This window comes from Ptychodera flava, chromosome 8, assembly GCF_041260155.1.
Source record: "Ptychodera flava strain L36383 chromosome 8, AS_Pfla_20210202, whole genome shotgun sequence".
NCBI lineage: Eukaryota > Metazoa > Hemichordata > Enteropneusta > Ptychoderidae > Ptychodera > Ptychodera flava.
In genome coordinates, this window is record NC_091935.1 from 2,395,526 (window position 1) to 2,654,571 (window position 259,046).

The 259,046-nt window shown below is 39.2% G+C and overlaps 5 protein-coding genes and 1 long non-coding RNA gene across 9 annotated transcripts; all 6 read left to right on the forward strand.

Moving 5' to 3' along the window:
- Window positions 1-3,225: 3,225 nt before the first annotated feature.
- On the forward strand, window positions 3,226-5,999 carry LOC139138181 (forkhead box protein E4-like). The gene has a single exon (XM_070706437.1). The coding sequence runs from the start codon at window positions 3,472-3,474 to the stop codon at window positions 4,750-4,752; it is 1,281 nt and encodes a 426-aa protein (XP_070562538.1). The 5' UTR covers window positions 3,226-3,471; the 3' UTR covers window positions 4,753-5,999.
- A 41,121-nt stretch (window positions 6,000-47,120) lies between these two features.
- Window positions 47,121-138,110, forward strand: LOC139138182 (zinc-regulated GTPase metalloprotein activator 1-like). 3 transcript variants are annotated; one of them, XM_070706438.1, is made up of 15 exons: window positions 47,121-47,418; window positions 48,708-48,875; window positions 49,343-49,429; window positions 50,215-50,311; window positions 51,615-51,706; window positions 52,767-52,826; window positions 53,432-53,516; window positions 54,614-54,700; window positions 56,937-56,981; window positions 59,304-59,360; window positions 59,988-60,045; window positions 60,747-60,815; window positions 62,803-62,868; window positions 133,020-133,146; window positions 137,249-138,110. In XM_070706438.1, exons 2-15 carry the CDS (start codon window positions 48,758-48,760, stop codon window positions 137,305-137,307), a joined length of 1,107 nt encoding a protein of 368 aa, XP_070562539.1. In that variant the 5' UTR covers window positions 47,121-47,418; window positions 48,708-48,757; the 3' UTR covers window positions 137,308-138,110. The 3 variants fall into 3 exon arrangements, with proteins under 3 accessions (XP_070562539.1, XP_070562541.1, XP_070562540.1); XM_070706439.1 differs by lacking the exon at window positions 47,121-47,418 and adding an exon at window positions 47,483-47,606 and having other exon boundaries at window positions 137,249-138,003; XM_070706440.1 differs by lacking the exons at window positions 133,020-133,146; window positions 137,249-138,110 and adding an exon at window positions 107,942-108,600.
- Window positions 138,111-138,576: 466 nt separating this feature from the next.
- On the forward strand, window positions 138,577-141,605 carry LOC139138184 (forkhead box protein D3-like). The gene has a single exon (XM_070706441.1). The coding sequence runs from the start codon at window positions 139,327-139,329 to the stop codon at window positions 140,416-140,418; it is 1,092 nt and encodes a 363-aa protein (XP_070562542.1). The 5' UTR covers window positions 138,577-139,326; the 3' UTR covers window positions 140,419-141,605.
- Window positions 141,606-147,066: 5,461 nt separating this feature from the next.
- On the forward strand, window positions 147,067-177,639 carry LOC139138185 (uncharacterized). The gene is made up of 2 exons (XR_011553549.1): window positions 147,067-147,658; window positions 177,044-177,639. It is a non-coding gene; the product is annotated as an uncharacterized lncRNA (long non-coding RNA).
- A 40,789-nt stretch (window positions 177,640-218,428) lies between these two features.
- Window positions 218,429-224,769, forward strand: LOC139138186 (serine/threonine-protein phosphatase 6 regulatory ankyrin repeat subunit C-like). Of its 2 annotated transcripts, none has more exons than XM_070706443.1 (2): window positions 218,429-218,714; window positions 222,674-224,769. In XM_070706443.1, exon 2 carries the CDS (start codon window positions 222,688-222,690, stop codon window positions 223,816-223,818), a length of 1,131 nt encoding a protein of 376 aa, XP_070562544.1. In that variant the 5' UTR covers window positions 218,429-218,714; window positions 222,674-222,687; the 3' UTR covers window positions 223,819-224,769. The 2 variants fall into 2 exon arrangements, with proteins under 2 accessions (XP_070562544.1, XP_070562545.1); XM_070706444.1 differs by lacking the exon at window positions 218,429-218,714 and adding an exon at window positions 222,065-222,376.
- A 21,882-nt stretch (window positions 224,770-246,651) lies between these two features.
- LOC139138187 (protein phosphatase 1 regulatory subunit 12A-like) lies at window positions 246,652-252,559 on the forward strand. The gene has a single exon (XM_070706445.1). The coding sequence runs from the start codon at window positions 247,471-247,473 to the stop codon at window positions 250,399-250,401; it is 2,931 nt and encodes a 976-aa protein (XP_070562546.1). The 5' UTR covers window positions 246,652-247,470; the 3' UTR covers window positions 250,402-252,559.
- Window positions 252,560-259,046: the final 6,487 nt, after the last annotated feature.

A 259,046-nucleotide genomic window follows, 5' to 3' on the forward strand; every position in this document is an offset into this window, starting at 1 on the left:
AGCAGTTAAACGCCGTGATGTGAGAAACATTACACTTATTAAAGAAAACTTGTCAAAAGGGTCATCCTTATGGTGGCCACTAATTATACGCTTTTGTGTCAGTTTGACTGAAACAACAGCTAAGACAGCCTTTGGGACACTTACGGCTGTTGTGCGAGTCACGCCACTTCAACAGGTGTTATAACATGACTCGTTTCATCGAGAACACCGTCCGTCGATTATCGGACGAAATTACTGTTTGCCTGACTTGCATTTGTCAGTTAAAAAGTCACCCAAGAAACTATCTAGTCAAATTCTGCTCGTTTTTGTGCGCAGTTTAAAAAGCAAAACAAATCAAGATCATTATTACATGGAGTTTTGAAGAGATTATTCTCATATCCTTGTGAGACAATGTCTAGCAAAGGTTCCAACAATCCACATGATAATAGTCACCGATATTGATGTCAGTATTACTTACGCACCATACAGTCACTGATATCACTTTACCCATCGTATCTGTTTTGATGTACACACTTCTCCTCAATGGAAATCACTTGGCATTAATGGCGCCCTACATAAAGCAGTGGAGCGATATAAGTGACGTTCAACTCGACAACGATATCGTGTCCCTTTTCTACTTTTTGGACTCTAAGAGTTTCCAATCGGCCATTATTGGACAGAAGGACCAATGGAGAATTTGAAATGCACACCACCTGGCCGGCTCTCCGCTGACAAACTGTCAAAAGAATGCCTCAACATCGGGTCAAGTAACAATTGAACTTACATAGCTGACAAATAACTCTGTTTTTAACATCTCGATGCTCATTTTAATGAGTACAGATAATGGACCAACCACGTACCTCTCAACAGGGCAGTGCAAGATATGGCAGTATCAGGCCCCGATCAGCCCGTCATACTTTCTTTAAATTCTGTAAAATTTCAAACTAGGACGTGAATGTATGTAGTCACGGAGTTATTCCTGGTAGAGTATCCACTGCTCTTCAACTGGCCTCAGTCCTGAATATCAGTGTACAGACCAAGGGTTTGTTACAGCGTCTGCACAGTCGCGAGGTTTTAGAAATGTATAAAATCTCAGAAAAGATCGAACTGTCGTCTGATCTGTGCGCAAATGTATTAATACGCTTATCAAAAAGACTTCAGAGTTGTGAACATTATCGGGAGAAATAAATCTGTTGTTTAACATCGTAAAAGGCATGCAAAAATATCAGATCCCTGTCCATATTTGCCGCATTGTATTCTTGCATGGAGACAGAGCTACAGTACGCATTTGTGTTAACATATGTACTGACAATACCGTCATGGAATACACGCCCTGTCACACACAGACATCTGTTCACAACATCACACACTTCCATTTCCGCAGCATTGCCGCAACACCGAGCTCAGACCTGGTCCGTGACACGGTGACAACACTGTCTATGCCGTCTTTGCTGACACAGATCTTTCCAACGGTTTGTATAGAACGGGCTGAATAGACCCATTTGAAGGAATGGTGTCTTTTCCTTTGTATACTTACTGATGTAGTCTTTCTGTCCCAAAAAAGTTACCGGTCACTTTCTGAATTGATGTACCGGAACAAGTCAACAAGTCAAGTCTAGATGTACTAGAAACAGTTGGAAATTGTCTGATTTTAACGTGGCGTGACTGAAGAGAGTCTGCGAGTAGGGCCTCAAAGTTTTACAACGTGTGTGTGCGTGTGTGTGTTTGTGAGAGAGAGAGAGAGAGAGAGAGAGAGAGAGAGAGAGAGAGAGAGAGAGAGAGAGAGAGAGAGAGAGAGGGCGCGCACAGGGAGCTAGGGAGGGTACATATGAAGGATGCAGTAAAAACATGTTTACCTTGTTTCTCTACTGTCTACGATTTCACACAGATTCGAAAGTTGAATTAAGCCAGCCAAGAAAACGTAACAAGATAATACCCAAAGACGGTAAAGACAGTAAATTGTGTTATTTGTACTGTACACAAACACTTCGTCTTGTTTTCTTTGCGTTGTTTTCCGCGTCGACCTATCATCATCAACAACCAAACACAAAAAAGGGTCCGCGTTGTTTCTAGTGCAGTCTGTGTGGTGTAAAATATTTGTAAAGTAGTTGTGTGGCAGTTCGTGCACAGGATCGATTATCCATCGTCAAACATTCAGCCATGTAAGCTTATAACATCATCGACAACAGAAGCCAGAGCTTCTACTGTCTATGATAACATACACAAAGCATTGTTTCTATCGTTTTTACTGTCACGTGGGGCTTTTCTTCCCGCGGATTATCTCCGCTTCCCCGATGACACCCCCCCCCATTTTCTTGCGTTGGCTCCTTGATACATGGAAATCGACGTATTATTGCATGTTTGAAGACGCCATACACTAAAGATGTAAGATACACAATCATACTGCAGATCCATATGTACAAATCACAGTCGGAAATAGAGAAATATTTCTTCGATAATTCGAGTCTTGTACGTCTTGCAAAGCCCGGCCTTCTCGAAACGAAAATAAATGTTTGAATTTAGTGGATTGCGAGACAAGTCTCTTCCAAACAGGATCAATCATCAATTAACAAGTTGAGAAATGAACGAGTTTGTCCGTACTTTCCAGTTAAATCAACGTCCATCCCACAGAAAACAAATGATTGGCGAGGTGTGTGTCGAGGGCAATTCTTCTCGGGGGGAATAGGCAAACATAATACAATAATTACTGCGTTGACCAATATCAACACGATACACTCACAGAAAAAACAAGTAAAGAAAACAAACCAAAGGAATATGACAACAAACGATTTGCAAGCACAACAAGGAAACACAACGAGTACGTTAAAAACGAACAGTGAAGCCAGAAACAAGGAGGTGTGCCCTATTTTTCACTTGGAAGACAGACGATAATTAAAATCACGGACCAGCCACAGGTGAATGGGTCACAAGTATGCGCGAAGCAACAGATAATGATTTCTTCCAAATAGGATAATGGAAAGTGTTGGAAAGTTTGACTGTTAAAGCGATGGCATATACTCAGACAACGGAATGGACATTTGCAGATGATTATGAAAACAATGGGGGACATTAGCAGAAGTGAAGTTTGAAGAGAGCGCGTGTCTGGCAGAGGTAAAAATTCACCCAGTTGGGCGGTGTTTGTGCGTCTATGAAATGGACACCTTTAATCACAATACTTAACACTTTGCCAGGCATTATGCTTGCACTCCTTCAATTAGCATACTGGACAAAATGCTTCTTTTGTGCGCTACCTTTCTTTAAGGATGAACTCACCATTCCTTCGATTTCAGTTGGTGTGTCGACTCATTGCTGCAAAGAACTGAGCCCATGCTACCTTACTATCAACACCTTCCATATTGGTATCGACTTTGCAGTATTACCACAGCAGTATAGATTCTTTTTTTCAACAACTTCTGTTGACGTCAGCAATCGCTGAGACCTCACTTTCTACGCCTAGAGGAACTTTTCAACGGGTACAAAAAGGTGCGTCAAATGGTCGCAAAGTGTTTGGTCGACATGCCAGCAAATTTATCAACCGGCGTTTTATCAGAATCCGGGGATACGATGGATACATCGATGCCAAAAGTCGTCGAAACGGGCGATGCCATCGGCCGTGCTAATAGACAAGACGGCGCAGTGGCAAGCGACGACAACGTTGACGGGACCGTCCATGGTTTACCCACCAACAACGGTGATGATAGCTCACCCCCGGGGAACAACGGCAGACGGCGGAAAAGAACTCCCCAACGAGGTAAACCCCCTTACAGTTACATCGCTCTCATTGCTATGTCAATTGCGAACTCCGCAGAACGGAAATTGACACTTGGAGGTATTTATAAATTCATCATGGAGCGATTTCCATTCTACAGAGATAATTCCAAGAAATGGCAGAACTCGATTCGACACAACTTGACTCTAAATGACTGTTTTATAAAGTTACCACGGGAGCCGGGACGTCCAGGTAAAGGCCACTATTGGACCCTGGACCCAGCAGCCGAAGACATGTTCGATAATGGCAGTTTTCTCCGTCGACGAAAGAGATTTAAAAGATCAGATCCAAGTCACCCATCTTTCTTGGGCCGCTATGCACAGGACAGTGCTTTCACTCCAACGGGTGGACCCGGACAATACCAGAGCGTGTACGACCAGTCAATCTACGGTCAGCCACCGTACAGCCCGTCGACAAGTATGCTACCGCACTATGCCTCTGCCGCACCCCAAACAAGTGTCAACTCTACGCCTCGTATTTTCACCATCGACAACATCATCAATCCAGGTGCTGACAGACAACCACACGCTGCCCTGACGTCGCACTCCTTCGGACCCAACGGCCTCAGTTCTTGCTTGGGCGGGTACGCACCGACCGGGGCAGACCTCGGACCGAGGATCGCCACGGACCAACGAACAGCATCGAATGGAAGTCCACAGTCTGCGGTTTCGCTGCATTCATCGCCGTTAATCGCCACATCCACCATGGGACAGAGCCGAACCAACGTCGCATTCACAACAAACATGACATACCCATACACGGCTATATCGTCATCCCTGTCGGACAATAACAACAGCATCTTTAATAACTCTAACCAGAGCGCCAGTTGTTTACAGATAGCGTCATCGTCTTCCACGACTAGATACCCAGCCTCCTCTCCTGATGTACCGGATTTCGCCTTCTCATTCACAACGAACACTTCAACTCCTAGACTCGGCTCCAGCCATTTCATGAGACAGGCAAACTTTGGCCATGAAAGGCTCATCTCACAATCTTCTATGTAATGCTGTGCAGACATTTAACCATTTATACCGAAATGTATGTACTTACAAATCCATGATAAGATCATGTGTTCTGTATACTGTACCCCTTTTAAAAAACAAAACAAAACAAAACAAAACAAAGAAATTGACTTCACAGTAATTGTGATTGTAGACATGAGCTTACTATTTAAATGCCAAAGTTTTTCGTAGAAAGTGAAGACAATTTTGAACCAATATCTGCAGGATCCTAACGTAGTGGATAGTTGACTCAAAAAGAGTTAATATAATGACTGAAACGGCAGATATATCAGAAATTCTACCAAAAGACACCCCTACCTACAAAATCAATATTTAGTCAACCAGTCCGAGACACGGCCCGAGTGCCTCTACACTACTTCACTTGAAGGTTTCATGTACGTGTACGCATCTTAATGATGTGGATTTTAGAAAGCGATTAAGAAATCTAGAGTTTCTCAAGAAATTACACGGCAAAGTTAATCCACAAACGTTTTGAGGTTAGCGAGTCAGTCTGGGAGATTTTCGGCGTTTTTCAAGTCAAAGACGAGAGGCGACATTTTGATTGCTGGCTGCAATACGATACAGCGAGCTCGGTTTTCACCGCAGCGAACGGCTTTTCCATGCTCTGATACATTTTAGGCACTAAAGGAGAGATTTAAAGTTCTTATGTCTTAAGCAATTCAAGGTTGACCAGGTTACTTATTTTTCAGAGAATACCAGAATTGTTCTCACCGGCAAAGATCCAAAAATCCAAGGCTACAATCCATTTAGATGTAAGAAGCTTTTCAAGAGAGTCGAAAACTCAAGTTGCCATAAGAATGAAACAGTCTGTGGCCGACATTGCATTCTTGTGTTCTCCAAATCCTTGCCCAAAAGCTTGCTGTAAGTTATAAGTTTAATGTTTTTTTCTTTCAAAACACAAACCCATAAAATTGATTTGTTCGTTCAATAAATATCATTATTTCTGCTTTATACTGGATTGGACATCGGTAAATCGAACAAACTCTTCATAACGTACAATAATTATAATAGGGTTACAAAACGAGAAGATGCATTTGGTGGTAATTTGAATTAGCTGTGTGCCTTTTTTTAATCAATAGATGAATCTTTCTACCATACTTTCAAAGTCACTTTGTGTCTACCTGTGATAAAGATACCTGATTTTTTTAACAAGCAGACGTCATTGGTTTGTACGCCAATAACTATTTTGATGGATCAATAAAGTTATTGAAATATTTCTTTAAAATAAATCAATTCTCTTGAACTCGTTTTTGTCAGAAACTGTCATTAACAATCGTTTCAATGACAAAAGAGATGTCACCCATGTCCATGTATATTTTGTGGGGGACCATGATGAGATCGAACCAAAATGGTTTCATTGTAAATTTAAGTGTGCTGTAATCAGTCCACAGTACGTGTGAACTCCACAGGAAGATATAGAATTCCCTGGCAATTTGTGATGCTACTACTATGGATGAGAGTCCCAGTCGAATTTTAATGGATCGGTTTTGCTGGATATGGTTGGGTTCAAAACCAGTGGTGTATCAAAGGCACCTGTAATACACTGCGCCCAATCTTTGGTATAAAAATATGTGGGTTACCAGGTAGCCTCAACAGCTGTGAACACGATTTGCACTAATCTTGTAGTAATTTTGGTTTAATTAGCAAATTTGAGATCTTCTACTTTTCTTTTCTTTTTTGCAATTCACTTGTTTTTATAGGCAATTTGCAATAATACAAATTTCAACTCTAAGGCACCTAGTGACACTTTAAATAACATTGAACAATGAAAAGATCCTATTCTCCCAAATTAGTTCCAATCGTGTCTGTAGAAAAAACTGTACGCCCTAAGAATATGACGACTTCTATACTTGTTCAGTGTGGGCTCGTTCTCACTCACTCTTGCCTCTCCGTGCTCGACAAAGATGTTTTCCTTGTGTGTGCTGGCGGTCTTTTGGACATTAATCCAAGTATTGATTTTCTGTCGTTGAAATATATAATATTTGAATGTTACTTCTTCATGTGTAAAACCCTTCCCGAAGAATATGTTTTAATGTCAGTTTATAAACTAGTGACTGACCGACACATTTAATGTGTTCCGTGTAGATCTTAGTTTGCTCGGAATTAGTGAGACAAAAAGAAAAAAATCACTCTCCGCACGGTATAAAGTGAGAATCTCACATGCAACTAGGCCACAGTTATTACATTTAAGTGTCAATATTAGAATATTAAACTATGCGACAAATTTAAAAGAATACGTTACAACATAGTAAACCCGAACTTGAAGAATTCTACGTAATATTACTACCTCATCGCATGGCAACCACTGTGCTTAAAAATGTAAGCCAAGTCTGGCACTGAACATCTCTCGGATTGAAATTGCCTTCATAACTTTTCAAGATCAAACATCCTTTACCTTTTTGCGTGTTGGGGTAAAAACAACAGCATCAGACATTTACGATTAACCAAATTTAGAAATATTCATTCTGATTTTAAGCAACGTAGTTGCTGTTATTTATTGAAGTCATTTTGTAAATTTTATATTCTGAATCATTTGATCGAATTTGTCGAGAGAAACGTCGACAAAATACTTTCAATCCACCTTACAGACACAGTACTGAAAGAAAAGATGGTGTAACTCCGATATCTACCTGAAATACGTGCTAACTTGCCCATGCAACGTATTTTCTAGGAAACTACCGACCTAAAAGCCTGGCGTACGGTGCAGCATATACCAGAGAGCTCGGTTTGGTGTTTGTCTCATCCCAGAATCGAATATATCGTCGTTACTCAGCGTCTGATTTATCTTGAGAAGTATTTCATCATCTCTTGATATAAACATAGTTTTGTTAAGCTGCTCTTTTCAAAAGTTTGCTACTTATTATTTTCGAAATGTTGAAATCTTAATCTGGTTTAAATTTGTATCCTCAAAAGCGAACAGAACAGTAACTTATTGTTGGATATATTTATAACTTTTATGTGTCTGTGGTAGTATGTAGGATCAGACAGCAGTGTGCAATGGACAGTAAATTGAGGAAAATTGTACTCATTTTGCTAAGAACACGATTTGCTGTTCGTCTCCTGTTAAAATTATTTCAAGTGTCTGCCCATCGCTACGATCCTCTTATGCCCTCGTCCTATCAAGATTCCTTACGTCATCAATACAGGTACTTTGCCGTCCAGCATGATGGTTTGCCAACTAACATATGATTAACATGTAATTGTTGGCCGCGTCTGGCGTAGTCTTACGGATACCACAGAATATATGGTCCTGCGGGTACAAGAGTATACTGTACAGCTTTGCCCGACTGCTTCGAAGATTTGTCTGTCCTGCACAGACACCCTGCATTGGGAATAATACCACAGTAACAGACTAATCCCAACCTGTAAAAGGAATTACCTGTCCAAGGTTGTCGCGAATTTTAAATTGGTTTCATTCCTTGTAAACATCTTTCATTTGTCTTCCCATGATGCTTCCAAAGAAAACTGATAAAATGCAGGCTATTTTCTTGTAACGAGATTTTTGACAAGAATATCGGCGGAATAGCGGGCGAGATGAGCGCCCACCGACAATAGCTCTAAGTGTGCTTTAGTATGTGCGGACTTTAACGTGTGTGGCTGATAGACTCTTAATGTGATCGCTGTAGCACGAATAACGCTAAGCCTCGGCAAACAAGACTTACCAAGTTTAGGCGTTTGGCCCAATTCCTATTGAAAGCCAGCGGAGCGATGCCAGTGCCTGAAACGACCATCCAGTTGTCTGAGTCCACTCTATAAACAGGCGGACAACAAAAATGTAAATGTCATTAAACGAAGCCGTTTCACGGTAGTTTTTCTCGTTTACCCTAAATTAGCTTTCTGTCTCTGAAACAAAACAGGCGACTACTGGCTCTCTAACTGTGGTGGCCATGTAACTAGTAAGAAAACAAAGCTGCCGAGCTATGTAATCATATAGTTACTTGTTCCTGCAATACTCGAGATAATTCTTGAATTTAATTTTCTGTCTTTAGTTGATTTTCCGGCATTTGCCTCGAAGCGGTGGGCTTGTTTTTTTATCAGATTTGAACCTGGCGCGATTGTTAGCATTGCCCCTTAACGAATAAGACAGGACAAAAACGGTCGCCTTCGTTGTTTGAACCCGAAACTGTTACTATGGTTAGCATTTCGCGATAAACAACAAGGATAAGACAAATGCCTCGTAAGTGATTGAACGAATTCCAAAAATACTCTTGTTTTTACAAAATGACACCACCTGGGGTTCTCTCCAGCTTAAGCACGTTCTGTAAGGATGTTGGAGAGTCAGTATTCATCTTTTTCTAGAAATAATCGTGTTTGACAATTTTGAAACACACCGACGGGGACTTTTGGCAGACATACGGGTCTTACAGGCTAGGAGATCATCATCAGATCTTGTTTGCTGATTCAAATTTGCCCCTTTTCGTAAATTTCTTCAACTCGTATCGCGAGATGTTACGAACAAAGTCCCATATTTACCAACTTAAAATCTTTGCCGTTTGTACAACACGTACAAACACTGGATGCCATAGTTATAAAAGGAAAGAAAAACTAACAAAAGGAATTCGAAAGATATATGTAAGCAATTTGTCCATATGTTAAGTTTTTAAAGAATCTCCTCTGTAGATAGAAAACAACATTTTGAAATAGTTTTCTTATTGCTTTGGTTTTGATGACTCGAATAAAATAAAATACTCACGTGATACAAAGAATTACCGTATGGATAGGTTCAAATTATGTGAGCAAGAATAGATTTGATGAACTTGATTTCTGTCGAAGCTTGCACAAAGAGGAAATTGCAAAACAAGGCTAAGTTATATCCTGCTAATTGATCGGACCAAACACTCTGCGAACAGCTCAGACCAATTAGATCTGTCCAAAGAACACCGTGACAAGCCCAGGTAGAGACACCAGACACATGGTGCATTTCTGTTCTTGCCATTTACATGGTATTTAAAGTTTTGAAGAAATATTGGTTGATGTGGTCTAGTAGGAGATGCCTGACTTTAAGGAACGCGTCGAGTCATGTCGTCCGTCTGCCGTTGAAAGCAGCGAGCAGACTTGGTGAAGATATGCCAAGCGTTGCATGGGTGAGCCAGACTGGGCTGAGAGAGACAGGATATACAAGCAGACAAATTCAAAGAGGGTGCCCACCCGTCAGAGACACCGACTGAAACATTATGAGACGGTTGACGGTAAAGAGTAAATAGTAAATGTTATATCGTCAGGGTCTAAGAGGAAATGTTTCATTTGAAAAAAAATATACTGAGCTAAATCTTTAGATTTCTTATGGACGATTTAAACTTGTAGACATCAAGAGATGATTTTTTCTTACTCTTCACCCCCTCTTTCCCTCCCCTCTCTCTGATTTGTTTATCTGTGATGCCAATATGCATCTGTATGTGTCTGTGTGTGTGTACATTGAAAATAATCGCAGTTGTTTCTGAAGATCATTCGACTTGTCCTGCATGTTTTTATTTTACGAATATAAAACTGAAACAGAAAGAGAAAACATTTGCGAATAAACGCACAGACATACATGAGAAAGTTACACAAATGACTTAAAACACATATTTTGACATGCTGTCGTAAATTCTCACCGATTAAACGTCGACTGAAATTTGGTGAAACCAAAAGTAGCTTGCAAGACGCCCTCTTCGCGCGCGCAAAAAAACCCAAAAAAAAAAACAAAAGAAAACGAGAGAAATACTGGTGGCGCTCTGCTTTCCACAGTGACGCCAAGTCAAGAACAGAGTAAGAAACTGCGAAGTAAACATATCTTTACTGTGTCGTCCAAAACGGTACGACAAACCAAAATGCCAAACTGTGTTTAACTGTTTCATAGAAAACCTTATGTGCTTATTATGTGTTTCCTTGATGGCAACACATAATGACCAAGCAAGAACGAGTTTGAAATACAAAGTCTGGCTCTTGTCAAGTTTAGGCCAAAAAAGAACCGTCAAGTTCAAGTTGTATGTAGAATGGTTACACAGTGATGAAATGGTGAAAGGGGAATCGTAGAAGAATCATCGATGGTCTGTATCCGAGGAGTAAATGACGGATTCAGAATATTTCTTTTGTTTTAAAAACATGGATACGAAGGAGAGGTTGAGGGAAAATGAGTGCTTGAGGATGTCACAGGAGGTGACAAATTTCACCAAGATGATGTCAATTCTTACATCGAAAGATAAGTAAAACCAGCAAATAGACGAAAACGCCGATTTCTGAACGTCTTTGGTGAGGTGGGTGAAGAAACAATCGACAAAGCTAAAAACTGGCAAGATATATTAGAATGGGACAGTTTCCCAACTACATTGAATTCAGACAGCTTGCAGAATCGGGACCATCCATCAGGCACATAACATACATACAGGGTCTGTCTCAATGTTTATTCATCCTTATCATGGTGGTCGTTGTCATCGTAAGAGTCGAATAGGTTAGATACCTGTGCTTTATGGTTAGATATCTGTGCTTTATAGTTCTCTGTTACATGATGCTGCCTGGTTTGTGATACGTATCACTGATTTCCCTGGTTCATATTCTTCCTGGATGATTTTTTTTTCTTTTTGTCACCACATCCGCACCGCCTCTCATTATGAGAGCAAGCATGGCTGTTTCCTTCTCGTAGTTTAGGGTTTAACACTACTGCAACCTGACGCCTATCAACCTTGCATGTACCCTCCGCTGGATTCACTGTGTTCTTGCCAGCACAACTTAGTCTGGTTCGATCTTTCTGATCAGGTGGTATTATTTGTCAACAATTACTCTTCCTTTCGCTGCTATTATCGACCTTTGTTGAACTTTTCCCCCGACATCAAAGTTTATCAGTCTATCGTCGCTGTTTTGGTATATCTTTTTTCCAAATGGCCGAGGTTCTTTGACGATATTATTCGGTGCCGTAGTTCACTGCTCTGTCACCTTCTTCTATAGACGACAACTGATGCACTGTTACCCTGTCCCGCCCGACCGCAGGCTGAACATCATCCTTGTAGAACAGTTTCGTCCATTTTGACCGAATACATAATTATATATATATATATATATATATATATATATATATATATATATATATATATATATATGTGTGTGTGTGTGTGTATGTATGTATGTATATATAAGATGGCACTTTTGCATTTCAAGTTGGCAGTTGGTCCTGGTATTACTGATGTGTATGTTTGATTCTCCCAGGTGTTCAATTTCACATTCCTAGAAACATGTCTGTTCGTCTACATCTTACAACTACACTGTAAATGAACGCGTTTGTCTGTTCTGAGCTTTGTCTGTTGTTTTTATTTCCATGTCACAAAAGAGAAAAATCCATGATAGACGTTTTCTTCCTTTTCTAACACTATCTCTTCGATGTCAAAACTGAGATCACCTGGAAAGGATCTCCGACCACATTCAACATCTTCAATCATACCCTGTTCCATGAATACCTCCTTAACATTCATCGATTTCCAAGTGACAACTCATAATCGTATCCTAATCTCACAAATCACTAACCATGATTTTAAACATCTCCCTGTCATCTGTTGTTTTTCCATCTCATTTTAAAACAGTCAACGTCATCCCATTTTTATAAGAAAGGTGATTGTCATAATGTTATTTACGTACTATTGTCCGATATCGCTTCTCTCACTAATTAGCAAGACATATTGTAAATCTGTATATAACAAACTCTTCGAGCACTTCAAGAGTTCTCTTATTTCTGAGCAACACGGTTTCATCAAGGACAGAGACACCGTTTCTAACCTCATTTCATACGTTGACCATCTGTCAAAGGATTTTGACTCCAAGCAACAGGAGGACTGAATTTATTTAGATCTCAGCAAGGCTTTTGACTCTGTGTCTCAAGAACTTTTAATTCACAAAATGAAACACTACGGATTTTCAGGCCCACTGCAAATTTGGTTGAAATCGTATCTCTTAGGTAGATCCTAAAGAGTAATTCTGAATGGTAAAAAGTCTTCCTGGAAGCCAGTTCTCTCTGGTGTTCCCCAGGGCTCATTGATTGGCCCTCTTCTTCTTTTTATCCTGTACGTGAACGATGTGTTTAAATGCCTGGACTCAGTTGATGACTGTAATTTCTTAAGCAAGATTTAAACAATATTTCAAATTGGTGTATCTGATGGAAACTGAATCTTAATGTTTCTAAATGCTGTATCATATCTTTCACAAACAAAAGAAACAAAATAGTCTCTGCTTATTCACTTAACGGCTCTGTGCTGCAACGGATGTCCTCAGTCAAAGACCTAGGTATAACCCTGACATCTGATTTAAATTTCAAAAACCACATCAATTCCATTGTCAGCAAATCCTACCAAAGCGCAACAATCTTTCACCAATACACAGGCTCTGCGGACTCTGTACATGTCCTTAGTTCGTTCAAATCTTGAATACGTCTCTCCTGTCTGATCTTCGAACCAAAATTATCTCGTTGAAAAACTAGAAGATGTTTAGATGAAGTTTATCAAATGTCTCTGTTTCAAACAAAATATTCCCTATTCATCAGAACAATATGAATAGACACGTAAATATTTCCACCTTACCCAGCTTTACTCTCGTCGCAAGGCCGTTGATCTTAACTTTTTACACAAGTGTGTCCATTCCGAGGTTGATTCACCTTATCTTGTTGACCAGATTAATTACAACTTTCCAATAAGGACACTTTGTCACTCTGAGACTTGTAAACCAGCGAAATCTCGCCTCAATGTTAGGAAGTTTTCCTTTCTACCAAGATCAATGCCTTTTTATAATGATCTAGTGTGTAAATACAATTTTGTTAACATCTTCACCAATAGGTCTGTCTTCCGTCAGACCGTCAATGATATTTTGTACAGATGATTTGTGTGTGAATGTTATATGTTTGTTCAGACTTTTATCTTTGCTTTTATTGTCAGACCTGTAAGTGGGCTTTTGGCCTGTTGGTTCTGAATAAATAATTAAAAAAATAAAATAATTTGTTCATACAAACCAACTATGTTTTCTACTGCGATTTCCCTGCTCATCATTTCGATTACGTCATCACTTTGTAAACACGTTGTATCAAACTTTCACCTCACAGTTCTACTGGATCGAAACCTGTCAATAGCAGGGTCTGCTTTTACAGAACTGGCCCGCCCTGCTCCGTCTGTGTTCAGTGGTGTTTCAACATGGCAGAACGACGTACTTTAGCGCCCTCAAGATCACATACACCTACTCTTTTGTCTTTTAGCGAAAGCGCAGTTTTACCCCGCAATATTTCTGGAAATCTCATATGTGTTGCTGGATAACCATCTTGAGCGTTAATTTTCGTAACAATGTATTTTTCTTGTATAAATTTTCACAGATATTTAATTTATTCTCGCTTTCACTTTATATGAAATCCCAAGGTGACGAATTAATTTTGCAAATTTTTACTCAAGTTATTTTGGAAATATCACTTTGAAAATTACAGTAATTGTGCTTTGCATAGTGTTTTTTATAAAGTAGTGTTAGTAGCTTTGGTAATAGATACAAAAGGGTCAAATAATCGTATTTCATAAGAGTTGTTTTCACTGTATAGTAGTCATCGCTGTAGAGAATTGACTTCCTGCATGTAGTACCCTTTGATGAAGCTAGTTTTACATCAGCTTTATGGTCATCGGTGTAGCTGTATCTCCGAGATATTTATTTGTACAGTATATTTTACTCATACGTATTAATGTCTTTGTACAACAGTAATATCAAAATAGCTTACAATTATTTCTTTACGGCCAAATTGACGCTTACTATGATGATATTTTGCCTGGAACTCATATTATGAAAATATTGTGAAAAAATACAGCTACAAGGCATTAATTCATAATTGTTTTGCTTTCACATTTACATTGCCCGTTGTCGCATAAGACAGGAGAAATTGTTACAAATGAAGTCTTGAATGAAGATCTATATGCTTGCAATATTACATTAATAGCTAACCCTTTATTTTGTGAATAAACATACGAATGTGTATGTTTTATCTAAAAACACAAACAATGTAGATACATTTGTATTTACTTATAGTAATGACACTGAACACTCTCCAAATATTGACATCCGCCGACAGCATTTCTATTTGATTAGGTTTGAATTGAGTTTGTGATCTCGTTCAAAGCACAGGAAACTGGCGAGTAACCAGATGCACAGAATGCATATTGACTCTGCAGTGGACAATGGTTTCAAAGTAAACGCTTACGTATAGCCGTGTCAAGTCATACTTAAACTTCATTCATTGAAATTACGTGTTTTATGGATGGTGTCTGAAATCAGAAGGGGTCAATATTGACTTATCTGTGTGATTCACATTTTTGATTGTAACATAGCTCAGAGATACACATTTCCTAGGAGCCTTTGGTCCATCTACGGGAACCCCAAGGCATCAGACCGGCTTTGTTTATCACGGGTGTTCCCTTCATTTCGCGAAAATGTTTTCCTTGAACGAAACCCATCGTAATCTCATTCAAAATTGAAACACACATCTTTACGGTGCTTTACAATTTCTTTTCAACCATAAAACATCTATGAATTCCTCCAGGGTTTGCTCTTCTTCGTACAATCAAAACAATACAATAATTGTTTAATTGAGAAGTTCCATAATGCATTTGTATTTGGCGCTTCTTTCCGTGAATGCATCAAAAACTGCAACCGTTCTAACTAGCTCTTACTGTTAACAATCTCACACAAAACAGTGTACTACATGCTGACATGCTTCAAGAATTGTTTCACATGTGCTTTGTATAATGCATGAAGTAGTAATTATAAATCAGCATATATGTAAATGATTATGTGACATTTACTTCACTAATTGGCGTTCGGCCCTTTCTACACCTCTAACGTATAATTAGTTGAAGTTCAAAGGCGCTGGATAATTTTGAAATCACCAGGGCTTTAACTATATTTAGATTGGCGGGTTGTAGGCGTTTTGTATCGAATGCACTCGTGTCAAAGATCAATTGTTAGCCAGCAAAGACGACGGGTAGAGTCAGTTACCTTCATTTGACGAAGTAAATGTGACACAAGTTTCGGGCAAACTACATTGCCTCGACAACTCCAACCTCATTGGCTGTAACAATTATGCACCCGCTGTTCGCCTACTGGTTGGCTGGTATCACAAAGAACTGAGTAGCAGGGACAACCTCGAAATTCAAGAGAGCTGTACAAAAACACCACTCCTTCCATTACAGCTGTTTTTGTGATTTATTTGCCTGGCAAAACGGTTGAAGTCGTATCGTCCTTGATCATTTACATGCAGAAAGCACGGCATCAGCGGTCGGATATTGTCAGGGCCAATCAGCGACATTACACCAAGAGAATAACATAATCTTGTGGAACTTCTTCATCTGCTGCCGACAAAGGTATGCACGCATCAATGCAAATAGATTTTCGGACAGACAGGGCGCCCTCTCAGTATCAAAGCAAATACCAGCTACTGGCATTCATATCTTGCAGACATAGAGCCGTTCATTGTCACTATTCCAGTCTCCATAGGGTCCATTTACTTTCGAAAGTGTACACACTGCATTGTCAGTACATCCGGCGTGCCATCTATTCAGTCAATATTTTCAAAATGCTTTAGTTAGTACTTTACGAAGTTCCAATCAAATCAAAATGGTAAAGACTGACACATTGAGAGATGTTTACCATGGATGGAGACTGTTTAGAATTTGCTCAACCTTGGACGGCTGATTCTTTCCACAGTCTGGTATTGACTCTGTCTGCATTAAATTGCTTCCATCATGTTTGTGTAAGGAACAAGTGCGCCTTGTGAAAGTGTACATTTTTCTTTCAAATCTGTAACAGTACAACATGCAGCAGTGAACTGTAAACAATAAAATCATAACTCTATCCTACCGGAGTCTTTGCCGTCTATGAGACGTGGTTCAAGCAGTTTACTTTATGGAGCTAGACTCCGATTATATCAGGAAAAGCAACTTTTAAGACGAGTGCGACAATTTAAAGTAGACATGTGATCGAAGGTTGTCCTCGTGTTGAAAAACTATCTGTGAATTACTGACTATTTTTACAAATCTTGTATCGCTGTAACCTTGACTATTTTATCTCCGTGTTTTTTTTTCACAACTGTGATTAGCATCAGTGTTTACTTTCCATACAACTTATTGCTTCACACGATCATTCGCTGTCATCATTCATCAAAATTTAAAGGACATTTGATAAAACGATGTTTTGATCATGCAATGTAGGAAGCACTTGAACTTCTATGATCAAAATCTAACTATGAATACATTTACCAATGTCCAGAATGTCAGAGGTTTCAATACTTTATCGTGCTTGATCACGTGCTAAACACGGCCTGCAGAACGATTCTACCATATTACGTTATTTATTCTATTACTGATTGGCTAATCAACGACCATAGTATCGTTCTGCAGGCCGTGTTTAGCTGCGCTTGGCCTCAAAACACGGCCTATTTCTTCAAGACGATGCAAGTAACACGTTCATCGGCGTGATGTTTGAGGAGATGGTTAAATTTGTGACCCAACTAGGTATATGGGAGTGTAGTTCTGAATGTTTTGTGCGAGCGCACGGCCAGTTGACAAATCGGGTGGTGTGTTTTTTGAGTGATTCTGTTGCACACCTTGTGAGTATTTAGGTTGCAGTGGCGGGCATATCGACTACGGGATCGATGGATTGAGCCGAAAATCGATCTATTTAGCAGACTGCCCAACTAAGGAGCGCCTGTGGTTACACCGTCGGAGATGCGAACTGACCGGTGACTTTAGGAAGTCGAAAGGAGATATATATTACACTTGGGTACTTGTGACTCAAAATAATGTTTCACGAGATGTTCCGACTACCAGGTACAGCAGGTAGAATGCGACACATCGTTACTGAACATGATTTATTCTAGTCTCGATTACCCAGACTGCTCTGCGGGGCTCGCATCCTTGGTAACCGAGACTAGATTTATTCAGGAATTACCGCTTTTCCAGTCCAGTAATCTCGTTGTACTGCATGGGTGCACAGATTTTGTTACTCGCTTGACAACAAACGACAGCAATATAAAGTATCAACGTTTTCGTTTAGCTTAGATATTAATCACGGTCCAGCTTCATCTCCACGCACTGATGTCGATGATTGTGTTTTCAACTTATATAGTATGTAGTGGATATCTCTGCCTGCCGCACAGTCCTTAAGAAGTGACGTGGAAAACTTGTGGGAAACCAGTATTAACCCCAGAAAAGTAAATAAACGTGACAAATAGACACTCCATTTCATCTCGTGAACTCATAACACACTGCGAAAATCTCATCGCCACAGAAGATCCGAGACAGTCTCGGTACAAAAGTCGGTTTTATTTTTACTGTACTTTACAATTCAGGGTGGTATATTTTGGTAACTTTCCTTTTCCCCGGGGTGACAAACAAACCCTGAAGTCAGCGACGAAGATTTTTGCTTGGGCGCACCCTGACAGCTAGGTCACCAGAGACGCTCAACAAACAAGTGGCTAACTGCATGGTTTCAAATGAATTACTGTGTTTGGAAATCGATCGAATTCGAGTGAAATGAGGAAAAGTGACTTGGTCTGTCTGTTTCCCTTAAGCTAAAACGCTTTCATTGTGTTTGCGGTCTGTTGTTTGAGCTCGCCAATCAAGCGATCCCTCGCTCCAGGTGATTTTGGACCTGGAGGCCTGCTCTGCACTAACAATCCCTTACTTTGTTGGACCTGTAGAGGGCTCTGTAGGCAAACTTTTTGAATTTTGATAGTAAAATTACATGATTGTTGTCTTTTATTTCACATTGTCTGTTTTCCTAGCACTTCTTTGTTCATTTTTTGTCGTTTTTCCTTTATTTATGTACAATTATGTAGACATTACGCTTCATGTTGATGCTGAACAAATGTTATCTGTTTTTAATTTCGTGAATAAATTTTAACCTTTCAAAAATATAATGTCGTTACGCTTGAACACGTGATTTCGACAAACTAATCAATAATATTAATATGATCAACCATTGTAGAATTTTTTTGTTGGATTGTTTGTAATAAATTTATGCTTTTACATAAAACTGGAAGAAACCGCTTTCAGCTTTTCTTAAATCATTCTCTTAAACAAAATCGATTTAACTACAAGTTTCCACCTTTGCGACAAAAAGTACTTTTCTTTCCACTTTCGGCTTTTCATTTGCTATGTCCAGTTTTGTGAAAATTTCCTACCTTTTCGACCATAACTCCCAGGTGAAAATTGTTCTAGTCCGCGCATGCTCAGAGGCCCCCTCCCTGAATTATCGCAGTTACTATTGAGGATCAGGTTTTGCCACTCTTCGGGCTTTTTTAAATTGGTGTTACCATACTTTAAAGATCTTGCCTCTTTGAATGGGAGATCAAATCCCATGAAATCGCTTAATTTTGACTCATCGCGTTTTAATTACAAGTGTAGGTGAATTTTGAAACCCTGCCAATTTTCTCTACGAATGAAAGGCCCCGGGGTGACGAATAGTTTCATGCTACGGTGAATCGCTCAATCCAGTTATGCTTGCCAAAGCAAAACAAGAAAATCGATTTCCAAGCAGAATCAAACGTGAAAATCATTCTGCCGACAAACACCACTCGCACTGATTTTTGAGGCAACGAAACACCCCCCCCCCCCGATTTTGTTGTGCGAATTCGAAGGACTGCGAGGTAAAACGACGCATTATTGTAAATTTGGTGTACAAGCGACTAGAGCAGTTGAAGACTTAGCGTGAGAAAAGAATTTGGTGATTGAAGGTCTTATTGTAGTGTTCACGATTCTGTCGTAGCCTAAATTTATTACTCTGGATACTCGCAGGCTGTCTTTTAAAACGATCACAATCTTCGGTTCTTTGATATTCATTTTAACTGACGTATCAACAAAGTTAGGAGTCAGTGTACGCACTTTTAAGTTTTTTTCGCTCAAAGATTACTTCAACGATATTTCAACTTTGTAGCTTTAAAATCAAATACTTTTGACACAGCAATCACATGTTGTCGATTATTTACTATATGAGTGTGGCACTTTCTCCTACAATACACAATTTTGGAAGAACACTTTGCAGCACTTTTTGCTTGGATACGATGTCAATACGAACACAAAAGTTGGTTATATTTACACAAGACATTATTCCCATTCAATAAACTCGTCAGCGCACCGGTCCACCGTTAACATAATATTTGAACGTAACATTGCCCGAGGCGCAGCGTGAAGTTTTTGCCGACTGGTTTTGCAATCGCATGTATTCTTTTCCCCCTGCAGCAAATTGCATAAGTTTAAAAGACAGCAAAAGAGAAGAGTGTACTGTGTCAATGGGTGTTTGCAAAGCCCCCGCTTTGTGGGCGAAAAGGACCGTGAGAAGTTCCTCTGAGGGGGCTGCACTTGTGACGCCCGTATAGGGAGTATGACCCTGTACAGGCATAGACCGTCCATATTATTTTATGACGGTGCAGTTCAAATTCAACATTTTGTACCACAGCTTTCCTGCACAAAGGTGGATCCATACTACGGCAGACGATAGGTTTGTGATTAAATGATGCCAGTGATTATTAACTGCGGTGTGAACTTTATAATATTTATCAATGCATGTCATGGTAAACAACTCGGCTCCTTTAAGGTCTTACGGTTTTTCTTCGCCATAAACGTGAACGGTGATGCGTCCCCAGTGACATATAAACATGTACACTACTTTACAATACAGGTAAACAATCGAATACTCCTAGTCTATTTATTGCCATTTCTACGTTGCCGGGATGCGCCGACTTTTTAGGGGTCAACACAAAGTCAAAGCTTTTGAAACATCACAATCAATCAATCAATCAATAAACTAATCAATCATCGATCAGATGATAACGCTCAACAACGATTGAATAATACTTTATCGACGCAACACGCCTTGTTGAATTGTTAAACGATCCGTTCATCACGAAGTATCGCCCCTTGTACCTTACAAGTCGACGGCCATAAATTTTTCCTGACGTGGATGAAGTCATCAAACTAATTTGTAGTGATATTTTTTCAAGTCACTGATGAGTTGGTGCCAATCAAGGCGACAAAAGGACTCTTTCAAATTTCCATTGACGGTATCCATGTTTATTCATTGTTATGTTCTGACATAGCTGTTCTGTGATTTCCTGTTGATTATGTACAAAGTTTGTTGATTCTAGCAAAACAACACTACAGTGTCCTCCAGCCCTTCCTGCCGTACAAACCTCCAATGATACATAAAAATTAACGGCTGTTTTACAGATATTTTTTCGGTTTTACGGTAAGGCACAGCCGCTTTAATCATGGCACGTAAAATTAGCGTTGAATACTCACCATGGCAACAGTTGCTAGGGTAAATAATACAAAACCCCTGTTACTTTTCGAATGTTTCCATAAATGTCACCTCCTTTATGTGGATGATTGAAACTTCACTGATTATAAAGAATGTCTAATTTATAATGTAAAGCATGTCACTGTTGAGCGGTAAAGATTGGATGCAATTGGTCATGCCAATAATGGGATTTCCCTTGGTTTTCAGCGAAGTACTTGACAAGGAGGGCAGTTATAGAGCATTTGAAGACTCTCATTATCGCCTCAAGCACAAGTACTCATTCTGACTGGAGTGAACAAACGCCAGGTTCTTCAACGCCACAAGGGCTAACAGCAGTCATCGTGTAACTGTTATTCATTAACTTTCTTTTCCGCTGAAACAAAAAAGTGCCAAGGAGCGCTGACAAATATGTAACCCTCATGGCTGTCTACAAAAAGTCCTTTTTTCGCAATGGAACCTCTGTCTTTACAAGTTCAGACTTGGCCGACTGTTAGAAAATATTCAATCCAGGTCAAGTCGTGGGCTTTAGAAACAACAATTGGCCAGGAAAATCCTGCCTTCAGTTTGCTAATCTGCCATTTAGAGCGGGGATAGCTCGGGGGTCGAAAACTTGACAAACACGAATTGTATTGCTCTTGATAAGCATACCAGTGTTGAAATGTAACACAGCTGCAATTCTAGCGTAATCCGTTTAAAGTATAACATAGCTACTCAATGAGACCCATCAATGTATAAAAATAGATCACAATTACTTTTTAATCTCACAAATTGACTTTACTGTGTGCCTTGCCTCTCTGCTGCGTTGCGATGCAACATTTAAAAGTCGTAATCGTAAATTAAATCTGTTTACTCTAGGAGGGAAAGTCCTTTCACCGTCTTCCGTCTTCAAGGTAAAAGAGTGTGCTTCCGTTCAGGGTATTGTCAGATTATCTTTACTGTTATAGTAGGAGATAAACTGTAAACCTTGGCACAATTAAGTCCCTTTCCTTCCACTGAACTCTGTACTGTATTTCAACGATGCAGCAATGCCAAGTAATCGAACGTCTCACTACGGAAAAAGTTCAAAGTTACGCAATTTCAAGTGTCGCTACCCTCAATAATTTTGTTGGTCAGCGTCATTTTAAGAGGCTTTTGTGTTCACGTTATTCAAATTCTTTGTGTGAATAACTGAACGGGCTTTCTTTTCCGCCAACTGGAATTGTTTTTACAGGTGACGGCTTAGAAATCCTGTTTTCGGGAAATGAAGCAAGAAAGATTAATTCTTCCTGCCGAGTGGTTCGGTTTGTCAACACTTACAGACACGAGAGAGAGAGAGAGAGAGAGAGAGAGAGAGAGAGAGAGAGAGAGAGAGAGAGAGAGAGAGAGAGAGAGAGAGAGAGAGAGAGAGAGAGAGACTTATTAATAACAATATGAGATTCATTCCATTTTAATGTTGCAGTAATATAACTGACACTTTAATCACTTTCATGATAAGACGGACTACACATTAACTTCTGATCGAGCACAGTGGATGGTAATTTTTGCATATTAACTTTGAAAACATCGGGCAACGAGACGTTGAAAATGTTGAATGCGCCTGTCAAGAATGACATGAGATTGTAATCATTAATGTGGTCCAGAACTTGTGATGAAGACCTCAAGGCGTCCGAAACATTATTAGTTACTGTAAGGTGTTTTCTTTAAAAGTATTGCAGTCGAGTACTGGCAGTTTGGAAGAATTGCGTTACTTGAATGCTTCCAATACTCACCTAGTTCACCCGAGAAGCAGCAACTTCATTGCTATGGAAAAACGCCATAGCCGAGCATTCCGAAACAAAAACTGTCAAATCGTATCTATTATTTCAAATCCCTTTGACCTGTGTCGCAGAATTCTAATACTTTTGTGTTACAAACTGAGATCTCCCGGTTTGCCACGCCATGTAAAAGCTCGACCGCTTGCCTGATCGTTAATATTACCAAACCATGAAATGGTCTTTTGGTAGTCACTTGGTCAAACTCTTTCTTTTTGTCTTTGTTCGTTACAAATGTAGTTCAATTGTATTGCCCACTTTGCCGAACTCAATATTAAGACTTTCTCGCTGGTCCTGAACCCATGACAAAAGCTGCCTACTTTATAATTAACTACAGGACTTCTGCCTTTCTGATCTACAATACTCAGTTGATCCATGGATGCAGAAAAGAGACAGGACCAAACTGAAAATTTTACCTGTGATTAAGTAAGCAGTAAGGAAGTATTAACTCGTTAATTGCAATCAGCGATTAGTTCTGTATTCTGTCAAAATCACGTGAATGACGCGATATCGCCTTGAGACTAGCCCTCCGTAAAATAAATCACAAACACAGATTAAGAATACAAAGCAAAGGACAGACGGTATAGTAGTGACGTCAATATCGTCAGAAAATTTGTTTCATCAGTTGACATTGTCTTTTATACTGTCCAGTATTTGGAATTTCTTTTGAATGACAAATTGATGTTGGAGATCGTCTACTGTTGAAACAAACGTTTCGTCATCATCACTAGAAAAGCGGAATTAGAATACAAAAGTTACGCAACTGCATTGTGTCACTTAGAGTCACCACGACCACTACTCTACGTGGGCTGCTTGAAACCCACACATGAGTGGGGTCTGGGATTTGAGAAAACTATTATCGAGTAACGATCTCATTAGCTGATGTGTGATTGGGTAATTAATGAATTATGAGATTACACGCGCCAACCAGACCGGTATGGAAACAAAGCAGTGCATTTATTTAAGGTACACCAATTAAAAGCAACATCAAAAACGTGAATGATGCATTCATATGAATGAAAGGTTAAACTAAGTATTTGGTCCGCCTAACTGATCCCTGTCAAATCTTAAAGAAGAAATTGGCGATTTTAGAAATGATTTGTGTTGCTGAGGACAAAATATCTCTGGCAATCCTACATAAAGGAAAAATAGAGTCGACAGTTCACTCTACAAATATCAAAATTACTGAATATTGCGATCGACATTTCGTGTCCCTGGAACTTGTTCACTTTCACACGACTTAAAAAGAAAACTCGGCCAAGTTTTAGTGTGGGTTGAAAAAATAAGCTAACAAAAAGAGGGGAAAGCATTTTCTCAGACAAAGAAACAAACCAGGGGTGAGTTTTAGCCAAAAAAATAGATGGCCGATAATCCAATATATTCCAGGGTACATTCAACTCGCATATGAATCGTGGTAGAACATTGCCATATCGTACAAAAGAATAAACCAATTCACTGCGTAACCTTGCATTTTTGTGTTATGCCAAGAAAACGAATCAATATCATTAAATTTAATTTAATTTAATTTAATTTAATTAATTCAATTCAATTCAATTCAATGATCTGGTTGATGAAACAATCATCGCTCTTGATAACCGATAATGACGATTAGCAAACGTGATAACCTTCTGTACTCAGTACCATGGCAACGATGATAAACAAACGATGCTGTTGAACCGTGCACGGACATGCCATAGTCAACGTGCTTGCTCGTAATAGGTCTAACACAGTACAGATGTTTACTGTCCAGATGGCCCTAATTACCGCATACCGTCCAATTTCTGAACCATTTCAATCCCGAAAGGACATTATTGGCTTAATTTCTCCTCAAGAACGACAATGTAATTGCTAATCATTATCATTTTGTAGGACATGTTCAAAAACGTCTCTTCGCTCCTAAACCCAAATCCCATGGCGCTTGCACTATTTATGGAGACAGTCACTACGAATTAAGATACTTGGTAATTTGCTCATTATTTGGGGGAGGTCCTAAAATCCCACCGGGACTAATCAAACACAAATACTATGTGCAGAAGCAATGAACCAGAAATTAGTTGAAAACCCTGAGCTAAATTGAACGACCTTCTAATTTTAACCTAAAACAATAGAGGGTGTTTCAGCCTACATACTTGAGCTTGTAAACCTACGCTGCATGCTATGTATATAACTGTCCGCAGGAGCGTATGGGAAGACATGTGCTAGTAACGTTTTTGGAGAAAAACTTTCAGCTAGTTTACACAAGCACAGCCTTGGAGCGTTTTTATTCAGCTTCCAAAGTTCCCACGTGTACAGGCTTGTGACCGATTCAAAACTTTGGACTGAAAGGAAAATCCTAGCCACGGTCCACTCGAGTGGAACAAATCTTCCGATCACAATAAAAGTTTCTAAAATCACCTCATCGGTTTTGTTTGCCTCGGTTGCATAACTCGACTCATCGATTTCGAAGACGTTTGTTGGTGTTCGTTCTAGATTCCTACCGAGGGATTGGACGTGAAATCTTCGGAATATTGAGCATAGTTCCTTCGAGTCTGGGTAAACAGGTGTTTTGATCCGCAACGTACCAACTATGCACCACCAAATTATGTTGATTCGTCATTTCTATACAGTGACTGTTTGACCATTCATGCCAGACATATCACAAAAAGAGGCAGTTTACAAATGTCACGGGGCAAGTGGATTCTTCTCTGTCAACGAATTCCAAAACCAAATCAAAGCAAACTCATTCCCAAAGCGATGACAGTGTCACCAATTGTGTTTTTAAAACTTGCAGCAATATTTTTTGAGGGTATTGTAACATTGAAAATGCCAAAGTCTAAGTACAGATTTTTGAAAAGTTTTCAAACCAGGAGAAGACAACTATTCCTTTGGGACCAACTCAACGAAGATTATCTCTTTTGTGTTCCTAATGGGACAGGTTGAAATTAAATCGGGTACACTCATTACAAGGTCGTCGCTGTCAGATCCTGACATCGGCAGTAGAGATACTTAGATCACTTCTTGCGTAGAGTCAGTAAAATCGAATAATTAAAATGAACAAGAACTCACAGACTGAAGTGGGCGAAAGATGTCAGCTTTCTTACTTCACTGCCCAAAATGTATTTGTTACATTTATGGTAAAAGACACGATTGGAACTAATTTGGGATAATTGGATCTTCATATTTTTCAAATTTCTCAAAAGTGTTAGATGCCATATAGCTGAATGTTGCAATATTTCAAATTACTCATAAAAACAAGTGTGTAACTTAAAAAAAAAGTAGATGAGGTCAAATTTTGCAGATTAAATAGACGTTACTTGACCATCCAATTATCCCAAATTAGTTCCAATCGTGTTAAAAGTTATATCCAATATCTGAAAAGTTGCAGGAAATGTCTGTAAAACAGGGCAAAAACAACAAAAATCATCCAATTAGCTGATTTTGATGTAAATATGTTATTCTAAGACATTCTACAGAATCAAAATCTAGACAGAAAGCAGCAGCTGTCCATTTCTCTCGTCGCCCACCTTACACCCAGAACCCCCTACTCCCCCCGCTGCCCTCCCCACTCCCTGCCCTCCCCACACAATGAAAACTCCCCATTGCCATCTTTTTGCAATATGCCTTTAACTTACCTGACGAAAAGACTGAGTCATTCGCCCGATATCCACCTGATGTCCACTCAATGGGCGTTTTTTTAAGTCATCAATAGAGTTAAAGAATTCCCCAACTCGCCATTGAGTGAAAATGCCCAACAACCTGTTCCCCTTCTGCTCAGTGAACGAAAAAAAATTCTTCGCCAGCCCGTCAAATCGCGGGAGTAAACACCGTTTTCCACGAACAGCTTTGTCGGCTTCAATGTAAGGTGAACCTTTACTCGGTCAAGTAAGCTTTCAGTCGTGGACTGACCTAGCTATCACTGCATCCGGCTTGGCATCTTACCGATAACACGATAAGTTTCCAGGTATTCAATGGTTGTTAAATCCGGCTAAATAAGTCTTTCCACGTTATCGCTTATCAATATTAAAAAAAACCCTCTAAAACCGTGTCTAAGTGCTTACATGTAATTTACTCGTCTTGTGCAGAACAAATCCTAACCGGTATACATTTTTGTTGAAGTTTACGGTCTTGCTGCTTGACAAAAAATGATGATAAAAGCGGGACTGTGACCAAATCTGAAGTGATAGGTCGGTCTTTACACTTTTTTCTGCCTTCCTCACCTAGAGAGGGGAGGACCGCAAAAAAGTATTACAATTGCAAAAGAGACCAACTCATCTCTACATCGGATTTAAATTAGATTGGACCGTGACCATGTCTCTTCTATTAAATACTATGCAAAAAGAAATGCGTTTTCCGTCACTTCTGAGGAGTCCTTCCAACGATTTAATTTAAATTTAAGACTTCGTCACAGGTCAGCGAATGATGACTCGTCTCTATTTAACTCGTTGAAGCACGCTCACACCAATTTTGCGCAGTGTGCATTTCAGAGTTACAGAACACACGTAGATCAGTTAAGAGAGAGAGAGAGAGAGAGAGAGAGAGAGAGAGAGAGAGAGAGAGAGAGGAGAGAGAGAGAGAGAGAGAGAGAGAGAGAGAGAGAGAGAGAATATCGACGCTCTCTGAACGGGTTTGTGTAATAAAGTCAGCATTTTAAGCCGCTGACAAGCCCTAGCAGTCAATTGGATACACTTTTATTTATGACTCAACTCTCTCAATAGTACGATTACATATCATAACAACACAAACGTTTCAACTAATAAGTTTTGTCGTCCAATCCTAGATATTAAATTTACATTTGTCGAGAATGATTGTACTTCTCGACAAATGTTTGAAGTTTGAACATGTCAATATTGAAAGACAAACTGTACTTAAAGTACTCGAGGGTATGATTTTTATAAGGTAAATTCAAAACATATTTTATGAAGTAGATCCGAGAAAGAACCATTGTTTCTGGAGAGCCGTTGTTCTATTCTACCTGAGTCAAAACTGGAAATTCCTTTTTGTTGTGTCAAGTTCAGTCGACTGTTTATTTATTTACGCTTCGTATATCACCTAACACTGACATCGCAGCAAAGAGCTCGGAGATCACGACTTTAGTAATCAAGTTCCTTAGATCGCTTCTCACAAGGACCAAATCCCAAAAAGAATGCCTGTCATGGGTCGGCGTCGACGTGATCGTCAAGGGTCATTTGCAGCGATGTATCAGATAAAAAATCTGATCAAGCGATAAACCTTGGTGAAGTTAAAACGCTAATGAGTTGCCCAACATCTAATAATTGACTGCTAAGTCAAAGGTGTAATCTCTTAAACCGCTACACATACTTCACCTAGCAAAGAAAAATTCTCTTAAGCAAGTCGTGTGTTTTATTAAAGTATCTTTAATCGGTACCTTTGGCATTCGAAAATGACAAGAGAAATTTGAAAACCTTTAAGGATATACGACCAAGGTTTGGACGATTTACACAAGAGCACTTAGTGTCTACGCCTATTGACACTGGTCAACGAGATAAAATTCATAAAATGACATTCTTTGTGTGAAACCCAGTGAAACAGGCCCAGCCATCCTGACGTGCACAGCTGAAGCAAACGATAATCTCACACAAATAAAAAACATAGACTAAAAAAACAACCCAACGAAAAACAACAAAATGACAGTAGAGCCCTAACTCATCGTTTGTCTGCCGCCGGTGAACTTTGAACTTTCATCCCGCAAAGTGGTCACGTGGATACACTATCTTGTTCCGTATCCGCAATCCGTTTATCTTTATCCAAGTAATCTAAAAGTACAATCGCAAATAATCTGTAATCACCGGACTACAAACTAGTTCAGAGAAATTGGAGCGATCATAGGAGTAGTTGGAATAAATCAACAGGTGGTTTGCAGACAGTGGTCATGAGCCCGGACTAGACTCATCTGAGTTAGAGGAACACAGTCATCGGAACTGTGCTCAAAGGTCGTATGGGAGCCATGCAACCAATGTAAACACTGTATCCAAGGTGCGATGGTGATTGATGAAAGTTAAAATATGTATATTACAATCTACATCGTATAAGTTAAATATTGCAGCTATGATGATGAGGTGCATCTAGATATCTTGTACGAAATATATTGTTCGTAAACAAGAAACTTGCACAGGCGCAGTTTTGACGACTGTTGCCCTTTAAGTTTAACGACTCACATACATGAAACGCGGGTTTGAAAGAAAGCCTATGTACGATACTGAATGGCCACACAGTTGCGATACTAGCCATAGACAGAATCACTGAAATATGAAAGCTGCACGCTAGAGTGGTGAAATCTATTGCAGAGTTTAGCTGTGTTTTGCACTTGCTCGGCCAAATGCATGGGCGATTTCAACAAAATCAACGTCAAACCGTAATCGTCATTCCGGCTAATCTTTTTGTGTGAGCTCATTTGGTATCAACAGCCATATCAATATCGGGGATATATTTATAGTGCATGGAAATGCCTCAAGGCTTGGCAATCTAAATGAAGTTGCAATATCTAAATATAACTATACCATAAAAACAACATGTTATGAAAGCGTTATCTATCAGTGGTGTGAGGAAAGGAACCCGTCTCACACCTATTACACTTTATTTCAAACAGTAAACTCTCGGTCAGGTTGTTCTAAAATTCACGCAAGACTGTTTCTTTGAATTACCTACATTATTTCTTTGTTCCGCTGGTCCACATGGAATTGTTATTGTCAGTTACATATTAGATTGAGAACAGGTGAAACGAAATTTGACAAGTCAGTTTGATTCACATCTATAATTTAATTAGTGGCTATGTTGAGCCTAGACCCGATATCGCAACTGATAGCATCCATTCCATATCAAGGTGACATGTTTATCAAATTGAAATTGTACACTGGCGTTGTAGAGCGTCGCCGGCTTCTTACTTGCCCGGTCACTTCATATCCATCTGTTGAAATTTAACCCAGAGGAAAAACAATCCCCAATTTGACCCGGAGGAAAAACAAACCCCACAAAACCCGACATTCATTTGTTGGTATTTCCCATCTGTCCCATAGAGTCCAATAGTCAATATCACGTCTAGCTTTTCTCTCGAAACATTAAAGGCCAACTATTGTACATGAAATACTGACCATGCCAGTATGTATTGGCCCCGGTAGCTACTCATAGTCCAACAAGTCCAAGTCATTGTTACTGCGAACTGCCACTCCAACGAGATCACAAGTGTGTGTGTCATGTACAAAGTCGGTCATTTTACTAGTGTGCATTTATTTGTCTAAGACAACGGTACATTTCAATCGAGAATACCAGGTAACACACACAAAAAATCACTGATGTTTTAACTGAGCGCCGTTGGACAAACATCCAATCTGACAGTTGGAGTAACAACATTGACAGTTGAGCTGTGTGTACTGTAACTGCAGAACATACACATCGCACCTGCCCAGTGAAAACATCTCCGTTATACAGTCATTTCAGAGAGCACCGACTTCATGATTGTTCATTCATTGTTTGAGTATGACCAATCACTCCGTCTTTGTCTCGGACAACACCTGTTGTCGCGCGTCGTGCAGCGTCTGTAAATGTTTATATCGCAAGACAAGGCGGATGGTATGGGTTCAAACCGTGCGCGTTTTCACGTAAAAGACCATGCCGTGTCAACATTTGCCAATAATATTCGATCTGATCTGAATCGCAAGATTTCTGTTTCCGACCGATTCACGGAGGTACTGTGGTCATACTTCCATGGTCCAACAGGGACTTTGCCGTTGTTGTCAGTCTCCATGAGAACTCAGTGAGTAGACGACGGTCTTTTGTGACATGGATGGATTTTTCGGTGAAGTGTAAAAGCACTTTTGTCCCAACAACTCTATTAAAAGTTGATGGCCGCACTGATCTCTACCAGAAATAGCATCTTGGTCGGTTCCCATCTTTAAGACGTTTACCAAAGACAGCAGAGACGCGTTCTCTACTGTCTTGATTAAACCGTCCAATGGCTGCACTCACCAAACTCCCTCCACATTTCTTGACAGTTTTGTGGAGGGTTCGTGATTCACCCGATGGTTACGACTCTGTATTGCCCTGTTAGTGATCTACAGGTTTTGTCTCTTGGCATTGACTGACACGAAGACGACACATGGCAAGGTTGTCAACAATTCAAACGTCCAGGCAGTAATTGTTGGACGTTTCATCTCAGAAAGCCAGTATAAGCTATACGGTTCATGCATCGTCGCTCAAAGCAGACTCTTTAAAATGTATGGCACTTTTCGAAGACTTTGGTGTCAACAGGTTGGTTGAACTGACCGCTTGACGGGATTATCGTGTCTGGATTTAAAGTGCTGCCCGACAGCTCAGAGAACGACGTAATCATCCTGATTTGTGAGTCGAGAGAAAAATAAATATAAGCGAAGTGCCCGGGAACAGCCCGTTGTCCGAGACTTCGTGTTAAACAAGATTATGTATTACAATATCGTTAAAAATTGATGTTGAGGTATATATTTAGAAAGTACACACTAAATCCCCACGGTTTTGAAGATTTTGTGTTTTTGGCCTGTGGATGGCGGAAGAATTTTCTGCTTGGCACAATGTCATTTAGCATTTATAAAGGGGTGTAGTTGATAGTTGCCACTCCCATTTGTTGTAATGCGCACACTCAAAAGACGCTTACAACTGCGTGCTTTGGCTTTGTATCATGTTTAAAAGCTGTTGGCGGACAGTGTTGAACAATACTAGCAACGGCGTTGTTGGTCCCGACTGTTGGCGGCTGCCTGCGAACAACGTTAAAACAATAACAATCGCTGATTCGTTTTGTCGAGGTGATTCATCCGTTGGTTTTGACAAGGAGGTGCCGAGTACACCTACACACGCACCATATAGTTTTCGTCAGATTGGTAGGGCGAAGAGGATGCTACCGACTGAGTTTTAATAACGCCTGATATTGGTCCAGAGGAGTTTGTTGTTGGAGAATGTCGGTGAGCATGAGGGACCTGCCGGATCTACATGCTTACATTCGTAAGGGATATTTTCATGAGCTACGTGTCCTGGTCGATAAGAGAAGTGACGTGAACGTTCAGGACCGAGAAGGTAGAACGCCGTTGATTGTGTGTACGTTCTTGGAAGATGAATCGTGGGCAGTGGGGATCGCTCGGATGCTGCTTGAGAAGGGAGCAATGGTTGGCCACGCAGATAGGCAAGGTCTCAACGCATTGAGTTACGCGTGTCTATACGAGCGTGAGGAGCTCGTGGATGTGTACTTGAACGCGATCGATTATGACCTGAACCAAGTCGATAAAGCCGGTAATACAGCTCTCATGCACGCGGTTTCTACGGGGAACTTCAACAACGTTAGAATGTTGGTGAAAATTTTAAAACGTTACAAATTGACCGTGGACAGGCCGAACCGACGCGGGATGACGCCACTGCTTGAAGCGTGTCGCATGGGGCATTTCGAGTGTGCTAAAGTCTTAATCAACGACGGTGGAGCCAATGAGGAGCATCGCGACAAAGTTGAAAAGAGAAACGCCAAAGAATGGGAAGAGTATTACCTAGTCGTGACACACCAGTGTAGAGAGGCTTGGGCAGAGCCCGATAAAAACGGCACCACGACGCGACCACCAGGTTTACCGCCTCTGGATTTGAGCGGCCTGAAGGCGGTGAGATCGCCGGGCACGGTATCTCACGGCAGCAACTCCAGTTCGTGCGACAGTTCGGTGTCGGTGAACTTTGAAATCAATGATGCGAAGCAACGCCGACCAAGGACCGTTCCAGACACGCTTCAACAACCACTACGCAACGAGCTGACCATACGGCCTTACTCGGCTTGTCAGCGGGAAAGGATTACTGTCAAATTTAACCCCAGCATGATTTTGTACGGACAAAATGTCGAGAACAGCAAGGACGTCAAAAATAGTCACGGAACGCGGAATCGTCAAAACCGCCAACGTCGCCGTAAAAAAACCAAAGATCAGAATGCATGGAAACGAGAATTAGGGACTATATACAAAAACTACGAAATCCAAGTTTCAAGATCGTATCGACATCGGGCGCTTCCGAAAGCTCCGGAAGTAATCGTTCAAGTTCCCAAGATTGGCAGGGGTCACAAAGGTCTGGCAACAGTTTCGGAAGAGCGAGAATGCCAAAGTTCGTCGAGATCGGGAAGACGATCATCGATGGTGGTACGAGGTTCTTCTAAGGAAGACGTGAGAAAGAACGACGGTAATCTTAATAGTCCAAGAAGTGTGAAAAGTGGCAGTGATCCGAACGAGCGAGGAATTAAGATCTTACTCGGAGCTTTGAGGCGAAATTCGCTGGCAAGGAGCAACGAAACCACAGTGACGACAGAAGGCGCGGCGAAGCTGATGGTGAACGCGTTTCGCAGACGACGGTCTCGGGCCGCCTCGGCGTCGACGCCGCTCCAGGAAAGCTCTAATGACGGTGCAAAAGCGCGAACGAAAAGTGAATCTGACGCTCATGAGAAGTCTGGACTTTTGACCAGTGTACTGAACAAGAACCAAACGCGCCCACGAAACCCATCTATAAGTAGTAGTTTGACGAATGCAACAATACCGGAAGAAACGGAAAATGCCAGTAGCACAGGCAATGTACAGATTGGACTAGGCATGAACAAAGATGACGTTATGAGACTTCGAAAACTAGCAAAAACAGGTAGAAATGCAAGTGTGGGATCAGATTCTGAATATTAAGTCATTTTTGTTCAGGTAACTTTGTCTGAAATATTAGGGAAAAAGCAAATTCTAAACTTCGTGATGATACGTCTACAGATGTACATATTGTAGTAATGAATGTATTTCGACGATATCCCTTTCCATGCACACACGTGCTCTTTCCGGAAATTCAAACGTCCAAAATCATATATGTATAAGTTGCGAGAAGTTAGTAAAGTGTGTTGTTGGTTAAACGAAAGGGCGATGATGCACGCGAACAATATTTAGCAACATATCAATTTTGACATTAATACCCACCACACCTTTATCGATTACTGTGCATTATCAGCTGAAGTATCCCACGTTGCATCAGATGTGTTTGTTTGTTTGTTGGTGGATTGTCGTGGCCAGTAAGGATCTCTAGTCACAATCTCAATTACCACCGCAACGCGTAAGGGGTCCAGTTTTTAAATGCGAATTTATAAAGATAAACGTTAAAAAAGAAAGATTTGGTAACTATTAAATTATTGTTCCGTAAATTGATGGATAATAGACTGTCTATGATTGTATACACATTGCTAGTAGCCTGGGAAACCTGATTCCGACTTCACAGCAAGGCAGTACAATGTATTTGAAAAGATGTGCCTTTCGACAATGATGTAGTCCATCTCTTACTTTTCTATTAGTCGTTTTGAAAGACGGGTATTGTGTAACCATTCTATGGAATCCTAACACTCGCCAACCGTTTTGACCCTCTTTGCCACCCGACATTGTTGTTAAAGGACCCCGAAAATAAGCAACCTAAACGTAGCGGATAACTCCCCGTGGAATCGATGTCGCCACGACCTTTCCCCACACACCGTTAACGGATATTAGGGCGACTGATACATAACCCTGCAACGCTTAGTCGCTTAATGAATTTACATCGTGTTAGTACATGTTACCGAAATTTACATTCTTAACGAAGACGCGAAATTTACATTTGGCGTGCCAGCCTTAATGAGCCGGCGGATTTGTACATCCATTGTCAACGCAAACACAATACTTGTTTCTTTAACTAGCTTCAATGAGCAATTATATCGTGAACCCTTAACGTTACTTCTGTCGAAGAAAGTGTTTTGTTATCAACTGTAAATACACTTTTTTGTCTTAAGTAATTATTGTTGTCTCTTTGTTTTCTATTAACCCTCTGACGTTAACTAGTAGGTCTTGTTGTGCTCGTCGGACAAAATTCCCAAAGTCTGACGTTATCGCCCGGGAAAGAGCGAACCTGCCAACAATTTGTGTGAAAGGAAGGGGGTGGGGGTACTTGTGCATGTGTAGATGTCAACGACATCGCTGAATAGGCTTCGTCGGGTTGGTGACTATTCTCACAGAGAAAGCAAATTCTAATTTGGTTTTTAAGCTGAATGCAACAGCTGTCTTGCCCGATTCATCGCATTCACCACTGGCATCAAAGGGAATACACAGGGAAGTTGACGGAGCGAATGCCAATAGGGTGAAAGTTAACAACCGACCAATGAAGACGCCTCAAGCTGGCGGCTTATATCTCAACTCATCCATGTTGCCATAGCAACTAGTCTTACATACCACGGGCCCTGTTTTACGTTCCTAGCGACGCTCTGTTTGCATAATTCAAGAATACATTTACACAGTTAGAATCACATTTATTTAAAAAGACCGGTCCGATGCCAAATTGAATGGGCGCATGCATGTGTTGTTTGTATATTAGCGACAGGTAATTTGGATGCAAAACACGGCGAATTAATACTGTATTCTGCCCTAAGATCTGCCTGTGACACATCAAATTACATCAATATTAAGTATCCCTTCTCTGTTTGCAAAATATGATGTAATGGTTGACATCGCATCTCACAGCACAGCGTCATATTTTAAAGGTGCCTCCTACTAAAAGAGAGATTGCTCACCACTTTATGGCAAACATTTACACTTGCGCTCTTCTTAATTCAGGGTCAGCACAATAGTCGTCTGTTTTATGAATTTATAGACTTATGGAAATATCGGAAAGGTGGCCTTATTGAATGCTTGTATTTTTTTAATTTTAAATTAGCCTACTGTTCTCTGACTCTTGTAGGCTTGGTGAAAAAAAAAAACAGGTGTGTTTGTCATCCTTGGTCTCTTGAATGTGGCGACGCGATTTTTAAAATTTTTGTTTCTTTTTTTTGAATCATAAAATGCAGCCACCGAAATGAAAACAACATTATAAATGTTTTACATGCGACGGTTATTCCGACATAATACCAGTGTAATAACTTAGTTGTACATTTAAGCACGTGATCCCAAAGATAATAAATAAATATTACATTTTCTGCCGTGCGTAACAAACAGTCATTTCAAATGTAATGTTTTCCGATTAAACATAGAGAAGGAGCTCATCTAGATCGGCGCGAGCGAGGATTGAAAAAAAAACTTTTCTTTTTTGCCTCATCTGATCTCGTCAGCCGTCATGTACCATGACTACAACATTTCACAATGAAGATGGTTTTACATTTTTATAAGGTAAAAATGTATTTTCTTTCGTTGTCTGCGCGTCGATTGAATCCCTGTGAATAATTGAATTGAAATTATAGGAAACGTGAAACAGAGACCTGATGAAATTACGCACCTATGGATTCGCTGTTTTGAATATCAGAGCTTTATGAAGTAATTTATCTATTTGTCTTTTGGATAATCTGCAGAAATATGGCTGTTAACACGGGTCGTGACCTCTGTACGTTCTTAAAGCTTGATGGATTTTCAAAAAGGTTCGACTTGTTGGTTTCTGTAAATGGCCAACACATTCCTTTGTGACGTCATACGGTACACAACAACGCTGAAACATTTTTCTAATCGTGGCCATGAACGACAATGACATCGAAATCGCGTAACAAGATGCCTGGTTTCCCAGGCAACACCAGACAGAATTCTGCTGGCTCTCTGAATTACGGATACCAAATGACGTCACCGAGCATTTCGATATAGGAGATTGCAAATCAACGCTCGAAGCTGAGAAAAATGTGGCGTACAGAGTGATAAACGTTCAAGTTTCAAAACTTTGTTTCTTCAATGTCGCACTTACACTAAAATATTGGACCTTATTTGGGAGAAATTGCTGAAAAAGATTCACAAAGAAATAACTATCGGATTATACCATCGTCCGCTCTCGCATGTTTGCTACCAATCAAAATGACAATCGCGGGAAACAGATTTTCAGTAGGGCAATCCGACAAGTTAAACCTGCGATTGAATTAACTCAAGTAAGAAATAATTTGACCTTGTCCTTGAGGTATACGTCCTGGGTTCTGTGTTGATTGACTTTGAATCGTCATCGTCGGTTGCTCACGGACCATAAATTCTTATTATCCATGTCTTCACGCAGTGAATGCCAGTTGGTGTCCCTGTTAATTGCTTAAAGAGATTTCTTTTATAGGAGACATCGCGGGGAAGTGGTGAGGGTACCGGTCTCACTTGCAGAGGATGGTGAGTTCGAGACCCGATACGTCCAGAGTAACGAACTCACTATTGGAGGATGGTGAGTTCAAGACTCCAGCACTGTGCTGTGCCCTTGAGCAAGGCACTTTACTCCTCAGTGCTCCATTGGGTAGTGGGTTATAGGTAACCCCTATTGTAATTGGGAAATGCCTGTTGGATGATGGATGATAAAAAATGTTGACTTTTACCGTTGCCTTTGATAGTCTTATAGAGTGAAATAAGGACGAATTGACAGGAAATTGATTCAGAATAAGGCGTTTACAGATAAAAGAACTAGAGTGACTTTATCTCATCCGACAAGGCGATAATTTATCTATATTTGGACAGCATTGGCTTTATGTCACATCAGACCACATTTATTGTCGGGGAAGAAGTGAATTTTATAAAAATACATTTAAGAACGGTTATGGGTGACATTTAACTGGTTTGAGGCTGTAAATGGGATAACGCTGTCAGTCACGCTAAAACCCAAGGTTCAAATTGTCGTCAGATTTTAAACGCTCAACAACTGTGACAGTGTTTGAAACTCATGCAAAATCGCTACTGGCCAAGCGGGCCAGTAACTTATAAAATTCACTGGCCCGAAAGGAAATCAACTGGTCCTGGGCGTAATACGGAATTTTTACTTGAAGGGAAATACAGGGGCCCTGCAAATACCTGTACATCTTTCTCGCTACTGATATTCACCCGCGAGGCGAGGTTCATCAAAACAATGCTGCCATTTTGACTAAACGAAATCTCGAACCTACCCCAACGTGACCCCAACGCGTAACAAATGGCAGATGTTGAGTAGCGCCATCAATCTCGCAAGTCGCGAGAAATGCGTAGCTGTAAAGGCTTTCGCTAAGTAATTTCACCGTTCGATCTTTTGAGATTTTACCTGCCAATTTTTTCCTAAATTTTGCGGTTTGATTACTTGAGAATTTAACAGAATAGGGTAAGAGTATTAAAAATTGCTGACCCCTTCTTTATTTAGAGCAGGACACTCGGGTCTGCTTCTTTCACAACTTACTGGCCCGGCATGAAAACAGCTGGTCTGGGGCTAGCGCCAAACCCGGGGTTAGCGTGAATTTCGAACGCTGAACTGTGATGACAAACAGACTTGTTTTAATGTGTGGACTGGTCTGAGAAACGTAATGTTAGCAAATTATCAAATGTGTAGCTCTGTCCACCGTCAACGATGTTTCACCAATATCCTGTTCCCATCAGATGGCTATTAGTCTGAGATCGAACGAAATATCATCGATGAATTTGATGAATCATTAAGTAATTTAGATTCGAACTCCTTTAACCACACGAAATAATCAGTTTTGTGATGCAGAAACATGTAAAATGCGAACGCTGAAATTGCACAGCAGTGGAGAGGGTCAGGCAAAGCATAGATCCTTCAGGGTCTATGGGCAAAGCGTTTCAAAACAGAATTTGAATCCCAAATCCAGTCCTTTGCTTGTTTACAGTTTGTGTGGATTCATTTTGAAATCTGAATCTCATTTTGCTATTCATCTTTTTCTTTGTAGAAACCGAGGATTCATTTCCCAATATATTGAACACATCGAAGATTACGGCCGCATTGGATTTCTGTTATGGTCGTTAAACTTGCGCTTTTTTTCTTCTCTAACCCATCATTTGTACGGGATGTCATATGATCCATATCTTGATTGCGAAAGAGAAAGTGTCCCTGGGTGAAGGTAAAAGTATTAAATATTTCTGAGTTGCCAGGTGACAAAAAACCACTGAAATGGACAACTTGTTTGGAGGCCAATAACCTTTGACCCTAAGTCAATATCACTGTTACAGATTCCCACTCAACGTACAATTGGCACTCATTGCAAAATATTGACATGTGGTGACCCTGTCTGATCCTAAAACTTAGATCAGCTTCACGTCAATCGACATCTCATTGTCACGGAAGACTGCATTCATTTTAACAATGAACAATATAAACAAAGCTTCTTTGCGCAGTGTTCAGCATTCGTGTTTGACGCCCCGTAGGTCAGGTGGTGAAATAAAGAATCTCTTCACCTTTGAGTAGAAGTACCCATCAATGGATCTTTTTATTATTCAGATATTGTTGCCAAGAGGTTAAACTCTTGGGTGTATGTTATGTTGGCACAGGGCGACCCGTATATGCTGCTGATATATGGACAGGCACGACTTTGAACGGCGTTTCCAACAGTGGGTAGTTGTGAATGCAGTCCCTTTCACATATTTCAGATATACAAATCATTCGACGAGAAAAAATACGTATTATGGAGCCCCTCAGAATTTCTGCAATTTTCTACATGTTGAAGCAGTGGTAAGACATATTAATATCAACAGAAAATAAATTGCACAGATGATGTACTCGAATTTGTGTCCCTCCTCACTTTACAAACTTACAACGTTTTTGAATACAGAACGCTTTGACCAGATATCGACTTTATATATAAAAATTCTTTCACAATTCTTCCAAACGGTAACTTTTACGGCAGCTGAAGACAGTCCAGGTGTCCGTGTAGGCATGAATTATAAATACTATTTGAGTCACAACATCAGGTCATATATTTCAAGGTTTTTGTCATCGGCGACCACGTTCTCAGAAGTGTGCACGATAATGATTTAATTTGCAGCAGATATTTCGATTCAGAAAGTGAATCTACGTTCCTTTTAGGGTCATCGCACACGTCGGTCATCACCGAGACTACTAGTCATGTCTCCCCTCTCAAACTTTGCGGAGGGGAAATAGTTGGAAAGACACCCGCTACAGACTTTTTTGTACGAGAAATACCAGTATAATTTATCCCGTGATGTAATTGATGTAACAAACTATTAAAGTTTTGAGTGAATAGAGTAAAGCTAGCTATTGTCGTTATGGCATTCATTTTAAATAAACGAATTCGTCGGATACATCCGAAAACTTTGAGTGTAAATCCGGACTGTGAGCAGAAACTCTACACATTTTCAAAGGACATGTTTCTGTATTTTAATTTCAAAACGTTGAGGGCGTAAGACGTTTGTAGATATGTATGTATGTATGTATGTATGTATGTATGTATGTATGTTGTATGTATGTATGTATGTATGTATGTATGTATGTATGTATGTATGTATGTATGTATGTATGTATGTATGTATGTATGTATGTATGTATGTATGTATGTATGTATGTATGTATGTAAGATGTATGTATGTATGTATGTATGTATGTATGTATGTATGTATGTATGTATGTATGTATGTATGTATGTATGTATGTATGTATGTATGTAAACATGTATGTAAACATGTATGTAAGTATATATGTATGTATGTATGTATGTATGTATGTATGTATGTATGTATGTATGTATGTATGTATGTATGTATGTATGTATGTATGTATGTATGTATGTATACATATGCATGCACACATATGTGCTCCGCTGGTTAAATATTTTGTGATTGTAGTAATTTGCTGAGTTCATCGTGTTTTGCTGTTACATCACGCCTGTATGGTGTGTACTTACACGTCACACACATTGCAAGACATTTTCTCATATGTACAGTGATGGTGGAAAACATAGTTCATCAGTCAACAAATGCACACAGTTAAACTCACAAAAGCTGACTGACAGACAAGGCAGTGCGATGATTTCAAATGCTGTCTTTGTCTTGTTACTTCTTCAGCGTCAAAACTGTCCCCAGGGATTCGCCGATCAACAATCATACCGACGGAGATGAAGTATAGCTCAAACGGTCCAAATCAGAAGATGTCAACCAAATGTAACGCCTTTGCAAACCGTGGTCCAGTTCTATGAAACATGAAAACGTCGGAAAATTACTAACTCATAATTGATTACGGTTCACTTCACACTCTTCCATCTTTGAATAATTGATGTAACGCCATGACACTTGACACTGTCTCTGAACATTTCTGATATTGTGAATGAGGGCCACGGGGAAGATAAACATCTTTACTGAAGCTTCCCAAGCCACCCTCCTTAAATAAGGTTTAATAAAATAAAATAAAATAAAATAAGGTAGGTAAAATAAAATAAATGTTTATCGTGCTGTAGTAACCATCTCGCGCTCATACTCTCTCTTTCGTAACGTTTGAGTTTATTTGTCTATGTAAAGGGCCACTGCCCGTCATACAACACAAGTTACTACAAATAAATCTTGAACAAAGTATGGTCACGTGAGGCAAAGTCTAACAAGTATACAGGCAAATGTGGAAAAGGGAAATTTACAGAGTCTTCAAATACTCACTTCTCATCAGTAAAGCTTTGTAAATGTATACAGACAATTTCAAAAGAGTATCAGAATTTCTTGTTGAAAATAAAGATGTGATTTTATCTCTAGTGGGGTTTTCGTTAATATTAACGGGAAGTAAATCCCTACGAAGTAATACATAGAGTGGACAATAGGCAATAGAGTGAATTTCATCCTCTCGGATGAATACATTTCGTTTTTCGCAAAAAGGACAGATTCTATTTTGTACATCTAGGTGGGTATGTCTTCCAGTTTCTATTATTAAACTATGATTTGAACAACGACATTTTGACAGTGCTATTTTAAACTTAAGTGGAAAAGTACATTTAAGATACATCTCTGGTTCAAATTGGAATTTGAACATGGAGTAAAATTTCATGCGGGGTGAATCATTAATTGCCGCATTCCATTCTTGTTTATAGCAATCTTTCAATCTTTGACAGAATAAGGATAAAAATAACTCAGAGTTACCAACTTGTTGCTCAAACCAGACGTAGGCAAAGCCATATCTCATAAGCAAATGCTTAATCTTTGTCACCCAATTTGTTTTTCCCGCTTCATCTAGCTTTCGTAGCATCTCATAACAAGCTTTAGGGTAACGAGAATTATCCATTTCTATGAGCTTCAACCAGTAAGATACACAACGTTTCATGTAAAGACAGGTAAGCGGGAATCTCCCACATTCACCTAGAACAGCTTCATTATTTACATTGCTGCCAAGGCCAAGTAAAAATCGACAAAATCTCAAGTGTACCAACAAGTGTATCTACTCTCTCTTTCCCTTCCCTACAACTTGAAGATTTGTCAAGTTTGGTCTTTGCCGAGTAGCAACTCCATGGACGTTATGCTCGAAACAACTGTGAACATTTGCATATGTTATCTTCTCAAGCCTGTAGATGGCGCTAACCGTGCATGTTTCGAAAGGAGGGATACTTCTCAGTTTTAACAGGTGCAGCCATAGACCCTCGAGAAAAACTCTCGAGGGTCTATGGTGCAGCCAACGGAGCTATTCTTCGAAAAAGCTATTCCGGGAGCAATTTTTGAGGGCAGGGGAAATTTTAATTTTGCTTGGGCAGGGGACATATTTTTAGGTGGCAGGGGAGCAAATTTTAGTTTTTTTTGTCGGGCAGGGCAAATATCGGTTGATTGTCCTGGGGACAGGGCTTGGGGAAAAAAGGTGACGAGGAGAGGGGAAGCTACTTTTAAAAGGGGTATAGGGGAAGTTGAGCCATGGTGTTACTGGGGAAGGGGACACAGGGTAAGTACTTATACCTTTCAACGGTTACCCAGATTACCAAGCCTTGTAATAAAGGACAAGTGGCTTCACACATCACCAAACTCGTCTTTTATGTGCTTTAGTGTGTTTTGTTCTAAATTGTGTTTTGGCTGTCAGTGTGAAAATTAACAAACGGGTCGTTAATTTTAGAATAAGCCATGGCGAAAAAATCGACAAAATCAACAGTTTTTTTCATCACAGGGTAGTGTAGCTTCATGTCTACAGGGAAAATGGAATGAAAACATTTTTTCCAGGGCAGGGGAAATCTGCAGGGTTTTTTCTCCACAGGGCAGGGGAGCTTCAAAAATCACCATGGGAGGGAAACAGGCAAAAATAAGTGGAGAGTGGGTAAAAATGAAGTTTGAGTGCGCGAGGGTAAGTCGAAAAATTTTCAGTGGGAGGGCAAATTATGAACAGGTAATTAATTACCCTCTTGGCTTAAAATTAGTCAGTTTACATTACTAGGAAAAACTAACCGGCTGGCAAGGTGAGCCTCGCTTGCTAGAAAGGCCGTTGAGGGCGCATCACCATATGGTTGAGGATAGGGTTTCTTTAGCGGACGAGAGTTTATGGTCGGCCGGCTAGCGGCTCTGCTATGCTTATCTTCTCTCTTTTCAAGGCAGCTGGATGCTCTCCGAAGCGATAGTTAGTGGGAGACTGTCGTCGAAGTAACGGACCCATGCGAGCGGACGATTGTAGTACGCGTGGTGAAGGTTTCGCGTCGTCCGTGCACACCGTTCCGTACACGTTGTAATTATTTCTTTTAGCGTTATAATTTAATTTTTCGCGAGAATTTCGTCTCATCACAGGTGTTTGAGTCCACAGACTGTATCATTACGTTGAAAGAGATACTTTCACAGTGGGACATGTCAGATGAAGAAGGCTGTTTTCACGAGGTTATCGGTTTTTCAACCATGTCACCGATTTGATAAGCCTAGGAGCTGTTTTACGGGCTGGTTTTGACTTTCACGTCTTTAACCTAAAACATGAAAGTCAAAACCAGCCCGTAAAAGGCAGAAATCCCGTCCGAAAACACCACAGCTATGGATCCACAGCTAAGGAAGTGTGTGGTCGGCGCAACACGGTCTCTCTTCAGAGGGACCGTGGCTTATACGACACTGACAAACATAGTGCTCTGACCACGCATAGCAGAGCTAGACTTGCCTAAAGTCAGGGGGCTTGATGATGGCGTAATAAAATAAATACATTTCAGCAAACTTTGTCTTGATTTAATTTTACGTAAGAAGTTCCATCGCGTAAAGCTACGTTCATAAATAATGGGGGGCCGGGGGGGAGGGAGTGGGGAAATCGCGATTGAAACCCTTTCTTTTTCATCCCTCCTCAATACCCTCAGAAAATTTTCAAGTCCCCTCATCTATATGGTCAAATTTTTTCAAGTCACCCTCAAATTATCATCTATTCGCATATTTATTAGGGATGTACGCGCAGAAAAAATAAACATGATGATTTTGAGCAGTTCCGTTCGCAGATGTTCGACACTACCTGTTGTCAGTAGTTTGTAGAGTCATATGAATGCATTAGAGGACTTTTGGATTTATCAATCTAGGCTGACTTGACTTAATCTAACTCAGGCCAGGTCAATGGCACCTTCTGAAGTACACACAAGAGAGAGTAGGCAAATTGTGAATTGCTGGCTAGCTACATTATGCCAAATTGTGAAAAAACTGCAGAGTGACCGTACCCAATGACAGAGTTTTTTCCCCAACAGTACCAGACATGTTGTATGATTTAGATGCACTTAAAAGAGTTTATGAAATTGACAATACTGGAAGGTTAAAATAGTACATCAAATTAACTTTTCATCACTAATATTTTGGAATGGATGTAATTTTGGCAAATTTGGTAAAAATAAATAATTCCATTTAGTCAAACATCTTTTTATTTAAATTAGAGTCTTCACTATTCAAAGTTTTACTTTTGTGTTATTGTATGATGAGAATGTGAAACTTTCACTCACAGCATGAACTTGCAATAAATGGTTTTAGGCCTAAGCTTATATATTGCTTTTACATGATTTTCGTGAAATTCAGTGACTTTTCATCATACATTCGTAAAACGTCAAGCATGGTAACCCATCTTTTTTCTTAAGTATTTGATTATTCTTGTATGCCAGAATTCAAAAATCCGTGATAACTTTGAAGTCTCCTGGTCTTCCATGTCTTGCTCTCTGGCCTGATCTTGTGCACAGCTAATATGTTTCACTTTCAGTGTCATGAGCGTTATCGAATATTTTTGAGGTGTGACGACAGGCATACACGGTCAGAACCTAGACGATGTCGTCATAAAATATCGTCTAGTTGGAAGCTTTCGACGATACTATCAATTGTCTCCAATACTATCGAATATTTTTGAGGTGTGACATCCTCAGGACCCAGTCAAAGTCGTCATAAGGGAGCCGTCATTATATACGGTCTGAGGGTCGGAGGAATTTCATCGGAAACTCCGAAATTTCGAGTACCCCCAGCCAAACATGATGAATTTGAGTAACTTCTCCTCTCTAACTCAGAAATTTTGACTGAACCCCCCCCCCCAACCTGGAAAAGTTAAATACAAATGCATGTATTTGCAAAAATACAAAAATACAGCAATAGTAAAGACCTTTCCAATCCTGATGTACCATGCTAGATTATCATCAGTTATCTCATGACGGTTGGAAAAGGTGAAACAAACAAAATGAAATTCAAAGTGACAACAAAATACAAATATAAAAGCTCACGCTATAACCAGTTTCCAACTATATAGTATTGTTTAATTTGGATAGGTATCATGGCAGGGTTTTTCACTAGGATACCTGACTTGGCAGAATTTGAAAGTGAATGGTGGAGATCTCGCGAGAGGCTGAAGGGGAAAGTGTCAAACGGGGTGTCCCATATTTTGCGTGGAAAATTTTGAGAAATTGATGTGTGCAGTCTGTGCAAACTGAAAGGTGTTTTCAGTTTGTTTTTTACTAGTAAAACTGTTAAAATACACCAAGGGGAGAGCCTGTCGCATCGATAATTTTGAGAAATTGATTTGTGCAATGGTGCAGTCTGAGAGATGTTTCAATTTATTTCGCACCACAAATTGAGTAACCCCCCTTCTTTCTCTCCACATTTTGAGTAATCCCCCTTGAAGTTTTCAAATTTTTGAGTGACCCCTGTAATATATGCTAATGTATTCATTTAATGACGTACTATTGTAGTACGCATGTGCAGAATAAAGTATTACTCTCCTCATGCTTGAGACTAGTGAACAACGGCCTCCGTGTCTCTCTATACAATACGTAGTACATATACTACAACCCCCTCACATTCCCTCGAACCCCGGCCGTAAATAATGAGCGCTCCCTAAATTATTGTCTAGTTTAAATACTAAGACGATGCTAGATGATCGGATAGTATCAATATTGATTATGTGTCATATTATGTAAGCGATCATATTAAACTGTACTAAACTTCTAAGATCGATATTTTAGCATTGATACTAGACGATACATATCCGATACCGTACAAATGTGAAATGTCGCGCTTTCCTCTCGCTAGGTGATAGGCTGGCGCTTCGATGGTGGGGTGAAGCCAGTCTTTGTAGCTGGGAGTGACCGTAAAACCGAAGTCCCTCGATCATGTGACCTGACCAAACCATATCCTCTACGTAGATAAAAACAGATAATGACTCAATAAGTTGAAAATCTTTATTGAAAAGTCAAAAACAAAAATTCTAAGCGACTGGTGGACTATCCTACTCGTGGCGTTTTACAAAGTTTTACAAAAACAAAACTTGTTTATGCTATTTTATTAATATAAAAGAAGATATTTCGAATAAAAATTACACATTTTTAAAGAGCAACGTGAGTTGGATAAGCACAAACAGTTGTAACACGTGAACAATACGAATAGCCGCTTTTGAATACAAACATAGGTTTTGCAACATGAATGAAGGTTTTGCAACAAGAAAATAGGTTTGTACAGAAAGAAAATAGGCTCGTACAAAAAGAAAATGTTTTGTACAAGAAGAAAATAAGTTTTACAACAAAATCATTTTTTGTACAAAAAGAAATTGTTGTTACAGAATTGAATGTTTTTTACAAAAAGAAATTATTTTTACTCAAAGAAAATATTTTTTTTTTAAAAAGAAACTATTTTACTAAAAGAAAATAGGTTTTCACACAAAGTATATAGGTTTTAACACAAAAATGTTTTTTTACACAAACTTTACACAAAGAAAATGGATTTTTACAAAACGAAAATAGGATTTTACACAAAGAAGATGGATTGTTATAAAAGGAAAATAGGTTTTTGCAAAAAGAAATTTCTTTTATAGAAAGAAAATAGTTTTATCTAGAATATTGCAACGTTTGGCTTGCAATACTCGGGCTTCGTACTTCCTTACCAACTGCACACGCATGTGCGCATAGCATGGGCTTCCCCAATCACGTGACCACCGCGAAGCCTCACTATCGCCGCCTACCAACTTGGCAAGATTTGCGATTCGAAGAGAAAATGTTGCACACACCGCTACGCGTTATAAAACAGAATGACCAATAAATGCAATAGTTTAAATCTTAATCTAGATCACTCAAATTTTATCCTGAAAATTCCGACATTCCACCACATGGCCACATTCTTATCTCTTACCTTAGCTGCGGTGAGTCAAAGGTCATACGGGACTTCCTTTCAAAGATGGCGGCCTTCTGGTGGGAGATTTAAAGAGTTTAACGCTTTGCGTAACTGTTCACTTTTGTTGAGAGTGTAGTGGCTTTGTTGTGGTGCAGTCTTTTTCTTAAAGACTCTGTCTTAAGACTGTGAGCCGGTATTAATCAATCACGCTCAATCTTCTCCTGTGAAAGCAGCAGATACAAGCCTCGGCCCTGACAACAACTGCATGCAGCGCCCGGCTCTGCATCGAGCAACGCCGGCCACAGGATAGTCAACCTAAATTTGCTATATCCGATGTTCATCGAGTAAGTCCATAACGTTTCAGTTTGATTTTAGAGTGCAATCGCTCACTCACATACCTGTGATGTTTGCCTTGGACAGACTTTTGCATCACAGTCCCATCTGTGCTGGAATCATGAATGCACAACGATGGGCTTGTGATGTGAACGCCGCTAATCCCAACGCCGGTAACACACAGCCCTGCCATTCAGAGGTACACTAATCCCCTATTTACCAGTTTACTCTTATCAGGGTTACTGGAAATAAGTAACCGTACTGTTAACCATTATACACGCTCCAGACTACGACTGCTTATTCCCTGGGACATCACCACCATTGAGAAAAATTATCTTTTTCACATTCCTGTAACATTATTTTGGCCTTGGGCTACCCCATAGCTCAATGGACATACACCGATGTCTTGCAAATTACATCACACCTGACGTAAGTTGATTGCGTCACCATTTGCTGCTTGTCTGTATGTTTTCTAAAGGCCAGACTTCCCCAGCCTACGGTGCTGTGATAGAGGGACCGTGCCCAGCCATGCTACCAGAGTTCATGTATCATATTTTAATTATTTTATCTCATCTCTCCATGATTTCCCATATCCCCCTCTCTTGTTTTGAATGTATAAAATTATAATGTTATATAATGAAATTGTGATATGTCGGAGTGACTATTCCTGCTTTGTAATACAGTTGTTCATTAACGGATTTTAAATGTATATTGACGCAGTTATTCTGTTCCATTCATGGAGCCCAGAACAACACTGCTGGTTTGCAGTCTTTTTCAATATCTCAGTTCAAGTTGACTCATCAAAAATTCATAACAGTATAGTGACATTTTGATGAATCAGTGGCGGCCATTAATTATGTTATTGCAAAAATGTGCAAACATGATTTTGTCAATTTAACCAACGCCAATAGTTTTGCATGTATTTTGCAGTAATAATTTAGTTTATTTTATTTTGAAAATAAGCAGAAAAACACCAAATCAGTGTTTTTGCTGAGGTTTGGGTACATAGATAAAAAGTTTTGGAATCCCGGTAACATTTCTGTTGTCCCCTAATAGTGATTGCATTGATAATACTTTGGGGAACCCTGGTAGCATGACTGGGGAACCGTGCTAAAATTTACAAGGTTACTGGCCATAACAAAACAATGCCAAATGTTTATATTTCAAGTGTTTCAATGGCATGCTGTACAATTTTAAATTCACTTCAACAAAATGATAGTAAGCAGAGAAAGTCCTTAGAAACCATTTCAAGCAATATTTCTGGTGTGCTTGAAAACTTTTGTCTTCTTATCATTTCCAGGTCCTCCGATAACATTGATGTGCCAATTACTTATGCTGATCTATTGAACGATGTCTGACTCAAACTCTTCTGATGATGAATGCCCACAGCTGATACCAGCACAGGTTGAAACAGTGCCCTCAGAGCCCGGCAAGAAAATTCCTGTCACTATCATAACTGGATACTTAGGTACACAAATATATACCAGAGCCAAAGAGCTCTTTGTGTCATTTAATCCTTTTCAAGGCATTTGAAAAACTGTATGTGTCATTACCTTCATTTCATTGAAACAGAGATGTCAGAAAGAGAATAGGGGAGGGTGTATAACTGAAAGAAGAGCCTGACACCACACATGAGAATGCCCTTTATTTGGAATTGTTAACCAAGATGCATTATGCCAGGGCCAAAAGTAGCACTCTTATTTTTGTGATATTGATTTGAAATCTGAAATATAAGGACAACAGGAGCACCCTCTTCATACAGGGTTATGTAGATTGCAAAGGCAACTGTCAATTTGTACTAATGCTTTCAATCTCTAGAACACTGAACAGAAGTTTTTCCTAAGATTTGAAGTTTTGAAAAAATGATGATGATTTGTGCAATTCTTACAAATCAGTGTACTCAAGGGTGTTAAAATTGTGTACTTGATGTTATAGGAGCTGGCAAGACCACTTTATTGAATTATATCCTCAATGAACAGCATAACAAGAAGATAGCTGTGATCTTGAATGAATTTGGTGAAGGTAGGAAACTGTATATGCTCTCATCTTGATCTTCTCCAAAAGTGGAAAAAACAGGAAAAACAAATTTACATGATAATACATATCAGCATATCCTGTAGTTCTGAAAATATATCCTTTTGTGTGGTTATTAACATATGAATAGATTGCTTCAAACACAGACGGGTGACCAACCCCTAAAAATCCCCTTGTGGATAAGCCTTCATCTTGTAAAAAGGATTTTTGGTTTCCTTGTGGTAAAAATTTATAGGTAACCATGTGTGTGTAAAATTTATACTGCTTTTACATAGTTTAGACACAAACAAAGTTTTTTTTTGAATTTTGTATTTTCATAATACATATGGACTCATCCTCCACTGTGTCATTTGATACAGAAGTCTGAGTAGTGATGTCCTGTTCTTCATTTCTTCAAATGTGTCATCACAAAAATTATCTGGTGATTCATCAATTTGAAAATTAGGGGAATAAAAGTTTTGATTGGCCCACATCATGTCACATGACAATTGGTGACAGAGTACTTATAGGGTGTGATAATATAGCATGTAACATGAGGTAATTTTTTCATATCTTTTAAATCATATGTGAACATTTGTGTTCTGATGGACAGCTTATCCATTTGCTTCTGTCTTTTCTCTGATTTTCATGCTTATAAATAACCCTTTCACTCCCAGTTTTATTGACACTGGTCCAACATTGCCACAGTGAACGTAGTAGTTTTTTAATGTGTTTTGGTAAAGGAAGGTTTTAGAAAGTGTTGAGAGTAATTAGATAACTTTTATTTTTTGTAGGAAGTGCAGTTGAGAAATCAATGTCTGTGGGACAGTCTGGTGAACTCTTTGAAGAATGGTTGGAATTGCGCAATGGATGCCTATGCTGCTCTGTCAAGTAAGACTACACATCCATTTCTTCATATCTGACTTCAAAAGCCTAGTTTGGGTGAATTTCTGGTTGACGTGATAATTACATAAATTTATCATTCTACCTGGCTGCTGGATGGTTGTGGAGGATTTTTTACATCCCATATGTCAATGTTTCTCCCCCCAGCAAAACAGCACTATAGACTTGCCCGCAGTCTGTGAATGTATAAATCTCAAAATGGAGTAAACCTTAGGCAATTGAAGCGCTATATTCTGACAGGCTGTTGCTTAGATCATTGGGTGAACACCAGTAACTGCTGCTAAGAAAATCTAAGCAACTAGGGTCAGTCTAGAACAAAATGTGAAACGCTCATATCAGACAACAATAATCTGAGTGACAGCAAAAGATGGTGTATCTATAGCTGTCTCTCGGAGAATATGTATCCTATTCCAATGCTAGTATTGCGGTTTGTGAATTGAGGTCAAGGTCATGGAAATAATTACAATAGATATGTCACTGTTGCATATAGCTGGATTTCTGAAGAGTGCCTCAAGCAGTATCATGTTCAGATGTTTTCTCATCATGTGGGTTTTTTGAAGTTATCAAGATATTCCAATTTTCTGCTGTTATCATCAGTGATCAGGTTTTCAATGTTAATGCTGCTCTATGTCACTGCCTGATATATAGATATCCCCTTTCTCATACTTTTGTGACAATATGCCAAAATACCAGCTGTTGAACATAATCTACGACTGTGGCTAAGCTAACTTCAAAGTTCTATCAGTGAACCCATCACTTTTGGACTGTTTTGGTCTGTAAAGCTTGCTGTCACTATCAATGGTTCATTGTCAACTCAACTTTGACCCTGTAAACTATTGCCCTCTTTATTCAACTTTGACCCTGTAAAGCATTGCCCTCTTTATTCAACTTTGACCTGTGAACCATTGCCCTCTGTATTCATCTTTGATCCTGTAAACCATTGCCTTCGGTATTCAACTTTGACCCTGTAAATTATTGCCCTCTGTATTCAACTTTCACCCAGTAACCATTGCCCCCTTTATTCAACTTTGACCCTGTAAACTATTGCCCTCTGTATTCAACTTTGACCCTGTAAACTATTGCCCTCTGTATTCAACTTTGACCCTGTAAACTATTGCCCTCTGTATTCAACTTTGACCCTGTAAACTATCGCCCTCTCTATTCAACTTTGACCGTGTAAACTATTGCCCTCTGTTTGCACACATCTCTGCATACGATGGCGAGTCTACAGTCTGTAAAGATAAGAATGTGTAAGCTAATTTTGACTTTGACTGTAAAATTGGTATTACAGAGATAATGGTGTCAAAGCCATTGAAAATCTGATGGAAAAGAAAGGACGATTTGATTACATTCTTCTAGAAACGACCGGTTTAGCAGATCCAGGTATAGTCTGACATAATTCTTGATTTAATCCTCGAAAGGAAGTAAAATAATATGTTTTCAAAAACATCCACTCAATCTTATCCTGCAGCTAACAGTTCTTGTATCGTTAATCTTACCATGATACCTAATGGATCCAACTACTTTGATGACGAAATCCTTGGCTATCAATCTTAGTTGTGAAATTACTGTAATATAAAACATTACGGCGATACTGAAGGATTCAAATTGCTAAGCAAGGGTTGCTAAGGATAATTTCCAAAATCAATCAAAATGCAAAGTTTTCATGGTTTTGTTTGCATAATAAAGATTTATAGAACCATACAATTCCAAAAGACGCAGGTTTGTCTCGCGATGGATCAGTGACGTCACTCATATACAAATTTTCACAGCTCTATTTTAAAACGTTTCAGCTCCTACAAATTTGCACCAAATTTTCCAAAATTTCAGCATGTAACGCATGAGATACCTGTTTAGAGCCCCTAGCATGGATTAGGTTATCTGTTCAGGTACAAACCATTTTTGAACAGGAAAATATCTACTGTGTCATTTTGTGAAATTTTGAAGGGTTTTACAGTGCTATCTCATAAACTGTCCGGAAATTTTAGAAACACATGGTTATCTATATTCCCACCTATGACTTTAATAATCCTACAAAAAATCAGCTAAATTGGTTTACAATTGAGAGAGTTGAAAGATTTTGAGCATTTTCAAAATACCAGGAGTCGAATATCCATAGAAAACAACGGAACGGTAAGATTTTGCACGTGCAAAAGTGCGTGTTTGGAACACTGCCAGCGATAGCAACCAACGCGCGCTTTGAATCCTTTGGTATCGCCTTAAGACACTCAATTTTATCACAGTTTTCAAAATTTATGCAAATACTGTTTGTTTCTAGCATTGATAATTGTTGTCATTAGTATTATGAAAACAATTTCAGACTAAATCCTATCTCAAAAAGTAGCGGGATGGCAATATACATACATGTACTGATGATATATTTACTTAGTTTGGCAGAATTGAAACTAATGAGAGTAATTTTTCTCTTCCACATTTTGTGCAGGTCCGATTGCCTCAATATTTTGGCTTGATGATGAACTAGGAAGTGAAATATACCTAGATGGTAAGAGAAATAGCTTGTGAAAGCTTGCTGCATCTTTTGCTGGGACAATAGCATGGTTTAAAAGACAGTTCACATGTATTTATTATGCTAGATATAGTGATTTGCTTTGATTTGGTAGCATCTACTGATAAAGAAAGGTTTTATATACTGCAAACAAGTCTCACTGGATACTGACAATTAATGGCCATAACCAGGCATTTGCTGTATGCATCAGAGATCGAATGTCATCAGTCCCTCATCAACATCCCTTACAAATTTTACCCACATATCCCTGTATACAGGTTCAGCAATTCTATCAAAAACAATGGGAACATACTCTAGTATTGAATTGGGTGAACATCACATTTCAAGGGCTAGTTTTTTCACAAGTTATTGTTTGATTTTCCACCTGTTTTTATCAATTGCAGTCCAGATACCAACAAGACAGCTGTGCATAAGTCATTAATTTCTTCTTCAAACAACTTGTATATATTCTTCTTAAGGTAGTAATAATTTTTTCAAAACATCATACGAAATATTCTATATTTCATAATTTTCATGTTAAAATTGGATATCCAGCCAATATAATCACTCTTTTCACTTATTTGATATCTAAATTCATCCAGGTATTGTCACTGTGGTCGATGCAAAGTACTGCTTGCAACATTTACATGAAGAGAAACCAGAAGGCGTGGTCAATGAAGCTGTCAGGTGATCTGATAAATTTCATTGTGCATGTATCTCTGTCAGCTGTCTCCTGCTTTTTGCCATAGGCTGTTTGCAAGTGCTGTCACTTTTCTCTCATTAAAGCTCCACTGGCTGTAACTCTTGAAATTTGTTGACTTCAAAATATCTTCCTATTTTCTTTGTGGTTTTCTCTGAATTCTACCCACTTAAGGGATATGGGCTTTTACAGCATTAGGGAACCATTCCTATGTGAAACGTTTGATGAGTAAATTCAAATTTTAATGGTCATTTTGATTTCCCGCCATTATCAAAAATTGGTAATATTACAGAGGAAACAGAACATACAGTGTCACAGTTGAAACCATTCACCCCTCTGCATTTAAAAGATACAGCTAGTAGGGCTTTAATAAGTAAATCAATATTTGTCTGCAAAACTTAGATTGCTTTTACGAAAATTACTCATGCAAGAATGGCAAAACTGCAAATAAACAGACAACTGCCAATGTTACGATGAACACTAGAAAAAACACAGCTCAGATTACAAGGTACCAAAAGAGCCATCTGCAGCACTTACAAAATTTGTTTGCATTTCATTCAGCAGTGTCCAATATTGCACACTGGCAGATAATTTTAGTAGCAAACCAGCAACTGTAAACAGCCTTATCGGTCCAAGTTGAAGAGATGACCAGTTTTTGTGTGTGTTCGGATCCTTGTAATCTTCATTTTGTTGCTTGATTGAAGTTGTTTTGAGTTTTAAGATGGATTGTAGAGATAACAATGTTTTGATGACAGTTGTATTTTCACTGCAAAATGTGTACACCACCACAATTAATCTATCAAATGTCAGTTTACAGGAGGACATTATGTTTATATGATAAAAGATTTTGAGATCTTTTAAAGTATATCTATTCATAGTAATAGTGTCTACCTGATAAAAACAATAACAATCATTACTTTATCCTTTTTGATAGCTTATCAGTTTATGCTTCTCACTGTTTGTTCAAAGTTTTCCCATAATTATGTTGTGCCAATCCACCATGCTTAATGTTTGACAGATTTTAAAAGATTTTCACTTTCATCCATTGATAACTCATTTTACTATTTTTTTTTCTTTTGTTCAGACAAATAGCCCTGGCAGATTTGATAATTGTGAATAAGATTGATTTGGTAGACAAAGAAGAACTTGAAAACTTGAGACATCACATCAGGTATGATTAGCAAGACTAAACCACGGAGTGTGTTGAGGGCTGTTTGCTATTGGCGGCATTCTTCTCTCATGAAACATGACAGAAATACAAATTTTTCCGTACTTTTAGATTATACTTTTGAAACAATGCATGCAAGAATGATTGAAATACAACTTACCAGGCAACTCCTAATGTAACAACGAACACTAAGAGACATATTAATGGCTCAGACTACAAGCTGCAAAAATCGCCATGCGTTCAAAACTGACAAAGTTTGTTAGTTCAAGGAGCAGTGTTGGATGGTGTGCACCTGCATCTACATTTAGTAGCAAACCTGAAACATGTGATAATAACTGATCAACAACATGCTTTAAAGAGAATTGTAGAGTCATGGATAGGTTAAGAAATACTTTTTGAATGGTTAAGGCTTTCAGTAATGTTCATACCCTATTCCCTGTAAATGGGTCCATGCTCACCAGTTATAACACTGGGTTTGGACCAAACCATTGTGGTGAAGGGTCAAAGGAACAATAGCTCTAACTTTGGTAATTTTTATATTTGTTTGGGTTCCAAAAAGAGTAATTTTTAGCTACTATAGACTATAGTCTATAGAAGCTATTGGGATGGGTATCCGTCCGGCGTCAGTTTGTATGTATGTATGTATGTATGTATGTATGTATGTATGTCCGTATGTGAGGCGTCCGTCCGCTCAAATATCTTGAGAACCGCAGCACTTACTGATTTGATGTGTAGATTAAAAATATGATTTTGAGAAACTGTTTTTTTTAATTTTTTGATATTGTTGAAAATATGCAAATTAGTGCCAAAAAAGGCGTTTTTGGTAAAAAATCTTCTTCTTCATAACCACTGGTCAGACAGCTTTGTTATTTGGTATACAGGTCCCTAGGGATAACTCAACTTAGATTTGTTCAAATTGTGATGAAATATGCAAATCTGTATTTTGAAGGAATTTTTTTGTCATTTCTGGTCAAAACTTTATTTCATCAAAACCGCTCGTCTGACAGCTTTGATATTTGGTATATAGATTCCTACAGATGAACTAAATATGATATATTGAATATATGACAAAATCTGCAATTTTGTATTTTTGGTGCAATTTTTGCCACTTTTGGTCAAAAAATGTATTTCTCAAAAACTACTTGTCTGATACCTTTGATATTTGGTATACAGGTTGCTAGGGGTTGCCTTAGTGTGATATATTGAAATTTGATGAAATCTTCAATTTTTGTATTTTTGGGTCAATTTTTGCCATTTTTGATCAAAATATTTGTTTCTCAAAAGTTACTCATCTGATAGCTGTGATATTTGGTATACAGGTTCCTAGGCTTTATCTTAATGTAATATATTAATATTATGGTGAAATCAATTTTGTATTTTTGCAGCTAATTTTGCCATTTTTGGTCAGGCCATCCTGAAATGAGCTATCAAAGATATCCACCTTCATCAATACATGTGTCACAAAAAGTTATTCTCTACATAACACAGCAGAGCTCTGTCAACTGTTGGGTCGCTTGTTTTTTCAAAACCGCTGGTCAGACAGCTTTAATATTTGGTTTACAGGTCCCTAGGATGACCTTAGTGAGATAATTTCATACAGTCAGGAAATACTTAATTTTGTATCCATGTCTATAGTAGCTTCAGGGACTTTGGCCCTATGTTTATATTTGTTTTGGTTCTTATAAGACAAATACGTTTCCATCTTATTCTCCTCGCTAAAGTATGTTGAAATCCAACATTAGCCTTGCCCTTGCCACGGTCACTTTGTGGAAGCATGGTCAGGGCACTGTGGTGGAGGGAATGTGGTCTTTGTGGTGGCACGGTCAGGGCACTGTGGTGGAGGGAATGTGGTCTGGCCAGTACACTGCATTGTGTATCATATGTAGTGTTATTATTGACATATGAATTCTAGACCAGACTGGAATTCACTAATCAACAATGAGTGTTGACATTAGTAACACATGTACAGACTATATTTAAATGTTAAACAGTTTGTATATGAAGTAGAATGGGGCAGGACAAGAAAATTAATTTTATAGATAGAAAAAAAACCCATGAAGTGTTAATTACAGCGGTTGAATAAGAAAATGTATTAATACAACAGAAGAAAGAACTAAAAAATTCATGTGTTACAGGTAATGAGGTTTTAATTCATATGAATTCACTAGGCTGCTGTGTTAGTGCTATGGTAGTCTTACTTGCTTCCTGAAGATCAAATTCAATGTCTTTTGTTTAACAGGGCAATAAACAGAATGGCAAAGCTTATAGAAACCTGTCATGCAAAGTAAGTATATATTAGGAAATTTCAGAAATTGGATTACTTTTTAGGGAAAAGAAAAAAATGTGCACGTTTTTTGTAAAATAGCCCAAAAGAAAATTGAGGAGGTTGGTCAAGAAGTTTTTGTAGCATTTATTTTTTTTTTAAAGTACATTCACATGTAATTTTTTAAATATGAAAAAAAATTAGGATTTTGGGCATGAAATAGGATCAACTGGGTTATCTGATTATTATCATTGTTCCTTGCCATACCATCATTATTCATGATTATTTACCGTCTTGTAACCATTCAGAGTATCACATATATTTATGACAATAGCTTTTTTAATTGCAATTTATTTATGAAAGGAAACTCTACCCTTCATTCTTGTATGATGGTTGCAGCAGATATCAAATGTCCTTTCCCGGAAAATGTTTGGCTGGCATCATTAACCGAACCTTTGCTGCACTGATAATGTCAATTGGTCATTGCATCATGACGATGTGAAATCTTTGTTTTGATAATTCCATTGTGAAATGTGCACATTTTTTCTTACCCAACAAATTCAAATCTCTTGCTCACCTTCCAATTCACTTAAATCCTACTTTTCACTTGTCATATTTTCAAAGCAGCTCTCAGATAAGAAATAATGTAGCCAAGTTCCAAACAACTTTACTTCTTGTGATGTTGAATCTTTTGCACATCTTGTATGGATAAATATTTAAAATCCAGTTGATAATCTGAAATATGTAAATGATACATACAAAGCCCAGGGCTTCATCAAGTTTTAATACAGTTGCGCTGCCATGGTGGAAGGTGCATTCCCCCAAGGCTAGTGTTATAGATATATAATCTGCCTTATTCAGATTATAAAAAAAAATCAACTTTGTTTCTCACTTTGTCTTACATTAATCCTGCTAAAATATTCATTATTTTGTTTCAGGGTTCATAAATGTTTGACATTACATCCTGAATTCAGTGTTTTTGCTTTGGCATCAGCGGTCACAACTGTTATTTTTTTTTCAAATTGAGTACTGAGCAATGACCAACGTAAGATCTCATGATGTGAAGAGTGTGTAGCAATTTGCTGTATCGAGGCATTGATGTTCTTGTACCCTATAGATATATCAAGCTGAAAGCTGTAACTGTTGTATCAAGTTTGTAGCATCCACCAAACCACAATTTCTTTAGATACGTGCCATAATCAAACTTATTAATTTTTATAGAAATTTCACAAATTTAGCTGCAATGTTATATTTGTCTCTTACATCTGTTCCTGTCAGTTGATAAAGTCAGTCTATGTACATGCTCTATTGATAGAGATATCCCATAATTCATTCTGATTTCTACCATCTTGGATCCTGAATGGAAATCAGCCTTGTTGCCATTGTGTTGAGAAACTCCTAAATTTGTTGGAGTAATTATGAAAAAGACACTTTTTTCACTGTTTTCATCTTTTCTCATTTTTGAATTATTGGTGTTTGGAATATCATCATTCTCTGTGGAGTGTTGAGATATAGTAAAACCTTTAAGAATATCAGCAAGTGTATCCAGCCATACAGAGTAGTGTATAGGAGAACAGTGCTACTAGTAACATCTTTGTTTGCCTGATGAACATCAAATTGCAGTTTTCTTCTCTCAGTGTCATGTGCCAATGTTGATCCATGTATTGACAATGATGTTTATGCATAGTGCTTTTCCATCAGTGCAGCTTTAAGGGGTGTACATGCCAAGATCATTCCTACTTGCTTTTAATGAATGCACAGACTGATACATCCATCATGAATCATATCTTGTCATCTCTTGAGATGTCATGCCTGACTGAAGCATTCATCCTTGTGGTCGATTCTTTTGTACAGAATATTGCTTCTTCTGGGTTGTAAAAAAACATTAACTCCAACCTCCGTTCTCAAATGAGTGTGATAATACCAGTTTTAATCTTTCAGTTTTACTCTTTCTGCCCTGACCGTGTTGTGTCTTTTATATGAACTTCTTTGCAAAGAAGTTTTCACCAGCAAGTGTTCAACTGTGTGTATCAAATACTCCAAGGCATCCCAAGATCAATACGTTTACTTTCCAGATGCCTTACAGCATATTGACATCTTTTCGTTGTGTGAATTACTTGACTCAACACATTAGTCCTGTGACAATACCTGGTAGATATTATTCCAGTCTGAATTTTGTATTCCGGTACTGGGAATCAAAGAGGCCGTAACTTCAGGGCATCCGTTCTGTGAAAAGCTTTACAAAGGAATTGTTTTCTAAGATGCAAGTGTTTGCAACAAGTCTCATGTATCATTTAAGCAGGTTGCTCTGAATGTCTTGCAACGTGATATATTTGATTTCAGGCTAGACTTAGATCTAATCTTGGATTTGCATGCGTATGACACACAAGGCAAATCAAGGTAGGTGACATTGCCAAGATATTTTCTCTTTTAAACGTTCATGGCATGTTCAAAATTCACTGATGACGAGTGTAATTGCATTCATGGCAATCACCACAATCTCTGTAATTCCTAAATCCATGTTTACGTGCTGACTGGAACATAGAAAACCATGTGCAGACAGAACAAGTATTTACTGTAATATGTTGTAGTTTTTCCCAACGCAGGTTTAAAACTCAATGACTTCATGTAGATATTTTGTTTGTGCTCGTAGTTCAAATGTACTTATACACAGATATTAAGAAGTGCCCAAGTTTATCACATTTTGGCAAATGTTTAATGTGTGTTTCTTATTTGTTCTTTGATCACCATACCTTGACAGAAGTATTGATACGTTTTTATCATTCGCAATGTTTGTTCTCTCAGGAAATAAACCTCATGAAGTGATGTGGTCCGGTAATGTTTGAACTCATGAATACAGTGTAGTCATAGTTGACCAGCAAATTGAAGGGCAGACTTCAATAAATGCCAACTGGGATAATTGTATACGACATTGTTCATGAACACGTCAGCTGTTAGCTTTTATAACTCGGACTGTAAGATTCAACATTCAATTTCTCACTCAGTGTATTCCGATTTTTGTTTCAGTGTCATGGATGAAATCGTCAAGAGTGGAAGTGGCAGTCATGGACACCATATTGATCAGGTAACATTTAGATTTTGATAAAGGTAGAATGCGCCTCGGGGACAGATATTCGGACTCTCAAACTTTTACAATTCTTTTCTGATATACCACTTGTGGGGGTTCATTTTAAAGCTCCTGGTGTAAGAAAACTTTTCAGCAGCTTAGCTTTTCAAAATTTGAAAATTTTATTTTTCTCCCTAGAGTTTACATGGTGATGGTGGCCATTTTTAATTTCAATTATTGGTAAATCTTGAGTTATTTGTTTCTCTAGTACCAAAATTTGCACGGTGACCACTGATTTTTTTATTCTTGATTTTGAAAGGGAATAGTTGAAAGATTCCTTGAGGAAAGTTTGAGCAAAAGTTCAAGTCTTTTACTTACGAGGCGCATACTACCTTAATGCTGTTGTTTCCATAGCTTTATACACTTTGGCCTCTGTTGCATGTGGATGTATTAAAAGTGAAACTGTCAAACATAAAACGACTTATGAACTATTTTTATGAACATTCCCTTTGTGGCATTTTCAGATAGTATGGTGGTTAGAATTTTCACCTAAACACTGTTTGGCTTCATAATCCCATTGCCTTGGGTAAGGCACTTTTCACTTTGATCAGGTCATAAGGCAGTGGATAGCCCATAAGACTGGCTTTATCGATGAATTTTAAACACCCAATCTTTAACAGTTTTATAGAGGAAGTGATGATATCAATAATTTTTTTCAGAGTGTTACTACTGTCACGTATGAGATGAAGGGAGACATTGATGTTAAAAAACTTGATGAGTTTTTGCAGGTGAGAATTTCACATTAATTTTGCTTTAATAGAGCTTTTGTTCCAAACCTTTACTCCACATACTAGGTTTTTGTAAAAATGTCTTAAGGAAGGCAACAAAGTGTATCACAGTGCTATTCTTACCTTCAATGCTGTTGGTTGGAGAGTCCCCTCGTGATGTCATGATAACCAGGGGTCAAGGTTCCAAGGTTAGATCTTGGAATTGAAATACAGTGATAAGCATTGAAGACAGGAAACTCCACCATTGAGGGCACCGTCTATGGTTTCATGGAGCATAGACGGTGCCCTTGAGTGATGGACCTTCCAGTCTATGACCAAATTAAAAATGAAAGTTTTTAGATTTGGTTCATACTTTGCTCAGAGAAACTTTGAGACATGGTACTCTTCATAATCAAGAATAAAACTCAGGGATAACTATTCAAAGTGTGGGATAACAGAAATGTATCACCTGCAATTTACTGATATATGAAGTTCAAAATGGCTGCTATATCCCGTCTTTATCATATGCCCATGCCTCCTCATCCTAGTGACATTTACTGTAAAATATAAGCGGCGATATTTCACGGTTAATGTCAAGTATGCACGATAAATGTCATCGGTTTTGGAGTATTCCCGAACTACATTTGCATTTTAATGGTAAACAACGTAAACAAACAAAATGGCTGCCACTCTCCACCTGCAAAGGGATGTCGCAGACGTAAAAATTTGAAGGGCTTTGAGGAACATGGATATTTCAGGTTGCTAAATACGGAAATAATATGTTGAGTCTTGTTATGTTTTCCCATGGTTTTTCTGTTAAAGTTCTTGCATTTTTTTAGACAAGCTCTAGCAAACATTCTGCCGTTTGCATGGTAGCGAGCGCGTGGCATAACAGCAATGTCACACGTGCGACACCTGTTGACATGGCAACTCTCAGTGTAAACAAACAGAATGGCGGCCCATCTCTGTACTGTACGACGATTGAGCGTGATCGAAATCAGGAGAGATTTAAAGCAAAGGACAGTTTTTGATCGGTTACGATTGTAACAGCACATTACACCTTAAAAAGTTCCCCCTTGTATGACAATATTCGAATCCCGGTGTCTTTCTTTTTGGGGTTCATTGAGATATGGAGGACTCGCAGCGATATCACAGGTGATGTTGACTTGGTATAGTCTATGAATGAAACCTGTTCACACAAATATTTCGGCACAATAAAGTAATGCCTCTAAATTTAAGATTTTTCGTTCTATTAGTGAAATTCTGGGCTTGGGTATATGATAAATCGGTTATTACCCAACATAGCCTGTTCCTTGCGTTGTATCAGCATGAGTGTCATTTGTGCTGCATCAGACACTAGACGAATTTGAGTGTCTGACGCAGCACAAATGACACTCATGCTGATACGACACAGGAACAGGTGATATTGGGTAATAACCTCTAATAACAACTGGGAAAAAGCTATTTTTGATATCTGCAGAAACTAAAATGAATGTACATAAGCAGTAGGCTAAAAAGTATTGTAAAAATTTGAGTGTTTGATAAAAATATAACCATGGTGCATCCTACCTTAAATCAGTACCCAGTTCAAAAGTTAAAATTTGCATATTCTTTGCGCAAGGAAATTTCATATGATTCTGTTTCGAAATCAATGTTGTCAGAGGGGATCAACCGTGATTCTCAATAGAGTAGCAATATGACATCAAATCAATTCCAGCAAATATTATCATTCAAGGCAAGTAAATCACCAGGTCCAAGAAACAAACAAAAAAAAACACAAGAACAAAAAACACACTGACAAAATCAATAGTCCAGTCTCGAACCAATCTTGTAAATTACTTCAAATTTACTGACATCTGAAACTCAAAATGGCTGCTCTCCTCATCTGTAGATGACTTCTAATTCTATTTATAACTTTTTCAAGGATATTTTCATCTAGTTCAAATAGAATCATGAAATAGTCCTTGTTGTTTGATGTCAATTTCTATGATGAAACATTTCTCTACAGAACTTGCTGTGGGAAAAAAGTGTCCTGAACTCTGAAGGAAAACCAATGGAAGTGTACAGATTAAAGGTAAGCGTGTTTATCAGCTTCTGGTTCAGATTTGGACTTCGATTTGAGTAAGCATATCGTCCAGAAATATGGCCAAATGCCAAATTCTGGAGGGCAATTTGCCCTCTTGCCTTTTTTTGGACTCACACAGTGTGTTAGCCCCATGTAATGCCTTCCTGACCAACCTGACCATGACATGACTGAAGTGACATGTGACTATTCACCAGTAATTTTCACAGCCTGCCAAGCAATCATAGGGATTTGTTCCTCCAACATGGTCACAGTCCAGTTACAACACAATGGTTGCTTTTATCAGTAGAGAAAGACACACCGCAACTGGCTACAAAAGTGATTTGTCTACTTTCAACTTGTACCATGAGACCGTACACAAGTTAGTATACATGTATATGTAATTCATACTCTGATGTATGTAAGTAAACAGCTTGAGCCATGCAGGTTATGCGTTAATTCAGTGATGTCCTCTACAGTAATTTTCAGCAGTATGTAACTCATTGTTTTACAATACAAATTTAGGGACAAAATGTGATTTAACCACTGACCATAAGTGTTTAGCTAGCCCAATGGTCTGGGGTTCCAGACCAGTGAGACCACCAATTTTCTTTTGCTTGGACCGGTGAGTTTTGCTATTCCACTGATCCAGCAGCCCAGTGTTACCGATAGATTTGTATGATAAAGAGTGTACATGTATGTAGGACTAGCAAACTGGACTGTAGGGTTGCTGGATTTATGTCGACGCTGGTCTAAGGACAATCAAACACTGGATGGATTTGCTCACCTCTGGTCGTGTATACGATAGTTGTAGGTCCTGTTGAGGTTTTATGGGCCACCTCAGCACAACTTTTCAAACCAAGGGCACATTGCTTGTAATCAAGATCTGTCTTAAAGGCATGGGTCAGGCGTCAGATTGTCTTTCCAGGAAATTTACTTACTAGATTACAATTTCAATGGAAAACAAAAGGCTATGACACCTTCATAAACCTCTTACAGACGAGAACAAACTCGATCTCTGGGATCAAGTCCCCTACCTCTAAGGTAGAATTGGCCTTTGGGATAGATATTTGGATCTTCAAAATTTTACAAAATTTTCCTGGTCAGCTGCTCGTGTGGCTTTATTTCAAATCTTGATGAGCAGGTGAAGTTTCCATGAGCTTGTTATCGTGAAAATCAAAAGTTTAAATTTTTCTTCTGAGATAACATATGGATAGCAAGCAGGGGTTTGAATGTCAAATATTTGTAAATCTTAGGATATTTGTTTCTCCAGTACCGCAGTGACCCCTAAGTGTTATTCTTTGTTATGACCAAGAATGGTTAAACATTCATGGTTTAACTTTCAATTTCAAGGTACATAGTTACTTGACTAAACTTGGGGGAACAATACTGTAGATCACATGACTAATGAATATCATCACCAGTAGGTAGTAGTTTGAGCCAATCAATTCGGTAGTAGATTGTCCTAAGACCAGTACATGTATCAAGATGAGTCAAGCAGTCCTGCTGTCTAGTTTGCAAGTCCTGCACATGTATTATCACATGCCTCGTGTATCAAACGTCGTGCACTCCATAGGATTCGATGGTAACTCGACGATAATGTTGCTGGCCACATAGTCATCATTGGACTGAAAGTGAACTGGAACTAGTTTAAACTTAACAACTTTCTGATGTAAAAATGTTGAAATTTCATGTTTTGCATAGGAAATCCGGTTTTTGGAAAATTTTGCGGAAAAAAATTGATAAACCACATAACAGTAGTTTAAATATATCATTGATGAAAATCGCGCCATTTTTAACGGATTTTCATCTAAGATGGAAACAAAGCATTTGATTATCATTTGCCAATAAACTAAATATTTTGAGTGAAAACTGTGTAAGAGAGCCATGTAATAAAAACATTACAGCCCAAACAAGGGACTGTATTGTAGGAGCAGGAGACAATTTGCCCTCCTTACATCGGCAAATGGTCACCTACTCTCGGGCACACAGTCCCATGTTTGGGTTTATATAATCTCTTTATCACACAAGTCCATTGGTATTCACTGGCTGCTGGGACAGTTGAACGGCAGATTCACTTGTCTAGGCAAGAAAGTCAGTGGTCCAGAACCTCAGGCCACTGGATCTACTCATCCTGAAAGGTGGCCAATTGTGTAAACTCTCTCTTGAATAGAAAACATATCTCTATGATAATGTCAGTGATGTCGAAGCAATTGCTTTTAAGAATGGTTGCTTTGATAGGTCAGAAAACATTTCAAGGAGTGGGTAAATGCATTCTATTGCAGTCATATCATGTGTTTGTTATTTTGAAAAAACTTCAGCTTGAAGTGATGGGTATGTTGTCAACTTGACAATGGCATCGTTATATTTCCATTTAAGATAGTACGTCTCTTGAAACTAAAAGTTAAACTTTTGCTCAAACTTTCCTCAATGAGATTCCAACCACTCTCTTAATAAATTAAGGATAAAATTCAGAGGTCACTGTGCAAAGTTTGGTACTAGAGAAACAAATAACTTAACATTTACCAATATTTGACATTTAAATTGCTACTATCCCTGTGTTAATTCTATGAGAAAAATAAAAGTTTTGATTTTCATAAAACAAAGATGGTGGAAGCTTTACCTCCTCTCAGAGCCTCAAAGTGAGCCCCATGAGTGTTAGACCAGAAAAGCATTGTAAAAAATTTAGAGTCTGAATATCTGTCCCCGAGGCACAGTCTACCTTAAATCAAGGAAGCACACATGTTTGATATATTTTCTCACATTGCATGAGTGATTTTGCTCGGGTCAATACGCTAGATATCACGTAAATTTCAGCTTTATATGTCAATCTGTCACAGGGAAATTTATCATTCATGTCAAGTTCACATTCTGTTGAAAATATTTTCTGAATTATCAGTAATGCAAGTGTGACGTACACCTGAAAATTTGTCAATAAAACTGATATTGAAATGCAACATCGTGAGAGTGCCATCCATGACACTCACAGAACTGTACAGTCTTTGACAAAACAGCGACAGTTTCAACTTTGTTAACAATATGGCTGAAAGATAGTCTGATCTTCTTAAAAAGTCAGACTTTCTATTAGACTTGCATTAATGCTTCTTTGAAACTATCGCAATGATGGCAAATGGTGAAAGAAATCCCAGAAAATGCAATATCAACAGTTGCTCATTTTAGTGCAGTGGCTGTATGCTGCCCTCTTGAGTTGTACTTTGGAAGATGTCAAATTAGCGCCCTCAGGCGACAGTGTTTGAAACATCAAAGCAGTGTTGAGTCATACATGTCTATATCTGACCAAAGAAGTGCTTTGTTATATATTCAAGTAGTTTTCATTTTGTATTTCAGAAGACTTAAGATCATTATTTGACACTCAACAAATTTTTAAAACCATATCATTTAGTCTAGCATACCATTACAGAGTTGATGTAATGACAAAGGGAGGAGGCAATTAAAAAATTGTGGCATTGTGGAACTATCAACAACAGCTGGTAAACACTCTTCAACTTTGATTTTGAAAAACTAAGAAGCAGATTAAGAATTTCCAAGAGTTCAAAATCTCCTGTTAAAATTCTGTTGATAAAAAAATACATCTTTACAATTCAACTGTGACAGAGGTTTTACTGTGATTAAAAATATCCAGTAGTGACATTTTATGTCTTACACTGTTCATCAAGTGGCATTGCTGAACCCACCTAGTGAAAAAAAAGACCCTCAACTCTTGTATCCATAAATAAAATTCAGACTATGCAACAAAACTATTCACCTTTCAGGGTAAATATTAGGGCACAGATGGAACGATGCAGTAGAGTGGTAATTTGATTATACCATCATATCTGTAGTGTATCCAGAATAGCGTCATTACATATAAGTTAAACATGAAAAATCAACTGTTGCAAAGAGTATTGATGGTTTAAAGAGATCTGCAATTGTCAATTCAGCTTTCAGTTTTCACTTCAGAATGCTATAAAGCACACTTTTGTAGGCCTAATTGTTGTAAAACAGTCTCTAAGCCACACGACATGCATTTTTGTCATTGAAAGGCTGGCAGTATTGGTTTAGTCAAATAGTCAAAGATGGCTGTTCAGTAGTGATCACATTCCTGTTATATTATAAAGATTCATAGGTTCACAAACTTTGATGGCTGATTTGATGACACTGACTGACAGATTCCAGTATGAATTACATAACTGTTATTCTGTCAAATAGCCAGCAACAAAATAAGGGATTAGCTATACATTGATAAACATCGGCATGTTGGAATATGCACTTTTTGAAGTGCCAGTATTACTGTTGCCTTTGAAGTTTTTCAGTGGTTTTGTTCCCTGTATCAACTATGGTCATTTGGTCCAGTCACCGAAGCGTGTTTGAATACGTAATATTCAGTTTGTCACACGTCCTTTTGTTGTGATCTACAATTGAATTTTTTTTGGGAACAAAATTCAATTGTCAACAGTAAACAATGCCTGTTACACATTTACAGGGTGATTTGACAAACTGAAAACAGGATGATTCAACATGCTTTGGGGAGAAAAGACTGAGAAACTACAGTCAATACAGGAAAGAACACTGCAGATAAAAAATGACAATGTTACAGTGACTGGCCTTTAATAAGCCTCTGACAATATTTGCCATTGCAAGAACACGATATTGGTCTGGTATGACATACATGCTTTAGTTCCTAAAACCCTTTGTTGCATTCGCGAAATGCATCTGTTTTGCCAACAAACTTCAAGTTCAATTACAGTTAGTATCGCTGACAAGATGATTTCAACAGATGCCACCACTCTCCAATCACTGTATTGGTTGGGTGCTTCCCAACGACATCTATAGACAATATGTCTGACCAGGCGCTGCTACTGCCTCAGGGATGCTATCATGGTGTAGTACAAGTATATCTTTGTCACCCACCAATCAATGTGGTTGCAGAGTTCCCTCCCAGATGACAACATTGTAAACTTTAAACAAAGCCTTGCTAATAGCTGGAAGACGTGATAGAAAATAACTCAACAATTAATAAGGTTGTAGCAGACTTGTATCCAATGAATGTCTTTTAGTTTTGTTTTGTTTTGTTTTGTTTTGGCCAAATTGACAATGAATAAAAATATGTGGCTGAATTTCCTGTGAAATGTTTTGCTAAATCTAAGGATAATCACTTTTTAATCAAGTATGCTGTAAAGAAATACACCTATAAAATTTTAAGCTGGCGTCTCCACCAGATGTGAAATACTGTGAAAAATGTGTTCGATGAAACAGATAAGGACCAATCAACGATGTTTGCAATAATTAACAACCCTGCACCGGCTATGACCAGTGTGAACAAAACACATGGGTATAGAGTATATTCCCATGAGTGAGGTGTGCTCTAGCTGTTGACAGTTGCATGCTGGGACCACTTGTGAGTCAGTGTTGATAAGCTCGCACCAACGCTTAAAAGTTGTGAGGTGAAACGTTCAGATTGAGACAAAACACCACAGATACGCTGCCCTGTACCTGCTGGCCGTATCCATGGAGACCTTCAACTTCCCTGTGATTTGTTCAAATCAAATTCAAGAATCATGTGTCACATGACTGGTACGTTTAGCTGGAAGTTAAGATCAGTTTGTTACAGTGTGAACTTGTACTCAAGAGAAAAACCCTGTAAAATCAGAGTTTGTCTCCTGGCAAGCAAACACTAAACATTTGAATACTATGAGTCCAGAAACTACAGGTTGTAGTTTTATGTACATTCGCAGATTTCTTAAAATTTAAATGAAAAAATGTTCCCCAGAATAGATTTTCTCTCTGTCAGTCAAAGGCCATGGTCAGTTGGTGTTTAATCCCTGAAACAATATTGCTTTATAAACTATGCCTTCAAAGGACTGCAGCAAACCAATGGTTTTGGCCAATGGGAATAGGCACAATAGTCTTTTATTGGTCAACATTTTTAGGGGAAAAAAGGTTCAATGTTGTGAATTGTAGTCAGTCTTTTTGTCTTAAGGTAACAGTGATTACAAATCCATCAATTGAAAGTGTATATTCAAACCTGTAGAAGTATACAACTCACATCTGTCAATCTTGTCTTTGCAGATGTGTAAATGCAAATAAACAATGGAGATGAGTTTTTCAACCTCTCAAGGACTCTAGAAACAGTGTTTTCTTTTTCTCTGTCTGTGTTTCACATCATTTAGGCAAGTTTACAAAACAGAGTAACTCTATCCCCGGCCATTAAATCTGACTTAATAGCCAGAAGCAGTGGCTGTGTCACAGTGCAATTAGCCATGTGATCTGTCTAGCTCATAGCATTGTCCAATGACAAGAGATTATGCAAGGGTCATGACCCTGGGCGTATGCACCAATGCAAGCAACCAATGCTTGTCATCTTTGCATCAGATTGAAAGACAATTGTGGAAAGATGTTTGTTTGACCCAGCTGTGGTCAAATTATTTTGTGAATGTGATTTTCACCATTAAGTTTCTGGATTTCTGGTCTCCTGTTTATTTTTAGTACCTCTCTGATGGAATGTCCTCAAAATGTTGAGCCAATATTAAAGAGATCTATTTCAAACTGAAAACCTACTTAAAGCCGTTATAAAGTAAATATTAAATTTTTCTAGCTTGGTTGTTATGGTGTTTTCACGTTGCTGTTGTTGCCCTTTTAACATTAATATATGTTGAATCGCTTAAGATTTAAATATTTGTCCCAAAGAGGTGATGAGCTTTTATAATCAGCTTTCCATGACATTGACAGATAAAAGTATTAAAGACAGTAAATTAAAATGAAATGATGAAGTAGAAAATAAGTTTTCTGAAATGAATAATTAAGAGCTTTGAATGCAAAAGATATTTTAAAGAATACCTACCTTACATGAATGAATGAAAGAATGAATGAATGAAAGAATGAATTGACAAAATGTGATGGTATGTGTAAATAAATTAACAAATAAATAAGGATCACTTTAACCAATTTTTTCATATATATATATATATATATATATATATATATATATATATATATATATATATCTCGAAGTATACAGATGTCCTCATAAGCACTCTCTCTCTCTCTCTCTCTCTCTCTCTCTCTCTCTCTCTCTCTCTCTATATATATATATATATATATATATATATATATGTATATATATACACACACACACATATACATACATATACATATATACTAGTATATATATATGTCTGTCTGTCTGTCTGTCTGTCTGTCTGTCTGGTGTGCAGTCTCCAATTTTTTGACTTATATTTGTGGTATTTATGAAAACAGCCTCGGTGCATTCAAAGTACAGAGCTGAACTCAAACTGTCTTATCCTGAGTACGGTGCAGTCCATGTTTAATACTCTTATCACATCAATACAGACATACAGAAGATGGATTCTATTGTACTCCTGAAATCCTTAGGATTCGCTGCCTTTTTTGTAAAACCATCATTAAACGATTAGCGATTCTTGAAAGTGACTCCAAACTTTTGTAAGTTATGTTCATTACGTAAGACTTCTTTCTTTTTGTTCAAAAGAATCAACATTGTCTGCATTGACAATCATCTGGCCTTTTCACAATCTCAGTGTAGCATAGACGTGTTTCTTTCTCAGAATTAAACTTTTAATTGATTTGATTCGTGAGTTGGCTGTCTCCAAACAAAGGCTGCTGTCAATACAGATTAACGTCTTAGCCAAACACTTCCAAATGGTCACTTTGCACAGAGAAATCTTTAACGTCTGTTTCTGATGTCACAAGACACTAACAACACAAAAATAAGGAGCAGTTTATCAACTTTGTTAATAGATTCAGTGACTACTAACATTTTAGTACTTAAAAGCAATTATTAAAAAAACTATTTCAAGATGAAATGGCATTTACCTAATCTGATGAAACACGTTAAATTGTCTTTAAGCTTCAGAACGTAATAAAAGTCATGCAACATAAATACAATCAAATGAATAGAGATTTTGTTTAAATGTTTCTTGTTACATGCAAAACAGTCTTCCATAATACAATGGCATTTTTATTTCATGAGTCATAAGTATTAAGGGTTATACTGAGTTAAACATATTAGGTGTACAAGAAAAATAAGTGGCCTATTCATTCTTGATAACAGTAGCAGTCTTTTTGTCTCAGAGTGTCTTTTAGGGATAAACCATTAGACATTAAGATCTTGGGAGGGGTGGTCAGGAGAGTGATAAGCAAATCCTTTTTTAAGGTAGTATGTGCTTAGAAAGTAAAAGACTTAAACTTCTGCTCAAACTTTCCTCAAGGAATATTTCAATCACTCTCTTTCAAAATCAAGAATAAATATTGGGAGTCACTGTGCAAATTTTGGTTCTTGAGAAACAAGCCAAGATTTACCGATATTTAAAATTCAAAATGGCCGCCATCCATGTGTCAGCTCTATGGGAAAAAAATCAAATTTTCGATTTTCGAAAAACTAAGCCAGTGAGTTTTCGTACACCAAGATCTTTAAATGAAACCCCACAAGTTGTAGATCAGCAAAGATTTGAAAAAGTTTGAGTCTGAATGTCTCAGAGGCGCATTCTACCTTAAATAAAAAAATCTGATGATTTACTCATGATTTCACATGGCATGCATACCTGACCTACCTATCCCAAGGTGTAATGTTTGAGCCCTGCAATCAAATAAAAAAATTAAATTTGATAATGTTGAATTTCAATCCGTATGAACACAATGTTTTAAAATATGGCCAAAAATCATTCTCTTTAATAACAAAACAAATGTAACGTAGGTCAGCATATATGGTTGAATTATAAAAAAAGTAAAAACTAAACATGCACTGTTTTGCAAACTCCAAATCTTATTTTAGCATGGAATTTCTATGCACTGGTTTAGGTTACAGATAGAAACTGATCATTGTTGTGGTTTTATTTCAAAATCACATTGTTTTAATTTAATTTATTTTTCATTACAATCATATGACACTGGGGTCCTAAAAGTCTTTTTACTTTGAGTATACCAACTTCTCCTCCATTCAGTTGGTCTTTTGTCTAATATGACACTTCAAATGTTTACACATGCTACGAGTCAGTTTTTGAAGCATAGAACATAAATATTGCTTTATTGAGTTTGACAAGTGAATCAGGATATCATTGAAAAGATGCATCAATTGGCATAGTGTATGTGAACGTCTATGAATCATTTTATTTGAATTCATCAGTTCTAACTGCCAGCATTCATGTCTGATGAACACACTAGCTCCAGAAATAAATGAAAGCAGTGTTTGACATTTCATCTTCCACTGATGGCTTCATTGAAGCCTCATCTCTGCATTTTTCATGACTTTTATACTGTTTCGTACAGCCTTTGAAATAATCTCACACGTCATCTTCTTGGCAACGATAAAAACTCTCTGAAATACCAACAAAGCCATATTACTGCACATTGAATAGGTAATGGCGTTATTCCACCAAAAGTATGTACATGTATACTTGTGTAACATCAAGAGAAGAAATGAACAAAATGTTCAAATGTTTGAAGGAATAACAATATGAACAAAGTCATATGTACAGATAGGATATCATATATCATGTTCTGTAGATCTCAACACACCGTGTCTTTTTTGACAAAGTTTCTGTACAGACTTCTTCAGAGTTTCTGAGGCTTTCTAGTGATTGTCCGTAAATAATGCTGATAACTTTCCAGTAAGTGCCCTTGTGAATACATAATACTGCCACAGTTGTTTCTACTGAGTTGATATTTTGATTCATAAAAAATATGTTGTCTGTTGTCTTTCACCAGATAACATGTCTGGCTAGGTCGATATCTCTCTTTGGTCCCTTCGATGAAAAAAATCCACTTGTTCCATGACTTTGATCATTAGAGGTTTTGGCTTTACGCAATGAGGCAAATTGTATCACATACTTTATTAACCATACTTGGCTCTCCCCAGTCATCTGTCCCCTCTTTCCTGTTCCTTCCAAAATTGCACCAGTCAAATTTCCATGATAGTTTGTTTGTAGATCCCTAGGCGTAATGTTATGCAGATTTGTTCAGGTTAATATGATCAATGTTACTGCATTTTAAAAAAAACTTAAAAAATTATATTTAGAAGCCACTGATCTGCTTTAACATTGATTTGTGCTCGCCAGGGAATTTAGTAAATTCTCAATCGCATTTGAACTCACAACATACAGCACCCAGACACTTCGCCAAGACATTACGGTCAAAACAGTTACATTTAGATATTGAAATAGTAACAGTATCAGCATTTTTGTTTTGGACATTATTTCTGTCAATATTCAGCTGTTTCCGAGAACTTCAACATTTGATTGTAAGGTAAAGATTGACCTAACTCATAGGAATCAAATTGTTATGGATTTAATAAATTCTGATGACTTCAATTTGTATTAGTTTTTTCTATTCATGCAATATTTTCTTTGCGTAATTCAATACCACAGTTAATCAGTCAGAGATATTGTCTTTTTTGTAACACGTTTTGAACATGATATGTTAATATAACTGTTGATATTTGACCATACAATTATCTACAGATTTCAGTAAATTGATAAAACGTTCGGCTTTTTCAAATAAGTCTACATTTTAATGGCCTAGCCAATAGCAAGTTCAGAAGGTAAAATGTTCGTCACTGAAACTCTTGTAATCTGAACTAGGGAGTACAGATACATTCATAAGCCAGTGAGCATGAGTGTACAGTATGCCATACTGTGTGCCAATATGTTGCTGTACTTTTAGGACTCCCTAGAACATGATTAATTAACACTATAACACAGATCCACTCCACTCAAAGTCAGATATGGTCATAAAATGTTGGATTCTTATTGTCACAATCTGAAACCGATTTTTTCCTTCATTTCCCACAATCCACCCATAATCACAGGGTCAAATGTTGAAGATTGATGTCCAAATAAGTAGAACTGTCTGTCAGTCACTAAGCTACTTTCCTTTGTCTTGACCAGACGGAACAGAATGGCCAAATGATTTCAGTGTATTGTAAATTTATCAATGACAATGGATTCACCAGACTTTTTAGCAGAACCTGTTACACTGTTTGCTGTAATTCCAAATCATAACAAGCAAATTTTACTTTTACTCAAATCACCTACATCAATACCTTCAAATTTCATGATGTTACTCTCAAAAATATTCCTTTTTTTTTGGTTTTGTGTTATTTTTTGGCAAAAGTAAAGATTGATTTGCCACTTTTCCTATATTTCTTCTCTCTTACATCGTTGAAAACAAAATTATTAATCACCATTCCATTTACTTTTGGACTGAAATTTTCTGAAGCCTACCCGCTATTAGGAAAACCCAATATTTGATTGAAACAGAAATACGAACAAATGTTTACCAGTTTCCTTTCCTCTGTTCATGCAGCCATTCATGATCTGTATACCTGCACATTTTGGTCTGGATAAATTTGATTTGCCCGTACAGGGCCATTCAATGAATCAGTTGAAAAAATATGAAAAGGAATTTTTTAAAAAACTAAAATCCCCAAAGAGCACGAAAGGCTGATTAAATGTCTGATCTCATCCTGACAACAATACAACTTTCTATAGGACCTGATATTTTACAACTGTTTTTATGATTTTTATCAAAAAAGCATCGCATTAAGATAGAAGGATGTTCAAAATATTTTTTGGCTTAGCTTTTGTGTTGCTTTTTCGCTATTCACATTAATCTAATTGTCCGCCACAAATGACTGCTTGCAGATAAAAATAACTCCAGTTTAGCCATCCAGATTTAGACAATTGCTTTTATATCCTCACTGCACAGATGTAGAAACTGTATAGCACACTATAGATTGATTTGTAAATAATTTTTTAGACACCTGCCACTTACAAATCCTGAGGAACATGTCCTGATATTGTAAATGCTGTGTTCCTATATATACTTTATTTTAATATCAAATGTGAAACTGCCATCGAAATGGATGTACAGTTGCAGAGTTCAACAAATTGATAAGAGTATTCTCATGTTGCGTTGTCAGTGCTATTTCTCAATTCTCAATTTTTCTGCAGTGCTTATTCCGATCACTCATCTAACATGGGCAAACACTGGAACTTTTGGTAATATTTTCATATTTGCACTAGAAGAGAAATGTGTTTTCTTTTACTCATCACTAGAAAAATTATTTTAAAATGCATGCAAAGTATTAACTCTGCCGACACAGTACTGTGTACGATGTGTAGTGTTTACTGTTGGTAAATGAATTCTAGTATGGACCAGCATTTAGTTGTCAACATTCATGTCTGACATTACACATCTATATTCTTTCGTCACAATTTGAACATGAACATTTGACATGGATTTTAGACTAGGGTGAGAAAACCAGTTTCACAAATAGAGCAAAAAAATTGAAACCATTTTATAATAAAAAAATGTGCTACTGGAGCTTTACCCTTAAGGAAGAAAATAAAAAATGAGAGAGACTTGCATAAAATGAGCATTATGAATAAATATTATATTATGGGGTAAAATTGGATCGTTTGAACAAGTTTTGGATATTAAATATGAGCATTATCTTTTACTAAAGGATGAGCAAATATTTGACAGTTGTCCATTTATTGTGATAATTGTGACAGTTGTATCATTATTGTTTGCGGAGCAAATCGGCAAAATACAAAGTGAAATGGTGGTAGATCACAGCTGTTGCATTGGTGAAAACTAGCCGTACAGTCACTCAAATTTTGCCCAACTGAAATAACAATATTTCCCCCTGTGTCAAATTTAGAAACTTTAAAAGTAAATAGCATACAGTGTTCAATTTTTTATTTTTGAAATCATGGTTTTGAACAATTTATCTTGTTGACTGTGGTGCATTTAAACACCATCTATTTGAATTTACTGATAAACCAGTTTTATGCCTAACCTTTTGTAGAAAGGTAAAGACACAGAAACATTATTATGACGTGGTATTTTAGATCATATGTATTCAATAATTTTGAAGTGACTGTTTCTGAAATGCCAAGGATCAATAATAACCATTCCTTGATCTTTCTACATCCATCTGAAGAGAGTGAGCGCATGAAACATGAGTGATGCCCATTCTATGTATCTGATGTGTTTTTATTTCAATTCATATATAAATTATATTTAATCAAAATTGGAAAAGGCTGACCCGTTAAATGGTTTGTACATATGTGATGCTTTTGAAACTGTTTAGTGATGAACACAGATCTCTTTTGGCAGTGATCTGCTATAATTTTGTTATAACATGACAATTAAGTAGTGTGAATTATAATTTAATTTCTGTATTTACAGTGTACCGATGCATTTGTTTCATGGGAAAATGAGAAGACTGCTATTTCACGAATTTTTTTCCATGCCACATTGGTATATTAGCTGTCATAATTAGCATCTGTATTTGTGTTTTTTTGTATTTTTGTCAGTAATTTATCAGTTATAGTATTAATATCTGTTGTTTACCAGTAAACAGAGACTATATTTTCATCAAAATGAGTTGCAGAAAGTTGCAAAAGACACTGTATGAACCAATGCAAATGACAAAAAAAATCAAATAATGATATGGCTCAGTACTCTACTATACAATTAATATGAAATTACAAACTTTACTGCCCAGAATTTAAACTTTCTCCAAATTCATTGTTTGAACAACACCAGGCAATAAAATATGGTGGCATTATCCCTACCAACATTTTGGTGTAATTTTATATTTTATGTACCCTGTTATTTACATATATTTGTTCTTATGAACAGATGGAAATTCTCTTCTCTGAATGCGTTGAGGCCCCCACAAAAACTGTAGAGTCCATAGAATTAGGAGTATTTTTAACTGTACAAATGTGTATGCTGGCAAAAACGCAGGTGATTTAATACACTTTCATTGATGGTTATGAAGCCAGAAATAGGTTTATATCATTTTTATTGAAAAACAGCGGAGTGTTTTTGTTCCAGCAATACGCTGTGAGCAATCGTCAACTATTGTAATCAGTACCATGCTTACTAAACTTATAAATAATTATTAAAAAATACTGGTACTATAGAGCTGTAATTTATGTAGCAGCAGTGTTTCTACCAATAGATGTCCATTGTAGTGGAGGGTGAATCCGTTGGACCGATTGATAAAATGTTCATTGATTTTGCTAAAACTGGTCCCCTTGGTAAATTTTAAGTAGTGTCTCTGTGTACTGTTTAATATACATTTTTAATTTGTCAATATTTTGCTTGGTGCGATTAAGTTTAAATTTTTTCACTTTGTCAATTTGCCACAAATGTGCCATGGAGATATATCAGAGCGACCATCTAAGTACAACATTCAGCAGTTCATTACAAAAATCAAAGAAGTGTTCTGCTGTTTACTGTTTGGGAGAATGTGCTTTATTTTCATAGAGGGCATCAACCCCAAGGCAAAATATGGATGGAAAGCTAAAAGAAGTCACAGGATTATAGTCAGGGAGAAAAATCAGATGCAGATTTAGCATAAAACACAGAAGACGCATTTACTTTTGCCACTTTTCTTGAGAGCAGCCTGGTTGTTAGAATTTTGATAAATTGATTCATTATAATCACCACCAACGTAGGCATTTAAAGATGTCCAGTTTCATCCCCACTACCATCTGTGATGGTTCACTCATTATCCGCTGATACCCACCAATGGAAAGCGTTTCCACAGCTTTCAGGTTACTAATTTAATGCAGTTCATCTTTTGATCTATCAAAGGTCTGGTAGCGGTAACATTTTGCCAAATTTGCCAGTATTTATATTGTGTTTTTGAAATGACAGTCACTTGTAAAATCATTTCAAAAGACGCAGTGTTCAACTTCAAAAGAAAATGCCTCTTCTGTGTTTAATACTAAATCTGCATCTGATATTTCTCCCTTATATTTGAAATTGAAAATGGCTGCCATTCCTGTGATATCACAAATCTAAGCCAGTGAAAATTTTATTTACCTCATAAGCTTCAAACTGAGCCTCCCCACAAGTGGCAGGCCACAAGAATATTGTATATGTTTTAAATTCTGACTGGACTATCATCAAGGCAATTGCTACCTTAAGGCAAATAAATGTTCCTATTCTTTTCGTTAAGGTATCACGGAATACAAAATATGGGCCTTGTTAATACATTGTATTGTTGTATGATAAGCAACATTGTTGTTGATAAATATGCTCCAGTCATGACTTAAATTCAGTTGTACATCATACCCATATAAGTTGAACACTGGGCCTTTTGAAATGAATAGGCCATTTTCAATTTCAAATATCATTGAACATTGGGTAATGTGTTTCTTTAGTACCAAAATTTTCATGATAACCCCAGATTTTTACTCTTGCTTTTGAAAGAGAATGTTTGAAAGTTTACTCAAGGAAAATTTGAGCAAAAATTTAAATCTTTTAATTATAAGGCGCAAACTACTTTCAAGTAGAAACATGGAAATATCATGAAAAAGTTAGAGCTATTGTCTGTGAAATGAGTTCTCATTTACAGCTCAGCTGAAAGTTATCTAACTTTGCCAATTAGCCAATAGAGGTTTCCATTCTCGTCAATCATTATTGAAGAATTTGAACATCTTGATAGCTTCCTCTTGGCTGAAATACAAATTGATCTGAAATGGTACTTTGAACTTTATCATGGAAGCCATTGGTCAGGAAACTTTTACAGTCAGGGATTCAGCACACTGTCTTGTTTCAATAATTGGGAAGCATTTTATGTGATGGTCTGACCTTTCTTCTCTGAGACTTCCCTTGAAAGGCTAAATAAGTCCCAAGACCTATCATGCAAACTGTTTCCACTTAAAGGATGAGTGTGCCTTACAAATTTCCTCATCAACAAAAACACTTCACAGCTGTATAGAGATCCCTGCAGATAAACGAAGAGGGGTTGTTACCGTGTGCCAATATTTTCACTTTAATTTTATAATCAAAACTACTCTTGTAAATCTCTGATCAGCCTGCTTCTCATACCCTTTTATGTGTCATTGATAAACTAATTCAGACACATTACAGGAAATCTCTACATTTTACACCATTATTCAAATCGCCTGATATTCGTTTTCTGTATAAATGTACCAAAAATACTCCACATTCTATCACTTTCATTGTTTCAATATTGCACCGGTAAGTGAAAATTCAGATTTCAGAAGAAGGACTTCTCATATTGGTTCTGAAATGACATCAAAATGAACATACAGTTTCTCATATCATTTTTCACTGTTATTTCAAATTTCAGCGATAACTGTAGTAAACTTTTCAAGGCCAATATAGTTTTTGACATGACCTGTGTGTGATGTAATATTCATCCAAAAGATAATAAACTGATCGTATATGATTGTATATCACTTTCTAAGTGATGGTTTCTGATTTCACTACAAAGTTGCCTTGTTTTCAACAACAAGGAGAGCTGAGCTTGAGATTCTGGTGTGAAAAACGAATGAGACGATTCTGAAAATGACCTCACAGATTGGACAAAATGGTTTGAAATAACATGGCATAGCATAAATGTGGTTATTTTATTCTGTTGAATTATTGCCGCAGGATTTTAAAGTAACAGAGGTAGAATTAATTGAATGGAAAATATTGTTATATTTGGAAACATTAATGAAAACATGAATCCAGTAGGCAGTAATAATTGCAATGTTACAGACAATAAATGCAATTTATTTTTCATTATTGCACACCTCAGGCCTTCTTGTCTCTAAATTATGAGATCCTTAAAGTTGTAGGTGGATGAAAATTGTCCTCGCTGTTTTTGCAGCCAATTTACTATAAAAATATGTAAAAACACTTCCTTACTTAAATTGTGCCAAGTAAATTGACTTGTACTGTGCTAAATCTAAATGCTTTTATTTAAAGTTTGGTTTATTTAAGTACTTTATCCAGAATGGCTGCCACTTATTGTACATTCCAACATGCACTTGTACACAAAATGACAAAAAGCAACACTAAAAAAAAGCGAGTCTTCTAACATACAGATCAGCATGTGTAATTCAACAAAAACAATAAATGTGGATATTTACAACACACTGACCTTGAAAATCTATGATAGTTGCAATGTTAGCAGACATACTGGTCGTGTAATTTACTTTAAAGTAAATTTGTGAGAAATATTGATGCATATGTTGGACATTGTCATCACTTATATCTAAAGAGTAAGAATCTGTTTTATTTGATGCCAAGCTTTTCAAAACTAAAACTGATAGAAGTGTTTTGTGGTATCTTGAACAAATTTTCAACATTCTTTCATGAAAGAATATAGTGAATTTTATTAATACAGATTGGTCAGTCTGTTCTGTGTTCCATTGCTTTTATATCTACTTTGCCCCAGACAAAGATTTGTATTATTGAGACTAGTGATATAATAACGTATGCAAATGACTACCTGTCAATCAATAGTTCTACTCTGAAATGTAAAGGATGTGTGATGTTCTACAGACTTGGTAAGACCTAGAGATCACATGATGGTGGCATAAGCAAATCTACTTGTATAAACACACATATATGGAATTACACATATTTCTATGTGCGTTTATGAATGTAGTTTTGTTTGTACCGTGGTCCATTTGAGCCCCTGGTCTCACCCATTGAGTCTTTTTGCCCAATGACCACATCATTCACATATTCAGAAGAACATTCAAAAACTATTCCAATCAGCAAATGTTGATGTTACATGGGTTTGGGTTGACCCTTGACCTTTTGTCAAATCCTGAGTAAGATTCAGCATTTCTCTGCAATTGTTTTCTCAACATAATTATGAAGTTACACTCTATGTCACCATTATGCAGATTGCTTACCCATGATTCCTTGCCACCTTTCACCACCATTGACTCGGATATTTTTTATAACAGTCTGTTTCTCCTAATCACAAAAAATGATCCATAATATCCATAGGGAATGAGTGATTTGAAAATAAAAATACGTGTGGCTACACGAATTAACGTTTAAGGAGCAGTAGCATTTCACAGATGCCCACAAGGCAACTTTGCGATAATTTTATCCCAAACTTTTGCAGTATTTGTGATAAAATGGAATATATTCTGGAGCAAAAGTGTTAACTGATTTTATCTGCACCTTGAGTAGCAGAGATACATAATGTATGCAGTGTACAGCCATTGTAAATTGTTTGTAATAAGCACATGGAAGGCAGCCCACATGTGGTCAGAATTTTCTCACCAAGTTTTGGTAACATAGACCAGTGATTTTGAAACCAAGGTGCAGCATTGCCGCGCCACCTCCACCTCCAAAAATATCATTCCACCAACGCACTAAGGCAAACACCAGGTAGACAAACAGGGAAGCGTGCGTCACTTATACCGGCTCACTTTCCTAAACAAAAACCCTGTCACATGTCCCCAGAATATGTCGTAAATCCTGCTGTATTTGTTGGCTGTACACAATAGTTGACAAAGGTGGACAATAGTTGTCAGAGCACATGGTACCAGCATGTGAGGGACAGTCTTTAGAAATCAGACCGGTAGGAGTATCATCCCTCACAAATGAACTCATTTCTAATAATATTGAAAGCTAAAGTGAGAAGTTTTCATATGTTGTTTTCACTGTTGTTTTATTTATCTACTTGGTGAGAAAGCTGAAGTTCTTGCGAGATGTGACAACACAGTGTGAAACCTGAATTCTCTTTCAGTATTTGTGAAATTAGACACACAATTGGAATGATATGTCCATGGTAAAGCATATGAAGCTTATGTTGACAAAAACATTCACCGTGTTTGGTGAGCATTGCATAATAAAATTTCACTTTATTTATCCAAATCAATTCGGCACTGCTGTTTGTCCAGCACCGCTTGTCAGTGTAAATGCACACTCGTTATCGCCAGGATTTGAAAGAAAAGACTCTTTTACAACGTTTTACATGAAAGTGATTACAAAAGAGAAATCGGCAGCCCCTCGAGTGTGTCAGTTTGAAGTTTCAAACTTTTATATATCTCTCAGTTCATGGCCATGAGATTACTAAATATGAATGTTTTATTTCATTAAGTTTAATTATGAAATATGCTATTGGTATTATGAAATACCTGTCATTCCATATTCCCCTTATTTACAAGCTGTATTCATTACTAGTAAGGTAAGATCAGTGTTTTAGCCAATAACAAAACTTATCTGATCTAGCATATTCTGATTTTAGCCAAACTATTCAATTGCAATGTCTCTACTTTTCACATCTTTTCAACTGTGTTTTATTGCAAATTACCCCATGTTGTTTGTTTTTGTGAGTCGTGCAGTTACAATGTTGAAATTTGTTTTCAGTTTGCGAATGATTACCACACTGTTCTGTTTGAAAAATGGATTTCACATTTCTGATCAACATGACTTATTCTGTGATGTTTACTTCATTATCAGCTGATTTATCCAGTGAAATGAATCAAATAATGAACTGTTAAGGAAATAGTATTATTCTTCACATTCCTCATGCTGACATGACACTACTTAGCTCTGGCATAACAGTACCACACTCTGACATAACAGTACCCCACTGCCAAGGACCCCGCTCTGAAAAACCCACAGTATCCTCTCTAGCATAGCAGTATACCTTGTGTGACATAGAAACACGGTACTCTGATAAAGCAGTATCCCATATTGACATAACAGTATCCCATAGTGGCATAACAGTATCCCATAGTGGCATAACAGTATCCCATAGTGACATAACAGTATCCCATAGTGGCATAACAGTATCCCATAGTGGTATAACAGTATCCCATAGTGGCATAACAGTATCCCATATTGACATAACAGTATCCCATAGTGGTATAACAGTATCCCATAGTGGCATAACAGTATCCCATAGTGACATAACAGTATCCCATAGTGGTATAACAGTATCCCATAGTGGCATAACAGTATCCCATATTGACATAACAGTATCCCATAGTGGTATAACAGTATCCCATAGTGGCATAACAGTATCCTATAGTGACATAACAGTATCCCATAGTGGCATAACAGTATCCCATAGTGACATAACAGTATCCCATAGTGACATAACAGTATCCCACTCTGATGGAGCAGTAGACGTCAGTACCCACTCTGACCTAGCAGTACCCACTCTGACCTACCAGTACCCACTCTGACCAAGCAGTACCCACTCTGACCTAGCAGTACCCACTCTGACCTAGCAGTACCCACTCTGACCTACCAGTACCCACTCTGACCTAGCAGTACCCACTCTGACCTAGCAGTACCCACTCTGACCTAGCAGTACCCACTCTGACCCACTCTGACATAGCAGTCCACCAGGTCAGAATCTCTTTCCCTCATCACTGCCTCACAACCAGCAGACAGTAACTCTTCCCCGACACACACACACACACACACACACACACACACACACACACACACACACACACATCGGAACAAACACAAACTCCCTGCTTATTATAACAGCAATAACCAGCAAAAGTAAATCTTGGCATTTATATCAGGGAAAAATGGAAATTTTTACATAAAAATTGCGAATCATATCATAGATGTTTTTTGATATATTTTTGATGTTGTAGATATATTTTGATATAGCAACTTAAAAAGTATGGTGATATATGATCTCAGCATTAGGCAATGAAACTTGATATTTACTAATTTTACATGCATACCAATCAAACATACAGGTACAAATTTTGTTTGATAATTAATATTCACATTTTTCTAAGCAAGAATGCCACATCAATGTCACAGCATCTCTTCCATAGAATACGACAGAACACAGTAGAACACAACTGTTGTGATAGTACAATACTCTATCCTGGGTGCACAAGCTCCAGGAAAGTCCTAGAATTTTAGGGAAGTTCCGGAATTGGAAATATTAAATTGACTCCTGGAAAACCAATGAGTCACCTGTAAATTTGCTCATGCTGTTGTGAAATGTCCATTGTTGTGACAATGTTTCTTGTGACAGTGGGAGCCCTGTACAACATGCTGATCGTGGAGTCGCTCACAAAGAATATGATACGGGAAGCTAAGTATTTGCAGAAAATTAGGTGAAATGTCTCTGAGAGTTCTGGAAGTTTCACTGACTTTGATGTTGCAAGCCTGGGTATCTTTATTGTACAACTACACTATCAAATCATCTTTGATAATTCTATTCTCCCAGTTGCCCAGTGTACCACTCACAAACTTCGAACAGTAATGCACTTTTTTAAAGGAGTATTTTGTCCCCAAGAAAGTTTATAGAACAGGGGATTCTTTGTGAAACTTAAATAGAACTCCATCCTAATTCTAGTTCCAGGTAGAATGCTGTAATTGTACCCCACATCATACCCATCTTCTGCTGTCCACGGTTTCTTTGTATTCAGTGTTTTGCACCCCAGGGTCAGTTTTTTTTCTTTCAAATCGCACAAATCTAAAGCTTTTGCTTTTACTTGTTTTGAAACTGCACAAAAATTGATTGTTCCACCTTTTGTTGCAAATACAATATCATGGTGATGACACTTTGATCCATTTTGGACTTAAAGATATCAGTAAAATTGAAATAAACTACGTAATCCGAATTTCGCTGGTTGCAAACGCTGTCCTTCACTCAATTATGCACTGAAATTACTGTTCTTTCTATATTTCAAAATACTGTCCTTCGCCGTCCTTCAATGTCCTTCATTTTAGTCTGACGCTGGCATTAAGTCTTGCTGACATCAACTGCAGGGGTGTTTGCGTGGTGCCAGTCCTTAGCCTATATATAACCCGCGCCTCTGAAGAGCCATTGACTCTCATTTTTAACAAACTGTTGATTGTTTTTCGTTCGGGATTTCAACCAAGGAACTCTCTTCGTTTCACCAACAAAATATACTGAAAACAGATTGCTTCCCAAAGCACCTTGATAGAGCCGGCATTTTGATTGTCAACACGGCCAGTGTGTGTGCCCATTGTATTGTTCATGTTGACAGATGCATCCACGTCGGGGCTGAAATTCAATCGCCAACAACGACCATGCACGTCAGAAATATGAGCGCTAGCTTTTTAATGAGCCAAATTCTTTGTATTACCACATGGTTTCGGCTGCGGACGGAGAGTGTCTTCCTGATACAGGAAATAAAAATATTATTGTTCGACCTTACTTTGGCCTTAAGAAGATTATATGTGAAATCCCTTATTTATTACATGAAATACATATCAAGAAAATTCTGTAAACTGCCAGTATAATATTCTGCTTTTTTTTCTTACATGTATATGAAAAAGATGGAAAGTTGTTCACATCAGTGTTCTCAGGATTTGTTCCTATGCTGAGCCCTAGTTCCGTTTTTTTTTTTGCGTCTTGGCTCTACTGAACGTTATTGGCAATGAAAGCGCCTACTTTGGATGGAATTATATGATAATCTTATACTGACTGTATGGTGTAGTGAGAGGTAGCAAATATTGTTGTTGTCTGGGTGGTTTGTGCCTCTTAAGAATTTAATACACGGAGACTGTTTATATTTTGGTATGTCGGTGAAACATCTACCCCGAATTCCTCATTCTTTGCAAGCTTTTGTGTTTTGTTTTCAACTTTATACCGTACTTCGGTGTTTAGTTTTACACCTTTGCATATCCTTAGCTTTCCTTCAGCAAAACAAATGGAGAAAAAACAAAGAAAAAAACAACAACATAAAATCGCGTTCTCTTTTGCAACAGCTGACCATCCGTGAAACGTAAAACGCCATAATTTCTCAATTTTGAGGGAAAAAATGAGTAGTTAGTTTTCTTTTGTTTTTTTTATTTTCAAGTACAGCCGTCAGTTGTTTTCACCTTGAAGACCAACATTGTGGTACTGGCTTTTGTTATGGCAGGGGTGTACAAAGTGGTTTTAGTTTATAGTTTATTTTTCAACGCCGATTGGATTTCTGGCAGGGAGACCGTGGAATTCCATTGACAAGGGCCACCACTTTGTACACTTAGCCTCTGTGTTGACAACCTGTGCGCTCAACCGATGCACAAAGAAAACACCAGCGCACAAAAGTTGTTTTCCATCTTTTCATTGGGTTTCGAAAATTGCACAAACTTACACCACAGCCACTTTGTCATGTAAGTGGAAAGCGCCAATAGGCTGGAAATCAAGCATCGAGTGTAAAAATGATACCTTTTAAACGCGACAAAGGAAGCGTTCTCTGATTTCTGTAATTGTACAAACTTACAGCTCTGCGGATTGTGAGCACCGAGAAAGCGTAACACCCTCTCCTATACAGGTCTTGGATTCAGGAATTTTAAGGTTTGTTTTTAACTTCAAAGCCGCAAATATCTCCAGTTACACAAACTAACACCCACCTAAAGTGAGTAATTTCCTACCACCCAGAGAAGTGTCAATGGGGCGTAGAGAGAATGCCATTTCCCGCTCTTGGTTTTCATGCCATGATGAATGCACGGCAGTTTTGGTGTGTAGCCACTGACACCACGTCTTCATTTGGATGTCGCACACCATAGTGCCCGACTCTTTCACCACAAGACCGAGGTCGCACCGATGTCGGCATCGTTTTCAGAACTGGAAGATAATAAAAAGAGGACGGCTCAAATTAAAAAATACGTATGGATTTTATTGGGTCACCAAGAATCTTCTAAGATTTTTTTTTAAATTAGCATTATTTTAATAGAAGGCTATATAAGTGTCATTCACCAACATAGATGCCATCGCAAAAAATAACAGTAAAAACGTACACAAAACAAATTATACACAGCGGCCGTTGAGTTAACCATGATGCAGGCACTAACAATAACGTCCATTCATAGCACATTCAATTGTAGCGCTAGTTGTATCAACCCGACTTAACTGACTTCATATATATTACCCATATACTGGGCAGAAAATAATGCTCCACAGAATTTTGGCATTACCGCCCCCCCTCTCTCTCTCCTCCTCTGTCTGTCTGTCTGTCTGTCTGTCTGTCTGTCTCTCTCTGTCTCTCTCTCTCTGTCTCTCTCTCTCTCTCTCTCTCTCTCTCTCTCTCATGAGATGTATGCTGTCACAAAGGTCTGTGAAAATCGTCGTCTTGGTTCAGGAGAAATAGTTGGTAATATTTGTCGTTTGATGGTGCCCTAAACGTTACCATCTTATCTCCTTTTAATATCTCCTGTAAAGTACGAATTAAATCGTGTTGGTGCCCCCGTATTAATTTTGTAATTGTGTTGTATTTTTTTAATATCGGGGTATTACCTCTTACACAAATGCAAGTCAAGTCGGCTTTTTGTCAGTAGCGATTCAATCAATTCTCGTCTTTTGCCGTAATCGGCTTTGAGAAGTGACATGTTGCTAGCTGCAGTTTTTTTGCGATTTAAAGCTTCATTCCTGGTTTCATTCATTTCTTCCTAAAAGACCATTGTATTGTTGCAGTATTTTTTTCAGCGTTTCTATCATAGCTTCTTTTAGTATTTTATTTTGTGTGTGAAATAAGTTATATAGCTAGAGTAGCTTAGCGAGTTCTCCTTAGGTGCCCACTTTTTTGGCCCGGTAACTGTGTACTTGAGTAACTAGGAGCAGTTTCTCAGCGAAAAAAAAAACGGCTTTCAAAAATGTTATTAAAATGTCAGAGTTCTGAGGGAGTTTACTGCAGAATACATCCGTTAAGCAGAGGAAGGGATTTGGGAATCTATAGACTACCATGCAAACACAGTTTAATAACTTGGAAAACACTCTCATTTGCAAAGCAAATGTACTGATCCCGATTTACGAGCTAACAGTTAATACGTATTTGACGAATAAACGATAATGCATCTTCATGTACGCTCAGGTGTACGCCAAATAGCCTAACGGCTTTCATTTTGAAAGATGGAGAGGTTAATGCCTTTAAATGTTTTCTTGTGTGCTGAAGATACAACGTTTTATGATAAGCAATTTTCTATGCACATCGTTTATTTTCCCCGTCATCCGGTTTTTCCAGAGCAAAGCCCGGCACCAAAAGGCAGATTTTCCAGAGGTATCTTTAATCTTTTAAAGCGATTTGCCCGCTAATATCCATGTTTACGTTCGTTCAGATTCGGCCGGTTTCATTAAAACGTATTGGAACAAGGCTGTACGTTCAATAAATTGGACCGGCTTGTATCACAGCCGAAGACGTACCGTCAATAATCGACGGGCGTCCGCTGTCAGTGCTATTTTCATCGCCAGTCTGCGGAAAATATACCCAACTTACCCTGCACTATTTTAATCAAAGAATGAATATATTTTTTTGTTCATATTTCTCGAAAAGGAGCATTTTCGTGTCCTTGTAAAAAGTTTGGATTATCTCTTGTCTATTAACAGAACTAAGTCTTGCAGAAATTCGGGCCAGATTGAGCTCGTGATTAGCTGTGAAACAACAAACGTGCGAAAGTGAAAAAGTGCCCACTTGCTGTTACTATTTTTGAAAAAAAAAAATGAAATGGAGGATTTGTATATCGAAGCTGTTGCAGTCTAAAACACCTTGCCCCAAATAGTCACATTATCATCGTAATTTCGTCATTGAAATGCCGATATCATAATTCAGAGATGCTAACTACTATGTTGACAAAGCATAGCTTTTCCTGTAACGTGGTCCTAGAAAGTACTAAACAATGCCAGGGGAGGGGAGGGAGACAATGCCAGGGGAGGGGAGGGAGACAATGGCAGGGGAGGGAAGGGAGTGCTAGAAATGTAAAAGAACGACTAATCGATAAAATAGGTTCAACTCATTGGACTTCGTAGACTTCTTTTATTTGTTGCTTCGAACTTGGGTCGTCCATCTCCAATTATTTTACTTTGTGTAGAAGGACAGTTCTATGATACAACATTTGTGAAAGTCAGTTTCCAGACAGGAAGAACGCGGATTTCTAGAAGAGGAAAACTGTGGAAAAAAATGAAATCAAACTTTCTATAGGTTTACGCCGTTATTATATATTTTGCTTGTTCATTTGATGCTTCCAATAAAAAGTACAGAACAAAAATATAACGGTGCAAAAATCTACCTGACTTCAACTGTAACTTTACTGGCTCGCTTTTGTTGAGTTGGGTAAAGTTTTTCAATTCATATTCCTCTCACATTATGTGGAATGATGCCCACTTCTGTCGTCTGCGCTGGCCATAGGAACAGGGATCCGGTATTCCGCATTTCGGAAGTATTGTCGGGCTAAAAGTGTTGCTTTAGCTGCAGGACTCCGAAGCGAACAAAGCTCACGAGATCTTCCCGAAATCATCTCAGCTGAGCTAAATGGGGAACCCTCCTGGTTGAGTGTGGTTCCAAAGTCGACCTGTGCTTCGAAAAATTGAAGGCGGCTACAGTAAATCACGGCCCCCTTAGTTTTATCATTTTTTGGATCAGAAGTTGAATGTTACTAACGATCGTAGACAGAATTTCTGTTTTGATGGCCACCTAAAATAAGGCCGAAGTAATTTGATCATTTGTTTCGCGTTCCTTCACGCGTAGATTTGGAAGTTTTCGCGAAAAGAAAACCGGTGTATTTAAATAGGGCTGTACCGCTTAGCTTTTCTACCAACAAATTTTCATTTAATTACATATTTTGTAAATTATACTTCAAACTTCTGCATGTTTGCAGAATGCCACACTGCGTGAAGTGTAAATTATGGACGTTGAAAACGCAGTTTCTGCTTTTAATGGGCATTCATATTACATGGAAACAACCAAGTAACTATAAAACCTGTGCGTGTAAAATTTTTCTGTGTGGGTTTTTTGGAGCGCTTATGACGCCTTACTTTTAAACATTTGGAATTGACGCAAAACGAAGAATTTAATTACTCTGGCCACAGCGCAGCCTAACTCAAAACATTTAGAAAAGAAATGACATCCGGAAAGGCGCAGTTGACTGGTCGAGGCCAACGACTAATTGTTACAACGCGTTTACATTAGCGGTGTAACCAATAATGACTTATTCCTGTCACACATGTTTGATGGAAGGGTTTGTTGTAACCACTTCTATTAGATTGATTGTATGTTATTCACCATAGGGGCTACCGACAATTTCCCTCCGTGTTTGTTGTTCTGCCTCCCGCAATTATAGCCTCCAAGACATTTGTTATTGAAAGAAAATGGTTTCAAAAGTAATTTGAAAATAATGAAATGTCTGCAGCTGATTGATTGGACGGGCTCTAACCTTTCCCGCTTAGGTTGTGGGCAGTTTGTGGGTTTCATAGAGTAGAATGTTGAATTATGGGAAGTGTTGAAAGATTTCGCTTTTGGTCAGAAGCGATACAAACTGTCGCAAAAGCAAGCGAATGTACCTTCAATTTTCTAGAAGAGACGAAGTCGAGACCGCTCATTCCTTTGCTCTTTTGGACCATCACTTTAGTGTGGTTTTACGCTCTGACATTGTAACATGACCTTGGTGAAAGGGAGAATTCACAATAAAAATGAATAAAGTCACCGCCATCTAAAGGGGGTCATTTGGAAATGGTGTAATTCCATAGTCAAGAAATATTCAATGTTGTCACGATTTTTAAAATGGCGTAATCTTAATAAGGCGTTTTGTCTCGCGACATCTCTGTCGCTCCAAATCTATCGAGTCGTCGCGCTGTAGTTGCCATGGTGACTCGATTCGATCCCTTCATCTCCGAGTGATGATGTGATGGCGCAAGATCGCGTAAAAGCAGGGCACAGCGGATTGTTCAAACCACTCAGTAGGTCAGAGACGCCACCGTAGATCCTCTGCACCATCGATGCTCTCCCCGGGCGAAAGAATTTCCAGCTCTCGCGAGAGAGATACCACCGATATAAAAATGCTAGTATAATTGAATATCAAAAACGGAACAAGACACTGCAAACAATAAAACAAGATTGATTCCGCTAAAGTTGAGAGAGTATATCATAGCTTGATCACATTAGTGCATTTTCTACTAATTATGTGCGCTACTACGATGAAGCTAATCGCAATGTAAAGGTAATACCACGCATGATTTCACGTGACGCTGAGCACACCTTCTCCAGGGAGACACAAAGTGTTGACTTAATTGGGTTTTTGTAACTTATTCCGGGAATGATCTTCTGAAGAACGCTCTTGGGATGTCTGGGAATAGCCTGTAAACTGTCCAACCGTTAACGCTAAAAAACGGAGAATTCCTGCCTTAAATCAATTAGAAGAGCAGACCGCCGGAGCTTTGTAAATTGCTTCAAAATTGCCCCTGTTTATTGATTTTTTTAATTTGACAACAAAGTGCAAACCCAAATATTTAGATAGAATCGACAGATCTCATTTACTTAATTACTATTGCCTTTTAGTACCACACCCACTCAATCAATGCAAACGGCGTTTACCTAAGATAACACTTTCATACCACAGCGGCAAAGAGTGAAATGTGGCGTTGGATTTTGTTCGGATGCTCGCTGGATTCTCATATTCACAAGGCTAGGCATCCATGCCACATCGTCAAAATTGTGGGGCACTATAGTTCTGGCTATAGTGGTTGTAAGCCATTCAATCTTATGCTGTCCCGATGGACGGTTAGTTTTGCGACAAGAAAAATCAGACCTCACCGTTTCACAGGTTTGCAACTACTGGACTTTCTAAAAAGACGGAACGTCTTTGAAAGGTCAAAGGTCATTTTTGCAAGGTCGCGAGACTTGATTTACTAAAGCACTCTCTAACCTTTGAATCGGTCTAGACCAACCGTTGGCTTACTTGTGAATGTCTTCGTGTGAAATACCGTCTGTTCACAATTATTCTCCCTTCCTCGATACTTCTTACAAGAACAGTGTAGCATCGCTACACTTACAACTTATCACCATTCTAGGAAGGAATAGAACCATTGTTTCACTGGATATCAAAACTCACCTCACAGCGACTTGCAAGTTTGTCTATTTTACAGAACCTTAGTTGACCTATGGTATCTGGCTTAATACAAGGCGTTCTTTGTTTGTGTAGATTCCTCTCTCCCCTATGCACGTCAAAATCAACCGCCGCCCGATACGGTGCTGCTATTTTTGTTCGTCAACTGATTCTTAATCCTCGATTATAAATTGCAGGACCAAATCGTCAAAATAGAAAAAAATCCGGCGTATTGTCTCGGCACCGTGAGCCAACAAACCCCCTTCGGCACAAATCTAAATTTTTGTTGTGCTGAATTCGTTAAAATAGTCAAATTAAACAAAAATATTCACGAAACTGTTAGAAGTGTGAGTAAATTTAAGATGTCGAGCTGCCGATCGATCATTTTCGCGCCAACATTTAGTGAAGCACCCAGTGCTGAGTGCACTCGACGTAGGTGAATGTTGATTTATTGATATTCGACGCGCGCTGGACCGTTGTGAAGACTATGGACACATTGGGAGTGCATTGCTCCAAACTGAGTGTTGGAAGATGTCACAAACTCAGACGTTTTGTGCCTCAGAATACGTCACCGCAGTGTTGATTGAAAAGATTGCACGCAGTCGTTTACTTCTACGGTAGATTAATTGCCGATGCTATGCATTATTAAGTGGGTAGGGTTATAACGGGAGCTGTAAAAGTAATTGAGTCATAATAGATCTAATGTTATCAGTCACTTTTGTATTCAAGTAGTGAGAATTAATGGCGTCGCTTTCCGCGATGTGTTCGTCGCCGTTATTTATGACCCTTCAATTTGGCTAGCATCTTTACTGCAATTTATTTTCAATGAAAAACAGTCACACAAATTAATAGGGGTTCCTGTATGTCATTTCCGGCCGCGCCGTCATGGTTTTTTCGGTGGATACCCCCGCAAAGCATTGTGGTACTGATGTGTCTCCTCTATGGTTCACCGACTCGGACGCCAGACTCGGCACCTGTGGTGTCTCGACTTTGTGATCGCAGGTGTAATATGCAGAGCCGTGTCAACGGGATTTTTAGGTCAATAAAAGTTGGGTATTGTAATTCTACTCGAGATCTTTTACCAATATTCGTCTGTGTATTTGCCATCAACTTCCTTAAAGATCGCATCTTTTCTTCTTCAAGTTCATGTCTAGAGTAGGAAATAGTTATACACCGTAAGTTTCATCAAGGATTTGGCCTGCAATAAACTTACTCTCAAACAGTTCAGAACGCTGTACGTGGAACTATTTGAGAAGAAAGTGAGTTTCTGTACGACTTTGGTCAACAAATAAGCATGAAAATCTATGTCAACGCATTTTCTTGTGCCTCCGGTATCTGTGAACATGATTAGCGATCAAGCATAGAGACGGTAACGAACGCAGCGATTTCAAACTTTACAGGTGAAAGAAACCACAGTGCACACCGCAACATTCGTCATAATTTAGCGTACCATGAACCGTACAAAGCCATCCGCCATAACGTATACCGCGAGAGTATCTCTATTACAGCACATAGTGAGATACATGCCACAACACACAACAGCACACACCCTATACCATTGCATGCACTGGACGTGTGACGTCCTATCCGTAACGGGTGCTACTGAATTCGCAAGGTTGAACTCTACTGTGCCACAAGCGTCATACAGTCACATGCGTATCATACAGAAACACAGTCCGCAGCGCGCGCTGTGGAACTAGTGATTGTCCTTAGTACACTGCACGACATCCACGCGGCTAAAACGCTCTGTAAACGAAGGTACATCTCTGACCATACCGTCAGAAATTCTGCTCGAACACAGACCAAGCCAAACTGTACCAAGAGTTGTAAATGACAGTTTACGATACCACGAATTTACACCCGTGTTATAACAGCGTAACGAACAAATACAGCACTTTCTCTCAATGACAGCAGCAAAGGTCAAACGGAGAGCATATGATCTGGAGAATGCACTGCACCTTACCGAATGCACAAATCAAACTTACATACCATCTTCTTTGCGATTTACACGATACCCCGATACCGTAGAAATGTCTCTTTATGCCTCGTTGTCGTGTAATGTCAACCGATATCAACATTAATGCTTGCTGTGTACCCGTGCCAGCTCTATGAGAGCACGTGCTCAGTGGCTGCTTTGCTGGACTACACATATCTTTACAACACCGCGCACAGAGAGTTTACGCTAAAGCCGAACACATTATTGTCGGTCTCGCTTTAATCACGCTATCGCCTTTAGTGAACAAGCAAACAAACAAAAAAAAGAAACAAAAAAGATAACGAAAACAGTAATCACACAGTATTGTTTATTACGACATCTGCGCAAATAATGTATGGAAGAAATAAATTCGCCGCATGCGATTTATATGTCTAACTTAATTTTGTTGACCATTTGATGACAACCACAGAGGGAATATTCTCCCCCATACCCGAAAATATTGTGGAAAACCAATCATATTCATTCTTGCCCGATTCTGAAGATGAACATTATGGATTTCCGTCTTCTATTGTGATAGCCTTCCAGAAGGACGACAAGCGGGCGTCGTTCCAACAAACAAACAAACAGCGAATCTGCCACGAAGAAAGACTTTTCTCTGATCTCATTTATACTAAATTCTTTATATTGTAGATCTTAGTGGCCGTAGGCACTGGTAACTCAATACAGCTGCCCAAGTAATGAGTATTCAAACCAAACCCAAAACAACGTTACCCGCGTGAACCTATGGCGGCGTGTGCGCGCTATATTCAAAGAACCTAACTTTCCTCATGATGTGTTTTATGTGGTGTGCTTCCTATCATAGCCTCCTCAGAATTTCGAACTTTTCTTTTTTACTTGATTTTATACTTTCCTTGAAAATTCATCGTTCAATTGTTTTCTTTCACCAACTTTTTCTTCTTAGAGCTAAATCCAATTGCAAATAAGAGCTTTTTTACTCGTGTTATGGAAGCCCTCTCGAGGCCTGCGAGTCTTGCTAGATTTGTGTAAATCAAATACAGTCTTCACCCCTCGGTGTCTGCAGAGAGTTCAAGTTCCCATACCTGGTACTTAGAATCACACTTTTTCAGCCCGACACTTTCGATATTTCATTGCAATATTTAGCAGTGAAGTACCCACAATGCCAACCTTTACGGGCCGTCATACGTCTGTCAAATACACGTAAAAAACATACACGATAAGACCACGTGTTCATATTACAGAGTATGATATCTTCTGTACGCTACTGTCATGTGATTTCTCCAAATCACAGGTCGCTAGGATACCAGAGCCGTCATCAGTGTGAGTTGTTCAATTTCACAGCAGGCGTACAAAGATTGCATATTCTTAAGTTCATTGCTCACCTATTACGCATACGATGCGCATTCGAGCGCATGACAAAACGACTATCTTCTAAAAACGCTTAATTCCCTCATAAATGCTGTTGATCGTTCGAAACAGTACACCGTACAGTCAAATAGAAACGAGCAGCAATAGCAACTCGATACCACTATATTTCTATACCCAAACGTCTTATAAATCCCTTAATATTTGAAAGAAATAGGATTCCACTTGTTTTTGCATGGGAAACCCTCCGTACAGACGTTTTTAAGCGACTGTATTGTTCACTGTGTGTTCAGCTCTGTCTCTCCCTGGGCTAGGATTACAGATACAAGAAATACGAAACTCCAGTCTAATCCTCCGTGTTTAAAACTTGCAAACAAACTAGTCAATATTTCATTGGAATAACCGGGTCTTTCAATTTTCCATCACGGCAAAACCTCGCTTTTCTTCTCGAGACCGAGGCTGGATCTGTATCATCTTTCTTATCATTTCTGATCCGGTGTTCTACCATGCTGCGAAAATTGTGTCACCGATAACTGCGGCCATGAAAACACGTTGGCAGATTTGTGAAGTTTTAGCCTTCGATGTGTTCGCAATTCGCAGCTTTGTGCCGTCTAACCCCACTAGGTTGTAATACTCGGTCGAAGAAGGCGTCACGGCGAACATCTCAAGTAACAACAGTTTGTACACCGAGTACAACTCTACACAATCTATACTCTATTTACACGGGTGGTTGCAGGGAAAATATTAATCTATCCCGAGTTGGCGATGATTCGTCATATTTTTTTCAAAAGCTGTCATCTTCAAACGATAATAGCCAGCCATTGCACGAGAGAAGTAATCTTTCCCTGTTAATAGCCACAGCAAACCCTAGTCGCCTGCATTCGCTTCATGTAGTAAAAATTCAAAACTCATTGCTCTGCAGTGGTTTGAGTAGGAGCGTTAACGAGCAATATTTCTCTAGGTTTACTTGTTAAAGATTGTGAAATATGGAGTGATTTATCCTCGGTGGCAGATGTTTTCCGAGGATGAGAAAACAAGCGTATTTCATGAGAAAATTGTTAATTTAGAGGAATTGTCGGCTACTGTGTCGCGACAGGAAAATAGCGTGTTTATTGCCACAACTGGGATGGTTTGACGAATCCTACCAAAGACATAATCGTAAAATTATTTTAAATAGCCACAATTTTTATTTTGATATTTTCATATTCTCGTTTATTGAATAATTCAGGGCGCACGGATGCTTCATTGCAAATACTCTCTAAAGTCTCTTGAATATAAATATTTCTTGCTCTGCTATCCTCTGATGTCACCTTCCCAGAGTATTATTTTTTCGTCAAGTACTGTATCTTTAATATTATGTTGTCTATGTATGTGCCTTAGAATCCCAGCTTTCAATTTTGTGATCGTCAAACAATTCTTAGAGGCGCTGTTTCTTGAAAGGGGCTGAAAAATACGCCATTCGCTGTGTGACTTTTAATAATTTATCACGTTTAGCTTTGTAGTACCATGGACTTGAAATGCTGCGAGTCCCATGGAGAGTTTGCCGAGAAGTAACATGCTGCAGGTGACGGTTGGTACACTGACTGCCTCAACCACTGATAACGCGTTTGTTTCCACGTACATTGTGCTACCTTCTACGGTTCCCCCAGTGCCGTATTAATAAAATATGGCATTTCCTGAAGTTAAATCTGTTCGATGTTCCGTTCACTTCAGAATCGAAGGGGAACAAAAAAAACTGACGAACGGAGATAGATTTCCGAAGATTTGTCATATCGGTAAAACGCTGGAAAGCGAAAAGACAGTGGGCTTGGTCTTGCTGTTTGCTAATGGCGCGCTGTGCACCTGTCCGAGCTCATCTCCGAAAAATAAGCGATGTAATCAACGTTTCCTCTACCTTGTCAATTCTGAATAAACCCGTCCTCGTGCCAGAATGCCTTCTTAGAAAATCTAATTTAGTCAATTTACCGATTGTGTCTCCTTGTTCCACATCAACACCTGCAGAAGTTCCTGTACCTTTATACACTGTAATGAATAGACCAACTTCCGAACACGTCGAAGTTTGAAAAATATTGTTTCGTCGCTGAAAGTCATATTCTTTTAAGTGTACAAACACCTGCATGTTCTGCATCCTCTATGCCCGCTTCTGTCTCCCTCCCTCCCGACCGCATTATTCCACCAGTGATAAAAATGATGAACCTCCTTTCAAAGCATAACATGTTGAGGGGTACCTGTTCTTGTCTAAAATTGGAACGTTGAATTCATTGACATATTTTTATGCAGTATTTTAATCTAGAAGAGCTCGATTTTAGTTATGGTTAGAATGGGGCGCGTGAAGCCTCTAGCAGCCTGCATGACGCGTCCGTCGCATTGATGCCCTGGGAGTACGGACGGGCGCGCGCACACACAAACACAATACTTGCTTGTCGTGCGGGCGAATGTATATTTACCTTACTTGTTTCCGCTGTGGCTTTTTGAGGAGTTACCTGATCGAAATGACTGATTCGAGTTACAATCACGTTTAACCTCTGCCTGCCTGAAATGTGCCCCCGTCTTAGGATGCATTGAACTATAATCGTTACAGCGAGTCAATTCGCTCCACGGGCTATTTTGAAACGGAGGATTAGGCCCCTACTCATGCTGACTTACTGTTTCCTATATTTTAATCCCCTAATATTGTTCATCTTAGGCTACCCTATTATCATCCCTAATAAATTGTACAGTGGATGAACTACCCTAATACATGAACAGTCAAACATGACATCATCAACCAAACATAAAATCATAACAAAAATGTGCCCTCTCTCTCTCAACCCACAAAATATTTATTATATCTCCAATTGATAATCTTTAGATTTTTCTGTTCATTTGAAACAACGACAGTGAGTATATCCATCATCTGAAAAGCCGTATTTGATCTCAACAAGCAGCGGCATGTATGAATATATGTTGATTACCTATTCAAATATTTACAAAAGAAAAATTGTAATGAAAGCCACACTAATTGCTCTCTCTATTAACGTCCATAAGAGGTTTGCTTACAGCCCGGCCTTAATTTTCTCTAAAGTGTACTCTCGTTAAATCTAACAAAATAGAAACGAAAATTGATTAATTATCTAAACATATCAGAACGCCGACTTGTCATCCAAATCACAGTAATCTTAATTACTATTCATTGTCAGTTCATAGGTGATCGTGTGAATCGTAGATGAGGTAAGTTGCCATCGCTGACTTTCAAGTCTACACTGTTTCCCTGTGGCTACAGGCCACGCTAGCTTGCAGCCCACTTCAAATCTAATGTTGTAATTGATTAAGTGAGCACCGCTACTTCTGTGAGACAATGAGAAAACGATACATCAAATGACACTCCTCTCCTTCGAAAAAACAAACTAAACAAAACAAAGAACAATAAGGGAGGGGGAATACTTGATCGTGATCTTCATATCTCGCCGTCACTCATTTCAGCCAGCTTGGTCTCAGGTCAAAGGTCTGTTGGGACGCACCGCATTAACGGGAGATGCGCCATATCAATGCAGCATCCATTGTCTATGTTATCAGTGTCATGTTCTTTTTCAAATACTACTAAATCTGCCTGTCTTTCTTTCTTTCCGTCCATTCGTACTTTGCAGTTCTATTCATCCTGATATCCCCAGTTTGCTATTTTTTTCCTCGAGCATTGCTTTGTACTCGCACCAGACTTCTTTTCAAGCCGAGTTATTATTGTTCAATTTCACAAAACCATTGTAAGCTGGCATTTATTTTGTGTGTCTGTGGGTACCCCTCTTTGTCGCTTTCTCCTCAAGCGTTTTGTTGATGTTTATTTTTGGCCAAAACACGCCCGGGTGCATTGTTATAATTGTTAAAAACGAATCTAGTAAAAGAAAGCCGTGTTTCGCTGGCATATCAACTTTTAAAAACACTCGATTCTCATAATCAACCTTGAATACCAATATTTTAATGATAATTTACATTGAAGAGATTGGCGGTCTTTCCGGTTTGTGAATAATACATGGACGATATAGACGAGGAAATGTCCAAGGTTTAAGCAAGCATGCAAAAATAATTAATTGGGACATTGTTAATGTTGTTAATTGTTTCTCTCAATGAGTATTCTCCATACCATACTGGGTACGTTGCAGACAGGCAGTACTGAACAAAAGAAAACAACAAGGGCAATTACCTATATCTCGCAATACAGATAGTTGCGTGGCAAACTTAAGTTGCAGTTTTAGAAAGCGATTCCTTGCAGCGAAAGAGTTGTCCTGTTTTTTCTTCATAAATTGAGCAGTATTTTATTTCTATACATTGTCAGTTACAGACTGGTAACGGTGTACTAAAGTGTACAGTTCGCGGATATTTTACGTTGAACGAAAGTTACTTTAAAAAGTCCAACCTTTCTCAACTTTAATTGGTACATATCAAAAAGGAACTACATTATCCCAGTGTTACACAACGATTGTTAAAAAATGCTCTTTACAAAAAATGTCGTAAGCCATCGAAATAGCTTCATCAATAAAACAGGTTCTAGTCACCCTTTATTGCAAAAGCAGTTATCCACTTATTAAACATGCAAATTAATTTGAATATTAAATCAGCAATAGGTTGAAGTTGACGTTCAAATAAGACCATAAATCCTCTCTGAGCGTGCGCAAGGAGCGAAATTCAAAACGCGCTTCCTGATTCCGTCTTGTCTTTTGAATAAGATGCTAACGAAGTTTACGGATGAAGAAAGATACGAAGATCAGTTCAGCGAAGAAGATCCCTAGAATATGAAACAATGTACCGTTATCGAGACCCATATCCAAGACATTGACCGGGCATGATAATTTGTGGAAAGATTATTTAAACAGAGAGAGAGAGAGAAAAAAAAACTTTTCAGCGACATTGTCAAAATAGGCACACGGCGAATCATGATCCTTAGCGGAACTCTGTCAAATGAATCATAATGGAACCTGACTTATTTCGTGACAAAAACATTAAAAGGGGGACTTGGAAAACGATTTTGTTATCACGTGTCATCACAAAATGAGGCACACAAGTGTCTCATTGCTGAAGCTTATTAATGATACTGTTGGTTTTTATGCATTTATGGGCGCACTTTTTATTATTTATATGAAGTTAACCACGTGATTTGATCTTAATAATGATAATCTTGAATGTACTTGAGTGAACGAAGAAATAAATATATCAGTGATGGTATCGGTGTTTCCGGTTAACGTGGTTTTACCGACAAAGGGCTTCACTGATCACGAGAGAGAGAGAGAAACCAATTTTGTCAGGTTCTGTTACTAAATTTGCTTTTCTTTGCCGTCGCGTGTTCCTCGAGCCATTTAGATGTAAGATGCCATGGGTCCTTTGTGGAGAATGATAGCTTTATGCCAGAATGTAACCTTGAAGAGTTGAAGCAGCATTGTCATACGCATGCGCGTCATGTCGTCATGGCAAGGCCATCGTGACGGCGGCAGGACTAACGAACCGATGATGATATTTTTGGTTCGAATTTATGAAATCGAGTCGAGTTTCGTCCTTGACTAGACTACCAGAAAACTTGCAGACTGTCAGCGATGCCGTTCAGTACTTCGGGAATGTTGTCAAAGTCGATCGATAACCCTATATTAATTTGTAATGTGTTTTAATTTCTAATTTGTTCGCCCCTGGCAGGTGTATATTCCACACAGCCTGATTAACTCAAGCCATATAGCCGGTCAGAACATTAAACTCCCAGCAAAGAGCACACAAGCCGTCACTAACAACCAAAATTTCCGCACTTTGGAATTAATTATTTTGAGCTTTTAAGGAAACGTTTTACCCGTTTCCGATACCGGTGCACAGTGACTGAGCAATAGGTACAGATCATCAACTGTACAACAGAACCCCCACCAGAAGTTTATAAATAGAATAAATGAGACTGAAATTCGCCTCCCGGCATTCTTATCCCATAATATCGTTATTCCATCAGTCTTTGGTTGACGGCTGATTGTTCGTCACGGCAAATGCGTGGTCAGAAGCACTGGAGTCGCCGACACCTGTGTCATTGTTACACCGAAGAGAAGTCTCCCATTTCTCGTTAAAGTTAATTTCCAAATATGGGGGAAAGCAGCACCGGTGGTGAATGTAATTTCCTGGCTTGACATTAAGGGGGAAGGAAACAAGCGGGTCATTTTTGGCGATTGATTACAATAGTTGAGTTAGAAGGAGAGAAACATATCTACTACTTGTTTTTCACTTTGCGGCTGTCGTAATCCCAGGGTTTCTAATATTACAAAAGGGGAAAAAAACTTTCACGTTTATATTTCTTTCACAGTTGGTCTGTCAAGCCCAGCGCATTTTAAAGTAGGAGCAGCACTGTTCAAAATACGACGAGGGCAGATCCAGTTTCACGAATGAAATGCCCGCAGGTCAGAGACTCAATTTAATGAATTAGAAAATAAATTAATTGAAATATAGAGTGGGCTTTACAATAAACCATATCCAAATTGTTGTTTTGAAAATGCTGTATCTAGACGCTAATAATACATGAGTGAGATTCGGGAAATTCTAGAAGCAGTTCACCGTATTTTTTTAGATCGTCATTTCTTTCATAGCTGATCTCATGTATTATTAATGGCCGCGATGTTAATTATATCAATATTGCAATGTAGCCTCGTCCCCGGGGGCGATTCTTTGATTCCATTGTGAAACGCGGCCTCGTACACAAGGGATACGCGAGAAGCAGTCGTCGGCAATGCTGCCTGTCGTTATTTTTTCCTCAAATTGCTTCAATATTCTGAATGCGTGGTTACCAGTAGTGATATGAAAACATTTGAAAATAGCGTAGATAAATACGCCGCGGGCCGGTTTTTGTTATCTCGCGTTACCGAAGCATGTTTAGCTGCACTTTGCGTTATCAAGTATTAAAATGGAAGGGTTTCCAAAAAAATACGATACAAACGCCAGTCCAATCCCACGTGATGTAATCTTCGTACAATCGAATGACCTGTGACCCAGGTAGAATGATTTCATCTCGAAAATGAAGACCGATGATAATAATGTTGTACCTAGTATGTTTGAAAGCATTTCCGAGATGTTGTCATTGAGCGTAAGTGCCCCGGATGTTGCGATGATCTTGCCCCAACATTCTTAACCATTTGAAGTCGCACTCTTCATGTGTTTGTCGGTCTCAACGATGAAATCTTCTGTAAGATGCCACGGTGTGTCCTTCAAAATGAAAATCAAATATGTTCTTGACAATGTTTCAGTCTGTAAAAATAAAAATTAATATGCATATGGGAGAGACGAAACAAATCATTATATGAGTCACTTTCCTATCATCATTTTTTTACTTATTTTCCATGATAATTTTTCTATACTTATTTTTCACATTCTTGAAGATGTGTGCACCACACTTGGCGATTCTAACACCAGCAGTATTGACCTTTTCAACAGCTACGTCACACTCACCAACAAGACCCTGACACGGTTACCGTCTGCGATACAGGTGAAAGGCAATGTTCTTGACACCTGATACGCCAGACAGATAGCATTTTGGCGGGACCACTGAATAAACTAAATCCAACACGGTTCCAAAATTCCCATCACATTGCCTGTTTGCCAAGTTTGTTATTTACTCGCCATGACTGCCGAAGTAACGTGGTTGCTCCAGTCGTTTCGGGATGGAATACGGTTCACTTAATACGTTCAGTTATACCCCCAATACGAGAAACCTGGCACAAAGTCCTTTTTGGTACAAGGTTGTCTCAGTTCAAAGACGAGAACACAGTTGGAGTAGCTTTACAGCTCAGGTCTGCGCACTGCGCTGTAAGAATATTACTGTTTGCGCTGTTCTGAAGACATCTACGCGATCGGACTTGATATGCCGACAATATGATATTAATGCATGTACTCGACTGAGCAGCGGCGAAAAACTTATGCATTGCCAAGTTTCGAAATTTCTGTCGTTGATATATCCGTGCCTGTTTGCGTATTCAACGACACTCTGTTACCTACACATGCATGACATGTGTCATACACCAAGCCTCTGGTTTCTGACTTGAGCGTCTGCGAAAGTGAAGAGGAGGAGAGCGTGTCACGTGACCTATGCAATTATCACATGGAAGACCCCTCAAGGGCTATAATGGATCGTGTGCCCGGCCCTATGCAAGTTTGTCTCGCATTCGACTCGAAGCTCTCTTGTTGTGATATCGGTATATTTCAAACACTGCACTGATTTCCACAAATCTGGCTGCCACAGCTTGGCGGAAACCGGTCACACCATACGTTCCAGCGTCAGCAATATGTCTGCATAATATTTTCATCTATGGCATGCAAATTTGACGTCTCAATCAGGACTTCATCCCAGCACGAGGTGCGGCGTGCTATCATACAAATTTTACACGTATCGGTTTGTTCTTTTCTCGCCAGAGGAATACAAAACGCGATACACTAATAGCACAAATCGATAAACACTCGTTCTCCGTTTTTTCTCTCTCAAGAAAACACATCGCAGAAATGAAGAAAGGATCCCGCGAAACCTGTATTCACGAACACATATCAGCGAATAAATGCTATCTATGTTTAATTCAATATGATCGTATAGGGAACTGGAGAAAATTGAAGGGTAGACCGTTCGTATTGAATGACATCGAATATAGAATAATATTCCATGTATAGTTGGAGTTCGATTACATTTGCCCTTAGGGGCGTACACAGAGAGGTTTTAGGCTAGACTTGCCAAATTAAAAACCGGTTCAAAGAACTTGCTTAGTCACGCGCATATTCTGCTCTGAATAATGTAACGTTTGCCATGCTAAGTAATACCTTTCCAAAGGGTTTATCTTACTAAAGATATACATTTCAGGATTAACAGTCTTTCCCCAACAAAATTGTTTCTTTGAAAGTATAGTGCTTCTGTCCGGAAGAAAATCAAGCTAGATTCATTTTTCCAACTTCAAGACTTCGAATAGAGATACAGGACGCCCTTTGGTCATTTACGAGTATCTATCGTGGATGGCGAACACAGAGCTCCCGTGTTCGGCAGGATTACTTATGTTATACCGTCCACAGCTATTTGTAACACTTGCAAATTTCGACCCGCATGTGTACAGAAGTGGATGGGAAATGAATCATAAAAATCTTGCTCTAAAGTTCCTCTTAATTTTTTTAGTAAAGTTCTGCGACTCCAGGATAATAGGATAACTTTCATCGTTGTTTACAATGAATGGAAACCATTTATATCGTGGTAGTTCGCGATGCTACGGTCTAATTTTGTCAACCTTTTCCCCAAAGTTATTGGCCTCCTGTTATCAGGTCCAATAAAAACGCAGCTCACTAGCCACTGAACATGGGAAAAGCTCGACGATCGGTCTTCAAACTGCCGCCATTCACTTTAGGGATCGTTCGACCTTTTGTAGCTTTGTACCAGTTGTAAATTTTGAATTCAAGAGATATTCCTGCGTTCCTTTGGTAACATAGAACGGAGATGACTCGCTGATGAGAAAATATCACATGGGGGATATCACATTACAAGTTAATATTAGAGGATAAAAAAATCAACTAGGGGCATTGTCACATTGTTGGTAATTATACTGTTCTGAAAAATATTAAATAGAAGGTAAATATGAACTGTCACCATGAAGACCAATGTCACAGGGGAAATACATTCTTGCGGAATGATCACAAAATGAGGAAATGTCAGGTGGTTAGGCGACAATCGCATAAATGATGAAACACTACACCTGTCCACTGCAATATCACCCATGGCGGGAAAATATCGCATTCGTTGCGTATCCCCGTGTCTGGGAGTTTGGTTCACACGGGAGCCCTGGAAATGCCGTGATCCAATGGCAGTATTTTTCCAAACGTTCCTTGCAACAGTATACCAACAGCATATTGTACATTGAGTTTGAAGCTTGTTGATTTATTTCCGGTGTACGTCACTTATGTATGTATGTATGTATGTATGTATGTATGTATGTATGTATGTATGTATGTATGTATGTATGTATGTATGTATGTATGTATGTATGTATGTATGTATGTATGTAAAACGTGTGTGTGTTTGGGGTGTTCGTGTGCGCATGTGTCGTTTTCCAATTCCATCTTGAATATAGTTGAGACCGCTTTGTGTTATATTTATCGATTTCTACAGACATATTGTTTGCAAATCACTCGGTTCCTAATCGGCAAGGTCATTTGATGGTTACAAAATCATACGTCAGTCAGCTGAATGAATTCAGGGGATCAACAATTGTGTGACGTCATTCGGATTTTCCAACAATGCCATATAATGTTCAATTTTTCGTTGGACTGGAATTGGTCCCATGCAGTCGTTCGCTAAGCTAGTTGACAAATATGTCAGAGTTTACGTTGATGTCATTCAAATACTGTTATAACGCTGACCTCGTAATCATAGAGCGATTCGAGTTTCTTTTCCAAGTCGCTCCCTTTACTTCAATATCCCGAGAGAGAGAGAGAGAGAGAGAGAGAGAGAGAGAGAGAGAGAGAGACAGAGAAAAATTAGCGGAAAGATGCACACTACGCCTGAAAGATGTTTGCTGAAGACCTCTATACCTATGAATTGACCCTCACTGATTTAAATTGAAATGGCAAGAGATGCTTATGTGAAATTTAAGCCTAGACACTAACCGTGGAATGTACAAAACCCTGCCATCTATAAGCTGCACTAGTAAGGCCGTATTAGTAGTTCCATTAAACCCTGCAATATAACTGTGAATCTCAAATGTTTGTGGCGATAATGAAATCTTTTTCAATTACCACTTATTGAAGATAAAACACGGTAATTTGAAGAGACCAAGGTACAGACAGAAACCCGTCATATTGTGATGCTTTAATATTTGGTCCTTGAATGACGGGGGGACAATACCCGGTGTTACAAAGGGATCGGTTGAAAACTTTGCTGTATTAGATTACATAATTTAGATTACATTTGGATGAATTCTCTTCGATGGTTTCTGCAACAACTATAGAGTGTAACAATGTTTGTATCTGTACTAACTCATTGGAAGTAGGCTATACTAAATCAGTTACATCCCACAGTGAAAGTCTTTAAACTTTTCTGAAGGATTAATCACTGAGATATACGTTTGATCAGTTGAATCCAAAATATTGATCATTAACATCTCCAGCGTGTCAGTCGCTGTCATTCGGCTCGCCGACAAAGCCCCTGGCGACCCTAACTCAAAATACGGGTCACTCACTCGCGCAATGCTGTACCTGTCGCTATATTCATTCATTATAGATTTTAGGTACGCATTTCGCGTGACCCTTACTGTAGCGAGACTTGGGTGGCGCGATACACGACGAGATTTCTAGAACAAGTTATTCCTCACGACGTCTCGAGAAAATGATTAAGTAGTTAACGAGATTTCGTATGGTATAGTGTCTGACCAGATTGACAAGATGATACAGGATGCATGATGGGTTGTTGAAAACTGCCTGACGATATGTGTGTGAGACAGGGCTCCTGGCGAGATTTATGTTGCACGGTATCCAACGAGATTTATGATGAATTGTTCACCTGACGAGATTTCAGAGTTCCGCGAAGAGCATGAATTATCTCACGAGATTTGTGCAATATTGTCTGACGAGATTTGTGGCACTGTATCTTGGAAAAAATGGGCACAATATTAGACTGCATTGCGAAACGGCATCCGCTGAGATTTGTATAACACGGACGGTATCTGACAATATTTATGTTGTACAGGCAATATCTGACTAGATTTCTTTTGCATTAGATTTGTGATGTATAGTTATTGTCTCAGTCGGTTTTACAAAGGTTATTTCTCAGTACGTCATCAAGGGCTATGTCATTGTCAAGTTTCCGGTACACTCGAAGGAAAAAAATCGAAGCACCAGTCTTTTATATTTTGTGGGCAACGCTCAAACAACCCTCCATGGATAGTTATAAAAAACTATTTGATAACGATGCAGTGATTTTTGCATTTACATATCTTATTTTCGCTATTTGTGTGACCTAAAATAATCACAAGAAAGCTCTCATTCTCGTGGTCCGGTCATCTTTCCAAACGGATTTTAGCGGAAAATGGCAAACAGTGAAGAATCAGACAACATAAGCTCGCCAGCTAGACATCGGATTCCGTTTAACAATTTGCAAATCCTTGCAGCAAATAATGGATTTCTGCTTATAATTCCAATACAGTCCCGTCAATAAAATATAATCCCCGCATTACAATAATATCAAAACGTTTAGCTCCAATTTTGCAAACAGGATGAAAGGCCGTGCAAACAGACGGCAAACAGTATCCCAGTTGTCGTAAGCCGTAGATGGCTCACAAAATTGATCGGCAAACATATCGTGATATCAGCCGTCTGCGACGCAAAATGGATTGTAAGTTTGCATTTTTACAAGTGCGGCAACACTCACCCAGAATTATTGTATTTATTGAATAGTTTGTGCGGACAGATTGCTCGTTAATTTGAGAGGCGGACGTACTCGCATTGATTGCGGGATCTCCGGGGAAATTAGGTAGTTGCGATGTGATCTCTATACAACATTAGGCGCCAAAATCTAGATTTGATGACCCTTATCCAGTACAATACACTGAAAGCATTAAGAAAAACAGGGTGTTTACCAATGTAAATAATCAATTTGACTGAAATGTACTGGCTGTTGTGAGATTTCATAATGTAATTGATTTGCTGTTTTGTTCGCTACATCAATATTGTATAAACGCATTAAGTCGCGCTCAGCAAACGCTGCACCTGTACACGTCACCAGATAAGACCAAGTGGAAGTGCCTAGCGGCAAGGGACTTCAAGCCAGTTGAGTGGGAAATGCCGACAGCTCTCATCAGGCCCAGCATCAAGATAATGGCTCAAACAGATTGGATGTGTGTCGTATGGACATTCATTAAAACTCAGGAGAGCGTAGACAAATGACTGCTGGTGTAGTCTCACTCCTTACTTCTGCAACAATGCTCCCTGATATCATTGATATTACACTCAACAAAATCCTCAAGTCAACTTTGCCAGTGCATGCGGAGGAAATCACGCGTCAGAATTTCAGAACAGCGATAAATATTACAAACCGCCTTTTCTGACTGCTCTAATACAAGTTTTCACATGGGTGTCAGGCAGCCGTCATAATTATATCTCTCCACAATGCACTGCTTCCATCTTTTGTAGGGCCCAAGTCGGATGTTTCTGTCAGCGCGCATGGGGCGTCTTTCCAGCGACGAGATAATGGTTGAAAAGCAAAATGTTTGCTCGATTCATCGAGTGTCACAGAAGTCGTCACGTCACCAAGTTCTGTCTATTGCAGTGGATGAAACCGGCTTAAGATAAATCTGGAAGACTCGGCAAACAAGAAAGAAAGCTCAGCCCAATGGCGAGTGTAACAATGTATGGGGACATTCTGTACCAATCGAGTAATTGTTTATTTCACGCCAACATTACCGCCGACCACAGCATGCCGTTTACATCAATTAACGAAATTACAAGAGATGAGGAAAAGAGAGCGAGAGCGGCCAGCGGCTCCCGTTTTGCCTCTACGCCGTCGACGTCTCATTTAACCGGCTATGATTTCACGTTTGCGATGATAAGTATCATTATAACGCGAAGGCCAAACAATGTGAAACACGATCGAGTGAATCACTAGCGAGGCACAGCCCCCTTGAATACCGTCCGTGTACCTAGATATCAGTTACTATGCTAGTTTTCCATTCCATACAGTTGTTACCATTGAAAAAAGAAAAACTATTTCTGTTAAGGAGACAAAGCTTTTTAAAGGCTGTATTTTTTATATTTCAATAATATTTGTTTTATAAAAACAAATACTTGGCCTTATTCCTCACCTTTGATTATATTTGAATACCGAGTATTAGCCGTGCCAATATATTACATTGTGTGCAAAGTTAAATTTTGTTGTTGGCATTGAATTCGAGTCTGTACTGAAAATTCAGTTGTCAACAATAACATTGGATAGATGAACGGCATACAGACTGTCTTGCCAAGTCAAGCACGAATCCTTTAGACGCGATTTTAAGAGTAGGACAAGAACTCCGTATCTTGTTTACAGAAAGGAAAAAAATATTTGGAAATCTCTCAGAAAGTGACGGCTAATGGAGCGTTAACCAATGGAGAAGAAGACACAATCTGACGTCGTGTGATTACTTTCCCCAGGGTTAAGTTACATTCCCCGCGACTGAAACATCAACTTGACTTCACTCTTATGTGATCTATTTAAAGTAAACGATGGAAGTTAAACCCTTATTCCCGCTTGTTCATGTGTGACTGATGGATTTTTTCTTGGTTACCATGGAAACAGACCAACTTTCATATTAAGAGCGAGCAGTGGACGGCTTGAGAGGCTTGTTTCGTATCATGCTTGTTCTTTTCCCATAAGTCATCGTGTAACATCGAAACTGATTATTGTAGTACATAACTTAAAACGATTAAAGGGACAAAGTCGGCCATTTTTCACGAATTTTGTTTGATACGAGATACTGCTTGTATTGTTTGGCATGTTGAAAGATACTGAATGAATGGGTGACCATGCATATATTCGACCACGGTTTTATACACAATACATGGAACCATCGCGAGAATGAAGTAATGGTCATGACCATTAATTCATTTTCGCGATGGTTTCATTTAATTTGTCTAAAACCGGGGTCGAATATATGCATGGCCACCCATTTATTCAGTATCTTTCAAAATGCCAAACAATATAAGAAGTATCTTGCATCAAACAAAATTCATGAAAATGGCCGACTTTGTCCCTTTAATGTAAAGTGCAGACATTTAATTGTTCACTAAGGCGAAAAAAGCTGCAAAGCGTTTTGCCTCGAAATGTAGTGAATTGACAAATCCAAAACAAGCCACTCTCTCTCTCTCTCTCTCTCTCTCTCTCTCTCTCTCTCTCTCTCTCTCTCTCTCCTCTCTCTTCTCTCTCTCTCTCTCTCTCTCTCTCTCTCTCTCTCTCTCTCTCTCTCTCTCTCTCTCTCTCTCTGCTAACTACTAGAAAATGCTGTTTGCTTTTGTTCTGCAAAGGCTGCCCCCTTTTCGAGATGACACGTCGTGGAAAAAACCATCAACCACTATGGTTCTATTTAAATGTATCTCGGTTCTCAAGAAAAGTAAGAAAACTTCAAGGAACCAAATATTTAATAAGGCAATCTCGAATATACCTAAAACAAACAGAATTTCCAGTGTCTTGGTCCTATTTGTATGAGACAGTCGCGCAACCAAGATAATGTCTCGGCGCCGCTTTTCTCGTCCAAGGTAATATGAGCAAAGCTTAGATCCGCCACAGGTAACGTTTAAAACGATATCGTTCGCATCACAAAATGAGACAGTCAGTAACTAAGTGACGAATCATGGGCATTCCACCGTAGTTTTTTAATTTTTTTTAAAAATAAACATTCAGAAGATGGTTAATATTCAGTCACTTTATTTTTGAATTTCAGTCGTACATCCTTGAACGTGCGTGTCTGTAATGAAAATTGGAAACTTTTGAAATCATCATATATTAGGAATCTCTAGGCGGCCTCAGTGCAAGACTCAAGAAATCATCCACAACTGCAGTCATTGTAAACCTTGACGTTTCATCCAGCATACTCATCATGCTACATTGTTAAGCAAATGAGCCCATTGTCATGTTAACGAACGGTGTTGTCATGCTAATGATATTGTTGTTATGCTAATTCATATGCAATCGACACCAGGGTGTATGTATGAGGACGTCATTGTCATCATCGACACGGGAAAGTCCAGATCTGCGAGCATAGCTTGTCTTTATCATGCTCTCGATATCTTTACTGTCAACACGAACATGTGAGATAACATGTTTTCTGATATAAAATATGATATAATATTGTATGATAGAATATGATATAATTGAAATGTAACTGTTATGATTTCATATATTTTTCAACCAAACTGACATCTTAATTTACGCAGTTTCATGAAGTGCTTTTATCGCCAATATTCAAAATTGAATTTTTAACGTGAAAAACGAGCGCTGTTGTGTTTGTCAAACATTATGATACAGTGAAATGTCAATGAGTTGTAGAAGCAGCACTAGACAGCGTCAGTTTGATAAGTATAACTCCAGACACAAGAATTCCAGGATCAATAACGTAGCGATCAAAAGGAATGAAAAGGTAAACAAAATAACACGATTAGTCGCAAATACACAGATCAAATAGGAAAACATATTGTTCATTCATATTTTCCGCTTTGAAGAATTCGCGTAATGATATATGCCTATCTCCGGCTGATTTTGAAAACGGCCACTTCATAACGCACACGTGAACGGGAAAGGTTTCATCTCAGTGGCTTGTTATTTAGGAACGATCCTTCACCAAAGATAAAAATAGCATATGTACCAAGCAACAAGAAACAAAAGCGGCTAAAATACACTAAACTTTTTCCTTTATCGGGGCAGCAAATCTCAAAAAAGATCGCCGTAATTCCCAATACTGCTTTTTTTAAAACGTTGAAGGATTCGTTGAAGTAGTTGTCGGCTCATCAATGGCTGTGAGTATACCTAGAATATACATATATAGTTTATCTAGCATGGTGTGACGATGAAGAGATAGTTAATCGCTACAGCTGTTCGCCAGCCAGATAGCCTGGCGGTACATTCAGTGGCTTGACACACTCTCTACTCAACACGTTATGAACTCACTGTTTTCAATCTCGAAAGATAGCTGGCCATTAAGTGCTGTATTTTTTGTTTCAATTTTGCAGTAAGTATGAAATAATCAAATTACGAAAGTGACCGCGTCTTTCACAATAAACTATCGCTCTTTCTGTTCCTTTAGCAAATGGCATTTTCCTCTCCCGTTAACAATTCGTATACATCAATTTACAAATTATGAATGGGTTCTAGTACATTTATGCTAGCATTATACTAATATTTTGGCATTATCTTTTGTGATCGAGAGATGTGTGTATATGTTGCGTGGATTGTTAAACTTCAAGTATTTAGTGTTAGGCTGAGGCGATCGTCGCGACCAATCAGAAATCAGGGAACGGTAAGGGCGCTACAGTTTATCGATACAAATTCATAAAGCAAATCATAAACATAGCAAAAATTGCAGCGAAATCAAATTCAACCGGTGCACTTCATGTTTTGACAGAGTAATGTACGTTCAAGGGTTAAATACACGCAAAATTTTCATCTCAAGAATTCAAATTGATAACTCGTAAAGGGTCGCCCATGCATTCGAAGCATTATGGTGAGCAAATTGAGATTTGCCGTCTGGTTTTGATGATCGTATTATAGGCAATAACGTTTCCATTTTCTTTAGTTCACATTCAATGTCTGAGACCCGGTCACGTTCTTAGATCATACGGAGCCAGAGACTCGATATTAGAAGGACATAAGCAGGTACAGGAGCAACGAAATTCGTCGAAAGCCAAACTAATGAATTTGCAGACCGGAGCTGCACCTGTATCTCAAATGAGAACCTCAAAACACTACGCAATAAAAAGGCGATGTCTAGTCTCAGACGTCGGTAACTCTATAACATAATTCAAGGGGCGATAAAAAGATTCAACTGTGTTAGGGTGATTAAAAATCGAGTAAGTGGAAACCACCGCTGATGATGAATAATTGGCTGAATTTAAAGTAGTCATTACACCATAAAATTAATGTAGTGAAACTAACGCATAAGTTACATAATGTTTCTAGCAATCATAACAAAACAAAATCCTACCGGGTTGTTAACTTTGTCATACAATAAGGTTGAAAAAAAAAGCATTTGAAAGATCGAACACAGAAATTTCGAGATTGGCAAGTTAGGATGTGATCGTTCGGAGGTCAACAGATGTTGAGATCCGATTCGACAAAATGCATTAGAAATAGTCTTTAGTGGGTTACTGTTAGCCTCTGGGCAAACGTCAATTCCCTATGAACGCAGTAATCTCCGCACTTCAGTTTTCCCTTCATTCTCTTAGGATGTTTTCATATTGACTAGTGAACTCTTAAAGCAAACTTTATTGACATATATGTATGCACATGTCTATGTCATATATATATATATATATATATATATATATATATATATATATATATATATATATATATATATATATATATATATATATATATATATATATATACTGCTACCATTTTTTCCCTTTTTTTATGTAACGTCTATGGGCCTTGAGCCTGATTTAAATAAATAAATTAAAAATTAAAATATTTATATATATATATATATACATGTAAATATAATTATAAAATGTATATATGTATGTATATATGCGTATCAGAATGAGAATATATATATATGTGTATTTATGTATATATATATATATATATATATATATATATATATTATATATATATATATATATATATATATGCGCGCACAAACATGTAGATTGTTGTGACTACGATTACTAATTTTTCACCCCATGTAAACACCATACGCATACCCATTCTCGTTTGCAGCTGAACAAAATAAAAAGCCAGCCAACCGTCAATGATATAGTGTAATTATTTTCTCGATCGTTGCAAGACCGCAGTGTGGCGGGGCTCACAGTTTTGTAGCATCCAACAAAGAAAACAATGTGAGACGGTGATTTGTCGTGTCACAGGGTATGACCTAGCTGATGAAATGTTTTCATAATTGGAAAATTATCGGCAGTGTGTTTTGTCACATGAGCATTTTAAAACGATATCGTTTAATTATCGTTTCAATTCACAAAATTCTTCCAGGTTGAGGCTGATTTTTTCCAGGAATCTGTGGGAAGTGTTGTGACGGTATACCTTGATCAGACTCACGTATCGGCAGCATCAAATCTCATAATTTTAGGTCCACAAATCTTTCAATAAATTCTTCTGGTGCCATTCTGCGCCGTTTATTGTGTTTCTTACTTTCTGTAATTCATCACCAGGGTTAGTAGTCAGTTAGAGACTGTACTGGGTGAACTCCATATAAAAGGCAAGATAGTACAAACACGCCGCTTCATATGTTTCTATAATCCTTCCTTCCTTGATTTTGGACACGGTTTCTAAGTTAAAATGCTTTTCTCTGCTGAAAATGTTCTTTCAAGATGCCAGCAGCAACAAAGAGTATGTTGAACACAGCTGCCAAAACAGGTGTAGCGGCTCACACTTTCTTTGGGTTCTCATTTGAAGTGTAGGCAAGCGTTATCAATGTAAGTTGGCTGTTTGCCCCCCACCATTAATAGTCAGCGGAGGGCCTGTTTGGCATCGCCATCCCTACGCAGTGATTTCAAACACGGCAAATATCATTAAAAGGTAAACGCCTGCAGGTCTGTCGCCAATGTTTTTTCTTCCGCCCATGGGTTCTTTGGCTTTCCGAGACCTCGTGGCAAGTCTATAAGGAGAAGGGCCGTAGTAATACATTGCAATTTTTTCCGGTGTCTCTCAACCCCAGCAGTATCTGACAAAATTGATGTAATTTCGCCAAATTCGGAGTTACAGGAAGCAAAGAAAAAGAAAATCGCCCCTTATTAGTAGAACAATGCCTTATCTCTGTGAAAAATGAAATAGGTGAGCTCTGTTGAATAGAAAGAGGACGGGTGGCTTTGCATTGGTGTTTATTTCACTTTGAAATAGTGGACGGCATTGCTATTAAGGCGCACAGTCATTTTTAACCGTGAAAAATATCGGCTTGTAGCTCGCAGGTTGTTTTATCAACGTGCATATTCACTCATCAAAACGGCCGCCTGGTAACATGACTGCAAAACACTGTTCCAGTATCTTTCCAGCTTATCAATTTTAACCAGTTTCAACATAGTCTGCGCTAAAGTGGCGGCCGCACGACTGATCCGCCGATATAACCATTCTATATTACAATCTATTTACGATCAATATTTTTGCAGACACCTGACGATTTATATTTCATAATTGCATGCATTTCAGTGTGTTTGTAAACTATCTGATGCATTTTGAATTTATCGTTACTGATTCCGCGGTGTGTACGTTATTAACACGTCATATACAAGGTGCTCTTTATCGAACCACCGAATGCGCTGAACTATGTACCGAAGCTCAGATCACACGAGCCGAGGTGTATCAAACCATCAGGGAAGAATGATCGGTGTATTATGTTTTTGAAGCGATAAAATGTACAGATAACAGAAACATGTCTTTACAACGATTCTGCGAATTGCAGCATGGAGGTGGTTTTGCAGCCGTACTCGGTCTTACTCAGCTGGAACTTCAAATACAATACTGGCGACTTATGGTCGATTCACACTGCCGCGCCTTACCAATTGATGTGTGCTACTGTTCACCCCCTCCTGCTGCTTTTGACGGCAACATTTTTTATTGATTCCTCCATGAATTTATGTACGCTTGGATGAACTTATCGAAAAGTGCGGGCCGAATGAAAGTGTTAAAGCTTGGTATCGCTTTTCCTTGTGCCGTCTCAGCCTAATTCAGTTCCCCCTTCAGAACTAAGTTCGCCTGATAAACTAAGCCGTCTTTTCGAAGGGTCATTTTTATCCAGTCTTCACCACCAAAGCTGTTATAGGTCCAAGTCTCAATAAGCCTCGTTCAACTCTATTTTTTTCCATCCTTAGGCTAAGATAGACATGGAGGTTAATAGCAGTGAATTTCAGCTGTGCGTTATCTACCACAAAAGAAAGTTGCATCCGGCTTACGTTGTCAGATTTACCCGACACGCGTTTCAAAGGCCGGAGCTGTTACTGTGCTCTTGGATATATATCTTGCAGTACGAACCAGTGAAATTGTCCCGCTTTCAGACGAGCTATATTAAATTGTGGCAAATTGCTCACACGAAAAGCGTCAAATCCAGATCCTAGACAACAATAAAATAACAGCTTATGATTGTAGGTCTTGCGGGCAATGGGGTGTTTTTCTGTCGTGTAAAAACTTCAGCGATTACATCCGAAAGGCCGGAGGCTAATATCTTAAAATTTCCTTTGGAGGTCGACTGTTTTGATGGCAGAAAATCCCATTGAAAGCGTAATACTACCTTAGTGGATTTCCTACAATGATTTCATCAGATACTGCATCAGACGGTCTCTAAAATCACTTTTCTTCTAGTAGTCAAATACAGTGCAACCGGAATAGGATGGCTTTTCCCTCCTGAAATCTCCGAATGCATAAGAAGAGCGCTGGACCAATGAGAGAAGAACAAAGAGAAGTACCGGCCTATACCGAGACTGTCAATTTGAAATTAAGCTTTTTAAAATGCCTCTCATCTTCACTCATGATTCATTTAATTCTACTTCCTCGCCATTTGAAGGATATTCTCTAGCTTAAAGACACGGCAATCTAGCCATGTTACCGCCACTTTCTGGCTTCAAACACGGCAATCTAGCCATGTTACCGCCACTCAATGGCTTCAAACACGGCAATCTTAAATCTAGCTCTGTTACTGCCACTTTCTGGCTTCAAACACGGCAATCTAGCTATGTTACCGCCCCTCTCTGGCTTCCAACACGGCAATCTAGCCATGTTATCGCCACTCTCTGGCTTCAAACGAGCAATCTAGCCATGTTACCGCCACTCTCTGGCTCAAACACGGCAATCTAGTTATGTTACCGCCACTTTCTGGCTTCAAACACGGCAATCTAGCCATGTTACTGCCACTCTCTGGCTTCAAACACGTCAATCTAGCCATGTTACTGCCACTCTCTGGCTTCAAACACGTCAATCTAGCCATGTTACAGCCACTCCCTGTCTTCAAACGCGGCATACCTTGCATTTTTTACAATCACTGTAACTTCAAATATGGCTAACTTGCTATTTTAAAGTCACTCAACTGCTCCAACTGCGGTAATCTTGCCATTTTCTCGCTAATATCTGTCTTCAAATAAGACTACCTCGCAATTTTACGAATATTTCCTGCCTGTCATCTTGCCGCATTACTGTCACCCTCCCCTTCACTGACGGTTAACTCACCATTTTAAGGCCGCCACTCACCATCTAGCTTCGGATACTTTAAGCTTGCTATCTTACTCTTACTTCCCGTCGTCAGACATAGCTACCTTTCTATTTTCAATGTTGAGTCACTGCCATAATTCACACCTATGTCGAGCCATGGGTCAGGCGTCTACTCCGCGTGATCAGCAAAGTACCGGTTTTCCTTCGTCCTATCAAAGCTTGAAATTACACAAACATGATAGCAATATAGCCTCGGTTACGTTAGCTGTCGCACAGCAAGCATTGAAGTTCTTAGTGCTCACTGTTTATCCTAAAAATACTCAATCTGCAAGTGAAACCTTTCTTGCATTGTGAATAATTTTGACCTTTCATGCGCCTCTAAAGTGAAAGACTTAACTTTACTCAAGTTTTCCTCTATGAAACTTTTCAATTTCTCTTACTAAATCAAGAATCAAAATCAGGGTCACCGTGCAAAGTTTGGTATTAGAGAAACAAATAGCATTTACCGATATTTGAAAGTCAGAACGGCCGCAATCCCTGTGTTAACTGTGTAAACGATTTTCGAAAAACTAATGTGAAAGTTTTTGTTACTCCAAGGCCTTTGAAATGAGCCCCCACGATAGTTAGAACAGTATTGGCAAATTTTAGGAATCTGAATATCTGTCCCCGGGCGTGTTCTACCATGAGGTAATCATGATTGAACATTCAACAGAACTTACATACATATCTAATATCTATAATAATGTTCGAAACGTGTTGGAACTCATCTGCGCAGTTATCTATTTCTATTGCAATTAAATCATGTTAGGTGCATTAGTTTTCATGTAAACAAATTATGATAGTGAGCATTGCTTGTGTATTAAAATGTTACGCTTATAATTTATTATCGATGTTGAATGTTCATGTACCTCACATCTTGCATGTATATTGAATTGCAATGGCTTTGGGATCATGTAAATAATGTAATACTGCCGTTGAAACGAATCGTCCATTGTAAACAATCAACGGTCCACCCTAGTGTCTTTATAGGTAACCCATGTAAAATGAACAAGTACATTTGAAATCTGACATTATTCATTTCCACTTCCTTCAAGTTGTGAAAGTAAATTGCAGTAGGTAGCTAAGACAATCACAAATGCAATTTATTTTAAGGTCAACTTTGTGTTCATTGCATATTATTTATTTTCCACTCTTTGCGCATAAAAGAAGAAAAATTAAAAATTCCAAAAATAAACATTGTATCTAGAAGTCGAAAAGTATCGTGTTGTATTTGTACCGATGACAGCTCTGACTGCGCAAGCGTGTGCATTTTGCGTTCAGTTTCACGTATTTATGTAAATTGAGAGCACATTTTGTAAAAAGCTACAATTTGACGTCGATGGCTAGCATATGACTTCACCAATTGAATTCGTCACACGCAGTCGGTGCTACGCCAGTATCATAGCAACCACTATCTTTCGCAACATTTTCCAGTGAGCCATATCTGCAATCTTCAATGGAATAATATTGACGCGCTATAAAGTGATACTCCGGTATTGGAGAAAAATTTAGCATTATAAACATGTTATCGTTTTCGATGTAATATTCAATTGACGGCATCGATCGGTGAATGGCAGCTACGCTGTGAGAATACAGATAGACCTCTCACTTTTGACACTTCTAATCCGCTATTGAATCGTGTCATTACGATATGGCCAAATAGCTTGTCATATTTGAGGGACACGTGATGTTTGCCGTTCTTCTCAATGGTAATCTCGCTGTTTTAGGTCACTTACCTTGCCATCTCAATTTACACCTGCAGTCGCTTTTGTAACAAAACACCCTATTTTAGTTACATTCAGCCAGCCCTACAATCTCCCCCCGACGAGTGGTGCCGCTAATAGCAGGCTTCAGCATAGCGGCCTTTGTTGCATGTGCTAATAGCTTTGTTTTCGGCGCGTTGGGATCGATTCTAAAAAGTGGGATCAGAAAGGCTTATTTGAAAATGATATACGCTACCGACAAGAGTTTGCTAAACAGTCTCATTGATTGGAAGATTGAGGAGAGCTCCCCATGTAAATTGCTCCGAGCATCTCCCGTGTTGTGTTGTGAAAAAAAGAGTGTATTATATCGATTCTCTTTGTGATTGCTAAGTCTTTGTGTACGCTGACCGACCAGACGTTTATCGCGGGCTTCCGCTTTTCTTCACGTAATCTTTGAAGTATTAATTAGTGCTGTGATCAAGGTAACACTGTCGCTTTACCGCGAGTTTCCAAACACTCGGTCCCACTTTCTCTCCGGCTTCATCGACTTCAGAATGAATCGTACGACCAACACGTCCAACAGAAGCCAGTAGTTGCGAAGCTCGGATCTGAATTTGCTAAAAAAAGAAAAGAAAATGTCTCTACTTTTCCACGTTTATGGGCAGTGAGTTGTGCACAGAAAAACGTGTGTCTCTTATTGTGAATGTGTGTTTATATCTGAAAGGCAGACATTTGACACCGCCGCTGATCGTACTTACTTCACATTTGAAGACAATCTAGTGACGTAGTTAATTGCCGAGCATATATTTTGTATCTAGTTGTTGTGTAGATATCACACTCCGTATGTCAAGTCACCTCCAGCTCAGCATATCTACATTTTCGGTCTCTTTGATATCTCTACTGAACATAGAAAATCCCCAAGTTCTGTCTGTTGCCCAATCTAAAATCTTAAATTGCATTAATTTCCCGTCTTGTATGTCACGATTACTTTATTTGTGGTGCTGTAGCTACTTCGCTTTTGTTTCTGAGAATTTATGTTATCGAACTGAGAATTCTGCCATCGTGTCAAGCAGATGTGTTGTCAGTTTTGCCAGCAATCATCGTGGTCCCGTTGAAAGCCAACCGTAGCTATAGTGTCTGTTTCTAGAAGTACTCGAGGAGATTATTTCAACAAAGTGAACTAAGTTATTGCATCGGCCTCAACTCCACCGTGTAAGAGTGTAATCCGACGCGAAGAGAAATGAGTTTCTCGATTTACCTTCGACCCAACGGGAAAACAATACATGTCAGTCGAACTTTTCAAAACCGACGAGCCAAGTTTGCTCGGTGACAACCTCAACCTATGACAAAGGTATGCCTTTCGATGGCCAATCGCACCGGACGCCGTTCTCAAAGATTAAGACACCGTTCGTCCGCGACAGGCGATGGAGCCCTTTGCTCTGGCAACGATTTCTTTTTTGTCTTGCCACCTTTTACGCGAGGAACACTAAATCAGGTTGTTGGTACCACACATGTCCTTGAAAGTACCCGCATTACCACAAACCAATTTACCAAGTGTGTTCCGCCAACTTCCAACCTAACGACATTGCGAAACACATGTCCCAATACTGGCCCTGTTATGTCACTACCATCAAATATCTTCGGCTTGTGGTTCTTCTCAGTGTACCTGTCTGAATCAAATGAGAATCGGTCGTCGCAATCACCACTTATTTTGCCGATTTTGTTCTCTTTTCAGAAGTACCGTAATATGGATCGCGAATGTTTGCGTATTGCAATTTCACTAAGCACTCCCTAAATCATGGACCAGGCTCTATAGGTTTTTCATACATTTGCTGCATTTGATATTTATCGTGTGTTTCCGTTCTTTGATTTATACCATCAATGACTTATGCATTAAATGCCGTACAGCTATTGAGAAAATTTACTTTTTTCGTCAAAAATAAACTGATTTGTCAAAGAAAGCCCGCTGATAAACATCCCCGTTTTTATCTGTTGTCTCACTTATAGTATTTATCACCATGTCTGTTTCATAAGTCAACTCTCTGTGATATAAAATTTGACCCATTTCTTTCCAGTTTCGGAGTACTCAATAAAACCGGATACGGAATGCACAAAGGATTGAGTTACAGTGATGGTGTTGACTGTATTATCTGAATTTAGCGTCCTTTCGTATGAATCTGTCACTTAACGCTTGTCGGAAAAAAAACTTGTGACCTTCTTGGTTTAAAGGGGAAATAGCTGTAACTTTTAAAAATATTTGCATTATTTTTGTTCTACAGAACAAATATATGTTCTTTGGTGTTCGCAAGACACAATGCCTTATGTTAAATATGCAGTGTGTCTGTCTGTGTGTCTGTGTCTGTGTGTCTGTGTCTGTGTGTCTGTGTCTGTGTGTCTGTGTCTGTGTGTCTGTGTCTGTGTGTCTGTGTCTGTGTGTCTGTGTGTGTGTGTCTGTGTCTGTGTGTGTGTTGACAAACGAATAACAACATCCACTTGTCAATAATAATATTGGACATAGAACACATACACGGTGTGTTGACTGGTTGACTAAAACGCTTCTTGACATGGTCTTTGGAGTACAATAATAGACTGTATTTTACAGGCAGAACAACATTGGTTGAAAGTACGTCAAGGGTTTCCCCGTAATGGAGCACTGATCGTCAAACTCTACCTCTTGCCCCGAGGGCGATATGGACACTCTCCATTTGAACTTCGGCATATCATAAACCGAGACATTTTCCATTATTTTGTTCTGTTTGTCGAATCAAGTTTCGTGTTTCACTCCATAAAAACATTCAAATCAAAAACAACATATTGAAATGCCTGGCATTCAACTTGTCAAAGCTGCTGGCATTCGGAGTCCGGGTGAGAATTATTTTTTTAATAAGCATATTACACACAGTGTGTTTGTATTTGCAGGGCTAATGTGTCAACATACTTTGCTTAGAGAGATGAAAACTAATGCACGTAAACATATGATATACTCAAAATGTTGAAATGTTGTGTCTTTAAGGTTCTAAGACAAGAAATTAACCTTTTCAAGCCAACAATTTTCAACACTTTGAGGTTAATAAGCTCAGAAGACTCGTGAATTATATATTTTCGAAAAGCCTAGATATAGGGAAACATTTTGGTTACCATAGTGTCACATTGTTTACATAACTGTCACGTGACAGGTGAATTTGCATAACCTTTCAAAAATCGGTTCTCCCCACGTTCTGTTTCAATGCTATGAGATATGTAGCTGAAATTTGTGTGAGTGCAAACTGTCTTGAGGATCTTCCAAAATGTGTCTCAGAATTTTTTTAAACTTTCTTAAACAATTTTTATGCCAGAAAAACTTCCAGAGCAGTGAATTTAACCCTAGTTGATTTCTTTAAAATTGTGCTCAAATAAAAACTAAGCAAGATATAAAGAATATGAGACACTCTTTTGAAGAGCATTGTGACAGCTTGCATTCCAGTAAGTTTGAGTCAGATATTTTGAAGTATTGAGACAAAACATAGGGAAAACCGATTTTTTAAAGGTTATGCAAATTACCTGTCACGTGATAGTTATGTAAACAATTGTGACACTGTGATTACCAAAATCTTCCCCTATATCTAGGCTTTTAGAAAATGTATAACGTACGGGGGTACTGAGCTTATTAACCACCAGAGAATTGTTAGAATAAAGAGGTCCGTTTCTTGTCTTGGAACCTTAACTTAAGACATGAAATATTGTAGTCTGAAAACATAAAGGTGATTAGGTTCCACACATTCGCATTCGTCCAAGGCCGTCGCAAACAACCTCTCCCCCTCCGGCCAAAGAAAATCGAGTGACTTCATCAACAGTCATCAACGATATGATGTTTTGGCTTGTGACGTATCTCTTCTGCTCCATTCCATACTCCGTTGCTGCGATGAAATGTTTTGTGTTACTTCTTTGTGTCATTGTGCGCGCTCTCTCTCTCTCTCTCTCTCTCTCTCTCTCTCTCTCTCTCTCTCTCTCTCTCTCTCTCTGCAATCTCTGTCTGTGTCTCAGTCTCTCTATGTCTCTGTCTGTCTGTCTATCTGTGTGTCTCTCTCAGATTCTCTGCTGTCTGTCTGTCTGTCTGTCTCTCTCTGCAATCTCTATGTCTCAGTCTCTCTATGTCTCTGTCTGTCTGTCTATCCGTGTGTCTCTCAGATTCTCTGTCTGTCTGTCTGTCTGTCTGTCTGTCTGTCTGTCTGTCTGTCTCTCTCACTCTCTCTCTCTCTCTCTCTCTCTCTCTCTCTCTCTCTCTCTCTCTCTCTCTCCTCTCTCTCCTCTCTCTCTCTCTCTCTCTCTCTCTCTCTGTCTCTCTCTCTCTGTCTGTCTGCTGTCTGTCTCTCTCTCTCACTGCTAACTTCATTCAACGAAGTAACCCCTAATCACGCCAATCACTGACTACTTTACACATTTGAGAAGAACGTGAAAACCAGTCTCTGGAAATGTAATCTCACGTCATTATAGATTTCTCTGCTTTGTTCTATATGTTTATTACCATTCACAATTTCAGTTTCCAAGAGTTGCTCTTATTGGTCAATTGATGGTTGTGTCATAACAACCAGGCAAATGTAATGACGTTTGTTCGAAAATTGTTGCCATCGATACTCACACGGTCATCTCCAGCTGTGTCCTTCACAAACATATCGACGGTATTGAGAAAGGAATTTTGATATTTATCCCGGTTTGAAACTTTTATTGCAAACCACAGAAACCTCTTATAGTTTCATCATTTCCATTATAAAGCAATAATGATACATTTTTCTATCAACGATACCGATCAATATATTTTTTTTTATCGCGCTCGCTGCTACGTTTGGTAAGAATTACTGCTGTCAAAGAAATAAAGAACACAATTCGTATTTGGTGGATGTTACAGACGTTGGAACCCTTTCACGACCATGGTTTGGCCAAGACCTATTGTTATCTATGGCGTGTGACGACTTGTTTACAGGGAATAGGAGTGACTAGGTTAATAGCTACTTCCTGTAATCATTGTATCGTCTGCCTATTGTTAAGTCAATAAATTAATTAATAAAAGTTTTGCTGGCCGAGACAGTATTTGATCACTGAATAAATTCACGTTGTCATCCATAAGATGATTGTTGTCAGTGACAATAAATTGGGCCCCGTGATTGGACAATAACTGTTAGTGAATATATACCGGGTTGTGTGATTGGGTAATAAATGCGAAGATGTTAATGGCAGTGGTATAAGTTCATAAATTGACAAATTCCCCCGGCCATGATATCACACATTTCTCCACCCATTTCTAACATTTGTACCAGGTCAAAGGCGTTTCAATGATCCGCTTTCAGTCTTCCATGTCGATTTCAGCTGTGTTTCTCTTTCAAACATTTGAAAGAGACGTCACGAAAAAAAAGAAGTGAGCGCACTGAACATGCCGGCATTTAAAGGGATACAGTCGTCGGAACTGCGCCTGTGCGAGTTTCTTGTTTACAAACAATGTATTTCGTGCACGATATCAAGATGCACCTCATCATCATAGCTGCAATATTTAAATTATACGATGATAGATTATGACAGACATGTTTTAACTTTCATCAATCACCATTGTGCCTTGGATACATTGTTGCCATGGGTCGTATGGGTCCCATACGACCTTTGATCGCAGTTCCGACGACTATATCCCTTTAATATAGGAGTTAAATACAGGAGTCGAAGATATAAATATCAAGTTAAGTGCACGGGTCAAAAGACAGAGGTCGCAGAAACAAGGGGTCAAAAGATAGAGGTCGCATAGACAGGGGTCACAGATTTTCAGATTTCAAAAATAGTTTGTGTCTCTGGGGGATTCACATATTTTCTGTGACACCTTTTGATAGTTCTTTGTGCAAACAAGGACAAGGCATTACACAGACTTGTATTGAAAGCGTGATGCTGGTATTAATCATTGACAGCTTCCTTGTCAGTGCTTTGAAACTGCCTCTTTCAGTCCGTGAATCTTCGCATCAGCTTCTCTGGAAACTATCTTTTAATTATATCATGATGAAGTGACTTGGTTCTTGTTGAACATTAATTCTCTATTATATGCATAGGAACGTCCACCAGGAACGAAGGCCCGTCTAAGTAACGACTCTTATAAAATTTCAAACCAAAATGGTAACTGTGACTTTTGATGATATTTGTCACAATTATTGTTTTTTATGTCAATTGTAAGTTATTGTTCTACTCCTCAAAGCATGTTAAAACACCTACTTTTTAGCTTGTCATCACAGCGTCTTTACGTGCAGAATCAAAGACCCTAAAAAGACAGTCTACGGCTGAATTCAATTCTGTTTACATTTGAATTCTAGTTCGAATCAGAATCCACATATCAACAATAACAACAACACTGCAGTTTGCACAGTATACAGGCTGAGTTGACAAGCTGAATAGCGTGTTTCCCAACATGCTTTAAAGAGTAGAATAATAAGACTAGGAAATCATCACTAGTTACAGCTACTGGCCCTTTGGACAAAATGCCGAAAAATAAACGAAAGAGATGAAATATTAATCGTGAGTTGTTGTAACAAAGTAAAGTTTGTCACTGGAAGAGTTGCGTTGTTAATTTAAGTTTAAAATCATCATAAGAAAAAAAACGCGGTTTATGGTGACTTTTTTCCATGACGCTAGATTTACAGTATGACAAATAGCACATTGCAGCGATTTGAAATTACTAACCCAAATATTTTTTTCTAAGATATACAGTTTATACAACGGTTTCATAACTATGTAATGCAAGCTGGTTTCATTATATTGGACAGCAGATTAGTACGGTAGCCTAGCTGGGATAGTCAGGGGGCAGCGGGAGTTACACAATACTAATATACATTTAGTGAATAGGCAGAGAGTACTGCGTCAGAGAGTAATAGGAAAACATACAGAGATTCTGAAATCGCCTTACGATGTGACTTTTGTGATATAGGTCGTCACGGCTAATTGCCACAATGATCCTATTTGATCCTCCAGATATCTATTCAAAACAAAATTGTATTTTTGCATTATCAGATCATAGTTTTTTCAGTGATTTGCCTAAGATGACAGCGAACATCTGCAAGGCGTTTTTTTTAGTCGTGGCTGCTTTCATACCCGACTGCCCACTCGTTATTTGTGAGTGTAGTGATGCGGACGCAGTAAGCGTATTTAATTGTATATTTTAGCCTTGTTTTTACGGCCACGCCGTAGCAGGACTGCAAAGTGCCTGTTAAGTTTTAACAGATGCCCGGAGAAAGACACTGCGGGTATTAGCAAGGCTAAGCATGGACGCATGCTCGCATGGATCCTAATCCTTCGCTAATAACGCTAATGCAGTGTTGGTTTTTCCTAATCTTGCATCCCAAGCTGTAACGGAGGAAGGCATCACTTTTTGCCAATCATTATTCGTCTTATTAGTATTAAAATCATAAGATGGCTTTGCAGCCGACTCGCCGTGTCTCGTCGGCCTTGCTCATTGACAATCGGGTGGCACTCCACTTCAAAGCCGGACATCCCTTGCTGACCCTTTAAGAAGCGTAAAGAAAGCTCCTTCATTAATTTGTTCACAGAATAAGTGTCCATTGTGTGTCTGTTTTTCCTCCCGACGGTGTTTTTTGTCGATGTTCAACCTAGTAAAGAATAAAATCGCATGCACGTCGGCAACTGTAAAATGCACAAATTGAAAAGAATTGTACAATCCCAAACGACCGGGTCTGGGCGAGGATTGGCTGGCGTATCTCGTTATTATTTGCCTTATCAATCTTTATACGTTATGCATTCTTAGTCTCGGCGATGTTGGCATAACGCTGAAAGCTTAATTTTATTTTTCCAAACTGTGTTAAGATGATCATACATTCAGGATTTAATCCTTAAAGATATAAGCAGTGATCTCTACATCGTTACTTGATGCTTTAGCGGCCTCTTGTACCGTTCGAGACGAACGTGAGTCACGCGTTTCATACTTTTCGCGTCGGAACGTTTCTTGAAAAAAATGCAACTTCAGATTTCCATCGGAATGAATCATTCAAACATTGCTCCTTTTTTAACAAAGTGAACTTGGTGATACGCTGAGACGATAAAAAGAAGCGTCTTCCTCTATTTGATATTGCTTCTTGGTTGATTCTAGAAATCTTTCTGGAAGAAAAGACTTGCTAATCTTGACAAACGTCGTTTGATATACTTCTGATGCCAGGCCAGATTAAACTCACGAGAGAGATTGGATGAATATCTCACGGTACATGTACAATGAGAACTTGCTCTCTTCAATCGATACAAATTTTGATGATATTTTCGGTGCTTTTGTTCAAGACAGCAAGCAGGATTTCATATTCTCCTTCATAAAGTATTGTTTAAATACAAAACATTAACCTTGCCAACAACAGTATATGCAATGTTATTGCTTGCGAATGAATGCCAGACCCAACATACATTCATTTGTGAACAGTAATATGGAACACTGTACACATGCAGGTATCAAATGATCGACAAGTAACACGATTGGAACTAATTTGGGATAATTGGATTTTCATATTTTGCAAATTGTTCAAAAGTGCTAGGTGCCATATAGCTGAATGTTACAATATCGCAAATTACCCATAAAAACAAGTGTGTAATATAAAAAGAAAAGCAGATGAGATTACATTTGTAGATTAAGTTGACATTACTTCACCATCCAATTATCCCAAACTAGTTCCAATCGTGTTAAGTTTAAAGCTTGATATTTCGATAGAACTTGGATAGAACTTGGGGAGTAAAACAAGGCATTGAACTTAGCTACAAAAACGGCAGAAAACTGGTGAGAATACATCAGAAGTAACAAAGGATTAGAGGTATCTGTTTGAGAAGCAAGTTTGAAGAGAGGAATTATCAACAGACATATTTTACATATTTTACCTGTACTATTTTCAACAAATAGAACGAAATAAAATGTGTTGCTGGTAACTCTACTCTAAACGTTTTTTTCAATATCCGCAAAGTCATGCAAGTTTCAGGAAATTTTGCAAAATCTGCCTTAAACCCCTTGACTAATACATGATAAAGAGTTCTTAACCAGCTTACATGTATTTTTTCCATAGACGATTGAATGTTAAGAAACACGCATCTTTTGTGACTTTAACCAAAGTGTATGGATGGAATTCATTATTACGTCAAGATAAATATGGTGTGACGAGGTGATATTACATGGCCGTGTAATGTGACATAGCTATGAAATATGACATGAGTATAATGTACACTTGAAATTGCCATGCTATGCAATGTTGCAAGACCATGCGTTAAGACATAGGTACGGTTTAATCAACATAAAAATGCAACACGACCATAAAATATTACATGACCATCATGTGAGACATCGCCATTGTATGTGATACGGCTACGCGATGTGACGTTATCAGGCAACATGACATTGCCATGCAATGTAACACACACGACCGTGCGATGTGACATAGGAATGGAATTTGCCATGGTCATCCGAGACATGAAATTAGACATGGACATAAAGTGTGATATACCATCGCGATGTGAAACCTCAGTTTGCAATTTAATGTGCCCCTATACTGAGACATGGCCATGCAACGTAAGTGACATTGCCAAACAGTGTGACACAACCATAGGATATTACATTGGCTAGCACGCACTGTCACACAGCCATATGACAGTATATGATGTGACGTGTGCGAAGAGACACAGCCATAAAGTGTGACATGGCCACGCAATGCCGCATAACCCTGGCATTGTAACACGGCCATGCACTCCCAGGAAGATACTGGAAAAGTTTACTGTGATCAATGGATCTGTCGGTGACTTTGAAGTGTTTATATGACAGACTCAATTGTGGTACTAATCTGAAATGCACTGTAGTTTTCAAAGTTCGCTGTGATTTGTAGTTTCACCATAGACAGTAAAAAAACTACTGACTATATGGTACCCGTTCGAAGTCCCATCACTTAATTATTTTCAAGACATTTGCAAGTATGACACTAGTTCTCAAAAAGCGTCAAGTCGTTGAATGATGTTTGTGAAACATTACCTCAGTTGTATCATTAATTTTCATTCCTTCGCACAAAATAAAGCTTGGAAAAGAGCTATAGCCATGGCATTAGGAACTGCCGACACTGTTTCGAGTGAACGTCTGTGACGACATCATTTTAAAAAGACCAAAACCAACTCTACAAATTTTCGAATACACTGAAAGTGTCGGCTTTCAGTAGCTGCATTTCAGCATTTCTGTCGACAACACTCTGAGCGTGTTCGAACCGAGGGTAACTGTCACACCAACGGCACCTCCACGGAACTCTGCAAAACAACTCTCTTGAAACCACCCGTATTGTTTGGTCCGCAGGTGCCCCATGGAAGACACTGTTCAGAATTTGAACAGATTAGTAATTACACACCTTTGAAAAAATATCCTTATCGCTTTTGCCGCGGTTCATTGAGATACGAAAACACTATTAAATAGTGTTTTCCAGTCAGTGTCTTCAGTTTGTGCGCTCAAGTTCCCTAAGTTCTGGACAATCTTTATTCAAATTTCTTCAAAATTTAAGAAATCTGCAATTTTCTGTATGATGAAGGGCTTGTTAATTTTCATACTCTTTCCCTCAGGCTGAAAGGTAGTATGATTAGGAAACTTCAAAGTCTCAATGGTTCGCAAATTGCCAGTGCTTATCGAGTTACCGTCAGCACAGGTTGCCAGTCCTTACCGAGTTGACGCCAGCACAGGTTGCCAGTGCTTACCGAGTTACCGTCAGCACAGGTTGCCAGTCCTTACCGAGTTACCGTCAGCACAGGTTGCCAGTCCTTACCGAGTTACCGTCAGCACAGGTTGCCAGTCCTTACCGAGTTACCGTCAGCACAGGTTGCCAGTGCTTATCGAGTTACCGTCAGCACAGGTTGCCAGTGCTTACCGAGTTACCGTCAGCACAGGTTGCCAGTCCTTACCGAGTTACCGTCAGCACAGGTTGCCAGTGCTTACCGAGTTACCGTCAGCACAGGTTGCCAGTGCTTACCGAGTTACCGTCAGCAATGTCGTACTTCTTACTTAGTATCTTGTCAGTTTCGATAAACAATTTCTTCCGACTTTATGAATTTCTTTGACGATTTGGCGGTCGCTCAAGACGACTCTGACCACATTTCGGCGAAACATATAGATTCGATTCTCATTTCAGGTCTGTTACGAAAATGATGCGGCGATGTGTTTTTTTATGGTGGGATTTTGTAACTCGGAATACCTAACTGCCGACATTAAAGGACCAGTAACTGCAACTTTGATGAATTTTTCACTAGTTTTTGTCTTCCATATCAACTACAGTGTCTTGTTCTACTCGCCAAAGCATGTTGAGATACACAGTATTCAGCTTGTCAACTCAGCCTGTACATGTGTAGGCTGCATTATTATTGTTAATGAGTGAATTCTGGTCCGGACTAGAATTCAAATGTAAACAATAACATTTGCATTTTACACGTGTAGGCTAGACGCTGTGTTGACAAGCTATGTAACGGGTTTTTCAGCATGCTTTGGGCAGTGGAATAAAAACTTGTACATTGGCCTAGGGAACAAAATTGTTGATTAAAATCATTAAAAGGCACGGCTATTGACCCTTTAAAATGACGAAAATAGCCATGTTTACATGCTATGGTAATTTAGAAACAAGCAAGACGACGACGCTAAGCGCACTGCTCAGAATATGTGCGGTGCTTGTATGTGATAAAACAGATATCAAAGTTCACTGCTGCGCCGAGCGCATTTTCATTTATTCATTTCTAGTCTACATCGACGCATACGAGGACGAGAAACAGTACCTTTTCGAAAACATGTCCTTTCTGATGTAATGTTTTCTATGTTTCACTTGTACGCAGACTCTGAATGCACGGACTATTTTCAATATGTTTTGTCCGTCGAGGTAGTACAAACGGCCCCTCTTTTTTACCTCCATGGTTTTGTCTAATGTCACCACAGAGCTGTATCGTCCACTAACCCAGAAACTTGTTGTCAAAAGACGCCAAAAAAAGCGACCGAGAATTCCTTGAAAAAATGTGGTAGGATTTCCTGCAGGTGTACAGACATCTCTAATCTCATTCTCCATTGAATATTTCAGCTTTTTCACACGCTTGCATTTATTGGATACGTTCACCGACATGTGCCAATAATAATGTGGAGCTGTACGTCAAGGTTGTTTTGTTGAAAATGCCAACAGTATTAGTCAATGAAAGGCATACAATGGTGCTGTTTACATTGCTGATGTGTAGACGCGTATACAAACTCTGATGAATACGCGGATATTCTCCTGCCCATCCCCGTCCATTAACAAATACTACAAAGTATGCTTAACTGCTACCACTGGCCACTAATTCCCCCGTGTGGTCTTCTAATCTTGTTTACCTTTCGGTTCAATTTCCTTTGTTTTGCGCTGATGTAAATCCCCAGTTTGAAACCTTTTTTGTTGTCCATATTGAGTAGTGGACAAAAGCGTTTATCTATTACGGCTGTACATTTGGCTATTACTCCTCAAGAGCACACAACAGTAGCTGCCAAATACAAAAATCTGTTTGGCGATCAAATACCGCGCATTCTTCCACTTTTCGTAGTTTACATGCAGTAGCACCTATGAGTGCTCTCCCGCAAATCGTACACCAATGGCGTTTAAATCGGAAATGCAAACTTTAAATTTACTGGCAAGAACGCCACACTTGGTATGCTTTTCCGGTCCTACGGAAACAAAGCCAAGGAAAACTCGAGAAAGAAAAAGGCGTACTGATGACATTAGCTGTCTATTGTGTCTTAATCGTCATTATGCAAATGATAGGTTATTAGTGTCAGTGGGACTGGAAGTGGTACAAAAACAATACTGAATACCGGAGATATCAGACAACTCATAGAAGCTGTTCTGTATTCAGAGATATAATGAGCCTCCAAATCCACAGAGGAAGTCATAGCGGAGACAAAGCACGCTATTTCACGAACACTTTGGGCAAGACAATGTATTTTTGAAAGGTTTTTGATAAGCTGGTTAGAAAAATGGATGCATTTTTCTTACACGATTCTTTGTTTTTTGCTATTTTTCAAAGCGTCTGTAATTTCTTTATGCCATTATTGTGTGTCTTGGGCAAGACAATATTATCTTCCAATATGCCGATGTGTGTTTTATGTGTCTGTGGTTCAAAATTTCATCTATGCCAGAATGCTGCTATGAGGATAGTGTAACATGCATCTTGAGAAATTACTCCTACCAGACAGCAGATTCCTTTATGCTTACAGTTCTAAGGGTTAACTGTGCAGGTAAAAGCGACACTCGCCAATACGGGTCACCGATGTCAGGAAGACTTCATGATTACGGACGTAGTATGCACGTGCTATATTATCATCTACTTGTAATGACGTCATCATATCTTTCCGTACTATCATTAAATGATTGCTATCTTACAGTGACATACAACATCGTGGATATAATCACTTTTTGATCATCCTTTAAAGTAAACAGCTACACACATGTGACTAACATCAAATGCTCACCAGCAGGTGTAAGGTTGTAAAAATCTAAAATGTACTCAGTATTATAAAAAACGCCTTGTGTGATGTTTAATACACGTACACGTGAACTCACATCCAATTCAATACATAATTATTATATATAAATATTATATATATATATATATATATATATATATATATATATATATATATATATATATATATATATATGGATAAACATGTTTGTACATATGTACTTACATATGCACCTACATACATACCTACATACACATACACATGTACATACGCAAATACATACACAGACAGTCAGACAGACAAATAGACGTATATATATATATGTATATAATATATATACATATACATACATACATACATACATACATATACATACATACATACATATATACTCATAGTACATAAGTATAGACAGTGAAATGCATTCAGACGAATGAGTCAAGTGGAAATGTTTGAATTTTTGAAAATTCGAGGAGAATGATTCCACAAGTTTGTATTCTATGATATCTGTGCAATGTTAGTCGATGATGATATGTCTTGTGTCATTTTAGTCAAATTACTTTTCATCTGAACATTCTCTAAGTCTGCCTCTGTATGTATTCTTTCTTTTGCAAGTTATTTTAATGAATAGCAGTTAAATCGGTTTTTCTTGTGAATAATTTCAGTGCGAATTAAAGTTTTTTTTAATTCATGAACGCCGCAGTGAAGTAACACCACTCAGTGTACGGCAATTTTATTCACTGTATTTGTAGCCTGAAAGTGCGGTGGTTGTCAATAAGATTGAACAAGCTTGGTTGAGAGCACTTTGCAAAAAAAGCACACCTCGCATTCACGCACCAGCAATATATGTCTTGGATCGCTTCTGAAGTGGATGTATCGATAAGTGACAGAAGTCAATAGCCCTCCAGGACAGATATCAGGGAAATCATTTGACGCCAAATGACCACGGTTTGCATTGACTCAGTAATTATCCAGGCTGTAAAGATTACAAAACAATTTTCTCTGTAATGCATGGTGGCGTGGAGTCCACTAGGGTCTGCTAAACGGTAAACGTTACATTAACAGCCAGCAGTGATATGTGGCATTAATTTGATAGGCAATGAAAACTAACAGATTCAATTTGTGTAATTTGCTCCATAGGCGTTACTGTCGGTGACGGGACATCCCAGGAGGGTCATACTGCAGGCCGTTCATGAACTTTACGATCGCCAAGAAACGACGCCCTGGGAAAACGAAGAGGATAGAATTGATAGATTTGTTTTCATAGGTAAAGTAAAGTTTTCTCCAACTGGAACAGAACTGTCGTTTTTTCCGCTGAGGTCATACAGCGCATACAGTCGTCAATATGAACTATCACCAACGTCACAATTATCACAAATGCCATCACAGACTGTTGAGCCGTGTCTCTTTTGCCCGTTTTGCATGAAGATGTGACGTTTGTGTTCGACTATTATCTTCCAAACTCTTCAGCGTATGCCCCATCAATTCGCTCATTCTCCGTTGCCATGACAACGAACCGTGCACGCGCTGCCATTTCAGGATTCAACATGTACTACAGCCGAGTCAACAGCGTGTAAAACAAGGTGTCGATTTCCCGCCCATTTTCTAAACATTGGATTGTTCAAAAAAGTATATTGTTCTCTTTCTATTCCCAAAACAAATGTATGATTGCGAGGAAATGTTAAATATGATGGAAAGCATATCTCTTGTAAGGAAAGTTATAAAATATCACTTTCTACGAGTCTGGCGTGTATAGCAAAATTGCAGTATATAACTCATGGTATCAGACAAAACGTGCTGCCCAGAAAGCCGGTTTGGAATAGGTAAATTGGATACACAAGACTGTATACGCTCTACTTTTCGTCATAATTGAATACTTGTGACGCCACTTGCCACTCCGAGCAAAGACTTATTCCACAAATGTTTTGTTAAGTACAAAAAACACTGCCTGAAAGTTGAAGACGTCTTTCTTCCGTTATGGATCCATCGCACCTGAACCAACTCCTTACAGCGACATAGAGAAGCGGTTGTTTCCTTTCTCCGGCGGGCGGCTTTTGTCTGTTTGTTTGTTTGTTTTCTTACCTCGATACCCAAGCCGGCAGAGCAGATTTCCCCGGCTTTACACGACGAGAGACAAATACATGCCCAGGGCACTTTGACGTTTATTGAGAGCCTAAGATAGCCACCTATTGAAGAGCAGATAGATCTGCCAAAAAACGTCGCCATCAACTTACTTGCGTTTTTCACTCTCTCAATTCCGAAATAATCTTTAAGAGGATAAAAACCTATTGATATTTTTCAATTTACTCCAACCGGCTGAGCAGTGCCTTGTCAGGCTCCCTGCGCCTTTTCATCCAAGGTTTCACAACGGCTTAATCATTCACAATGGCCCATGAATAGTGTTTGTGTTTTCGGGCAGAGTTCTCAGTTGGCATAGCTATTCTTGCTTTTCTTTCTTCTGCAAAATAAAAGCCTGCTCGGCCATTTTGCTGGAACAAATGAGGAAAAAAAACCCTCCCCCAGGTAAGTTGAACCCGATTGGTTGGTTTAGACAAACACTGATGGAGAACCAACCAGACTTAGCTATAATGCTGACGGCTGTTAAGGCTAATTAAAGATTTACTATAATCGCTGCCTGGCATTCAGCGCTGAAAAAAGTGGGCATTTAATTCTTCAATGAGTACTCAAGTGCTTCTCGCCAAGTTCCAAGTCATATGAATAAAACTGATCAATTCTTCACTGCTAATTCATTCACTAAATTAAGTACTTAGCACTCCGTGGAGAGGTGTCGGTTTTGCCACTTTTCGGCTACTCTTGCTTCCAAACTATCGCTTTTCGCACATCGTCTCGCAGAAGATAACATCTCCGTCTTCCTTCCGCTCTTGACCAGACGATGATCCGTCTTGACAAGGACGCTTGTTGGGCACCGGGTTGTGTCGAAGGAAAATGGCAGACAAACGACAATGTTAGTGGGGCCGGCGGCGTTGCTGTCGGGGGCTTTGTCGTGCTTTTCAATCATCCGTACGTCGTCCTCGCTTTTGTTACTTTTCTGTACTCACTGAACATTGGTGACATTTCGCGGGGTTATTTTTGGCGGGATGTGGGGAACGTGTATTTAGCACTTGGTGAAGTTCACCGGCGGGGTTGACGAGATAGATCCGGAAGTGTAGGAGATCATATACAGAAGCAGTCACCCTCCCCCCCTTCCACCCCACTCCCTCATTTGCCTTGAGTGCCAGGCTGCCCGCAATGGATTTTGTCTAGTCGTGGCGGTGCAGAAATCATTGGTGCTTTCATCCTCGCTAAAAGGTGCACAAAGGCAAATGAAAAGGGTTGTATTCCAGTTGAAGTAGTACATTCATTATTTGTAACCGATTGACTTCAACAACTCAGGGTGAAGTAAAAAGAATTTTTCCCAAGCTTGAAAAGAAGGCGTGTAAATAGAGCAATAAAGAAAATCCACAGCTTATCTGTAGGGCGGACTATAAAGAGAGGATTAGTTGGGGGACTGAATGGGGTCGGTAAAGTAAAAAGTGGACATTTACATTGGAAACAATGCACAACATTCACCAAGACAAACTTTTGGCATTCATTCTCGGTCAATAGGGCTTTTAACTAATTTCCAAGCAAACTTTTGAGAGTAAGAGGCCTAATGTACATCCCGGCTTGATCAAATTGTCTAATTAATAATGCTAAACACCGCAATTACCACCGGCTACCGTATGGTTTGGTCACTGCGATGTGTCAAGGTGCTGTCTCCGCGCACCTTTTTTTTCACCCGCTACGAATACAGGAGACGGTTTGAGCGGAATGGTGTTGGAGCAGGGTTAGCCGAGCGCGAATGACGAGTCAAAAGGACTGGAAGAAGCGAAAGTATCGGCGAAAGAAGAGTGGACTATCGGCTCTTTTGAGCGCTTTTTTCTGTATGAAGTGATCCATTGACGGCAGCTGTCATTTGCTTCCAATAGCATTGTTGCAAATGGATTGGGTTAATACCCCGCTTTTTAAAGGTGTTTGCTCAAAGTCTTTGAGTGCGTGCCTATAGTGGCTAAACATTTACACTCTGTTCCCACCTACCCAGGACACTACAAACCCCCCGATGAACGCTCCATGTTGTACACCCGGGACATATCATGGCCCCGTCTCGACAGGGATACCATCAACTCTCGCTTTTAATGTACACAGACCCGGCGTGTTTATTTCAGCCCGGCCCGATAACACAATGAGTGGGAAATCCGGGCAAATATATATACAAGCAGTGTATCAACCTACGTCAATAGGCTAAAACAACTTGATGAGATAAGCATCAGTGGTGTGTTCTAAACGCTTTCAATTATATACGGTACAACTATGGCAATACGGCCTCGTCGTCTTCCCAACAACCCATCTTTTTACGTACATGCAAATATACCTGCCTGTGTGCTGCCCGGAACTTTTTAAAAGTAGCTTTTTATGTCCCGTCTCCTCTTCTGAAAATCAAATTAAAACGACGAAAGGGGTCGGTTTTCCTGTCGTTGTCCTGGCTTTTTTTCCCGCGGCGACTGTTTTTGTTTAGAGCAATTTGTACCCATTTGTCAGGCTGAGTAGCCACAATTACGCGCCAAGTCAACTGAAACCCTCCTTCCTGTTACTGCATGTGCCGTGCCACCTATAGAGTATATTAGACGGCATTGTGTATATATCAAATCAGAGAAGCCGTTTCTAAAGAGAGGAAGAGTAAAACAAACAAACAAACAAACAAATATGAAAATGTAAAAACAACAAATAAATAGGGAACAAGTGTTTCCTCCACAATGCAGACCAGTTTAATTGTTTGTTGTTTATTGTTTTATAGAAATTTACGGTAACGATGTTGTCTCAGGGTATAACTCAAACACTTTATAGCGCCCACCTGACCTTTGCTAACAACCAAAAACATATGAGTATGCACTCAGATTTGGTGTCGCCCGCAGCAAAATCTTATGTCGAGATTTACCACCGTGCCTATAGTTTTCATCATAATTTGCAATACATTAATTTCCCCAATTCACCAATAAAACACTTTTCACTGGATTACTTTTTCTAAATTATTATTTTTGGTTTTTCCCAGTGGAAATATGAAAGAGGCGGGTTACATTGGCATTCGGCAACACACACACATTGGAATAAATGACCAGGCCCAAGAGAAACACATATTGTATACACAATTCACATGTGCCTATGAAATGTTTATATGTTAGTCGTGATTGACCTCTGTGTGGTATCATTGTATGGCTTGCCCTCTCCGTTGCATTGCCTCTTGGCCTCTACCATACGGTAAAGCTAAAACCATATCCAGCTTATCATCTCAAATCCAGCTCAAACCCGTTTGTTTATTTATTGTTCTATAGGTAAACACCTGGAAGAGAAGATCCTTCAAGATCTTTTGAGAAGTCTGCTTCGTCGGTGAAGAAAAACAAGAGGCGGGAGAACGCGTTTTTTTTAACTGTTCGTCGAATCATTTGAGCGGGTCGCTTATAGTTTTGCAGGAGTTGACACGGTCTTCCGACGAGTTATTGCAGTCAAGACATTAGTAAGGATTGATTGCGACAAATCCACTGTTAAAATAGTAAACAGGGGTTAGAAGCCAGGACTTGTGGATGTAATTCATTGAATCGCAGTGCTAGCAGTGGTCCAAGCCGGGGCGGAATTTGTCAGGATGCCTGATGCTCTACTCGTGTTAATCTTTACCCTATCTGTCGGCGTTTTAGCCATTTTCGGGTCAGGATTGAGTAAAGATTGCCCCGATCACGGAATTTAATAGTAAGTACAAATGAGATAATTCGAATACTTCAATGATTGCGAGGGCATTTTAATTATTTAAAGCGGACAAATTTGGAGAAAGCTCTTGTTATTCTTTGTTTGTGTATGTTTGCGCTCAATCATTGTGTAAACCGAGTAGGGGTGTTTTGAATTACGGAAACCAAGTGAATTTTGTTAGCTTCCGTGTCTGTTGGCGAACGTCACAATGTGGTTTGACTCGGAGGAATGTGGGCGGCAGGTGTGTGTCATTTTTTTCAAAACCAATCGAAACAATTATGAGTTATTTGCGCCCCGCAGGACATTAATTGTCAGTGAGTTTCAAGTCAAACAGAATAAACGAACCATAAAAATAATAAAAAAGAAGAAAGAATATTCTTGAGTTTTATTGCATGTTGGGATTTACCGATAATTTAAGGAAATAAATTTTAACACTGGGAGTAAAAACAATAACATGTCAAGTCGTTTTCAATTTATAGCGCAAACACGGTTGGCATTTGGCATGTTGAGCTCATCTTGCTTACATTGCCAAGACTCCTAAAGCGTGCAGTGTTTACCTAAGCGGCCTGCGATAGCCTTGTAGCTCCTCCATGTGCCTATACAGTGCTTGCTTTGCTTCACAAGTACTGCCGTGTGACTTTTACTGCACATTTTCTACAGATGTTCGGTTTTTGTTCTCACAGACACTGCCCAACATGCATTGTAACCAAGGGGGAGAGTCGCCCGGTCAGTGGTATCCTGGCAACTGACTTGCCCTCACAACCCGAAAGGGAAAAGAAAATCAGAGAGGATTCGTTGATAATTGTCGTCCAGTGAGCAAATCTATTGATCTGCGAATGAAAATTTGCAAACAGCCCACCAATCACATTTCCCTGTGTGGCTTATTTTATAAACCAATAGCGACCCAAACGATAATTTACGTTCAGCTTCCCGATGGTAGAGGGCGCAGTTTTTGGTCTCCGTGTTGAGTGGAGAGCTCTGATGCTGTGTGCCGAGATCTGACAATTTGCGCCAACTGAGATCGCCTATCAGTTTTTATAGTGTGTGTGTCTTTCGGTGTCTACGGATAACACACACGGTATTGACAGTGGTGTGGAATTCGGCTAGACCGACCCCAACCAATCGGCGCTCTACTTCTTATCGCCACACACAGGTAGCGTAGCAAAGTTTACGTACATGTTGTTTAGAGAGCAAATCACCTAATTATCAAGGTAGGCGTACCTCTTGCCTTCATAAAATCTATTGATATGGAAATTACCGACACAGAAACCTCGCCGATCACGTGACCTCCAGTCAGCTCATACAGCGAGAAGTTGGACAGAAGGTGGCTCACTTAGAGTTACTGAGTATTCCCGGTAGGTGGCCTGCTAGTTGCCGTTGCATAGCCATATAACAGTGAACCTTACCAAGTACGACCACTCGCTGTGTCCACCTACTGCAAAGTTCCTCTGGGTCGGCAGAGTTCGTTACTGATCTGAACGCGGGGCAGGCCTGCTATTGCTTCTTCTGACGTAAAGTTTTTTCCCCCTTGACTCATGGTCGGTACTAGCGTAGCGTCGGCTAATGCGATCTGATTGAGAGCGAAGCAGCAGGAGCCCATGCCAGTGGTAGTCCCGTAGTACTCTTGAGCCGAGCAGCAGGACTGAACCAACCCAGCACGTGAAAAAAAATGACAACTGCAGCCTCGTCGGAGAATATGAACGACTCGGAGGAGAGGACGCAGTGCACGGAGACAGTCTCGCAGGACGCGTCAGAAGAGGAAAATATAGACATCATCGATGATCATCTACCTCAAACTCCACCAGAAAGTGAGACGTCCACCACATACGAGAACGTGATCAATGGGGACTCTGAACTTGGCATTCACACGACAGCCGAGTCAACAACGACCATAGCCCACGACGAGGACAATTCATCGAACAGTTCCCGAGAAAATCAAATAGACGACAACGATTCGAAAAAGAAATCAACTTTGGTGAAACCACCGTATTCCTACATTGCGCTAATTACTATGGCAGTTTTGCAATCACCGCAGAAACGACTAACACTCAGCGGTATATGTGAATTTATTATGAACAGGTTTCCATACTACAGAGAACGATTCCCAGTTTGGCAAAATAGCATACGCCACAATTTGTCGTTGAATGACTGCTTCGTGAAGATACCCCGCGAGCCTGGAAATCCAGGCAAGGGTAACTATTGGACCCTAGACCCAGCCAGCGAAGATATGTTCGACAACGGTTCTTTTTTGAGACGCAGGAAGCGTTACAAACGACAGCATCCCGACCCGCTTCGCGAACCAACGGCGTTTATGGCAGCAGCCGACCCGTATGGTCACCACTTCATATATGGGCACGGACGGCCAAGCGGTGCTCACCCGTTGCCTTATCATTATGTGACACCCTTACCGCCACCAGTACCACTGCCTTTGCCACATGTAGGCAACCTCAACCTCATGAACAGTTTTCCCCTCAGTCTAACTTCGTCGGTAGTTACGTCCTGTAACGCAACACCGAGCACGCGACCCGTCTTTTCCATTGAAAACATTATTGGGAGCACCAGCGCATCTTCGTCCACCAAAACAAGCCTGACGGCGTGCACGGCTCTGACGTCGTTTCGACCCACACCGTCATCAATACAGTCATCGCTTAGGGGTTCTGAACACCATCACCACAGTGGCATCAGCGCCTTCACGACACCGTTACCTTCAAGTTTAGAAAGACATTGTATTCAGTGCAACGGTGCAACGAACTGGCATTGACTAGACTAAGTACGCGAGAGACAAGTCTTACTGTGCTGCAGTTAAAAACTGAGCCACAGATTTGAAAACTTAACGAACCGGACACGCAAAGGTGCACGGAAGGTAATGTCTTCATATGTACTGACAATGACACTTTTATGAGAACAGAAAAATCTGTCTATATAAGATGTTTATACTGACAATTTGCCGAAACCTACCGAGGATAGTGACTGGGTATGTTACATTACTTTTATCATGGTACCAAATTACTTGATGTCATTCCGGTCTTTGTATTATACAACTTAATTTATTACTGGTTTGACGGATTAACGCATTTCCCCACAGAAAGCGACAATTTAATATAAATTTTCTCATTCCCATACAAAAGGAATTCCGGCATTGCTGTTTATCGCACGTTTTTTTTCTGAAGACGCCAATATTGTAACATATTTATGTGTTGTGGACCTCATCAACACGATTGAACTCTGTACCAGACGGCTGGCGGTAAATAAAAAACACAGTTTACTTCTAATCCTGACCAATAAAAGACACTCTAATGTACATTAAAATCTGTTATTTCCTTCAAGTTCCCATTTTGTACAAAAAAAACAAGAAATAACTTTTACAATTCTATAGCTAAGATAAGTTTATCTGCATAAATTAAGTGCAAAGGAAATTAATTATGATTTCTATGAAAAGCAGACTGCCTCGTTATCATTGTCTCCTTCACGTTTTCCTCATCATAATTTTGTTGTCATTTTTGCCGGCATTTTGTACCAACCTTCATGGTCAATTGATAGCCATATTTATAACTAGCATCTCAAACATTGAATCATTAGAACGTAGGTTAGAAAATGTTGTCTCCCACCGTGTAAGAAACTGTTATTTTTGTACATGTGTATTGTACATTCTCTCTGTGCAAAGGGCTTTTTTTTTTATTTTCTCCCCGCAACAACGTGAATGTTCTATGAATTCATTTGTGTATGGTCAGCTTCTGACACTCACATATTGTTGTATTCGTCTTTGCGTTGACAGCAATCCTCTGTACGTATTTTTTTTTGAAGATAACTTTGAGAAATACACATGATTTTGATGGAAAAGAAACTTCAACTGCGTAGTGGATCTAATATTACTTACGGGTCGGTTGGTAGCCAGCTACCTCCTGCTTCAGAAGACCACTCAAAATAAACACAAAAAAGTCAAGCCCACTATTTGAAGTCTGTGCTATATTCCTTGAGCCAAGGTGTGAATGCACTCAGAACACTGTCTATTAACACCAATAGGACAGCCACACATGGCTGTACAGAGGGGGTTCCTGTGTGGGACACTGTTGTCGCGAAAACTCTACACGTTTAGGTTAAGTATGACGCGCACGTAGCTGTAGACCGGTAGCCATTTTGAAAAAAATGTCAATACTACAGAGTGCTGGGTCAAACGCTTAAATACTGATATTTTAGGTTTTGTTGGTCAGCTCGCGATTTTGTCGTGATTTGTACTGTTTTTGCACAAGCCGTGCGAATGTGTGAGTGTGTGTAAAGGAATTGTTGTCAAAAAAAATCAATAATAGGAATGAAGACCCTGCCAGTGAATAACACAAGTCACACCACTAAGCGAAACATCCTATCGGAGTTAACACGAGGGACCTTGCGGGTCACATCTTAATGCCGTTCGTCAAACCGTTTAGCCACCAAATAGCAATCCAACGCATGATGACACCGGCTTCAATTTGAGGTGTGAATGTTATTGATTTAAATGTTATTATTTGGTTTGTTGGTCTGATCTCCGCAAACTGCTCACATGCTAGATGTTATCGCAGGACATACGATGACAATGCCTATACGTGTAAATAAAGTGTTATTGCCTTATCTTAATCGCTGTGTAACACAAAATGTAGTTTTCGTTTCTTAACTCGAGTAATGTGTATTAAACAGTTGAGTGTGCGTATCCTGGCTTTACCCTGTATATCTAGATCGGAAAAAGACGCCGATTGTCGTTTTTTTTTAGGCAGCGATAGTTATCTGTATAATTTCCCCGGCTCAAACACAGATTAGCCGTGTCAAACGCACCGCCACTATCTTGTGACCGATAAGGAACGTGTAATGAAATTGACCACGTCAGGTTTATGGTTTGTGAGAATCCCCGATATTGTACTTTGGAAAATATGACAATGCTCAAAAAACGATTTTAGCTTCGGAGATGGGATTGTGCCCACTGAAAATACGTACAGAAAGACATTGGCAGAGAGGACTTCGGAATTAGTATTATGGTTACGGCGGCACGCCACTGTCGGAGCGGGCTGGAACTTCTACTGTGGAGCCGTCCACTCGCTCCTAAAACTCGCCACAGCAACCCAGAGATTGTCAGCCATGTAATTTATTCGCAGTTAACGTTGTTTTGTCGAGTAAATAAGTCATCTGCTTTCGTGACGGTCGAAATAGCGATTTGTACCCAAAAATTGTCATGAACTCAATGCCGAAATAGGGCTGTAGAAAAGTTTTTGTAGATGGCGTGCGTTGGTCGACGTCAGCGATCTGCTCGATCGTCGGCCTAAGCTCGGTGCGCATCGAATGACTTCACCGCTATTTACCTGTTAATTTGTCTTTGTTTTACACAAGAAACGTGTCATAATCCCGATTCGGATGCCTCTTTTTGTCCAGCAAGGTGTGAATGAAGGCCCGCCGGCTTTCTTATCCTGGACAATCCAATGGAGTAGGTGCAACAAACCAATGCACATCTCCGGTATTGCGTATTAGCGATTCATTTCAGGCGAGCAAGAATCAAGCCGGCTACCTAGTGTGCGTTTCATAAAAGCATCGCAAAATTTGAAGCACTTTGCGAATAATAGACAGTAATGAGCACGCTGAGGTGCTACTAACCGTATAATGGAACACCTATTAGTCATTTGTGTTGATGCCTAAACATAGCAGTTGGCACTTTGTTTCCAGTTTTCCAATTGTAACTTGTTTTATTTTCGGACCCCAAACACTCGCGGCACGCTGCGCCCTGAAATTTTACAATTAACTTGAAAAGTTGCCGATTCCTGGGAAGTTATTTTAATTTATAAAACCCACACCTTGCACTGACAGAAGATCGTCAGATCTAGAGGAAAAACGTTTGGATTTAGGGGTCAGCATTATTTGTTCATAATTGAGAAAGGATCATTTTGTCGCTTTTGTTGTGGTTTTATTCATTTGATATGGTAAATGGCTCTATCTGTAAATGTGAAAATTAATTGGGCAAAATAGAATGACAGTCCTACGGATATATCACATCTCGCATTTAGCGGTCCAAATTTTCGTTTCATCTTCGAGGTCTCGCGAATGACCTTTTTATCTGCTGGCCGGCGCACTCCTTCAGCGTTCAACTATGCATTGTTTCACAACAGACAATTTTCATTGGTTTCTGCACTCAAAAGAGGACGCTTCAAAAAGACCATTGAAAATTGAATTAAAGAGACCCCATAGGCGCACACCTTGCCTTTCTTGTTCTGGAGTGACTGAAAAACCCACCAAAACGATCTTCAAAATCACATGATTATTGCAGCGAACAAAACCAACATGGCCTTCCCTAGCTTGTTGGCGTCCCATGGCCGGCCATGAATCGGTGGACATCAAAGTGTTTGTGGCGACACAATTATAACAGGCGATATTTTCCCTATTAGCTCTGTTCTTTTATAATTTATAAGCGCCGCATCGTAACATACGATGGATGCATTGAAAATTAGGTGTTTTTGTTTTCATATTTTAACACGTTTAAAGAGAGTGTGTTGATGACCAGTGCCAAGGATGTCGGTCGTAGGAACCAAACCCCACAAACTGGCGGAACTCTAGGCCCAGTCATTTCGTAATTGAGAACTCGAAACTAAAGAAGACACACGGCCATCGCGGAGCTGTTGGGTTTCAAATGCGTTCTTCTGACAGAGAAAAGGAACACGATTCAAACGGTATTCTCGAACAAGATGGTCGGAAATTAGTATTTATTAATAGTCAGAAATGATCTAGAAACCTATGTATGACCTGTCATTATGGTTCATATGGTAGATGTACCTTTAACATCGTGCCAGGAATACTTTTTGTTGGCCTTTCTCTATGCAGTATGTGTGCATGGATGTGTGTTATTTACTCTTGATATACATGGTTCCAAATATGCTCAAATAAAGTAACAAAGGAAAATGGTCAAGATTTTCAAATGCAACATTGTCTCTTTTTAAATGCAGTTTTTAAAACTCTGGTGACATACTGAAACACTTAGCAATCAGACTCCAAATCCGCGATATCAATTTCTCCTTGGCGTATGAAGATGAAGGCTAGGTCTGAAGTTGTGATCGCGAAATAATGTTATGATATGTTCTTTATTTGGGATTCTGGATTCTCGTAAAACCTGAATATACACTGCTTGCCTGAAAAATAACATTTAAATGTGTTTTTTTTCTGACTCCCACCAACAGCAATTGTCTATTTCACTTGTATGGTAAAAGATGGACTGTGTCTGATTCAAGATGAATGAGTAGGTATGGGGAAGTCCTATTTGATTCAGTCAGTGCCTGGAATGAAAAGCAATGGATACACGCTTGGAAGTAAAATATCATGCGAAAACACTTGTCGCAAATTGATCGATCGGTATTGCCAAGGGCTCGCAAAGAATCACCCAAAACAGTATTCACCGCAAATAGTCTTGAAACTCAACAAACACTGAAATTGTGTCTTCCCGGTGATAACTTTGACTTTTTTACTCTTCTTTGATATATCAACCATATTAATGTCAGAAAGATACCTTGAAGGATAATTCACGTTCTCCAGTAAAACCGGTCCTGTACACAAGGGAAGTGTTACCATTCTTAATACGAGAAAGAAATAGAAAGATCAATGTATAGCCATCCTCTCACTTCATTATCCATTTGCTTATTTTGTCAAAGTCCACGTGGATAGTTACTTTGTCAAAGGGCATTGGATTCTCCTGGAAAATGAAGTTATTGATCCAGCGCGGAGCTCAAAGAACTGCTCGTAAGAGATACGCCCCAAAACGTACTGATATACCCTGTCACTTAAATTTGTCAGTAAAATAAATTTCTCCTAGCTTTCGTTGATCGGTCAATTTGAAAACGGTTTCTGCTGGTCAAGTATGAAATAATATTAGCTGCACTGCCAAGTCTCAATCAAAGGAAATTGACTGTCAATTTTTCTCCCTCGCTCTCGCAGAAATAACTTCGAACAAAAAGACGCAATAATGTAGAAATTCGGATATGTTTCCAGACACGCTTACATCTGCGTAAGTCTGTATTAAATGAAGCAAATAGTATGATGTAAGAGGGATTGTCTGTTTATAGACTGTCTTTCCGATATTCATGACTTGGTTTGGCGGACATTCTGGGATCCTTTTTTCAGTTTTAAGCTTTCAGCCGGCCATACAATCGGATTGTGTAAGAATAAAACCTCATTAATCAAGTATTTAATTCGATTCGGTTCCGCAGTCTTTCCATTTGGGCGTAAGCACTTAAGTGGGGCAGCAGTTGACGGTAAAGCCGCCAATCGGATGTGACCATTTCATTGCGAAGCACTGTGGCGATTGCATCTAATTTGGTCTCTATTAACCCGTCATATAAACTTCCCCGAAGCCCCTTTTGTCGCTCACGGTTATTCCCCACGATTCCCGTCTTTCTCTCGGTTGCTAATTGTACGGCGTAGCTACGGCGGCGGAACGCCACTTCTGTCATCGACGGTTTGAAATCGCTCACACTGCGGGCATCCCCCAAAAATGAAATCCCCCAAAGCCCTGGCAAGCTGTCTAGCGACCATTGACATAATGGACATATTGAGTCTTAAATTGTGTGGTCACACATATTCTATATGTACCGAACAAAAAGAGACTCCTTTTCCCGCTGATTCGAGGAAATGAACACAAGCTGTGGGTAGAAATTTTCAATGGCTGCGGTCACGCCAGTGGACGGGTTACTACGAGGCAACAGTCTGCCGCTCTGTCGTACGTACTATAATAATAAAACGCTATGCCCTTGAGCAAGCGATAGTTTCATATGCAATACATATTGCATTCAAATGGGTCGCTCCTACACACTGAAATAGCAGCACAATATTATTTGTTGTTCTATGTGAAGAAAGAAAAAAAAAACCTCTTGGCAATTTTTATTGAATGTCATTCGGAGATCATACAGAAATTATTTAGCAGGCAATGTTGATGATGATGATGAGCTCACTGAATAAGTGCGGCGGCGTATTCCGTTTGTAGTACCGGTCAGGGCAGACCTACTCCATGTTATGTATGTACACAAGCTTTGCTTGTTAAAGAAGTGCCGAAACTTTGCCTTTCTACTCATCGACGTGAGTACATGTGTGTTTAAGTCCTCCCAGTCGGATTATACACATGGACACGTTGGATAAAGTCAACTAGGCTGGAATTTCCAACGCCCTTCCGTTAAAAACGCTCTCCTGTGCGTCGAGTTCCGCGTAAATTGAATTCAAATGCACGGGCCTGTAAAGTAGTTTGCTATTCATTGACACCGCTACTTTTTTACGACATACACACTGACAAATCGGGACAGAGGTATACAGCAATAACTTGATACTATAACTGACATGGGTAAATAACAAGCCGGGATGGCAATGCAACTATTCGAAGGTCGATGGAGGTGTAAAATGCCAATTTGACGATTTTACAGCTGCATGGGATCGCCATCAGGGAATGAGTAATCCTCAGTGCTACACTCGCCCCGGCAACGGACAAGCACTCGGGGCATACGAACTGGCCAGTTACCACCACAGCTCACCAGTATCAGGAGGGGTTCTGGTTTAATTGTGTGGTCCTTACGTATGACTAGAGGGGAAAGCCGACACCCTGTTTCCAGACATGTTCTTAGATAAGACAATTACACATGATGGGAGCCACCGCTTAAATGCTAAACAACCAGACCAAAAAAATCTGTTTTGCCTAAATTTCCTCCTGACCCCCTCTCGACTATTTTACGTCATCGAGAAAGCTCAACAACATGGAGGACAGGACAATGCTGCAGTGGTCATCTCAAGCCCGCTCCAGCCATCACCAGAATGTGGTTCTAAATTTGAACTTATGAACTTCCCCGACAATGCGAAACATCTGTAGCGTGCAAGATTGCAACCGAGCAAAGCATTTGTAGATGAAACACGCACGGGTAGACTGCACTGAAGGAGTAGTGTCCGACAGGTCCCAACGGAGAGACGAGACCCATCTTTATTCCCAGGCGCCAGCCAATCAGCAGCAAGTCCGAGAGGTAGGAGATGTTGTTTTATTTTGCTTTTCAGGAAGAAAAAATGAGGTTATCTTCTAAAAGAAATTATCCATGTATTTCTTTTGTAGTTCCAATTTGATAGGTCAGACGGTTTCTTCTGAAGCGCGGGAAGAATTACATCACCTTTCTCGTACATTATTTTCACATCATATGTGGGCTTGGGTTTCCCTTACCTCTTTTGAATGACAGTTTTGGAGAAAGTTTTGCCATTTTATCCAATGCACTTTTAAGTATGTATAGGTATTTGTCCAAGTAATGTTATCGCTGACGTTATCTGGCTTAAGATCAGTAAGATGAAACCGACACCACCATAAATAACGCTTCGCTGTTGTGCCATATTAACGCCTTATAAAATTTTCACACTTCCACTGTACACCAAGGGCTGGCGTGCACTCAGCGGCCCAATGTAGTCCCCAACAACGCTAGCTAGCGCCACCTCGTTGTTGTTTCCCGCACATCGAGTCTCCTCAGCGCCGTTGGTTCGCCTTTAAATCGCAGAGATTTGTGCAGCTGCCGAGAGACTTGAAAAGCCGTCTCAGTTTCAGTGCCAACCATCAAACCGTAAGATAATATGTTTGACATTCACAGGTACCATATTGGATCAACCGTCATGAATAGGATTTTGTCTACCTGAAAGGCGACAAATCGCGTCAAAATTCACTCATTTGAACCGCTACCCAGAGATTTAGATAGGTCTGCCCGCTGGCCCATTTAGCTACTCTATCCAAAGTAAAAATAATCTATACTCGGCGCTATGTTCGTCTACGAATGATGAAAAAAGACTGGTCAGTTCAACGTTTAAGGATCACGTTGGTATAGAAAAAAGAACATAAACTGTCAATTTATGTAAAAAAATCCTATGCATAATTTAATGAAACTGTTTTCTTGCAAATTGTGATGACAAAACTACAAAAAAAATGCAAAAAATAAAATCGAAGCAAGGGTAGGTGATACTTTTAAACTTGACATACCATGTAGGTTCTTTTTCATTGTATAAAAACGAAATATTATGAGCTGCTCGTTTTCGTATCAGTAATAAAACAGAACTATTATGCGTTGTCCAAATATTGCGAAAAAGACATTAAATTTTCAACGGATTACAACAACAGTTCTTGCGAATTTACAAGCTGATTACAAGTCTCCACCAGAAGTAAAACAAATACATTAAAATATCCCGCTTTTATTTTTATCACCGTCTCAACTTTTACGAGCAAGATAGAAATAATGAAATGTACAGGGACAAACAAACACGGTGAAATATGAATACGTAATGAGAACAACAGTAAACAGTAAGGGCATCTTGTTGCTGTGTAAATTTACAATGTATCCATACTTTGGTGAATTTTTCACACCTAAATACACATGGTGCATTATAATCCCCGTGGATTGGGGAAACTTGCCGAGCCTTTCAATGAGATCCGTCAATATTATTGCATGTACTGTTTAAACCGATGTCGTTGAAACAAATCCCAAGTTGTTTGATTTTCTTTTGATAAGTTTTTTTTATTTGTGGTGATAGAGGGAATAGTTTGTCTACCTCCTTTTGCTACAGAGCACCTTTAAGCAGTGCCTTTTTGTGTGTGTGTTTGAATGCGTTGCGAATCGAGGAGTGCGACCACATCTGCAGCCCACATAATGCTTCTTTATTTCCTCTAATTTTACGATACTTGCAGACTTGCTGTGGCTACTTCAGCTTATTCTAAGCCCAGCCTTACACATTGTAGCCTTTATCGTAGATTTACAAATTAACTGTTTTGCTTCCCGCCACAGCTGATGCCTTTGATGTGAAAAATCGCGCGCGCAAACCGACGTACGCTCGTCACATGTCAAATCGCACCAGTGCAGCCCAGCCGATGTTTTCCAATCGACAAACGAACCAACGTCTTCCCCTCGGTACTTGCGCACAACGAGTACGGTTCGGATAGTGACACCGGCGCTTGTTTTCGCCTTTTTGAAACAAATTAGTAAATAAACCTTACACAAGAAATCCCAGAGCTATTCTTAAGCCCTCTCAGTCCTTTAGAAGAGCAACACTCGCAACTTGCATCAAAATAATTGGCTTTGAGTGGCTTGAGAAGAGCGCTGTTCGCTCTACGTACAGTGTAGTAATTACACAGTTTGTGAAACTTCTCCAACCTTTGTTCTGCCTGTATCCGACACGAGATCAGTTTGTCTGAAATCTGCCAACTTCTAATCAGTATTTTAAATGACAAGACAGTTGTTTTCTCTCCGTGTCTACAAAGAAAGCGCAATTAGTGAGTGCGCGTCGTGGTTTTCTTGGTGGCGTGATGTCCGGTTGTTTCGAGTTGCACGAGTCCAATGTCACGTGTGTGTTTCGTGATTTCAAAGGCTTTGGGTAATTAATGAAACACTTTTCTCAAATTCTCGTTGTCTTGTCACCAAAGACAACGCGAGTTTAATGAGATCGAGCCAAACAAACAACAACATCTGTATGTCGAGAAATATGTTTGCCGAAAACACTCTAAATCTGCCCTCGATTTTTGTTGACCGAGACTGTTTAAGTTTGTTTTCTTCTTACAGCCATTTTTATGATATTGCAATACAAAAATTCTGCCTACTTGAATTACTCTGACAAGCGGAAATTTTTGCAGAACGATGACAATTTTGAGCACCTTTTTTCCCCGAACGACACTCATCTGTTTAGCGCAACATAAAACCGCATGGTATGGTCCTGTCTTCAATGACAGATATCTACTCATTCAATATGCAAGAGCTCGTTTAACACTTAAGCTATCCTCAAAAGTAAGCATTTCTGAGCCATTTCTGTGTGTGTACTGGTAAACAGCCAGACAAAGGCAAAGCCCACAACTTAAGCAAAGCGCTTCGGGTTATAGCGCTTTCACGGACAGCTTTGCCGAGTCTTGTGTCGGAGTTAGACTTTTTTCACCCGAAATTAGCGACCGTCTGTTCACAGTACATTAGCTCCATGAGTCCACAACAGCGGACTGCCCTACAGGGCAGATCGCCTTCGTTTGTTTTGTCTCTTCATGTCTAAAAAACAGATCACAGCTTCCTCCTTACGTTCATAAATTGTGTACTTCGTTGGCATCGGTTTCGGATCGTAATCAATCGTTTGTCTGCTTTTGCAAGCCACGATTCGTTCGTCCGACCGACACATCTGAAGACCCCGAACGTTGACAGAGGGCCTCAGTATGTTCCGTCGACAACGAAGCCTTTGACAATTTGTGCTCGGGGCAGACGACGTTTTCAATTTATCATATTTCAATCACGAAAAATTAGATTCTCATTAAAGTCTTGTTGTGACGACAGACAACGTTTTAACTCACGTGGTGTCGTTTTAAACATTAGGAGTCAGCGACTATGTTTGCAGCGAACGGCGGCTCGGAACGGGGGCAGCGCCAATAATGCCACCGACATCAACCATTCCCCGGCGCAATACTGAATATAAAATAGGAATCGTTGCGTTGACATCTCACGGGAAATGAACACCTCAGTTTGATCGAACAAGAGCCTCGTCACTAAAAAGTCGAATTTCGGCGGCGTCGCAGCGAGGCGCCCCACCGAACAAAATGAGTTTAACAAAGTAGACAATGCCTCTCAATCTCGTCTTGTCTCTTTCCCTGTCTGACCACGTCTTTCTATTTATCAGTCTCAGTGTCCTTGCAAGTGTCTGTCTGGCTGTTTGCCTGCTACTGTCGTCCCAATCCCCAGCCCCACATGGATGACGCCGCCAGGGAATGCTGACAACTCGGAGCAACGCCGTTCCAAAAAAGGCGAACTGAGCTATCCATCATTCAGAAAGCAACTGACATCTTTTGCCTTCCCCATACGGAGGGAAAAATCAATTCGCGTTGTATGTCTTCATCTACGATTGGCAGTCAATGAGATTCATGATAACCCCTTAGCTAATTTTTCATTTCAATTTAGACAATATTGCAGTTGGATGTGATTCTACTGACGACGATGTTGTTAGGTTTCCCATGCAAAGGCAGTGCATTCATCTCAAAACAAGATTAACATTAAGCTTTTCAACTATTTGCTTTAAATTGCCAGGAAATATCCTGGTAGGACCATATCGAGCGTAAAATTACGAAGGTGCGACTATTTGAGGAAAGAAAACACACAGTTGAAATATTTCGTTAGCGTCAGAGTAGCTAAATTGTTAGGCCTTGTTAGTGTTTGTTCAACAGCCATAATTTTCCGGGTCATTCAGTCAACGTTTGATCGAAGGCAAGTCATATCATTTTTTGTATGCACGTCTTATTGGACTGTTGTCAAGTTTTTCTAGAGCAAATCTAGTGTGAGATTTTCCTGAGCTTTGCAGTGTTTAAGCATTTTCATGACGTTATCTTACAAATAGCAGTTTCTCTATCAACACTGAGGGAACAGCGACATAGTCGAATCATGAGCAAAACTAAATAATTTAACGAAGAAAATTGAAATCATAACTTTTATCAAATTATGCGTATGTGATTTGTATATCGGCGAATTTACCAACAAAAAGACCAGTAACTATTTTGTTTGTTTATGCCACTGTTTTGTTTGGTTTGCTTGTAAACAACCGGTTCGGTTGAAGTCAACGTGGATGTATACGACTATGCAGAGTCATTCAACACATTGCAAATCTGTGCGCCGTACCAGACGTCCTAGTTTTCAGATAATATCCAGCCATAATTTTCGTTTTCTGTACATTTTTATGTGATTTTATCCATGTAAAACCTTTCAAGTGCCATACGGGATTAAGTTAAAACTTTATGATAAGTACCATGTCAAAGGTTAAAGGTCACGAGCTGAAGTGTGACCTATGACCTTTTTCCACCACGTCCCATTGTAAGTCCAACACGAAAGGGATTCCGTCCAGTAAATCGCTGAAGAATGATGGAACATATTCCCCCAAATTAATGAATGTTGTATGGTTTTCTTTTCTTCAGAAAGTTATAAAATTTTCATTTGTCTTACAAGAACCGCGCTTGGCCTTTGACACTTTGGTGAGCCACATATTTATTTTCGTTTTGTGTGTGTCTTTTTAAAGTTTTATTTATGCTTTGTTATTATTGTTATTTATCTTGTTGGGTGTTTTGTCGGAAGCAAGCTGCCATAGCTGCAAAGATACTGCGCTGCAGGCTTTATCGTTAGCGGATCGCAGAACAGTATTTTTTCAACAATTTATGCACCTTTTACGATACCTTGTCTACTCCTTGTCAGTGCCCGCTAATGTCTGATGTATTGCATTTTATGTGAGTTTAAAAAGTCTGGTAATATTCCCCCCCCCCCTCCGAAAAATGTTCAATTACGTGATGTTTCACATCGATTTTCGCCTGCAGTGCGGGAGTTCTTTCCCCCAGACAATGCTCGGTAGGTTTGCTACCTGATAACCGCTCTCCACTACCCGTGTCTTCTGCCACAGAAACTAGAGATTATTTTCAGCAGCTAGAACTGTGACCTTTGCCGAGATAGACCATAATAGTCGCCGGAAGCTAACAGATGCGAAATGGAATACTGTTAGGACGAATACGGCGGGTCTTTCCTCTTGATTCACTTCTCAGCTCTAGTTTCCAATCACCAATCACAGCACTGGAATGTCAACCGACTTGAAACATTAGAACATTAGTGCTTGCAGAGAAATTAATTAAAGAATAATTTGCTTGTTTGTTTATTTGTTTGCTTGCATGACTCATATGCGATGCCTTTTGCAATTTTCAAATATTAAAAATGAAAATAAAAGGCATTTCCAAAATTTTCACAAATGATAAAGAGCTTTGTCGGAGCATTTTAATATGTAAAGTTGCCGGCCCCCCTTTCAAGCATTTAGGAACTGTAGTGAAGTGTCTCCACGCCCTACACGCATCGTTCAACCATTGTGCGAGTCGCATAGAGCAGACAACATTATTAAAACAATTAAAAAGACATTTTGGCATCTATTTTCCCGCCTTCAATAGCGCTGCTTGTTTGTGTCCCATCGAAAATGTGGGATGAACAAGGAAAACCTGTAACCGTCCATTGTTGATGGACGGCAAAGTTATCACATGGCAGACACTGTGAACGCTTGATGCCCGTGACGACTCCAAAAATACACGCTAGTGTAATAACAAAAGGCGAAAAAAATTATCAATTATGATATTGAAAAGTGTCCAAGTCTACTTTCAGAAGTAGCGGGTTCCATACATTGGCTGCATTATCGCTCAACGCAGGTCGCCTCTGTCAGTAAACAATAAACACGTGTCTCCCCAGTTCACTAGTTTTCCATCGAATATAACAACATCAAAAACGGCAAGTATTCACAGGCTGGTCGCCATTGCTCGTCTACAGCCACAATTTCACTAATTTATTGACGAAAACGCCGGCTGGCATGACTTTTTTTCCCGCTCCGCTCTGCCCACTCTATGGATTCATACGGCACTCAGTGTTGGCAGAGCGGATAAGTATCACAAAAAAGGCCGCCACAACAAACACATGACAGCCCTCATTTAAAATACTTCCCGCGGATTGTATGTAGGTCTTTCATGAGAGAGCGAATTGGTTCGTACTCATCTTAATTTGAAGACGTTTCTCTTTCTGGAAAGAGCCAGGGAAATTGAGCTGACGCGATGGCAAAGAGGATAACAGTCTGCAGTCCAGAAGTATTTATCGGGGCGCATATTACTTGACATAATAATACAGAATGCACTGATGCGAGACTGTTGCTGTACCATTAGGTAGTGATTCTGGGTATTACGCTAAGCAAAAGACGTCTCATTTCTCTCCCTATAATTTCATCATCGTTTTCTCCCCAGAACGTATGTTGGCCAACTATTATCCCTTGATTCTTTAGGCGGACGTTTTGTCATCATGGCGAAAATTAGACAGAAATTGAATTAGGTGTTGATTGTATTGGCGTTTTAAGCGACAAGAATACAGTTTGGGGAGTCGGCAGTGAATTGCAGTGAGCGGCTTAGAGCTCACTATTTTGCTTGGATACAACAATATTTGGGTGAAGTAATAGTAACATTTTTCAAATCGTAATTTTCTGCAAGAGTTGCCCCGATAATTGCGACAATTGTCGCAGTCATTAACCGCTTATTACCATGCATTGTATGGCCGTGATATCAGCAATAGAATAGTTTTTAATATGTACGTTGGTGTTTGGTTGTTTGGGGCGCATATGTCGGACGGTGGGAGTGCCCCTGTCGTTTGCTGGCTAAAATGAACAAAGACGGTCTCTTTAAAAACATGCCTTTTAATCTGTTAACGGTTTGAACTGTACAGAAGTTAAGCGTCGTAACAATTATATCACTCCATCACTGTACATACACCAAAAAAGTCGAGATCTGGAACATTTTATTAGTATGTCTGTCGTCCGTACAAACGCCAGATTTTCCCGCGCACAACTTAAAAGAGACTTAGCAAGTACTTAGAACCGTAATTTTCCTGCTGTACATTTCAAGCCTAGAGGTAAAACATTGCGCGGTGTGGACTTTTCACGTACGCGAAAATGCCGAATAGGCCTGCTGTATAATTTATTAGGTGTTAGTCTCCGATCTGATATCAAGTTGTAAAACTTCGGAACCACTTCCTGTCCAAGGAATTACCTCTTATGGAAGCGTTCTCAGCCCTTGTCAACATTTTGCTTTCGTTAAACGGAATGTTGCATCGTTGTACAACTTGCGCGGTGACGTCGTCCGTGCGCGCTTCGTCGCACAAAATCGAAATTCATGTCAGGAATGAAACAAAATTGTCGGCTTTGAAGTGTTGGTCATCGACAGTAGCTGCCCCTGCTCGAGATGACCCACAGGAGACTCACCATCCACAAACACGTTGAAAAGCCCTCGACGCGACGGCACACAGCCAAGACAAGACAAAAAGTACCCTTTCCGTGTGGTTGTTTTTCCCCAACCCAAACTGACACCTGCCCGGTGTATGTATGAACTATCTCCTCCGAGGAGCACTCTCATCACTGTAGAAGCAAAACAGCTATTTTGTGGCCGACAGATTTTTCGCAAACTCGCCCCAAAGGTTTGGTGCATTTCCGGAGAGGCTGTCAGAGCTCGGCGAAAGTACCACATTATTGCAGCGCATTCAACGCCCATAGCCATATTCCGTAACTGTGGTTTGCCATCGCCGTTGTGAAGTGTACATGCCTTCAAATGGCATCAACCAGAATATCTGCAGAGGCTTCAACAAGATATTGTTTAACTGATTTCTCTCCTGTATGCCCACAGTATCTAAATATTTCGATTCTGTAAAATTACATTGGGTGGTCGATTCATTTCTTCTGTCTTCGATCGCTCTCCCGACCGTGGACATCTGTAAGGAGTAGGCATCCACTAATCGATGGTTGGCCCGCTAAAAAATGGCCTGCAAGTAGCGACCGCATCGATGAATCGAACCGACCAACATGTTTTCTTTCTCTATTGCCATTTGGAAATCTTTGTTATTGTATATTGTCAGTGTGTTTTCCAAAAGAATGAAAAAAAGAGCAATGCCTTTAGCGTGATTACTACTAAATTTCATTCAATACACTATGACACAGTCCATTTTCAGACACTCCACTAAGAAATCTATAGCGGCAAATGAAAGCAACACAAACGCTTTTCGAAATCTACCATCACCTTTCCTATTACTCAGCCGCTCCGGTTTCGTTGAAAAGCTCCTCAGGCGTGAATATATTTAATTTCTTTTCCTTTTTTTCCGCTGTTTCTTTCACTTTGTGAGCTTAGAACATCCAGACTTGCATGATGCAACCTTCTTGGGTATATCGTATTATTTTCTCAACAATATTAACCCAGATAAACTCCAACAAAGCTTGCTCGGTAAAGAAGAAATTCGACCACCCGATCAAAAGGATTTTACTCTCTATTTACCGAGCGATACGTAAAAAACTAAATGGCTTCAACCGAAGCAAATCCCTGCCCGGGGCGCTGCACTACTCCCGATACTTGGCTGAAGACAACACCCTGCCTCTTTTTATGAAAAACATTCGTTTTAGAGGGCTTTGTGTGTGTGCCAACACCACATCGACTAAACTCCGAATACTTAAACATCGGAAAGTAAAGTGTGATTCGACGCTTTTGTTCGAAATCGTCCTTAAAAGCTCTTTTTCAACGTCCTGACGTGCGTAAATGATATTAACTGTCGCGGATGAAGCCAAAACTCGCTGCCACGCACAAACATCATATTGCCATCCTTTGTCTCATAAGTGGCATTGGCATTCCCACTAGTCCGGGCAACTGGCAGTCTGTGTAGAACTTTCAAACATATAAGAACAATACTTGATGATTTTTCGTTTTACCATATTATTTGTGGAACATACTTCACTGACTGTATTTTGTGCCCGAATATCTGTCTTGTACCCGAGTTACAAAATGAGTCTTCATTCAGAGTTCCTGCCAATCAGTTTATAAAAAGAATGAAACTTTCAGACTGTTCAAGTCACATCTTGAGACCAGACATTCAGACCGCGAAACAATTAATTCAACTCTACACCATATTAAAAACGATCACTAGTTATTATTTAGTCGCTGAATTATTTTCTTGTTGTAATTTTACTTGAATAATCACCAAAAGGACCCATTTTCGAATTAAATGTATGTTGAAAGTAGCCTCCGGGGCTCTTTATTGTTATATTGAGAATGTTCACACACTGTATTGAAAACAGTCTTGCCCCTGTATCTTTATAACCAACTGTTATCAAAGCGAGTGTAGGTCTGCTAGATCTTACCGCTCCTTTAAAACTACGGTATCAGAAATCCGAGAAAAATTAATACAGTTGGTGTCAACTTGTATGGCTTGGTTTGAACTACAGCGGAAGCCCCAACAACTCCCAAGTCTTTAACAACATGAAAACGTTTCTTCAATAGGTTCTGAGAATGGCAGATATTTATTTCAGACCTGGTTTTTAATCTGGCTAATATTACTAACATGTCATGGTCTTGTGGAACTAGTGGCTGCTGCAACACTGCCCACGTCTACAGAGCTGTATTAGTTTGTGTGATTCTATCAGAAATAGACATCTCTGATGATGAGTTCAGGAAACGTACATCGGGATCTGATTATCAGTGATGTTGAGCAAACCTGTCAATGTGTTTTATTGCGTTTAGATGAGATCAAATTCAGGCAGACATCGACGACATTAAGAACAAACGAATGTATCTATTGTTAGCGGACAGAAAGTATCAATACAACATTATGGCTTAGAGTTGAGATTGATCAGTAAGTAAATCTTCCAGCTTAATCAAGTGATTTTCGAATTAAGAAATCTGATTCCTGTGATTTTGTCCACGACCACGGTCCTTGGACTTGAATACAGACATCTCTGAGTTGGCGCGCTTGCAAATCGCGCAAAGTTAAACGACTTGTTGAGTGCTCTCCTGCACAATGTTCCAAGGGAAGTAGCTGATGGGAAGAAAACCAGAAAGGAACGATAAAGCGAAAACCATGTTACGTTTTTTTGAAGTCGGGTAGAATCTGTTCGGTAATATAGTCCCCGCAGATTGATTTCTCTGTGCGATACTTCAATTCAAAATGCCAGTGATTGAGAAAGGGGCAGGGTTTAGTCAAAGAGAACATGTGAATCTCCTTTAAACAATGGTGGGTGTTTTTTTCTTCCTTTTCGAACGTTTTCAATTGTCATTGTTTGGTTTTCGATAAGGTTTGTTGTGATCGCTGTGCGCATCAACCCATAAATTGACAGGTCACGTCATTTGCATTTGTCAAAATATTTATATCATTGGCTCTTCTTGACGCACCCGAGTAAATTTAGCCACCCTGAAAAGTAACAGTCGATGTTGTACGAATATTTAGTAAGCAAAAAATGAAAGAAAACTTTTAAAAATCAGGCTACTTCTTTCCTGATTCCAGGAAGCTTCATCGAAAAGAAATTATTTTGAGAAGCATGTCTAAACAACAGCTGCAAATGACAACTTATTTGACTTGTTAAACTTTCTTTGAATCTTTTATCTTGCGTCCTCTTTCCTGGACGACATTCCATGTCAGGAAGAGTAGGCATTCCGCATCTGGCAAGGATGAGCCGAAGCAACGCCAATGCGCCACAGGTTGGCCTTATATGTGCCGATGTTCCGTCATACCTCTTCTGAGATTTTGATTAATCACCGGGACACTTTGCAAGATTTGTTTTTATTCAGTGACGTGGCAATTGGCAAATTCCAAAACGGTACATTCGTGTGTCTGTGTTTCTGTCTAGGTGTCTAGGTTTGTGTGTGTTTTAAAACGTGGCGTGTTACACTTGTCGGGAGGTACCAGGCTGACAAACCAGGAAAGTTTACCCACCTGCCGTAAAACTAATGAAAGGGCGGCTGGCTACATATATCCCTGCCTAGTCTGAAGATTTATTGCTGCAGAGAGAGATTCATCGACGAGCTCTTTTTCTTATTATTTCAAAAGTATTTATTCCGACATAATTTACAGGTTTTCCATTCAGACGACAAGAGTTATCGCCAGAAACACTTCATGCGCGCAAACAATGACTAAATATTTCCGTTTCATAAATGGCATCTAAAAGTTGATAGTCATCCTCACGCTGGTGCCTGGCCTGCTCCGCGATCAGTAATGGCCGCTTGTTTCTTGCCCGTGTATGACCGAATTATATCTATTTAAGCTTGGCAATGTAAAATGCCAAGGATTTTCATAAAAGTTTTCAAAACATCACACAGTCACTTATGAGAATATATAAAACACGATAACAACGGTGTTGTCTCAAGGGGGAAAAACGCTTCAAACTTGAATTACATCAAACTAACAAAGCTTAACTCTTTTACACCAATCAGACGAAGCTTATCAATGTCAGCGGCCTATGTGTTGTCTGTGAATTAATACTGCCAAAGTCACATTGAGAATACATAATATTGTTCGTTTACCCGATAGACGACAAACTTAGGGGAAAAGTCCGATGAAACTTATTTTTCAATTTGATAAATTAGCATTCAGTTGGGAAAAACCTTAGCAAAAGGCGATTTGTTGGAGATTAGGCGCACGGATTGTAGAGTTTGTAGGTTTATTGACGGCTTTGAGTTCAACATACAGCTAATCTTCGCGACAATTTTCGGCATTCTTCTGTCATTTTGTATTCTCATGCCGTTGTGGACCTGGCGATGACGGTCTGGCGGTCACTGTCCAATCTCAAAGTGGCGGCGTTGTAAAAACACACCATCGGGAAAAGTATTGCAAGGACCGGTCGCTCGTGCCACTGCACAGGGTCGTTTCCGTAGAGTCTTCGTGGAATTAATATCATACCTCGAACAAACAGTTCTAAATACTCACACATACGGGCAAAACTGAAAACGCTAGACTGAAAAGCTAATTTTCCCACGTCATTCAAACTTTCACAAAAGCACTGAACATTTATGATGTCATTTGCATCAAATAAATACCTCGCTACCATGACGTCATGAAACTCAAACTGCATCTACGGACGCCTTTCGTGAAACGATTGTCTTACCCCATTCTTTCTAATTATGAATCGACGAAAATGTTTTGCATATTTTGTAGCTACATATGAAATTATTTTCATCTGTAATGGAATATGTTTTATGATATAACCATCGCTATTTCAATAATGCGTACGATTGGTAAGATCATTGGTCCTCGCTTTTAACTACATTTTCTAACAATGATATTGAAGTAGCAAAGTCTTTAGAGATAAATTAACTCCTATTCATACTGTTTGTAGAATTTGCTGAAAGTGACACAACTATATCCAAGTTCTACGTCATGATCACTCAAGTATAAAGTCAATTCAATTTCCTTTCACATTAATCTAAACGCTTTGATTTTTCGATTTGCAAGTTTGTTTGGTGTTAAAATCTTTCACTCGACACGGCTCGCAGCCAATGATTCCTTGCTGCATAGACCATGAAAACTTACATCGTTTGCAATTGCTGTTGAAACAGCATAGTCACTTTGTTGTAATGAGCATTTTCATGCTTTTGAATTCAAACTTAAAATCACAGAAAAAATCACAGAAATTTTAAATCGAAAAATGATGCTGGAAAATATTTATGCTAGGAAATAGCCCTTCTTCGAAAAACTTAAAGTTCAACAATATCTTATGCATGGTTAAATTAAGAAAGCCCGCCTCATTTAGCATGGTTGAGACAAAGCAAAAACAAGAAACAAATAGGTGAGTATTTTTGCGTTGATGTATCTCCGTGTTCGTTACTATGTATGAAATCAAAGTCAAGTCTGGCGCTCCCCACAACAACTCAGTAGAGCGAATTTTGGGAGTTTAGTATAGGTCGATGATTGAATGAGTTATTCGTTTCGGATATCTGAATTACAAAATGGACGATGTTTAAATAATGAAATAAAATGACAATTGTGAAGAATCCCTCTTTCATATTTTATGATTTTTCCACGTTGTTGCACGTGTCTGATAAAACAATAATTTAGTATTGTACAGTGCAGGTTAACTTTTAACGAATTTACTTGCAATGAGACTTTGTTGAATGTCAACGTTTTCTCTGTCTTCTGACTTTAAGTTAGTCTGTCACACTTCCATATCCAGGTTGAACACCTATCTAATTCGTTTGCCTTGGGTTATGCTGCTAGTATGTCCCTTTGACCCATAATCACGCAAAACGCGTTCAAAAGTTTACCACCGGATGAAAGAATGACATTTTATTTCATTCGATTTGAAATCTCTGGCATTTACTCTATGTAAATTTTCCGCCGGCAAGAACCTGTGACTGCGTGTCTCCTCCGTTGTGGAATTTTGACTGGAAAATGATTTGGGCCAGAAACGTGTCATTGTTTGACAACGCTGACTGACAGACTGACAGGAGGTCACACGGTCCCTCCGTGAGCTGTCGGCGCTCTGAGCCCCGATATCCCCCGTAAGCTCGGTACCAATTCAAACGTTTGCCTATATACTTGTCAATCCCCTTAGCTTCGTAAATCATGTCGACGGGTCGGCAAGTATGAATACAAATCCAACCAATGCGGCTTGCATACTAAACGACCACGCGTCTCTGCTCGGCTCCAAAATCGAATTCCATCGACAAAAATACGCACTAGTGCTGAAAACTGTTTTCTTTACCCATTCAGCGTGTGAAAATGACATTTCCACATTTATCAGCTAAACCTGCCCGCGTTTCTTTCATTTTAAATGGGCACCGCATATATATTGATATAGCGTGTAAAGAACAATTAAAGTGAAGAATTCAGGTTGGTTTTGTGTCTGTGTTAAGACGTAGCAGATGCACTCCCCACCATTGTTTTCAGCTGTACACCTGTCCAACGTGATAGCATTAACAGTGTACAGAACAATAAAAACATTTCAACGAGGTCATTTTTGCAGAAGGTCATGTCTTATCAGCCACTTTCTGATATTAAAAGTGCCCTAGAAAAACATTTACTCAAACTTAAGCGTTGTATAGGAGGGTTAAAAACAGACTGCTGTTTATGGCCCCTGTCTTTAAATTTGCTCTCCAAGCATTGGTATTGTGTACTCAGCAAGCCAATGTTTTACGACGATAAAACCGTGCATTTGTCGACAGCCTGGCTGTAAAGATTACCGTTGGCATTTAGATAAGACAAACAGTAAACCCAAAGGTAAGTACAATAAAAATTCATTCGCAAAACTAGTCAATTGGTTCAAATTATTGCACGTTAGTTTTATGGGGCTCCCAACCTTGCGTTAGTTTGTTCAACGCTGTGCTTGTTGGCAAACTTTATGTATTTTTCATTTATTTAGTGTTTGTGACTGCCGAAAGTGTGCAACGCTGGCTGTAAAAAAAAACGTCATTGACAGTGATTGGCAGATGCTTTCCAGCCCAGCCTTCGTGTGAAATGACATCGCCACGGCACCATCATTTACTTTGAACCAAAAAACTGCGTCGTTAGCGTTTACTGTTGAACTAACCTATCTCTTAATTTGCTGGCTCCTGTACGAAAGCTTTCTAAAGTACTTCCTTTATGGGCCTGCCGGTTCTCTCAGCTTAAGCTAGCACAGCGGCATACAATAAAGGCAACATTTAATGAAAATAGGTTGAGCAAAACTGAGAGTCTCCAGATCGGCGGATCTCTTTGTCAGTGGCGATTCCAACCGTTCCGGCTTGGTTGCTAAGCGGCCCCGTAGAATGTCGACATAACGACTCTTTGTGGTCTCCGTGTTTCCTAGCTCGTCGGCAACCACTTCAGAGCGAAAGCCTTACTCATTTACGTTCAGTGGAGGAGCTTTAAGAAGCTTACAGCTGTCATCCAATCAGATTTCTCGTTTTATAAGTAAAACTGTTTATCTCCACTTATCTCAGCCGACCTACAACGATGCTGTCACCAAACACCCTGTTTGTCATAGTTTGGATTCTCGGTGTTACAACTCTGAAAATTTTTGCCGTTTTTTTGAACCAGTATCATTCCAATTATTGTATCGGTGTGAAATTCAACTTTCAGTTTTTGACGTGTTGTCATTTTAACAAGACAACAGCGACCTGCCAATTTGAATACTCCGAAGAACTTGCCTCGTGTGTCGCAATGCGCGCGCATCTCTGCTATGAGAGGATTGACACAAGAATACTTGCGGCATCTCCAAAGTTAAAACTGTGAGCCTGTCTTTCTTTAAAATCTCTCCTCCAAACAAAACTCATCAAAAACTTCCGAACTTATATTTCAGGCGACAGTGCTTATCACAGACAAGTTGCCCATATATTGCGACGGACTGAGATAGTAGGCAGAGATTCTGTGCAATGGAAGTACTGGTTTAGCGCATTAATGTTGCGATTTGTACTGTAGCGAGGGTCGTGTCCTGGCAACGATCGTGTAGATAGTCTTATAAGTTGCTGTCTATTGTTCAAATAACAACCACGCCCTTGCTTCCACTGACCAAAACTTCTCTGCTGACAATGGCATTAAGGTAGAACGCACCTCGGGGATAGACACTCGGACTCTCAAACTTTTACAATTTTGTTCTGATATACCACATGCGGGGGTTCATTTTAAAGCTCTTGGTGAAAGAAAACTTTTCACCGTCTTAGTTTTTCGAAATTTGAAAATTTTTAGTTTTCTCCATAGAGTTAACACAGGGGTGGCGGCCATTTTGAATTTCTAATCTCGGTAAATCTTGGGTGATTTGTTTCTCTAGTACCAAAATTTGAACGGTGACCCCCTATTTTTATTCTTGATTTTGAAAGAGAATGACTGAAAGATTCCTTGAGGAAAGTTAGAGCAAAAGTTTAAGTCTTTCACTTTCGAGGTGCATACTACCTTAAAGGACCAGTAGCTTCAATTTTGGTGATTTTTTTCACTGTTTTTTATTTTCATGTCAACTGCAGCTTCTTGTTCTACTCCCCAAAGCATATTGAAAATACACTCTATTCGGTTTGTCAAGTCAGCCTATACATGTGTAAACTGCATCGCTATTGTTGACAAGTGCATCCTAGTCTGGAATGGAATCCAAATAGTGCATTTTACATGAAAAGACGCTATATTGACAGGCCAAATAGTAGGGGTTTTGACGTGTTTTGAGGAGTACAAACAGAAATTGAAGGTGAAATTTTACAAATACAATGGTGAAAAAAATCATCAAAACTTACAGCTTCTGGCCTTTTAAACAATGTACTTAAAATATTTGTGTTTCACGTTTTTCTCCGACTTGAAAATAAATATATCATGAACATGGCGGTGTCTTTTGTCATCTTAAAAGTTCAAGGGGAAGAGAATTGTCCTCTCTAGTTTCGAGAATCATAAACTTCATCATACAGAAAAGCATAAAAACTGTAATATTCTGGTGGCATTTGCACACAATGGACATCTATTGACAGTTTTTAATGTTCATATCACATCTATTGACAGTTTTTAATGTTCATATCATACCTCTTTCTCTGCCTTGTCAATATGCGCGAGCCGACTTTTCGTTTTTCTTCCGGTGGTTCGATAAATTTCCTAGGGGCTCCGAGTGAGCTATTCTTGACAATTTTCAAATCAGAGTAAGCTGCCCAACGATAAATTACGTGGCTTCCTGCGTGTCTTACATTGATATAGTGCAAGTTCGACCGAGAGAACTGTGTCAAACTCTTTAGTGCGTCCATATTTCGAATGTGACATGTTGATTCTCGTTTACTTGGGATGTCATGAATGCACGAGGAGAAATATGGGCGTTTTTGTTTTAAAGGAACTTATCGACATAAGTCAGCAAGTCTCCACAATCTAGCCCCTTTCTTATATTGAATCACCGCTTTAACTATACAAATATTCACTTGGGCTTGGTTTTCTGTGTTTTGGGGTTTATACAGAATATTACTGTTGGCCATACAAAGTTTTACTTCGAAAAATATAGACAAGGAAAGCACATTACAGGGCAAGTGGTGGGCTTGAGGACATTTATCTATAGAGCTACCAAGGATCTGTTATAGCTATGGGTGTCTCCGAATTCATGTTGTGGTGCTGTATTTTTTGACACACAGACAAGATTTCCTGGTTCGGGTATTTGCTAACGGTGACACCGTAAACAGTTTCGTGGTTGTAGCTACGATATGCTAACGTATCCGTTGACCACTTTGAATCAAGTCCTGACTGCTTGACTGCAGAATAGATCTTTTGACAAGTCACTCTACAACTGTTTATTTTCTTTGCGAACAGCGGAATCGCAAGTGTGAGAATACTCATCAGCCGCAATTAGGTTTGTTTGTTTGCTACGGAAATATATGCGAGAGCCCATCCAATGGCCCTGACCTTCAGGATCAAACTCTTGAATAGATTTCCGAATACCGGACCCGGGGACCGTGTACCGTGGACAAACAAATTAGGTCAAAAAAGACAAAATGTCATCATTATATAACATCCATTCGCCTTCCTGAAGAAGCGAATTGATACGAAATCTGTGTCTTTGTTTGGAAGCATTGAAAGGTGCAAATTTTAATGAGAGTTGAAAACGTTGCATATCTTGGTGTCGGGTTAAATTAATGAAAAGTAATTAGTTTGGCCAAATGATAGAGAAAACGTGGTTTGACGTAAAAACAAATTTATTCAGAACCTAGCTGAAACATAACAATGTTTAGCATTTTTTGCACATGTGCATAATACACCAAGATTACAACTTCAAACAACAGCTTGAATAAAGACAATGTCATTTCTTGAAAATTACTCATAAACCGAGGAATATACTAGAGATTTGTTGGTTTTTACAGCTCTCTTAAAGCACGGCCATATTCAATCGTGAATCACAGTCCCTCCAATGCCACGACTGAAGACGATTACAGCCCAAGATTACAAGACTTGGCATTTCAATGTCGTAACGACTTTTACTAGTGTGTCAAACTGAAGTAAACAAAAAGATGCGATTTGTGTTCGGTGGACGAGCTGGTGGTTCGCCCACCAATGGGAAATGAACAAGTGCGAAACTTGTGCTTAAATTCGATTACATTTTCCATGCCCCCCATCGTATGGGCGAGTGACGAGTTCGATAAATATTGGTCAAATTACAAAATCGAAAATAATGTCTGAATTTATAGGAAAATATATACGATTCACTGAAACACAAGTTTAGTGCAATATCGATCTGTAAGTTTTCTCTCTAACGCTCCTTTATGTTCATGTGCCGTGCCTCTCTGCTGTAACCTCAGTTTTTGAAAACTGAAAAGAAAATATAAATTTGATAAATTCGATCTAAAACGCACCGGTTATGAATACCGGTCTAAACTCTCCCGCAAGAGCGAAAGTGTCTTATAAAAGAAATGTAGAGATAACCGAATGGCGTGAAAGAACCGTCAAGTGGGCTGACTGTGGATTGATAGGAGATTATAACGCAGTGAGGAACTAATTAACACAGATAATCATAAACATGCTGTTCTTGGAAGTAGCTACTCTCCAACACCCGTCGTTTTTGTTAGCCTTCAACATAAATTAATAATTATTCACGAATATTCGGAAGTAGTACTTTACGTCGGGTTTCCTTATAGCTTGCTTGTTGAGGACGTTTCCCACGCACACGGAAGATAATTTATAATACTCTACAACGGTTTACACCACCTCTAATTTAATCATTCGTAGATTAAATACAAGAAATTTGCCTTTTTTTTCACTGCATAGCGTGTCACTCCAACTAGTGATCCGACAGATAATATGCTGTGCTTTACCATCCAGAGTGCGCCCGTCAAATCCATTATTGTTTCTATAGCAACAGGATGAACAGCAGAAGCTGCTCCCCCTGTTTTACTCTCCGACGGTTGCGAACGGTAATACATTTGAGTATTAATTATAGAAACACGATTATGAAATAAAATCGAAAACAAAGTTGCCAGGCTGGCCCCGATGCTCAAACGAAACCGACAATGCGACGCGGTTCCGATCACAGTGTCGGCCACTCGATGGCTTCGCAGTTACGTGAAATAGAAGAGACGTGATTACTTTTCCATTGTTCTTCTTGCCCTCACTGTGTAATGTTCTCATTCACTGTGACGCTAACTTGTTCTTCCTGCCAGATACCATGGTAAGCCCTTTGTATAACACTATCAGAATAGACAAGTAATACGATTGAACGGAAATCATTGCACCGTTTATTTGACAGAAAAAAAGAAACCAAATTTCATTGGAGGAGACATGTTCATAAGTTGTTTTTTTTCCTACTCCATCGACAGATAACAAGCATATACGACAGACAAATTGAATGTGTCACTTTGTGTTATTTCTGTAAAATGCAGAAGAAAATAACAATTTTTATGAATTCTTCAGAAGTGTTCTACCATTCTACCGCTATTGTATTAAAAATTTCCCCTGGGTTCACAAGATGAACCCTGTAGAGAAACTGAAAAGACAAGGAAATATCCTTTCAGAAGAAGTTTAGCTACCGCCACCCCCGGCACTTAACATTTAACGTACAATTTGAAAGCTGGTCCATTCTAGCCATTGACAACATCACAATACCTGACGATGACTATATGTCTGTTTTGACGAAGAATAATATTAGAATATCGGTTCACTCTAGGCCCTTGTTTTGCAAATTTTCAATTTGCGCGTTTCAATTCTCCGAGTGTGATTTTATTTGATTCACCGGGGAAATAAACAGTGGCGCCGGAGGAAAATTGATCAAAGACGTCCTTTGGATAGCGAGATCATCTGGGAAGCTCCGAGACCGGGAGTTTAAGAGAAAACCTAAGGGCATACGATAGGCACTGTATTTTTCATTGTAGAGTTATTCCCAACGTAGTAGATAACCACGCCAGCACAGCTCACTCTATCCTATATGCAAACAAGGGCTGGAAATGAGAAGGCAATTTAAAGCTGCAGCGGGGGCTACAAACATCCATGGTGTAGTATACTTTCTAAAACACGCTTCAGTGAATCTTCTGTCTATGTTCTCATTCACTAATGATAATGTGGTGGTGATGATGCTGAGATGGCGATCTTCAGATCTTAGTGATAACGAGAACTTCTGATTACTGACAATGTCACACCCTACTCCGCCTGATATATCTATAGAAATCTATCGATGCTCGGTCAAAATTATCATCCTCAAGACATTGCTTTTGACCCTTGAAAATAGGAATGCAGAAAACGGTCATCGCTTTTCCGTTCACGGAACATAGGCCACTCCACACGTATATGAAGAACAGATATGGACACTGAACAACGCATGACTCGGTACATCAACACCGGCACTCATCTTAAAGCAGTAGAAATTGGATAAAAAATGAAGTTGCAGTGTTTTAGTATTGGATACACATAAATAAAAAATGTGTAATTAAAATGGTATTCCTGAGGGGAAATATGAATCGACGCGGAAGTTTAACAAAGTCTACATATTCTTTACGAGATGGAAATTGAGGAACGACGTTGCTGAATCAGGCGCTAGCGAGTAGGCTAGAGGAGGTAGGAGTGGTTTGAAATCGACAAATATATAATGGAACACCCAAGACACACAATTCATCAAAGGATAAACGACTTGTAATAGATAATGCGCTTTAGATGGAACGGATATTGATATTTGGTGATTAACAATACCTAATCTATTTCAGACCAATTTAAGGTGGGTTTTTACACGGGGTAAGCTACTAACGGCTTCTTCCTAAAAACGCTAGATACGGTGCTGGTCGCTTCTTGTTAAGGTGGGTGAAATTGACATTGCAATCAGTTGACTATGGAAGCATCAATTTCATGACATGAGAGAGATATAAGTAGATTCCATAAAAACACAGTGTGACGCTGATTGTGAAACTATACTTCTGTAGCGTTATGGAAAAATTTATTGTGCTCAGTCTCATCCTTACAGTTCGTGTGAAATCTTTAAGATCTGTTATTTAGAAGAGTCATTGGGAAGGAGTTGTGGTAAAAGAACTTTGACGCGTACTGGAACCACACTTGTTTATCTTTTCAAAGAAAGCGTCGTTATTTTTGGCCAGTAATTTGTAAATGTTATCATTTCCCAGTGTGCTTCTTGTCCCCAAATCTTAGAAAAGTTATTAAAGTTTTTGTTATCCACTGACTGTCAACGGACGGGATTTACTTGTAAATTTACCTAGAACAGAAAACTGTTGTCGTAAATTCTATTCAGTAAAATATGTTTTTTGTTAAACAATGGTCGCATATTGTTCATTAATTGCGTTATACTTGCTGTAACTTTTGATTTATTTTCTGTCATTTATGTTTTGTTTGTAAAATACAGTTTCTTGCTCAACTGTGTAAAATCATGTCAACATGGCTTGTGTTTGACTTGTCAACACGGCTAGCTGTGTGACGTTCAATGTCATCGTTAACAACTGAAGTTTAGTCCGGACTAGAATTAATTTGTCAACAATATTTGCATATTGTACACAGTGCGTTGTCTTTGCTGACAATCACTTTGTATTGCTATAGTTTTGGGAAGAATAAGAAAATGTGTATTTGTTTTTTGGAAATAGACAATCAAGAGCTACAGTCGTTTTCCTTCAAAGAAACGAGAGAGAGAGAGAGAGAGAGAGAGAGAGAGAGAGAGAGAGAGAGAGAGAGAGAGAGAGAGAGAGAGAGAGAGAGAGAGAGAGAGAGAGAGAGAGAGAGAGAGAGAGAGACAGAGAGACAGACAGACAGACAGGGGCGGAGAGATAGAGAGAGACAGAGACAAAAAAGAGACGGACAAGAGAAAATCAAACAGACAGGTAGACAAAGCCAGTGACAGATATATATATATATATATGATTTTGACTCGTGATAAATTGCTCTGTAATTTTCTCATCTAAAAGTTATTTTAATGCCTTTCTTTGAGAAACTGTCACTCCATAACAGCCTTTTTTAATTCCGTAGAAATAGGAAGCCAAAATTTCAGAGAAAAAGAACGCCTGTCCTCCTTTATCGGAAGCTAGGGTATCGACAAAGAAGTCTTCAAAATATGCTAGCCAGTTTTGACTAAGGCTGGGTCAAGCCATACGCGTTCCCACGCTCTGTTGATATTTCTCGAATTCTCGCATTTGCATTAAATCAAAGAGAGTATGAAATCATATAAATATTCGTCTTTAGTTAAAACCTTGAGCCGTCTTCGGTGGTGATATATTAAGGCTTAAATTACACACTGACTCGGGATGGTCGAACGTACAGAGACTTTCTTGCCTACATAGAGTTGAGAATATGTTGCATTATGAGAGGAGCATTCCGGTTTACCTGTAGAAATTGTCCCCGTACATCTTCAAGACGGAAAGATGCGGATCCAACGACCCGATCCATTGTACCGTGAAATGTGAACGGCAAGGAAATTTACCCAAGCTTTCGTTTCCACGTTGTTCACTGGGTATGTTGTTCACATATGCTTACTCGATCACACGGCGTCTCGTTTACCTGAAATCCGAACTTCAGGCTCCACGCTGTCTGGTCTAATGCAACTAGCAGATTGCTCTACCGCACAAGGGCTGGCCGAAAACACTACAACACTACACCAAGATCAAGTCTACCTGCCAGAAATCGTGTTTCTAGTACATTCTAATGGTACCAAAAGAGCAGAATTCAAATTCAAAAGCGTTCAGGTTTCAAAGTTTGACCCTTTTCTGGAGGAAGGCGCGAAACAAATAAACAAGCTATAAATTAACAAGACTTGTAAACATGGTAGCGATGGGCGTTAACAAATAGCTGATCCCATTCCTGTTTTTGTCAGTAAATAATTTGTTTTGCAGACTCTCAAAAAAATTCCAGTCGAGTGTTGTACTCTTTGCAGAACGCAGAATGAACATTGAGTGTTAGTGAGACGAATATTTCAATTCAAGGTAGAAAAAAGAATGTGAAGTTCTGTAATGTCACTGATTTGGCTTCGCATGGTGAAAAAACCGAATCTGTAACATATCTGTCAGTGCGTGCTTTTCTGAATCGGAGAAAAGACTTCCCAAGCAAAGCAAAGTGAAGGAAATACAGGAACTGAATAATCAGGCGTACTGTTGCGTAGATGCTGGCATGAATCTCGAAGGCGGCAATACGATGTAGATCGACTCCGTGCCTCAAAGGTTTGATCAGGAACGCATGAAAGACATCAGGGTGTACTGTTAGGCATGGGACGAGGATTCAAATCTCAAGGATGATACATATTGCATGCCATTTATATCCCGGACTCAGAAGAGCGCTTCTCCCTGAAGTGTATTGCTTGTATAGAGGCTAGACGTTTGTCAGCCACCGACCCGATTGCCAACAATTCATTATTAATGCCGTTGTATCACTCGGCATAACAGTTTACTGTGCCTCGACGCGAAGCCCACTCAGCTACTCAACTCGGAGATTTTTCCGAGACGAACTCACTCGGGGATTTTGCTGTGGCCAGTTTTCGATTACAGAGATAGGACATACTAATAGGTTGTTTTAGGGGCTGTAAACACTTCATCAGACCTAGATGTGATCGAGCGGCAGGATATCCAGTCCATTTCTTCAAACCGAATCCCGACGTCGGTACCTATACCTCCTCAAGCTATCATTGTGTAGATTTCTCAGATAACAAAAAGCTAGGCTGTATCTCTCTTATCGTTCAGTTGGAAATTGAACACGAAATCTACAACTAAATTGGTTATAAACAATCACCCAGAGACCATCCAATACTGTTACGGGCTCTCTCTCTCTCTCTCTCTCTCTCTCTCTCTCTCTCTCTCTCTCTCCTCTCTCTCTCTCTCTCTCTCTCTCTCTCTCTCTCTCTCTCTCTCTCTCTCTCTCTCTCTCTCTCTCTCTCTCTCTCTCTCTCTCTCTCTCTCTCTCTCTCTCTCTCTCTCTCTCTCTCTCTCTCTCTCTCTCTCTCTCATATATTTAAAATCTGAAAGTAAAACACTCACTGACCTGACAAGAAAGCAACTTTTGCACTTCTTTTCTCCAACATTTAGACAGAATACAATATTATCCATACACACGCATGACAGGGGCGGATAAAATTGAGGCGAAAATGACAGCGTCAAAAACGAGAGAAGTAACGGATTTGTGTATTTTGGACATCCTAGAATCGATATTTCACGAAAATGAAATTTTCATCGTTTGCTGATAAGTGATAAAGTATCGCTGATATTATTTAAATCAGAGCTTCACACATCCGTACTTTGTACTTTTGGGCAATACCGGAGCCACTACTTGTGAAAAACGCAGTTTCCTCTGTTATCAGATGTAACGCTATATTTGAATAAGAACCAGTGCGCATGCCCGAAAAGAAGGCGAACCCGGGAGAAGAGAAGTGGATACATAAACACAGAAAAAAGCTAGCACAGTTGTATACATACGCAGGGACGGGCGCACAGATACACAGCAAGTACATAGGCAAAGACTTTGATAATAATAAGGAGGAAACAGGTAAAATGTCAATCATAACGGTTGAAGACAAAAAAGATCGCCGATACGCCGAAATGAAGATATAACTGTGAGATTCGAGAACCTTCATAACGAAAGGCTCACAACAACGCCGTTGAAGAAAGGATTAATTTTCGACTTGCTTCAATTTAAAAGAAAATAAACGCCTTTGGTTTTTTTACTCATACTATTTCTTTGGACTTTTCGTGAAACACACATACACACACCAAAAACGTGGCAAAAAAGGCTTGAAACCGTGCATTTAAACACACAACATTATATCCGTTGCCCCGGTGCCTGGCGGAGATACAACCGGCGACTCGTGGCGAACTTGAAGCAGCCAATCAGACAAACTATAAGAAAATTGGTATCAATAAATCATGGGTACAGACAAGCGAGTTGAGATATCAAAGTGAAAACGAAATATGACATGAAGAAACACTTAAGAACCCGACACCAGCTTTCTCTATTGTGTTCTTTGTTGTATCGCCCAGACTGTTGAAATATTCATATACCAATTTCCCAACAAAGATAATATTTATGAAATCGCTCTAAGAGTACGGTAATGCTTCCCATCTCGATTTATTTAATCGGTAAATCGGTAAAAATCTTGTGGCAAAACGGGCCTCGCTGTTTCTACCATTTCGTTCTGAAGGTAGCATTTTGTACCTAGAAATCAGATAATATATTGCGCGCACGCGAGTCACTTTTTTGTGAAAAAGCGTTTTATTTTGTTTCAACGCGGGTTTCTAATTAAAGATTAATTCCATGCCCGAAGTTCTCAATCGTGACTGCAGCTTCGGGCACTCTGTTCTTTTTTATTTTGGACCGAGAGTGTATGGATAATCGCAGCAAGTGAAAAATGTACCTTGGAGGTACGAACTCGACACACACGCGGGTGTGTGTACACTCGCTCACAGCCCATTGCGTCTACATCTAGGAATCGTCCTAATAAATAATTTGACGTGTGCGGAGAGAGAGAGAGAGAGAGAGAGAGAGAGAGAGAGAGAGAGAGAGAGAGAGAGAGAGAGAGAGAGAGAGAGAGAGAGAGAGTCAGTTGCAGTGTAGTCGATCAGTAATAGTCTCTCTCTCTCCAATTTCCAAAATTAATATTTTGAAGCCGTATATTTTCAGCTCTTTGTTCGGCGGATTGGATTGCTTTGTGTCGCAAAAGAGTGTGTGTCACATTGGAAAGCTATTGATAGGTGGAATTTACGAGAAGACTAGAAAAGTGTATATTAGCCGAGATTGGCATTAATACCTTATCCGTATTTAAATTCTATTAGGTACAAACCATATCTTCATACAGATACGCCGTCTAAGGCAGTATAATCAGAAGAGAACGTATTGTCTGGCTCTGATTAAAGTATATCTGCTTCCTAATCAAAGTATTTGTGGTAAACTTGGTGACATAGGCTTCCCCTTTATCCACCTAAAAGACCTCTGAATTTTTGCAACCCTCAAATTAGATCTCAAATTGTTCTCTCCCCACCCGTTGTTATACATATTTCCCCGAAACTGAATCAAAGGCTTAGAGTCTCCATCAAGCGTTTTCACCCCAAATGAAGTTTGCGAAATGTTCTTGGAAAGAACGCTTGATCCGTCATCGAGGATAAAACAATTTTATTTGCCGATTTATTAGCGTGTTCAGGCTATAAGTGTCCTACCATTTGTTTGAAATAAATGGTCTCCTTATAGTTTTTTTTTTATTTGAAGCATTGAAGTCCAACGAATCGCTGTGGACTCCGAATTTCTTTTCACCTCGTTATTAAATGCGGCCTACATCGGCCTTATTGACGCCTTGCCAAAGTTAAACTGTTATATAAAAACCGTTTCAATCGTTGACTCTATATCAGATTGGAAACGCTTTTGATTTCTCTTATCGAGGGAATCCATCGAGCTATTTATCTCGCTCACCATGTTCTCTACCCTGCCATTATTCTGTCGGGCTATGTCCCCCCATTTAATCATAATCGCAAATTGCAGGCTAATTCTTTTTTTGACAATTAGATTTATACAGCGCGTTGCTTTGGGAGGGTTGTGCTGGCGGACGCCGCCGACCTTATCAGGGCGATCGCCTTTTTTTCGGGGGTGTCAAAAGTGGTAACATTTTAAAATGAACATTGGTCTATTGAAAAGATTTTGTGTAAGTCAGGTGTGTCGACACACCTACTTTATTTGCTTTAATGATATATGTTTTTTTGAAAGGATGCGTTATCGCCCGACGTATTAGAAGAAGAAAATTAGTTTGAGAGACGAAGTACTTTCCTTGGTGATTTGGTTTCAGCAATATCGGCAGATGACCGGGCTGGTGCCGTGTCCTTCCCATACGTGGACTATTGTTTGACAGAAATGAGGATATTATCAAACGATAAATGTGCCTTTTGACTAGGTAAAGCGACGGGTGATAGTTGAAGTGTTTGTTCTTATACGCTGTCGATGATAACGCCTTTAAAAAGTCGACTAGATTTGCGCGCAAAATGCATGAAATTATTTGAAGATGACAGCGAAAGTCGTAAAGAGTTGGGCACGGTATTGTTACGGTCTGTTTCACCCCAATCGCCCCATTCTCCCCATTCTCGGCGATATTTGCCGATATCGCAAGCGAATGCCTCATATTTTGCACCGCCAACCGCCATATCTTGGAGAACTCCGAGAAGAAGAAAATAATATAAAATATGATCATTTTGGAATAAGTCAAAGCTGCAGGGCTGTAAAACATCGGCGATTACTCCTGTAGACCATTGCCGTGTCTGTCGTCTCCGTCAAATTACAAAAGACCTCAAACGTTTTAATTTCCGCTTGTGGAGCGATTTGAATGTCGCGTTTAAAGAAAAGCTCCCCTCTTTCTACTGATAAATATTTTCAAAGAAATATATCAATCTGTCAACAAGCGGATGAGGCAGGCGATTTAATAAGCACCGCGAGAATGGCTATAAACGGGCACATGTGATGAGTGGCTGTGTCTATGTGTGCGCATCATGGTCGTATTAAAAGAACAGACTCGTCTTTCTGGAACACACAATACGGCGTTTGTGTCAACAAGGATGGACCCAGATGTACCCAGGAAATACGATTTGAAAAACCATTTGCAAAACTTTGTTGAGAATGACAAATAAGCGCACAAAACTAATCAGGCGAGCTTTGTTTTCGCCACAAAAAACCTTGTTTTGTGAACGTTTTTTTCCTTTCGACGAGAGCTATAGAAGAGGCGAAAGGGAAATTAGAGTTTTTTTGGGAAGTGAAATGCCATAGAGCTAGGGATATGAAGTTGTCTTTGAGACACGGGGCCATGTCGGCACGGACACGAGCAAAGAAAACCCTGTGACATGTGCGATTCACCTCACCGATAATATTGCTTTGGTCGATCAGTTTAACACGTGGGGATAAAATATTTGATTGTCCTTAATAATATGATACTATATACAAATTTCCAATAAATGACACAAAAGGCTTGGTTTTAGTTTTACTATTAAGACTCCTTTTTTTTTTGGCTTGCCAAAGTTTCTTTCCGTCGGCAGATGAAAAATGACACGAAAGCAGATTAAAGTTATTGATCAACAAATTAATGAATTAGTTATTCTCTGACAGCGGAGAAAACTGCGGATGTTTGGTTCTTAATCCGTGCGTTTTCCCGTCAAAAAAACCCGACACCGTATGACGAATTGGTGCTTACCCCGTATCTCTGATTTCAAAATGATAATAGTATTTCATAAGCTGAACGAGTAAGCATAACGACGCCGATTCTGTCTAATGATAGTGCTTCGGAAGTACCTTGGATTTGAGTTTAACTAATTTGTCGATCCCAACGATGGTTCACCAACGGTCCCTGGAGCGAAAGATGACACGCGCAGCGACGGCGCGCACCTTTGCGTGAACAAAGGTGTCATTAAATGGCAATTTCACGCATGTCAATTTGCGACCCGTATTTCCATCTGAGGGTATTGCTGTATATATTTTAGCGAACAATAACGACATGAAAAGAAGCCCTTGAACGGAAAGGAGACTTTGGCAAGACCCTGTATTTGGTGAAATCAATGTCAAACGTTATTTGTGCTCGTTTATGGCGGTGACATTAGTTTTTTTAATCTTATCTTTTGGACAACCTTGAAAGGGCTGAATAATTGTACTTAAAGTCGATCACAGAGAAACGTAGTTTCGCGACTTACGAGATGAAACTGCTGAACAACGATTTTAAGCCAAATAATCACTGTTTCCCTTGACTCCAAATCCCGTCTCTACATTTTAGAGACCCAGTCAGTCAGTCTTACGCTAAAAGACATTTCTTCTGTTTCTTCAATAAATGTTATTTTGCTTATTTTTGCGCTTTTATTACGAATTATTGCATCTTTCCATAACTTTCTTGAAACAGGCTTTCGGAGAATATTTTTGCAATGACTGATTTTTTTTCTTTTGTATTTTGTCTCGTTTGTCATACTTATCCGGTTACCATGGTAACACGAATTTAATGTAATCTGTTTTCTACATAGGAAACAACAGTGGTACGGGATACTGGCATATTTACTAGTCATCCATCTCGGCAGTCATCTAAGAAATAATCTCTTTTTAATTCGTAGGCAGTTCGCAGCGTAGATATTCACGTTGCCATAACTTCGTTTGAAGGAGTTTACACATCTCTCTATCACCAACTAATCAAGTATTCTCTTTTTCCGCTCTTTCCTACAGCATAGCATCACCAGGAAGTGACGTCAGAAGTGGATCTATCAAACAATAGGCATGTCCATTTCCACGTTCCTGGTACTGAAAAGGAATTCTTCAAAATATGGAAAAACTCAAAAACAGAGATTTCAGAGAGGGAGAGGTTCGATCGTTTGAAGTCGGTCGGCAATTGTTCCCCGGAAGCGGAGATCGTCGTACGGGAAACGCTGCTAGAAACTGACACAGTTGTTGTAAGACAGTTTTCATGGCGACAGATTTCAGTCGAATCCCCAGCATTTGCCGGGTCTATTCTTGATTAATTCCATTTCAATCAGAGCAATAAAACCGGCATCACCAGGTCGTTTTCTTGTGATTAGCCATGGGTCATCAAAGGCAGGGCTGATTATCATTCGCTAATGTCTCCGTGCTCGTACAAGATACATGCAAAGCGCACCGTGTACATTTCGGGGAGGACTAATGGCGGTCACGTGACCAGCCACCTCCCCGGGTTCCTCCTGGCAGTGGCGAGTGCAATTGCGGTTTTCAGATCCCATATAAACAATCCAGCCATCTGCAGTGGAAATTTATCGAAACTGATTTACCAATAAAACAGTTAGAATAGACACACGCCGTCTAGGAACAGCCGTCTGTCCGTATATTTTGCTGAGTATCCAGAAGGCATACCGTCAAATCCAAACCTCAATTAACCCTCCTTCCACGGTAGCCTTTCCCGCCAAATTTCTGGCACAAAATGTTGTTGATGTTCGTCTGGTTTTATTGTCTCGACCAAATCCGCTTGAAAGAACAAGGAGATATATAAGTTCTTCCTAACCCTTGAGTTTGCAAAAACAACAAAACAAAACGTGTACTTGAACATAAAAACGAGGAATTGTACTCGCTGGCATTGATCTTTGGATCACGTTACGTAGAAATTGAACACTAGATGGATAACTTTTGTAAAAGTGAGGACTGGTAAGTTGGCAAATATCGTGTTTATTGCAATTCTCCGCTTGTTAAACGAATTGTCGTGTATTTGTTCAGTATATCACAAATAAAGAGTGCTAATTTAGGGATAAAGATTTACTAACCCTATGGACGTGACCTTTCTTATTCTTTCATAGTTTCCGACTCTGCCTAACGTACGTGCTTGTATGTGTGGTATACGTGTATGAATCTGCCGTTGTTAGAAAGATGAAATAAACACGCTAATTGCAATTCGGCCAGCCACTGGCCAAGTTCACTTTGAAAACGTCGTGTGGTGACGCACATTTTACATTCAACTGGCGTGACACGAACGATAACGAGGTTCTGATCCTTTAAAATAAGAGTTTAATATCTGATTTCGGGGTATATGCAGCCAACTCTAGTCGACAGCGGATATTATGTTTGTTTTGATAATGGTCATCACGAACTTGATACTCAATCGATTTCCAAGTCAACTTGAAGGGGAGGGTATCTATAATTGTTTCATAATTGCCCGGTAAGTTTGATAACTATTAATCGGATGCTGACTTAAAAACGAACTGGAAATTTGTTTTTCCAGTTACACCAGTACTGTTTTGTGCACTCCTCACTTAAGACATTTGGGCTCCCGTGTGCATATAACTACCAATTTAAACCGTAACCTTCAGAGCAAAGATGAAAGTGTTTAATAACAATTCCACCACAGCCGATGGTAATTTTTTCAAAGGTGGTCGTAATCTCCTCAAGATCGATAAGTTTGTTTCTTTACTGTCATTTTTTTGTTTCGTATTCGCAAAGTCTTCTCACTATTTTCTATTTAAAGTGGAATTTCTGTCTTGAACGATAATTCGGAGAGTCGATACCGTTTGAGCGGGAAGTTGTTGCAGGCCGGCATGCGGCAGATGCTCCATACACAAGTCCATCTCGATTTCAAAAGTACCTCCCCTTCAAGTATTTCTTTGTAAATAAAGAAAAATCGCATCGCTTTGTAGAGGAATATGGATCTATTTCTTGGAAAATTTTATTCTGCAAGGAGTAACACATTTTTTGGCATTTGAATATCATTTTATTCGTCGCACAATAAAGATCATTATCACACAGATATTATAGAACGAGTCCAAGACATTTATTTAGCATACAGGTATTGAATGGCCATACATTGACACAATAGCAGGAATTTGCTTTCGGATGAATACGAAACCAATGTTTGAAACCCATACCGCATTCGGGGTTACTCTAGCTATAAACTTTCTTAACAAACGTCTCAAGAATTCTTTGATTTCTCCTTCTCAGCGAAGAATGTGCTCACATGAAAACCACAAAGAATGCAAATTACCGGAACGGATAGAAATGTTTACTTTCTGTTCAATTTCATCAACAGCAGCTCTCTTTTCCGTTTCAGTGCTAGAGGGCGTATGGTTAATAATTATAAATTCTTATTTTCAGCCAAAATGATTTCCCCCTTAATGCTGCGAACACAGATAAAGTTCAGAGTCGTCATTGATTAATAAGAAAATATTATGGGAAGGAATACTAGATCAACCAGAGTCATAGACTATATGTCTGCATGTAATCGTATTAGGTATGGAAGATCATCATGGCTTCGGAGATGCGGATGCTTGACTATGACCCTGTGACGGTTGTGTTCCAATCAAAATCGCTGGAGACAAAACGTCTTTATCTTTCACGGCACAATCTACTTTCACTGTTATTATATTTCTATACTGCTGACCGTGCCTGCCTTTATGGCATTCTGAAATTAGAATATAACACGTCGAAGTCATTGTAACGCCTTCATTCAAATACAATAGAGGGGAGTTTCTGTCTACTATACGTTACTTCCATGGTCGGAATTGTCCGCGTATCACCAGATCGTTATATTTCTTCAGATAATTTTAACCAATCATCCAACAGGCGTACGCCTAATGAGATACCAAAACGTCAACGAACTTTTTAATGGACAAGTCAAGTGCACAGCGATCTTTTAAGCACCTTATTAAAGATATTGGTTGACTTCAATAGCAGCGGTATGATGACGTCATTTCTTAGAGGATATTGGGGACCAGCCAGACATGCACCACATCTAGCATAAAGTGTCTTTGACTAATCTGGCCTACAAAATTCACAATTTTTGTTCAAATCGCAATGCGTAATAACCAAACTGTAATTATGAATTATAGCATCAAACCCGAATCATTTCCTGCTGTGAAAATATTTGATCACGCAATGAAGACATCTTTCTTAAATTTCGACAGACATTTTGCAAGATACTTGATATCTAGTATTTCCTTCAATTCAGATAAAATCACAGAACGAATCAAGTTGGATTTAGAATGGAGTGACAGGCAAAGATCCATCGAGACACCAAATACCAAATCTTGTTTTAGGACAGGCACCCCCTGGATACTTATCCACCGGATACTTACTCCAACAGAACCCCTAACCGTGGCGTGAACTGGTGGTTAAGAAATATCCAGCTGGTAAGTATCCCGGGGGTTACCGCCCTGACATCTCAGTCCCAAAGTCGTTTCTACTGTTCGACAAAACGAAAAATAACTGTTTTGCTCCACAAAAGTTCCCAGCTTGTCCAGATATAGCACGTTGGTCATTATCTAATAATTAAAAATGAACTGTAACAGATGATTTCAAAAGAGCTTCGGTGTGGCAAATCACTCAACGTTCAGTAACACGAGAAAGACTACTACATTCAAAATATGAAAAGATGTTCCCTCGACACTCAGGCTGTTAAATGATGTTGAAATTCCAGATGATGAACAATATATATGATAGCTCCCTCTTTTTAATTTATAGCTCCAGGAAGTAGGTCAAACTTTTTTTTGTCTTTAGAATGAATCTATCATCACTGATGATTTCGTCACATGACCATCCTAATATTGTGTGAGAGATGGATTAATTGGAGTCAGCCTTCCTTCAATCTATCTTGTCATGTCGGACTGTTAACGCTCGGATATGAGAGGTACAAGCAGACTTAAAAGTGTGTCATTGCTCACAGTCAACAGCGTCGTGGAATAAATGAATAGGATTGTAAACTACAAGACATAACGACATAGCAATGACAGTCATTGGTGTGAATTGACCGTAGTACTGAGAGCTAGTTAAACTCACAGAAACTTATATTTCGTTGCAACGTTTCCTCTTTCTGAAATTATTATGGAAGAATTTGAAAAAAAATAAAAAATGAATGCGTGACGTACCAAAATAGCCGTGTTCAATTCTCACCCTTCTTATGCACACGGGAGCTTCATTTCACGGTCACACCAGTGACTGGTTTTTAAAAAAAATTGGCATACAAGAAGAAGGCTTTTCAACACTTCATCACTGCGCCAGGGTCGGGCAATGAGTAATGGAAAATCTAGAGGGTCAAATTTTGTTTTTGTAGCTGACCTAAGTGGGCTTATTGCTCCCACACAGCTTGTCAAAGTCGGTTGAGAAACACTGCCAACAAGGCTATTGGCGGGCTACGAAGGGAATGTACACTGGTAATCTGACCATATCTAAGCTGATTGCATCTCCAAGACTTTGCCATTGCTCGGGCAGTCTTGAAAGACGTTTTCGGTTTTGCAACGAAAATCGATCATTTGTTCGGATTCGCATCTCTTCAAAATAGACCAACTACGACAAAAGTAGCTATCTACCGCCGAAGAGTTTAACGGAGAGGACAAGATAAAGTCTAAAAATCTGAAAATAAATTAGTGAATACCAGTTGTACGGCTAGAGGTGATCAGCGTATCGCAAAACAAAGTATGACCGAAACTTTAAAACTGTATAACTGACAATCAATAACGTTACACGTACAAGACAGTGTTCACATTTCGAACGAGCCGAATACGATGATGCTTTTATACCGCGATGATATCACTCCTGCCCTGATTCAATGATCGTATTGAATTGTTAGCATACCACCGAGTATGTGAAACGAAAGAAAAGCATTTCCATCTCGGCATGAAATGTTTTTCTTTGTGTTGTAAAGTGCCTGCCAACGAGAAAATAACTCTGTCTGGCCCTCGCGCCTTTGACCACACGCAGAACTCAACAGGCATAAGTACATGAAAACGGCGTGTGTACATTCGATGCCAATATGCTTGTAAGATGAAAACGCTGATAAGATAGAAATGACCCGATATACTTCCAACCAACAACACTTGTTACCTACAACACGTTTCTCCTGCAAGAGACACTACATTAACTATTGTACGTGTCTTTCACAGCCAATTGTAATTATATTCAGTGGCCGCAACTACTGATCACATTTTCATTGTTTGTGTTCTATAAAATAGTTGAAATTTTATTCTCTGAATACGCTGAAATATTTAGTACTTCTTGCCATGTCAACGTAAAGCATTGCGTACAATATTGAATGACCTTTGTTAAAACAAATTTAGTAATAGGCCGAAAAATTCAGTTGTCAACAATACCATTGGGCATAACACACATACACAAGCTATCCTGAGAAGCTGAACATTTGATATTTTGACATTATTTTAGCAGCAGCACAAGAAACTTAGCGGCAGTCAGCACAAAAATACTGGAAAATAATATCAAATACTAAAGCTGATGCATCATCACAGAAACGGCGAATAACAATTGCGTGATTGATGATGCACGGAATGGTTGTCAATCTTGCAGAAAGTTTGAAGCCTTTGTTTTGTTGCATGACGACAGACCTACAAACTTTACACACCCCATCTCTTCTTGCGTTCTGTTACCATGGTGACAAGCTCGGTTTCAAAAGTAAACTGTGCACAAACGTTTACTCTTGATAATGAATTTTATCGGACCACTTTGGCTGCATTAAGATGACATTCAAATATCATGATTTTTTACCAGTCTACCAAAAGCTGTGGGCATCACAATTCCTAGCTTCTCTTCCTTCTGTGATTGCATCGTGTATGTATGTCTGTCGTGATCTAAATTGAACGGACAGCTAAAACTCTGACCGAATAATGGAGTAGAGAGGCGATCATCGTTTCACAGCATAACGCTCCTCCTATGAATACTGGTTGTAATTTTGTTGTTAAAATCTTCAAGATCGCTTGCACATAAACTTGCACATATTGAGATTTCCGGTCTCGCATTACCCTGACAACACTATCCCTCCCCTCTCTCTCTCTCTCTCTCTCTCTCTCTCTCTCTCTCTCTCTCTCTCTCTCTCTGACAATGTCGGCTTTCTAGCAATTTCCCATGCCACGAGTTGGTTTTTCTGTCATATCCATTCACACGGGTGTCTTTTGTCTCTGTTATCTTAAATTATATGCTCTTCAGACCCCGTTCTGACTATTCTGTCACTTTATCGTCCACATATTAAACCAATCACTGGCTGCGTTTAACCCCCGAATATGATCTGCTAGAACGCGACCATATCTCTCAGTAACGGATGGGCCGGACGGAAGTGATTCACTGAACGATGAGCGTTGTGTTCTGTAAATTGAAATGGCAGAATAACACTGTGGGGTCAGGAAAGCTCAAGTTGGTTTTGATACAAGATGACTGTTCAAGGATTGCATTACATCGGTTTGGGTGAATCTTCCCGACGGACTAAAACGAAAGTGGAGTTTTGAAAAAAAAAATCGAGTCGGAATGAGATTCTAAAGGCCGATGAAAAAAACAAAAAATGTAAGGAGTTGAATATGTTTAATCCTGATAGAGGAGACGCGGTTGTAAGTATTGGTTTTAAAGTCGACCTGCTTCTAAAGAATGGGCCTCAGTAGTTTGTCTTGTGCAAGGAGGTCTGATTAAACCAAGCTCAAGAGTTGTTTAATAATAATTCCGGCGAAAATATGTCAGAAGCAGCGGCGTGCTGACCTCATATGGTGCCAATTGCGTGTTCACTCAAGGTGTTTGCTATTAACTCACATAAACATCCATTCCTCATTGGTGCCGCCAACACGTGGAGAAAGCTAGACACCAAGGCGCCTGGCATATTTCACGCTCCAAGAGGCTGAAAAGGGGGAATTAAAACAACAATGAGAAACCGTGATGGGAAACGTTTGTTTCAACTGCCACTTCGAGCAACAAATCACTAATGTATATAAGCAGTTCGCATGCCAGGAAAGGTAATTAAACTGCCAGTTCGCAGGGACTGGGGGAAGAGCTACTCGGAATACGGAATGTATGGAATTTTCCAGATACACACACTCACCTATGGGAAATGGAGGCAACATCTGGAATTAACAAGTTTCTTTAATTATCGCCCAAGATGAAAAGTCATCTAGGTTTATTTGTTCTTTTGGAAATGAATTTTGCCAAACTGTGACCCATGGTGTGGCTAAGAAAAACAAGCTGTCTAACAGAGACTTGGAGAGTAGAACGTTGTTTGTGGCTAAAAAACATTTTTTGTTAAAAGTTGCAACAAACGCAGAATCGGGAGTCTCACAGTCTAGGACCTGTCCGTAGTTTTGGCTCGGTGCCTTTATCTTACCATACCAAAAAACCCGTAGAGGTTCTAGATTGAGAGAATGAATTAGGAGGCCTGGACTTCTGTACCGTAAACTTACGAATACGATAGGTCACTAAGCTGCGAATGAGATGATAATGCCGGACAGTTGACGTTTTCGTGCGAGAATTTACTATTCCGAATAGCGATCGCCCACGGGACGCCGAATTCCATTTCACTGTTCAATTTACAAGTGCCTAGATCGTCAGCGTAACGTTGCTTATGTAGGGAATATTGAAACAAAAGTGAATCCGTCAGTTGAGTTGTTAACTGTTAAAGCTGTAGGACTTGTATAAAATGTAAACCAACCAATTTATAATGCGAGGGCTGTGATAAAGCTGCGTGATAGAGAACAATGTGCAGAAGTCAAGGAACCGTTATCACGGCGTTATAATCACAAACACATCAAGGATGCAAAACACACTTATCAAATTCAAGTGGGTCAAAAGTACGTACTAAAGCGAAAATAATTTGTATATTCCAACTGTCATAAGAACAGAGCGTCACAAATACAATACCATGGCAACAGTAAGGGGAACTTTACAAGCTAAGACAGCCTGTAACGTTGAGTCTTGAGAACCGATTATGAATATAACTCGTTACAGCCTAGCGTAGTATTGTAAGTTTGAAGTAAACAATATTCCGAGAAACATACATGTAAAGAAATGTAAGCCCATTTTTCGTTAGAGTAATGTGCTGCATGATAAACAAACAAACTAACACACATCTGAGGAAGCGTTCAATTTCATGACGTTGAGAGGGGACCTTTGTGAACACAATAAGCGATGAAATCGCTCTTGCAGCACCTTTCTTCTCTCTCCTGTAAACGCTCCACACTTTTACGAAGCACGATATATCTTGTGGAATCAGGTTTTGGAGATGAAGGGCGCTCAAAGGGCGTCACATCATGAATGAAGCTATCTTGAAACTTCAACTCTTCCAGTGTTACAATCCTTGTAAGTCAGCATAGCTCGACAAATGATCAAAATGAATGTCCTTCTGGCACATTGAATAGTTTTATTTTGGAATAATTTGAAAATTAGACTCCTTTCTGAGTGGGAAAAGAAAACCATGGTGTGAAATGGTCATGTCCATCCTGAAGTGACCTTTCGCGAATTCAAATGTACAGCCGTGCATTGGAAATACAGAGGAACTTTATTTGAACACCTGTCAATACGAGACATAGGGCAATAATTATGTTAACGAGCCCCGGGGTTGAGGATATTCCCCTTTAATATTTGGAATCAGGAAAATTCGACAAAGGGCCTATCTTATTCTTTGCAATCATGATTTGCGATTTTTCTCTCTGTTTGCCGGCACAAGTCACTGAGAATACCGGAACTTTTTACTGAATTAGGTCAAAGGCAAAACTTATGCCCGAGAATCTCTCCCTACACAAACGTCAAATAGCAATTTGCACTGATAACCAATTAGTTACCATAGAGTTCGTGCAGCTTGACTTTTTAACGTTTTAAAGCCAATACATGATTAAAAAAATAAAATAATACCAACATGAAAAATTTGTAAACTTTAAGAGTCTGTTTTACATTGTTAATTGATTTTTTAAGGTTTCAAAACAAATTAATGAGAAAACTTTCAAGCTGAATTCCTCAGACCCACCTCTTCCGCCGTTTACGTGGTTCTGCCCTTAACTACAAGCAAACTATCATTTGCTTAATTGACACGGAGTTCAATGAACTTCAGGAACGGGAACACATAAAATATTTAGCCAACATGCAGGATTCTATTTCTACACACTGTATGAAGTGAAGTTGGAGTACGGCATATTAGAAAACTGTTATAGTTTCATTGTATGACAGTGACTCCGTATTGTTACAGCATTGACAAGTTCTTTTTCAGTGCTTATAACTTGACGTTTCAAAGATCGCATTTCAGCCAAAAAAGAGATTAAGTTCAACTGTAAACTTCGGCCAATTGCAACGACGGTGTCAATAAACACTACAGATGAGTGGTTTCAAGTTGTAACGATATTTATTTGTAATCTCCCCTGAGTAGCGTGTAGAGTTTGTTTTTCTGTGCGAGTTCCTCAGCCGTTCACCGTCGGAACACATTTAGGTATGAGTGTTTGGGTAGGGCCTTGCGGAGAACAATACATTCACTGATTGAGTCACCGTAATGTCCCGTCGCCGGCTGCATGGACACGGAAAATTGAAATGACAGTATCATTTGGTTGCCATGGCAACTGGGTATTTTCCCAGGGACAAGCAGATCTAAATTTTAACTCAAATCTCCCTAACGGACAATAGATGCTGATCTTTTGCCTTCTAATCGTTCGCAGTACCACCACCCTCGACCATCGGACACTTTGAGTCCGGCCCTTCAGCTTCACAACGCCGAGCTGCGGCTTGGGTCATTTAATGAACTCTTCGGATCTCATTATAGTATGAAAGGATGGTCACATGTGCGAAACAGCCGACAGACGATATACACCACTTTTTTATTTATTGTGGAAATAAAACCAATGAAAAACAAACAAACAAACAATAAAGATAGGGTGGCATCTTTACTGTCGGTATCTGATCACGTGACCGACCTGAACAGTAAAAGTGTTGACTAACCATAATAGATGATATCATCTGTGGGTTGGATTTGTAACTAGTGTACTTTTATTCATATACAGTTTAAGAGGAAGACAGCTAGACAAAAGTGCAAATGTCGCCTAAATTGATGCAATTTGATATAAATAACATTTATTTTAATTGTTTGTATCGTGTCAGTGTCCATCACAGGACAAATATAGGAACCTGATACGTGTTGCGAGCGATAGACTTAATCTTTTGATTCTATTGAAAGCTTTGCTCCAAAACTGTTACACTCATGAGACTTTACGTTATTAAATGAACTTTCAGACATGACAGTCGGTTTGTTGAGATATCGGGAAATGTTATCTCCGTAACGATTCTGTTGGCAAGATTTTGTTATTTCTATTTGAGTCCAGAATTGAGATATATATTTACAACAACTTCCGTTTCAAAATATAGATTTAAAGACCGACATTTCACATCCTGGACATGCAATGCACTGTGTTGCCTAGGGACACTGCATCGGCGAAATGTGTTCTGTCCATACTATCGTGTAACGGTTGACTTCAACGACCGATTTACATTTCCAAATTTCAGAGATATCGATGTGTCATTTAGGGCAACAAGGCGCATTTTTTAAGTTGAGTTTTACCGAGTGTGCAAGGCGGGCATTTTCAATGGCGTGACGATTTTGACTCTGTGCAAGCTCAACCTGTTAAATATTTAAATCAAATAAATACTGGGATCACACTGTCCAGCTACGAACTACAGTAGTTTCTTGGTCGGATAATCACTTTTTCCCAGAGACATCCCTTTTAGAAAGGCCACGTTCCAGTTTGATATGTCCAGACGGCGACCTCATCTGCAAACTGGCCGCAAGAATGAATTCCCTACCAGGAGAAGTCAAAAGGGTATATATTTGTTGCTTTTTCATTGATTTGACCTTTTGCCAACCAACGCTGATTTAAGGAAGCGATACTCGGCGTGCCGATCCTCTTTGTTAAATAGTATGTATTACGGTACCCGTCCAATGAAACATCTCGTCATCATTCATTTTAACATTGTCCATCCGCTCCAAACTATAAATGCCTGGAGTACGACATGATAGAATCCATTTGTGTTATACATATTTATATTATTTGTCGACATGCATAACATATGATAATGATGTATTATCCACGATGAATATTCATATATCGGACATCATACTCTTTGTCATACCAACTTGACCTTGCGATTGGGTCAACAAAGCCCTGTTATTAGTATATATTAACTAAGGTCAGACTGATATTCAAACTGATCACCAGAAAATAGAGTCATGACCGAAATATTCAACACATATCCATGGTAAATTTGCTCTTTTTATCGAAATATTGCAGTGAAATACATGTCTCTAGGGAACGATTTCACTCTTGTAAATGTCAGAGTCAGCTTCTGCTGCTCCAACCTCTATTTCTTCACATGTCTGTCTATCTGTTTGTCTTCTGTCTGTCTGTCTGTCTGTCTGTCTGACTGTCTGCCTGCCTGTCTGTCTGTCTGTCTTCTGCCTATCTGTCTGTCCGTTAGTCCGTTTGTCTATTTATTTGCCCCTCTCCTCCACTCAGAATACCGTCTTCCCCGCCTTTTTTCTCTTGCTGAGTCGGCGACTGACCAGCAGAAGTTTAAAGGTCAATGGGTCAATCGATGTAAAAGTGTAAAGCTAACCATAAATAAAATGTTTAATCTATTGATGGCCTATTAATTTTCAATTGCTCAATCTGCCAGAACAAGCTTGAAAGTTTACTAGATGACTTGAAGCATTAACCCAAGTCCTGCTGAATGAGGTTTTGCCGTTTTTTTCCCAAAATACCATAAATGACTTTCTGCACATCAGTTCTAGAAAAAAAACCATCTTTTTATTTCCACATTGAAGAAAATGATTACTCATTGTGTAGTGGTAACATAGTTTATGGCGAAAGAAAAATTGATACCGCCAACTTGAAAATTGATAAGATTTCTTCTACTGACAACACTAACAACTTGCCTCAGAAATGCAAAACATTTCGTAAGCGCCCACACTAAACAAGATAGGTCTTGGACGAATCGTTTTTTTATCGAAGTAGCCAGAGTATTGCTCTACGAATCTACTCCAATCACATTGAAGCATAGTGACTACTATTTAAGTAAATTGATAGGTATCCGAGAACATTGTCACCATGGGGAGTCCAAAACAATTCATTAACACAATCTTCATCCGTCAATCATTTTAACAGTTCCTAGGCAAAGTTTACGGACGGATCATCTGCCGTTTATTTTAATATTGGCGTAAGCCAATGCAAGACAAACATTGGACAATAACACCCAGCCCAGCGCTATTATTTCGCCTGAGCCACCACATCTGCGAAACATATTTTTTTTCTAGAAATAGTTTCCGAGTGGCGGTCTTTTTCTAAAGTGGAATTCCGTGTTATGCTATTTATTTTGTCTTCAAATGAGGGGGCCATAGCTGTGCCCTTTCGTCGATTTTTTGTGGCCTACGATCTGCAGAGGTTGTGTCAACTCGGCGTTCTCTCAACCGCGCAGTGTTTCACAAACCTCGCCACCACTCGCATGCTTTCAAGTGGCCATGCAATGCCAGTCACTGGGACATACCGTGTTCCTAACACGTCCATTGCTTATTTTATTTGCTTTTAACTTCTAAAAGCCAAACTTAACCACAACTCAAACAATAAAAGAAAAGCAAGGAGCAAAAAGGGGTGTGTGAGATTGCTACCCAGACTAGGTTTGAATGAAGTAGGGTTTTTTCTGCAAGGTACTCAGGATATACGATCCCAGACGGACGATCCGCCCTACCGCAGTTCTCTGAGTGTAGATTTCAAAAACTTCCAAAGTTGACAGGTATGTCACACCTACGATAAGTGATAAAGAATATCCTTGCATAGCTTTCAGCTTCAGCTATACTGCTAAGTTATACTTCATCTGACTAAAAGGTCCCATGACTTGCTGTTCTCTTTTTCATCATGCGATTTATGCCTTTCAGGAATAGTCAAATACAAACAGGGTTCTTGACTTTGATTCCGTTGTGTTGCACATTTTACTGTTGTTGCTAAATTGAAGGTGACGAAATCGTATCATTTGATTCGGTGGGGGGGGGGGAGGCGGAAAAGGGGGGGGGAGGGCAGTCATGTTCGAGGAAAGAATGCTACGTTGAACTAAATGTCATGCAGTAAAATCACCAGACAAATACAATTTAACAATGCTGAAATTGTACGAGTCCATACAGACATTTCCTTGCTGGTAAAATATCTTTCCTGTATAGGTTTCCTGGCTGTTCAGCTTTATCGTTATTGATTTCACGTCTTCCCATCTTTTATCCAGAATTTATTAAAACGTCATTTCCAGTGTCAACGAGACGTGATATAATATCCAGCGTACCATAACACGTCAGTATTACACTTCAGCACATCTTAAAGTTTAGCCCAACAAGCCCAACGTGTACTTGCTATAGAGCGACTTAAATTACCCACAATGCCTTTACTACGTGCCTACCAGCCTTCTGACCACTGTCTGCGTTTGATAGTCACCGCCTTGTGCTAAGTTTGAAATATTTATTGGTCTGTTTCTTCGCTTGAACGTTTATATGATCGGTTAGGGCAAGGGTCAGCCTCATTTTGTGAGGCTTAGTAAAAATAATTAGCGCCAAACGTTGTCGTCTACACTGGTTGGTTTCCATTGGTGCGTGCCTATCTCGCTGTTTTTGCAGACTTTGTTCAATTGAAACGTAATCTATCTAGCGTGTTTGCTTATATCGCCTTCCTTAACCACAATATTTGGACATTTCTCCCATTCTGTGATAAAACCCTTGTGTTTGATAGCATCAACAGCTGTCCCCCGCTAGACAACAGGCCGTCCATCAAGCTGAAAGCCAGCGATCATGGAGAGGTGTCGAGCAGGGGTCAAAACACCACTAGATACAGCCCTCGATGATGTCTCGCCTGCATGCCCTGCCTTGGCTTTGACACCAATACTTGCACATTCACACCATTTTAATCACAGCCATTCACAAAACGAAGAGGGCGGAGTACAAGTGAGCAGTAAAAGTTTTACATCCGGGCGCTTTTTCAACCACCCATGTTGATACCCGCGCAAAGTCTGCCGAGAGAACGAAGAGCACATCGGCAAAAAAAGAGCAAATTTTGTAAGCTACATCGGCCGAGGCGATTTTCTGTTTTGTTTTGGAGCAAGCTTTAGGGTAGAATTCTGAAACGGTGGAAAGTGCGTGTTTGAAAGAATGTTTACGATTCCTCTCTCTTTATGGTATATAAATACAAAATTAATGACTCGTATCGAGGTATTCCACTCTAAAGCACATCACGTGACGTAGCCACCACTTTGTTTGCAATACGTTGCCTTCACACGTCTTATATTAGCTCCAGCTCACACGGGCTGTTTCAAAACAAACCATAGTCTATTTAACTTGTACGCAGTACTATTCTATATATTCAGATAGTACACGTGAGTTGCGGCACCATAGTCATCCTGTTACGATGTGATCGTTTTCGTACGATTAGTCAAGTATCGAGCGTTTCATAGTTTTGGGTCTGAAATGACAGCTTTGTACTCCTCTGAAATCAACTGACTAGATTAAAGATCCAACCACAAGTTCGACTTGAGTTCATCTATAAACGGCAGCAAAATTGAAATCCCCATAAAATGTGACAAAACGCTGTGTATACCGGTAACAGAGTAGATCCTTATAAGGAAGGGTTCAGCTACCCCCTCCCCTCCTCCAAAAAAGTAATTAATGGAAGAATATGGCAGCAAATTCTGTAATTCAGTAATGACCTATTCGAAGTTTTCACCCGCACTCTTTCTACCACAGTAAAGACTTTCCCGTTACAATGTTTCCCCAATATCGATCGATCTGTATTTCAACTTGATATACACGGCCCGCATTAAAGATCGCCTACTTACAAAAATCACACCAAAACAAACCTCAACTTTGACATTTTAAGTGCATTTCACAGGAGTAAGTTCTAAAGCTACCACATCAATGACTTCGACGAGTGCGTGAGAGTTAAGCAAACACGTTTCTTACACGTCTTTGGTTAGTCCCACAGTTCCTTAGATGGAGCATAATCGCCTTGCGATGAAAGATATACAACACAGATCGTCCGGCAAAAGGCGATAGATATAAGCGCATATTTACTTAATATGTCATTTTCACTCAACCACCCACAGTTTATTACTAAGAGGAAAAAATAATTAGGGACGGAAATATGGATGTAGCGGAGAGTGGTTATAAGGTTTCAGAGTTTTGAAATTGATGAAAATCAGTTCTCCATTTTCGGAGCCCATCCTAGCTGACAGGCCCGTATCGGTGTCTGTTTTTATCAACACTTAGTCATCGCTGAGTTTTAACTTTCTTTATTAGTGTTTGATTTGTAAATTTACCTCTTGACATCCGATACGAAAATTGGCAAAACGTTTATATTAATCAAACGGGGAAGTGGACGGATCAGCGAGTTCCAAATGTCATATCAGGGAATTGAGAGGGAAAAAACTTGGTTTCTGTTTTATCAGTCTTCGCGCCACATTCCGAGAGTTCAGCCATTCCTTCACAAAGGACAGAAATCACTCAAGGTGGAACACCAATGTGGGTTCATTATACCCCGCCTTGCAATCAGCCTGATCTTGTCCAGTTCTGAAATGATGCAGATTCTTTTACGCTCTGTTTACATAGCCTCTCGTTTTTTTATTGTTATTTTCTGTCACTTTTCCCTGGCCAATTTGCGAAAGGGAATTTCCGGCCCATGGATTTCAGTGTAGCGTCGCGCAAACACAACTAAAATGTTTGTCTGGGACCATTTAACACCGGAATGTTCAACGGATTAATACATTACGACGCTATGCCAATGAATTCAAACGTACGAATGCAATTTGGAAAGTACACCTCCACACTATCTTTACATTTCAAATTTACTAACGAAATAAATTAAATCTTACTTTTTTTAAAAATCTACTTGACAATGTTGCATCGTAGAAATTATCTTTCACCTTGGCTTTGTCACGGTACGCAGGTGATTGTACTCCTGTGCGTTTCTCATCATCAGACACCAAGCATCTGCCAGTACTTTATGTACGTCAGAGAAAATAAAGGATGTCTAGCTTGGGATGTAAAGCAAGGACTGGGAGATTTCCGGCGTGTAAACAGAGGGAAAGGCCACAAATGTAATCCATTTATAAAACAAAATTTATCTTAGCGCTTTGTTGGTATTGTGACACTATGCTCACTGGCTATGGACGTAAAAAGTAATGGTAGCGCGGCCGATGTTTATTTTCTTCATTGGGAAGATCAAGATGTGTCATGACTCGAGTCAGATGAAATTTGCCCCGCTATAACGATTTCATCGACTGAAACTATGATAGGGGAGGCAAAAAGAATTATGTGAAAAGTTGAATGAGAGTGAGAGAGTGGGGGGGGGGGTCGATGAAAGCCGCATTTAAGGCGTTCAAGGTACGTGTTTGTGCCATCACTACGTTCACTCACTGTTTTAAAAGGCTTTTCTACGCCGGGCTGTAACTCCGAAGAAAAAGCGGACTGTTAGTTTTGCAGCGACCTCATAACTCTCCAAAACTATTGCCTTCAAAGTTGTATCAGCCCCCCTTCTCTGTATGGCTAACTTTGAATGATGACGGCTTTTATAACTTTCATTTACGTTACATGTCGCTGATATTTGCCACACGACATCGTAAACTACACTGATATACAGTGAAATGTGAATAGATCGAAGACGATCATCGCTTTGAAAGCTATGACTCATCAGAGGATGGACTGTGATCAAAACACAGACCTACACCGGATCTTCTTCTGAGATGGCGATCCGGTAATTTTGAAGATGTTAGTTCAGTGATACGTCAGTGACTGAGTGCAGAGTTGAAGACTAGTAGCACTTTCTCGAGTCGTTTCTCACTGCACTCCAACAACTGCCAATAGCAAAGTCACTTAAATTGCCATGTCTTAGCTCGGAGTTTTTTCATGGCGACGATTTAACGAACGGAGTGAAAACATCTCCGAGTGAGAGACTTCAATGTTCAGAATTTCAGCTATTGAGATATGGCACAGAAATCACGGAGAAGCCTGAACTTCTTGACGGTGAAACGCAAACGTCTTTCTCCGCCGTGTTAAAATATTTACGTCTCTTAACGAGAACGAGAGATGCATGATTTTTAAGCGGAATTCAACGGTTTAATGTGGAGTCATTAAATATGCAAGTGGTGAAGTACTTAATCAAGGCTGATTACTCTAACACAGACAAACGTAACAGTTATAGCAGGGAGGTTGTCAACTTATATGCTGAAGTTATTGCAAAAATTACCGACTTATCTGCCAGGCCAAATATTGACGCGACCCTCCTTTCGCCGGGGTCGACTTACAAAAACTCGTTATGCAGTTAACGTCACGATCCAGTCACAAACTATACCAGGCCCTGATTAGAGACAAGCACAACATTGGGTTTGTATGTTTTTCGAACGTGCTCTCGCTGTCTCATCAGACCTAGTTGCCATGGCAACCGTATCAGTTTACGCGTATGGAGATAACTTACGACCTACCAGGAGGGCTGTCACTTCCAATCAAAGCCCTTGTCTGATTCCCTGATACGCGCTGTGCACCCCGGACATCTGGTTCGAATCTTTGGCCAGTAACCTAAGAAGGAGATTTCATTCTTCTCGCAAACATATTGAGTATAAGTGATACTCGATCCACAAGACGAGCACCCAAGCCTTGCGCAAACTAAACACATCACGACCGCCATGGTTCTGTAAACTCGCAGGGAAAAAAATGAGATGGTCTTTCACACTGCAATAAAGGGCTAAAAGTTCGAAAAGTTAGCAGATTTCCAAATAAGAATCTCCAGAAGGGTCCTCGGAAACCGTCCGGCGTGTAACATGTCCGTTAAGTCTAGTGTATCGGATATCTTGACGAGACCATAAAAACTTGACAACAAAAACAATGAAATAGACACTGCTTGAAATGAACAAATTGAGTTTCCCGTTCAGCGATGCAGACGCGATAAGGAATGCAGCAGTGTTTTGATCATATCGCTGTATTTGTTTTTATCTTGTGTATATGATTTCGGTGTTTACACGCGAAGTAACCATCCCAATAAGCGATATTTTGACAAATGCGGCCCCTGACATGGTTTGAAGTGTGAAAGCTGTTAGTACAAAGAGGCGATAAGATGAAGCATGCTCAATTGTTCCATATTAGCCTGTTCCGATGACAGACACAACCATTCTGGTTCATGTAAAGCGATAGGACGCTCTGGCTCCTATGGCGGGCCACGTATCGGTGCACTAACCCGGAATGCTTTCCCCCGAGTTGAACAAACAGTCTTTCACACTTTGTAATTTGCTAAATCTCAGGGAAGATAAACTTGAACGGCAGTAAATGTTGATCTCTCGCTGCGTGTGTCCAACTGCCAGTTACTGCGACTGCGCAGTGAGTCACGAAGGGCTTCCTTCTTGCGCTAAGCGGTTTTCTTTCTTATATGTAGTTCTGATGCCAAGGAACACAAATATACTTTTCATCTTTTTACATGTATTGAGATAAATAGAGAAACACGCAACGACAATTTTCATGTACTGATAAACCGGCGGGTCCATCCCGGTAAAGTACTAAATAAGTGGATTTAAATTTGGTAGGTGATAAAGAAAGTGCCGGTAAGCGGTGTGGTATGATAGGCAGGCATACAAGTATGTGGTACATTAGTAGGTGCACTGGTGAGCAAGTAGGTAGTAGTGGGACACGGTCTGGCCCGTAAACTCTTTACAATATTGATTTTATTGCCTACCACTTGTTGGGCTCATTTGAAGTTTATTGAGTAAGTTTCCACCAGCTTAATTTAGCCTAGTCCCTCGACGAAGTATTTTTTGCCTTCGGAGATTTTTGGCCTTCGCCTATGTGAGTACGGGCGAAGGCCAAAAATCTCCTAAGGCAAAAATACTTCGTAGAGAGACTAGGCTAAGGTTTGTTAGTACGGAGAGCCATTCAGCGGCGAGAGAGAGAGAGAGAGAGAGAGAGAGAGAGAGAGAGAGAGAGAGAGAGAGAGAGAGAGAGAGAGGGAGAGAGAGAGAGAGAGAGAGAGAGAGAGAGAGAGAGAGAGAGAGAGAGAGAGAGAGAGAGAGAGAGAGAGAGAGAGATTAATGGATGGATGGATTAATGGATTAATGGATGGATGGATGGATGGATGGATGGATTAATGGATGTATGGGATGGGATGGATGAATAGGTAGGTAGGCAGATAGATAAACTGATAGATAGGGTAGATAGATAGACCGACAGATAGATAGATAGATAGATAGATAGATAGACAGACAGACAGACAGATAGATAGATAGATAGATAGATAGATAGAGAGACAGACAGACAGATAGATAGATAGATAGATAGATAGATAGATAGATAGATAGATAGATAGATGGTTAGATAGATAGATAGATAGACAGACAGACAGACAGATAGATAGATAGATAGATAGATAGATAGATAGACAGACAGACAGACAGACAGATAGATAGATAGATAGATAGATAGATAGATAGATAGATAGATAGATAGATAGATAGATAGATAGACAGACAGACAGACAGACAGACAGACAGACAGATAGATAGATAGATAGATAGATAGATAGATAGATAGATAGATAGATAGATAGATAGATAGATAGATAGATAGATAGACAGACAGACAGACAGACAGACAGACAGACAGACAGACAGATAGATAGATAGGCAGATAGATAGACAGATAGATAAGCAAGCATTCAGGAAGAGAAAACATAGGTAAGTAGATAGAGGGAGGGAGATGTAAAATAATGCTGAAGCATAACCCTGCTTTCTCTGGAAGAGACTCGACTGTCACCTCATCAACTTCAGCAAAACAAAGATTGGAAAATATTAATGAAAGTGAACGACTGCATGCCATGATGTGACCGTATTCCGTACTTCTTCGTGTGACTGAAGACAATTTCTTGACGTTGGTTTGGTATTTCTTAACGTGGAAAAGAAATCCTCCAAATCCTTACTACATGGAGGCCATCACGTCAGATTTTGAATTATTTTGTATTAGACAGTATGGCACGTGGAAATCGTCTCTCACAGTGATATAGTTTAAGATTTTTATGTCATGAAACAAATTTGAAGGCAGATGGATTTACAAAATGTGAAAATAAACAATTATATATGTATATAATATGTATAACAATGTATTATTATACATATTATATACATATAATTGTTATAAATAATAAAGTATATATATATATATATATATATATATATATATATATATATATATATATATATATATATATATATATAGTTAGTTAGTTAGTTAGATGGATAGATAGATAGATATTATAGTTTGCGTAAGTTTGAGGAGGTTAATCATAGAGTTTTAATTTCTTCTTTGTCGACAGAAAATTTATGAAGGAAATATTCATTTTCCTCTACAGAGATAACAAAGGTAGGTGCGAAATACGAAATATATACGAAGACCCTTTTGAATGCTATATTGATATTAACCAGTGTGACCTTTATCTTGAATCAGAGAGTAGTTTGTGTCAGGGGCATTAAGAAGAGCAATCTAGGCCAGCATCTCACAGTAAATAACACACTTGTTATATAAAGGCGCGCGCAAATTAAAAAGAGATAGAAAGAGAAACGTTTATGACTGTTGTTGAGAAACGGATTTTCAAAATGGGGATAATTGGAACAATGAACAAGAAAAATGGAGGCAAAGCGTTTCCTGGCGTCAATGCGGAAGGAACGAATGCAGACTTAAAATGAGGTAATTACAACGAACAAACGAACAGGCAGAAAAAAACGACAGAAGCGGGAGGAAATGTACACGGTATTCATAAAGAAGTTGAAAGATGAAATTTGACAGCGCGAAACGAAAACCAGATACAAATGGCTGTATGCCAAAACCGATGTAGATTTGTGTCGGTATGTATTTACGCCGAATTACCGAATAGCGCCAAATGTTTTGCTCTCGCACAACTAGGGGGAAATTGGAACACATTAAATAGGAAACAGTCCTCGTGTTAGCCCGTGTTACGACCGACTCTCCACCAACACAGACTTTGTCTTAATTTCCGATGAGTCGAAATGATAGACAAGTCTGTTTCATTGAGTTGTCCGTTTTCCACTCAATCTATGTAAACTGCTCCTGAGTTCATGATTTTTAGCGTTTTTTTACTTGTAATAACTTTGTCACGGTTGAAACATGGCTGAGTCATGGCAGAGCTGTAAGTACAAGTACTTTCATTTTCGCGTGGTTTCTAATGATTTCATCGATAAGATGAGACATAGAGATAGCTGCTCAGATATCACCACATTTCATTGTATTCTGTCAATAAGTTCTCATCCATCCATGCATGGGCAATTCGCTAGTAGCATACAGACCAATATTACTCACAAACTTCGTCTCTATAATAATCAGAAAAACCACCTAGACCCATTCTACTCACGAGTTCTCGTTTCTCCGGCCAGTGTGTCGTGATTTAAACATTCAATAATAGTATCTGCCTTTGTCGTCTGAGTACTCGAATCCTAAACCTCGTCACTTCAATGACCCGAAACTTCTGATACAAAGTAAAGTCAACGTAACAATCACTTCTATTCGTACGTAAACTCGTAAAAAGTTTTGAAATAAAATAGCTTACAATCACCCTTTTGACACAATGAACTTTAGCGTTCAACATTTTCTGCTGGTTACGATTATCATTTTTATTCGCGTGTGAGTGTTTAAACATTTTTTGGAGGTTGAAACAAAATTTTCCTGACTTGTATCAAATTTTATATATCTTATGTTTAGTCGACCATTTCTTTAGCATTCTGATGTGCATCGAACAATTAACACATTCTAAAAGATGTTACACAATATGATACCTTTTCTATAACTCAAGGCGTCTTCCAGAATTCTAGTAGTTTTAAAGTCCTTTACCTAAACAATCCTCCAGCCAACACCTCTTAAATGCCAGCGACTTTCCGTTCTTGTATATGATGTTTGACGTAGTTTTGTTTTAAAAAATTGAAACTTTTGGCGCGAGAGAAAATTATCTGTTCACCGGTCCGACCGACCCAGATTTGGTCCATTAAAACAGTTTTCCTTCCCCGGATCTTTACACGTGCAATTCAATCTGTGTTTAACGTGACGTCTGCTACATACCCTTTGGAAGAAAACAGAATACACAAAAAAAGAGCTACATGTTAAAGTCTATCGGGTACATGCTACAACTCGATATGAGGAAAAACTTTCACTACAAAAGGCATCTTGATAAGAAACTTGGAAAAGCAAAGAATATAAACTGAAAAAAATTACCGACCTATGTACCTATCCAAGTTTGAAACAATCTTGCCCGTTAAACATGTTTTTCTTAGCCTTGTTTTACTATGTTGTGTTCAAACGACTCCATTTTATTCTTAACTGAGTTACAAGCCGTGTGTGGTAAGTGCGAAGCCAAGGGGCTGACGTCAACAAATACTTGCAATTATAAATACCAACCATTATTCCTCTGTTTTCCGTGAGTCTATTTTGTCCATATTCTAGTACCATACAAGGTTTAAGTCTAAAAGTATCGCCCACATTCCTGGCCTTGACATTTAGCATAGCCATTCCGTTCTCTGATCATATTCTTGTCGGCCAAGATCATTGCCATCTCATTCGAACACCGTTGTATCAATGAGACTTAGCCAGTTGGCATCCACCGCTACATAAGTATTCTCTAAATAGCCAGTATTTGCCCATTTCTGAAGAATAGAGGAGACGTTGAACAGTTCACAAGCTGCAGACGTTAACTTTGAAATGCTGTGAATTTTGCCAGATATCAGATTGTGATTTTAACATTAAAATCTTATAATTTTCAACTACGTTACAGTAGCAACGTCTGTATCTTTACAGTTTTTGGTGAATTTTCACCCCATTTCAGTTTATTGCATCACAACTCGTCACTCGCCTCGCCATGTATGAACAATATTAGCTATATTTTGCATATTAAGCAGTCTGTCTGTCCTTACATGGCAATGAAATTCATCACGAAATGACACGGACTGTGAACCTTTCTTTGCTGAGAGGCACAGTGTGCATTGTCAAACAAGAAACAGAAGGCAATTCGAGATTGTTTCATCATTCTAGTGTGAATCTAGCAGTCCCATCTGCACGCTCATGAACAAATTGTTGTAAGACTCTACTCATACGATGATATGCAGATACACAATTGCACCGACTGGTGTACACACACACTCACGTTCAAAGATATATAAATGGTTTAAACAGCCAGAAACTGACGAATTAAAATTAAAATCAAAATATCACCCCTCGTCCAAAGAAACAAGATCATCCGAAGAAAGAATCTATACAATTGACCAGGAGAAAATATTAGATGGCATGTCATACCTCCCTACGATGATGGATTTTTAAGAAAAAGAAAATGTACGTACATGCTCATACAATGATAATGTACGTACGTGACGGACTGATATACACAAACTGCCTATGTTCCTGAATTATATAGTTGATGTGTGGAGAACGCATGGAATATCACACAGAGATAGGGATACTTACATTTACTGTCGGGCTGTACAATGTACTGCCAGTGAACAATCTCAATTCGTTGACATTATACATTTTCCTGATTTCCATGTCATACCGCACTATTCTAAACTCGAATAAAACAATAAATGATTAAACAAAACAATAAATAAATAAAACAATAAATAAACATATATAATATATATAATATTTGTGTTGTTAATTTATAACTCTCTGCTTTAGCATCGAGCACTGTAATTTCCCACGAGGACATCTGTATACTTCGATATATATATATATATATATATATATATATATATATATATATATATATATATATATATATATATATATATATATATATATATATATATATATATATATGCAGTTTTATTCCTGTTGACCTTACCCGTGAGCTCTGTTGTTAAGGATAGCATATAAGGAATACAAATGTCCCTTGATGTCGGCCATAAAATTGCGATTAAAGGCGGCTTTCAACAGCAAACTTTTACATTTCGTTGGTCTATATACGTTGGAGAGCAGTATTGTCACGAACATAAATGTACATGACACGATAAAATAGCTCGTAAAATTATATTTTTGGCCAGTAATTTTGTAGCTAAGTCCTCAACTAAGGATGATGTTTCCTCCGAGAATTCGGAAACCCTCTTTCGTGAAAACCAAACATCGTAATTTCCTTACGCCGTAAAGCCTGCGTAAATCGTTTTGAAAACCGAACGGTGAAAATATTTAGGAGTTTTATCACCTTTGTAATCCTATAGTTTGTCTATTTTCATCTTCAGATTTAATTTCAATTTTTTTCTTGTCATTGTGATTTATTAATACCTTGTACATGAACCCCTACGGCTCTATCGGAAGCTAGCGTCGGAATGGGAATGTCGGGCAATTCCCCCGACAACGGAATAAAATCCACACGGATAAGATCGCAAGGATAATCGGGACAAAATTTGTGGCACGAGATATCATAAAACTGAGCAAATAAATAAAACTTTAAGCTCAGGTGTGGTTTTCTTTTGATGACTCAACTGTCACCTCGGTTTGCAATTAATGATATTAAACCCCCGGATTAAAGTGTATTAACGTCGACGGCATTTTCATAGTAAGTTGTCTTTCCTGTCGCATGGCGCCTGCATGGACGTCTGCACAGGAAATGGCGGGAAAAACATTTGGGAATAAGTAATTGTCGGCAACTTTCTGTAAGGGTTTGAGTAAATTAAAGATAAAAGATGTAATGAACATCGAATTAAGATGCTTCCAAGATCTGAAAGACACAGTGCATAGTCTACATATTGATAAAATTTCTTCCATCAGTGCAATACAGTATTTTCATTTGATATCATTTAACGTTTTAATCGTGATCGTCACACCTTTATGCAAATTACTTCAAGATCACAATGGCAGTGCCTTGTGTATATGTCACTCAATACACTCGAGTTCTAGCAGGGACGAAAACATTTTGTGTATTTATATGTTAATTGTATGGTATCGGTTTATCGCCGTGTCGGTCAGTTGCCCCGGGGAGGGTCACTTCTATGAGTTGTCAATCAAAGCTTGATCGAAGTGAGTGTTCGAAGTCCAACAAAAAAGAGATCGGCCGTACTTGTGACCGCAGATGGCGTGATGTGAAAATAGGGTAGGAACAAACAAACGGAAGTTGATAAAGTATGAAGAAAAGCGTAGCGGCTACTGGATGGCACGTTCAACGTTTTATTGACGAGTATTGACCAAAGCCAGGCAAATAAAAATAGGTTACCTATGATATGGTGAGCACACTTGCCAATCAGAATACTTCTACTCGCTGACTCCATTCTAGGTCTACACAAATTTTCGCTCTGGGTATTATGAACTTTAACATTGAGAGGATTGTCAATTCTTTAACGACTGAATAATAATATCAAACTATTAGCAAATATCAGACAGGAAAACGCACAGTATTAGAGTGGACAACGCATGAAATATAGAGCGTTAATTAGATGGCCGTTGTGGGGAAATCCTAACACTCATCCTAACATCTAGTGGTCGAAGCGTGATATATCAATAATCATTTATGCAAAGTGTATTAATCAAGTATGCAAATCTTCAAACAATTAGTTATTATCGATAGAGACTGTTCATGTACCTTGGATCCACGTATACCCTCAGGCCGATATTGGTTGCAACCGCTCTTGGAAATCTACTACTAGATATAGCTCAAAACTTACAGTTTCCAAAATAAAACTTGGCGAAAAGCCAAATCAGCCTATCTGCTGAAATCTGCAATCACGCTTTTACTTTATTGAAGGTGGCGGACTTAGTTTAATATTTGTTGCTCCAGTCAGATCTTCTGCAATATTTCATTGACGCACTGGTATCTTGCAAGCCGTTTCTCGGGGTGTAGAGGGGACACATAATTGGTGCCAACTCATTGCCAAGCGTCACCCCAAACACACGGCTTCAAAGCGGGAGTAGAAAACTTCTCGTCAGACGTGTAGATCTGGTATTCTACGAGAAAGAGGCAACATGAGATAGACCTTCAAAATTCAGTCAGTCAAATAGAAAATGCGACTTGTCAAACATTACAAGGCAAGAAATAGGATGGTTTATGAATTTGTTGTTCACGCGAAAAGAACAAATTGAAATAAAACGAATTCTCATCAAAACTGAGACTGAAAAGATATGAGCAAACTTAGAATTCGACTGACCAGTTTTGTCCGTTAAAGTCAGTGTTTATTCAGGAGAGAGGATAACTCGGCAATCTTCGTCCATTAAGCTATCAAATTAGCGTAGCTGAGACAATTGTTAACACAAACCACACAAGCAGGTGTTTCAGTATAGGATCTCAGTTTTTTAATTAAAGCTTGTGCAATATTATGAAACGAATTGCTCGGTCGTTATTTTCACTATTCTGCATGGCATTTTGCCACGCCACGCTGTGCTATACGTTACGACATCTTTCTACCCTGATTTCCATCTCGTACAGTTACTGTTAAATACGCCGTTATATTCAGATGTAATTCAATAAATTTTGAAAGTAATTTTTCCATTAAGGAGAGAGACCGCGTCTCATAATTGTCGTCCGAAATATCCATTCGCCTCGGAGCTGTGTGAGCTTGACGACTGTAAACTGACTTTCTATGATTTACATATGTTTTTATCTTGAAAAGCATGGGAAAATTGTCAGTCACCCACTGCCTTGGAAAAAAGGTGTCTTTCTTGAGTTGAACGTGTATGAATGAATTCGTCCCCGAGGGATAGCATGACAAATACGCCGTTTTTCAAATATTCGTTTTACCGGTAACAGTCTTTGTTAATATTGTGCTTGGTTGTTTTGCCGGGGCCTTTTCAGAAATTTTCCTCTCTTATTGGTTTGGAGGGCAAAATGTACTAACCCCGCCCTTTGTTCCCCAATCGTGTTTTAATGGGTCCTTCATGATTGTCATAGGTTCGCTCTGTTGTGACGAGGAACTCATTTAAGGATGAAATCCACAATTACAGAATCATTAAATAAAATTAAGTGTCCCTTTGTTGGACAATTTATATGATTTGTCGATTTCATTGTAGGCTGATGAATCCATATCAGTTAGGGCATGGGGATCTGTTCGTGAACATCTCTAGGGCACTACCAATTTCAATAGACATCCTAAATTCAATTACCTTCCTTTGAGACAATCTTTATCTATATACGTATAAACGCATTTTAGCTGAAACCACAGAACACAGACGAGTTACCTCGGTCCGCGCTGCGCGATACGAGTCCTCCGCTCGTTAAGCACGTGAAGCGAGAAATTCAAATCCCAAGACGGAACGTCAGCAAAGTGGGAAAATAATTAGGATGGCGCTGAAAGGGGACAAGCAATCTCAGAGATGAGATTTATTAAGCAAAATAGATCACCTATTTACATGTTCCTGTCACTGTACGTATTTTCTTAGTTGTATATTACACACGGATCAGTAATAGATAATTATCACACCGTCGTTTCAGGCTCTTCCCACCGGATAGGAATGGATAGTTAACGAGAGAATTCTGCATCGCATTCTGTTGCATTTCAAATATTTTCTTGTTTTCTTCTTCTTCCAGCTTGCTTTTTTCCAATGATTGGGCAGAGTTATTCGATGATTTGAATTACATTGAATGCTGTTAAATCAGGGACTTGGCAGTCAGAAGAAAACACGTCGCCGTATCAGCGGTACTATCACGTTGTACGGCCGCAGCAGCTCTCCACAAGACTGCATCCCTGGGAAGTTTTACATTGCCACACCGCAGCCCTACCTGTACAAAGTCATCGCTATTATGGCTACTTACATAGGTGTGCTGTGCAACAATTTAAATACAGCCGAAAAAAACTTAAACGAATCAGAGCAATTACTGTCACACACTCTCTTTTTTGGACGTCACAGTTTTTGATGACGCTGTTTAAATCACCTGCAGATACACAGAGTGTCTCATCAGTTAGAAGTGTGTTGTTTGTTTCAAAGACACCGAAACGAGAGGTACAATGCAGGCAATTTCCTTCTTTGATGTTTTTTCTCTTGTCACTTTCTTGCACGACTCAAAAGCAAAACGTTATGAAAGGATGATGGACATGACATAAACTCTTCTTTATAGAGGTGGTGATCAGTTGTCGGTTTTGATACAATGTCAAGTCGAAGTAGCTTCCAACATGTTCTTACCAGTGTTTTCTTCGTAACCAATGAGTCGCTATTTACAACCCTTGTACTTTAGATAATATAGGATTCATTTGAAAATTTAAGGAATTCAAACCTTTCTGGAATTCAAACCCAACTATCAGAGTCTGTTCACACGGCAGAATTTGAAACCGAGTCCGAATCTCGAGTAAACGGTTTAACACGGAAAGTGTATACTTTCTTGTCATGAGCCGCCGCTAGTAAACCTTGATTTATAAAAAGACAATTCACTAATAAAAACACAGAATAAAAATAAAAGAAAATCCTCACAACATTGTCAATGGAATTTTTGTGTTTGAGGTCACAGTTCGAATAATTTGCATAATTATGAGTAAAATTCAGATGCAAGTTGGGGGTCAGTGAGTGGTTTACGCTATGGTTAAATTCAAACTTTTGTTCAGCGTTCCGGGCTTGGAAACATTTTTCATCGGAAGTAAGCCGACTGGATAAGAGTCATCATTTATAGGAGCCTTTCATTTTGTCGGAGTCACCGAGCTGTGAGATGACAGCCCTAATCGTATTAGAGTGACCAGCTTTTCAATTCTCAACGCTACACTAAAGCCCTTTGCTATCTTTCTCTCTCATTTTCCAACTACGGCTGACGTGCGCTCCCAGAAGGGAAGTGCACCCGGCGGACCGCCGGAATGGGGGAAAAGCAACGGGAAATCTCCATATCAGCCCCCTGTCAACACCCTTAAAAGTGAGCCAACTTTCAGAGGATTATTTGATTTGTAGCATAACGACATTGATGGGTATTTATCAGCGTTTGGCGTGGCCATTCGCAGTCGTTAACTTGATTGAATTAGGGTGGCGATCACTCAGCAAACTGTTTGCCGGTGTCTGTAGGTTACATTTTGCCTAATAAGGCAATTTCCCTTCGCCGATAAGTCAATTCTTCTGAATAACCCCGCTAGAGATCGGTACAATATTTGCTATTAACTTCATAATATTTCTCCACGGCAGGCACACTGATTCAATTATCTACCCTGGTAACAAAAACTGTTGTCTTTCTCGCCAATAAATTGACTGTAATTTCCCCCTGTGATTTCTGATTCCAAGTAGATTATCACGAAATATTTCCTCCTGAAAAAAATATGAGAGGAAGAGATAGCTGGTACACATTTTTAACCATTTCCAAAATGCTGTCGGGACATTTTTTACCATTTATGGTTGTCCACGTCTTTGCCATTCAATTCTCGCCGCCTTGTCTGTGGGTTTCGAGTACTTCCGCCGCCAAGCCGGCAATCGTCGTTTTTTACTGTTCTGTTATTGGTCTTAAACTCAAAATATTAGTACAAATATTCAGTCGAAAATTCCACAAGTTGAATCCACATTTTTTGCTGACTGGATTTTCGCGATAAATGGATAGAAAACAATTTCATCAAAGCAAAATTTGTAATACATCTTAATCCTTTTTCGAAATGCGAATTTCTGTTTACTGTGAGACCAACACATACACTTTTACTAAACGCCACCTTTGCTATTTTAAGATGCTCACTTTGGCAGATTACCTTTGTCTAAACCATGTACATTTTCTAACGCAACAACTTTTCTCGTTTTCGTGATTCAGGTACTCAGTCTCATGTGAGTGAGTATGAATATATGTGGCTGTACCTATCTATATCCACATTCGTTTACATACATGCACCCATCAACCTATCTATCTATCTATCTATCTATCTATCTATCTATCTATCTATCTATCTATCTATCTATCTATCTATCTATCTATCTAGTACATATACATATATTACATATTATGTGTGTGTGCGCGCCCACGCACACACACACATATATATACATTGACACAAATTACAAGTATGTATATACGATATTATATATATATATATATATATATATATATATATATATATATATATATATATATATATATATATATATATAAACTCACAGAATAATTAATTGCTTTTTAAGTGTACGCAGCAAACCTAAGTAAATACATGCTGACGTTTGCTCAGCTTACTTGTACATTCACAGGGAGAAAAATAAGGTTATGCAGAAACATATGGGCAAGTAGACAAAAGGATGGAAAAACGAAGACGGAGAAAATGAAGACAAGAACATTGGGGTTAGACAATGATTTGGAAGACTGCTATGAGCAAATCACATAGACCGAGTCGTGACAAGTTTCATACTTTATACAGCAGCTACAAGATTGGTAGAATAACTAAAATTGTTTCAAAATACGAAAATGATATCAAAATATCCATATGAAATAATTCAAATAATATAGAGTACAAAACTTGACTTGACAAAAATTGGGGGCTACCAACAAAAGCAGCTATTGATTAGCTATATCAATGAATGTCGGTATAAATGCTTTGTTTGGCCTGTTCCCCCTCTTTCTCTGTCCCTGTATCACTCTTTGTAGCTCTGTCTATGTCTGTCTAACTCTCTTTCTCTCTCTCCCTCCCTCCCCTTCCTCGCTCACGTTTCTCACTGTCTTCGTGTCCCTTTCTCCCCTCTCTCTCTGTCTGTTTGTCTGTCTCTCTGTCTCTGTCTCTCTCCCCCTCTCTCCGTCTCTCCCTCCTGTCTGTCTGCCTGCCTGCCTGTCTGTCTGTCTCCGTCTCTGTCTCTGTCTCTCCCTCCCCCCCTGTCTCTCCCTCCCCTCTCATTCTCTGTCTGTGTGTCTGTCTGTGTGTCTGTCTGTCTGTCTGTCTGTCTGTCTGTCTGTCTGTCTGTCTGTCTGTCTGTCTGTCTGTCTGTCTGTCTGTCTGTCTGTCCGTCTCTCTCTCTCTCTCTCTCTCTCTCTCTCTCTCTCTCTCTCTCCTCTCTCTCTCTCTCTCTCTCTCTCTCTCTCTCTCTCTCTCTCTCTCTCTCTCTCTCTCTCTCTCTCTCTTATCCCTAAACCGAAGTGCATTCGTATTCGTGTATCAGTCAACACATATAGGTTTTCATATTAAGACATCACGTCACCGCAGTGTTACTACAGTATTCCCTTCTCGGCGACAAAGAAGTATTCATTGTGACTTTTAAAGGAAACCCACACCGCCTGTGTAAAATGCCAGACTGTGTGGTAATGACGAAGACAGACGTGAAGAGACGCTTTGGTGTATTCGTTCTAGCCTAATCATCGTTTGGCAACAGCAATAAACAACTTAAAATAAAAAAAAGACTACAACCGTTTTACTTGAAATGTGTTTTACATGTTGCACTAGTGCTCTTCTTTTGATAACTCGTCATACTGAGTTTACCGACAATGTGTAAGACTTTACAGTATTTTGAATTGTGTTGTGCCGTTCTCCTAACGCCGTGGAGCTAACCACTCATCCACGGCGGGAAACTACGTCACACCAGCGTTTTCCATTGATCGCCAGTGCGGGCGCACATCTAGGATGTTTTAGTCCGCGAGGCTTTCGGCATATCTGTTGTGCGTGTCTCTGAGACCAAAGATCCTAGGATCTACCGTGTCTCGGACACCACGATGTAATGGGAACTATACTTCGACAAACTAACGGAAAACTATTAACCAAGCTATTTATGATATTAATTGGACAGCTAAATTGATAAGCAATGTTTATTACAACTTAGTGGGCCATTTCTTGCTCACTCACCTTTGTGCGGGGATTTGGATTTTGAAATAAAATCTGACATGAGAATGCAAGTGCTTTAGCGTAATGTTTACAACTTTTGAAGGCGCAAAAAAATTTTTCTTTACAGTGTTAAATTCAAAAATAATAAATCAATTTTTATATGTGCAGATCAGAGAAACATGCTCCCCGATGACTGACACTTTTCATAAATATGATCAATTTTCAGCCAAACGATAATTCATATTTTCCCAAATATCCTAACTATTCGGAGCTAACTCTCGCTGTCTCCGTCTCTGCATGACTGTCTGTGTATGTATGTCTGTCTGCCTATCTGTCTGTCTGTCTGTCTGTCTGTCTGTCTGTCTGTCTACCCGCCAACGGACCCACCTACCTACCCTGATTATACTTCCTTGCTAATAAGAACCGTGCTTGCGCAGAACTACCATTCCATAGTCCACCATGGAAATCTATTAAAACATGGAAAATTTAACGAAATTTTAGTTATGATGCCTTTCTATGGTCAGATGGTTATGATTCAATTTTACGTTGTTGGTCGGAGGCTTAGAATGATTTGATGATTTGATATGAGTCACGTGACTACCCCCTTCCGAAATCGCCCATGCCAAGAGAAACTTCGCCGAACCACTTTAACTACCCCGACATTTTTACCCGAAATCCGGTATGCAGGACATTGCAGTTTCTATAAAATTGTCACTTATCGGACCTGACGATCGATTTCGATATCGACTCTCCCTCAAACCATGTGTAAAATGCATCGAAGAAACGGTTTGGGAACACTCAAGTTTTTCACCCAATGTCTTTGTGAAAATCGAAATTTTAAATTCTTCCCGATAGTTAACACAGAATATATCGGCCATTTCGAATTTCAATTTTCGGTCATTATTAACTTAGGTAATCCCAAACTTTTCATAGAGACAGGTTGGCCCCATTCTTGGTTATGAATCAAAATGGTTTAAAATTCACCTGAGGGAAGTTTTAGCAAAATGTTCAAAACTTTGTAATATCTCGTTGTGCAGAAGTTCTCGTGACACTTGTATGGGCAGAATGCTGCAAGTGACAACTTAGTGACCAAGCCATTTCTTGATAATTCAGGTAGGGGCATTAAACTCAGAGTGGCATGAAATCGTATGTGCATTGAAGAGGATTATTCTTGATATCGTATTTCTTTGATTGTTCCGTCCACTACATTGGCCATGTGCAAAGCGGAAATAGTTCCACTGTCATATTCCAATTTAATTTATATTAATTTAATTTGAAATGCCGTCTGTTTTCGTTCACGTCATTTCAATATCAGGATCAAATCATTCACTATGTCTTAGAGTGACCGTTCCCACATAACCTCCATAGTTTGAAATTCAAATCGCTGATGTTTTTAATGATAATCGTGTTTGAAACATACATCGAGATGACATCTGAAAGTACAGAACAATAAATTTTGATTTTTTTGTTCTACGTCTCAGCATTTTTAAAAATGTTTTGATGATTTGAATAGTCATACTTCTGTGACATGGAATTCGATTGAAATTCACCCAATTTGCCAAATTGATACCAATAGCTTAATTTGATCCACACAGCAATGACAAAGCGAATTCAGCTTTGTTTAAGGTTTTCCTAACAGGATAAAGAGCAGCGTTTTCTTGAAGTAAACCATTTATCTGGAACTTTATTTTGTCCCTTTTTACACTGTGAGCAATGGTTGGTTAGTATATACAAAGTAGTATCCCGTTCTACTATCTACGCCTTACTTACAGATATACCGGATGTGATGTCATTGCTTGTCTTAATCCCTTTTGTCAGTCTGTCCGATCAATATGACTGACCTTACAAACATCACAAAGCAATGTAGAAAGACAACGGACTTTTCCGAGTGTATGCACTCATTTAGCGCGACCTCTCGTTGAATCCTATGCGTGCTGGACACAGCATGATTCTATGAAATGTCAGAGGAACTGTGAGTTAGGCTTCGATAGTCGTCTTGAAAAGCAACAAGGTTTGAGTGAGGATAACTGTATGTTTCTAGTTAATTGTGATGACGAAAGAGTGTGACTGCTGAACTTTATAACTTATTATTCACCCATCTTCAAGGGTTTTCTTTAAACGTGTGACGTATCAATCACCTTAACGGTTCTTGCGAATAATATTGGTTCAACTTTGAAATGACCGAATAGTTAGACATTTTTCAAAGCATTGGAACTTTTTGAACTGGTCGATATTTAAATGTGAGGTTTCAACAGGAAGCCTGTGCAGGGAGCAGGCATTTTGCAGCATGAGCTTAGAACGGTCACTGTATACATGCAGCTCCCTTGTAGCGAAGATGTTGTACACACAAGAACCAAGGATTGAGGACTATCCCATCTAAATGAGCACAAGTCAGCGTAGTTTGGCACGTACTACTATCTATTGAATAGTTATATTTTGATATTTATGCACCTTTCTGAGCAAAAAACTAATGCTAGTAATAAAATTGTTAAAAGGCTGACCTGTGGTGACCTATGGTGAATTTCAGGCTCTGTCAATAGTCAACAGTGCAAACGAAGAGACGAAAGGGCTTTATTGGGATTTATTTTGTAAATGTTAGACAAGGAAGACAGGCATGTTGATGGGCGTGATCAATCCCTGGGATTTAGGATCTGTGTTGACCTTTGACCTTTCTCCACGGCCAATGACATTCGCACTCCTGTTGCAGTATAAGTTCTGACAATAATTTTGCTTCAGTCTGTTCTGTTCGCGTGATGATGTTCTGTGAGATTCTTATTCTGTGAGGTTCTTAATTCTTCATTAACTAAAACTTGTAGTTAATTTCCATTACAAATCTCAAACAATCGTAAATACGTCACGGGGAGAAGCATGATGACGTATGCGATCATCATGGCAACAACGTCAATACCAGTTTCTCAAGAAAAGCAATTCAGATCTGCGAGATTTAGAAGTGATATTACAACTAATCCATTCTTCTGGGAGGTTGAAATTGATATTTCAAGCAATCGTTTCGCATGAATCACAGAAAATTTTCCGGTGTAAATTTTTATAATGCGTGGGCGGTGTGGACGTCAGTAGCAATCACGGCTCTCAATGACACGACAATTGAATGTTAGAAAGCTTAGAAAGTCCAATTAGCCGTAACTTGTGACGTATCCTCAAGTAGCTGTGTTGTATTTACAAAATACGGTGTCTTCTTCACAATCACACGCAACTTGTCAACGCAAACTATGTGTGTAAAACCCATTGTAATCGTTGACTACTGAATTCTGGTCAGGACCAGAATTCAGACTTCATAAAAATAATACTGAAAATCGTCTACACTGCATTGTGTTGGCAATGGCAATGCTTTTGATTTCATCACACTATGAAAGTCAAATTAAAACCTTCATTTATTATATAGAACACACATAGTAAAAGTAAACTGATATTTCCAAATATACAGCCATTGCCGCTAAACTGAGGCTTTATAGACAGCCTTAGAAATTATGAGAACTACATTATTTCATATTGTCATCCGCAAAATTTTGCATAATTTTCGTGATTTTACTTTCCAGCCAAGGTTAGTTCATTTACATGTACTTACCGAAAGATTTGTGAACAAGTGTATCATTAACAATGGACTTGGCCTGCATAAAGTGTATTGTACTCAATTGTACGGTGGCAAAATGTTCTGCTAATGTCATTAGAAAACGGAAAGTTGCTTACAAGAATGCCGCATGTATTTTTGGAGGGTTATGAGAGACGAAGTAATGCCAGCTCTATGTTTGTCACAAATTGACTGTGCAGCTTTGATGCTTTCTAAAAAAGCAAACATATGGTTTTATAGAACGTTTATCACGCAGTGGAAATACGAGTGTACGTCAAGTTTATGATGTCATATGTTTCATTTCTGATCTTAGCAAAATGTGGATAAAATCACTTTTCCATTGAGCGGTTGTGGTAATTTTGACATGATAATGCATCACTAAATGTAATTTCTTCAGACTGTTTTATGATATTTATTTATCTATACTTTTATTTATTATTGTACTGAGAATTCTATGGACATATTTAGTCTGAAATAAAGAGAAATAATAATAATATTCGTTTGGACAACATAAATCATGAACAGTTGCCCCACTTTCATATCAATCTACACTAAATCGATAAACAGCTTTAAGATTAAGAAGGCACTCCGAGTTTCAAGACAAGAATAGAAACAAGAACTGTTTTCCTTTAAGAGTCCTGTGGTGCAGACGAGTGTTGCACTGTAATTTGCAGGACTTGTGTGCCTTACAGTGAAGGAAAAAAAATGGTTCAACTATCCGAATGAACATCTGAATTGCATTTCTATCTCGCCTGGTTCTTCGAAAGGAATTTTAAGTTGAACAAGTAAGTGGTAACTGTACACCAACGTCAAACTATATGTTCTATGCGCAATGGAGACTGCATGAAAGGTTCGAATAGATCGCAAAATCTGGTGAAATTGCTCGTAAGACTGATTAAACCTTAAAATGTTTTAAATGCTAACTCTACCAGAGAAGCTAACATTTACATACAATTTTATTCACACTTCTGATGCACCATGTTTCGCGACACTAGGTTTATCGATGAGGGCGATATACGAAAACAACGCCCTTGGGGCTCAGCGTACAGAGCGCTGCTTTACAAAGATTGTTTTGTAATATAATGTTAGTATTCTTGAGACAAAATCATAATGAACGAGGCGTCGTGTAAATCATAACACCATAGCGTCAAAAAGTCTTCAACTATGCATGATAATATGTGTAATATGAGGCTGTGTATAAAAACGTGTAAATTTATCAAGGTATACGTACATGCACTATCATATTGGATACTGGATATTACTATCACATTATATCATATTATATACATGCATAAGTATATTGATAGCGAAAATACAGCGACGTAATTAGTTTGGTAATATCAAAATACTCGCAAAACATGCAGCGTCAAAGTGCCCCTTAACATGACTAGACCACTGTATTCGAGGAGGAGATTGCTCAGTAGGGCATTACAGACTTATTTACTAAAATGTGAAAATTAAATTAAATGAGACACAATAATCACAGTAAAACTGTTTTTATTTTTACGGCTTCAATATTTTGGTTATTCGTGACGTCTTCTAAAGCAGCGGGTCTTACACTTCACGTGTAAAGAAACACATGTCAGCTGTGCAGAACGACAATCATATGTAATCATTCATTTTCAGGGTCCTATAAATGCAAACTTTATTCAAGCTCTTTGAGAGGAAGTTCTATTTTAACAACCCCCTAAAAACAAACAAAAACCAAAAACAAACAAACAAACAAAAACGAAAACAAAACAAAAAGAAACCACTAAAATCTACTCCCTGCCAGCTAAAAATATGGCCCCTACCCGAGCACTGAAATCGAAATTTCCCCTGCCCTAAAAAAAATTGCTCCCGGAATAGCTTTTTCGATGAATAGCTCCGTTGGCTGCACCTGCCTTATATCTTACTGACAGAGAAATACTCTGTTGCCCATTTCCCCTTCATATTCTTGTCGCATGTGGTCAATGAACCTCATTGTTTGATTCAACCACGCCGCTTTTTCCAAAATGAGAATGATTCTTAATGTTTGGATGAAGTCGCTTAAAAGATCAACGTCCCACGTTGAGCAAATTAGTCTTTTGCCTGGTACGACTGGTTTATAATGCGATTTCGATACAGAAAGATATGCCGATATGATGGGAGATATACGAGAACCCCAAAGATTACTCCTGACCTTGGCTACAACGATCGAAGCAATACTTGTAGGATTTTATTCATATATCAGTGCACACAGCAGAACTGGTCCTGGTTTTCTGACAGTCCCTATATCCGCTTTCTTTTTTGCGTAATACTGAGCTAGCAACAATCCAGATATTAGCTCTTTCGATGGACATACAATTGAAGGGCAATAGCTGCAAACAACCTTTTTTTGAAAACCTTTCCATTATTTTTGTTCGGGAAAACAAGTTTATTTTCTTCAATCTCCTTCTCTCAAAAGCGTACTGCAGTACAAAGTTTGGCTTTGTAAACACACCGAGTCATATACAAAATGCAATTTTATTGCTGACATACAAAGTCATCCAAAACGCAAGAGTCATCAATAGGAATGGACAATACACACAGTCATGATTTCGGCATTAGAAATAGAAAAACAAATGAAATTAAACTTGAACAATCCATCAAGTTAAAGCCTTCGAGGCTTTAGAGTGTAACATGGCAAGATTGTCTGAATGAAGAGCTGAAATGAAAGTGCAGATACCAGACAATGGAATGATAGCATCTTGTTATTCATCAGGTTGCACAAAACTTTATGTCAACTCATTTTAATTACAGTATCTGAAAGTTATCATTAATTTCTAGATTCCTGATGCCAGAGTTTACACCTTATTTGCCTGATCACCACCTTAGGCCAGAGTAATAAGATTCTTAAGCTTTGCTTTGCAGACACTCAAAATTGTGTGAGGTAAGCGGGTAAGTGGTTAAAAACACACATAAAATTTTACGCAAGCAATTTTCATATTTACTTCATGGTTTCCATGTAACACGAGTGTCCATTCAAGAATCTAGGCATCCTGGGACACCTCTTTTTCATTTCCATGACTGACACTAATGATGTGACTTTCTGCAAGCATGCAGGCGTTTTAAATATATTTTATAAATTTTGTGAACAGAGATCTGTAGAAAGAAAAGTTATTATGCGGTAAAGTCCTATTAAGGTAGAACGCACCTCGGGGACAAATATTCAGACTCTCAAATTTCCACAATTACTTTTCTGATCTACCACTTACATGTGGTGGCTCTTTTGAAGCTCTTGGGGAAACAAAAACTTTGATCGTCTTAGTTTTTCTAAAATCCAAAATTTTATATGTCCCCATAGAGTTAACACACAGATGGCGGCCATTTTGAATTTCAAATATCGCAAAATGTTGAGTAATTTGTTTCGCTAGTTCCAAACTTTGCACGGTAATCCCTGATTTTCATTGTCGATTTGGTAAGAGAATGGTTGAAAATTCCATTTAGGAAAGTTGGAGCAAACGTTGAAGTCTTTCATTTCGAGGCGCATACTACCTTAATGCAGACTCTTACCCTGAAAAAACTAAAAAAAACCCCAAGATGCACTGTAACGCGGGGACGCAAAGCAAAGAATCAGTTACTTTGGCGGCCCAATGTCGAGCGGCGTCTCAGTCTGCTTTCCCTCTTTTCCAAAAGAAATCAGAGTTGATGGGCACTTCATCTAAAACATTAGCTAAGTACAGAACAACTGCGCTCCGTAAGTGATCGCTTCATTTAGAATGGCCACAGCTGGATTATTGCTATACAGTATACTGGATGGAATCACCAAAGACCGACTTAGTCGCTAATCTTTAAAATATCTCGTCACTATTATTCAAGCATTCATGCAAACTTTATCCCATAACACCTGTATTCATCGACTTTCACTGTTTCTTCAGTCGAAGCTAGTGTTGTATTTTAGATTATACTGATCTTCATTTAGGTAATTAGCTGTTTTCACATCCTTACATACAACAGGTTTAATTTGACCTCATTATGATATCTTCGATATTAGCATATTCAAAAGGTTATCCCGCTTGAGTCCAGTCGAAGTTTTATCTGACAAGTATACAAGCGAAATATACAAGCGACAGGACTATTTTTGAGAGTAAGACACATCTTTATAATGTCATTTTTGGGGAATTATTACCATTATTTTCAGGTGTAATTCTTCCCTGTAGACTGTACTATGGCATACTTACTGTGCCTTTCACTGAAGTTCAACTTTTAAATATTTGAAAGCAAGGCCTGCCGTCACACCCCGCTGGAAAACTACACTATGGTTGCTTCTCTGAAGAAACTAGGCCCCCGGGCGACCTGTCAAAACTTCACTATATATTGTCGCTCAGTCTATAGACCCTCGAGAAAAACTTTCTCGAGGGTCTATGCTCAGTCCAGTCTTTCATGACAGGGGTACTCGTCCGGCATTAGTGTTTATACCCTGTGAAAGAGGATCTTCGGCCAGCAAAGAAAAAAACCCATGTTTCTGGTTCTCGACGCTTAGCATGAGTGATGCAATGCTGCGGATTTGTTTTTCTCGCTTTTTTCAAGTATTATGTTGAAACTGACTTCAAAGTATTCTCTTCCTTTCCAGTAAGTTATTGGCATGAAGGCAAATCAGATCATGACACAGTAGGACAATTGACAACAGTCACGTGATTCGGGCGGGTATTCAAATCGGACAGAAATCACGTGACTTGGTAAGTAGTGGGCAGGCATATCTGCAACGATCACGATTTAATTCTGGGTAGTATGGTGAGGCTTTTGGTGAACACAGCAAATACAGGAAAGAAAGCCACAACACGAATTTATCAATGTGATACGGGTGATGACTAGAAACAAATCTATTTTCTTTGTCTCATAAGGATTCATTCGTGGCCCCGTTGCGCATCGTTTGTATGGACTGGTTTCATAAAGAGATATGAAATCCTGGCCTGTGAGAAAATTGCCCCTGAAAATACCAAGTATGAAGGGCCATCGATTTCATCGATGAATCGAGAAATAGATTTTGTACTTATCTTAAGCTTCACATAAACAATACATGTTTGTGTGCCAAACTGTAATTAGTCGCTTAAATTTTGATTTCGACGCTTTTGTCGGGAACAAATTTCCTACGCTACGGTGACAGACAGCCTACATTTTGACCTTTAACCTCAGAACAAGCTTTCTGTTAAGTCTGGATATGTGGACAGCACCGTGCTGTCTTGAATTCACTATTGCGTTGACCTGTGAAGATCATGCGTCTAACACTTTACCTACTCACGAATTTATTATGAATCCGTTTCTCATGGAAATTTAAATATTTAATGAAAACATCTGCGCTCTGAAGAATATCAGTATTTGTTAAATTTTCCCCCTACACTACAATTCCAGGGGGCTGCTGCCAAGTCCTTCCAGTGATGGCTCTAATCATCTGCTGTATATTTGGTTCATATTTCGAAGGGGCAAGTCAACTACACATTGAAACGTGGTAAAGGTTATTCTGCCCATGGAGTGTAACAACCAACAAGTGTTCGATGTTGTAAACTTTGACATGATCTTTAAACAGTGTGATTGACAATTCAATTCAGCATATATTCCGTTATACAATAGCAGGATAACGATTTCCCTGTATTTTCGTTTGAAATCTATTTGATGATGCACTTATTCGCCATCAGTTTGTTAATATGCTTTGCCAAAACACAACATGGTGAAATTCCATGTGCCCGACACCGGTAGATCACGGGGAATTTTAATCGGCATGGCACTGCGGTCATTTTGACCAGCATGCAATGCGTGGCTAGCTTGATTGCAGCCACTAGACATGCTAGAAGGAAAAACAAACCAAAGAAATAAATTGTTGTGATGTCATCACTGCCCAGACGTCGATTAATTCTTCTAATAACGAAGCCGAAATAATTACGAAAACGTTTTTAATAAGATCACATTTATCGTTGAAATCAAATAAAATCGATATTAACAAACACTTAATGTGCAAACAAAAGCAATTGTATTTTGATATCTCCTGGCCTTACCGACGATAGAATGTCACGTGGTAGGCTGTAATCTTTATTTTGGACTCCAGGAGTGACCACTATTCGTGGCTGTTTGGCCTTATCTCTGATTCGTGTCGGCAAACCCTTTTGAGATCGATAGAGCGTTACCAAATCAGAGACGGTGGTTGTTACAAGACCATTACACGGGCGATGAGATAGGTGAAACATCTTACTAACCAAGGCTAGCCTCAGCGGTATACTGTGAACCTATCGGGGAGTCGAACACCCGAACCCGATGAATATTGGACCGAGTCTCGGTCAAGTACTGTTGCGATAAACGAGACAAGAAGGCTGAAGGGACGGGTTCGTCTCGCAGGTAAGGTTGCTCACTGCCTTGAACTCTGGCACAGTGAGACAAGTGTATAGTTATGTCATTTGCAGTCTGGCAGATTTGTCATGCAAATACCGGGTTAGCTTAGTAGGGTAATGTACTCGTGTGACAATTCCAACTTTGTGCACGCTGCAATTGTAATTATTGTTAAGGATTGGAAATAGTAGCAGTTATCGGCAACAACTAGGTCTTGCATAAGCCCATACAACCACCTACAAAGACAGAGAAACGGAGACAGAGACACGTGCATAAATAAATGCTACACTGACATTGGCGATAGCCACTGACTAATATCGCGCCGGTCAAAATGGAACACTTTCAACACCGCATCTTTTGTACAATATGAGGGCAGTCCGCTTAAAGTTAGAACACGCCTCAGGGACGGAAACTTTTCGAATTTTTTGTCTACCATTTGTTGGAGGGGTGGGTCATTTTGAAGCTCATGGCGTAACTTAAGTGTTCATCCGTCCCGGCTTATTTTTGTGAAAATCGAAAAATTAATTTTCCGCGTAGAGTTAACACTTGGATTGTGGCGCGGCCATTTTGAATTTCAATAGTCGAGATATGTTGGCTACTTGTTTTTCCATGGCAGTGGCAAATTTTGCACAATGGCCCATGACTTTTATTATTGACTTCGAAAGGGAATGGTTTAAAGGCTACTCACAGAAAGTTTCGGCAAAATTTTGAATCTTTAATTTCGAGGCGCGAACTAGCTTTCACAGTGCAGTGGCATTCCCTGACGTTATCTAAGAATTAGCATGTCGCGTAATGTTGCCCTCTTAGCTGATTGTATAAATTCTGTATACGATGTAACTTTAATGACATTAATTTTTAATTTCTTTAGTCATAAAACCAGAGAAAAAAGAGACCGCATTTGAAGTTTATTTGGTTGTAAACATTACAAATAACTAAAGATAATCGACATTAAACATTGTTTAATACAGAGCCGTCGCATTACTGAGAATTGAAAAAAAAGGTAAATCACATTACACCAACGGAAGATCGATTTAGTAATGCAGTTACTTTACCGACTTTTGTTTGTCAAAAGAAATTTATGAACATCTTCTGTCTGTCTGTTGTATCAATTTGAGTTTTACAATCAAAGACTGTGTAATTATACGCATCAGTGTAGCGACCAATCTTGTCGGGTCTGTGAGCAGATTAAATTAATCGATACGCGCATCATGGGTAATGTGTAGATTTAACGTCTGGTTGTCATGTCAACGAATCTCATTAGTGTCGTCAATCGGAAAGAGCTGATTTGATGTTATTTGCAACATGGGATTGCAAAATCGAGATTTAAATAACTATAGATTCGTACCACCGTCGATAGCGAAATTATCAAACTATCAACCTTGGTAACTCCCGTGCGTAACGATATTAGTTTTTTTAATTAATTCACTGCGTTTGTGAAATTTAGAGATAATGAGGCTATAAACGTTGAAATCCAAAATTACCGATAAATATTTCAAGTCTGTGCATTAGGTAGCAAACAGTAATGTGCTATCTCCTTGCTCGTATTAATAGCGATGGTTGCATCTTTTAATTGAAGGTGTCACTGAGATCAACCGTTTTTGATGTATTAAAATGGAGCATTTGTACCGTTGGTGAGTCACCATTTCGTAATTATATCATGGACGACTCTCATGCACGTTTGGTGTTTTCACAAAAACGTTCCTCAAGAATGGGTAGTACCAGCATCCAATCGCCTGTATATGTGAACGATGGAATCTTTTCCTGCCATTCTTTCGTCGGATAAATTGTCGTTTTAAATAGCACACCGTAATCAAGTTCAAACCTACGGCCATGTTCATTGCATCTTCAAATGTTACCTAGTGGTAATCCGTCCGCTTACTTAGAACCATCCACTTAGACACATTGACCTTTGTATAAGTGTTTGTTTGAGTGATCGAGCAATTATTCCTTTCCTGTCTAAAAAAAACCAAAAAAAAACAAATCCAATCTTCAAAGCGACGCAAAAACCACCAGTAACGTTTATCCGTAAAGTTGACAAGAAACAAAACGAGTGGACTTCCCCCATTGAACTCTCGTTTCCGTGTTTGAAATGTCCAATCGGTGTTTGAACAATTCTTTGTTGTCGCGCAAATGGTTGACTTATCTGGGGTCGAAATCCACTTGTTCGGTGGCATTAACTCACAGCTACAACAACAAACGTTTGCATTCTGGGGTTTATTCTCTCATTTACATCTACGCTCAGTTAATGAGAGAAAGTGTACAGTCTTTTAGCTGATTGCTCAAGCATGAAAAGTGCGAATGGGGACTTACGACGGCACAGTCATGTAAGTTCTCGGTAATTTTTTCGCATTGTGATTTATCATGACGTCAGAGCAGTATCGGGAATCTATGACTCAATAATTTGTCGATGGAAGATAGTAGGTCGGATCCGGTTAAAATAAACATTTCTGTCTTATGTCCGGAATTTGCAATTGCTGATCTAAACGGAGTGATGAAACTTACTAAACATCTTACAAGACCTCCAAATCGAACTTGACAATGACATGCTTCATATGTCTCGTCTTCTTCTTCTTCTTCTTCGTTGTTGTTGTTGATGATTCCCCTGTTTAATTTGTTTATTTCATCGTTTGCAATTCTGGAACGCCAAAGTACCCATCGTGGAGTTTGTTCGTAAAGCATGTCGTTTTCACCGATTGTAGACCGGCCGAACACGTGTACAAGTCTTTCCAAACAATAATTCCTGTCAAAAGATTGTACACACGTTCTGTATAAGTTCAACTGTTTACTTTACGTAAGATTTTATCTGCATTTAACGGTTCATCCAAAGATAATACACCTGACCTTTGACCATATTCAAACTTCGGACGAGCTCAAAAACACCGTTTATTAATAAACAGAGCACTTCAAAACACACAACACAACGCAAGGAAAGCTGTTTACATTTTTTGTTTACAAAAACTATTATCCTGTTGTTACAGTATTTTAATTGTAAACACTTTATTGTTTATCTGTTGATCCAATTTGAAGCCCCTCCACAACATGCAGCTAAGTTGCGTAACAATGCTCAAAATAACACTAGATTCCCATGGAGGTAACAAGTGGTTTGAGGCATTTTGTGATTTGGTCTATGCTTTAAATCAATACTTCAGCCCCCTAGCATCTACGCAGTAACTAATGCACAAAAATGCCGGGTCGCGAACTCCGGAGGCATTCACCTTAAGATGACTATACCCTGTAAAGCAAATTCAATGACGACCCTTTTCAAAAGAACAAAGGAAAATGGATCTGAAAAATAAGCTGGCCATCGTGTCACAAGTTGCTAATCTTTTGATTCGTGTTTTCCTGTTTGAGATCCTTCATCGGTAACTTTACCACCGTCGATCATTTACCAGTAGGTAGGGGACACCATCATATCGATTTGTTGGACTAACCAGCGGAGTTCTTTTTTTGCGTGCACCGTACCGAGCCTATTCACAATAGCTGGGCCTAGCCTCCATGAAAAATTAAACGCATGAGACAATAGTCCCGAAGGATTAGATAGCAGTGAAAATTCACAATGTGGACAGTTCACTTGTTTGATCCAACTGAAGGGTCCTCTCTCAGCCAACGGCGGGTGTTTAAGTGATATGTGACTCTCCAACACACACACACTGACGATAGAGATTGACCCAGTAAGTCACCGACGAATATTCTTGTTGAGGCGGTACCACCGTGTTAAATGGCAGTTGCATTGTTTGTCTACAAAACCATTCGGTAAACATTTATACGAGCGTGTTCTATGGTTTCCTCAACAAGTCAAAGGGGAGTGCCGAACCTCTGACCTAGCCGTGTCCCTAACACCGGTAGAGTTACCATATCCATGTCGCTAAGGCGCGTTACCAGAGACGAAACTTAAAGAACACAGAACCCGGAGGTGGGGACGAGACATTTTTTGTGGGACTCAAATTTCTTGATTTTGTGTTCAACAGGTTGAATTGACCAGATGAAAGGCATTCAAAGTGACATGAGCACGGTGCTACACCAGGCCATACTGGCCGAACGGCTTCATCAAGTCCGGCTGCTGGTGTCGCTCGGCGTCAACATCGAGAAGAAAGATAGGCTTGGAAGAACCCCCCTCATGCTCACCTGCATCATCGACAATCGGGACTATGCTTACAAGATGTTCCAGATTCTTTTAAGGAGCGGTGCTTTTCCCAACGTTCGCGACCAATATGGAAGGACCGTGCTTAACTACGCGTGTCTCTATGGGAGAGACAGAATGGTGAAAAGGTTACTACGTGAAGAAATTTTGGAGATAAACTTTACCGATGACAATGATGATACACCTTTAAACCATGCAGCAACCAGCGGGAATCTAGAGATAATACAATTGCTTGTTAGACAGCTGACGAAATTCGGATTGCCTGTGGACGTTAGGAACAAGCAGGGTTACACTGCTTTGCTTCTAGCTTCAAAACATGGTAACTATGAGTGTGCTCATGTTCTGTTGACGGAAGGACGCGCCTCGGTGAGTTCTCGAGATAACGAACGTTTCATGAACGCCGCTGAATGGGCTAGGGAGAGCCATGCAGACTTTGCCGAGTCCGTCAAAAGGAGAGACAAAACGGCATGCGGGTTCTATCGTCCGAAACAAGCATGGGGCCAAACTTCGAGCCCCGTTTCCGGATACCAAACAGTCCCTCAAACGCCAAGTGACTACGAGCAGTCGTTACCACCCATCAGCAACGCGACAACACCGCGGACACAGACAAGACCGAACAGTCTTCTGTCAGAATTGAGATACAAACAAAACTGCCTGAACACTTTCATTGGCAGTCTAGAGGCTAGACAGAAAAGTGCGATCGCGAGTCGACGAAGTCGGCCTCCGTCGACGGTGAGTTCAATGCCGACACCGATGGCATCCAACGGACCTGAATTCCTAGCCCACGGCAAGCGACGGCGAACTATGGTGGACGATCTGAGAAAGCTATTTGATATTTACCAAGAACAATTATCCTTCCGTCCCGTATCGACACCACCTGACTTCCAAGCCACCCCAACTAGGTTGGAAATTAGCAGCGCCATGTCATACAGTTCGCCTTTAATACCGATCATCAGAGAAACAGCATCGTAACTTACTCCGCGGACTTTGTCAATCTTTGACTGCAGAATGTAGCCACACCTGTCGAGTGGAGCATAGACCGTGCCCTGCGCTACATACTTCAAAAACAAACTAAAGCATGACAGCTATTTCAAGGTCATATAAGTTGGGAAGTGTAATGTTGATTTTAAGACCAGTGTGTGGTGTTTTCTTGACAGTACTGAAAGGCAGTAGGTATTATAAATATTCTGACAATTTCTTCATGTCACAGGCGACTGCCTTGGTGAGCTGCGCGTTGACAGATTTTACAGTGAGCGTACAATCGTTTAAACACTTAACAAATTCTGGGCTTGCTTGGCTGAGGCGTGCCCTGGTTGACTATTTACAGTAATACAGTCTTTGAACAGCTGAGCTTTGATAATCTGTCATGCTGAAGTCAACTTAGTCGCCGACAAGTTTTTAAATAAGTTGGTTTAATTTGACAACAGTTTAGCGTGGAGATCTTCCTCAGAAGCCACCAGCGATCGATAGATTTTTTCAGTGTCGTTTTTGTTACACCTTTATAACCCAGGGGTATCCTTTGTTTAGGGGTCATCACCATGGAAATGCCCCATATTATCGACCGAGTTAAACTGATATGTCTGCGCAGCATCATTAGATACCCTTTTACTGCGTAATACTCTTTGATAGCTCATAATGTATCTTATGTAACGAGGGACAGTGTAATTTAATGTCGTAATATGCGGACCATAGGGACGGAAACGCCGTTTCTCGCCACCTTAATGTCCCTTAATGCACTTTGTAAAGATAGAGCAGTGCTATATGCATAACAATGGACGCTGTGTCTATCAGCCATTGACATAGGGCAGTTAGTTTGGACTTTAGTTGTGTGGTGTTTTCTTTAACCAAATCGATAATCAATAACCCGAAGCAATAAACATACCCTCATGTTGTTGGATTACGTGTGTGCCTGTGTGTACAAAATTTAAAGTCTATAGTCTCTTCTTTACAATGTATGCCAAATGGCACCGCACCACGGATTTGAATTCATGAAATGGGGGGAGGAGGTGTTTCAAACTTGTTCATATTTTGTCATTCAACTCAGATTATGTTGCGATCAACGTAGATCAAATCTCTCTTGTTTCCTTTAAGATGTTTGGAAGAAATTCGATACGTAGGCCCTTGACATTTTTTCTGTTGTTGAAATTTACAACGATGTTAATCCCTCGGCATGCCGACTCAATATTACTTACCTCATATTACAATTGTGGCCATACCATGGAGGCAACATGTTACCACTGCGAATGCCTGTCTAGTTTAGCAAAACTATAGAAAGTGACTTTTACAAATAGCCTGAATTCTAGTTAATTTTTTCCATGCCCGTGTTGCCCTACTGAAACCGCAATAACTATTCTGTGTTATACTTTGCCTTTGTTATTTGCCCATAGTCTAACCAACAATGGTTTGTCTGAATATCTCTTCTCGTTATATCGAGGTGTCTACACTGTGTTTTCCACAGTGTCATGTAACCATGCTGGTGTTTACATTTAAAGCATTCATTACACTTACAGGCATAACAATTTTGAAATCCAAGTAATGCATCGATGTGAGTGGGTGTATGTGTAGTACAGACGTAAATGTACTACACACAGGCACACACAGACATACACAGTGCTATATATGACACACACACACATATATATATTATATATGCGTGTGTGTCTATGTGTGTGTGTCTGTGTGTATGTGTGTGTCTGTGTGTATGTGTGTTTGTGTCTGTGTTTGTGTCTGTGTGTGTTACATTCAGGCGTACCATCCTGTCTATGTCTCATTCTCCACTTTTAGTAATTTTATATTTTGACAGTTGTACACTAAATTACTTCTTGTATATGCCAGCAGTTTCTGTAACATAACTTTTCCTGTGTATAAATGAGTGATTTCCGAAATTTACTCATCATTGCCATCCCTATCAGTATATCATCCTCTACTGAAACTTGAAGATGTTTACTGTTTATCAGCAAAATTTGATAAACTTGATAAAATTTCGAAGCAAAACATACTACTACCACCAGACAATGCCAACAAAAACTTACACGAACCAGAAGTAGCGAACTGAGGCTTAATTTAGGGACATAATTTATACTATACTCGAAAGTTTTTAAAAACACTCTGCACCTATGAAGGATTTTCGAGAATTGAAACCTAGTAGGCCCAAACACTTTTATAAAGTAAAACATTTGTAAATCGAACACTCCATTCACACACACACGCATATATCTATCTATCTATATATATATATATATATATATATATATATATATATATATATATATATATATATATATATATATATCGAAGTACACAGATGTCTTCATGGGAATAAATAACTATTAATTTGTGTTATTTTATATATATATATATTATATATATATATATATATATATATATATATATATATATATATAATGATTATTAGAGAAATGATTTTACAATTCATCATTTCTAAACTGGTGTGAATATACTCATCTCTACACATCGCTAATTACGCAGATGTTGGAATGTTTGTTGGGATTGACAGTTGTTGCAAAACAACATTTTGCTACTGTTATGAATATTCATGATCAATGAGACAAGTGATTTAGATAGCGGTATGTATTTGGAAGTTAGTTGTCGCATAACAATGTCTTGCTTTTTCGCCTACATGAGGACACAAGTTCGTTTCTTTTGTTGAGCGTTGAGCATTCTGGATGGCGGATGATAATACATTTCTCTATTTTGTGAGACGATATGTCAAAGACCTGGTCGTGGATTGCCAAAGCATACAGTTACTCTTACATAAGCAAGCGATGTAATCTTTGTATATCACAAAAGGTACACATTATCAATGCTTACAAATCTACCCTGTTAAACAAACGCTCTTAGTTGGTTACAAAATGTCACCACCAAAACTAATTTTATTTATCAAATTTTAACACCACCTACAAATAGAATGGTGCGTCCCAAACATATAAATGAGAGTGTGGAGCTAAGAATCCTGAAACTTAAGTCACAGATATTATTACTTTGCACTTAAGTAATTGTGTTGTTATTATATATAACACTCTGCTTTCCGCATCGACCACTGTAATTTTCTACGAGGACATCTGTATACTTATATATATATATATATATATATATATATATATATATATATATATATATATATATATATATATATATATATATATATATATATATATATATATATACAAACACACAAACACACAATAGTACATGTATATCGAAACTGTTCATGGCCAAAACGTTTCGTCAAGTCTTAGCTGGACTGCCTCGATAAATTAAAATTAACTGAATATTTTTGTGTAGTCAGTTTTATTAAGTCCACATATTGCTTTCGATACTGAAATTTGCCTCTGAGGTGGTTGACTATTTGTTATTGTGTGACGAGGTGCATTGAATTAAGTGAAAGTTTTGTAAAAAATGGTAATACTAAAATGAAGGTTTTCGGTGTCTAAGTGACACATTTTTCCGTCTCTTCAGAGATTTCTGATCAAGTGACGGCAAAGCGAAGTAACCATTAAAATTTTCCAAATTTATAGCTATGCAGGAATTGATTTCAGATAAATAAAAGATACACTATGAATACTTACTGATCTCCTTAAAGCCCCCACAGGTTGCCTCTTTTTGAATCTTGCTTTATTTAAATCACACCTTTAAGTTGTATCGGGTTTCGGAATGGCATACCTTGGCGACATAAAGTAAAGGCAAAGTTATTTGATAGGTTCATCTGGTGTCAAAATTTAACTTTAATTTTTAAACAACATTACAAAATCTACCACGTCTTTGTTGCCTCATCGCTTTCAAAATAGTGAACTTCCCTGCTTTGGACTGGTGTTGAAAAAAGGGGCGTCAGTCATTACACTTTTTATTTGGCAAATACGTAGAGCTAGGCATGACGTCATTCATGCATTTGGCGGCCATTTCTAAAAGCATCGTTCGTGTACTTTTATTTGATTTTCTGGTCACGTTAATTTTTGGTGCGTTTTATGCACAAGTGTAGTAACAAGCATATAAAAATCTCTTGGTTAGCACAAAAACATAAAAACATGGGCAGAAACAGAAATTCTGAAAGTAAAGCGTAGAAAGTAGAGAAGTACACCTATGACTTATCTATTTATCTGCAAGATGTATGTGTATACTAAACACAAAACTTGGGGAAACAACGGCACAACTCAACGCGGTTGTTTTATTGTGCAACAGGTGGTTGGTACATGTTTACTCATATGTGTACCGTCAAAGTGTTATCAAACGAGCCGTACATATATGGATTTCTTGCTCGCATCAAATTGAAACAAGCCTTGGTTGTGTTTTTATGAGTTGCTAAAGCGAATTAGACGTTTAACGATTGATATGTACGTTGCTTTCATAATAGAAACGTTTAACGGATTATCGGTCTTGAGTTTTCTTCTGTCTCTGCTGTGCATGTTGAACGTTGTCACAAGACGGGTGAGTGGAAAAAACAGTACAACAACGAGCAAAGAGGAGGACCACTTAGTCAAGCAGAGAAAATCATCACATTGATACTCTGATTCATGTTTAATCTTCATCGAGTAATCGTTTATATCGCGACCTTGTGGTTGATTCGCACGATAACAAACAACAGATTAATCCCCAGGTCATTTTGTGCGCACGCATGCATACATGTACAACGCGCTGTTTAATCCAGGCTGGACTTCAAGCTCCCAATGTTGTTTGCGATTTTATTCTTCTTTAAAGCATTGCTACGTTGAATGAGCAGGGTAAACATTATCTGATTTGAACAGAAAATTGCTAAAACCGTGACAAAATCCCTTCATGCCGTCTTAGCTTTTGAGTTATAACCAAAGGCGGTGACGGCCGTATTTTATCAAATGACCGCGACTCTCGTACCGCCATCACTCCTTTACACCCCTCTATTCGTGAGTTTTGAAGTTAAAGAGGGGACAGGCCACTTCCCATGAATGCGACCTAACAAAGTATGGCTATGATGATAACATTCTTGCACCACAACACACGATAGTAATTGAACTTGCTTAAGTTTCAAGATGATATGGTAGCCTCAATCTGACGCCACTCGCGGACGTCGTTTTTTTCATGCAATAGTCTCCTTCAGCTTTAAAAGTACACCCCCTTCTTCTTGACAACGGTCTGAGGAGAGGCAACACAGATGTAAACGAACATTTTATCGTCAATACACATTGAATAATTACATTTCAAAGTTGTATTAAACACAGGTCAGAAGGCTTTGCTGTAATTGACATTGCATACCTTTTAGTAAATGCAGTGCCAAGGGCATTTGTTCTTTTTTAGTCGGTAATTACACGCTTTCTTGGAGCAATGATGCCATTACGTAATCAATCCTTTTTTTCAGATTTTCGCATGAGAGATTTCAGGCCGCATTTGTGACCTCGTGTCGAAATAAATCAGCATATCTTCTCGTCTTAACTTTTCGTTCAAGGCTCTGGACATTTTTCAATGTGGACTACAAATTCAGAGACTAATCGGTTTTGTTCACAGGCAGCGAGAGATTAGGCGTCTGTGCCCTCACTCGCAGGCAAATGCCAACTCCGACTGCTGATCTCTGAATGATACTGCACGAGACATTGAAACGCGTGTCTTTATAATATACACTACATCTGGGCACTACACACCGTGACGTTCAGAGAATATTTTCCCATTCGTTATGAATAACAAGTGTTGACATCGGAAAATGCCCTGCGACATCATAGAAAGAACAAAAGAACAAAAATGGCGCTCTCAAAAGTATATGCTCGGTTTTGTTCAATGGCGACTTTCGCGATTACGCATGTGTATTTTGTTGAAAAACAATTGTTGAATCAAATCAAAACAGCTAACAAATTTAAATCTTACGGTGTACAACGGGGAAACAATGGTTATTTATTTCCATCATCAAAAAGAAGTTGTTTCAGGCTTCTCAGTCGTATATTAGAAGCACATGACCTGACAGCAATGTTTTACAATAGAGGGTCTCTGAGTGTTCAGTAAATATTTGACCCACAGTTGTTACATATAAGTCAAATTGAACACTTTCACATAATGAGTTAACCCTTTTACCATGACTTGGCATAAAAATACATTGTTATCCATAGTGAGTTTGGGGCTGTTTACAGGGAATTAGGGGATTGTCAAGTCAATAATTTGTACACACATGTATTTGGTTAGTGATACACGCACATGCAGGTGATGTAGCAGTCAGCAACAACTATCATACACTGTTTTGCCATTTCTATTCCATTCTTACGACGAGTGTAAAATAATTGGGTGAGAGAAACTAGCCAAAATAATCAAGTCAAGACACAACTATTCGCGCAATGTGACCAGTTCATACAAAGGACGTGATCGTAAAGCCTCCACGGCGGACCTGAAATTGACCAGACCCAGACCGATCCACCGTCATCCGTGTTCTATTAGTAACAGCAAAAGTGAAGACGTCGCCTGGGTAAACGTCGCCCTCGCATTGAATCAAGATCTCGAGGTCACGTGAGATATAATCAAAGTCTATCATTAGAAGCTGAAGATTGCTTTGAGATTAAAGAGAAGTCTTTAGTGAGTCAAATGCGAAGGGTGGTGAGACACACAATCTGGCCAGTTGAGGTCGAGTCAGGTACACGGTAAGACAAAAGAAGTATGAAAATGATGTTTTTGCTAGGCCTTTCTAGTAAGTTTCATAGCTTTCCTGCTGTGCTCCAATAGTCTTGAAGACGAAAACGATTTAATTCAATTTGCTAGAGGTGTTAATGAGAAGGTAATTGGCTTTCAAATGTCTCAGCAATAGCGTAGGGTCATAAACACTCAGTGATACAATTATAAGGTGAAAAGAATTATTGTTCACGAAAATTTAAAATCGTTTAAATCCATGGTGCAAAGCCGTCTTCATTATGCAAAATAAACAACAACAACAACAACCTGAACAACTTTGAATGAGGGTTATTACAGAACATTAATGGAGGGTATCTGGAAAAAATGTTAAATGACAAAAAACACACCATTCGAAATTTTATAATAATTCGGCAGTTACGGATCACGTGCTATGTCTGTCTAGATGAAATTGTTAATTTGGACTAGGTTGCAGCTGTGTTCGTAAAATATAAAGATAGTGACGAAGTACAGTTTAAGACCAGAGTATATTTTTTTTCCAACCATTGTATCTATTCAATAGCCCGTCATGGATGGGCGTTAAATGTAATTTGTTCTGCGCAGGATTCGAAATGCTGATTGTGTTACTGATTTTTTTTGCAATAAAACACACCTATATTGTTATTTCGTATTCCTTTGATAATTTCATGTGGCATTTCCTTTACCAGCATTTCTTTCGAATAAAATTTGCATACTTTAAAGCTCGGTTTACTACCTTGACTTTGATGTATCTTTAAGTATCTGCCTGTGAAATGCAGTTTCTTGCTCTACTCCCCAGATCATGTCGAAATGCCCAGTTTTGAACTTGTCATTGCAGTCTGCATGTGCTCAGAGTCAAACGTGAATACTGAAATTTAGTCCGGATGAGAATTCCTTTGACGACAATGATGTCATGTATCACACTATCTATCGAATTGTCACGCTAATTATTTGTATTTCAACTTGAACATACATTAGGAAGGATAAGAAAAGAAGTATTTGTCTCACAGGACACAAATACTATCAAAATTATCGCTTTTGTCCCTGTTAGCAAAACGATGTCAATATCGAACGTAAAATTGCCGTCTTCATCCAGAAACTCCTATAACAGCCGGACTCCAAAGTCATACATGTACATACAAGTAGGAAACAAATCGAAGAAATTGCACTCTGATACAGTCGGCTAAATAAAGTGAAAACCATGACGAATATTCTTATATGTCACGATTCGTCGGTGTAATTCGATATTCTTGTCGCAATATCTATCAGCAAGGTTACAGTATCGAGAAAACCATGCACTCCGTCGATCAAAAAACCCCACCCGCCAGTTGAACATACATCGCAGTTTGATGAATAACTTCTACAAGGTAACAAGGTATACGTTTTCATTTAATAGGTTATGGGTTTCAGTTCATGGGCCGATATTTTTTTCTCTATTCATCTCAGATCTCCAGTACACATCAGATTTTTTTCAAAGGCAATAGTGAAATTAAGACATTTTGTCACGTCATTTGCCCGATTACAGGTGTTGCGTACAATTACTGGCGCTAGCTTGGTCGTATCACTCCTCACAGCATTCGTTTGAGTAATTTTCAAAATTGTCTCAGATCGCTCGGTATCGATTTCATTCTCTCAACAGGTTTTTGCATAATTCACAAATCGCTGCACGGCCTCACATAACACGCTCGATGGGCACCATATCCCTCCATATTAATCCTTGCCGTATGCGGCGCCCTCCTATAGCCTATGGCGGTCGCGAGCTCGTCGTCACTGTGAAGCTGATCGCACCATCGTATCAGTGCGAAGGAAGACGAAACAGCGTGAAACAAGAGAGCGATGGTATGATTTGCAACTCCTTACTCCTTCAACTTGGCATTAGTAACCATTATTTGTTAAAAAACTGAAAATATAACATGAAAAGCGTGATTAGATTTTTTGTGCTAAATCTATTCGCGATATCGAGGCTGAAAACGGTTCGCGGTCAGTGAAAAATTGTTAAAAATTTGTTAGGAATAGAAATAAATCTACAACAAGGACATAGAAAATACCCCGATTTGAAAAAAGGTTAAAAATGTTGAAAACATCTGAATTGGCGAATTGTCACGGCGTAACTGTGCGTGCGTGGCTGGATGATGTTATCTACAGATAATATTTTTTCTCTGTTATGAAACATAGAGAGCGCTTGACTAGTTTTTCAACATTTCGGTCATTAAATTTGAACTTTTTTAACCACATTCCCGTCACATTGACCTTAGAAATCTCTCTCAATGATGTCAGTTTCAATGGTCCTCAGAAACGAAAGATGCTGCCAACTTGAACCTGCGTTGCTCAATTGTAGTCTATAATATAACTTTCGTCTGTTTAGTGATGGATGACATGAATAACAAACACGGCTTGAATCATCATAACAGCTGTCCATTTCGGGAACATCAAACCTGTTGCTACATATCTGACAAAAAACGAGCCATCTCTGCTAGCTTTTGTTCGTGTGCAAGTTAAAAAAATCGCGTTCAGGAAAAAACTAAAATAAAGAGGAAGAGAAATGATGGAATGTGCAATTCCACAGCCTAAGGATTATCCCCATTTCAGAACAAACCGGCACCTTTTTGTTCTAATAAATTGCAAATAGCTGTGTGATTAGTTACAATGACGCAACATAAACTTGTTTGAAAGTAGAGACAGGGGCCCATTGTTGTGTTTGACAACCACAAGAGAACCCGCATTAAGAGCCTTACACTGCTCCATTTATCTTCGACATTTAGGGGGATAAAGTGAAAATAAAGTAAAGATTTTTAAAAAATGGTGGAAAAATCAAGAGTTTATTAATTGTGGAAATAAACTTGAAATTTTTAAGTTTATGTCTGCTCTAGTTACAGGACTTTACTACATGACCTTGGCAATATGCATTAGCGCGCGTAACTAAAACAGAAAAATGGGGCTTTCACATACTGGTCTGTGCGATCAAACATTCAATCTGCCGACATTATCACGTATCACTAACATGCAGAGATCATGAAGTGATTTGTTGGTAGGGTATGATATGACAGATCCATGACCGTCCTTTGTCGGTAACCAGGAAGAAGTTAACAAACACGGCTCGTCTTATTTAGCGGTTCCGTCAAACTATATTCCATTTTCAAAGAGAGCCCTGTGGATTTCAGACTGCTTGAGACACGGACAATTGTGTAAAATGGCGTGTGTGCCGCTGCCTCAATGCAAGCCTTTTAATCCGTAATTGTGCGGAAAGGGTTGGACCAATGGCCGAGCGACGAGTCGAGCGCCGCTGGAACCCAAGGCCTCTGTGGATTAATTATCGAAATTTAAGGCAATGGCTGAATAATCCAATCGATACCACTACGTCCATGCTTTTCATTTGTGATTGTTTAATCATGTATGCAACTTTACCATATTTTTTTCAGCCGAAAATTAGGCGAACCCATTGGTGTCCCAACGCACACCATCTTTCTCTTCCTCTTTGCTTAAAAGCCTTTAAAAGAAACTTTTTTTTGCTCGACTTGGCGGTGTGAAAAGTTGGTTAATGCGTTTCGGAGTTAATTCTGTCTCACTTAACTAAATTGGAACATAACTGGCCTAATTTCTTCAATTGCTTGCAAACTTCCGCTTTGCTCGGCGTCGTTAGAGTCACTATCTATCGTTTCCCTGGGCTCTATTCGGGTCAAGCGCCGTGTTAAAGGCGTCATAACGACTCTAAAATGTTTTTGTTATTTCTATGGAAATAACATTTGATTCGCTGAAGATAAAACCCTTGGAAAACATATCAAATTAAGACTGTGTATTCTTTTTAAAGATAATCAGAGACACTAGCGTGTTGGATGCCTCGTATAAGTTTTGAGCCAGCGAGTTTATGACTGTAGAGGTGTTCTATTTTTGCTTCTTATGGGTGTCTAATAAACAATGACTGTGAAGAGAGATTGAGTATTATAGCCCAGGGGTTGTAACCAGATACAGACTCAAACCGAACTCGCTGCGTTCTGATGACAATTCAATTTTAAGTAATTAAGCCATTTTGTGAAATTTGCGCTCTGAAATACAACACAACTCTTGCAACAGTGCGTGCGCCATGGGCTTTTCCCCCAACAACCCCGAAGCATTTTCACACTCTTAGTTGACTCCATGCACGATGAAACAAAATATTTGAAAAAAAAGAAGAGAAATGCTAGGGGATAAAGTGCACTATTTGGCCCCGAGGGGGTGCTGGAACACCATGACGGGTTTCCTTCAAATCTGTTTTGAGGTACTTTGCATGAAAATTGAGCCGCTTCACCTCTTTTTTCATTCCGGGGTGTTGAGGGTAATGAGTTGTCGACTCAAGGCCTCAATCTACTACGCTAATTTGCCGTGACTCTTATTTACTCTTACTGCCGTACAAAGTCAAATGTGACGCTGGCTAATGTAACGTTATTAGGACCTGCTCTGTAATCAGGACTCGAAGCCGCCAATATTACCCCCGACAGCCTCACACTTCCAGCAACAACTCCGAGTACGTGACTTGTTGCCTCCTTCATTTACGGTATAGTTATTCTGAATTGTGAAGATAACCGGTAACATTCAAGCATTTAATTTTTTAAAGGGTGAACATTTGATTCGTTTTGAGACAAAACTACTACAGATATCATGGACGCCCTCGACCAGCCAGCGTTCAACGCTTTTCACCACGGCGACAACAGCAATGCACCGCGAAAGATGTTTTCCAAACAACTCATTTTGTGAACAATAACCTTGTGTGTGGAAATTAAATCGATTGAACACCTTCTGTTGCGTTAACAAACACGGTAATTAATCAAAACACTGTGCAAGGTGTTAATTGATTCCCCCGCTCAATCACTTAATCAATTTATCTCGGAAGGGCCCGGTCCTTACCCTTGGTAATCAATAGCTGTTGTTCTTGGCTGTAAGTAGAGCCAAAAAGTAGGCTGTGTGTGTGTGTGTGTGTGTGTGTGTGTGTGAGAGAGAGAGAGAGAGAGAGAGAGAGAGAGAGAGAGAGAGAGAGAGAGAGAGAGAGAGAGAGAGAGAGTTATTCCGCTTTGATCTCTCATAACCATGCTATGAATTGTTACTTTGAAAAAAAGTTATTTTTTTTGCGGAACAGTCATAAAACAAGTAAAACGGGCTTGTTGAATTTAAATTATGGGATAAAACCAGATATGTCAAATCAGTTTTTTTTTTAAGAAACGGAAGTTTATCGTTGAGTCATTCGATTACTAATCAGTTTGCGTCGATTGATAGATAGTTGAAAGGTATGGCGCACTGTTCTCTTTATGACCTTTCATTGAAAGCCTTGCACATGCACAACCGAAACTTGTTGAATTTTTGCTGCGATTTCTCTTTTCAACGAGAAACCAAAGTCATCACGACGCGAAAATGTCGCGGTATTTACGCTAGAATAAGTTTTTGGTCCAGGAGGTTAAGACCGCACTCAGAACAAAATGAAACAGTGAAGGTGCATACGATACAACTAGAATAAAGTAACCAGTATCGCTCTAAAGACACGTGTTTTGGCTGTTACTAGTCGTGAGAACTCCATCTACCCCAGCCGACAATTAATTCACAGATTAACCGGTTGGTTTAGCGTCTTATACCCGGGTATTGGAATAAGGCCGTCCGGCTAAAACCGTCATTGGCGCGGCTGCTTTGCTAGATTTCCAATGCAGCCTTGCATTCATTGAGGCTGCGTCCAAAAAGACGGCCATTATCTGAGAGGACTTCCATTGTTGTACAGTCTTGTTGCGTTTTTTTGAAAGTCATAACGCCAGATTACCTAATTAATTAGTTTATAATACAATTTAATCTACCCATTTGCTGGACACCTCTTTTTTCTCTTTCAAATCGCTTTTCTTTGAGTAGTACGTCATTGTAATCAGTAATGGTATTCAGCTTAACGACAGTTAACTGGTCAGAACACTTTTTGCCAAAACGACAACTGGCCAGCTTGGATGGCAGTAACGGCCAAAACTTCGCCGGCTCTCGTCCCGGAAGAAAATCTTGGGCCGAAATCTTTTTTTCGATTCATGGATTCAGTTTTACCAATCACCTTCGAAACATGATACGTTTGAAGCGAAATGAGCCGGTTAATATCAGAATGCAGTTAAAAGTCTCCTTCGTTGCGTTTCGGCGTCGTAAGAGGGCGGCAGACAGGTATTTGGCTAAATAACACCATAACTATTTTTTCCCCCAGATCATATTGTGTTCTCATGTGTTAGAGTTCGTCCTGCAATGCCGTTTTCTAATTTATTTTTCGCTGACGAATTGGGCACTTACTCGTTCTTCAAATGTATTTTTAAGTTTGTTTTTATCGGTGTTTAGACCAAAGCGAACAAATGTTGTTGACGTAAAGACATATACTTTTGTCTCGTTACAGCCAGGGTAACCGTGTTACAGGCATGGTCTGTCTGATAGCATTATCCGACATTAAAGTTGTAGACTGCTGAAGAAAATTAAAGTCCTATTCCTATTCCTACATGAAGTTTCTGTGTGTGTGTGTGTGTGTGTGTGTTGTTTTGTCTATCATCAAAACGCTCAAATTTTTGTTTCAATGTTTAAACGCGGAACTGTATGACATCGGTGGGTCCTAAAGTCGCCATTTCTGTCTACAGAACTCCAGGACCGCTCGAGGTGATCGTGGAAGAACAAAAACAAGTACAATCACAAATGGAAACAATTTATGATGTTGGAAAGGTGGACCTCTATTAACTGTGACTTGTTACGAAAATAAGCTCGAAGGCACCAAGCTTCGACATGCCTAAATAATGGACACGCACGTGCAAGCCGCGGGGTTTGGCTTGTTTCAGCAGTTGCCGAACAAGAAGGGGAAATGGAACATACTTCACAATCTGTGCAGTGTTATGGCTGTCAGTTTAATATTGAAGCATTAATGATTAAAGTTGAACTTTTACTTCAGATAATAACGGGGCCTCTAGAATCGAGTTGATCCGATAATGTCTGGATAAAGTCTAGAGTAATTGGTAATTTCGGGAGTCTACGTCTGTGCCCATTGAAATACTCGACAACCCGATCGAATTATCAAAAAAATGGCAGATTTAATCTGTCCTCTTAAAGATACGAGAGAGAGAGAGAGAGAGAGAGAGAGAGAGAGAGAGAGAGAGAGAGAGAGAGAGAGAGAGAGAGAGAGAGAGAGAGAGAGAGAGAGAGAGAGAGAGATTTCGTCGGAATATACATGGCAAATTAGAAGTTACAAATATAATTTCTTCTTTCTGAGAGCATTATTGTGACGAAAATGACCGCCAGGTTATTCGCTCAGTGCTGGATCTTGCTGGTCAAAAATATAGCACTGGTTACTTTACAGTTCCACCCTTACCAACTATTCTTGCAGATGTCCTTGTAGATACACATCACGTGGTAAATGACAGAAGCCGTCTGCTTATACAGATATACATGGAAGCAGATGTTGAAAAACAACAGGTCGGTGATCTTGTACACCGCTTGCCCGACGGCCATTTTTCCTCCATTTAATTCGATCGATATTCTGAGACGATCTTTTGGTTTAACACCCACATTGAATCCGGCACATTTGTTGTTGTTTCCGCTGGTCGATACGAATTAAAGCAAAGTGCAGCTAGAGCATTATTTTATTATTACTCTAATTAAGTTGATATGGGTCCCCAGAAACGTGTACTCAACGCCGCCGACGAGGAAAATGCAGACAAGCGCCCCGCAGAGATCAAATTGAAAGTGTTTCTTTCAAAGAGTGATTATGGAAGTAAACGGATAAAATTGCTACATTCAAACCGATACCAGTTTAGCAATATTTTTCGAACGACATATTTAAGAGACTCAGACAAAACAGATTGTTGTTTGTGAGCAACTTTTGACCAGTTGTGTTTGCATCCAACTGTTACAATTGACGACGGCAGTTTGCGTTTAACTTATTGGAAGGTGTCCTGAAACCTGCTTGTGCCTCGCCTTGTCCCGCGGATATCATGTACTATACTTACAGATCTCCTGTAAGTTTACTATTCCTGGTTCATAATGATAAAAAACGCCGTTAACGTGTTTTCTCCTTTCCGTTTGAACGACCCCGGCCCCTCGACACATCTCTTCGTCGCGCAGCTTCCGACATGAATATCAAATCTCACCACCCTTCGGCTACAGAACCACCGAGATCAGCTTTCAAAAAAAAAAAAAAAAAAAAAAAAAAAAAAAAAAAAAAAAAAAGGCGCGCAGTGCTTGCAGATGTAATTTTAAATAATTCTGTTAAAACTGCTGTTCAAGATTATCTTAACCCTTTCCGTCTCCACGTATGTGTGTACGTAAGCGCGTACATAACCCAGTGCTGAACTCATCAATCGATGCAATATAATTGCTGAGAAAACAAGACCAGATACGAAAATAGGATTAACCGTATTGATTGTAGTGTCACTTATTTCACAATAGCCTTTTTAACCCACAAATAGCTGAAATAATCATAACATATGTGGCGGAAACCTTGGATACGACTTCGTGACAGTGTCAAACCCAAGCATGTAGAATTTTCCTACAAACAATTTAACTAAATAACGCTCTAATTTTACAGTCACAACTGATGACTATTCATTATTAAATGTTTTTTTTCGAAAGTAATGTTAACCTGTTATGTCGACGAGGGATCAACAACAAAAAATTGACAGAAAGTTCATAGGTATACACTAAATTATCACATTTGACTTTTGAAATAAAGTTGACATGTTAAAATGTACCTAATTAAAGTATACTTGATGGCTCTGTTAAAGAAATTCGACGACGAAGACATTGAGAGAGAGAGAGAGAGAGAGAGAGAGAGAGAGAGAGAGAGAGAGAGAGAGAGAGAGAGAGAGAGAGAGAGAGAGAGAGAGAGAGCCTGCCTGAACACCATATGAAAGATGAAGCTATCTTAGACAAGGTGTCAGAATCCGAAAGGAGACTATTTAAAGGACTATATAAGGTTCTTTGTGGAACGTTTTGCTTTGAAAGCTATCGATCCCTTCTTAACACATAAACAAAAGACGCCCGTTGAAATTATGAAAACCAACCCATGGATTTAGCCGGCGTTTGTTTGGGCTTTCAATGCAATTTCCATAAATTTGCATAGTAAAGGAAACCGCCCACCCTCGAGCCATTAAGCAGAGTGCACACCTGCGTCAGAGATTGCTCGTCCCAGCTCAGACGTCGCTTTTCCTGAGATACTTAGCCAAGCAGTACGCCTACTCAATGCGTGTTGTTTTCGGGGGTAAAGCCTCCGAAGAGGGGACAGTATACAAACATCTTCACACAAAAGAAAGGAATTTGTTTTAAATCTTTCAAATGTTTAGAAAAAAACAAGATTAGAATGGTCGAACAGCTTTAAGGCGGTTGGCAAGCTCAACTAAACGATCTATAGATAAAATGTTTTTGGTTCAATTAGCTAATCTACTGGGTTGTAATGGGACGTTTAGAAAATTAGGATGGTCCATTTATTCATGACATGCTTTGGCAGGCGCTACCTCGGAGTGTCGGCAACCACAGTAACTACGGCACCTTTGAATCCTATAGGCGGTTAACAAGAAACATTGTCCGCAGTTAATACGGCAGATCCGTCCTTGTCTCTCATGAATAATAATCTCAGAGTTGATGAATTTATATTTATAGTGAGTATCGCACGGTGATTTTGAACTGTATGCACATCTGTGTCTGCGAACGCATTGTGTGTGTTGTGTATGTGTGTGTGTCTGTGTGTTTGTGTCTGTATGTCTGTGTCCGTGTGTGTATGTGTGGATATAATGAGAGGCGTCTGGAGACTTTACAGAGACAGGACACAACTATTATGCTCATTTTGTTTCATGTAAGAAAAATAATTCTTTAAAATTTCATAAAAATAAAACAAGACAAAAACAAAGACAAAGCAATGCATAAAATTGAATTGCCGACAGAATCCATCAAGTGAAGATCATGTACTTTTCGCTTGCAGAAATCGACGGTAAAAGCAGTAAAAGTTTCGATGACAATTTACACTAACTTGCTGGTTATTATTGTACCTTCATCGCTTTCACATTTTAACACAAACTTGTACCTTAGCGACAAATAAGTGAGGTTTCCTTTCATGACCACTTGGGGGCGGCATTCAACGAAAAGCAGTCAGGAACGGATTCTTTCTTCCGTTAATATAATCTTTGGTCTTCTGCAGTCCTGCATAAGCACGCCACTATATACTACGCCACCAACGGTGTATTGAAAAGTGAACATGTGTTGCCGATTGTTGTCAGTGAATGTTTATGGTCATGTAGAAGTTCAGGTTCGACTAAACGTTGAACATTCAGAAATTTGTGTTTAAAAATTACCTCAAGATTATCCCGTCCCCCGAAAAAGAACTATTGAAAGTGCTATCTCAAATGTTTTATTTGTTCACTGTATACATAGCTAATTTTATGTCGAAACAAACAAACTTCGATTAGCTAGAGGGCAACAAAATCGGACATTTCGACAGGTACTTCCGTGATTGGGTTGCATTATTAGGCAAAAGATAGTTGTTTCTGATCAGCGCATGCGTCACTTGAAAGCCTTCGCGTTAATCCTTTTCTGTTTCTGTGTAGAAGAGATCAACGATGGAGAAAATGAAGTATAAAAGTCGTAAGATGGTGTACTTCATACAAACTACCTTCTCTCCGACATTCCGGAAATAACTAGAATACATCTTCTTCGGCATTCAAATAACCAGAATTCAAAGCAACACATCAACTGTTAACTCCATATTGGGAAAGCAGACCGGCTAACCGGAAATAAACGTAAACTTCGAAAAATGCAGGTCGTCGAGAAATGTTCGGAAAGAAAACATGATGACCAGAAACATTTATTTTATTTCTTATATTTTTTCATCAAAGCTATGGGTCGTAATTTCAGTACATCAAAGAGGAACAAACTTTGATTAAAGAAGCAGTGAAATGAAAATTATAATATACAAAACACAACAGAAAACATGCAAAAATTGATCGCCAGTGCAAAAAATTAATTCCCTATAATACAAGAAAAGGTGCCTAGGGGCATAAAAAGTTAAATGTACAAATGTACCTTAAATAACGTTGTTATTTCCTGATCGAACGCCCACGACCGTCACATTGTACCAGTTACCATAGCAACTATGACAACCTGTGAACCTGGCAATCATCAGTTTCAGTTTACTGTCGTTTGATGGATCGCACTGATGGCTTTAACGTAACACGGTGGATATTTCTACATCGCTACATGTTACATCCTCTGATGCAATCGCTAAAAGTTACCCTGATGAACGACTTACCCCTTTACGGTGTGTATATCCCTCTGTTGCTATGGCTGCTGACCTTTTGACCTTTAATACTTCAAGAGCAGTCAATATCTCGTGAGAGAAACTATCACTAAAAACGAATTCATTGCGTCGCCATGGTGACTTAAATGTTCACCTTTTACACAAAGAATGTCACTCTTAATTTTTTATAGGGCGGAAAGGTGGCGGGGAAGGTGGCGCATGGGAAGTGCATTTTGATTGACAATTTCTCTGTGAACCGGTATGACTATGAAACGATTTTATTGGTTGTTTCGTAGCCTTTCATCATTTTGAGCAGAACAAAAATACTACCTTAGTAACGATAAGAAAGTAGATCGATTTACATGCCTTTGAAGAGTGGATTTTGAAGAATTAGTAGCAGCGATGTGGTGCCTGCCTCCTCAGTCAAATAGTAGTTTACATAACACTTATTGCACAATATCAAAAGATACTGATTATCTGACGAACTAGCTCACAGCATGTGTGGCAAATACACTTCCGCGCTACAAAATTCGTCGAACCAATCAAATTTCATATATCTAGTCAGTCAGTCAGTCAGTCAGTCAGTCAGTCACTCAGTTACTCAGTTCATTGAGTAAAATTCAGGCAGACAAACATATTTCCGTCGATTTCGATGCCACGCACTTTCTCATGATATCGTGCCCTTGATAAACGTCTACAAAGAAATGTCGACAAAGAATTCCATTCATTTGCCAAGCTGTTAAGCTGCGCATGTCAAGGACATTCTTGTAAATGCTAGCACAGAAGCATAATATCGCCTTTCTTCTTAGCGTCCGCACTAAGTAACTCTGAACACTTAAATAACTCATTGAGTGCACACACACAAAATACCAATGAAGCCGAAGGAAAAATATTCCTCTTCCATGCGTAGTTCCGCTCAATTCGAGCGACTGATTTGACGCATTTCTTTATTCTGATCCTTTGACCTCACTTTTGCGTTTTTTTTGTTGTCAGGGCGAGAATAACATAGAATTGTTTGAAAGAGAGAAATCACAAAAACTAGGACGTATATAAAACAGCCAATACAATCATGAAAATTCATTTCCATATTTTAGGTTTTTAGCGAGGGTAAACAAGGAATACGTTAACAAATGTTGCACAGGTAGTAACGATGTTCACCATTTGTAAGCGGTTAAAGCAATACTTTCATTTTCACAAACTGGGACACAAGCAGAGGCTATAAAACGCAATTAATAAAGCAACAATCAAAACGTTCATTTTTTGCTTTCTCCACTGCGGCCTAGTGTTTTTTTTTTCAAGCACACCGTCGCGTGACGGTAAACTCATTCCTCGATGCAAATATGCGGTATGTGATGTTTTTTGTCTTGTCACCATGGTGACAAGAGGTAACAGAACACATTGTGTGGTGTGACAAATGAACTGTTTTCAAAAGGAACTACGATTATTATATATTAAACAGTCTTATCGCCACGGGGTAAAACAGCTTGGATAAATTATGATGTGCACGCACTGTCTCACATATTCAATAACGGCGTATGGAAACACACACAAACAAACATACACACATGTATGTATGTATGTATGTATGTATGTATGTATGTATGTATGTATGTATGTATGTATGTATGTATGTATGTATGTATGTATGTATGTATGTATGCATGCATGCATGCATGTATGTATGTATGTATGTATGTATGTATGTATGTATGTATGTATGTATGTATGTATGTATGTATGTATGTATGTATGTATGTATGTATGTATGTATGTATGTATGTATGTATGTATGTATGTATGTATGTATGTATGTATGTATGTATGTATGTATGTATGTATGTATGTATGTATGTATGTATGTATGTATGTATGTATGTATGTATGTATGTATGTATGTATGTATGTATGTATGTATGTATGTGCCGTCTGTACGCCTGATAGGCCTATTAATCAGATTGAATATGTAGCTATTGGTACTTGGCATTGTACTCTAGCCAGAACAGTAAGGAGATATTGTTGACATTGTACATGCCTTAGTGGGTTATGGGATGCGATCAAAAGGTATGATCACAATGATACTATAACCTCGAGTAAATTTTGTCATTGTCAGCATATCAACAGAGGCAACAACGATAAACCGTGCAGTAATCCATGAACCTACCCAGGTGTATTCTTCGACTAACTCTGCAGTTAAGGTAGAACGCGCCTCGGGGACAGATATTTGGACTCTCAGACATTTACAATTCTTTTCTGATATACCACTTGTGGGACCTCATTTTAAAGAAAAAAAATTTAACCGTATTGGTTTTTCGAAAATCAACAAATTTATTTTTCTCCATAGAGTTCACACAGGGATGGCGGCCATTTTGAATTTCAAATATCGATAAATCTTGGGTAATTTGTTTCTTTAGTACCAAAGTGTGCACGGTGACCCCCGATTTTTATTCTTGATTTTGAAAGAGAATGGTTGAAAGATTCCTTGAGGAAAGCTTGAGCAAAGTTGTCAGTAGTCGTTCATTTCGAGGGGCATACTATACTTCAACTTCATTGTTCAAGAATACGTAACAAAAGCGTGTGACCATACGCGTGATGATGGAGCTTAACAGAGCTTAACAAGGTATGTGATTCTGAGAACAGTGCATGGCAAGTTATAGCTTTCATTCTGGTACATTAACCTAGCCCAATGCAAGCCAACTTGATTGTACCGCGTGTAGCTGTTACCATAAAGGGGCCGGTGTTTACGACTACGAACCTAACCCAATGCCAGCCAACTTGATGGTACCGCTTGTAGCTGTTGCCGTAAAGGGGGCTGGTGTTTTATGACCTGTCAACGAAAACAGTATTGCTGAAATTTGCTTGTAGGTAGCAAAATTAAAACTTAGAATATTACCAAACTCGACAGAAAAGCTTTGAAATCAATTACACCAGTATTTCCCCTAAGAAGTATAAATTGTTCATGTTTCTGGCCTATCAAGCTTGTAGGTTGGTTTGGTTTGAAAGACATAGTTTGTATCTTTGTTCTTCGCTTACATTGTACAGTTCAAAAAAAAATCAGAAAATTTCAAAACAAAACAAAACAAAACAAAAATTAAATTGGCAAAATTTATGGTAAGTTTTTGCATTTATAGCATTTGACAGTTTGACATGTTCCAAAGGAGCGATAATTTCAACTTGAACTCTCTTATAAATCATCATAGAATTATTTTGAAGTATCTACTTCAAAGTAAAGAGAAGAAAAACTGATGAGTAATTGTTTGTAGCTACGTGCTTATCTACAAATTAAATTGTGCACTGAAGTGATCATGGTAATGTTGCCAATTTCATCCAAACATAATCGGAACTAATTTGGGATAATCAGATATCGTAGTAATGTTGGTTTAATCAGCAAATTTAAGCTTATCTACTTCGGCAATCAAACTGTTTCTGTGTGTAATTTGTTATGTTGCAACTTTCAACAATAAGGAAAACTAACACTTTCGATAAATTTCAACAATTAAAAGATCCTATTATCCAAAATTAGTTCCAATTGTGTTATCCTAATTAATAGGAGTCAATAAATAATTTACCGATTTGTGTACATTCATACACGACCATATCTCGAACAACTTTACTCGCGTGTTCAAGTCTTGCGCATAATAATATCGATATTTTTCAAACACCTCCTCAGAGCTCAACATATAGACTGTGTTAACCTTTCTTCGAACCCTGAATTTGTTAAATGGAGCGGATCAAACATTTTATATGGTTAAATGTCCCTGGTTACGATCTCGGTGTTTACGACGCGTCGTCAGGGCAACGCAAATACGCGTGACAATTACCTGCCTGGCGCGGGTCCCGGTAAGTTAATGAAAATTCAAATGTTGGATTATTGCACTGTAGCGGATTTTCCGTCAGAGATGTGTTCGAGTCAAACACTTCTTGTCTCAATCAAATATTGACAGGTCGAAATATTAGCAAAATTGTCAAATGCTTCAATAATTGTGTAAATATCAATAAAAATTTGATACGCCGGATACATTTGCTTGTAGCCAGCGGAAACAATTCAATTACCGTACGATTAGCAGAGATCATATTAAAATAACTAGCTAAGCTCTTCAATAGGTACATAGAACACTATTCGGTTCAACTGTATGGAAAACTTAAGTCTTCAATCATAGCGTGCAGGGTTGAACATTAAAACATGCGACGTCACGCATCGGTTGGAAAAAATCCTTTGTCAGTAAAATTCAGGGTCGATTTATTTATTGAAATTCCTTTTTGCATAGTGTGTTACAGTATGTCTATAGCATGGATGGTGTTCGTCGTAATATTTCTAATGCGATTGGATCTCTTTAATCGTTAATATCAGCTCTACAATGAATAAGTAAATAGAGTTAGAAGACAGTTACAACAAAATTTATGTTTTAAAGGACAACGCTCGGTTACAACGCCAACCGTTACGCTTTATCAAACCTTGTTGTTATTTCACACAGAGGTAAAATTGATATGATATGGATGGCTAATAACAAATGTCATTCTCCTTAAGTCAATGAATATTCATGACATACTACCGTTAGCTTCTAGATTATTATGTCTTGAATTTCTAAAAAATTCCTCCATTCCAGTTTAATCTTCTGACCGATGACAATATTAAAATCCGAATAAAAAGCAACATATTCCATACAAGCCTTCTTATACATACAGTAACCATAGCAGCGGGAGACAAAAGGATCATTCGGGCATTATTTGAGCAAAACCATTTTGTCATGGGGTACTACAGGATACAGGAGGTAGGGTTTGAAAGTACCGTGGGCGTAGACATTGATTGAATGTGTTCACCCCAACAGTTATCAAATACCGTGGTAACTACCTAAACAATCAGAATATTGAAGGGATGGTCTCCACCTACAGGGCTCAGAAAAGATGATGATCATTTACAACAAGACACTCGTCATTCTTGGATGATTTCTGTTAGCTGTCGTCAAGGCAACGGGCTGACCTCTTACGAACAGTGCGCTCATCAGCAAATTTGGTGTAGTTCCCACAGTGTGTGTAGTACAGAGAGTACGTTTGACGCTTTCAGCATGTCTCTCTCAAGCGAGAGAAAAAGGTGACAACGTACCAAAGCATCTACGATATGGATACACATGAATCTACATCACTAGAGCTGTGTTGTCTGGCTATAGAAGGGGTGTAATTGGAAGACAAATCAATGGATTCGAAGACCCAAGACAAGTATTTCACGTTTTAGAAGTATATACATGGATACTTCGCGTGATCATATGACGGAAAATATGTCGAAATCGACACTGTATTCCTCTCGCCATACTGTTTGCTGTGCATCCATCTTCTCGGTCAAGATTTTGATAGAATGAAGTGTTTTCGGACAGTAGTTCGCTTCATATCCACGCCACTACCGATTTTACAGGATACAGCTTTTTACAGAAATGACAATGCTTACAACGACGATCTAGCAAGACAAAACTGATGAGAGTCAAAATGCCCAGGAGATCTTGTTAAATGCTAATATAAATGCGGACGTCATCACGCAGGGCTAGCAAACGGTTTATAGCATATAGACCCTTGCTAAGGTATATGTTTACGTCAACATCAAATAATCGTTATTTTGTCTCTGTTTGATTCGTACGGTAAGTTGTCTTCAATTGATACGGTATCGACCTTCTGACATCAGGGATCCATATCCTAAGCTATGTAAACTGAAATGAAGTGATATTTTACGGGAAGAAATTTTCGCTGTGTTTATCAAAGAAATAACAGTAATGGCGCTGGCGCTGCACAAAGCCGTGAGATGCGGCCGTTCACAACAGGTGCGTTATCTAATAGAAAGCGTCGACATCTTCATTGATATAAACACGAAGGACGGCGATGGAAAGACGCCCTTAATTCTCTGTTGTGAGCTTGAATCCCAGAATGCCGCAGTCAACATCGCGAGATTGTTGCTACAAAACGGGGCAGATGTGATGTTGACCGATCTTGAGGGAGTGAACGCAATGATGTATGCGTGTCGACTCAGACGACGGGGGATGGTTGCCATGTTTCTGTCGCAGGGGAATTGTAAACTAGCTCACCAGGACAAGAGAGGTTACACGGCGCTACACTACGTCGCCGCTAATGGAGATTTGTCAATACTGATCATGCTTATCGATCACCATAAAAAATACAGGGTCGCTGTTGATACACTTACAAATCATGGTGAAACGGCTTTGATACTAGCCGCTAAACATGGCCACACAGAATGTGCTAGAGTACTAGTTTCGCGCGGAAACGCATCGCAAACGATACGAGACAATTTGGAGTTTAAGAATGCCGCAGATTGGTTGCAGAAACGCGCGGGGAAAATGTCGTCAGAACTAATGCCGAACAACAGAAAAAGGCGCGAAATGAGAGTAAGAACGCTTTCAGCAAGTGTCGCAGAAGGCTCGAATTCAGTGATGTCTGATGACTTCTCGGCAAAGAGGCCGCACTCGACGAGTTTTATGACAAAACATGATAAACAAAGACTTTGCCTGTCACAAAGCGAAACCGTCGTCAGTCTTCTAAACAGCGAGTTCGAACATCCTAGAAATCCGGCCCACGAAGAAATTGCGCGGTTGTACGGTATTCATTGCGCGCAGCACTCGGCATCGTATCGACTGCCGGCTAAGCTGATCCCTCTACCGACGCAGTCACCGGAACCGACGGAAGAAGAGTCATCGGCAACTGATGAACTGTGCTTGCCATTCGGCAAACCTCTCAGAAAAAAGAGCGCAAGGGGCGGAAGAAAGACTCAAAACGAGGCCCAGAAGAGACTGAACAATTTGACGACAACGGCACAGACCGTAGCAACGATCAAAAGAAGGGCAAGACTTGATATGCGACCGCGGACTCCGAGGAGATCGGGTCGACCATCCACACCTGATAAGACTCAGAGCGACGGAGAGAGTTCTAGAGCATCTTCGCCTAACAGTTCTCAAACCTCAAGTAACTTTCTTCGAGCAGTTACCATGAAGAAATTTCGGCAGAGGAAAAACTTGTACCAGCAAGTAAAAAATGAGGAGAATGTGAACGTTAATGATGGGGGAGAAAACAGCAAATCACGCGAGAATTCGGGCCCGACAACTAGACCTAACAGTGTCGACTCAGACAAATCCAGTCAAAGTGCCAAAAGAGTCGGCTACTTGCACAGAAAGGAATTTTTCACATCCTTGTCGACGAGCCTACAAGTTATTCAAAGTGAATCTGAATCATGCACGCCAGAACCGTCACCGACGCAGCTGCATTCCAGTCAATCGATTCCTGTGCCTGCATACGGCTATGGATTGAACAGCAGCAACTCTCCACCTTTTCGTGAAATTCACGAGAAGGGAATTCAGCCCGAAACTGAAAACAATCGGAAGCGTGAAAGTACTGAAACACAGGACGGGGGTGGTAGAAGCAACAGCGCTAGCGAGAAATATCGAAGGCAGATCGCTGGAAGACCGATATCTCCAAGGAAGAGGCTTCTTTTACGTCAAAGTTCAAGCAAGCTTACAGGACAGAGCATTCAACTAAGAGACAAAAATTGGGATATAAAAGACAGAGATCGAAAATTTGATCCTGACGCTGCTGAACAGATGTCCTCTCGAGAATCATCCGCCCCAAAACAAGGAACACTGAATCGGTCCGGGAACCCATCTACTGATTATGATCCTACAAAGGACATCAACGAGCATATCAGGCCCAGAAATCCAGAATCGTTGCCAGCCAGTCCGAGGACGTTGGCGGATGGTAACATATTCAAATTTCCAAAAGGGCATGGCAGCGGTGATAGTTCGCGGAGGCCACATTCTCAGGCGAGGACCTCAGCTACCTTAGCTGAACTTGACGCCAGGATATTAGAATTGAAGCACGAATTGAAAGCGATGAAGCGGGGCTGGAGGGGCAGTTCGAGAAACAAGGTAACGTCTCCCAGTCTCTCATCGTCAGGGGAGTGGACTTCTGACATACCAAGACCAGGAGGGGAGAAGGAAAGGTCACCGAATCAAGTGCTTTTAATTGTGACAAAAGCTGAGCATTCTGGTGAAGGAAAGAGTGATCGCACATTTGACAACAAACAAACAAACAACACTGATTTGAATGACAAAAACGATCTTCTGCGTCCTATCGAAATGGGGCGGTCAAAGCCAGACTCCGAAGTATCAATTCACAAATCTACGGGGTTACGAAACTTTACAACGCACCCTGTCGCTCACCACAGCAAGGAGAACACAGTTGCGAAAAAAGGAAGAAAATCGAACCGACACAAGCGATCAGTCATCGTAACCGACAACTGTTGCCATGGAGATAACGACATATCTTGTGAAGCGGAAGATAAGGAAGAAACGATAAAAGAAGTTGATCCCGTCCAAGAACTCGATGAAGAAGATCAATATAAGGAAAATCAAAGAAAGTTAGCAGCCAAAGTACTGGCCAATAGATATAAACATCCTGCGCATGCTCCCTCGCGTTTCGGGAATTCTCTGACAAGAAACGTCAAAAAGTTGAAATGTGCAAAAGCAACGATAAAAATAAACCCGTCATTGAAAATCTACCTGAAAACAGAATCCCACCCGCTAACAAGAGCGCACAGGATGCCCTCTGTAGGACAGAGGTTGAAGTCGGTGAGTGGGTCAGGGGAGTCTGTATACCAACATATCCCCAGAGCGATTAGGTCTCTCTTTCGGGGTAAATAGATACACTAATTGGACATCAAAATAACTGACATCATGTAGTGCGAATCATTTAGCTGATATACATAACATTCAAAACGCGATCTTGTTAATGAAATTGTCAAGGCGCCATTACCAGGAACTTTTGATGCATTTTGCAATGTGAATCGTTCTACTGTAAAAATCATGGGAAAACGCATAATATTCAACTCGTAATGACACAGGCTTTATGTGTGTATTAAAATTCCAATGTTATTGTTGAAAACAGAAATTAGGTCTGACTATAATTCGTTTTTCCGTAATTGAAATTGCATATTGTAACAAATGTATTGTGTCGACAAGACGTTGAATACTAGGAATATCAACGTAATTTCAGGTGAAGGATAAAAAACGATTTTTTAAAGAAAAATAATGAAGTTATCACCGAAAGTTACAGCTGTAGTCCCTTTGAAAAGTCTAGAGAAAAAGTTTTTATACGATCCATTTGTTTGTTTCTTTAACAAATATATGTATATATTGTTAGTTTTGTTGCAAATTTGTAAAATCAGACATGATATCAGACATCCTGGCGAGATAACAATGACAACGACAGTGCGTACAATTGAAATTCAACATCTTGCTATGATGTACCTTTGTCCGTTTGGCTAATCCAAATAAATTCGTGTTTTATCTCATGAGAATTATTACGCCATGCACTTCAGTGGCTCTTTTAGTTACCTGCTATACTGAGACGATCGCATGAAATATAATAAAAAGAATTATAAAAATGGTCTTATTCTGCTAGGATCCACAGAAATGGTCATGTTTGAAACCAGACATGTTTGGCCGTTCTACACAATAACATTATTCACGTATTAGTTTCGCCAAACCTCATTTAGCCAATAATTGAACTGCAAATAATGAGGCATATTGTTCCCCTTTGTATTCGAAACATTATTGACGCAACTAAAAGTCGATATCGACATTTTCCATAATATGCCATACTTGCTTTTCAGAACGTCCCTGATCTGACATAAAGGTGTTCAGGCACGCATTGCAGCATTCTATAACATAAACCTGTCCAATACACAGCGTTAATATGTCGACATTTTCCATAATATTCCATACTTGCTTTTCAGAACGTCCCTGATCTGACATAAAGGTGTTCAGGCACGCATTGCAGCATTCTATAACATAAACCTGTCCAATACACAGCGTTAATATGTCGAGCTAATGGCATTTTTGATAATCCTTTCTTATGAACGCGTTCAGGACTGTTGCCTTGACAACGCTTGACAAAACCATATCTTTACTCTGGTGAAATTACAGCGCTGGGTATCAACCAAACATTTACGACAGTGACATAGCGAAAGAAAACTCCGCTTGTGTCAAACACAGAAATAGAAAAACAGTTTCGACGATTTTAATGAGGTTGACGCAAATGCAGATTTTATTCGAGTGTTCTCTTAGTCTAACAATTTCATAAAATATGAATGACAAATAAACGCTTTGATTTCTACTTTCTAAAAACCGACTCTGGGCAACAGGCTGCATTCTGGGGCTTCGTTTGCCTGAAATCATTGATTTAACTTTCTGTTCGAGGTAAAGACTCCAAATTAGACTCACAAAGCCAAGTACGTTTGACTTGTTATCTGAATACATTTATTCTAGGCTGTAGAGTACTGGTCGGGATCAACGCTCGGACTCACTATCCTCTGACAGGGTGTGTTGCTAATTATCAGGGCAGGGAATATGGCTGACGAATGTAAATAAAAGTAGATTCGAATTGTTTTTATTATAGATTTACATCGAACGCTTATGATCTATCAATTGAAAAGAGAAACGCGAAGGTGAAAACCAATTACAACCACAAGTCAGTCATGAAAATCGTGTTGGTAAAATATTGGTGCAGATTGCCGAAATCTCAGCCGGGCACTGACATGTACCTTCACGACATCGTAATGCCAACAGTTCAGTGTTGAATTAAAATAAAATAATTTCAGCAAGTTATAAAACATTCATGTTACTTTTTATGTGATATGCTTTGACTGAGATGACGCTTCACGATCCTATGCCTTCTTGAGTTTTACAGTGTGTGGTATCGTATTTGTGCTTGTGTGCGGGAACTCTCTGGGTTTTGCGTTTGCGCATGCGTAGAGTGGACGCAACCGGCGGTCTACCGAACGAGACTGAGTCTGGCAATAACGCCACTATATCTTGGTTAGAAAATACAAACTAAACCACAAGATCAGTCGCAATTTCTCCACTATATCGTACGCACGAAATCGTTTTTATCGATCGACTTGCACAAAGTCTAACAATTTCGACGTCAGCCCGCATTGTGCGTACACCTTCTAAAACCGTGACGTAGCCTATATTATATCTGCTTTTCAGTCTTCAGCGTTGGGACAAATATACCGCGACGATACCCAGTCCTGACCTGAAGTCATGACTAAGGCTGCGTTTGCAAAAAAAAACAGTTAGGAGGGGTGGCTGGAGGAATTCAGGCGGGATTTAAAAACATTTGGGGTAGTAGACGGGAACTTGAAAGTTTTGCTCTACCCATCGGCAGTGACAGGGGTAGCTCGGGCTCTGACTATGAAGTAGCTGAAGAAGAGTTCGGTTCATGTGACGCTCATGACAGTGAAACATACTTGTACACCAGATCAGGCCAGAAAGCAACACACGGAAGACCAGGATACTTGAAAGTTATCAAGGATTTTTGAATTCTCCCTTATGAAAATAATCAAATATTAAAGATTAAAGATGGGGTTACCATGCTTGATTTTCTAAATTTTCAAATTCTCTCAACATAAAGTAACACCCAATTAAAACTTTGTACAGTAAAGGTTCTAATTAAAAGTGTGTGACTAAATGGAATGATTTTAATTTTAAAAATTTAATCATTATTACACCGAACATTTCTAAGATTAAAACGTTTATTTGATGCAATATTTTAACCTTCCAGTTCTGTCAATTTTGTAAAACTTATAAGTAGTATCTAATGTTGCCAAAATTCACACTTTGCATACTTTATCATGATCGATCGTCATTTTGTGGGCTCTTCAGCAGGTGTCATTGACCTGGCAAGAGTTTGGTTAACTGATTGATCATGTAGACGGGGGACTTGGAAATTTTTTAGGGTATTGAGGGGCTCGGAAAAAAATAAGATTTCAATTGCGATTCCTCCAGCCCTTCTAGCTGTTATTGGTGAACGTAGCCTAATGTGTCATCTAATCTTGAACCAATAGGTCCTTCGAAGCTCAAAGATAATACAAGACAGTATCAATATGATCAATGGTCTTATTTTTGCCCTGGAGACGTAATATTTATTTTCTACTTATGAAACTTCATGCATGTTAACATGCTGGTGTTTCACTCTAGACTGCGTACCATACCTTGTATTATACATGGCATTGCAACGCCGTCTAGTCTAGTGCCGAGTCGTCCTGTCGGCGTAAACGTATTCAAAGATACCCGATTATACTTACAAGTTCTATAACGTACTGAATTATATCTACTTTCCTGTCTCTGCTGGTAAGTCAAATATACCACACGTTGAAGTCCAATCCTGTGTTGAAATCTATTATAGTGTCTATACGTCCGTTTGGAAGTTGAAGTCCAGTCCCGTGTTGTCTATAGTGTCTATACGTCCGTTTGGAAGTTGAAGTCCAGTCCTGTGTTGAAATCTATAGTGTCTATTCGTCCGTTTGGAAGTTGAAGTCCAGTCCCGTGTTGAAATCTACAGTCACTGTGTCTATACGTCCGTTTGGAAGTTGAAGTCCAGTCCCGTGTTAATATCTACAGTGTCTATACGTCCGTTTGAAGCTAAAAACTATAGTTTAGCTTCATGCCCCTTGTTGGGAAGTAAGATCGTGGTCAAATTTATATACGAAAACGACAGGAGCGTATGTGCCGTGCAATGTATCCTACACGAAGTCATTGTAAATGACACAGTCCCCGATTGGTTAATACATTTTGAAGGTATTGACGGGAAAAATTGTTAAGTGAAATTAGTCAAAAGATAATCGGAAAATGATAGAGAAAGTATTGACCTTGTATTAATGTGCATCTATGCTGTTGATGTACCAGTAAAAATGGAATAAACTATTTATGTTAGCTAAATTTGTGTAATAGTTGGGTAGTAGATGTGGCTATATGTTATGAGAAGAGGTATGAAAAAATAGAACAAAATTGTCACATGGCAGCCATATTAGGTTCTATTGCAAAGAAATTCGACATGCACATGTAAAGTCATAATTTGTTGTCCTTGTGCCAATTTCAAATTAAATCGGCCCCAGCATGTGTGATTAATGGCTTTGGACATGAAAAAATCATAACAAAATTATTGCCTGGCAACCATATCGAATCACGTTGCTGAAAAAATCAGATGAACATATGTATATCCTGGTGTGTTGTCTGTGTGGCAAACTTGAAAGGAAACAGTTCTTACATGTCTGTGTAGTGACTGACATAATAAGAATCGGAAAATGGCCACCGGAGGCCATATTGGATCATACCATGAAGCAATTCTATGTGCATATGTAAGTAACAGTCCATTGTCTTTGTGCCAGGTTTGAAATAAATCAGTCAGGGTATGTCTGAGTTATGGAAACGGACAGATGGATGGACGGACGGACGGACGGACGGTACACAATCTATAAGTACCCCGCACTTCGGCCACAGGGATTGACAAATAGCGTAGTAAAAGTATAAGGGTAGACCCGTGATCTCGCTTTGTGCAACACATCGGTTTATGAAAATAGATCCATAATCGTGAGCAGATTTTATCTATTGTCATCAACGTCCGTGAAATTTGCCTGCATATTGAATCGTATCATAAAATAATTTGACATGCGTATGTAAGTCATGGTACTTTGTCTTCCTCGTTCCATGTTTAAAATAATCTGTCAAGGGATGTCTTAGTAATGGCAGTGGACATGAAAACAATCATAATAAAATGGCCATGTGGCTTCCTTTTGATCAAATCGCGGCCATATTGGATCATATAACAAAACCAATCGGTGCGCACATGTATACCATACAGTGTATTATCATTGTATACCAATTTTAAAGAAAACGACCAGGGTACGTCTGAGATATCTGCGTGGACGCACACACACATGCACTGAACCAAATCAATAAGTCCCTCAGTAACTATAAATTACTAATTGTAATGTTCCAGTGAATCAGATGCTTGTGGAAATTTATCAACATGGACTTTGCTGGGAATAAAACTAAAAGGAAGGGGATAGGGGAAGGGTGAGGTAAAGGGGTAAAGATGAGGCCTAGTTTGGGACCAAGGGTACATTGACGTTTACACTATGATTACCGATCACTATGGTTACTGATCACCTTGACCAATGCCGGCAAATTGCTTTAGTATGTCACTATAACATGATATCTAGATGTGCAAGATCAAACATGAACTTTCACTAATGCTGTGAAGGGGCATGATGTTCACAGTATTATTCGAGAACACTTTTGTAAAAACATCAAAAATGTAAAATTACCCTCACACCTCAGGAAATTCTGTTATTGATGGAAGGGGTGTAAGATCGATGATATACAAACGACAGGCTGTAAGACGCAAATAACATTCATTGATGCCTTGAAGGGGGGTACATTGATGCCTTGAAGGGGGTACATTGATGCCTTGAAGGGGGGTAGGACATGATGTTAATAATATTATTAGAGAACACTTTGATAACAATATGCGAAAACTGTTTCACTAGCGCAAGGTCCTAACTTCATGTTGATCTGGGTATCGTTAAGTTGACAGTTGGCAGTTATTCCGGCAAAGCTCCAGAGTCGGTCGGTATATACGTGGCCTGGAAATTCAGGTATGCTGCCTGTTCATGTACAGAGGATTTGTCCTGCCGGAGAGTGTCAAGGAACAGAAAATTCATTTGACAATTCGCGAAGTGTCGCGACGGAGTTTGGAATGACCATCGTTAGAATGTACAGATATCTGATACTGTGTAATTCTTAATACGCAAATGCAAGGTTTAGTTAGTGCAGTTGTGGGAGAATTAAATTAAATCTGCGAGCAGGAATTTGTACTTTGAAAAAACAACATGAACAATGCTCAGGCTGTAGAATGTAGATTAGTCGGTATCACTGACGAGGTTAAAGTCGACAAAGTGCAATGTATTGTTGGGTTCTTTAAAAACCACTGATCAATCACGGGCGCCAATCAATGTGTATCTTTACTTAAATTTTATCCATCAGTGCTGATAACATAAAATGTAATAAAGTCGTCTTAGACACCGCTGATTTTGGTCTTTTTTCTTTGATCTACATGGCTTTATCAACAGTTGGACGAAGAAGGCCGATTTGTCTATAAGTTCCAACCAATGAACATGTAGATTATCTGGAAATCCCATGACTAATATACTGTTGTTTTATTTTTGTTTTTCACCAAGTGGGTCATGCAACACAATGACAAAGTAATGGGCGTGCGTCCAAAGTAACCATGGCAAAGAATTGTTGGACCATGCACACTGCAATGCAGTAAACATGTGTCAAAGTTCACAATTAGCAAGGTGCTTGACACCTGGGACAAGGTACTCTATAATTTAGTTAGATGTCAGCGTGACTTTTGACCTTATGACTTTGAAGGTTAAAAAGATCACAATGGTGATGCATGTATTTCGTTGGAATATAGCCATACAATTTTGATCAGTATTAGCTTGAGTATCTATCATTGCGCAAAATCATCTCTGAAATGTGCAAATTACTTTGCACTGCTTGTTTAACTGATATATGTAGTTTGAAGCTTAATCTATGGAAAACCATTGCAAACTATTAAATCACACATGGAAATTATGCTAGGCAGAATACTGCCAACAGTCCAAAATTGCTACCATTTCGCAAATTTCACTACTCCCCATCCTTGTTCCTAACGGCTACTCCATTTTCGATTTCAAACTTTAGTATTCCTTATATTGACTAAATAACAGCTAACTAACGTGTAACTAAGTAACGTGTTGTCAACACTCATTTCGACGGAGAACATGATACTGCTAACAACCTCATCGTCGAAGAATGGATGCGGCCAAGGCTGCGAATTGGGGAGAGGCTGATCCAAGTATATTGGTGTAAAATTTCTTATGATTGAGAGCTATTGGTATGGTCTTTTGAAGTAGAATGAGAAGTGGGGCCTTGGCTTAAGGATGAAAGGAAATTATGGATACCGAAGGTTTGGTGAAGGATATCTACTAAATAGAATGCGGACGTCAGATTAGCACAGAACGTTTTGAGAGAGTTAGGTCTAAATACTACAGGAGTAAATTGCAGGGCAAAGGGAACATAATGGACGTTCGTATGAACAGTTAGATAATCTGTACCAAGCCGGCATGCTAGGGTCCATAAGTTTACTTTGCGTATAAGCTTGCATTTTTCACCAGGTCCCATATTTTCTGTGGCCGGGGAGCAACCTGACCTCCTGGATAATGTTCAGATGTACAACATATGAGCTTGGGCTCGATATGTTGACGGACTCGGGCTTTAATTTGTAGTTAAAATCCATTTTTATCAAAATGTAATTGTGCCTCAACTTGATTTACTGACTGATTGAATCTCGGTAGCGTTACTTGAACACTCTAAAACTAGTTCGAGCAACAACGGTCATCCTAAACTAGTTCAAACTACCGCGGGCAATGAACGGATGTTCTTTTCATATCAAGGGTCTACAATGCCCTGGCAAAGATCACGACCTAAAGACCTAGCAACATGTGATATAACAAAAATATCTCAAAAAACACCATAAAATGGTTCAACGATCCCAATGTGGGACAGGGTTGAACGACCAACAGTAGCAGAGATCGTGAAAGCAAATGTTTGAGTGATAACGTTATCTGTAAATCATTTATTTTCAAGTATAACATTAGATAATTGCAAGATAAATAACCGTACGATCGTTCACGGTACAAAATTGGATACAAAGTACGATTGGGGATGTCGTCTTCCAAACCGCAACGCAAGATTAAATCTGCTGAAGATTAACTGCCTTGCATATTTGTTATTCTTGTGGTAGAATGCGGGCAGATATTTAAATACTCAAAGTTTTACAATTTTTTCTGCTTTATCACTTGTGGAAGGACATTTTCATTGTCTTAATTCTTCAAAAACGGAAAATTTTGTTTTCCTCATAGAGTTAATACACGGATGGAAGCCATTTTGAATTTAAATGTCGGTGAAATATTGGGTATTTGTTTCGCCATGGCTATGGCAATTATCACGCGGCGACCCCTGATTTTAATTCTTGATTTTGAAAAGTGTGGTTTTAAGTTTGGTAAAAGTGTCAGTCTTTCAATTTCAAAGCGCGCACAACATTCACGTAATTATATTTTCTCAATCACATACTATTCCTGCAGAAGAGAATTGGAGACCCCGTATTCCGTAAACGTGAAAATGACATAACATTGTGAAAGAAAAACTACGTTTCAGAAAAACATCAAACTCTTATGCTGAGAATACTCAATGGAAATGAACTATCATAGCAGAGATGCGGTTTTGCCTTTTCGTAAACCAGACAGATCTGTTGTTTGTGCACAGTCACTCCAGGGCAGGATTGGCCAAATCTTCAGCGTATTAATGGGTCCCGAACAATAAAATCATACATTCTCGGGGTTCTCGTTGATGTGAAAGTGGCAAATTGAATGCACATTTGTCGTCATCGAAAATTT

Excerpts from the sequence above, each read along its gene's own strand:
- LOC139138187 (XM_070706445.1), top strand. The coding sequence starts at position 247,471 with ATGGCGCTGGCGCTGCACAAAGCCGTGAGATGCGGCCGTTCACAACAG.
- LOC139138181 (XM_070706437.1), top strand. The coding sequence starts at position 3,472 with ATGGTCGCAAAGTGTTTGGTCGACATGCCAGCAAATTTATCAACCGGC.
- LOC139138186 (XM_070706443.1), top strand. The coding sequence starts at position 222,688 with ATGAAAGGCATTCAAAGTGACATGAGCACGGTGCTACACCAGGCCATA.
- LOC139138184 (XM_070706441.1), top strand. The coding sequence starts at position 139,327 with ATGACAACTGCAGCCTCGTCGGAGAATATGAACGACTCGGAGGAGAGG.
- LOC139138182 (XM_070706438.1), top strand. The coding sequence starts at position 48,758 with ATGTCTGACTCAAACTCTTCTGATGATGAATGCCCACAGCTGATACCA. Across the intron at positions 48,876-49,342 it reads TATCATAACTGGATACTTAG|GAGCTGGCAAGACCACTTTA; the intron begins GTACACAAATAT and ends TTGATGTTATAG. Across the intron at positions 50,312-51,614 it reads TGCCTATGCTGCTCTGTCAA|AGATAATGGTGTCAAAGCCA; the intron begins GTAAGACTACAC and ends TTGGTATTACAG.